General features: G+C 41.9%; 1 protein-coding gene and 1 long non-coding RNA gene across 2 annotated transcripts; both read right to left on the bottom strand.

Moving 5' to 3' along the window:
• Positions 1-394: 394 nt before the first annotated feature.
• SNTB1 (syntrophin beta 1) lies at positions 395-114,824 on the bottom strand. Its single transcript, XM_061447795.1, has 7 exons — positions 114,220-114,824; positions 56,211-56,427; positions 40,844-41,051; positions 13,007-13,146; positions 6,221-6,417; positions 4,575-4,765; positions 395-3,218 (listed from the first exon to the last, which is right to left on the bottom strand). Exons 1-7 carry the CDS (start codon positions 114,731-114,733, stop codon positions 3,126-3,128), a joined length of 1,560 nt encoding a protein of 519 aa, XP_061303779.1. The 5' UTR covers positions 114,734-114,824; the 3' UTR covers positions 395-3,125.
• Positions 114,825-187,365: 72,541 nt separating this feature from the next.
• LOC133266305 (uncharacterized) lies at positions 187,366-189,932 on the bottom strand. The gene is made up of 2 exons (XR_009742315.1): positions 189,821-189,932; positions 187,366-188,672 (listed from the first exon to the last, which is right to left on the bottom strand). It is a non-coding gene; the product is annotated as an uncharacterized LOC133266305 (long non-coding RNA).
• Between the last annotated feature and the right edge of the window lie 53,861 nt (positions 189,933-243,793).

Genomic DNA, 243,793 nt, shown 5'->3' with positions numbered 1-243,793 from the left:
TGCACCAGTTAACACAAAGGAAAAAACATGACTGCTACTGCTGAACCCAGGACATCAACTAATACAAAACTGCCCATGTCTTATCTGTTTATTGTCATGACTTAAGAACATGGTACCCCTTTTAGATGTGCTAATTGCCCTTGTCCATGCTCTTAACCTACAAAGAGCAGGCAAAAGAATTTGACCTGGTCTACCGTAACAGCGCTTCTCTTTTCCAGGCTGAACATCCCCAGCTCTCACCCTGTCCTCACAGGCCACATCCCTGTGGCCTTTCAGTAAATTCTAGCAGCAACACAAAACAAATGCTGCGTGCTTATGCTTTCAGCATGTTGGCAACAGCGCTGCTCTCCCATGAACATGGAGCTTACCTAATAGAAAGCACCAGTGCACCATCGACAGTACATTAATACCTTTTTTATTTTAAATCTTTAAAAGTCATTCCATCAATGCGATGAAGAGTTCTCTCAAGTAACTGAATTCTTAACAGAATGCCTGAAGTTGAAAATGTATTTTTCCCCAGCCCAAAACCAGAGGCCAGCCTTCCAAACAGCTTGTTTGGATACAAATTAAGCTCACCTCACAGAAATCCAGTAAATGACTTTATTAAATATATTCTTTTCCTCTAAAATATAAATATTCACTATACTCTTATAAATGTAGAGTAGGTCCATATTTCATTTGTCTATCCCATCCAAATATGAATCAGTCCAAAATCTGAAAATGAAGAAATAACATCTGTAATTATCATTATTTTTTCTATAAATATATATAATATGAATTTTCTTCGCAAACTGTTACTCACTTATACTTCATATAGTACTGAGCACCTTAGATTACATATTGTGTCATTTAATTGTTGGTACTAATATAGGAATTTGTAATATTTACAATGCACATACATGTTAGGTCTAACATTCCAGTGATTTGTGTTAAAGGAATAAGGAAATAGTGCAGTATAGTTTACACACATATTTAACCTACCCCACACAAGTTTTCACTTTAATCTCCAGAACTTTTATAGGAGCCTGTGTCCAAATCTTTCAGTTACACCTTGGAACAGCAATGAAAATGTCCCAGATTGCTTTTTGAAGTCTTCACACAATGTTTTACTTGCTGATGTGGTGTGAGCTCCTATGGAAAGACGCAGACCCCACTGTACCGACTGCTCTCAGCTTCTCAGGAGGTATTGTCCCAGAAGCTTCCAAGCCAAAGGAGACCCAAGGAACTGCCACCTACATTTACGTGAGCAGCAGCAGGGGCTAAAGGAGAAATGTCCATTTGGACAGTGTTGGTAAGTCATGTAACATCTCATCTCCTACCCTGTGAATTTACACAAGGAATTACTAAGTTTTAAGTGCAAGTACCGTGACAGTAAAACCAAAGTCCACAGCTCAGTGAATGCTGGCTTTAGACTGGTGAGAGGTCCTAGGAGGGGCAGCTCCTCTGGTGGGTGGTTTAGCTGTTGTTCTTTGATGCTCTTTCTGTATTTGTGAATTCAGCCCATCATCTTAATTTTTTAATCAGTCTTATTGATTAAGATACTTGTGGAAACCACCATGAACTAATTCCTATGCTTTGAATAACCAGCATGACTTACGCTTAACTCTCAAGACTTAGCTTAAAAAACAACATGGAACCAAACTGTGTTTTTAATTTTCCTCTTTGCCAGCCAAGTGATGCCAAGTTGAAACTTACATGCTTTCTCAAGACTAAAAGAAGTGTTGTGATACAAGAGCACTTCCACAGACTCTGGATTTATTATTTCCTGTACAGTTCCTGTCCTTCAAAATGTGAATTTAGGGCAAAACTATTTTAACATCAAACAAAATCCCTCCCCTTTGTGAACCAGTTCTGGTTACAAAGTAAGAGCAACATAAAATCCATCCCTATTCTGCTGCTCTCTCTTCCCACCCAACCATACTAAGCCAGTTTAGTAGTTCCAAGTGCAGGCCATTTGCATCTATCTCCTGTGATGATGAAGGTCACTGTTCCTGCCTGCTGCCTGCTTTGTACCCCATATAACTGAACTAGGCTGAAACTCAGTGAATTGTGTGTTTTGATTTAATACAGTAGTTGTGTTGCAAAACAGGAACTAGTAAGTTATGAATGTGGAGGTGAGTGTCCTACGTTTCACCAGCAGAAATAAAACTGGAGTTGCCAAGACATGGTCATATGAGCAGTTCCATATTAAGGCTTTTCTGGCATTGCAGCTCATCTTCTCATTCTGGTGTGTTTCCTTACTGTTGTGGAGCTGCTTAAGTAACTGATATAATCGAGGAAACCCTCAAAAAAATCAAGTCTTCCTCCTTCTCCACATTTTTTCTTCAATGAAGACCACACAACCAGCCTCACCCAAGCTGAGGGGGTGACACAGTAGGGATAGGAGGACAGTAAGCTTAGCATAGCTTTCTGTTGGAAAACTACCATGGCAATGTGCTGGCACAAGTTTAGGTCATGCTTCAACATCGATTCAGGCAACTTCCACTTAAGCCAGGGGCCCAGGGAGCTGGAACTCATTAAACCATTCTGGGAAGTCTCTGTAAAAATACATCCTGTGTGGCCATCAAGAAATGATGCTCCTATCTATGTTCTACCTGACACCCAGCTCTCAATGCATCGCTACAGCTAGTCCTGTTTTGGGAATGTACACAAAAGAGTCTGTAAGTGGTGCACAGGTTAGAACAAGAACACTATTTTACTTTTGGGTGATGGGACAATATCTTGTTTGGAGAACTTTGACCTGACCAACATTGAGCTTGCATCACAACCAACACCCACTCTTGTCTGCTTAGCCCTTTACGTATTCTATATAAACAAGTACATTGAAATAGGCACACTTTATGATTCTGGAACATTTACATATATGGTACTACACACTTCTACTGTCTCACATGGGATTTTAAAATCCCATTATTTACAATGAAATCCACCATTTTCCTTGTCATGCCATCTCTTTAGCTGATCAAAATGAAACCTGGGCCTTGGAAGACCGCAGAAACAACCAAGGCCTGGTACTGAGCCCCAGGCTGGTGTATGCTACTGCCTAGTACAGGTTGCCGCTGTTGACTGTACTTCAGATTAGCATGGTCACTCCGTCTCTCCTTGAAGAAACAGATGTATCCCACTTATGCCACCAAGCCAAGTCTTGTAATCTTTGCTGACAGGAAGGAATGAATGATGAACACAATTGGTTTTGGACAGGAATGAAGGTCCAGTTGCTGAAAGTACAGAAAGAAATGAAGTTGAGAATGATTAGATTAGATTACAGCTCAAATAAGCAATCATTTATGGAGTAGTTGATGAGCTGATGCCTGGTATTTTGAACAGGCTTCTATTAATCACAACCCTTTATGATAACATATGGTCTTCCCTTTGCATACAGCTGCAAATATTTATTTTACTAAAAGTAAGCAAGACGCATTTTGAGAGCAGATGAGATCCTGGTGCCTCTGGGCTTGCATCCACCTGGGTAAACAGCATAAAACTCAGTCAGATGCTGCAAGCGCTCCTCCAAGAGGTTCAGCCCCTCCATCATTTCAGGCTGTTTCTGACCAGAGATGGTGGCGGGACTGCTGTGGCCAATACCCAGTACAGCTGCTGTTGGGCACAGGCTGAAGCAGGATACTAAACTTTCAGCTGATGCTGCATAGTTGCTCCTCTGTTCACACAGCAAGACTGAATGGAGACTTTCTTTTTCCCATAGTCATGGTTCATATGATCTCACCACTGCTTGCTAAGCAAAGCATGACAGACTTGTCATGGACAGCAGGTTCAATAGTAGACTCCTATCAAAACAAACCAGATTTGCCTTTCCACCAGCTATGTTTCAACTTTATTGAGAGTTAGTGACAAATTTCCTTTCGAAAGCCTGACAATAAGCAGTTCACAAGAGTATATGTTATCAATGATGACATGAAGAATTAAGCACTCAGGAACTGCTGAAAAAATTTGGCAGGAAAGACCATGTTTATATGCATAATTTATGGTATGTAAACTGCTTGTAGGAATAAGCACCTTATTTTTAGGGATTGTGACAAATAATTTAGCGGCTTAAGCAGACAGTTTGCACTACATTTGTAGTCTTTGATTTTTTTTTTTCAGCAACTAGATGTTCAAAAATAAACACGGCTTGTTGTCATAACATAAAGTCCCTATGTGTATGTTGAAATTAATATCTCATTCTTAAGTTCTTCCACCCACAATCACATAAAAAGTGCAATGGATACACACAAGAATTCTAACATTTGGCTATTTGGAAATACAATTTATTCTTAAATATAAGAAATCTTTCATCTGGCTTCACATGTTTTTACCATTTTCTCTCTCTTTTAAGTTTACCTCCTAAAGCCACACCAACATGCTGTACTAGAAAGTACGGTGTCTAGATACTGGTACTGGAACCTGGTACTGGCCAGCTGTTACTAGAACAGACCAGAACAGCACAGAATAGAACATTTCAGGTGGAAGGGATGTACAACAATCATCTAGTCCATCTTCCATTAGTGCTTCTCCACCCCACAGCATGAAGGACCACCAAAGGTAATGTGTATCCCTTTGCTAAACACAATACTTACAATTTCTCCATCCTTTCCTCCAAAGTCTAAATAAAGCATCCTTATCCCATCATCCGAGGACATTTTCAGTTTTTCATAGGGATATTGTGCAATTGTCTTAGAGAAGGCACCATCTTGTGGTTCAGTTGTAAGAGAGAATCCATGTTCATAATGGATGGTCAAGCGGCACTCCTGGTTTTTGTATGTGCAAGCTGCAGAAGAAACAGAATTTAGTCTGTAATGGTCTTAAAAGCAACAAAGTCCATTTGGCTGCAGATATTTGCACCTTAAATTCAATCTCAACACTATCTTGTGGAAACATTTTCCTAAAGCTGGGCTTTAACTGTAAACCTTTAGATTTGAAAAAACAACAGCAATATTTCTATTGTGCAAGGTCCAAGCAAGCTTTGTTAGTGATGGTGTAAACACACAGACTAAAACTGGCCTTGCCAGTAGCAGTCATGATGTCAGTCCTTTCAACTATTATTTGCTGCATTCTTTATCTTTCTGCATACATCTACATGCTGACCCCAAACCAATCTAGTGAAGTTTAAGAAGGCACAGGCTGGCATTGCCTCCTCCCATACCTTGACAAAATCACAGCTACTCTTCTTACATCTGACAGACATAGCCAAAATCAATGAATGTGGCACACAACACATGAGACAGTTAGAAGCTGTAAAGGGTTTCCCTAAAGTATTTTGACAAAGATGAAGACACTCCTGAAGCCTCATTAGTGTCATGGTAATTGAAAAAGGGCCCAGATAATTGTATATAATAGCTACTGCAGCAGAAAGTCTGCTTCTTCCCCTCAGCTCAGCAACGCAGGCCATGATCCAAGTTAAAAAATGAAGAGTTTAGGTCTTCACGTCGCAAATTCTCTTTTCCACCACTTTCCTGTGAACAATTCTGCCAAGAACGGTCCTTTGAGCTCGCATAAAAACACCACAATAAAAGAAGGAACTGATGCCTTCCTCCTGCTTTTGGAAAGAAAGGAACCTGTGTCTCTGCGCTGAGGAGATAGACATGCCCTCGAGGTGGTTCCCACTGAACACTGGTTGGTTTCCATGTCAGAGGGGCCTGGCAGCATAGAGGAGGGTGCCTTATGCTCAGCAGCATGTGGCTGTACTTGATGGCTTCATGAAATCAGAGCTGCCCTTTGTCACAGAATGGATCTGTGTTTTAGCTCCTGCTCTCACATTTTCTGGCAATGAATGGCAATAATGCTCAACTTTAACAACCCCATCACTTGTAGGCCTAGTGGGGGAAGGACTCCCAGATCACGGGGGCACTCAAGAGGAAGTCCCAGAGCCATCCAACTCAGGCTAGCACTACCTGGCCAAACAGGGCATGACCAGTCTACTTCTATTCCAGTCCACTTTGCATGTACAGAGTGCTGAGAAGTGACATGCTGGTGCTCAGGGTCAGAAATGGCCAGCTGTCAAAATACAGCTATTGGACTGGTTTGTATTTTTTCACTTTTCTCAAGTGTGCAGAGCTGGGTAAATAATAATGCTTGAGAACGTGCCAGAAACCAAGGGGACAGTGGTTTAAACACACAGAACCCTAAATATGCAGTTTTTTAAATGAATCAGGTCTAGCAGAAGTACCCATGAGTGTCATGAGGCGGGGTGGAGATGCGGCACGTTACTGCAGACGTTACTCACATGTGGTGATTTCCGTGATGAGCTCTGCAGAGTTGTGGCAGCCCTGCACGACACTCCTTGTCCACAGTGAGAGGTCTCGGCTAGTCTCCGTCCTGAACAGATGGGTTTCTATCCCTTGCCTTGTACCGGTACGGGTTGCAAAAGATAAATCCATCCCTGACTGTGGTGAGCCTTTTCCTGGGCCAGAATGAACCAATCTGCAATCAGATGTGAGAACACGAGTGAATTATAACACTGACACAGAACACACTGCGCCAAAATCCACACCTGAGCACAGCTCTGCTCTGCATGTTCCTAAGTGCAAGTGGTTGGGAGCATGAGAATACACATCTCCTTTGTATTAGAGCCTAAAAAGTGACTCCTAGTGACACTCAGAAGAGTGACAGTGCAAGGCAGGGAGTACAAAAGCAAGGAATGTTCCAGAATTTCCCAATAAATTGTACAAAACACCACTTTAGATAAGGAACTGAGAGAAGTCACTGACTGCCCTGTGGTGATGGGGTTTGGTCCACAGATACAAGTGTTCGCTCAGATGTGGCACCTGAATCCAACTTTCACTGTCACGCAGCATTCGCCATGAAGCTTAAACATCTGCAGGCAAACTCAGTGATAAATGCTGTTGGATAAAGTAAGACGTTCTGTAAAATGCACAGATGCCTAAGTACTGTCTTGTGCATACTGTTCCTATAAGGAATATGTAAAACGCAAGATGTTGCAGCTACTTGTAATCTGAAATTCTCTTCCATTTTGCTGCAATTAACATTTTTTACTTGGCATCAACAGCTGATCTCCTGTGACCAGCAAAGGTTCATTCATCTGGGCAAACACTAAATTGCAGGGAATATTTTTGAGTGAGAAAATTAATACCTCAGAATATTTAATTCTTCTTTAAGCTGCACTTTTGTGTTGTTTTTTTCCCCTGCTGAAGTGTGGACAGTGAATACAGAATTCACTCAGGGACATGACACTAATTCAGTTGAAAACATAATCCAGAGGAGCTCATCAGTCTTTGAGGTCCAGAGACTGACCCTCAGAGGGAGTCACAAAATGACTTCTTATTTCTCTCTCATGTCTTCTGTTTCTCTTTCTATAGGCAATCCATACACTTCAAGTGAGACTATAAAGTAAGTATGTAGCATAGTAGTAGAATACTTGTGCTGAAGGATAAAACATCAGACTATACTAATCACCTACGCCATGCTAATTCACCCTCAAGTTATTGGTTTGCATCTGGAAGAATAGTTGCCTTTAGCTGACACTCTAGAACTATGCCATCAAACAGAGATGTTTTAATATGAAAAAAGCAGAAAGGAAAGAAGCAGCACGACTTTAGCTGTTATTGTGACACTAGCCATAGGGCATCTGGAATTTTCCCAGTTCCCTACAGTCCGTGTTGGCATTTAGGATGCGCGTTGTGCCAGACAGAAGTGTTCCTCTTTCATATCCCTTTGGAAGGTTTGCAAGATTTGTTCATGCTCAGGTTCATGGTAAAATTCTTTGGATTTTCAGCATCTGCCTTGATTTCATGGTCCCAGGAAGCCACGGGGGGTGAGATAAGGAGTATCCTGCTCAGTCCTGCCCTGCACCGTGACTGGGCAGGAAAGCCTCTTTCCAGAGAGGCACCACTGCCCTCCCCAAATGCTTTTCCACCTCTAGAAGGGCTGCATTAACACCCCTCTCAGTTTTGATACTCAAGGCCTCCACCTGCAGGTTTTGCAGTGGGGGACTCAGCAGCAAACAGCCCAAAACCTGTAACTCATTCTCATTTGGCACGAGGAGGTGGAAGCTCTGAGGGGAAGCTGCATCTTGGTAAATAAGGCAGGAGACTAGGATCTGAAATCTCCAGTCCAGTCACCCTAGTGCAGGCAGAGCCAGCATTCTCAAGCTGCCTTCTGCTGCTGGGGGTGACTGCAGGACAGCAGCCTGGGAAATCACATCAAGTTTATCACTACAAATAAACCTATTCCAGCTTCTGCCTGTGTCACCCCCTCTCCTTTATACAGTGCTCATCAGCAGTGCTAACAATTGTTTTCTAATACTTATGATACTGTGAGACAGACAGATGGTTCCAGTGTTTTATTTCCCTCCAAATCCACCTCTCAAGCTCCCTTACATCTTCATGCTTTCTCCAAAGCACTGCCATTGTAGGTTTTTCAGCACAGGGATAGAATGAAGATGTACTTTACAAATTAAAATGTGTGGACATATCCAACATGAACATTATTTCTTGCCTGCCTTCCGATCTGCATTATTTAGTGTCACTATTTAAAAAGACTTTTCTGTCATACATCTCCAGACTGTGCCTTGGAACATGAAGTTAAACATGACCTAGACAAATATGCAGGGGAACATTTGATAGTATTTATGTATCAGCTGTCAGTACTGATGTATTTGGGTACAGGTCAAAGGATTCCGAGGATTTTAATAAAGTTGCATTCACGTAAGCTGCTTCATTTACATAAACAAGATGTTACGCTAAAGACCCCAAAAATACCTTAAAAAGCAAAAAAAATAGAAACTTCACAGAAGGGCTCCCTTTATCCCTGCCTCCCATCACTCTGATCACAGCAGAGGTGTGCAGGGAGGGCTGCCTCTGGTACTATTCACCTGCAGTCCATGAAGGTTACTCTGCTCTGTGGAAGTTTATGGGATGTCTCCTGTACGCAGGAGCCCGAACACCCCTTCCCAGAGCAGCCAGAGCCACAAGAGGGCAGGAGAAGGTTGGTCATCACGATCAAGCTTGTTTGCAAAGAGCACAGATAACTGGCAGCGGTTGTAAAATGCAACTCAGCATACTCCAGGGGCCAGGGAGACAGTTCCAATCTTACTTCTTCCTTGTTTCTCTGTGTTTTAGGGATTTTTTTAGTATTGCTCCTTGCAGCGGTGTGATAGCAAGATGGGTACATGAAGTCCTGGGTAAGATGCACTGCGACCTGCTTTTCATCCAACGCTGTGGAAAGTTTCAACCAGTTACTGCAACAGCAAAATTTAATGGCCTCTTCAAAAAGGACAGTGAAAGCAGCACTGACATTCAAAGCAAGTGTTCAGCTGCTCATTCAAGATTTATTTCAGAAGAGCCCATGATACAAGTGCACTGACAGTCTGAAGGTCTGCCCTGTGTGCCACTATCATCTGACCTTTCTTATGTTGAAACCACTCCTTGCTCTCGCTTAGCATTTGAAACCTGCTCTGGAATGGCAGCATTCTGGAAACCTATGATCTCAATTTGAGCTCTGCATGGAGGCAGCTACAACCACCCTCACTGCCTTGGGAAGATGAGCAGAGAACTTACACAGCACCTTATACACCTTCCTGGGGTGCTGGGGGGCCCCAGTGCTCTCCACCTTCCCCTCTGCCAGCTTGCACATATGACTAATCAGTGCTGAAGCTCCTTCCCCATCTTGCCATGGCATAAACCATCAAACTGCTTTAATACTTTCTGGTTACAGACCTCAGCTTTACACAAAAGCTACTTACCTGATCTTTAATCAGAGTCCAACATGGGTTGCCTTCTTTTTCCCCCTTTATTTCATATCTGGCTATGATAGATAATGGAATTCGATTGCAGACTTTTAAGATCTAATTACTTGATCCCTATTCTCAAGCTAGAGGGAGGCACTGTTATTCAGGCATAAAGAAACACTGAAACAGGGATTATGACAGAAAGGTCCTAGGAGTCAGGGCTGTGAGCCAGCTACTATGCCTCCCAGTGCAGACATTTAAAGGAACAACTTAAATCTGATCTCAGTTTTCTGTGAGGTATTACTCATATTCTACACAAAGCTCCGAAAGACTGTCTGGAAAGTATTTTTTGGTCTTAACAGCATCCATAGGTTGAAGGCAAAGTTATCAACAAACAAAAAGGACATGCTGAAATTCTGCTGCTAAAATAGTCTAAGAAGATCGTAATCCTACCGCTTTCCAATTTTCTCTACTCATTATGTCCTGGGTAGATTAAGCATGACTCTCTCTACAGTATCTGGCACTGAAGTTTTCCAGTTTCAGCAGCTTTTCAAATATGCATTAGCTAAGCAAAAATGTTTTCCCAAGGACTCATAAAAATCTGAAGGAGGGGAGCAGCCAAGATTACAACATGTGGTCTGCAAACTTTCCAGGTGAAAAGTTCCAGATTGCACTGATCAATGCACAGAGGGGATTAAAAAACCTGTCACAAGGAGGGTAATCACTGACCGAGCGTGAACACAGCAGTCGATACCAAAAGCAATCCCTGTGTATGTCTCTTTTCTTTTCTTGTATAACTGTACTCAGCACGACAGATCATAAAAGCAGGATCCTGCAGGGTTTTAATCACAATCATCCAAAACAGGAGGTGTAATAATTTGGGGAATCTGTCAATTTATGTATTCTGCTCACATTGGGGATTCATGTATTTATATGTATTTATCAGATTGTGACTCCATTCTGAATGTCAGGTTCTGTGTATGTGCTGTCTTTTTACACAAGTGTTAAATTCACAGTGATATTAGTAAGAAATCACAGAGATGGGGCTGGAATGGTTCTCCAAATGCCATTTGGTGCATCCCCCTTCCCAGAGCATGAACACACTCCTGAGGGTTACCCATCCTTCAAAGTCCCTACTGATGAGGACTGTACACTTTTCCTAGGGAATCTAATCCAGTACCTCACCTGCACACCAAGTTATTCCCATAACATACACCAAACCTCCCCTGCCACAATAGGGCACAGCATTTCTCTGTTAGCATAGCAGCTGACCATGCCCTGTTGTATTCTGGAGGGACCTGGTAAACACGCTCTCCTGTCACCCTTGTGTCTCATTTTCATTCTTGAAAACCATCTACATGTTTTCCATGGACTTCTATAAATGGATAATGTTTCTTAAGCATTCCCTACTTAGAGTGTTTTCTGGGTCTTACATTTGCATTGATTTCTTCTAGACCTTCCACAATTCACTGACATCTTTTTGGAAGCCTCCCATGAAAGTGGTCTATCATCACCTGAGGCTTTACTCATGCTCTGCAGTTGGATATGATTACTACATCTGCCCAACATGTAGCACTTCTGCTAAACCCCAAGATGATTTGTCTTTGCCTTCTCCTCTCAAAAACAGAACACCACAGATTTAAGCAATTCTGCGACATTGCCTAGACACTTCCTGGCACAGCAACCACTTTGTTGCTTATTTTCCACCCCAAACCAGCACAGCTGATTACTCCCCAGCACTGAACTTTGCAGTTGTCCTTTCTGAATTGCGTCCTGTCTTTCTGACAGACCATCTTCCTTCTCATTCTGCTCCAGCCTGAAGGCTGAAGCTCCTCCACTCACAAGTGAATGCCATCAGACAGAGAGGTGACTATCCCCACCCAAGGCAAGCCAGCTGCAATCAAACCTGAACACCTGAGAGAAACTAATTAACAGGCCCTCCAAGACAAGGACTTGGATTGTTTAATGTGTTAAGTTGCTGGTCACTGCTGACTGGGGCTGGCAGTGACCACCAAAGAGCTGCCTTTACATATGAGAACATGTGGTCAGGAAGGCCAGGGTGCTCTGCAGGATCTCCAGTCACTTCAAGGAGGAGGATTTGGGTCCATGTACAAATTACACCCCGAAGCAGTGGGGAGAGACACATCACCTTTTGCTGGGGAGCTTTTGCTTCACAAACTCTAAGGCTCAATGACAGACCTGGACACAGCCTCTGGTCCCAGTGCCTTGCCCAGTTGTCATCTGGAGCTGTCAACCTTCACCATCACACCACGTGGCAGGCTGTAAGCTGCAAAGCTTGGGGCTCTCACCTCAAGTGACAGGAACAAAGGATGAGTCAGAAGCTGGCTTCCCAGGAAGTCTGAAAGCTCCATCATGTGTAGGTAGGCTGAGGCAAAACAACCATCTGTGTAATTCACTGAGGGGTTTTGTTTTTTTAACATAATGATTTAGCAGCAAAGCCTCAGTTCATTTGGAGAGAGAACCAAGAGACCGAGAACAAAAATTAACTAATGAGAGTGCAATAAAAGACCCACTGCTTTTGACCTTGTGAAACCAGCACTTCTGAATGAGAACTCATTGAAAATGGTACAATAAAGGCCTGTAGCATGGCCAACACAATGGAAGGGCAGCTCTTTCTCAAGCCCTTTGACCATACTGGCAGAGGTACGTGATTAAGATTCATGTCAAGAAGCACGGACACTTTCCACTGCATAAAGATAACCATGGGAAAGCTCTCTCTGAATTAGTGTTGATGGATACCTTGCAGATGGCTAGTTCCAACCTAGATTCAAGAATGGGTCTTCCAAGTGCACCATTTGAAGCTAAAAATGCCAGGAATTCATTTGCTAGAGCAGGAACTGAAGCCGTGCTGAAATTAAGCATCTCCATCATGAGTGTGATCCCCAGAAGCCCCAGACTGGTGGTGCAGAACTGACACACCAGCACATCCAACTCAGGGCAACAATGTCACCTTTTCCAGCCTGGAGGAGCAGCTGAGTGCTTCTTCCAAGCCCTCAGGTCTGCGCACTGAGATAGACATCTCGGGAGGTAGAGCTCTTGGCTTTTTCAGCACTCCTGCTTCTGCATCTGGGCCAAATGGCCTCATCCATAACTCTTCTGGTGTGCTTCTGGCCATCACCCTTGGCCAGAACTTGAAATGGAGAAGAGAGGAGTTCAGCTGAGCACATTGGCCCATTGAAGAATAATCTGCTTTTCAAACCACGGCATTTCAAGTGTGATATACAGCTATACACCAGCTGTTCCTGGCTGACTAAGTTGCTCCCACCACTCTTGAAGCAGTTGTCACAAAAAAATCACATGTACCTGGTGGCTAGCAGGGGGTAGGTATGCAAAGGGCTGAACCAAGCTTCCTTCATCCGTGGCATGCTCTCATATATCAAGAGGTCCTTCTCCGTCAAGACCACTAACACTGGCTTCCAGTGCTTCTCGTTGTCCCCTGGCACCTGAAAAAGAGCAAGAGTCAGTAAAACAAGAGGCAAAGTGATCAGCGCACAATACGAACGTTTCAAGTCCTAGGTGAGATAATGAACAAAAAAGAGTTTTACTTTGGCTTTTTGATACCTCCCACATGAATTTATAACCAGCTGCTGCAGAACTGGAGGAAAGTGCAATGACATCTGCTGTTCTACAGCTCTTGTAGCCTTCCCCTGCTACAGGCTACTCCTTAAATGCAGTAGTGGAAGGACCATCAAGACAGAGCTGGCTATTATTTAGCTGTGGTATGCATGAAAAGACCTTAAATGTATATTTATAATGTGCACCATTCATGTGTTGCTGGCACCTTAACCTGAGTGCTGGACACTGCTGCTGCTGTTTCTGTTTTCATGGGTAAAAAAAGCTGCAATAAAGTAACTATTAAAGAATGTCAGGTAGTAAAATATAGTGGTTTAGGAGCTTTTTCCTCAGCAGTTCATGATTTTCATTGCTTCTCTTTCCTTCATACCATTCTTTCAGTTTTACAACTGCCAATTTATAAAAAGATCCAAGTTAAACAAGGTGTTGATCTGAAGCATTTACGCAGTGATAGATCTGCATCCACATTCCAAACCCATCTGTAGAAGTTGTCTAAAGACTGCAGTGTCAGAGAGCTTTACTGGCCGCAGGATCCAGATGTGGAATTGTACTTTGCAGGTTAGACATGTGGTAGTCTGCATGGCTACACAATTAGCATTATGGGGACCAAGCATGAATCCTGGATTTCAATTAATCTACTCTGGCAGCGTAGAAGTGTCTTAAAATATATGGGAATATTAAGGGTCTTAGTTTCAAATACAATGAAGCTTGTCTTTCATAGACAAATTCATCATTTTCCTGCTGGAGCCATGCTTTCACACCCCAGTGTCTTCCCTGAGTACTAAAGGGAATCAAACAAATGCTGACATTCACCAGAGAATCTGGTTGCCTACACAAGTCCTTCTTTAAGACTTTCTCCACAAAAGAGAAGCGGTTCTCACTGTGTTATGGTTGATGCCAGCTTAGTTGCCACAGGCATGCGTCACTGGGCACATCGCTGGGTGGAGAAACATATTAGAAGGCTCAATCAACGGCTGGCCAGGCTTGGGAGTGGCACAGCCAGGAATGGTGATTCAGATCCTTAAGTGCAATATTTCTTAAGTGATGGATTCAGATTGAGAACCACATTTGAAACACTTGTATTTTATGAGAAGACAGAGTACCACAAAGTTCTAAGCTTCTAAGGACTTTCAAGACAATTGCAGACACCTTCACACCAGAACACCAATGCCCAAAGCAGATCTTAAACTAAGATTTTTGGCTTGCATAATCTTTAAGAGGTATTTTTCCTTCTCAATTAAGCTTTTCTAATAGTCGTGTTCCTGTTTACAGTATTACTTGTTCATTGGTTGTTCATGTCTCTGCATTAATCAACTTAAAGTCATAAACAGTTCATCCTTTTAATTTCTTCAGAAGTGTTAATACTTATTTACAATTTTCTTGTGGTGGCAATTTTCTTGAAGTTCAACCTTTCATTTTCAAATAGGGTCAAATAAAGAAGCCACATAATTAACACACCTATTAATACACTCCAAGAAGAATGTAAAATCCAGAGTTCTCACAGCTAATGTACCATGGAAATCTTCACACGAGCAAAAAGCATCCTCAGGTTCTTAATTCCAGTTAACTACAGTTAACACCCCAGTTCCTAGCGTGGGAATGTAGAAAGAAATGCTGCAGTTAATGTTAACATTTAATAAATATTATGGTTAATGTTAACATCTAAATTTTGAGCAGCTGCCTAGTTAGAAAGAGTTTTAGTACATACTTTTGAAGATTTCCAGAGATGAAAAATGAATATGAATATGAAACCTCTCATAAGATGAAAAGCAGGACGTTCAGATCCATAATCTGGAGGCATAAGTAGGCAGTGTACTGGGATGTTATTTCTTATTTTTCAATTTTGTGGCCACAAGCAATTCCCAAGTGGGAAGCTGCTCATTGCTTTTCCACAGAACCATCCTGCCTGTGTAGCATTTTCAATCACAGGCTTTGTTAGTAGGTGGCTGCTCATTCAGCTGTGACTCCAGAAACTTTGGGAAACACTGTTCCCTGAAAAGCAACCACAAGAAAGGGAATAAAACTTTGCCAGCTGGTCCCAAAACTATTTGCTGGACAGGCATAAATATTAGCAGCCAGAATTTCCAGTGTTTATCCTGTGGTTGCCAGCTGCACAGCAGAGCCCACAGCTTTGCCCCTCTCCTTCCCAATGGCAGCGTGTCTATGGAGAAGATGTGGCACGACCATAAGGTGTTGAAGACTTTCTCAAGAATAAGTTACCTTATACTACCTCTCCTTGTAGGATGTACCCCCTGTTTATGGGGTGTATACTGGGAAGGGGAGGGAGAAGAAAGTTGCTTGCCTGATGGAAAGCCCTCCTCAGTAAGAACGACCATGCAATACACACACATTTAAACACATGTTTTTAAAACTGTGCTGGGACCATGGCTGTCTTACTGCTGAGGAATGCTGGTGTAAGCAATACTGCTGCTATTTCAGACCTGGAGAAGGATTTGTGTGCCTGAAAGCTTGTCTGTTTTCTTTCCAAATGTAACAGCTGACCTAATAAAAGCCACCGCTTTCCCTTAAACCCCCTGAATTGCATTACTGTTCCCTGGTTTTGTTGGGGCTTGGATCAGGCTTTAAAAGCCGATGTTGTGCTGTTCAACAGGCAGTTGACACTGCTGGAAGGTGTCAAAAGAGAACATGCTGTCCCGTAAATGGTAATAGCAAATCTTACAAAGGAAGAAGAGAGGCTGCAAATATACTGTTATCCTACAGGGCACATTCAGAACAAATCAGCATGGGAAATTAATCCAGCTCAAGCAAGTGCCATACCAAGCACAAGTGTAATAGCAAATTACAAAATAAAGCAAAAAACATACTGCTTACAGGCACCTAAGTGAAGGATTTGTTCAAGTTTTAAAGGTTTTATAACTGGACTTATCATAAAGATAACAGGAAATACTTCTGTAGGAGTAAATTTAAGTATCATTTGAGATGCTGGGAAGGGACTGCATTAAGGACTGTAGTGACAGGACAAGGGGTAATGGGTTCAAACTTAAACAGGGGAAGTTTAGATTGGATATAAGGAAGAAATTCTTTACTGTGAAGGTGCTGAGGCACTGGAATGGGTTGCCCAGGGAAGCTGTGAATGCTCCATCCATGGTGGTGTTCAAGGCCAGGCTCTACAGAGTCTTGGGTGACGTGGTTTAGTGTGAGGTGTCCCTGCCCATGGCAGGCAGGTTGGAACTAGATGTTCTTAAGGTCCTTTCCAACCCTAACTATTCCATGATTCTATGATTCTATACATTCTAGACGATGGTTAGGGCCAGTTTCTTAGCCAGAATTTTGCAGAATTCTGGCACTTGCACCACAGTTTCTTCACTCTGGTTCCTGTACATGTACAATCCAGAGTGCACCGATCTGTGCTGCAGCCAAGTAAGATTACCATTCACTCCAAAAAATTTTCAACGTTAACCCTTTTTCAAAGCCAAAAATGTTAGCTCAAACATGATGAAATAGAGAAAGAAAAATCAGCACTCCTCAGATCTCCCACCACAATAAAATGCACCAGCACTGTTTGGGTAACTCTAAGCAACAAGTACCAGTGTCCTTCTCCATGCTCTGCTCATCTCAGCTGAGGTCACTGCTTATGTTCCCAGGTGAAATTCCATTTCAAGTCAATGAAGCTGTAAATGTTTATACAAGAAGCAAACTTTGGTTTTTTTCCTTTCCTAGACAGACTATGCCTATAGATCAAAGTCTTCAAGTACAAACCTGAAAAGGGAGAACAGAGTCTAAGAAAAAACCACCAAGTGCAGTGAAGCATCCTTTCTGCTACTTGCAAACCCCTTTGCTCCTCGTATACTCACCCCTGAAGTGCAAATCCCACCTTTTCCCATATGCACCTCTCTGGTTTACCTTACCAAATCCAGAAATCTTTTTATGTGCATCAGGGGTGAAATCTAACTTATTTGTGTATAAGAACGTGATGGCTGGGCCTGCGATAACACCAGAGGAGATGTGTGTTCACGTCTTGGTCGGCCTCAGGCTTCCTCTGCAAAATCAGTCTAAAGGCTTTGCTTTTCTGCATGGACATATGGCAGGAACAGACATAAATGTGATGGTGGGCAAAAGTGTACAAGGACGGCTGATATAGTTCAGCAGCTATGTAGAGACTTGTCCATCACCTTTGTCTGATACAGGAGCAAAACTGCTTTGATTCAGTGCTTCGATTCACACAGTATGAGGACACCATAGACCCTACCACATCAAGGATGCGCCTGAGCTCTGGTTGCTTCTGGATGCCTTTTCAGTGCTGGGGCAGCATTGCCCCAGGCATTTTTAGGGTGAGATCTGTGGTCTGAAGGACAGACTGCAAATAAGGATGTAGCAAGCTCAGTGCTACCTGTAGGACTGCTCCTGATGGTTTTCTGGCAACCGCTCACGTGCTTAAGGCCATGCTTGCAATGTACCCTTAAAAAGTGACTCCTCTGATACATAGCGAACATTTTAAAGAGGAGCCAGCTTGTTTTTCTTGCAGGCAATGGGAACCCCTGGCCCCTTTGATGGGTGCCACAGCTTCCAGATCTTTAATGATTTTCACACATAATTAGTTGCTGTACAGACAATGGGCATCTCAGAGGAGAAAAATCCTTTTACAGAGGGTTTGGCCCTTTGCTCTTTCCTCTGCCAGGTCTCCTTTTCATAAGGTTTTTCTCTGAATTTCAGTTATTCACCTACTTCAGGCTGCCAGGGATGGATGAAAGAATACTTTTAATCTACAAGGCTCACAGATAATTCAATTAGAGGCCTTGGTGTACTCTGAAAAGCTGTTTTATATTTTCATTAACTCAAAAGGGACATTCCAATTACATTCCTTGTTTAGTAAACAAATTGTACATTGCCAGCAGGCCACCACAGCAAGTATCCAAAGGGTGGCTTTTCAGAGAACCACTGTGAGGGTAGCAAGTTTACACTCACAGTACGTGGTTTCTGTCACCCTTCCTCAAATCCCAGAGCTACACTATTCCCTCACACAGAGCACAGGAGGAGCAACCGAGAAAGAATGTTTGGAAACCTTTTTCATGCCATTTTCCCTTCTCCCTCACTTAAAATCTCTTCAAAGCTGACAAGAGCCAGCTTTGACACAGACTGGGATATGTTCTACTATGTATTTCTTGCCTCTTCATTGTCTTTTGATGAAGGGTTATATCCTTGTTCAGAATAAATGTGATTCATTTACAGAAATCTACTTGTCAGTTCCTGAAAATAACAGCTGGGATTGAAAAGGATGAACAGCAGTGATGCAGAAATACATCATGCAAACCTCAGCATATGCAACAGGGCTGGTATTTCTGTGAGCTTATTTGATGGGAGGCGATTTACATTGCAGGAGTGGGTGTAAGTGACAGCCATAGGCAGGGCAGATCAACACCTCCCACACCACACATGGATGAGATGTGTTTTGCTGTTAAACTTTGTAGCCTTAAACAGGAAATAATGTGCACATTGTTTAGGGGAAAAAAAAAGCTAATGAAAATATGTTTGGGTTTGTTCTCTCTCTTTGACCTCAGTGAAGACTCAGAGGTGGCTTATGCCAATATCAGATCTGGATTACAGTCAGTGCACAAAGGGCACAATATTGCCTCCTGCGAGCGGTGAGCAGCGAGTGATGCACATGCTTGGCCACGGTGCCACTGCTGTGTGCGTGGCCAGAGCCACACAGGTCAGGGACCACGCTGTTCCAATACTTGCACCATCCCAAGCAGAGCCCAGGGGTACACCAGCAGCTACAGTTACAGGCACTACTGAGTATGGACAGGGCACCTATTCTCAAGACAGGTCTGTTTCAGTCTGAACTCCTTCTAAATACCCTCTAAAATGACAAGACATGAGCCAGCTTTTGTCAGAATTAACAGTAACACAGTCAACCATGTCAGCAGGGCAGTATGTCCAAGCCAATGTCCTGACTCTCCGGGCTAATAGGTTTTTAAGACAGCTCTGGCTCATATCCAAATACCTCTAAATGTCAAGAGAAGCACCTCAGTTCTCTGGACTCACCCATGCAAGAATGGCAGTTGATCCGAGACCTTTCCTAGAGCCAAGCAAGCATGCCTGATCCCTGTTTTGTAGTGGAAGTTTGCTCCACAGCCTGGTGAAGTCAGCTGGAATTTTTCAGATAACTTTAGGTTTTGGACTAGGGCCTTAGGAAATGAGCCTGCAGGGCTGCATATCTCCTGTGCTAAAGAGAAGATGGAGCCAAATTCTTCTTGGAGGTGCACAGCAAAAGGATTCAATACCCACAAGTTGAGACAAGGGAAATTATGATTTGATACTGAGAGAAACGTTTTTAGAACATCTGTGCTTCACCCAGAAATCTCTCTCTCTTCCAGCATGCTCACACCACAAATTCAGGATAAAACTGAAGATGCTATTAGCAGACATCTTTGAATCTGTTGCATGCTTTATCCGTTAAGTGTTGGGGCTCTTCAGGCTGCAAGCGAGACTGGATGCAAACTTGCTTTCTGAAACATGTCTCATGAGCATATCACCAAAAGCTGGTGACAGCAGCTGCATGAAGTTTAATAAAGATTTAAACGAAAATCACAGAATTAAAATGTGGGAGGAATTGTACCTCTAAGACACAGCTCAGTGTGGGAGAGATGAGCAGCTGTGCTGTCTCCAAAATAATTACTGGACCTCCAAGCACAATAATCCCAGTACTGGAGGAAAATCACTGTACTTCCCTTTAAAGTGGAGCTGTCCCTTTCCTCCAGTAAGCCAGGCTTGCCCCAGGGAACACTAAGAAGAACTGTGGCATGGCCCTGTATCTTCCTTAGTCCATGGAGCTATTTTGTACATCACGGTCAGCCAAAGAAGAAAAGGGATCGTACCTGTTAATGGCACTGTTACTCAATGGTGGGGGAAGAACAATTTCCTCCAGGTCTGCTTCAGGGTACCAAAAGCAACCACTATTCTTTGCTATGCACTGTAGGTTGCTGCATCATAGAATACATAGAAGACCTTCGAGATTATGTAGTCCCAACCAGTCTGCCATGGGCAAGGACACCTTCCACTAGACCAGGTTGCTCCAAGCCCCGTCCAACCTGGCCTTGAACACTGCCAGGGATGGGGCAGCCACAGCTTCTATGGGCAATCTGTGCCAGTGCCTCAGCACCCTCCCAGTAAATAATCTTCTCATAATATCCAGCCATTCCCTCTTGTATATACCCTTGTAAAAAGCCCCTCTCCAGCTTTCTCACAGCCCCCTTTAGGTACTGGAAGGCTGCTTTAAGATCTCCTGAAGCCTTCTCTTCTCCAGGCTGAACAACCCCAACCTTCTCAGCTTGTTATCACAGGAGAGGTGTTCCAGCCCCTCTGGCCTTCTTTGTGGTCCTATGCGGGAGATTTGCTGTGAGCAGTTTTCTGATCAAGCCAAGGTGATGCATTTTATGATGGAGTTCATCATCACTGGGACATAATGGTAACTGTACAGGAGTAGAATCTATAACATAAAGACACCATAGTTTCAACTTGCTGTCTCTAAAGAGTCTATAATTCACAACTGAATCTGACTTCAGCTGATCAAGTGGATACCACATTAGGATAAAGCAGTAAAAGTGCCCACTGCCTCAAAAGATACACGCAGCTCATCCTTCAATTCAGTAAATGGATTTCTAATCATCAGCTCAAGAACATCTGTCAACAACACCCAATCAAATGTGAATGCTGGAGGTGGAGCTCTGATTTGAAAGCCACTTGCAGTCCTTAATGATGGCTCAAACATGTAAAATGCCAACTGAAATTATGACAGTGTCTGTTTGGTGAAGGACAGGTAATCATCAATGTCTACATTAAAACTACAGTGACTGAAATCTGTCCCAGAAGATGTTCTATGCCTTTCTCTATCACATTGTCTTTCCTAGTATCCCATCCCAGAAATAATGGTCCATCATGACTTGCACCTTTTGAAGACTGACAGATTTGACTGCTTTACTCAAGGGTCATTATATATCAGAAGTGCTGGAAGAAAAATCAGTAAGGGAGCGATACAGAGAGAACAAAATGTTTCTTTGTCATTATTATTCTGTTGTCTCAAGGGCAGTCCAGAATACTGCGTCATTTCAGTCTATTGTGTCATTGATCAATATTCAATAACACTGATGGACAGCGATGAAACTAATGACCTCAAGCAAATGAGTGAATTCACTACACTCCTGGCACAGCAATATATTATCTTCAGAAAACACTGATAAAATCTATATGGAATGCTTCAACATCCAGAATTTTGAACATGCTGGGAAATATTCGGAAGCTTTATTGAAAAATTCAAGGAGAATCCTTAATAATTTGGCTTCATTTTGAAAAAATGTGGAGCAGCCAGTCTTCTAAAAAGTCTGGTGAAAATCAGTCACAAATTGGGCTCATCCAAACCTACTTCTCTGGATGCCTGAGCCAAGATCTATCACAAGAAGTTCCTGTATTTGTCTTTTCTAGGATTTTTTTTAATTTACCTGGTTGTCATTTTCAAAGCCATTCAATTATTTAAGCCAATATCTTTTTAAATGGAAAGAAAGTCTGTATCTCTGCCAGCACAATGGCAGACCTCCACAACCTAAGAAACTCGAGGAATACACCTGCTTTCTTGTTGGGGAATAAAAGGGAACTGAAACATGCAATTTGCATTTGAATTAGTACAAAGTCAGAATTTTCTGATGGGAGGATGATTTTTATTTTCCCCAGAAAGACAGTGACCCAAGTGCAGGAACTGGCACTGAGCATTGCTGAACCTCATACAATCGTCCTCACCCCATTGATCCGGCCTGTCCAGATCACCCTGCAGAGCATTCCTACCCTCCAGCAGATCAACACTCTGATGCAACCTGATGTCCTCTGCAAACTGACTGAAGGTGCACTCCAGAAGCCCAAGGCAGCAGTTCTGCTGACCCCCTCCTTACTGCTCTGAGAATTGAAAACTATCATGTTGTGATCATTATGCCTAAGATGGCCTCCAACCATCACGTCACCCACGAGTCCTTCTCTGTTCACAAGCGACAGGTTCAGTGGGTGACTCCCCTATTAGCTCCCTCACCAGCTGTGTCAGGAAATTATCTTTCACACACTCCTAGATGACTTAAAAGATCAACTCATTCAGCCCCTGCTTAGGAAAGGTCAGACTTTGCTCTCAAGATTTATCTAACCTGTTCTGTAAAACCTTCCCCAGCTACTCTATCTTAGTCTTTGGCCAGTTTCACCACTAGGAAATTGCTGCCCACGCTGGAGTACATGCAACTGTGGTCCTGGGAATACCATGAGGTCAGATATCGTTACATGCTTGGAAAACTAACAGAACATTCAAATCTGGGTCTTAGCTAAATGTTTTTTTTTTTAATACGGTCATTACTCCGAGCCTGCCAAAGTAATTTCAGGAGATTGATGGTCACAGAGAAAATGGGTAAGTAGCAAGAACTCAGGAGAGAAAGCTCAGAGCTAAAGGATAACTGCAGTTTGTCACTGGCCCTGTGATTTCCTGGAGAGCTGTCACCACTACCTATCTGCTACATGAAGAAATGCACACACATCTCTAACGCTGCAAAAATAACCGACAAGGCAGCTTTAATTGGAAACCAGTATTACCAGCTCTAGTCAGCCACAGCTCCCTTGAGGATGTCAAGTGGGGCTTGAAAATCAGTCTGAGGTTTGCTTGGTATTTAAAATACATTTTTAATTCCTGCTGATACATCAAGCCTTTTCACTTTGCTGGCATTCTGTAGTTTCACGATTTAGTCTGTGGCTAGGAACCTACAATAAAATCAGGAGCTCAGTTTTCATAAAACCTCTTCATTTTAGAAGGCAGTAATAGAAGAACTCTCCCTTGAGTAGTCAAGCTATGAGGTTTGGACCTATGATCAGGATGCCACTTCTCAAGAGGCATCACTTTCCCAGACCTGATACTGCTTATATTACAAGATCTGACAAGATCACAGCCTAGGGGTTTATGGCAATAACTCTTTTAATTAATCTACTATCTACAACAAAAAATGGAGCAAAATTGAAGGGCATGTGTTAACAGAAACTATGAATATTCAACAGAGCCATACAAGGAAGACAAACATAAAGAACCTTCTACTTGGCAGTTATCTATGCTGAGCTTTAAATTGGCCACACAGGACAAATGGATTTAGTGCTGTGCCATGTTATTTCATCTAGATTACTAAAAGATACACAGCGAGGTCCATCAATCTACAGACCCAAATATCCTACAAATATCAGCAAATTACATACTATAAGCTATGCAATTTTGAAAGTTAATGCTGTTTACCTGGTTCTAATTCTCAGTGTTTCATATTTTTGCAATAATCACAGCATTTAACTACCCATAGGACAATTCTACTGAGAAATGAACATTCCTCTAGAAAAAAAAATCTTGGGAGGAATAAAGCTAATTTCCAAAGCTGTATAAAGAGATTGCATGCTACAGGTTATCTCCCTGGGGCCAGGGTGGGAAACTAACTTTTGAGATGCAAGAATTATCCCTGAAATACATAACTGAATAAAATAAAGAACTTCCTGGTAATGGCATATGAGTTTTAAATCTCTTAACAATCACATCACATATCCAAAGAGAAATGATTTTTGGCACGAGAGATACACAGTCTCATGAACCGATTTCCTCAATGGAAGACTCTTCCCTGCTGTGGGCTAATAAATCACCCCAGGCAGCAAGTGCCAGCAATTTACAGTAAGAACTGGCTGAGGGTCACATGAACATCATAGAGCTGCTATGCTTCCGCAGCTACAAGACAGTGAAAACCCCAAACATGTATGAGGACAAACATGTATGAATATTACAAAGTGACAACACCTAATTCTACTCTCGGTGTTAGAAATCTGTTTGTACTGAAGTCACTGGGAAATTTTACATATTATTTCTTCTGGTTTTATTCCTACTATGGAGACAAATCTTTGTCTTTTCATTGGGATCTCTTTTGTAGTTTGCACTGACCTAAACATCTTAAATATACTGATATAAAAAATCTTAAGTACCTCAGTTGAGTGACACCAGTATAAAAATGCAAAAAGAAAAGTGAAAACTATGTACTTCATTAACATATATTAGTCGTATACTAATATTCACATGACCCGTTTTAGAAGTATAGTAAATGGGATTGGATTGGATATCATACCAGCAGTTTCACACCAAAATTTCTGGGTTTTTAAATACCATGCTTTTTTATTTCCTTAGCCATATGGAAATCAGTCAGGCACAATTAACTATTTGTCAGAAAACAATCTATTAATTAACACCATTCTGTGCGAATGGGCTGAAAATCATGATCTTTGCTTGCCAAAAAGCTTCCATTTCTGCCTCATGTTTGTTCTCGGAACTAAACTTAGCTACAGATACGCTGCTTGACATAACTGACCAAGGCAAAAAAGAACAACTGCTGCCAAGGTTTTTCAGAACCAGCAGCCAGTGAGATTTTCTAAAGATAGGTAGGAGGTCAGAAGGGCTTCACCTCTGCGTCTCCTAAAATTCTTTACTGACAGATCTTTGATTAAACTGGGCAGAAATAGACTAAATCCCAATTAAAACATTCATATTTGTGGCAGGGCTTGAAAGAGCAAAGAAAGTGAGGGCGTAGAGTAAGTTATAGCCTTTTCTAGGTTTAACCTTAAAAATACAGGATCTAACTTCAATTATATTTATGCCCATCCAATTCTACTAATGTCAATGGATTTACTCTTAAATTATGCCACGGTAGCTATTATCACATTGTCATGCATATAACCAGCACCCCTTTAAAATCACTATTTATCAAAAAGTACATCCTCAGACAGCATGCATCCTCAGATAACTCAGCTAAAATCACAGGAAGGGGCAGTCAGTGACTGGGAATGCCAGAGGAGAACTGCAGAGTGATAGAAGGGGAAGGGAAAGAGGAGGTCTGGAGCAAACCTCATTTGCTGTTATCTACATGTGCACATAACCTTCACTGCTGCTCAATCCTGGGCACTAAACTGACACAAGAGAACATGGTGGCTATTTGCGTCCCTAGTAGAAAAGCAGTCTGTGATCTGTGTTGCCCCTGAGACTGGGGGTCCTACATTTCATTTCTCAGAAGGGCAGCCTGCAATGCTGCTGTTTCCCAAACCCCTTTGCAAGTCCAGGCAGGGCTACAGGTGCGTAACCAGTATCAGTTAGTGGTTGCTCCTTGTGACTGCTTTTCTGTTCACTCACTTGGATGTGATCCTGTAACCACAGCCCATTCCTTCTGCTTGCGCTTGCAGGCAGCTGTTCCAAATTATTTGAAGGGTCTAGAGACTGAAGTTTTACTTGACATGTCCAGGCTAATCGAAACTGCTGATGTACATGACCTTTGATACGCGCAAACAGCACCTCTGTCCAATCTGAAGGGAAAGAAGACTAAGAAGCTAAAATTCCTCTCTTTGAGGTCTCCTTGCAGCTGTGAAGAATTACTCTCAGAGGGTTCTGAAAAGTTCAGACGATCTGATCTTACTCTTGCCAACAGGGGATATTTCAACACCTTCCAGACCACACAATTTGTACACGTGTCTGTGCCCAACAGTCTCCACATCTCATCAATGGGCTGCTCCTGCCAGTGTCACTTTCCCTCAGGCTCCAGTTGTTCAGTTTCATCTCCCAATCTGTTCAAGTGCTGTCCCACTCTTTCCTTCTCTCAAGGTCTATTCAGCTTTCTGCACTTGGCTATTTGGCTTATGTCTCACAGGAACAAACATCACAGCAGAGACACAACGTCTAATGTGGGGTTCCATGTTTCCTCCTTCCTTTACTTTGCCCACTAAGATGGTTTGGAGTTTGGTGCAGGGTCTGCTCCTATTGGTACTATTTATGCTTCAATCTCACACCATGGCATTCCAGGTTTGGCTAGGCCCTCATATATTAACATAATTATTAATAATATTGATTATTAGTTAATACTATGTTAGCAACCACAACAGCCACCACCGGAATCACTGCTGCTCTCTTCCTCATTTCAAACTCTAGCAACAACAAAGCAAGATCCCAACAGTAAATCAGTTCATCCTCAACAACCAACTTTCCCCATAGAGCACAAAAGCAGGGGCCCTCAAGACGTCACATAAAAGGTTTTCACATTTCCCCCACAGCCATGCTCCTCTTTACAATACTTCCAGCTTCTTCCATCTCTTCCAGTTGTCTTTGCCTTGTTAAAACCTGAGTACAGTTTTGGGAGAGAAAATTTAAACCTCTGTTTTGGAAGTTTAGGTGTGAGAAAATTACCGTATTCTTTAACTGTATGATTCAGGGATCCAAACAACAAGGCAATAATAAGCATTTTTCAAGTGGAATGAACACGTGTATGTTTAAAGTTCTAAGCCTTTCCCCCTTGAAGTACCCTACAGAAAGCCTCATGGAATGACATGAGGCCAGATACAAGACCATAAACCACTTCTTTTCATAGTAATGTACAAGCCTTTCATTCCATAAACAAATAGCTAATAGCAGGCTTCTCCTCAAAGTGAACTTTTTAGAGCCATTTCCATAAACACCACTGATATTTCCAGTATGAAGCACAAAAAAGCAGCTATATCCATACTACACATCGACAGCCTACTCTGGCCGATGCCTGCAACTATTTTCAGCACAAGATCAACAAATGAATGTCAGCACAGCAGCATCTGCTCAGCAGAAATGCATAAATAAAAAAAGCCCCAACAGTAACACGATGTGTTCACACAGTTCCAGGAATCGTCACTGTGGCTAACAGCCGTTAGCATCTAGTGATTAAAACCCAGGTGCTTCCTTCCAGCAGGGCTACTGTTACCGTCTGAGCACCTGGAGCTCCTGGAATCCAAATAACATCTGAGAAAACCTTTAGTAAGTCCATTTGTCTTCAGTAGCAATGTCACTACATTGGGAGCAGTAGGTTCAAACCCCACCTCAGGGTCCCCTGCTGATGTACACGTAAAGAAACAGCCCCTTTGGCTCCAGAGCCCCTTTTTGTACCCTGGCTATTGAACAGAAGCATTATACAAGCCAATACAAAGGAGGGTGTATAAATCCCTATACTTAAAAAAGTATTCCAGGTTTTCCATCTAGATCTGTGAGGTGGTCCTCAACAGTCTATCAGTTGTAGCTGGAAGAATGGGTGTGCTTTTGCTGAAGTTGCTGACCAGATAGCTCACCCTTCACCAGAGCGTGCCATCTAATTGCTACCATTTTTAGCAATTTCTTCTCATCCCTATCTCCTATAAGTTTAATTTCTATTGCTTGCTATACTTATGACTCTACTGATGCTTTCTTTTCTGAAAAAAGACTAAGCTGTTATAAGAGAAGAATACTCGATGTCACTATTAGACCAGGAAAAATGTGGGACATTTCAGCAAGAGCAGCTCTAAATCAGACTGCTGACTTTTCCATGGATTCTATTGTGTGGTTATTACTAAGGACAGTATACCACATCTCTGTTTCAGAATTGCATTATTTCTGTGTGCTGTGCTAGCGCTGGAAAAAATCCAATGTCATTCCAACAGGTTCTGTCGTGAGGTCACGTGGGATACACCAGGACCCATTTCCTCTACCCCTTGGTATATCCGATAGGATATGTCCCAAATGAGGCCACTTCTTTCATGTCCACCCTTTCCAGGCCTTTGTAATGCTGCCTGTATGGGGAACTCTACCTGAAACCATACAAGGATGGGGCAGTTTATCACATATCTAGAGAACGTTGCTCTTCCAGAAGATCCCGTTTTGGATTGTTCTACCCACTGACCCTACCCATTGACCCCTTTCTCACCCTATCCTTTTCAGGCTGTTTTTCCTATCTTGCATCAGAAGTCTCATGTGAACACTAAAGATTACATCTCTATGTACTTTGGGTTTTTCCATCTGATTTCCCTGAATTTTCTGTTTGAAACAGTTAACAGTCCTTCATCCTTATTGATCAGCTTTCATTGCACAAAGAGAACATAAAACTGTGTATGACTTGCAGAAATGACATTTATTCCATCCCTATTTCTCTGTTCCCTGCAGCTGATTATTTAGGGCTTACATTAAAACTGGAAATGTTGCTTTCTATGTAGTCATTGAGCAACCATTTCTTTCTTTCCTAATCCTTCAAGTGAGGAAAACAGCCAGGAGAAGGATATTGTGCATATTGGGATTTCTGCCCATCTCTCCATTGGGATGATTAGCAAAATACTGTGTCTCCCTAAATTTACAATTGTAAAATGAGATCAGAATCTGGCCCTTCAATGGAAGTGTGCTTTAGGAAGTGATCAGGCACAGCTGCTTTTAAAATCAGTGATGCTGCCTGTTTGTGATAATTCAACAATAGGTCTTAAGAATTTTACTTATGAGGACAGAACTTTGCTGAAGTATTGCTAAATAATGTACCTACTCATCAAAAAAAACATAGCAATGCTCCCAAATTCCTTGCAATGCCACGATAATTATTAGATGGTAATCGCTGACAAGGTTAAATCTAATGTTATTCAATGGCTGTTCCCCAAAGTAGATTCCCTTTTGGTAGTAAAATCATTATCTTACTGTTTAAACATTCAGGCTTTCCTCTCTATTTCACAGTTCATAAAGCACCTTTATAGTGTTAAGATTATTTTTTTTCCTGAACAGACAGAAGACAGTTTGTTTTTTAATGCTTTGATTAAATTCTACATCCCACAAGCAGTGAACCTGTGATACTGCTCTACTGTTTTTAATTGTCTTCTTCTATTAAGATGCCAGCACTGTATTTCTTTCCTGCAGCCCCAGCACGATTCTGCTCCGTGCATGGCATTAGCGCTGTCAGGTCTCAGGTTAATGTGTATACCGTGCAACTCATTAGCTGCACATTACTACCAGAGCCAAAAATCAACATGATTGATCCAACAATATGTTTGGGCTTGGGACTGAGACTCAAATGAGGTCTCACCAAAAGCAAAGGTCAGCAACTTGGCACAAATTTTGCTGTGCACAGAGAAAGCTTTTCTTCCAAACTATTCATCAGGGAAGGTACAAATGACAACTAACATGGGCCTCATTAAAAACGAGAAGAGAAAACCCCTTGGAGAGGGCCAGGAGGCTTCCTCACTATCATTTTTTTTTATTATTCATTCCTTTCCTAAAGCTTTTATTTACATTGCAGTAAAAGCAATGTAGAACTTAAAGGTAGCTGTGGGGCTTGGGGTTTAGGAGACTTGTTAGACTAATTAGCATGATGCACACTATCAATTACTGCCCAGTTAAGCAGAGAGGATACCTCTGCAGGCAGAAATAAATCTTCAGAACTGAAGGATGTGGAGGAAAGGAATGAAAGGATTTCTTTTTCATCAGCACTAGTATTTCTTTTAGTTAAAACTCCAGTGTCAAAACATTTCCCATCTCAAAATAACTAAAATTAAACAGACACTAGTTTAGGAGTGGGAGAGAAAAGAAGGATGATACAAGAAACCTTTTCAATCATGGATTTGTTTCAAGTACAGCTCTTACAAGGATTTCAGTCATAACTCAAGCACACTTGTCACAGTCAGGCCCTAGAATCAGTACTTCAAAATACGCTATTTTACATATGGTATCATCATGTTCTTTCTTCCTCAGTAACCAGGGTGTTGAAAATGCTATTGATACAACAATTAGTCTGTACGAGAAATACTTCCCCACAGTCTCCAGAGTTGCTGTGTTGCAATATAATTGTCTAATGGCACATTTTTGTAAGGGCTGTCATGGTATTATGGGTGTAATTTTATCTTCACAGGCTACAATAATAAGGTAAAAGGCTGGCGTTAATAGCCTTAGGAACCTATTGCATAAACAGAGGTTGAGGATTTAAATTGGACTGGATTTGCAGAGCCTGCTTTGAGTGACTGTCTTGCTACAGTGAAAATTCTAACACATATTACTTTTCTCTCTCCACTGTGCTTTTGTTTAAACTCTATTCTCCTAAAGGTCAACCCCTCTTTCCAACAGAGAACACAGCTTCTCCTCAAGGTATTTTTAGAAAAATCTGTTTATTTTTTCTCTGTTAACAGTTGTTTGGCAAAAAACAGGATACAAGGCATGTATCGCTTCTGCTTGTACCAGCACTGATACTTTGCTCTTCCGCAACACCCCTCAAACATTAACCAGGTCATCTGCCCTAAAAGCACTTGTGAGCAGAGACAACGCACCTCTGATTGCAAGCTGAGTGGGCAAGCAGGATGGGGCAACACTGTACAAAAAGATAGGGAAAACCCCAAATGTTTTCATCTAAATTAGGGCATTTTTACTAGGAATGCCTCCACTTTTGCCAGAAGTATTCTCTTTGGGAATCAGTTGAGGGTTCTAGGGGGAAAAGGGCTGCAGGGCAGAGAGAAGAGGGTGTTTTTTATGGCCTATTCTGCTGCTTTCTAATCTATTTATTCATGCCACTAATCAAAAAGCTGAAATGGCAGTACTGTTGTGCTTTAACACTTCTCCCCCACCCTGATGACTGGGGTGAGAGGAATTCATTCCCCTGAAGGTGATTTTTAACTTCAGGAGACAAAACCAGAAAATGAGAACAAGGTAACTTTGAACAGAGAAAACACAGCTCGATGGTGTTTGGCAAATGCGGGCTTTTCTAAGGTAGACAATCCCTTTCCTTTCAAACTTATGTGCAGCCAGTAAGCAGAAAAATGCAGACAAATGAGGAAACAGACACGGTGCAAGGGTGTAGCTCTTGTAAAACCCTGTCCTTCTCAGCAGTGATCATGCCACAGTGATGTGTACTCAGGGCAGATCAGCCCCAGAGATGCAAGAATAAGCCCGCTTGTCCCGTACAACTGAAGTGGGATCTAAGGACTGGAGGGCAAGCTGGGTGTCCACAGCACTGCTTGAGTCAGTGTGGTCAATGAGGTTGATGCACAGGGCTTTCCTATTGCTCAGTCTGCATTTGCCTTGCTTTTTGTTTCAGATGAGTTTGCTCCAAAGCACTGCCTTAACTGCAGCTTCCCCACCTGGGATAACTACTCCACAGCATCTCCAAATGCCCAGCGGTGGTTGGGGAAGGAGCTCATGCCAACATGCTCGTCTGCTTTCTCCCATCCTGCCTCCTACAGCTGGCCAAGAACAAGCACTCACCTTTCTTACCCCACCAACTGCTGATACCCTACTTGCACCAGCAGAAGGAGGCAGAAACACATAGGGGCAGGAGGAGAACATTTGTTTTGGTGCTACAGTAGTTAAAATAATTGGGAAGGACACCTGTTGCTTCCCCCTGTCAGCATGGCTGGATATGGGTTCAGCAGAGGTCTCTGTTTCCTTATGCAACATGTATTTTATGAGGACAGGCTTATGCTGCATTTAAATCATATTTGAAAACCAAGGAGCATCGCTGTCTCCAATTCCATCACTGTCTAGCTTGCAGCATTTACTATCAGAGGCTGAGAGAAAAAAGGAGGCCTTTCACCTGCTTCTGATGGAAGGGGATCAAAGCCTTCCTACACATCATACCTGCATCTTTCCTGGCTTTGTTCCAACTGAACTTGACTGCAAATATGTTCAAATACTGGCTTTCAAACCTGCAAAGCCACAAAAGGTAAACTGACCCGGCACATGTGTGACAGGAGATGGACCCTTTGGACAGATCCAACTGTAGCTGTCAAGGCAAAAGATGGAGAGGCCCAACATCCTGAAAATTCAGAGAGATCTGTGAAGAAAAACCCTCAACTTCCAAAAGTCATTGCTTGTCCAACCCAGCCCCACCAAGCCAAGCAGCAGTTCAGGTTTGGTTATGTCGAAGAAAGAGTTAAGCATCCATGCTGTGCAAAGTCATCAGTGCTCAGGATCATGCCAGGACGTGCTCTCACAGCCAGCACCACACCACAGCGGAGGAACTGAGAGGAACAGCTCCCACACCCCAGGAGGCAGTGAGCACACTCTGTTTCCTTTCAGCATCCTCTCCTACTTCCAAGCTACAACCCATCATTTCCCCTCTCAAACTCTGCTCTGGGTCTGTTGGTGAGACATCTGCAGAAGTCCCTCTTGCAGCAGAGCCATGGGCCACCACATGTCCCCCCTTGCCCAAAGAGGCTTGGCTGCCAGAGCAGGAATCATGTCTCCAGGCTCACAATTCCCCCTGATGCAGGATGGGAGAAGTTAAATAAAACTCCATGGTGGGGTGACATTAACAAGGAACTTTCTTGTTGTTCTTGGGGTTCATAGGAACAGTGACAGCAATATGCTATATTTTACGGCAAAAGTTATGTCAGTTTTAAGGATGGTTAGATCAAACCTGAGGCAGAGTGGGCAGGATGTGATTACCACTGCTGGGATCCGGCCAGAACTCAGACAGCCCTCGTGGGAAGGGCGAGGGGACACACAGGGCCCTGGTTTACACTTCAGCTCCATTTCTGCAAGAATAATTTGACACCTGAAGGCTACCACAGGCCCGGTGGTACTCACTCACTCACTGTGCTCCGTAATTACCCGATAGAGGGGTTTTCCTTCACTACAACAACCAAACTGTGCTGCAGAAATACAGACTTTCAAGCTCAGGTGCTTCGTGCATTTACCATCAGACGCCTGTAATTTTTCATGATTTATATACACTTATTCTTCTTTCCAATCCCTTTGCACTGAGCACTTCTGCCTGACTTTGATTTATCACTTGCTCAGTTCCCAGTGGCATGGGCAGAAATAGCATGTGTGTTACAGATAAAGACTGGCAAAGCCTTTAAAACAGTATGGTGAATGAAACGGCTGTTTTCAGCCTGAGTCTTCATTAACAGACCCATTTACTAAAGGCACCTACAGCAAGAAAAGAACGATGTTACTGCTGATAAAAGTGGCCTGTGAAGGAACCTCGCTGAAGCTGGGAGAGGAAATTACTCTTCATGCTATTTCAGGTTTACGTCTTTCCTAAGAACAGGCTGATCGTTATCCCAGATAATGAAGACTGTTAATGTAATTAAGAGCTCTGTTGTGGTGTTTCACAAAGCAAACAAATAAGTTCCAGAATTAATAAGCTGCAAGGTTAAGTGACACAGGGCAAAAGCAGGACTCCTCAGTCGGATGTAAGTGTTCCACAGCGAGTAATTAGGTGGGATTTAAAAAGCACAATTTCTAATTTAGGACACTCAGAAGATTTGCCGATTTGGGGGATGTGTAATCTCCAGAAGGTCAGATCAATTTTAAGATTATGACCAGCTGTGTATTGTCAATATGAGAAATTGCATCTTTCTCTAACCACTCATATCAGGAGGCCAGGACCAAATTGCCTTGCTCTTCTTCCGGGCATTACAGATGGGTAGTACTTCCAACCATAACTAAATAATTAGTAAAGAAAACAGAGTGAAAGAAAAGAACAAAAAAGCCCTGCAGAGACTAGTAATTGCAAAGGAGATCACACTACAGGAATGTAAATTTCTTGCAAAGAAATTAGGCATTTGACCAGTAGTTTACTTAGCAAACACCATGTTTCTACCAGGTTATTTATCTGGTTAAACCATACCCAGATTTCCACTGGGGGTTAAGACGCATTACAACCCAAAGCTTGCTGCAGCTTCAGCCTAAACATGCACAGGTATTTTCCAGGGCTAGAAGAAAGACACAGGAATTCATATAACCCAGTTTTTACTCCTGAACATGCCGCTGGTTCAGATTGTGCAGCCTGATGAGGCAGCTAGCCCAGAGAAAGAATTACACACTGCCTAAGGCAGCCCTTTTTCATAGAATCATGGAATAGTTAGGATTGGAAAGGACCTTGCCTAGTTCCAACCCCCCTGCCATGGGCAGGGACACCTCACACTAAACCATGTCACCCAAGGCTCTGTCTAACCTGGCCTTGAACACCACCAGGGATAGAGCATTCACAACTTCCCTGGGCAACCCATTCCAGTGCCTCACCACCCTCACAGGAAAGAACTGCTTCCTTATGTCTAATCTAAACTTACCCTTGTTTAAGTTTGAACCTGTTACTCCTTGTCCTATCACTACAGTCCCCAATGAAGAGTCCCTCTCCAGCATCCCTATAGGCCCCCTTCAGTTACTGGAAGGCTGCTATGAGGTCTCCACGCAGCCTTCTCTTCTCCAAGCTGAACAGCCCCAGCTTTCTCAGCCTATCTTCATACAGGAGGTGCTCCAGTCCCCCCTGATCATCCTCGTGGCCCTCCTCTGGACTTGTTCCAACAGTTCCATGTCCTTTTTATGTTGAGGACACCAGAACTGCACACAACACTCCAAGTGAGGTCTCAATAAGAGCAAAGTAGAGGGGCAGAATCACCTCCTTTGACCTGCTGGTCACGCTCCTTTTGATGCAGCCCAGGATACAGTTGGCTTTCTGGGCTGCGAGCACACACTGAAGCCAGTTCTTGTTCATCTTCTCATCAACCAACACCCCCAAGTCCTTCTCCACAGGGCTGCTCTGAATCTCTTCTTTGCCCAACCTGTAGCTGTGCCTGGGATTGCTCCGACCCAGGTGTAGGACCTTGCACTTGGCATGGTTAAACTTCATGAGGTTGGCATCAGCCCACCTCACAAGCGTGTCGAGGTCCCTCTGGATGGCATTCCTTCCCTCCAGCGTATCAGCCGAACCACACAGCTTGGTGTCATCGGCAAACTTGCTGAGGGCGCCCTCGCTTTGTTGCTGACAAAGATGTTGAACAGGATCAGTCCCAACACCCAAAGAGGGACACCACTTGTTACCTGTCTCCAGTTGACATTAAGCAACTCTCTGCATGTGCCCATCCAGCCAGTTCTTTATCCACCGAGTGGTCCATCCATCAAATTGATGTCTCTCCAATTTAGAGAAAAGGATGTCATGTGGGACAGTGTTGCACGCTTTGCACAAGTCCAGGTAGAGGACATCAACTGCTCTACTCCTGTTCTGTAGCCCCACCATAGAAGGCCACCAAATTGGTCAGGGAGGATTTCCCCTTAGTGAAACCATGTTGGCTGTCACCAACCACCTCGTTGTTTTTTATGTTCCTTAGCATGGTTTCCAGGAGAATTTGCTCCATAATCCTGCCAGGCACCAAGGTTTCCCAGTCCCTTTCCCCTTGCCACAGGCTGTTGCTACTTCTCTTGTACTGGGACTTGCATTTCTCATAAAACCTACAGAAAACTAACGCTACCCCACTGAAAGCAATGAGTTTTCTACCAGCGTAACTATCTGATCTGGCTCAGGGTCAGGCAAGAACTGCCACCACTGCAATGAAGAGCTGGGAGAGCTAAGGGGGGTGGCAGCAGCCCCAGTCATGGACATGACTGTGTGAGGGTTTTTAAAATGCTGCCTAGCAGCTGCTGTGCTTCAGGGGAAGGTGCTTAAAATCAGATATTCACAATGTTAAATAAGGGCAAAATGTTCTAACTACGTGATGGGCTGGTGGTTTTCATGTGCCAAGACATTTTAAGCTTGCCTTTGCAATTTGGAAATGACATAAAATTTTAAAACTCAAGCTTCTCTCTGGTTCTTTGAAAACTCATTTGTCTGTGATGAGAATAACAATGCGTGTCTGTTGCTATTTGTTTTGCTAACCAGTGAACATACTTCCAAAGGAAATGGTAAAACAGAAATGTTTTCATTTCATACTGGGTAAAAAAAAAACAAAACACCTCAAATACACTGCCATGTTATTTGCCTACATCTTGTTTGGACAGCCTGCACGGCTCACAATCTTGCTGTTACCACTAACTCCTCTGAATTAGAGCAAGAGCAGGAAGATAAATATAATACTGCAATAACACCTCGATATCAAAGATCACTCTGCTGTGACATGCTCAGACTTCAGCTCTAACACCATGATATGGGTGTCTAAGGTTTGAGGAGACTGAACAGCCTGCAATATATTAGCACACTTTTCATTTGAGAGATAGTGTCAGAAGCATAAGAACAACCCCGATCCACTGTGCCGCTTTGGTTACTTCCCATCCTGTATCACGTGTTTTCTCCACTCTGATCCCCAGAGCAGATTTGTGGGACCAGTGACATGCTTGGCCTGCACAGGCATAGCAACGTGAACAGGAAACAAGTGCTGGGGTTGAGATCTGGTGAGAAAAGACTTTTCTGTAGCTTCAGATATTAACATTACAAAAGACAACTTACAGCAACTCCTATTTTTAAGTTTCTCAAAGGAGCTTTGAGATCATTTTAAGAAGCCTGTATTTACTGCCTGTAAGATATTTGACATCCAGAAAGGAGAACAGTCTCTGGCTGCCAAAGTGCTTTGTGTCTCCTCCAAGCCTACATCTGAAGTGTCACTGGCACAGTAAGGACAGGGAGAGACACACAGCTCAGAGTTTTTTATTGTTTCTTTTAACTGACCCAGCTACAAGCCTGGCACCCGGCTACAGCTTCACCTTCCCCTGAAACCAGTCATGCTTTTGCCTATGTGGCTGACTGCTGAACTGGCAAAAGCCACCTTTGCAAAACCGCTTTTGCCAGAACACCTTTCTGTGTTTGCATTAAAGAGGCAAAAACGCAGATAAAACTTTTGCCAACAATATGTCGGTCTACTTGAGCAGACATTACAAGTGATGAAATGAACTGCCATTTCCTTGGTGTTTCAGCTCTCCAGTGCAAGAGCAAAATGTGCTCCTCACAAAGGAACTCAGTGGTAGGTGGATAAACGTGAGGAGGAAAGCAGTGATGCCTGTTTCAGCTCCTCTGTAAGCCATGGGATGTGCAGAACTATTAAAAAGTGGGGAACATAGAGGTGGAAAAGTCATTTCTACAAGGACTGGAAGCATTCCTGGAAAGAAGAGTGACAATGAACATATACATGGAAAAGCTCCTCAGTCAGGATGACGTTACTAACTTCTGGTTTTTGTATTTGGTTACTAAAAGTATCTTTTTAGGGAGCATTAAAAAAATGAAAAGACCTGAAAAGATTAAAACCCTCATGTAGCTGTTCCCTCCAGCCCAGCATGCTTGTTAATCCCACAGGTCTTGCTGAAGTGAAAAGACAAATAGAAGAAAGAAAAGGGGATGAGGAGAGCACACACTTGCTAAACAGTACTTTACATTTCTCTTTGTTACAGAAAAGTTTTAGGATGCTGGTGACTAATACGTTTCCCTAATCTTTGACCAGCTTCAGAAACCCTTCCCATAAAGTCAAGGTCAGGACAAAGCTGGTGCTTTAATAAAAGAGGGAATATGGCACCTCTAATGATTGCTTCTGGCTGTTTTTCTCCTTACCTACAACGCCACAGTAAGCATTTGCTTTCTTAAAGTGATGCAGAGCTCTTTGCTTTACCTGCAAGTGGATCCTCCTTCCCCACCCCATGGCACAGCCAGGAACCTGATGGTGGATCTGTGAAATGGATGTGTCATGCTGAAGATGACAAATTTAGAGCTGCCTTCACAGAGAAGTTTGGTGAAGGGGTAAGAAGCCTGTTAGCATGCAATTGCTTAGTACCTTAGATAACCTACTATTTATCTTAATGTTACACACCTGAGGGAGGCTTTGCTAATGAATCTATTTTTGTATTACCATAAAGGTTGAAGTTTAAAGCTAAGTTTAGAGCAGAGACATATAAAAAATGCCAAACCAGGAAATAGCTTAATGAAAGCAGAGAGTAATCACAGCAAATTACAGTGAAATTTCTATGGGATTACATTTTGCATTCCCTAAACAAGCCGAGGAATTCATCTCCCTTAGCATCGCTCCGTTTTGCTGAGAACTCACTGTAAGGATGTGCTATGTAAGTACTGTAATGCAATGCCATAAAAGCCATCTTAAAACTTTCACTCTAAGTGAAAGAGAATTTACAGTGTCAGAGGAACAGCTCTGCAGACACCAAGGTTAGTGAAGAAGGAAGGGAGGAGGTGCTCCAGGTGCCAGAGCAAAGATTCCCCTGCAGCCCTTGGTGCAGCCCACGGTGAAGCAGGCTGTGCCCTGCAGCCTGTGAAGGTCCATGGTGGAGCAGATATCCACCTGCAGCCTGGGGAGGACCCCACAGTGGAGCAGGGAATCCCAAAGGAGGCTGTGACCCCATGTGAAGCCCACACTGGAGCAGTCTGATCCTGAAGGTTGCACACCAGGAAAGGGACCCATGCTGGAGCAGTTCATGAAGAACTGCAGCCTGTGGGAAGGACTCAAGTTGGGTAAGTCCATGGAGGACTGTCTGCTGTGGGAGGGACCCAATGCTGGAGCAGGGGAAGAGTGTGAGGAGTCCTCTCCTGAGGAGGAACGAGAGGCAGAGACAACGTGTGATGAACTGACTACAACCCCCATTTCCTTTCCCCATGCACTGCTGGGGGTGAGGAGGTAGAGAAAACTGGGAGTGAAGTTGAGTCCAGGAGGAAGACAGCAGTAAAACCAAATAAAAACACAATAAAACCAAACCCTGCTTTGGTCTTATTTCTCATTACCCTATTCTGGTTGGTAATAAATTAAATTGATTTCCCCAAGTTTATTCTGTTTTGCCCATGTCAGTAGCTGGTGAGTGATCTCCCCCTGCTCTTATCTCGACCCATCAGCCTTTTGTGATATTTTCTCTCCTCTGTCCAGCTGCAGAGGGGAAGTGACGAAGCTGCTCTGGTGGGCACCCAGTGTCCAACCAGGGTCAAACCCCCACTGGGTATATATGGAAGCACACAAGTATTCCGGGTGTGCTTCCAAAAAATCACTGCAAAAATTTAGCTTCTCCCCAATGGCAAACCCAGGTTTTGCACAAGAAACATCTAGGAACTACCTTGTCCTCACTGTGAACAACATCTCTAATATACATCTCTAAAAATATACACTTTGCATATATATAAGATATATACCTTCTTCTCCCAAACTGCAGTTTATATTTAACACAGGCTCTATAAACCAGTCGAGTAACAAAGGAAAAGCGATTTTGCATCGCTTTTTAACATATGTAGTGATCTTCTCCTCAACAGGCCTCCAACATGACAGGAACTTAGGAACTTTTGATCTCACTCATTACTATTGCACAGCTCTGAAGGGTTTGTTTAGTGAAAAAAAACATGCTGGCTTTTGGGAAACAATGTCACTGCAAATCTCTCAAGGCTAATTCTTGATGACAGCCACTGTAAATATACTGGAACATGCATAGAGCTGCAGCCTGGCTCTATTAAAGGCAACACAAGTTTCACCACTAAATTCAGCAGGACCTTGAACCAATCCATAATGAGTAACATGAAATAAGATCTCAGTTCATAAGGCAAAAAAAGGAGAAAGAAATGTGTGAACAGGATGTTGTGGATTAACTGCAAGGAGATGAAATACATAAAGCAGAAGTGTGCCATGTGTCTGCTTAAAATGACCTGTGAATATTTTACATATGAGCTCTGTATGATCTACAGAGCAGTTACTCTCTTTCAAAGGAGAGGATTTTGAATGGAAAAAGCCTCTTATATTCAGCTTTTCATGAGTTTATGGAAACAGATACAAAAGGGAAAGCAAGATTAAAGACCCCATGGCTACACAGTTTAACTGTTAATATTTACTTACCAATGCTTTGGTGTTTAAATCCCCAATTATTCCCCCCAGTTTTTACATTTTCTATGGCACCAAACCACAGAGCTGTGCTGTCCTCCCCACTCTGCAAACTTGGAGGGAGGGACATGAAAACATAAAGAAACTGCCTAAAAGGTTTTGCAATCTTTGCCTCACTACAAATGGTGTGGACTGACCCATATTTTGCTAAAACTTAATAGTGTGTCTTCTAAAAGAACAGTAGAAAGAAATACACCACCTGTATCTGTGGCTCCCATATTTTCCTCTACAAAATCCAAGAGAAAGCTAACATGTACAGTACTTTTTTCAGGGCAATCACAGCTTTCCACACCTGTGCTGGATGCAGAGGTTGAGATGGCAGCTGGAGAGGCAAAGATGCTATGAATGGCCACTCAGGCACTATGTGGATGTGAGATATTTCTAGGCACAGTCTTGATGTTGTTACCATAGCAAATCCACACTTACCAGTTGGTACAGTGCCTAAAACAAGGCACTGAGACTACCGATTTAACACCAGATCATCTCACACTATCACCATCCCTGTGCACTCAAGGATCAGCTTTCATCAGGTCAGTAGATCCCAAACTACTCTTGAACTGAACACCAGGTTTGCTCTGTGACATAAAATACTTTGAGACTCAAACTGTGCAAGACACAGGTTAAGAGCTGCAATTGCAAGCTCGGTCTTCTACAAAGCTCAGCTCAATGCAGGGTTACAATTAAAGAACAAGCTCCCAGGTGCAGTGGGCCACCACCTCATGCTCAACAATGCCCAGCTTCTGTGGCCAGGCACAACAGAGGTCTGGACCATGGACCAAGTAACTGGTTACTTCCCAGGCTGAGAGTAGGAAGGTGGCAACTCATGTACATGAACAGGAGACATAGCAGAGGAACTCAAGGCTGTTGTCAGTTCTTGTGACTTATGTCCCATTACTGAACTTGAATGATCATGAGAGGTTTGATCCCGCAGGAAAGCCTTTGCTAACTTGCATATAGAAGCAAAGACTCTGGGATATTTTCTAATTTTTTTTAAAAGAAACACAAAAATTGGCACCTTAAGAAAAGAAAGGCTCTCTTGGAAAGCAAACCCCAGAACCTCATTTACCCTCCACTTCCAGACAAGGCTGAATTCAGGAACAAAGAGAAAGAGGGAAAGAGCGAGCTTAGAAATTAAAATAAGAATGTTTTCATTACCTTTTCTGCAAGCCAGCCTAGATGCCTAATCTCTCGACTTCCAGCAATCCCTGTTTTACCCAGCTGGTCTCTGACCTCTGCAATCACCCTGGGGATGAGCTCATTGACACTGGAGTGGATGGCATTGAACCAGGCCTGGGCTGTAGCTGAATCCTTACTCCTGAGCACCACGGTGTGCTTGGCATCAGGTGAATGAACTTCAATAAGTCTAGAAAATGGGGGGAAAAACATTACGTTCACTTAGAGACTTTAAGGCAGCTAAATTTATTACCTTGCTCAATGTTAGCAGTGAGTTAAAAAGAAAGATACTGATACCAAGACCTAGCACTAAAAACTTACCTTTACCACACCTGAATAGAGGACCATTCTAACTGAAGCCAGGTCTGCACTGGCATTACGGTAAAATCCTTCAGAAGGGGATTTGCTGATGCAACCGCACATATAACATGTCCATAGGAGTTTCAAATAAAGACAAGAGGAGCATTCACCCCTTCACATTCACCAACATGGCAATCGCCCAGAACTGCATGGGAGATGACTGTGGAGAAGCCAGGGATAAGCTGCTGCCTTCTTTAGCTAGTTTCTCAATGTGCTTATTTTACATATGTAGAGCTAAATGAAAACCACCCTCATCCCAAATGGAGGAGTTTTCTTAGGATTGCACTGTGGTTTCAGTGACACCAGGATGCATCAAACAGAAGACCACCACAATTGGCCACCTCCAGGATTTACAAACATCCTCAGTGCTCCATTTAGATCCTGCTAAGAATGGCAGCAAGAAAGTGCTAACTGCAAATGTATGATTGCTGTTAGCAGGCATCTTTTACAGTTTTCCAAACTCCTATGGAGAGATATTTTTTTCCCCAAAATCATGCTTACTAGACCATCCTGTGGGCTTCAACCCCACCATTGTGGTTTGAAAAGGACAAGTGAACACAGTTTTCAGGAAAATGAATCCTGTCCATCATGGTTATGGGACTTGTGCCAACACCTCTGCTAATAACAACAAAAATGCTTTGAGAGGCAGCAGCAGCTATTTCAGCTCTGTTCTCAGTGAAGTTATAAGTTATTAGTGGGGCTTTATGTGCTCTTTATAGCTTGTGGGCCACTTTAACTTGAATATTTATTGAATAACCCACAAAGAAATACTCTGGTTTATCTTTATATAGCAATTTATAAACCAAGCCCTGCTCACTGCCCATCACTCAAGCCTGTATCACACTTGTGTTTTCTCATTACACACATACAGTGACTGCCCCTGAACATTAGCCACACAAATCTGACCTGGGATCTGAGCCTAAACACGTAGTTCTGTCCTGCGTATTGATGACCAGTCTCTGGGACACACAATGACGCCTTTCTGTAGCAGAAAAGTAATAGTTCAGTGGAATTTATTCAGGTTGAGGTTTGAACCAGTACTGTAATGCAAATATTTGTTATGCAATTACAAAATACTGCAATTTGGAGCTCAACTAACAATTAAAATGTTTTAACTAATTGGTTAAACCAGAGCAGAACCCAGAACACAGCGCAACTCAATCTGTGCAGCTCTCTGGGGCTCGGAGAGGGAGGACTGCTGCTCTCATGTTTGTCCATTCTGGGAAGGGGAGGTCTCCACGTAGACACTGCTCTAAAGATAGAAAAGGTCATGATTTTCCAAACTCAGCAGCTGAACTGCTCAGGGTTCTAAATCACTTCTGGATAGCTGAAAAAGTGGGTTGATTTTTCAGAAAGCACTGAGCCAACACAATAATGCATGTTTCCTCAGTAGAACTGCTGCAGCTCAGCACTGTCTGAAAATAAAAGCTATTTAGATGTTCCAGGATGTACTGAGGATTCAACTTCAGGTACCAAAAGAAAAATTCCTTAACAGATGACACCGGGCTGGTGAATGAGAAAACTGTGTTCATAGATAGGCATGTTCCCAATCACACACTTCTTTTCTGAACTGAGAGAAAAAGCTGTCCCTGATGGTTATGATTTGGCCATTTGCGTCCAGTGATCAGTACGATCATGTACAGCTACCACACCCAGGTCTGTCTTTCCATCAGAACCACTGCTCTTCCACTACCATAAGAACCCGAGTTCGAACTTACTCTTGTAGACAAGTATCAACAAACTATACAGACCTGGATTTTCAAAGTACATTGTGGTAATCAGTAAATATTGCTAACTGCTTACAGGACACTTCTTGGCTGAAGATGCTACAAGTAAGGTCAGTGACAGCTTTCCCATTTCGCCAGCAAAAAGGTGAAAAGGTACATTACCCAGCCAAAGCAGGGTAAAAATCAGGAGCAGCACTCAAAATTTCCTGCACTCTACCTCCCATTTTAATACTTCTTTTGACAACAAAAATTATTTGGATAGCACAGCAGTACTGCGCTGATTTTGAGAAATGTTAATGCACTGTATGGATTGTGTGAAACAACGCTCTTTACCGAGCCTGTGGTTTCTATAAGGGAAGTCCCACCTTCATAATCATTGTGTATGGTGCAGTAAACAAATCGCTGAACAAGGACTATAAAGACTCATAAGAATATGCCGCTTTTTCAACTGAAAAGGAACAGCAGAAAACTTGTGTATCTTTTTAAGTTACAGTTGTAGCACGCTTTGGTTTAAAAATACATTATCTAAAGCTGAAAGAGTTTCCAAATGCAACTCGCTTCCCTCCAATTTTGAAAATGCTTAAATTCTTACTTAAAGCAAGTGGATTAATTTACAAACAAGTATTCAGCTTTCATCAAAGCGTATTACCCTTGATTGTGGCTATTGAAGTATTCGGTATTCTGTCCCTTAAAATAATGAACATCTAGACAGCTCTTAACAATTCTGTTTTAGGGGTTCTAAACTATGCACATTCTAATACATACACATTCTACTGTGATATCTATGTATGTAGTCTAGCATATATAAGCATACACACATATGGAGCCATGCTTGCAAAAATACTCTTAAAATATCATCCCTTAGTGACTTCTAATGGGGCTATTTTGGAGACTGCTTGTTAGTCATCAAAGTTTGATGGGGATGCACTATCAACTGCAGAAAGCGTACCTCGTTCCTTGAGCTGAGTGACAGGAAGATTGGAAAATATGTATTACACTTCTCAAAAGTGAGCTCAAAATGGGAATAAATGCTGCTTTGACAGCCCTGAAATTGTTTCCTTTACCCATGGCACTGGTCCAGCCCAAGGAATATGTCTGTGAACATCACTGATGTGGAAGCTGCTAGGTAGGGCACCTTTCTAATTCATACCTTAAGGATGAAAGTCTAAATCCTCAACTGCCTGAACTCTGCTGCTGGCTACTGCTGTAAGATATGGGCACTAAACTATGCTTAAGAAACCAGGCTTGCAGATTTCCACTAAAGATCCAGGACTCCTGTCTCCTCAGTCAATTGTGATGAAGATACTAAACCAAACTTAAAATCTTCCTGGAAACCCATGGGCTCTGACTGCAATCAGATGCTGAAAGTGTTTTGTACCTATAAACCCTCCCCTTTTCTTCTTTCCAGCCTACAGTGCTTTGATTCACCAATCCATTTGGATGATGCTTTATGTGTAACAGCTGACTGATGGCATTTGCATATTTTTTGAAAAGCAAAAACAATACCAATGACCTTAATAAACTCCAACACTAAAGCACTTAAATGTTTCCAGCAGTCCAGACATTGTAGCTTTGATTTGCTCCTTGGCTAAACTGACCACTGCTTACTGACTTCTGTTTAGCTGCAGTTCAGTGATAAAGTTCCCTTAATTCCCCGCTGAATTGAAATATTTAGGGCAATGCCACAGCTGTGTTTATTCTCACACTCCACCACAGTTATGTAAATACTGCATATGGAGCTGTTTCTGATAAAGCCCATACCAACCCAAAGGAATTATATGTTAGCTCTAGATGGCTGCCAAGATGCACGGCATCTCTCCAGCTTGGCAATGCATATGAATGATATCACATTTTCTGAGAGATCATTTGGCAAACCTTATAATAAAAGAGTAATTTTCCCTCTCCTTCTCAAAGAGTCCCACTGAGACGCAGTGTTTCCAGCATCCCCTTCTCCACCCGCAGAACACGGGGTGACACAAAACCCAGCACCTCCCAATGCCATAACCTTGCATGTACGAGGCCAAAACTAGCTCCCCTTGCTTCATTATCCAGAATTTTTACTTTACAGAGGATCAGAAGAAGTTGAAAGCAAATGTTTGATAGAGCATACTCATTCCACATTTGATAAGGACTCTTTCTGTAGGAGTGTTCATTATCTAAGAAATACCTTTTATCAAATCTCTTGAAAGCACTTCTCCCACCAGCATTGGCTCAGGACCAAATCAGGCACTGATTTACACTTCATACCTCCTCCTGGGTCAGATTATGCATTCAGTGACTGATTAAAGTGTGGAGTAAATCCCTTGAAGTTAATGATAAGCTGGAGCCAGAGTTATTCAAGTTCATCGCGCTACTTTGATTTTACACCAGCATAGCCAGAAACAAAACACTCTGCCACAGGCTGCAAACTTAGAAAGGGATCAAGGGCCAAACTGCTTACTCCATCTCCTCTATCATTCTTTGCACATGAAACCACAGTAAGCAATTTTGTTGATTTCTGAGTGTAGAAACACAAGAGCCTTTCCAGGATAAGGGGGGGACTTCAAGGAACACAGAGATTGTATTTGAATTGTTGCAGGTTTTGTTATAAGTAAAAAACCTGTTTAGATCCTTTTTCAATTCTACATGCAGCATCAGGAGATGCACCAGGAATAAAATGCATTAAAATTAAACAATGGAAACCTAGGGTTTAGTCTGCAAGGAAAGTATTCCAGAGAGTCTGCTAGACTTGCAATGAATGCCACAGCATACACTGAAGAAGCATCTTCATTTGATACACCTAAATGGAGGTGAAACCAATTTTACCAAGTGGTAATCAAGTGGATTTTTTCTATATGAAAGGCTCTGAGCCCCCTCGCCATCACAAGGGTACCTGCTGTCTTAACTTACAGTGGTAAAAACACTACATACTCGTTTCCTGGGAGCTGGACTAGACACGTACAAACAGAGGGTGTATTTATCACTAATCAGCTGCCACAGTTGCATTCATTTCTATTTGACACCAGCTGGGCTTTAATAAAAGGGATACCAGTGGAGTTGCACTGCATGCAAGTAAGGAAAGGATCTGATTCTGTAACGGACTTGCTCACACTGCTGTGTGCCAATGCTGAGCAATTTGCAGAGCACATCACACTCTGCCTCCTTTGCCCAGAATAACTACAAAAGTAATTTCATAGTTTTTAAACGTCTGTGGTGTTTAGCAGCAGAACTCTTTCCCCTCATTGCCCCAAAGCCCTCTTATCTTTTTCTTGCTTGAATTTTTCTTTCCTGTTCTGGTTGCAATAGTCCTGAGTATTGGTAGCGCAGGAATACACAGTCCAGCCTTCTTCACAGTGGATTCAGCGCCTAACAGTGGCAAAAGTGCTGTTTCAAGGGGCAGTACGGTCAGCTACTTGGGGAAAAAAAACCCGAAAACAGAGGCATGGTAGGAATTGATTTAACCTTTAAAAGGTGCTGCCTGAAACTTTCAGACCAGAAGACGTAGCGACTGCTGGGGTCAATACATTGACCACAAAACCACGACGCAACTCTCACAGCATGTGGGGAAGTGTATTAATGCTAGGGAAAAGACCTATTGTTTTGGCAATACAAGAATATTGTTTTGGCAGCTGGAGCTGCATCTGGGCTAAGCAAAGAGCACCTAACTGTACCTGGTAACAGTGGTAAATGACCACTTCAGATTGAGGCGAGAGTGAAGAATCTCATGCTGCTGCGTAACCAAATCTCATGGGCTTGGAGAAGAATTAGATGTCCTCTGAGAAGGAACACCACAGTTGCTGTTGCTGGTAGGGAGTGCTGTAGTAAGACTCAGGGGAAAGAAGGGGGCATGATTCACAAGCATGGATGAAAACTAATTGGGAAATGGGACAAATGAGCAGGGCTGCTGATAGATGAGCTCTGTCTGGGGGATGAATTGTAATGGTAGAAAATCTTGCTGGAAGAGACAAACAGCAGCTCCATCTCATCTAGTAGTCTGTGTCTCAGTGTCTCATTATTTTATACACCTACTTTTTGGATTCCACAATCAAGAAATCCCAGGGATCACTGCTCAGCTGCCAAGTGAAGTAAAACAGAAGCCTGTTCAACAGCCACAATGTCAAAACCCCAAATTTCCTGTGGATCAGTTCCTGGTCTCTGAGTGCTGGGGATATAGCACTCACTAGCTGGGAGCCAACCTCCTGGAGACACTGCCAGCTTTTCAGGGATGGTGGGCATGGGTCACCTGCTGACACTTTCACTACTGGCAGCAAACTCATCTTCCCATTGAATAGACTGAGAGACTGAAGTAAAAGTTGTATGCAAGTGATGAGAAGAAGTAACAACTTCAGTGTAACTCTCCCCAATTCCTACTACAGGAAAATCAGAATTCCCATCAGCAGCAACATATACGAAAGCTAGATGTGACCACAAGGTACTAAAAGAGCAATGTCTGTTCATACAAAATAAGCACTAAAGCCCATCCTCAGTACCTACCAACACTGAGCGGGGCATCTATGATGGCAAACCACCCCAAGGAGCATGCTGTGGCTGTGGTTTTCAATGTGCTACTACACAAGTGATTACACAGCGTGCAGCTTCAAGTACACCAGCTGAAAACCTTGCTCGTTGATTAATGGCAGGTCAGGCCATCAGAGCTGTAAGACTGAAATCCAATTTGCAGACCTGCTGATAAGCAAGGGAAAGCCCAGCACTGAGCACAGGACAACAGCCAGGCAGGAAAAAGGGTCTTGAGGCTGTCACTGGCTCCATGCCATAACACTGTTAGACTGTGGGGACAAGGAGCATGGCAGTAAACTGAAACCCCTGCATATCAGCTTGCTTTGTTTGGCAAATCTCAAGGGTGTTAAAACTGCTCTCCAACATTATTTAGTGGCAGCTTGGATGTCAGCACATACATACCTTTACAGGCAGACACACATAAAACATGATTAACTGTTTGCCCTCCTCTGTCCTGCCCTGCAGCGCTCACAACTGCTCTTCCTTTCCCTTCAATCTGCCATATATTTCTTGAAGCATTTCTCTTTTCCCATCTCTTCAATGCTTTGATTTTTCTCCCTTTTTTCAAAAACCTTCACTAGTTAAATCTGCTGCAGTTTTCACTTCCACCAAGTACATCACTTCACGTTGTCAGTTGGCTTCTTTGCCCATCACTTTTTCTTAATTTGTTCTTCTCTATTCCCTCCATGCATTTCTCAAGGCAGTTTCTTCTTCTTGTTCCCTCTCCCCTGATTAATTTCCAGTTCCTTTGCTTCTATTTCTCTTCCTCAGCTCAATCCTCTACAGTTGGAGCTGTTTGGAACAATCGAAATTCTCTGATTTCAAAAGTAACTGAAGCAGTGTGTGAAGAAAAACCCAAAATACAACACAAAACCCCACCAACATCTCTTCTTTTCCTCCATAAACTCATAATTTAAATATCTTCACAGAAAAGAATGACTTGGGTAAAAGGTGTTTTAATCAAAACTCCATCTGAAAGCATTCTGCCAGCTTCGCTACTGCCACCTCCCCACCACACACATCCTTCCTGGCCACCCACTCACCGTCACACATTTGATTCCTGTCAGGCCACATTCGATCCTGTTCACAGACACATGCACAGAGTTTTATTTACGCTCACATATCTGTTTGCATGCACAGACACTTTTTTCGAGTAATGTGTGCAGGAGCTCTGCCCATTCCTATTCGATTTGTGCTAGAGGTGTGAAGGACACCAGAAGCTCGCCTGTCTGGCCCACAAGGATGGGGAGGGGAGAAAGTCCCGTGTCATTATGTCAGGGGAAAAGATGCAACTTGTTTTAGAAGAAAATGAGATGTGACTAATCCCAGATTCACCAGGACCTGCACAGACTGAAGGTCAGTGACGACATGCTGTAACTGTCCAGTTCTACACTCGTATCTCAAACACCCTGCTGAAAACTCAGGGGTTTCCACTGTGTCCCCAAATCCTGGCACATTCCCCCAGCAATTCACATCTCAAAGGCTGCTCAGGGACTACAGCAGGTCAGTAGGACATTAGAAAGCTATTTTAACATGATTTGACAGTACGAAATTTAAGCCTGAAGTAAATAAAAGTGAATGAACATCCAAAGTTCAACCTGGTTTGCTGATGTATTTATGTAAATGAATACCCTTGAGGGTGCTCTGGAGAAAATGGCCTTTGGGTTGTTTGGGGTGGGGTTTTCTTCCAGAAGCTCAGCTAGTGATTTGACTTGAGAGACCAAAATGCTCAATTCTACCGAAGAGATAGTCCTTAGAGGTGTCTGATCTCTGGCCTTCCAGAAGCCTGAGAAGGAAGTAAGGCTGAGCTGTAAGTTCATATAACCCCAAGCAAACCTGATGACTTGTTTGGCTGGTGAGGAGTTTCACACATGATAGAAAATAACTATTCCCAATAATGAAAAATAAACCCCAAAATAAAAAAAAAAGATCACCCTTTCTCCTTCAGGCTTCAGAGCTCCAGTTCCTCCAGGGTTGGAAAACTACCCCTTATCAAGACAGATGACTACAGCTTCCAAAATGTACCAGCAATTGCAGAGCTGCACAGAAAGCAGATGATGTAGATGACAGAGGAAAATCAACTCAGCCTGAGCCAATTAATTCTAGCAGTTAATGATTGCCTTCTGTTATAAGAGAAGAAACGGAATCTTCCAGGTCTCACACATAACCCTATGTCTGAAAGCACTGATCCTGGCTACGAAGTAGGATCCCATAACCATGCAATTCTTAGAGAGGGCATATAAATTGGGCCTTCCCCAATGCCCAGCCATTCATCTATCACACTCCTTTCCCCCACATCCCAACTTCTTCCTTCTTCTATCCTCAGGGTATTGAAGGGGATGCTGCAAATGCCATTTTAGCTAAACCACCTAACTTCTGTCAGCTTGAAAGGAGAGAACAGTAGATAAATCTCAAGTGCTACCTACTTATTCATCCCTTCCAGTAAAGAGCAGATCTGGGGGCAGATAAGCAGTTACAGTACTAGAAACAAACAAGAACATGACAAGAAACATCCAACTTTACACAAAAGGAGGATTCGGATCCATAACAGTAAGATAGTTGGGAGCTAAGGTTAAAACCCACATTCACCTTGATCTTAAATTCACAACCCTTTGTAGGCAAGGATATAAAGGCCTTCACAGTGGTAGATTATCCTTCTATAACAGCCCATTCACACTGCGATAGCACAACAGGGTGATTTAAGGGTAAGAGGAGAGTCAACCAGAGTTTCACCCTGATTATAGTAATTTCTGTTCTTTTTTGGATTTCAATTACATCCTTTCAAGTTGCTTTAATGTTGGATTGTTGATTTCTTCCCTAATTTAACAGTAATCTAAACAGATAATAAACACAGCCCACCAGGGGAAAAAAAAGTAACAAAAATTCAGGATATAAATCAGGACTTTGACTCTAGCCAGCTCAGTGACTTCTTCAAAGGACTTACTGATATTTGAATAGTAAAACATGTCTGTACCAATAACAATAATTAAGTACTATATGCCTTTCATCCAAGGATCTCCAGCTGTAGCTCACAACAACACTGCAAATTAAGTACAGCCTCTCCATTTCACAGGGATTTTATTTACAGCCAGAGAACCGCTCAGTAACAGCACATGGAACAAGGGACAAATTCCTTGAGGAGCTGTGGAAGGAGATATTTTTTATACCAGTAATGCACCCATTATAGTATCTTTACCTTTGACTCTATCCCCCATGCATACATAAGTCCTGTGGCTTTCTTTTGCCCACCTACAACACACGGTAACAAAAAAAAAGACCTGTTTCCTAAATCAGAGGCCTGTCCTGCTAAATCTTCACCGTCCATTAGGAACAAAAGATTTCTACATCCCCAGGAAGCCCCACAGAACTGCTGGTGTCCACCCAGGGCTGACACAGCTCCCGCATGCTGTGACGGAAACAGTCCATCACCATAGTCTTGGGTCCTGGACTCAGCCTTTGCCCAGCCCTCCACTCCATCTGTGTGCTTCTACCAGGAGCCAGTGCCACTGGCTGAGCCCAGTGTTATCAAACTGCCTCTTAAAGAGGAAAGAGGCAAAAGAACAAGACAAATGGGACCTAAAGTCTACAAGAGCAGCCATAACTCATTTTGGGTACGATGGTCACTGTGGCAGCACCCTGCTCTCTGTCAGCCCCACAACAGGTACAGGACTAGGGAGGATCTGCTCCCTCATCAGTGGGGAAAAAAACCTGGGTGTGAAACTGCTCACCTAAACCACACTCTGTTCAAGGAGAATCCAGCCTTTTCTTTGTATACCAGTGGCTGCTTGTGCCTGGCAATATCGAAGTATGGTCCTGTTTACCCAGCAGGAAACAGTCAGGGTGGAGGCATGAGTCAGCCCACACGTTCATCAACGAGACATCCAGACTCTTCTCCATTGCCTAATACTTGCTTCCCCACCTCCTTGGTCACTCTTAAATTGTACCAGCACGAGCTTGAAGAGGTGCAAGAGCTAAATGGCTATCACTCCTCCTTCAAACAGAACAGACTAGACTAGAATAGTTCAGTTGGAAGGGACCTACAATGATCATCTAGTCCAACTACCTGACCACTTTAGGGCTGACCAAAAGTGAAAGCATGTTATTAAGATCATTGTCCAAACGCCTCTTAAACACTCAGGTTTGGGGCATCAGCCACCTCTCTAGGAAGCCTGTTCCAGTGTCTGACCACCACTTTTGGTACAAAAATGCTTCCTAATGTCCAGTTTGAATATGTTAAGTCTTGTAGTCCTTTTGAAGAAAAATGGTTGTGCTTTGGATCAGCAGTGAACCTGGGAGTGCTGGCACATCCCAACCTACATGCATCTTTTATAATTTTCCACTAGCACTCCAGACATCACCTTAAATAATCAATTAGCCTCACAGCTGCAAATGGGAAGCATCAGAAATGCATTCATAAAGTCAATCATTGGGCAGTGCTCTATAGTGTATATAGTCCTATGCTAGTGTCACAGATTCTTCTACTTAAAGAAGTTTGTCTCTTTATTTCATCTTCATGCTGTTCTGCTAACTTCTTATGTTTGTTATCAGCATTCACGGATCAAGTGTTTTGGCACAAGGACTAGTTTTTACTGTGTCATATGAAACCTAGCTGAAACTCAGTTCTCATTTCAAAGAAGCCTCAACTTTTGTTTTCATGCCTTACTGCAACAATAATCAATACATCCAAATTCACCATAATTTGGTTTTGTATTTAATACTTTGAAATGCCATTTCAGAATTGCACAGGGCTGTATTATGCTTGCATAAATGCTTACACGTCAATTACAATTCAAAATGTTGTATTTCACTGACCCTGTTACTGCACATTACTGACATGTTATTAAATAATGAAAGAAAAAAACGTGTTAATGCAAATGTGTGGATAGGTTCAGTTCTGGAGAGCAACAGCTTTGCAGTAAATCTTGCAAGTACTTCCTTCCATGAATCAATGAAAAAAGAAAATTAAAATTAATGAAAGTAATGAAGCAGCTTAAGTCTGTAGCTGCCTTTGGAGGAAACACGTCTCAGTCTGTCTTACACCTCCCTGTTGTCTTGGGAAGCTTGGGTAATTCCCAGATGCAGCTCAGTGCGTAGAGCCCAGTCTGAATTGATACCAGCCAGTCCTTCTGTCACCTTTAACACGTATCTGCGCAACTCTACCTTCCAGTCGTAATTCTCAGTCCAGCCATGAATTAGACAACAGATAAAGGAAGTTCCTTATCTATTCCTCCATGTGTCCTGGTGTGAAGTCTACAAGCTGCACCGTGCTTGCTGCAGCACTGCCACTGCATGCAGCTGGCAGCCAGCAACATATTACTGGGAATCTGTCTTGGCTCTTTTTTCCTAGCTTCGAAACACACTAAGTGCTGGCAGGATCAGGCCCACACTTCCTGGCTTTGGCTGAATGAAATGCAAGGAGGATTTTAGGGTGATTTCAAAAGCAGATGAGGAAACATTTTTAGTCCATGCAGCATGGCCTCATTCCTCCAGAGAATGTCATGTCTCCTGTGCTGTGTCTGTAAGTACCTTTGTATTATGTCCCAAGACTTTAAAAGCACCAACAGAACAAATTTCACCTCAGAGACCTATTTTTTTTTCTATTCCTTAATATCAACATTACAAGTTGATGAAAAGCTTTTTATCCTGCAGTAAGATTTACTGCTTATTGATATTATTAGCTGAGACCACTCTCACATGCCCTTTCATTGGAAGGGGATGCTCCTCCTTTTCAGCCTGACATTAAACTTTAATGCTGCCACCAAAGACACTTATCAGTAAAATTTCAGGTAAAAAAAAAAAACAAGAAACAGAGTAAAAGGACAGATTTAAGTAGCAATTATTTTAACCTAGTTTCTTCCAGCCTGAAATGTAACAATGGCACCTGTGTCTAGAGGAGAATGACATAGATGCCACTAAGATGCTCTGCATCCTTTCTGCTGTTACCATGTTTGTACTATTAAAAAAGAAAAATCTTATACATTCATTTTGGCATTGGTTTGTATTAAAGATTTTCCTCTCGGTCTCTTACAGCTTTTTTAATCAGGTAACAGGCAAGACAATCCCCTACCTCCTTCAGAGTGAACCCACAGACAGGTTAGGTGAAATGCTGGCTCTAGAAGCACTAAACTTTGCTCCCAAACCACCACAGAGTAGACACAGAATCTCTTAACTGGGGCCACTCTTCAAGGAGAAGCAGAAATCCTGTGCAGGGCTACCAGCTCTAGCGGGAAAACCATATACATAGCTTCCTTCAAGACCATTAAACCTACATTTCACTCCATCTTTCTAACAAGTGGAGACGATTCAGTGCCAAAAAGTAGGTATTTCCTTCTGGGTCCTTTAGCACAGATATCTTCTCATGCTGAACACCAAACCAGGTCAGCCTGGTCCCACAACCCTGCTATGACATGATCTCCAGCCTGCACTGGAGTAATATCTGTGATGGAAAACTCATGTTTTCTATGCCCACGCTTGGACTTAGAGGAAAACTAGCTCAGCTATAGTCCTGAGGAGTCCTTTTATGGACAGCACAGGCTTTGGCAGCCTGTCAGCAGGGCTCTTCAAAGCCATCCAGCAAAGTGACACCATCAGTTCCAAGATCTATGTGTGTCAGGTCACTGGGTTATAAAACAGAAGTGCCATAAGCATGTAAGGACATGGTTTGGGCTCTGCTGTGAATGAAGATCAAACTATTTTTGTGGAATCAGATTACTATCTTGGGATAATATATTGGGTTTCCATGGCAAGGTTTTGGCAGCGAGGGGGTACAGGGGTGTTTTCTTTGACAGGCTGCTAGAAGCGCTCCCCATGTCTGACAGAACCAATTCCACATAGCTCAAAGACGGACCCACCACTGGCCAAGGCTGAGCTCAGCAGCAATAGTGGTAAAATCTCTGGGATAATGTATTTTAGAAGGGGAAAAGTTGCTGCAAAGGAAGGAACAACTGCAGCCAGAGAGAGGAGTGAGAATGTCAGAGGAGCAGCTCTGCAGACACCCAACATCCAGCCACGGTCAACGCACCACTGAGACATTCCAGTGCAAATGGGTGGCTGCATTGTTATAGCATTTCCACTAAGAAGTATCAGATCCAGTACTCAGAATTGTTAAGAAAACCTGAAATAGGTAAAGATGCAAATCGATGGGATGCTGCTATTACACTGCAGCTAGCACAAAGGGGAGGTACTGTGTGTTCAGATGGAAAAATCTGCCTTAGACTGTACTCTGCACGGTTTTGGACTGCAGTGAAAATCAGGAGTCACTCTTTCCACAGGACGTGACAGCAACAAAAATTAAAACCATGACAACAAGCAGTATGACTCTCTCACATGTTACTTCCTAGTTACACCTAAGAACACACATATTTGTAGCGCGCCTTGAAAAAGTCAGCTCTGTTGCAGATGTACCATGAGAAATGAGTGTGTCCTGAATCAGTCCTCTTGGCCTTCAAACAAAGCTGAGGACCAGGACAGTGACAGAAGCTGAGAATTACAATATAGTTCAAAAAAAGCGGGGAAAAATGCTAAAAGAATGAAGCCAACATGTGTAAAGCATCGTTACACAGTGCTGATTCAAACAATGCGACCTGCATGGGTATTTTTATAATATGCTCTAAGGCAGAGAGAACTCCAAATTCTCACGCTAGTGGTACAGCTGGCAAACCTCAACATCTCAAGCTATACATACATATATATATAAACACATATATATATATTTCATGTATATATGAAAAAAAGAGTGACCTCTATCAATAACCACCTTGATTTAAACTTGAGAAAGACTGCTTGGGTAATTGCTCTTTTAAAATTGCACTTATGATTGTGGCCGGTTATCACTGACTCTGGTGGTAACCACTTGGTCAGATGAAAGGCAGAAGCAAAGTAAAGCAATACTAAACAATAAAGCAAGGGGGCAGGGTGGGGAGAACTTAAAGTCAGACAAATATAAAAAAAAAAAAGAAAGAAAATGACACAGATACTGATATAGTTTCTGAATTACGTGCAGGAGATTACAAGGGAACCCCAAACCCCATTTTGCTCTCTCCTTTTCCCCTTTATCCTTCTGTAAGTGCTGAGAATCAAAGGCATTACACCCAGCTTCTGAGCAAGCCAACACACTGTAGGAAAACAAAAAAGCCATTATTTGGATGGAAGAATCAAGTCTGTGTTATTGACTTGACTGGTCCCTTTATATCAGCAGCTGGGAGAGCAGGGATCAGAGAGTGTGCTGGTGTGGTGCAGCTGTTCCACATATGTTATAAATAAGAGCTGGTAAGAGCTCATCCTATTTTTAGCATTATAAAAAAATCCAAACCAAGAATTCACAGAAATTCCCCATTACTGTCTTGTAAGTGGAACTTTTCTCCTATTCTTGACTTACATGCCCAGAACTGAATGGACAAAACAGGCCATTCTTAAAATAATAATCATTGAAAAAGGAAAGAAAATGTAATTTAGCGCAATTAGATTAAGCCAGCCCCAAGGATGGAACCAATTACTGCGTACAGCGTCTCTTACTTCAAAAGCAGACACTTTATCAGGATGGAAACGAACCCCTGAGATTCTATTTCTAATAGAAATGTTGGATTACTGCACTGACAGGTTTCTCTAATACAATGCAAAAGCTGAACCCAGCACCATGTGGCTCAGACACCACCACCCACCCTCACTGCGTTGCTGTGTGTGTCCAGAGCCCATTGCCAGCTCCTGTTTACCCACCCCAATGCTGAAAAGGCCAAATCCCAGCCCCAGGCAAATCCCCTGCTTACCTGTTTTCAGGGTCTGACACTGCCATGTTGCGCGTCACATAGCACATCTTGAGCGGTATCGTCTTCTTGTCTCTGTGGATGGAGAGCGAAAGCTGCGACAGTGGGTCAGCAGAGGCACAACCCAGGCGGGGAGACTCAGGAGGAGGTGTCTCCCATCCAATTTCTGAAACAGGGGAGCCTTTCTTCACATAGGGGGTCGCTTCTCTCATGTATTTCACTGTGGAAAAGGAAAACAGAAAGGAAAGCAATAAATAAATGGATATTCAGTAGTTGCATCCCAAGTGAGTTCTTTGAACTGGTATCAACCCTCAGCGCCATTTATTATTTCGACTTGTCCAGCATCAGAGCATTGGAAGCTGTGCAAATAGAGAAGAGGGAGATCTGACTGCTGACAATCTCAGTATGGTGCAAGGAGTAAAACAAGGGAAAAGAACAAGAATAGGTAATATAAGACGTATAGCTAGTATAAGGCCAGGAGAGCCATCCAATCACTACTTCACAGGCTGTTAAGTCCTCATGCATCCATTCCTGTGCACAGAAGCCATGACCTCATAGCTGAGGTACTGGGAAGTTTTTAAGAAAGACATTCAAACAAGTGGCAGTGAATCTATTATTCCGCTATCTAAAATGTTCCAGTGATACTCCCAGTGCTGCAAATTCACATCTCACTTCTGGTTCACGCTTGTCATTGTCATGCCACTGATCTCAACAGCTATTCTGCTTGCTGAGAAGCAGTTTTAGCTGATCTACTTTTATCTATATATGGAATAAACAAGAACCAGTTCACCTCTTAGCCTTCTCTTGGGGGAAAATAAATTGAGTCTGAGCCCTTTGTGAGAGTGGAGGTGTCAGATTAGATCTCTTCTCAGCCTCTTCCAATGTTTTTTTCCAGTGTGTATAGGGAAAGTGAATGTAGGATTCCCAAATGATTTTTAATGTATTCAAAAATACCTCTTTCACACTCATACTTTATATTCCTCTCTTTATGCAAGCAAATATTACAGCATTTTCCCTTTTTTTCAGTATTATTTCAGCACTTCAAGATCAATTCTGCTTTTGCTTTTCATGTGTTTGGCAAATCTGCCAGCCTTCACGAACCTGACAGAGCTTAGCTCTCCAATGTACATCCCTGTGGCTGCTTAACTGGCTGTTGCCCCTCGATGGTACCCATGACTTAAACAGTGACAACGTGAATTGAAAAGGGCAGGAGCACCATGAGCTTAAGGAGTTATGAAAATGCTGTGAGAGAAGATTTCAAGGAAACCATTCAGATCATCATGTGAGCTTGCCTGAAGAAACTGGGAATGACGGAGTAACAAAAAGATGGGTAAATTATAAAAGGGCACTGTGGTGAAGGAGGTTAAATTAGGGAAAGCAGACTGATGTTTTTAAGTTCAAAGTGAAAGCAAGGGAAGTATTCAGAGGAGTGGAGAAGAACACTGTGCTTCTGTCAAAGCCACAGATAAGGTATTTTCAGCAGCAGTATTTTAAAGGCACTTCATAATAGCTTTACCAAGAGCAGTATCTGTGCAAAACTAGAGTCCAGGCTCTGTGAGCAGACATTGCCATCTTTTCTCTAAAACTCTTCAGTTCAATTCTTGCCATTTCTTCTTTTGTAAAAAAAAAAATAAAAAAAAATCTATTAACTTCCATTATAAGGACTTTAGGTATTTTACAGGATATTCCTCTGTGAGGAGAGCCATTTGTGATTTATCAGAAATGCTGTCCTACCCAACTATGCTGGTTAGATTTCTTTGCCCCATACTATTCTGAGCAATTTTTGCAATTAACTTCTCCTGCTAAGGGAAGAGCCAGCATAGGATTCTTCCATGCTTCCAGAAACTATTTAAGAAAAAGTGGTTGAGATTGATTTTTTTATCTTTTTGTAGACACCTACCTGGAGCCCATTATCTAAAAACCTCTGTCACCTAACTCTCAAAACCAGTGCTCATCCTTGAGTACTCCATAAATTAGCTGACTTTCAAAGATGCTGAAAATAAGCCCCTTTAGCCAATGTCACACGGGTATTGGCTTTAGCAGCCAGCATCTCAGTTTGTATGTCAGCATCTCAGTTTGGATGTACTGGGAAACGGGGAGACTGAACACATACAGATGTAACAAATCTATTCCTGTTTACACTGAATGAATATGACTTTGTCGATAACTTAGATGGAAGGAACAGCTGAAGCGGTAAAAACCCATGTTTGACTCCAAACAAAAATTTGTTCCCTTTAAATTTAGCGATTATGGATTAATCTGTTGAAAAAAAGTAATCCAGTCAGCTTTTGAACTCCATTACAGTGACATGGCAGCAGATGTGAGGCTAAATAAAGGTCCAGGTTTCAATAGTGTAGCTATTTCATTTGTGCTATTTTCATCCTTTTTCAGCTGCAGCTATATGCACTCGACCTGAGCATCTTTTTAATTAAGGAAAGGAGAGAGGGGCAGGGGGAGGAAGGAAGTTGAAGTGAAAAACTTGGCTCTAAACCTAAGCAGGAACACAAAATGTGAATTTAATTCCCCAGAGACAGGGACAGAAGAAAAGAACCGTTCCTTCCATGTGCCAAGAAGCCAAGTTTCCATGTGAGGCACCAGTGAATTTGTGTCAGGCAGCTGTACCATTTCACAGGAACTCCTGTGAAAGAGGAAGCAGGAGCAGGAGAGGAGAGCAGAAACACAACCCTCTTTCCACAAACTGAGTCTCAAACACAGCAAAAGCCAAGAAAATCACCTTGAGGAAAAATGAACTATGAAAACTCCTGCCAACTACTGAACTCCCAGACATCCAGTTTCTACAAACTCTCAACAGGAGATGTTTTCTCAGCCCCAGAGACTTGTATGACCCATTAATGTACTGGTAAACTGCTGAACACCATCCTCCTACAAAATTCTATAAAATAATTACAAAATAAAGTGAATATAGGTTTTCTGTCAAAAAACACATTGATTTTAGTAGTTTCTAATTACTTCCTGCTTCTGTCTAAATAAAAGTACAGCTCTGTATATTCATTCCTGAATTCTGCTGGGTCTTACAGCCCAGACTTTCTGGCTCTTGCATATCCAAATGTGTTTCATATTTTAAAAGTCATCAGATGGATACATATAAATGGAATATGGGAGTGGCAGAACTGATCCATTTATACAATTTTTTGTATTATTTAAATTTTCAGAGCCACTGTTTTCCATTTGCTCCATCAATATCCATAATTACATGTCCATAACCAAAGTCCAGTCTATAAATTTAGCTACAATAAGGCACATGGTGTCCAGATGATTCATAAGTTTTATCAGCCATTATTTCCTGTTTACCTCTAAACTCTGGATGCAAATACTGCAGAATGCAAATACTCTGGCTTATACCGATGCACCAGTAACCCTACTACACACACAGCAATTTATGGCGACCCCATACGTGTCTGCATTTTGCAGCCTGTCCATAACCAGTTCTTAACCCACATAGAATAAACAAGTTGATACCAATACATGTTATAGGCGTATTCCTACTCCACACTGCACAATCCCGGAATCTTGCAGAAAAGTTAAAGTATAAATGAAGTTATACAGATCACTTTCATCATCGAATTTTAAAAACAGAAAAAACATGATACCGATTATTGGATGTTAAAGTAATAATGTGGATAATATTCTGTTTTCAGACCATTACACAATCTAGCAAGAGCTAGATTTCCCTTTGGATGCAGTAGCACAAATCCAGGTACCACCTGAAAAAGGAAGCTGCTATGCAGAACACTGTTTTTATATATTGCCAATGAAACTACCTAATGGGTTAAACCCCCAAAACAGCTAATAAAATTAAATAAGGCATGCCATTGTATAGCAACTCTGAATTACGTATAACTATTCTATAGGCATGCATGCATATATATGCCTTCAGAACAGATACATGTCTAATATATATACAAACATTAAATATATATCTTATCAAAATGCTACAATTCCTTCAGCCCACCAGAATGTACTCTGCAAACACAGAAACTAACATGCAGGGACTGAGAAAAAAAATCTAATGGTTTCATTATTATAACTCAATTTACTGATAGACTATAATTTCAGGCAAGCATTGCCTAAACTCCTCCGTTTGATGCTATAGCTCAACCTCAGAGACCCTTCTATTCAGTACTAATTAATGATCCATACCCTTTTGGTGCAGACTAATAAGAAACTGTGGTCAAGTAATTAAAATTCCAATCTCCGGAGCACCCCTCCCCACAAAATGAAGAGGAAGGGAAGTGGCAATCAAATTAAATAATCCACTGATACACATTGAAATCCTTTGCATTTATATTTTGATCTGCAAGACAGCTTCCAAAAAAGCACTTCATTTATTCGCACTTCTGCCAAATCCCAAGTATCCACAATTAATCTTTTGTTACATTCACAATTGACTTTTCTGAGGGGAAGAAGCAGGCTTTTAATGAGAGAAATACTACAGACCAATGTGGTTAGGTTCTTGGCCAGACTCAGTGCTGAGGAACTAGGACTCTTCTGACACATTCAAACTGTTTCCTAGGAGGGAAGACAAAAGACCACTGAAGAGAAGCCAGCACTCCCGAGAAAAGCTCTTTCGTACTACAGGAATGAGGACAGGATATGTAGGTTTACAATATGAAAGCAAAAGGAACAACATACCCAAATCTGCTGTTTGAAGAATGACGATCAAGGAATTTCCCTTTGCAGGGGAAAAGAACAGAGTCTCCTCTTTATGCATTTGTTCTCTCCTAAGTAAGTACGCAAAGACAACTACCAAAGATAAACAGAAAACATCACCCAGAAACCGCTTGAGGCTATTTTCAAGCAATATGATAATGTTACTGCTACCTAAAGCTAAGTTTTCTAAAGTTCCCATAAATTCACCTTCATCTGGTCTAGTTTCTTCCAGGGTAAAAGATGGCCCAGAGATGAGAAGCTAGGCAAGCCCTCCACCATATTTAAGATGTTTTAAGACTGCATGTAGAAATCAACCTTTGGAGTCACTCAAGCCCACAAGTTGAACATAACGAGATCAACTGCTTTTATCAGCTTACTCAGTACGAAGGGGCTGTTTGACTCCTCTGTGCTGAAGTGAGCAGACCAAAACATCTGCAAGAGTGTTGCAGGCAGCATGGCATACAAAACTTTTCATACAAAAATGATGCTTGGTTAGTTTGAAAAGAGCTGCTAATGCAGAACTAGAGGAGGTCCAACCTGCAGGAATGCAGCTCCCAGCTGGAAAGGAGGTAATCAGTGAAGACGAACACTTCTGAGGTTGTAGATAGCACCACTACAAGTCCAAGTTAATAACACAGAGCCATGTAACAGCTGCTGAAGTAATACTGTCCCAAAAATAAAAAAAGGGGATGATAGCAAAACCTAGATGTAATCACTGTGGGTATATGGCCTTCAGAAGGGAAAAATCAGCCAAGCAAGTCAATCACTCAGCATGACTGTGGTGTTTTGCTTGATGAAACACTAAAACCACAGAATTTGCAGTCTACAGAATTTGCAGTCTAGCAGTTTCGGTAAGGCACAAATTAAAATCCCCCACATGGTATCAAAGCTACTTGTAACCGAAAGGAGAAGTCTCGCTACAGGTTTTACAAACTGTGGCCACGCAATGACAACATAAATGCAGAGTATTTTACACTATTGTCAATGGAACGGAGATTAACAGAGCTGGAGAAAGGTCCAGTGTATTAAAACTAATTCAGTATCATGATACCAGAATTTCCCTGCTAGGATTTAAGTTAAGAGATCAAATTTCCATTAAATGTGAGCAAACCTACAGTGAAGAAATCTATAAAAATGAGAAGAGAATTTGTCCAGCTGCTTGTGCCATCATCAAAACTAAGACCAAATACTTATAGAAAAGAGTTTATTAAGCAGATCATCTAAGAAAATGTGTCGCATAACCCTCTTTCATCGGCTTTAATACGGGCATAAAGCAAAAACCAGTCAACGATCCTGCTTGAGAGTGTTTCCACTCCATTTCCTACAGAAACATCTGTTACTACACTTAGACAGGTAACATCTATTAACATCATCTGCTTTCCCGCTGTGCTGAAAGGGATTTGAAATAGTAAACCTCTTGATCTGGCAAGAGAATCAGATTTCCACCTCTGGGAGATGATACAAATGTAGTCAAAATACACACCTTGCGAGAATACAAGCCTCTTTATGCTTTGTCCATTTCTCATAATGTAGTGAGATTAAGCTGAATTTACCATTTTCTGCTGATTTAAAGTTAATTCAGCTGAATTCAGTGTATGTTGTTCAGCCCTTAGAGAGACAGGCTCGGATTCAAATTGCAATGCTCTGCTTTAAAAATCCTTTTTAAAATACATTCAGTGTATTCAATTCACTTATTACATTTTTTCATATGGAAGACATGAATGAATGTTTTGAAAGAGTAACTTCAGAAAGATCCAGAAGACAAACACACCTTTAAGATGAAGCTTACTGAAAGGGAGGGCATTAGCAATTGGTACCAAAAGGCCGCCGGTAAGCAGCCAGGCTTCAAGTTCAAGCTTTCAGTGGGCTACAGACAGGTTGGGTATCATCATCACACACTTGCACCGAAAAAGTGAAGGCAGTCCTTGTTCATAGCAGCTTGCAATCAGCAATTCTGCATGGTTAAGAGAATTTCTTCATCAATGATGTAAGAAGACTTGAGGTCCAGACAGTAGACCAAGGGACCAGCACATCCAGACCTCCATCAAATAGAAGAAAATGGGAGAAAACAGGATTCTCTTGGGAAGCCATGCAAGAATGCAGTCTGTGAAACCTCATGAGTTTGATAATCCAAATACAGCACAGGGACCAGCCACACTGTGTTATCCACAGCGGGTCTCAAAAAACGTAAACACCACCAAAGGTATCTCAGAAGTTAAGAAACTGTAGGAGGAAACTCAGTGGTGAGTCTTGGCAGGAGGCATGGGCAGCCCCTGTGGTTGCCTTCTTCCAGTCTGCACCCTGGGACACCCCTTTTCCACTCTGATTTTCACTGGATATTACGTTCCTGGGCCATTCATACTTCCGTATAACACCAACAATTCTTCAGAGAGTTACTTTTCTTGTTCCCTTTCCTGAGATGGCCTATGTCTATGTCAGTCTATGATGCAGGCTGATTGAGCCACTGATATTCCCCTTCAGTAAACATTTGTTTGACCCTTTCTGAGTTTCTTCAATGCAAATGTTTCTAGGGTATGAAGGCTTAAAATGTCATGTAGCATATCAAATTTGTCAACTGCAAAACCTAGTAAGTATTTATCCATGTTCATTCCTCCACAAAGCCACGGTTTTTTACTCCATATAGAGCAAGGATGAGCAAAGCACACAACTTAGACTCCTCTGGTCTATATTAGCCTGAAAGCTTCCCTTGCAGACAACATTTTCCACCCGCTTTTCCCTGATGTCACCAAGAACACGTCACTGCCACCTACCCCTTTTAAGCTCCTTTGTAAGTTACATCACGGGGTTCTAATAATGAAGTCCATATTTGAGGCTAGGAAGCAGGACTAATTTCAATGTCAGGGCGAGATTTTTGTTTCTGTTAGAAATAAATTAACAGAAACTAAGCAGACACAAAATTGTTTGACACAGAATCACAATGAAGCCTAACGCTTCAAAGGTCCAAATATGTGACACTTTCTAGCACTTGAGCTGATGGAGTGATCAAAAGCAGTCACAGGTTGTCAGTAATCTGGTAGAGAAGAATTTCAAACCAGTAAATTAATAATAAACTAAATGCAGACTTTACAGTTGACGCTGCTCAATACTTTCTGTTATAATTTCCATTACTCAGATCTACTACACAGAATTTGTTACAGTTTCCTTCAAGTGATTTAGTTCATTTTAAATTTCGAAGTTTCTGTTTCAATAAATCAGATATATTCAGTTCTGGTTTGTGATATGTCGGTAACGATAAATGCGTGAATTCTAGTGGAAAGGTCCCATAAGCTATTCACCAGCCTTCCAAAAACTACATACTCCCCCCAAATATATGCAGACAGATTTTACCTTGTAAATCTTCTGTAGACTCCAGAAATACAATGTTTGGTTAAAAAGGAAATGCTTACAGCTTGACCTAGAAGGAGACACTGATGCTATCTTGAAGAGTATGTACTCAAAGACTACTCACTGGAGAACAGGGAGCAGCTGCATTGAACAAACGTCCCTTATCTAATAAACTAAAAATCAAAGAAGATTACTCTCAAAACCTGCAAGCAGTAGCTATATAACTTACAGTAGCTTTATAACTTACGATTTTATTTAAAATGTGGCACAGCTCACTCGCTACATCACTGTGTGACATTCTGAACTCCACAATCGGAACTATGCAAATCATTCATAATGGAAGTGGAAAACATCTGTAACAGGCAATTTGGGAGCTGAACATGAAAAATAGCAGTCACATTTTGAGAAAAAGCATTGTGGGACCTGTGAGTCACCCACTGATAATCAAACCAGAGCTGCTGCTTGTCTCCAAGGCAGAATGCTTCATAAGTTAGAAAATGATAAAAAGTAGATTTTAGTCCCATGATAGTAGGACTAAGTCATCATACTGCTTGTAACTCTACTCAAAGTACATCAGAAAAACATGGCTTCACACAAAGCATAGCAATGGAGCAAAATACATTTCTTCAGTGGACCTGCAGTACTCAGATTCCTAAGGACTGTCTCCTACCAATCTTGATATTTTATATCATAGAATGGTTTGGGTTGGAAGGGACCTAAAAGATTGTCCAGTTCCAAATCCCCTGCCATGGGCAGGGACACCTTCCACTAGACCAGTTTGCTCAATTTTCAAATCTTTTCTCTAAATCTGAGGAATAAATTGATTCAGAATTTCTCATGTGCTGCTCATGCTTGTTGTTTCCCCCTCTGTTAGTATTTATAGATCCCTCTCCAATCACCCACACACTCAGATGGAATTCAAGGTGTCTGGCATCGCCAGCATGCTGTAATTTTTCTATTTACATGAGTAATCTCAAGTGTCAGAACAAATAATTCAACCACTAGTGATTATGTAAAAAAATACATAAGGGCATTACGGTTTTAGAGCTTGGTGTTATTTCAGCAGTCACACAAATCATTAAGTAGTACAGGATAGACTGAAAATGGCACTCACTGAGGGAAATTATGCTGTGTATGATTGTACCTGTTTTACAGATGGCTAAACTGATGCAGACAAGTTTAAAATGCCTTCCTCAAAGTCATGCAGTAAGTCAGTGACAGAGTTCTCTGCAATAAACTTAAATTTCTACCCCTTTATGACTTTTCATTTTCAAACAACCCAAAAGGATCTCAGTGCCAGTGAAAACCAGATTCACAATGCCTACAATCTTCTCCCTAGTGAAGACCTCGAAGACATTCCAAGGTCCTTCCAAGATGATTTATTTTGAAGAGCAGGGCTGCAGTCACTTGGAAAAATTCAAAGCTCATCATTTCCTTTCTTCATTGGACAACACCAAAAGCTTTGAAAATGAACAAACTCAGGGCACTCCTTCAGCTAAGAACTTGTTACCTGTGGCTGGGCTATCCATTGACAGGCATCATATCTACACATAAGCCCTTATTTTGGGGAATGTTTTAGTTTGCAACCTTACCAACAGGAAAAAACAAAAGCCATATCTAGAACACGCAAATACCAGTGATCATAAATTTCATTCACATCTATAACAGTACAGGTATATAAATACAACTAGATAAACAGATTGATAAATATGAATGCTATTGAAGTTCAGTGACTTGGACTGTAAATGCCTGTATGCCTGCCTGCCTCTTTTTCCTTTTCTCATTTCAACTAGGCATAACACAGTTTGGTAAATCTGGAGAAGCATGCAACCGGTTTTACACTGTTAGCCCACAGAAATCAATTCGCTCCATCAAAAACTACCATCTCCAGGCTGCAGCAACACCACAATTCAACGGGAGAAGCACACCAGCTCTGCCCTTTCTCCACCTCAAGACATTTGTCACAGCAGAAGAGTGGCTGACCTGATTGAGGTTTGGCTCTAAACATATCTCCTTGCTGGTCTACAGGCTAGGAGAAAACCACCTGAAACAGACAGACTGCTCACTGAGGCATTGGAAAGAACACAAGACCTCACATGACACCAACCCTTGTATTTCAAGTGGTGGAGGAAGCAGGACTGTGTTCAGTGAGGACTATGAAGACAGAAGGACAATTAAGCCACATCTTTGTACCTCGGTGCCTGGGATTCCATTTGAATGGAGTCTTTTTCTCCCAGGGATTATGGTTTTCTCTAGGAATAAGCCACCAAGCCCCTAACAAACTACACCAATTAAAGAATAAGCACAGTAGTCATTAGCACTGGCTGAAAGGTATTCAGAAAGCACAGGAAATTCTCAGAATTACAGGCCCCCAAAGAGACCAACTGAAATCCAACTGTGCTGCCACAGGACTACGCACGGCATCATGTGCTGCTTCTTGAAGCCCAAAGACTCTTACCAATATGCCAGATCTTCTATTCTCATCCCCTTACTGTATCTTAAAAAATGCCAATGTTCCCTGATGGAACAGAGTCCTCCTAGAACTCCAGTGAATGATACAATTTGGAGGTGAAGAGAAAGACTGGGGTTGAGGGTAGAGCAGGTTTCTTACTTTGAAATAGCATCATTTAAAACTATTCTGCAAACAGGATCTCAGAAATGAATTAGTGAACAAAGGGAACAAGAGAAGCAGTGAAAATCCTCATTAAAATCCTCAATTTAGAAACTGATTTTTATTTTTCCCATTAAATGATTTTGTGGTTTGCTCTGAAAAATACATTCTCATTCAAATTCACTTCTTTCCCTACAAATAAATAGTACTTTGAATTGACATTTTGATTTAAAATGTCTTTTTGAGATGAAACTCCTTTTCTAATAAATATTGCATGAAGTGTCCCCAGCACCCATTTTGTCAGATGGAAAATTTATATAGTTATGATTCTATTAGGTTTTTTGAGGTGGACTGGGCATTTAATCAATAGAGCAAAGAGCACCTAAATAGGGTTAGGCCTCAAATTCCTTTCAGTGAGAAGTTAAATCCCCATTAGCTCTGAGCCATAAGCCCCCATGGGTTTAGCATGCAGCTTAAAAGATAACTCTGCAAGGGGTCATGGCTCTTTACTGTAGTACAGAAAGCCTATTTCACAGATCGCCCTGCAATAATAATGTAAATATAATCCTGTTTCAGTGGACACTTTATCCATCCAGAAAACAAGCAATGTTTGCTGCCCCAGAAAAAATCGCATTAATCTTCAATTTAAGGGGAAAGTAATTCCCTGCTTCATTCAAGCTTTTTTACAGAGAATTACTGAGAGTCACCTGGTATAACACCAATGCTGGGGCCAGCATGGTCCCCCCACTTCTCTTCAGGACAAGACAGACCCAGGTTGGTCTCAGCAGCAAGTGCAGCTGACTTGGCACATCAAACCACATTTGCTCACTACACCAAATGCCAGTTTTGACTGTTCCACGTTAGGTCAAAGCCAGGTTAACACAGTACAACCTATTGTTTTTCAAGAGCCCGCGATCTGCCTGCCAAGTACATTTTGGTCAACTAGCACAGGAGGCTGATAACAGAGGCTGGAAAAGAAACCTGGCAATTCCCAGCTGAGCTTCCAAGGGCTGCAACCCCAGCTCAAATCATCACAGAGAAAAACTTTTATTTCATCAGTGACAAGAATGCTAATTTGTTTGTACCTCAAATTTACTTGCCATTTGTACTACCGGAGCACTTACCAGGATTAGCAAAGAACCAGGGCATGACAGCCTCAGATGCTGTGCAAACACAGAACAAAAGGCTGGTCCCCTCCCAAGGAGCTTAGAAACCAAGTACAAGTTAAGAGACAATAAGGATGTGACAAGGAAATAAGCAGGCAGAAGAGCCTACAGGAAAAATCATGCATGTATCTCCCAGTGTTGTTACAGCTGTATTGTATTGCCCTGTAATGGAGACAGCAGTGGCAGGTGCTGCTTGTAAAAACACTCGAAAAACAACATGAAGAAAAGGAAATATGAGTGATACAGTTGCTAGGATGCATTTGCAATTAATAGTGGCTAAAATTTTCCCTGTTTTGTTATCACTGCAGCTTCCCATGCAGGGATTCCATTAGGACTTGAGCATTCAGCACTACCTCAGGCATAAAAGGTTTTTGCCTTGGAGTGGTTGCTTGAATTCTACTGATAGGTAAGAGATGATGTAGATTATATAGATTATATAGATAAAAGGAGCAAGGGCAGCTCAAGCAAATGGGAGCACCTAGCCAGATGAGGATGGCCACCAGAGCCTCTATGACAGGAGGCGTGGACTTTGGGCACATGTAATGCAAAGAAAAGTCCCTGGTACACACGCAGATTAACTGCAGCTCTGCTGAACCTCACACTCTCTGCCTTGGCCTCACATGTTCAGGCCAAATCCTAAAATAAGGGAAAAAAATCTCTCCCTGTCCTGTAAGTCAGAATAATTCTGTTGCAAAAGTAACCAAATTTGCAAGGTGGAGGGAGCCTGAAAGCCAAGCATGGTGTATGTGTATACTTGCTATTAGCATAACTGGTTTTCTTTATGCTCCAGTGTGGGAGTACCTTTGAAAAGAGGAGCTGAAAGCACAGCTTTCCTTCCCATCCAGATTATGTATGCTTTTACAGAGGCTTGGGGATACACAACAAGGGATAACTATCTGCTTGAGGCTTGTGTTTGCTTTATTTAGTTCAAGGGCAGGTCTCTCTTGCTACTTGCAGAGAACACAACCAGATTGTATCAGTGCTGGGTTTTTTTCTTTTTTTTTTCTTTTTTTCTTTTTTTTTCTTTTTTTTTCTTTTTTATTTTTAACAGCAGCACTGATGGGCACAATGGGAGAGAAAAAAGTCAAGAACAATTTCTGCCTCAAAGGGCTTCTGATCTCAGGGTCACTTACAACTTCTGCTAAAGCCACTGGGTTCGTCTTCAATGGGAATTAGCTCAGGTCCAGCTGAAGCTGAAGATGTGAATAGTCTATAAAGAGGAAAAGAATAGGAAGTGGGAGGAGAGCTAACCCTGGCAGGTAGCTGCATGAGTAGAACTCCAGTTCACCAGAAGATACCCCAGATGGAACCCCAGGAAAAGAGTTTTGACTTTGCCATACAGGACCCTGCCGTGGCACAGATCACAAACAGCAGCCTGCCTGTGTCCCCACAGTCAGGGGGTCTCTCCTGTCATCTTGCATACCAAAGGCCATCAGAATATTGTCTATGTATCTCTGAAGAGATCACTCACACAAGTAAGCTGACCTTTGGGCTTTTTGCCATAGTAGGTTTGTGCTCCAGTTTTCAAAGGGCAACTTTTAAATTCTAGATTTCAGCAAACGTCAGAAACTTATAAACAATATTCATACCGTACTCTCCAGCCCTGTAAAGACAACTTCTGTAGTAGCTTCCCTTGCAGAGGCTATAAGAGGCTCAAACAAATTTGGCGGCAGATTGAAAGCCTAAAGCAAAACTTCTGAGTAACACTAAAACCAATCTGTCTGGTTCGTTACTGCGTTTAAGAAAATAAGATGGGGAGCTGGGAGAGGATTTTAAGCTGTCTTAAGCTCACTTTACACCTCTTCTTCCATAGGAAGTATAGAATCATAGAATAGTTAGGGTTGCAAAGGATCTTAAGATCATCTAGTTCCAACCCCCCTGCCATGGGCAGGGACACCTCACACTAAACCATATCACCCAAGGCCTCATCCAACCTGGTCTTGAACACTGACAGGGATGGAGCATTCACAACCTCCCTGGGCAACCCATTCCAGTGCCTCACCACCCTAACAGGAAAGAATTTCCTCCTCATATCCAATCTAAACTTCCCCTGTTTAAGTTTTAACCCGTTATCCCTTGTCCTATCACTACAGTCTCTAATGAAGAGTCCATTCCCAGCATCCCTATAGGCCCCCTTCAGATACTGGAAGGCTGCTATGAGGTCTCCACGCAGCCTTCTGTTCTCCAGGCTGAACAGCCCCAACTTTCTCAGCCTATCTTCATACAGGAGGTGCTCCAGTCCCCTGATCATCCTCGTGGCCCTTCTCTGGACTTGTTCCAACAGTTCCATGTCCTTTTTATGCTGAGGACACCAGAACTGCACACAATACTCCAAGTGAGGTCTCACGAGAGCAGAGTAGAGGGGCAGGATCACCCCCTTCGACCTGCTGGTCACGCTCCTTTTGATGCAGCCCAGGATACAGTTGGCTTTCTGGGCTGTGAGCACACACTGAAGCCGGCTCATGTTCATTTTCTCATCAACCAACACCCCCAAGTCCTTCTCCACAGGGCTGCTCTGAATCTCTTCTCTGCCCAACCTGTAGCTGTGCCTGGGATTGCTCTGACCCAGGTGTAGGACCGTGCACTTGGCATGGTTAAACTTCATGAGGTTGGCATCAGCCCACCTCACAAGCATGTCACGGTCCCTCTGGATGGCATTCCTTCCCTCCAGCGTATCAACCGAACCACACAGCTTGGTGTCATCAGCAAACTTGCTGAGGGCACACTCAATCCCACTGTTCATGTCAGCGACAAAGATGTTGAACAAGACCAGTCCCAACCCCGATCCCTGAGGGACACCACTCGTTACTGGTCTCCAGCTGGACATTGAGCCATTGACCACAACTCTTTGCGTGCGGCCATCCAGCCAGTTCTTTATCCACCGAGTGGTCCATCCATCAAATTGATGTCGCTCCAATTTAGAGACAAGGATGTCGTGTGGGACAGTGTCGAACGCTTTGCACAAGTCCAGGTAGATGACATCAACTGCTCTACCCCTGTCCATCGGTTCTGTAGCCCCATCATAGAAGGCCACTAAATTGGTCAGGCAGGATTTCCCTTTAGTGAAGCCATGCTGGCTGTCACCAAGCACCTTGTTGATTTTCATGTGCCTTAGCATGTGCCGTATCAGAAACTTATTCTCTGGGTAAATAAATTATGGTCAGAAGTTAGGAGCTGAGAATATTGGACTGATGTATACACTCCTTGTTTAACCGAGGGTTATTCTATAACTCCTTTATTAAATGTATGACAGATTAGAGAGTGTAACAAGCCTATTTGCTGCAAAAAGGGTGGACCAGTTCAGAAGTATGTGCCAGTAAATAGTGTGCTTCTAGGTTACTTCAGCTCCCTCAAAACTGCTTTTCACACCATTTATATTGCATTGCCTTGTCTCAGCTCACCAAAGGGCCAAGTCATCATCTCCTTCAGAGGCAGGACTGGAAAACTCATGGGATTTTTCCAGATTGAGAGCACAGTTCCCTCACCTCAGTTTAGTTTACAACCACCAGACCCGGCTCACGCTCTGTGGCTTGTGCTCAATTCATGATCAATAACCAGAAAGCCCTCTTCAAGGGACATGTTAAGAAGATAATTTAGTAGCAACAAAACAGTTACATATGTGCAAGACAATACAGTAATATATAGACCTTTGCAAATGTATACACATATACATGCATCTTCTGAACACACAGCATATCCTAGGATGCTGTTATACATCTAGAAGTTCCTGGCTCCCCATCCCTCCAGAAGCTGTTACCTGATCACAGTGATCCCACCCTGTCAACCCCTGAGACCAAACCTGGATTTGTTCCTCTGACAGGAACTGATCAGCAGCGGTCCTCTCTTCATGCCAGCATCTGCCTCAAACCCTTGCCTGCCTCTGTCCAACAGGCCCATCTTGCACATCCTTCTCTCACCCACCCCAACAAATGCCAATTTCTCCCCTCCCTGCCCAAAACACCTCACTTCCCTTCTACCCTTTCCCTGCCACAACAGCAGCCTCTAAACTCTGCTGCAAAGGCGGGGAAGGACAGAAAAGAGGAGGAAGAGAGATAACCACCGCTGCTGCGTCAAGCTGCCCTCACCCACTTCCACTTTGCTCTGTGCCCAAGCGTGCACACAGGGGGCAGCAGCTGATACTGGACCCTAGCATGCCTTCCACCCCAGCAGCACCCTGTGCTGGGGCAGATGCTGCTTGAGACCTCTGTTCTGCAGCTTGCAGAGCTGTCCCCATGGGAAAGCACAGCAGCAAGGGCAGAAGCATCCCCTGACATGTGGAACCACAGTGAATGACGCCAACACATTCATACCAGAAGTTCTATCTAGCGTTACATAGAAATACTGCCTCCCTGACAAAATCTCTTTACAGCACTCAGAACATTCACTACATGTCAGTGTTTTCAGATCACTTCACAGCAGCTCAGCAGCCAACACAGTCAAGTTGCAGAAGCAGGTCTGTGCTGCTCCACACGAAGGGAAGCCTCTGATAAAATAGCAGTGAGGTGCCTGTGCCAGACCATGGCATGGCCCACCACCACCCCTCCATCATGCACGGGGAGCTGGAAGAAAATTAAAGGCAAAATATATTTAATCATATATGGTCAAATTAAATTTTGAGAAAGGGATTGTGGATTTAATGGAAAAGAAAACTATCCAATAAAGGACACCATATCTTAAAATTAAAACAAACAAAAGCTAAAAAGCCTAAACAAAACCTACCAAATGATCAAACAAAACAAACAGAATGGTTATTGGGGCTGTTACAGAGATGCTACCTAACAGCATGAGCAAACTCATTACAGCCTAGCTGCCTCCTTGATATGCTTCACTTTCTTATAGTTTACAGTGTGCTTTGACAGCATTAGCTGCAATGGTGAATTCCAGCTATATTCAACACAGGCAGTAATTAAATGGTTATAAAATGTGAAGCTGGAATGCTGACAAGCTCTACAAGCAGCATTATCGGCAGTGACGGTCAGGCAGTCAATCTGCTGCAGTTCTCCAATGGTTTAAATAATGCTTGCCAGGATTGCCCAGTCAACGCTTTCTCCCCACGTCTCTTTGCACCATGCCGCAGTAATTGCACAGATGCCTGCTGTGCTCAGAAGATGGAAAGCTTGAGAGTATCTTCAGGAGAAGGAAAAAACCCAACAAAGAAAACTTCATGCAATTAATTAAGCCATGTTTCACCTTCCAGCAAGACTAACCCAAGAGGCCACCAACAGCTCCTCTCACAGCCATGTATCCCCCCCCCCCCCCCCCCCACATCCCCACTACAGAACCCCTAATGACCTTGTTATTTCCTTCTTGTGATCACAAATAATAGTATGTTAAAACACTTGGGCATGTGTGGCTGACACGTGCCCGTGAAGCTCAAGAACAAGCAGCTATGTTTACCTTAAAATCTGTGACTATGGTTTTCATGATTGACAAGATCCTCCTGAACACCATGGCTGAGGGGAAAATGGGCAACACTACTGCCTTGCCCCCACGCTTCTGACTAAAACCCATTTCCCAAGTCTCCTAAAATGTTCTTGTAGCACCAGGACCTCTTCTTCCCCCATTGGTATAGTGAAGAAAGCAAAGCACACATGGACCGGGTGGGTGTCCCCTTTCTGCTCTCTGCCTCCCCTCACCCCCGTGCTGGGAGCAAAGCTCTGCTGTGATTACAGCTGTCTGAAGCCCTGCGTCTGGGTCCACACTGTGATGAGAAGCAGGCTCCTTTGGCACAGGCTGTCATGTTTAGAAGCCATTGTTTTTCTTTAAACTCAACAGTTGCTTCTCAAGTGGGAGGAAACAGCGTTTGCACATACACCTCACTTCCCTGGCTTGCTCCAGCCTTCCTGATCACCACCCAGGGCAGACATAGAAAAGCCCATCTACTCACACAAAAGCGGTCATTAATGCTGCACGTTCCAGTCCTCTATCAGATACAGAAATGCTGGATCAGAAATAGGAGACACAAACATAGATTTTTTTTCCTACTTGCTTTCCTCCACAATGCACTGTTTACTACTCTACAGTCCTTCAGCAGCCTCAAATAAGCACTTGATTTAAATGATTTTTTCCTTACTGTCTTCTGTTTACAATGCCCTGACTGTATTCCTTTCTAAGGACACCCCTTTATGCTTGTTCTCTGATTCTGCCACAAAACCTACAGGGCTTTCCCAGCTGGTAACCACTAAGAACAGAGATTAGTTCTATTTTACTGTATGATTTGTGTCCTAAGATCAACCAAGGTAAGTCAGGGCTGAGCAATTCCATAAAACTAAGTCTAATTGCTTGCTCATCACCTTCCACTATTATTCTCACCTTTCATCCCTATTTTATTCCCATCAAGAGCTGCACACACTTTGCCACACTCATCTTCAGATGTTGATCTCTTCAATCCTTCTGCATTGCCCAGTATTGCAAGGAGATGATCCTGATATTTGCGAGGATAAAAAATAATCTGTCTTGCTCTTGGATTGCAGGCACTACAGCAGTGCAAGCAATCCCATCGAAATCTGGAGAGGCAGGAGGAAGGAAAACACACCTCAGGCTGTAGACAACATATTCACCTCCTTGGAAACAGTGATCAGAAGACCTGATTTAACTGCAGTGCACTGCACAGCAAACATAGCAGAGCCTCCAAACATGCTCCTCAAACCTGGTGGAACTGCAGAACTGTCCGTCACCAGGCAATGCCAATATGGTGTGATCTCTAAGAGACCAGCACTGTTATTTCTAGCCAGTTTCCTTCATGCTCCTCTTTGAGGATTTCCGTGTGATACTATGTGTATCCCAGGTAGCCGAGTAAAATACAAATACAAATACATGAGAACAAGCAGAATTTTGAATAGCATTACATTAAATTTCCATTTCTGCATCACAGTCAACTGCCACATGGTCCACCAAAAAAACCCCGGACTATTAAACGTGATAAATACCAGCTTCCTCCTGGTGAAGGGGTCCAATTCCCAGCACAGTGAATGAAACGCACTAAACCAGATTAAAATCCAGCCTAAATCTAATGAAAGTGAATTGGGAGGAAGGAGCACTGGAGGTGAGCGATGGGAATTTTTTATGTTCTCAGTTTTGACCCAGTCAGATAAAAACAAACATCTGAATTCAAATTCTTCTCAATATTAATGATAAAACCTGTTTCTCTTAGAAAAGCCCAATAAACACACTGAAACTCCAAATATTCTGTAGTAGGAAAAGTTTAGATCACTTCTTCTCAGTGTTAAGAGAAAAATTACACTCCTAAATTCTGCCAGCATATTCCTACATGTGTATTTCTACTCACGATGAAACTACATAAATTTTAATATTTATATTAAATATTATATAAAATATAACATTTAATATTTAAATACCTTAGACATAGTTTCTAAATCTGGAATCTTAGCCGTAGAAAATATGTTCTTCAGCCTTTACCTTAAGAATAACCAGATCAAAGAATTGGAAAGACTATACAAAAATAATACATTCTTGCACTCCATTTTAGGAATAAGCCATTCCAAACTGTATTGTCTGCTTAAAGATGAGAAAGTGCAGAATTGCAGCCTCTACACTGCAGTGTGGTCCTCCAACACACAGAGCAGACATTAAATGAAGAAAGCTGCAGAACCATGAGATGGTGCAGACAGGACTCGATTCTTATCTTGAAAGGCAAAACCTTTATCTCCATCTGAAAAAGTTAGGGTGCATTTATGAGGTTAGAAATGAAGCATGTTCTGTACAGGGAATAAGGATACATGCAACATTTTAGTGCTGTGTAAAGTTAGGGATCTCCAGGTTTAGGAAATGCCTGGAGACCTTCCCTTCCCACCCAGTTCCCCACACTATGCGGTTTGCTCCCCCTCCCCAGTCAGGTACATCTGTTACCTACACAAAGGAAGCAGAAAACTGCCACCGTGCCAAGGAAAGTATTTTAATTCTTCTCATTCTCCATGCAGTAAGTTACTACACAGAGCTTAAAGAAGCATATATTTGTAATATTGAAACTATTTTGCCAAGGAAACTTAGTCTGATACTGAAAACAGTATTGGGTCTTATCTAACAATGCAGAGAGAGGTGCAGATATTTAGGAACGGTCCAAGATTCATTCCTAAACGGCATTTGCACTCTCCATGCAAGCACTCAATGAAACAAAACTGATATGTAATTTTAAGAAATATATTGTAAATATATCAAAATAACTTTAAAAATTAACTCCTCCCACCCCCAGTTTAAATCAGAAAACAGTCTTGTAACTTGCTTCTGCTAAAAGTAACGATGTAAAAATTTATATGGTCACTGAAAGTATGATTCACAGGAAAGGAGACGTCATGGTATGCAGCGCAAAGTTGAGGCACACCATCATGTAAAGCCTTGTTTTAAGATCAGTTTCAATGCGGTTTATCCCTTGCCCCTTTAGACACAGCTCCTGCTTCACTGATTACATCAGCAGAAATCCTGTGGGATGGTGGGAATCACGGTGTGGAAAACAAATTCAGTCCACTTCAGACAGCTAGTAAGAACAAACCTGCTTACCGGGCATAAACGAACACCAGCTTCTGCTCATCATCTGCCATCTGATTTTTAAGAGTTAAAAATAAGATTGTTTGATGTGTGAGTTTGATGTGTCATTTGTGACAGTGACAGCAGAAGAGATATTTGTAAAAGATATCTTACAAACACTGATGCTACTGAAACACTGAATTACCCGAGGCAACTCATGCCTTGCTCTGAAATTGTCTCTGAAATCAAGTACTGTCTCGGGTACTGAGGATGCTGGAAAGTCTTAGGTGTACAACCCCAAATCCCAGAGACTTACTGCAAAAAGACACTGCCATCAGTGTAAAAGTCAGACTTAAAAAAGAACAACAGAAATGCAAGGTGCTGCTGGTGGAAACTTCCAAGCCTGAGGAAAGACAGAGAGAAGCTGTAGTATTTCTTATGACATAATTTCTTGGAAGAACACTTGCCACTGGGAAGATTAAATAAAACCCCTAAACCCAAGTGCTACACAGTCCACAAACAGGAGGTCTGCTCCCATGGCAGAGAGGAGCAGTGGGGCACCCTATGGTGCTCCTCATTGACGATGGCAAGGCCCACAGTCGCCATGGCAAGCAAAAGCTGTTGTTTCGTGCCCAGAAAGGTCTAAGGCAGGAAATTTGTGTTTATTTTAGCTGGTATCAGATGGAAGGAGGATTTGTGCAGTCACACTGAATTAGCCCCTCCTAATAGCAGTCACTGATGAATTTTGATCGAAGATGACAGAAGCTGGCAGATACATTCTCAAACACAGCAAAGTAGGGAGACTTTATCAGTAGCCTGCTAAAAGAAATAACCAGAGGCAAACCCTCCTTGGATGCCAGAAGATCTACAGAAAGGGAATGGTATGAAACATTTTCTCCCCTTTTCAGATACTTTGGTAAAGAGACACAGAAGCTCAGCAAAATATTTCCCGTGTTAGGACATTACAAATGTCACTCTTGCCCTGGACTTTGATGCTTACAAGGCGTGAGTTCCCTCCAGAGTCTTATAGTATTTCTAGCTGAATAATTAGATTAATAACTCCATCAACCACAAAACAGGATTCACTGGAAACCAGGCTCCATTAACTCTGGGGCTGTCAGACTTTGTCTTTCTTTTGCAAATAACCAGGAAATGCAATTACAAGAATAAAAAACCCAGAACATTGGAATCCTCGAAGAATTAACAGAGAGAGCCCAAGACCTACATAACAGTTTGAGCAGGAACCTGTTCCCTCGCAATGGAAAGAGCCTGACTAGTAGAAGACATGTGGCTGCCTTCAGCTTGTGTCAAGTCCTTGCCAGAAGTACCCATAAACATCCCCACTTAGCAAAGCTCCAGGCTGGGACAGATGGAGCCCTTAATGGAAGCTGAGTAGATAACTGAGACCTGAAGAGCTATAAAACCTCTTCTGTCTAGAAGTCCCCTTCAGTTCAGAGGCACGGCAATAGCTGGGCATCACAAGCATCCAGTGCAGCAGCTGGCCCTAACATGCTATTGGATTCGAGTCACCAACACCACCAATCCCCATGCTTAACCAAGCATGGTGACATTGGTCTTTTAAGACAAAAAAAAACAAGGAAGTTCTCTTGTAGAGCAGAAACCAGGAGCTGGCTGAGCTCCCAAGACTTCAGGAGACAATTTAACTGTCTCTGCTGCTTTGGCAGTTAGCTTTTGGTAGACACACACTGCTGCTATTCCCTTGGTGATCAAGTTGGCAGTATCAAATGACTAAAAATGACAGGTCTGGGGGGGGTAGGAGGGCTTTAATGTGTCCTGACACAACTTAGAATCTAAAATAAAGAGAAAAGCCAACAATGTGGAATAAAGGGAGGCATCCACTGAGTTTAAATTACTATGTTAGAAACTGGTAATCTTTATAGTTCATGGAGATAAATAGATCTCTCAAGAGGGCAATTCATGCAGCAGTTATTGTAAAGGGGGAAGAAATCAGCTTTCAGAGTTGCCAGGTTTATTCTCATGGCATCTTGCACAATGAGGGATGGATAATAAGAAAACAATAAAAAAAAAAATAGGTGTGAATCTGAATAATACTTTTAAGTCAATATCTGTGTGAGTCAATGCAAAATAGAAACATAAATTGAGAAGATCATGACAATGATCAATAAACAAAGATTGTAAGTGAGACACCAGCAATGTACTATTTACACCTCACAACCCAAGAGCTGAACAGGCAACGAGTTCATGGGTGGTTTTCAGCCTCTGTCTGCCTTCATTCCACTGATCCACTCAGTGACACTACCCAATGAAGTTACCAAGAATTAAAAGTAAAGGCCACACTGTCAAAACAGAGTGTAGTCAAACGCAGTTCTTGAAATTTAACTAAGTTAACTGCTCTAATCGCTGCCACCAATATTAATTGCAAAAAGCTCCACTGTTGAAACTGATGAACTCCTGGATTTGCACTGACTACGGAGGATTCTCTTCAGGAAAGAATTAAATTCAGAATCGAATAATACCAAAAAAGAAAAGAGTCTACAGGAATTAGATAGCCTCAAACAAAACACAGACAACATGTTTTCTTCTGTTTAAGAGAATGAAGAGATTTTACTTATGCAACTAAAACCTGAACTATACTCCAAAACCTCCTCCATCACTGAATCAGCTACCACATCATTCCATTTTTTTATACGAAAATGACAATAATCAGTCTTAACTGGACATGAGGCACTGAATCACTTTATTTCTTATTCAAAAGTATTTCAACTATTATAAATTAACTTTCTCTACTGCAAGCACTAGTCTGGAACACAGTTATGTCAGAATTTAATCTGAATTCAAGTATTCAAGTGTAACAACTTTCACCCTCAAAGTAGAGTCAATTCACTTACCCTCTGAACAACTCAAGTGTCCACATGGAAATCTTGTTCTAAACAACCACATCAGACAACTGGCACCTATGCCCAAGGTCTTCATTACATTAATTCCCCAGGCTCACATTGCTGCTGTGTATTTTCCAGTCCAATATGCACATATTCAAGCCAGAAGTTAAAAGTTAAAGCTATGTGTTAAGGACTTAGAGGACTCGTTTTTGGCAGCAAAACAAATCTATATGGACGGTCAACCAACAGTTATTTTGGGAATAATTTCCAAATGGTAAGAAGTGCATGTAGAAGGGGAGAGCACAGAACTTGACTTTTCAAGTGACACAGTTAATGGGTTCTTAAATAAAAAATCTGAAGTTATAGGAAAAATAAACAGAAAAAAATCCTTAAGCAGGCAAGGCATAAATAAAACCAACATAAAATCAAAAATTTTCCAATTCTATACCTAAAAAAAAAATGTAGAAGTCTAAGCTGACCAGAGCATGAAGGAACTATTTTAGTTTGCACAGACAACCTTTTTTATCTCCTGCAATTAAAACAAAAGCATTGACCTCTCTGCCACAATCTAAGTCAAAGATGGGTGGTTAAAATAATGGTCAGAAACTTAGAGCTTCAAGGAATTTATTTAATTGCTGCAGGGGGAAGACTCAGGGGCTGAAAGTTGTTCTAACAATGAAGCAAATCCGCTCTGCACACAGACAGCCCCTCCACCGAGACAGTCACTTGGTTACAACAGAAACAAGATCACAGTTAATCTCCAACAGAGAGCTACATGCCTTGGCTAAATCGAAACCTATACCCTTTCCTGGTGCTCTCTCCGAAAGCCCTGCTGACAGCAGCAGAGCTGACCAAGCGTTAGTTATGAGGACATAATAGGGCTGCTAAAGTTGAACCAAACTGAATCCATTCCTCTCTGTTTTCATTAGCCTTTTTTCTCAAGGATGCAGTGTCATTTTATAGGGGTAGGTTTATTCCTGCAGCTGTTAGGAGTTGGTTATGGACAGCCTGTGGTCTGCTCCTGGCTTTCCTCCACCTTGTTCCAACGCCTACAGCCGCCTGGAGTTACAGAGTTAATTAGAATCATAGAATCATAGAATAGCTAGGGTTGGAAAGGACCTTAAGATCATCTAGTTCCAACCCCCCCGCCATGGGCAGGGACACCTCACACTAAACCATATCACCCAAGGCTTCTTCCAAAATGGCCTTGAACACCACCAGGGATGGAGCATTCACAACTTCGCTGGGCAACCCATTCCAGTGCCTCACCACCCTAACAGGAAAGAATTTCTTCCTTATATCCAATCTAAACTTCCCCTGTTAAAGTTTGAGCCCATTACCCCTTGTCCTATCACTACAGTCCCTAATGAACAGTCCATCCTCAGCATCCCTATAAGCCCCCTTCAGTTACTGGAAGGCTGCTAGGAGGTCTCCACGCAGCCTTCTCTTCTCCAGGCTGAACAGCCCCAACTTTCTCAGCCTATCTTCATACAGGAGGTGCTCCAGTCCCCTGATCATCCTCGTGGACCTTCCAACAGTTCCATGTCCTTTTTATGTTGAAGACACCAGAACTGCACACAACACTCCCAGTGAGGTCTCACAAGAGCAGAGTAGAGGGGCAGGATCACCTCCTTCAACATGCTGGTCACACTCCTTTTGATGCAGCCCAGGATACAGTTGGCTTTCTGGGCTGCAAGCACACACTGAAGCCAGTTCATGTTCATTTTCTCATCAACCAACACCCCCAAGTCCTTCTCCACAGGGCTGCTCTGAATCTCTTCTCTGCCCAACCTGTAGCTGTGCCTGGGATTGCTCTGACCCAGGTGTAGGACCTTGCACTTGGTATGGTTAAACTCCATGAGGCTGGCATCAGCCCACCTCACAAGCATGTCAAGGTCCCTCTGGATGGTATTCCTTCCCTCCAGCGTATCAACCGAACCACACAGCTTGGTGTCATCGGCAAACTTGCTGAGGGCGCACTCAATCCCACTGTCCATGTCAGCGACAAAGATGTTGAACAAGACCGGTCCCAACACCGATCCCTGAGGGACACCACTCGTTACTGGTCTCCAGCCGGACATTGAGCCATTGACCACAGCTCTTCGTGTGCAGCCATCCAGCCAGTTCTTTATCCACCGAGTGGTCCATCCATCAAATTGATGTCTTTCCAATTAGATGTCATTAATTATGGTTGTGTCATTTGATGACTGATCAGTCAGCAGAAGACTGAATTTTGCCCACTCCTCAGTTTAAGGGATTTAGAAGTGAAGGCGAAATTCAGGCCTCAAGTTAACAAGGAAGAAAGACTTTATTACCTTGTCCAGGTGGAAGAAAGAAGGTACTGTTAAACAGTGCAGGTAACTCTGTAACTTCAACATGTTCTGCTTTTGACTCCTTCCTTGAACATTTCTCATTAAGAAGGTCACCCTGACTCTATACAAAGGCAATAACATGAAACTGGCTACCCAGAATAAAAAATACACTAATCCCAGAGAAGGTCACAAAACAGCCATTTATGCTTCTAATACAAAGAACCTTGTCACAGTCAGAGCTCAAAGGAGAACTCGGCTGAGCTGCTACAAACGAGCCTGCAGGGAAGTGCTGCTGTTTCATGAAGGAATTCTTGGGCAAGCATTTGTAAGCTGCTTCTTTACAAGATTAAAGAGTTTGAATATCCTCTTGCTACAGGCTTTGCTAGCGCACACAATGAGCAGGCTGCTGACGTGCATGGGTTTGCTTACCAAAATCAGAGACACAAAAAATGGTCTGGACATACTGAATCTAATTACAGACACACTTCCAATCCCAAGAAAAGACTGAATAAAACCAGCACATACAAGTTCCTCTGAGAAGATAATTAGTCTTTTTCCCTGGCTTTGCACTGGTTGCACTAATGTTCTGTGGTTAGCAGCAAATTACCAAAAGTAAAACTTTGCCTTCTACAAATTTCTGCCTTCATGTTCCACACATACATCCCTGAAAATATCTTTTTTAACTGGTAGTAAGGTGCTCAGTTTTTCATAAAAGACAAGAGAAAAGAATCCAAAGAACCTGTATTTACCTTCCTTACCCTGGACTTACTTCACGGCCTTCAGAAGACTCATTAATCACTGATCAAAAACTTACAAAGCTGCAGGTTGGAAGGGACCTCTGGAGGTCGCCTGGTCCAGCCCCTGCTCAGAGTAGGGCCTAACCTCAAAAGCCAAGATCCAGCTGCTCAGGGCTTTGCCCAGGCAAGCTCTGAATTCCTCTGGGGACAATGGTTACACAGACTCTCAGGGCAACTTGTCTCAGTGTTTGACCTCACATTCTGACAATATTCTGCCTTATACTGAATTGGAATTCCCCTTGTTTCAACTTGCAAAATTAAACAGTATCAACTATGGGCCATTTGAAGCCTGAAGAACTGCAAGTGTTGGCAAATCCCAGTTCCTCAGTGCCAAGATCCGAAAGTAGAACTCGGGAGAAAAAAGGACTTGGGTGAAGTGTATATCCACAAGCTACTAAAGTAGAGGAGCCCCACACTATTGACCATGGTTCCAACCTGGAGCCTGGATCAGTGCCATGAGGAGCATCTGCTTTGTTTGCATTTGTATGCAGTTCTACCATTAATCCACACTTTCAGAAATTTATTAAGTTTCTCACGCTGTGGATTTTTCAGATTAAAAGCTCAAAATATGTTTCCTGGATACCATTGGTTAGATAAGATTTCTGAAGATTATACAAAGAACTACCAGACGCAATGAAACAGCTCAGGAAATTTTGCTGGCAGATTGAGCCATTAAATTTGTCCCTGATGCTTCTATTTTCATCTGCAGAACTATTTTGTTTCTTTTAAAGCCAAGTTTTAAAAGAAAGCAAATAAATTCTGACCAACAGCACAACAGATGGAGAAATGTTTGAGTTGGTCTGAAAATCTTTGAAAGTTCTGTTGGATTAAGCAGGCTGCAAGCCAAGTGTTTGCTGGCTATCAGAAGGTATCAGGTCTACAGCTTGCTGGTAATGTCTAACATAATAGTGACTCAAGTAAAATATGCCAGGATATTTTTATCTCAAGACAACGTCAGTTGACAGTTTTATTTCTTAAAAAAAAAAAAAAACAAAACAAAAACACAGAAGATTTTCTTCATTGCCATAAGGACAGGAATAAGCAAGACAACATTAAAAGCTATTTCCCAAAGCAGGAAGAAAGTCAGATGTACATACCAGCTCGTATAAATAGCTCTAGAAAGTTTTTTCCTTTCCTCATTTCCATCAGAAAGGGCTGGTACAAGTCCTGTATCATACGTTTAGGTTGTATGTGAGAGGAATCTTTTTCTTTCATTTGTCTCCGTTAGATATCAGTCAGACCAGTCATTGTTAGAATAAACTTTAAATAGATCAGTCAATTCAGTCACACTATTTGTTTACCAAAGCAAAAATGACAACTACATTCACCTACGAAGCAAAAGCCTTCCATCCAGTACTTACTCAATATAGTCTGATCAGCTCATTTGGGCAGCTCAGTGGTGGCCAGAGTCTCCTTTCCATAACAGCATAGGGATGTTTCCTCTTCCACAGGAAAGTGGTTTGTGCAAAGTCTTGATTTATCAGGGAACTCCGACAATACCAGCACAACAGCACCAAGCCATCTTTGGCTTGCAAAGTTCTCACTGCCGAAGTCTAGATTTCTTATTCTCATTAAGATGTGTCTGGAGACAAAAGTAATTTTAAATGCTGACAAGTCAATGAGTTCACCCTTAAGATGAACTGCAGAAGGATGTGCAGAGTCAACAGACTTCCTGAAAAACTTCCTTGAAACTTTTGCAGCCAAGACATGAAAGTCTTCCAGAAAACTTCTCACTTTTTATATGTATGGGAAATATAAACAGCAAAACACATTCTTTAGTATGAAAAACACATCAAATGTTGGGTTTTGGCAGTTTAATTCTTGAGTTTTCTTGGATTGTTCTTCATGACATCAAACTTCATTACAGTCATATTCACCTCAAGACAGATGGACAAAGTGGATTATAAGGAACCCAACTGAGCAATCTGAGATCACAAAACAAGACTGTTATAGAACAGGAAACATGGACCTGGACTTGCTGTTCTAACTTTTGTGAAAAATTCTCCTTAGGATATGAAACTACTGAGGTACCCAAGGTACAGAAAGTTTATGGTAGGTCTAGAGTAATCATTAGGTGGTAATATGACAAAGGCACTAAATTTTATCAGCATTAAATTGCCAAAATTTATTCAGATGACGTTTTTCTCTCTGAACCTACATCTCATTAGCATGAGCAGAAAAGCAGGAAAGAGAAACAAGCATGCCCAAGTAACACAGGCATAACACGACCTCCATGCAACACACGACTCCTGAATTGTTTCGTCCCTCAATCACATTAACAAATGCATTTTGTCATCCACTAAGACCTACAAATTTGCAGGGCATAGCTGTGATTTTGAAAATCTACAGCCACCACAGACACTTTGACTTTGTGATTACTGTTCATCATGCCCATCTGGTCTTGTACCACTGCAAAACAATGCTTGTAATGCAGTCTCCAGGAATCAGACCATTTGAACAGATACCTTGATGCTCTCTTACTATCACCAGTTCATGGGAAAACACTTAGGACTGTATATGAAATAGCGATAGAAGACCCCAAAAATCGACACAGTTTAATCTGCAGCAAAGGCATGCGTAGAATCACCTGCTACCTGAGAAAGGAAGACTGTGCATAACAAATGAATAAAACATTAGATACACAGCAGGTAATCAAATGACTAAAGCAGTTTTGAAGGGCTCTTTTTTTTTTACTATTATTATTATTATTATATTTGGCAGGTGGAACTAGTCTGTCTGCTCCTAAACTTGTGTCTCTCAGCTGGAAACACAATGCACAGTTCTCGTGCCGCAAGGCTGAATTAAACTACATTTAAATTCCATACCCAGTTAAAAAAAAAAAAACTTCCTACAAAACTTTATCGTCAAAGAACACTTAGTTCTTATTCACCTTCATATTTCCAGTTCTGTCTCAAAAAATAAATGCTAAAAGCCTATGATGTGTCAACCCATTCCAGATCTAAGCAGCTCCTGTCCAAGTTAACCAGCACCTGTAATAGGACTGATCTCTGCTTCCTTATATGAAACCACTGATTAATGCAGCAGAAAGACCTTGGCAGCTCACCTTTCGGGAGGGCAGAATGTAATATTAACAAGGATCCTACCTTTCATATACAAAAGGCCCTGGCAGGAAAACCCAGCAAGCCTGTAATTTTTATATATTTTTTTTAAACACTTGAAAGACTTTAAGTGCTAGAGGGTGTACTTTCAAAACCCTTACATAACCTGTTCTGCTTCAACAGCAGGGCTTTTCTGTGCTCTGAATAATCCAGCAAGCAGCCTAGGAGCAGGGAGCTGGTGCAGGCTGCAAACAGGACTGGAAGGGGAACTGCACATCTGGCCACCTCCTGAGCTCAGAAAGACAGGAAAAAAGCAGCACGTCTGCATCTGGCAGGAGAAAGGGCATGAGAATCAAATCCCAGTCTGGTCCTGTTAAAGACAACAGAAATCTAAAAAAGTCCTCTCTGTCTGACACAGCCCACTGAGGTGCCTCTAAACCAGCACAGCATATATGACCAACTTTAATTAAACTGTCCATAGACCTGGGGTTTGGTACTGTCCCACACCCCTCCTGTGTTCAGTAGAATGGTGTTTTTGTGTTAGCTGTCACATCTTTAATAAACACCTGCTCCTCCCTACCAACACTTCAGCAAGCTCTTGCTAGGGCTCAGCGCATATAGAGAGGCCATTCCTAAACCTGGATTCAGTGGCTGTTTCTCTTCAGAGGTACAAAGCAGGTAAAATCCCTCAGGGAGGAGAAAGGAAACTAAAACATGCACCCCAGGGCCCCTAGGCAAATCAGAAGAGTGTCATAAATGAGCAGCTGCAGTAACACAGGTATTTATCCACTGAGAAGGACAAGGAAACCAAATAAGCTATTAATTTGTGAAGGTCACTGAACAACCATCAGATAACAGGGTTCAGTTGCTACTGACATGGACTGAATTTCAAGGACCAGTGGAAGGGTGTATTTCTGTATTCTTAATTTCGTGACCAACCCACCAAATGCTCTCAAGATTGCTGGCATGCCAAGAACTGAGCAGGGGGTAAGTTTTGGGTTAGGGAACATGAGGGGGGATACGTTTTGGGTTAGGGAACATGAGGTTTGCAGTACATTAAAGGGAGTGTCTAAAGACTGTGCTATAACATGCCATTTCATGGGATAAAAGTTTTCATCTTCGGTGGCTGTCAAAGTAGCACTCTTTGCATTAGCACAAACACTCCATCACCTTTTAGTCTGAATCCTCTGCTCAAACAGACTTACATTCACCCTTACAAGCCTGGGTATGAGGGTGGGACAGTGTGCCTTCCTTTATAACACCCAAACTGACAGACCCTCACAAAACCACCATGGTCACCAGCACAGTAGGATTCCAGTGAAGAAAAAACTAATTGCTGGTTGTGAGTAAAAGCAAGACTGGATGGATTAATATAGAGAGAAATATAAGTGAAATAGAGCTATGAGTTTAACCTCATTCAGTGGCCAAGAGTACATGTGAAGATTATATTTACCTGCTGCAACTGCAGAAAGTCCTGGGAGCAGGGTATGAGTGCTTACTTCCAAGTTTACAAGGAGAAGGGCTGTTTTTAGGAAACCATTATTTTTTTAACACTAAAAAGGGAAAAGAGGGAAGATAAAACCAATCCAGAGAGAATTCCACCACTGGCATTTGGTCTGCCCAGTAACGACACCATGTACCTAGATCAGAAAAGGAAGCATTTGGTTCTGCAAAATCCCATGTGCTGCAAGCAGTGATGTGCTGCATGCGTCAGTTAGAAGAGAAGGAGAAGGGCGACTGCCTCCTGGTTTGCAGGCACTGCACCACCTGTGGCCTTCCCTGCTCCCATAAAAGCTGCAGCTGGAGAGCTGGCTGCTACGTGGGCTCCTGCTGTCTGTTACTTCAAGGGCAAAGCCATCAGATGAGGATTAAAAAAGGATAAAATGAAAGTTGCGGAGCTAACACAACGTTAGCACATGCTGTGAAGCAGCATGTATACACTGTGCTCCTTCCCTCTCTCCCCCTCTGGTCTTGTTTAGTTGGACTATGGGTGCTTTGCAGAAGGGACACTCCTCCTCCTCCCTACATTTGGATGCCAACACGCCAAACTTCATCACGCTTTTTAGCCACATGCCATAACCAAACCAGGACAGGCCATGATGCCAAATAGGTTCAGAAGTTAGGCAGCAGATAAGCTAATGCGTCTATCCAGAGGGCTTACTTGTTAAGCAACGTTACTAAACCACAAACACAAACTAGTCCAAGCAAGTGAGAGCTTGCAAATAAGTAAGTAGTGCAGTTTGTTCACAAGCTTAAAGATTATTATATTCAATTGGCTGAGAAGCCGCAAAGAGGTTGGCATACACCAGCCTGGTGCAATGAAGGCAGTGGGAAGCCTTGATTTAAATGAATGTCACATTTTTATCCTATTTTTTTTCAAGTTACAACTTACTTTCTTAAAGAAAGTTATCTAACAGCGAGCACTGAATTATCAAACTATATTGACATGCAGCTACATAGTGTGACATTACATTTGGTACATTTTGTAAGAAGGTAAACAGATCTAGGATAAATATTCTAATTAGTAAAATTCATTATCTGTGTCATTCTTTGCTTAATGGCAATGAGGATCCAATAACAAATAGAAAAGCAGAGCTTTACATAGTGCAGCCACCCTAAACACGACCCTCAGCATCCAGTTAATGTATGGTTTCTAAGTGAGTAACCACCACCACTGCAGCAGTTTGCGTTTCCTTAAACGCCCTGCAGAAAGCACACACTGACAATTCTGGGGAGTCCCGGTTTAATTTTGCATTTTCAAAAGAAGTTCAATTCAAATAATAATTTAAAAAAAAAACAAATCCTGTTCCATTTAAAAAAACAAGTTCACACATAAATACACCTCCACCGAGGCCGTCCTACTCCCTCCTTCAACTCCTGGCCTTGTACCTCCTCCTGCTCCCTCCAGTTAGATTAAGAGAGTAATTAAAAAAAAGCAAGTTATAGGAGGCTTGAAGTAAACACCCTTGGAGTCACTGAACTTGAAGTTGTACTTGAAAATCAGCTGGAAGGTTAAAGCAGACTGCAGCCCTCATGACCTCGCCCCCAGCTCAGAGGGTTTCCATTTTTCTGCTGAAGGACTTCATCTCCTCTCAGATCTCTCTAACTGCATCTTTGTCCCCTCGTGAAATTCAGACACAGAGGGTGAAATTGTGCCATGCAACTCAATGAATTCAAAAGCAGTTTCTTCTCGGTATAATTTAGATGCTCAAATACAGCTGAAGGACACATGCTCTGCCACATCACCAAGGAATGCGTCTGTGTCAGGGTTTAAGGATCTGGTCAGAGACAGAAGGGCTGCACTTGGAGAATCGCTGGTAGAAATAAATCAGGGAGCTACAGAGAACTGCTAAAACCTCCCCATGTGACATACACCATGGCCACTGAAGTTATTCCAGGGTTGAAGTGAAAATATGTCTGATTTCTAGCACGTCTATCAAACAGAGCTGACAGCAGTTTACACAGGACAGTCAAATTCACTCGTCAACTCTTAATCCCTTCTGCTTTCCCTCTGCTGGAGCCTCTGGTGTTTCAGTTCTTCATGGAGATGCTATCTGGCTCCCAGTTCTATGCTGGACAAAAAGTCTTTCAAGGTTATTTTAAACCAATATGGACAGTCATCAAGATAGTCCTGTAAGGGATTACTGATGAGATTAACATTAGCTATTAACTCAGTGAAGAAATCTAAATGTGATAGTGGAAAAGGCTCAAAGAATATCAGACCCAGGGACTGCAAGAGAAATACATTGATAGTACGCTCACATCTCCAACACTGCATTCACTCTTGGTCACCCATCTCAAGAAGGATTTGGAAAAACAAGAAAAGGCATTGAGGATAAAAAGGATGCCTGGAAGTGTGTGCCAGCTTCCAGGCATATCAGAAGACTAAATATACCAGGACATGATGAAAAAAATGTGTTTGATGATAGAAATGACAGAGAAAACAATGACTGCTCATCATTTTTTCCTAACAGAGAACTAATGAGCATGCAGGGAAATTATAAGATAGACAGTCTAAAAAAGAAGTGGGTTTTTTTTCCATGTAATACATTAATTTGCTGCAAGATATTGTAGGCACAGCTTGGAATATTACAAGGCTTACATAAAAGACTTTAAACAAATCCCTGTGGGTTAGGTTAGTAGTGGCGGTGACATGCAGTGGCTGGGGTACAATGCCTGGCTCCAGAAGTCCCGAATGGCCAACGGCCCAGGGGCAGAAGGGGATACAAAGGGAAGGAGCACCTCGCCCTCAGGCAGTTTTTATTCTTTTCCCCTTAAATATCAGCTTACTGGCCAGTGTAAGAGAGAGGATCCCAGAGTGGCAGACATCCAGCCATATCTGTACCAATGCTTATGTCCACACACAGGAACAAGCATTTAACATGGTTTATCTAAGGGTGAGCCCAGCCAAGGGGGAGCTGCAGGATGAGGACACCTTCACCATAGCTTTGGAAAGCTCAGCAGCAGCAGCGCTGTACACTTCCTACTCGTTACCAATACCAGTCCTTCAGAGAGCATCCAGCAGCTGGGGGTGTGCTCATCACCCCAGACCAGGGATGAAGCCTTCACTCACTGATGTTCTCCACAGATGCTCTCCAGGTGCTGTCCCCCCAGGAATACGTGATGCCAACAGTCAGTAGAACAGCATGAGGTCTCCCTTCCCCCAGGGACCAGCGCTTTGGTAGTGGCCTGACACAGCCACTATCTTCTGGACTCACAACATGCAACGTCCTCAACCTCCATCCTCCAGCTCCACATTGAACAGCAGCCTTGCCCTCATCAGTCAAGTCGTTCTCCTTCCTAGCTAAGGTAGGAAGAAAAAGAGTTAAAGGCAGGAAGGCAGGCTGAGAGGAGGGACTCGGGAAACTGGGCTGGAAAAAGAGCACAGACTTGCTGTGATAACTTGGGGAAACAGGATGTCGCAAGGAGGGCAAATGCCCACGCTGTTCCCACACCCCAATGCAATGCTGTCCAGACTCCCCACCCCCCTGAGGTTTGTCTTTATTTTTAACAAGTGCAAAAAAATACCCAAGGCAACACCGTACTGACAAATATAAATGACTCAGCTGGAGATAGACTGCCTGAGTAAGCCCCAAGACTAATTTTCTCTCTAGCTCTCCTCCTCTCAGAGGTAATCTCAATACCTTCACAATAACGAGATCAAGACAAAATACATCTCTGGTCTGTCTGCTGGGCTGGGACAACACAACACTTTTGAATCTCCCAGCAGCATTGAAAATGATTGTAAGGCAGGACATTTTTCTCTCAGTCTTACTACAGCCCTAAGTAAGCTTTTGTTATTTCAAGTAATGAAAAAGTACTCACAAAAATCAATCCAACCTGTCCTGAAATTAGTATTCTCCTAACCACCGTAAAGATGATTGAAATATCAACACCCTTCATAGTCCCACATAAAGACAGGCTACTTCCCCAAAAAATGCTTTTCTTGAGCAAATAGAGGAAGTTTGTAAAAGCCCAACTGCTCAAAACTTGCTTCAATTTACGAGCTGCACAAATAAGGAAGAGTCTCATGAGGGTTTTGATTAGAAGTTCAGAGCACTAAGCCTGCCAAAGAATTGGGTTGTCATGTTCCTGACAGTCCATTAGGAGGCCACAAGAAAAAAAAGCACTGAATGCTCTTAACCAGTAAAGGTACCTGAAGAGTGCACGTTTTCACACAATTAAAATCTTACTTACTTGTCTCCTAACAATCCAAAGGAAAACCAAAATGTTTAAACATGTATAGGCATAAACCTGCACATTACTTATGTCTGTATGCTTGTAACAAGAGCAAAATTGTCCAAATGATTTTTTCTTCTGACTCATACAAAGAAACCCAAACTCAATGAAAAGACTCCTTTCTACTTATCAAATCAAGGCAGCTTTGGATTAGCTTCCAATAACCTGATTGAGACTCAAGAAAGCACATACACTTTCTTTTATTTTTAATCTCCTACAGTCTTGGTGCATTCAAAGGAATCTAACTGATCTGCTAAAGATGCAAACAAAAAATCATTCTTACTGGAAATGAAGTGCATTAACACCGAACCGTATTTGTTCCCTGGCAATTTAAGAGAGAATCATTTCATTATCAAAAACTCAGTGGCCACAAGGCTTTGCCATTACAGTTTCTGTAGACTTTATTTTTTGCTTCCATTTTCCACCAGGGAACCCCAATGTGCTTTACTGCCATTAACATCTACATCTTTGAAAGTCGCTGGTGATTTTAAAAGGGGGCAAATTGCTGTTGCTCATCTTCAAAGATGTTAAACTGTGCACAGAAATGCACAAGTACCTGTATGCAGAACTTCAGCCTTCAATTAATACCGCCTTTGTTATGTGCTGCTTTGATGGAGACATTTCCCCATATTTTTGGGGGCAACTGAGACAGTAGGTGGGGGGAAAGAGTAGCAAATACCATTGCTGTGAGTATGAGGATACATTTCTTAGCCCGCTTGTACTAGACCCAACCCTCAAAACATGTATTGTGTCCTTAAATTACACGTGCTGTAGGTTTGTGAAAGGCAGAGATGACTACATATTTAGCGTGTATTTAGTACAATATAGACCAAAATTAGCAAACAAAATCGTAACATCAAGTGTAGGGCCAAAACAATACACCTGTTAACCAATTCAACATCCGAGTTAAAAAAAAATAAACCAACAGATCCAATGCTTTTGCGAAAGCAACTTGCCCAAGCTCCAGAGGCTGTTTAATCATGTCTGAGTGTCGGAGCAGTGATGAAGGCTTGCTGCAGTGAGGATGCTGCACCAGGTGATATGTAGGAGAGGGAACCAGGGAAAATAGTATGAACAATGGTGACCCGGAAGACATGAAAGCAGAGAGAAAAAGTAAACAGAGAATCATTGGGCTCCTCTTTCACATGGATGAAGGCTCGCTTCAGAGAATTTCACAGATGCAGACAGACCAAATGAAGAGGACAGTGCACTAGCACACTCTTAGCACCAAGCTCTCTGGGTATCAGCCACATATATTTTGCAGAGAACATGCTTTGGCTCCTTTTTGTTTTCTACACTGTTTCCTGTTCACCCTCTTTACTGCTTTGGTTTATGAAGCCAAAACCTTTGATCAAGCACCAGATTAAGAGAATGCACATTAGAAAAGCATTCTTAATTCCTGCATTTGAACAAAGCCAACATTTCACATGCATTCGTTATGCCAATCAGCTAAAAGGGTTTACGGGGCAGATATGCTCCCCCCCAGGCTATCTGTTTCTGTAATGGATTCTTTACTAAATCTATAAACCAGGGAAGGATGGATTATAGACATTTAAACAGCAAAACTAATTAACTAAACATAACTACTTCCTTTGAAGCTTTAGGAGATGGTAAAGAAATCCATTTATCTATTTTCTGTGTGAATTGGAAGCATTTGCAAAAGTCTGTATTCTGTCATGGAAATTAAGAAGGGTATTTTCAAGCACAAATCATCAGAAATCCAGAACTGAAGTGAGGGCTGCTCGCTTCACCACTGTGCTCTGGCAGGTCCCTGGGATTCGATGGCAGATGACTCCTCATCTCTTCATTTCTATTGGTTTTGGGGGTGCATTTTCTACTTTCTCAGGGACACTTCTCTGTATAAAGAGCAGATCTACCAGCTCTCCACATGCACCTTCACTTAAGGAGGAGATTTCTAGATTTAATAAACATTAATATTTACAAAGATTTCAATACTGGACACATTTACTAGTGTCTCTGCTAAGCTTGCTCACCCCAGCACTGAAAGATGCAAATTGATATGCCACACAAAACCGCACTTTCTGAGGCCCATGCTGCTCCTCCAGGAACACTGCTGTTTTAAAGAGGGCTTACACTTTTGACAAAATAAATTAAGGCATATCAATGCTGTAATTCCTTTCCAGATTCATCTTGCCCAATTTTAAGATAAAAAAAAAAATGTTTTGAGTCTGAAACTCATGTTTTGCACCTCCTGCTGCCTTTGTTGTTGCAAGAAAGATGCCAAATCCTCCCACCTCCTCTGTCCTGTGCAAAGCTGAGGTGTTGAACTTTCAAAAGCTTTGTTCTCTCTGAGGAGCTGAGAAAGGTATAGCTGAGACCTGGGTTTGCCCCATTACTAGAAGGGGGCGAGGAGTTTCTGTAACCAACGCACAAAGTTCACAAGCCAAGAAAGGCTTTGCCAAAGAGCCATTCCTGCTCCAGGAAAGGGCAAAGGCTGCAGTCAGCCCAAGTCATTTTGCAGGGAAGGTACAATTTCACGAAAGCAAAGAAACAATGACTTGGGTTGAAAAATCGCTGCTTAGGCACTTGGTCTCGGTAGTAGCTTTAAGGGGAAAAGAGAAAGAAAAAAGCGAAGTTTAAGGAAAGAGGGATGGCAGAAAAATACTTGTGAGGTCTAGAGAAAATAGCCTGTACAGTCAGGTAAAAGAGCTTGGAAGAGCAAGAACAACTACAGGAATACATATAGAGATGCAGCACGAAAAGATTTAATGCTCAAATACAAAAGAAAGAAAAGGAAAGTGAAAAAATCAAAAACATCCTTACAGGTACATAAACACAGCCATACAGTCTGATCCTCTGCCTTTGCTCTGTGCCCATCCTGGTGTAAATGGCACCACCCCGCAGCATCTCTGAACAAAAGGGACAGGGGCAGCTCACAGCAGCCACTGGGCACCAGGGAGAGGCACAGTAGGCAAGGAGAGGAGGGGAAAGCAAGGTGATTTTACTGTATCAACTGTTAAGATAAACTGACAGAGTACCACCACTCAGCTGCTGTACACCCAAAGCTCCCTGAAGGTTTTCAGGCTGCCTCCACTGTGTACTTTCTCATGGGCACTCAGCCTAACACTGTTTAGGGATATTTAAAAGGTAACCTGAAGTCCAGGAGCTCACGTAGCTCTGTTCATCTCCAGGCTTGCTGCCTTCACTGTCGGCTGTGTCTTCAACGAAAACCTCATTAAAAGTCCAGTTTCTCACTGGGGCAGTCTCTGAAAAGGGCTGACACAGTTCAATCCTCTCCCAAAGGGGAAGTTTTAGTGCATATTTCTCAAAGAACATGACAAAATAGCATGGAAGGGGACACATGAGGTGTCGCAGTCTATCTGCCCACACTGTGAGTTTGGAGAAATGCCATCTGGGCTATTGGGAGCAAGAGGTTTCCATGGCCTCCCCATTCTATTGCTTTTTAGTCATGACTATTATTAATTCAAATAAGCCCCCCAAAAAGGAGTTAGTCACTGTTTCAGACACAAAGGTTCTTATTTCTTGTACTTTCCCAGAATGGAAAGTTTCAGATAAACTGATACTGCGCTAAAATGTATCAGTTAAGGGGGAAAAAAACAACACCAAACTAGAACAAGGTATTAGTACATGAAGAAGGCTGCTGCAATTGAAACCAACGGGTTCAGAGGCTGCTCACAACACACGCTTTCCAGCTGCAGGATGGAACTACTTAGTACGTAATTGTGATTTCTCTAGTAGATTTAAGAAGTGCCAGGCCAACTTTCGGTCCTATCCATGAATCACTGTTTGCCATCCCCTCTACTGTGCTGAGCATCCTATACTGGGGGAAGAAACTATAAAAGGGATCATAAAAACTGGCCCAAGTCTAAGGGACACAGTCATGCACCATTCAGCAAATCTGACCAGAGAGCAAGCGGGACTGGAGCCAGCAAAGGGATCGATAAGTGATGCTCAGGTAGGGAAACATTTTCACCTTATTGATGAAACAACATGAAAACACACTCTTCACGTTCAGATGGGTGAACTAATTCCCTGCCTGACTGCAGAAACACCAGTATTCATGTAAGGGATGGTTCAGGCCTCACCAGAAGCTCTCCAACATGCATTAACTTACCCAGTCCAACACACTGCTGCACCTCAGTCCTCCCTTCTGTGTTAATCCAAATCAACATTTAAATATGCACAACTCCTGAGCCTCAGTTGAGTCTGTGCTTTGCTCCTGGGCACCACAAGACTTGGCTGTCCCTCTTTTCACCCACCAGAGGTAGTGGGGGTGTCTAATTCTCTGTCTCTCACTCCTCACTTCAATTGTAAAATCATTGCTTTTGCTATCAAATCAACCCAGCCTTTATTCAGGAAAGGTACTTTTAACTTCTGTAGAATTTCCCACTCCCACACACCATCCAGGAGACAGCCTGTATGAAAGATTTATATCAATCCTTTATGCAGCAACACAAAGTTATATAAAAGCTAGGATATGCAGAATACAAAGCAGGTAAGAAGCATACTTTAACTTGCAGGTGACACAGTTAACACTGAAAACTCAAGACTGGCACACACAAGTCTAGCACTTTCCAAATAAAATGAAAAAGTGTGGGGGGCTTTTTCTGAACTCTGGCACAATTTGCAACACTAAGGGAGATCCTGGCCCTGCTCCATCACTGAGTGTTTGAAGTCGGTTTCATCAGGCAAGATTTCATTAACTGTATGTTGACAATAACAAGACAAGGCTCAGCATGATGGGTGCAGATTCAACAGCTTTAAAAAGATCACAAACAGGAGCTGCCCCCAAAAGGGACCTCTAACGACTCAAGCTTCCCCTGACCTTGCTGCCACCCAGGCAGTCTACTTGGGGGACATGGAGCACCCCAATGTGCAGCATGGCCACAGGGCAACATTTGCCAGAGCTCAGGCGGAGAAGCAGGAATGAGCTGCCGAGGCCAGGATGAGGGCAGGAAAGTCCCGTTCAGCTCACGCTGCAGTTTCACAACATGTTGGCTTCAGCGACAAAACCACCTTGCTGGGTCCCTCCTACAACCTCAGCCTTCTGCCCCATGCTGGAGTCCATGGCTCCTTCTGCTGGCAAAACCGCTTTTGAATCTGCTCTGTAAACTCCATCACTGCAAACACCAGCATTAGAGATGCCATCCTTTCTGGAGCGTACCTTTACCCCATGTAATTTAAAGAAAAAAATCTGCTTCTAGCACAGCACTGCACACACTTAAATCAGTGCAACCAGAAAGAGGTGCACTGCAGCACAGCGATGAGCTTTTCTCATGCAAGTTTCTTGCCAAGTCCAACATACAACACAATTACATGCTAATATTCTCAAACACTATGTAAGGAGTTTTTTTATATTACCTGCAACAACGATACATACAACTTTCTGTTCTTCTGCTCTGAACAAACTCCTTTTCCCTCAAAACTCCAGTTCTGGAGGATCAAGTAACTGAGTGAGAATAGAGCAATGAAGAATTGTCCTCTACTTGCAAAGAGAAAGCTGGAAAAATGTTGTAAGGGAGAGACCTAACATAATTTTAATCACCTAAGAGGACCGTGAAAACAAAGTCAAATGCCTTTTTACAGCTTGATGGGATCCTAGAGTAAAATTTCACTTCCCATGACCTCTAGCTCTGCATCCTTGTTACAACACATTCTGTTAGCATATCACACAATTACACAAGAACGTCAAAAATTTAGGAGGTAAAGGGTTCTTTTCCACATTCTCTGAGTGCTAAAACAATTACATCCCCTTCATAGCCCCTCTGAAAAGAAAAAAACTAAGCCATTACTATGGTAGTTCTTGACAGCAAATTAAAGCCTACCTAGAAGTTTGGTTCCCAGATGCTGCTGTGGAGCCCAGCAAAGGTCTGAAACTGCTGAGGAAACCGATTTCTCTGGCACTTGTGGTTCAGGGATGGTATCAGCAAGGCATTTTCCCTCCTGCCCCATGGGATATGATGAACACTGTTGGGTGGTGATAGAGTCCCAGACACAATCCAGTCTCACAGCATGTTGGCTCAGTGCTCCTTCACCCCAGAGAGAAGACTACACAGGATCCCAACACACCAAGATGTCGTGATTGCATTTCTCCCCTCTGTTGTTACCTCTACACCATGAACATCCAAAACCATGACCCAAAAGTGAACACGCCAGCTAACCAGGCCTGAAAAAAACATGTTTTGCTTGGTTTTATTTGCTAAAGCCCACCCCGCAACCACAGAGTCTCTAACAGGTGAGCTAGAGGAACAAAGAATGGACTTTGGCTTAAGCACAAAGCTTCTTCAGCACTTGATTTCTAATCAGTGTTACTAGACCTTAATAATACTGCCTAGCCTGGCAGTCAGCTGCTGGGCCCACCTCTCACAGTCCATCACCACTGCTGCAAATAAAAAGACAGAACATTCGGAGGTGATGTATGCATCTCCTGTAGGCTACAGCTTATCAGCCGCCCATGTCCCAAGCCCAGCTCCGTATCATTAACTGAGGTAGAAGGATCTGCACAACTAGCAAACACAGAACTGAGACCATGCTTCCTATATGGCAGTTAGGGTGTCAAAAGCATTGGTCCTGGTGATGGAAACACTCCAGATTTTGCTACAGACAGAATCATAGAATGGTTTGGGGTGGAAAGGACCTTAAGATCATCTAGTTCCAACCCCCCTGCCATGGGCAGACACCTCACCCTAGACCATGTTGCCAAAAGCTCTGTCCAACCCGGCCTTGAACACTACCAGGGATGGAGCATTTATCATTTCTTTAGGCAACCTGTTACAGTGTCTCACCATTCTCACAGTAAAGAATTTCTTCCTAGTGCCTAATCTAAATCTACCCTCCGTCAGTGTAGAACCATTGCCACTTGTCCTGTCACTTACATGGCCTTGTAAAAAGTCCCTCTGCAGATTTCTTGTAGCCCTCCTTTAGGTACTGGAAGCTTTTCTAACGTCTTCTGGAGACTTCTCCAGGATGAGATAGTCCAACTCTCTCAGCCTGTCTTCATAAAATAGGTGCTCCAAAAAAAGAGGTGCTGCAAGCTACACCAGGCTCAGGGAAAACTGTGAATAGCTCTTGGGCCCTGCGAAGTAACTTAAGTTGTACACAGTTTACTCAGGACGCGTAAAAATACCGAGCACTTGAATAGTATCCGTGTAAGGCATCATACAAATGAAAACATGTAAAGATGTCAACTTCAGCTCTCTTCCTAAGTTCATGAGGGCACACCTTCCAAAGTAACAAATAATGGCAGATGTTATTATTGGCTTTTGTCATTTCTAACTTGTTCCCACAAGACATATTCCCACTGAACGCTTGAAGACTTAAGCTGCCAGAAGAAACGACCATCAGGGTCTTAGCTGGGCACCACTTGTGTCTCTGCACCACCCAGGGCTCCAGGGCAGTGCAGCAGCTGTGAGCCTCTAACCAGAGAAGAAAACCTCTGCAGAGCAACCTGGGCAGTGTTGTGACTCAGCTGAAATACCTTATTGCTGATGTTAAGCTTTGGTTCAGACAGATTCAAACTGTTTAACTGCCTGCTTAATAGTTAGCTCTGCAGCAGCATTTGAACAGAGGAGGCACTTGTCTCCCTCTTCCTGACAGACAAGCCACAAACAGCCGGTCATGCTGGGTCAGAACCCATTTTGCCCATTCCCTCAGAAAGAAGAGGGATGTTTGTGCTGGGGACACAAAGGCTGATCTGTTCCAAACTGGCCACAGTCCTCCTGACGGATTCCCATTGCTGGCCTGACACAGGCTGGCGTCAAAGGGGGAAGGGTAGAAAAGAAAGTCCCATTTCCCCAAAGCCTGTTCCTAGCAAATGTCGTTATTTCAAAATGTTACACCTTGAGAATACTCATAGGAAGCACTCATGAAAATCTCAGCTGTGTAAATTACAGTTTAATTTGTACATTCAACGCTGTGCTCTTTAAAAAGAAGTTTTTTCCAGCAGAAAAGCTGTGATCTACAAAGCAGTTCTCTCTTTGGCAGTCACTACCACTTGCTTGTTTTGGTGCAGCGTAGGTCGGGAGGGAGGAATGATAATAAAAACATGAGCGCTTTTTTCTCCTCACCTTGAACGGTGACAGGCTCAACAGCAAGCAGCTTTATATAGTGCAGTCAGCACCCACAAGAGAGGAAAAACAACATCATGGGTCTTTGTCTTGCAAAGCTTTACTCAAACTTAGCTTCAATGAAATCAATTAAGACATGTTACTCATGCAAAGCTATCCTCATCTATGCAGTTACAGGATCAGAGCACAGGCAATACGCAAACCTCCAGCCTGTACACGCAAGGCAGAGGACTGGATAAGGGCATTCTGCCTGACCTTGCTGGCTGCCCACCCCACTTCAGCCTGCAAAGCGGAAGATCTGTTTTCATATGTTTGTATTTTCATATATTGTTATTCTACAATATTTGTTTAAAGGCTGAAGACACAGTGTGATCTACTTCTGTTTTGAAAGCACTTCCAGGGAGTACCTGTGCACAGGAGCCGTGGATCCAGCCACATGGATCCTCCCAGCGCAAAGTAGCCGTGAGGAAGGCTGGTCTGAGCAGGCCTCCCATTGCCCTCCATCACCTCCCACGCTAAGCAGGAACATGGCAGGAGGTGGTTCTCCAGCCTTCTTGGTTACTGTGGCTCGTACACAGCACCCTTCAGAAGGACTATTTGAAGGACTCAGGATGCACTACAGGGTCCATCAGCCAGAACTGAGCCCCAGAGGAGCTGATGACAGGGGCACCACAGCTGAAATATCTGTTGAATCAGACTCACATCATTTTTATTCCCAGCATTTATCAAGGAAATAATGTTCAGAAAACATGGAGTTATCATTGCAGAGCTGTGTCTCACTTGAGTTTTCTCAATCAGTTATTATACTGGGTACTCTTCACGTAATACTGTAAGTGCTTTCTTTGCAACACTCTCCCAAAGCTATGATTACAGGTTTAAAATTAGGGGTTAGTTTTAACTCACTATATGTCCTAATGATGCCTATATTTAAAAGGAAAAAAAAAAAAAACAAACCAACAAGGTAATTGGGTTGCATTCCAGGCCGGAAGGCCCCAGGGCTCCTGAGCTAACCCAGCTTCTCCCAAGACCTCAGACACCAAATACAGCAGACTTACAGTTTATGCACTGTCTTGTGATGATACCAATTCTGTCACTCTTCAATCATTCTTAAACTGCAGTTGCAAATTTACACTGCTTTAGAGATAAAGAAAACCATTAGGGTTGGCTGTTAGCCAGGTGATAAAGCCTACCCAGACACAGCACTCATCCCTAACAGGGATCTGCTAGCATTCACATACACAAAGCACCCAGCCAGGATAAAGTCAGCAAGCTAACGTTTTGATTATGCAATTACTTGTTCAGCTACAACTGCAGGTTTTCCTGCATAATCAGGATGATAAACATCAAACTTCTTCTAATGCCGCCCCACATCCTAAATGATGCAGTCAGAAGCCAGAAAAGAGGCAACCGATACCCGGAAAAACAAGGTTGGGAGAGAGGGAGAAGAGTGTTGCATTGTCAGGTCAGGCTCGAAGGACTCTTCAAACCCAGAATATGTCCGATGACTGTCACAGTCTGGCATTATACACAGCAATGGCACCAAGGAAGTAGCGAACTCATATTTCTCCTGCAGAACCATCTATGCATTGACAGTACAACAGAGAGCGTAGGAGGGCACCTACAAACCTCCTGTTCAGACGGGAAGGAGGTCACATTTCTGCTGGGTGCAGCTTGTTAGAGGAAACTACAGACCAGTCTTCACCTGAAATTTCACTTTTGTTGTCTCCAAAGACAATGACTGCTTCTGCTCCGGTTAAACATTATTTTTAGTGCGTCTCTGCTGTTGCAGATCAGAGCTTTTCTCTGAACAAGAAAGAAAAATCTGAAACGCCCTTTGGAAAGCTGTTGATACAGCATCTGTCAGCCTGGAATTTAAGAGAAATGTGGAGGTTTGCAGAAGCAACATTTTGATGCTTTTCTAATTTGAGACAAGGACCCCACAGCTTAGGCACAGATCTGACTGCGCTGAATTACTCAACCTTTATGATTAGCCCTGAACAGTAGATTAAGAAATAACAACTGTTTAATCAATTATTACTGTGCAAAATGACTGAAATCAGAGACTGAACTGCTGCCACATCTATTTTACAATGCTATTGCTCATTATTCTTCACAGGAGCAAGAAGGGAGGAAGGAAAAGCCAAAAGGGTTGCAGAGGGGCAGTATGGAGTCAGGTTTGCTAAGCACAGTAAAGCAGCTTCTTAACATAGAGCATCAACTGAAAAGCTTGCAAGCAGGTCTTTTCAGGCATGCAGGAAGCCAGCAAAGTGAGTCACCCAGTAAGGACTAAAGATTTGTCCATATTATTTTAAAGGAGAATGAATGCCCATATCAGGGACAGGATAAAGCTGCATAAGCATCATTGTTTCCCCATCAGTGATTTATGTCATTATAGCTTGCTAAAAAACATCCTAATCCCACTGAAGTCAATGGGAAAATTCATGCCAACCTGAAGAGGAGGTGGCTTTCGCTCTCCCAAATTCTGGTCTGCATTCACTCCCCTTTTCTGGCACTCTATCAGACAGGAGGCTGTCCCCACCAGCCCAGGCATCATCTGGTCACCACCGGAGGGTCAGCCGGACACAGACAGTGTATAGAGAACACAGACCCCGAGAAAAACCAAATCTGCAGGTGCAGCCTCCCGTGAAGCACTCCAGCAAACAAATCAGCACAGAGACTCCTTCCATGCAGATATAATCAAGACTTTATTTATTTCCATTTTCACAGAACAATTAACTTAATCGACATAGCACTGACAACAAACAAATTCTGTCTTGGATAAGAGCAAATGCAGGTACAACACACACACAAGTTCTACGCTTACACTATATGTGTGTACCCACTTGTACCTTGTGCCCATGTAATACTGCTGATAGACATTTATAGTGGTACCCACATCAGGGCTAGGTTAGAATTAAACAGCTACATTAAAAAGCATTCTTAAACCAACATCAGCCAACATAATAGTAAACAAAATGCAAGCAAACAAACAAAGAAACAAAAGAATGCATCGTATATTCCCCCACAGAAATAATTTCCCACTCTTTATGGTTTCATGAGATGGGAAATTTAGATTAGATATAAGGAAGAAGTTCTTTACTGTGAGGGTGGTAAGGCACTGGAATAGGCTGGCCAAATAAGTGGTAAATGCTCCATCCCTGGCAGTGTTCAGGGCCAGGTTGGACAGAGCCTTGGGTGACATGGTTTAGTGTGAGGCATCCCTGCCCATGGCAGAGGGGTTGGAACTAGATGATCTTTAAGTCCTTTCCAACCCAAACCATCCTACGATCCTATGAGCACTTCTTGATTCTTTCGTATACATACAGTGGTACACAAAGTCTTTAATAAGGCAAAAGCTAAAAAGGTAGTGGGCCAATTTAATTTACAGCTGCGTTGAGGAGATAGTAAAATCACACCTAGAAGAGCTATTTCAGGCCAGTTTTAGAGACTTGAGAAGTTTCTTCCTCGTTTCCATCTGTATTCAAGGCTTCTACTCTGACTTTCATACGAACAAGGAAGCATACCCCAGAACTGTGACTAACTGAAAAGATCAAATGTAAATGTCTTACAGGAATTCATGCAATATATCACTTGTGACTTCTCCACTGGAAGCGTACCTGTCTTGGCTCATACCAAATATACATCCTTATCCACATCATACAATGTGTGTATTGATAGAAAAGTAACAGAACAAAGTGATTAAAGAGAACAGCACGTCTAAAGTTTCCAGAGAACAGAATGAACACCTGCACTTAAAGAAATGAACTACATATTTTAACAAAATGGGAAAAAACTACTGCATTGAGTTTTCTGGCCATGAAAATTTCCGGTTGATAAATGTGACATGATTGCAAAGATTTTCCACAAGGAGAAGGTACTTTGGGTAATTCCCCGCTACTCCACATAGAAAATTCTACTTAGAAAAGTTTCTGAATGCAAGTTCAAATCAGCCTTTAGAAAGCAAACTGCTTTGTTTTTAAACATAAAATGCCACTTCAAATTAAAACATCATAAAGATTCCCACAGAAACTTGCATTTTCAAGTCAACCCTTCTTTTCCTTCCTCAGAAAGCAAAAGGTGTTTGTTTCTCGATAGTTTGTTAAGAGAGTAAACCTTGAAACCTTTCTAAGGTCTAAATACTATTTATGCACATAGACAGAAAGCTCTGGCAGTACTTGAATGAAAACTCAAGCATTAAATACTAACATTTCAAGGTATGCCTAGCAGAAAAGTTCAATATATATATAAAGCAAGATCAACACTGAATGGCCCTAGCATAGCACCGGCAAAGCCCAGAATCAATTTCAGTTTATTTTTATTGAATGAAATTTATAATAAGCCCAGACTGACTGTTTATTTCCTCAAGGCTTCACAGACAAAGAGCTGCTCTTTTGATAGTCTGTCCCACATGTTTATTAAAATAGATATAACACAGTGAAAGGAAAACATAAAACTGACAGAGGATCATTTTTAGTTTCAGGGGTATTTTATCCGCCGCCTCTTAGAACTTCAATTTATGAGTTCCTTAATGGAACCTTTCAGGGTTGATTTTAATGTGTTAAGTGGAAATTCCACTAGTTTGTTACTGCAATGTTTTCTTTATGATCTGCTCTCATACATCACTTGGGTCTGGCTTATTTATACAGACAGCCGTTCACTGAATGCACTGGGAACCTCTTAAAATTAGTTCATTTCACTTACATCCTTCCTGAATTTAAACACTGGTTTCTTTTATCACCTTTTTGGCTGGACACTTCTCCAGCATTCCACAAACATGAAGAAGGCTGGAGTTACTACAAAGTTTTTTCATCTTTTCTTTTAAGGCAGTGTCGTGGTTTAAACCCAGTCAGGTAACTCGTTCACTCCTCACTCCCCCCCTTCTTGCCCTCCCCCTACTCCTGGAGGGATGGGGAGGAGAATCGAAAAGAATGCAACTCCCACGGGTTGAGATAAGAACAGTTTAGTAACTAAGGTATAACAAAAATCGCTACTGCTACCACCAGTAATAACAATGATAAAGGAAATAACAAGGGAAGAGAATACGACATCTCGCCACCAGCCGACCGATAACTCGCCCCCCCAGCCCGATCAAGCTCTGACCGATACCTCCTCCAACCCCGCAGTCTACCCAGCCTTTCCGGGTAACTGCCCTCAGTTTATGTACTGGCCACGACGTGCTGTGGTATGGAATACCTCTTTGGCTAGCTTGGGTCAGGTGTCCTGTCTCTGCTTCCTCCCACCTTCCCCTCCTCCCTGGCAGAGCATGAGGCTCACAAAGTTCTTGGCCAAACCAAAACATCACTGTTATCAGCTCTGGTCCCGAGCTGAAAGTCAAAACACTGCACTGCACCAGCTACCAAGAAGGAGAAAAATGACTGCTACTGCTGAACCCAGGACAGGCAGGAATACAGATTTCCTCCCCAGGACTAGAAGAGACTCATGCCTACAGTCATCCCAGCATCAGCCTGCAACCCAACTACCTCTGCAAGAAGAGGGCAGCAAAAGCCAAGACAGCAACAATGGCTTCAGGTAGATTAGCTGTGGCATCTGTAGCACCCTGGGGTTTGTCCACAGGTTTTTAAGTGTTGCTTTTGTCTTTCCCCAACAGCGTGCTCAGGATTTCCTCAGTTTGAAAGAATTTGAGCTATGTTAACCCTCTGAGCAGTCATTTACCTGAGCTTCTAAGATTTAGATGAGTTTAATGTAGGCAAAGCACAGTAATAACACCCGGAGCTCTTCCCAAGGAGCCTGCCGTCATCCAAGTCACTCCAGCTTGAAGCTTCCTCCCCTTCTCTTGCAGTAAGCACATCTTCCTGACTTTGTGAGGGCTCACAACCACATCCCCTGCCCTGGAACAGGCTTCCAACGGGTGCAATACGTAAAGCCTCTCCATGCAGTGTTGAGCCCAGCCCACTGCGCTACCTTCAAAGCAGAGAGACCCGATGGGTAACAAAGGCATCAACTCAGCCTCTCCATACACGGCAAAGACCTAGCAACCTAAAGTTAGTACAACCACACTGGCCTCAAGAACATTTGAAGGTCAAGCCCCAAACAAGGGACAGCTGTTGATGGGGCTGTTCATTACAGAAGTATGCGTATAAATATATCTTATGGTGTGTGTCTTGGTGCCTAGGTATGTATTTATATGGTAGGTAATCCTACAGGAATCCTTCTGGTTCTCTGGAGACACCCCTCCATCCCAGCCACACATCACTGGTGGAGGAGGCTGGCTAAGAGAAGAGTCTGCCACTGCATTAGACAGGACAAAAAAGTCAAAAGGGGCAGACAGTTACCAAGGGTAATATGTCCTTTGGGAAACAATAGTAATTTGGAAGCGTTTTTTTCTGTTCCCAGTATCCCCAACAAAAAACACCACAAAGAATCCCATGAAACAAAAAAGCCCTCAACAAAATGAATAAAAAAAAAACAAATAAAAAAACAAAACTTAAGCAGTGAGTACTGAATGCAAATCCTGCTTGCTTCATTCCTGCAAAATACTCTTGAATATCCAGTAATTAAATCCCTTCTTTGGCTTCACATCAGTAAGAGAAGGATCCCGCTGGCTCCTGCCCGGCAAGAGTGAATCTGCCTGCTATGAGGGAAATCACGTCTGGCACTGCTGTCCTGCCAGTCCCACTACTGACTGTCCTTCAAGGCTGTTTCATAGTGACTAAAGCCCAAACTCTGAGATAAACAGATAAACTCTCACTCTCTGAGTTAAAGCTATTAGCTTAAAGCAGCCTCAATAAGCTACATGCTGTATAACATTAAACCTCTCCAGCATCTTCACCTTCACACAGCTGCCTCTTTCTCCCCTTACAGAATCAGAGCCAATGGCAGTTAAAACACACATGCCAGCACAGTAATCATCCTGGAAACATCTATATCGAAATAACTCAGACAAGAGTGGGGACACATTATTTCCATGGTATAGCTTTCAATACTCTCTCATAACTACTTGATTATGTTAAAAGCCAAAATAGATATTGCACCAGCAAAATATGTCTACGGCAAATGAAACATAAAGCTTAACTAATGGCCCTATTTCCCTGAAAGGGCACATGAGGCTGATAAATAGTCCCATTAGGTCATGGTATCTGTTAAAGCAAATCAGTTAAGTCGTGCCTCCTTTGCCAGAAGAGGATTTATATTCTGATGCTGTGCTTTTCTAAAGTAAAAAAGTTTTTAAATTTTATTTTTATGTTACAATATGCCTCTGACTTTCAAATACTTGGGAAAAGGATCCTGTTTCTCAAATACTTACACCATATCAAGATTTACCATTTTTTAGCATGCTATTAAAGTGAACAGAAGCTATTCACACAGATGCACACTCACAAGTTACTGACCTATGTTCTGAAGCAAACTCGTTGCTCAAATACACATCATCTTTAGATGGAGAGATCCCAGAGCAGTGAGGAATAAACAGCCACAGCCTTAGCTTTGATGACTTAGAGCTGTGCCAACAAGCATGACTTCCAACAGTTCAGCAAAAAGCTGCACAACACTTTCAGGAGGAGTGTGCTTTATGTTAATCATTTCTAATCAGAGACAGTTTCTCCACCATCTACAGTTCTGGCTCATTCCCTTACAATTAAGAATTCCATTTTACCCAATAGCTACAATTCAGATGCACTGCTTTGGCAGTGACCTACTCTGTTGTGCCCTTAGTATATGCACAGCAAAAGTTGTAACCAGTTCAGTAGTTCAAGTTCTAGGCAGACAAAATTAAAGCCAGACTGTAACAGAAGTGTACAGTAGCAGCAGGAAGAAATTCAAGTCTGCCAAAGAGTTATGCAGAAATTAAGTCCCATAATTTAATTTACATGAAGGAACAAACTGAACCCAACAGCAAGGCTGTATCTCGTGGTAAAGCAATCTGAAGGACTAGTCACAGTTGATTAAACCTTTGGTAAGCAAGGTTGTTAACTTATGTTGTGGAGAAAAGTATGTTTTGATAGCTAAGTGGACGATGGACAAACCAATTTTGTCTTTTTCCAACTGCTCCTGCAAGCAGAGCTCGGTCAATGAATTTTGTGTCTGAGTTCATTACTCAGTGTTGCTGGATACCATAGTTTTAATGAACCCTCTCTCTTACAGAAGTGCAAGACCCAGAAGGGAAGGCCATTAGCCATTTTCTAAAGCATGAGGACCAAGCCTCACAGAGCTGCTTTCTTGGTCCTGCAACATAGCAGCTGACAGATGTTCATTTAAGAGCATAAAAGAGGCTCACCTTCCAATGTGTAGCATGAGTGACAAGTAGCACTCCACACTTCCTACATACCTTGTAGTTTCTCACAAAACCTCTATTCCAAATCAGCCATGCCTCACCTCAAACATCTTCAAACTCCCTCCTCAAGGCATGTACCAAATGCTGCTACCCTGATGTTCCTTCCCATCTCTACAATGAGCTGTGTGCCCCTGCCAAAACAGACTGTTTATTCCCACCAGAGTCCCAGGCCTTTCCCAGCCTGCTACAACTGTACCATTCTCTCCATGATTGCTCTAAGTACAGATGTCTTGGCAAAGACCATTAGCATAGACACAGCTTATACCAAGAGCAGTATTTTTCTCTGGTCAACATAGTTTAAGGTTTGGAGAGGTGACTCAGCTGGGCACAGTGAAGCTCCCTTCCCACCAGCTACAGCTTCTGTAGGAAGCTCAGAAGCATTTACCTACACCTACCTTGTCAAGCAAAACTGTGTTATACAGGCTAGTCACAAACCCTATAAGAGATAGGGTTAAAAGACTTTTTGCATGTTCTAGAAACACCAGTACCATCTCTTCTTCACCAATCACTTTACTGGGATGCTTGAAGAATTTTTTTCGGATGGAAAGCCAGTCTCCCGTGCAGCACTGGGACAGGTTTGTTCCCATTATATTTTGCTCATTTACACATGCTATTGCTCTCTTGAACTACTGTTTCCTCCAATTTCCCTTCTAGTGAAGTAGCAGTACAAATTCTAACAAGTAGCCATGGCAACATAATCGTGCAGAATAAAGTACAAAATAATCCTATGATCAGAAATCTGAATTAGAAAAATGGAATGGAAATTATGTGTTCTTAAAGCCTGGAAGCAGAGTGACCAGCAGAGCAGATTACAAATAGATACACACTCCAAAACTTATGAACTCTGAATGCACACAAACAGATGCTATACTTCTAAGTCAAATTTACAGACAAATTACTACTAGGAGAAGCTCCACACTATGTGGTATGCAAACATATTACGAAAGTGAAAAAAGTAAAAATTGTTCTCAACCTATACTTGAAACTATCAACTACTGGGATCAGCACTTGTATTGGGCTGTCCCAAATATAAATGCCAGTTTCAATCACAGAGACTCTGCATCAGCTCCCTTGAAGCAGGCAAAACACAAACCCAGCATGTGACAGGGATGGGGAAAGGCCAGTGCCACTGGCAATCAAATGTGGGAAAATGCCTTTACTGGATGGTGGGACCAGCCTTCAGTGAAAAGGCACCTACCACAGTAACACAATATACAAACACTGTTTCATTAACTATGGCAAAAGCCTTCAGCTTCCAATTTTACTCTAATTGTTTAAAGAGTCTTCAAAGAGTTACACCAAGTTTTCAATTTAATTTTCCACACAGGAATTACTGCTGGGTTTTTAAAACCATGCTTTTTTTCCCCCCTAATGATACTTAACATGTCAACTCCGTACGTGCAATTGAATCCCAGATGCCTAGACATATTTAATCTTCTAAGCACTCTCAAGGAGCTGGTACTAAGTCCCTTCTATACGGCTTAGTATAGGACTTCCAAGGTAGGTTGGTTGAGGGGGCATGCTGCACTTGGTCTAGATAAATCTAGGAATTTGTTGGCCACAACGGCTTTATTTTCTTTACAGTAACTGAGAAAGAGGACTTGTACAAGATTTACTGCAAAGAAGATGTACTGATTCTTATCTGTGAAAGGTGATACAGGCTGTCTGGACTGCTAAATTAGCCTGTAATCTAATCTAATCAATGAAGGACACATCAAGTGCTCCCACTCAAGCTTCCCCATCAGCCACAGGCAGCTGAAACAATCAAAACTGAGATTCTGAGGGACTGCTTAGACCTGGTATTCTTGAGGATAAGATTACCTGCTCCTTTCCCTTTCAATTTCAAGCTGATGTGTGCCAAGGGCAGCTACACAGGCTATGAAATGTGGTATAACCTTTAAGTACAAAGCATTTTCCTAACTGCATATTTGCTGGCACTGAAGAAAAGGCAAACTGTTTTCTCCGTATACTTACTGTGAGTGTAAAGAATAACTGCATACAATTTGCAATCACTGAGATTTACAGCCCTGAATGTAGTAAGTAGTTATGCCACACAGGCACTTATTAAGTGCTCTGTGCCTCATTTTTCCCCTATACTTGCAAGGGACACGCTTCCTTGGATAAATATTATATTTTGTTAACCCCCACAAATCTCCCATTGTCTCTGCTTTACTGAAAGAAACATGAAAACATAGATAAGATAGGAAAATACAGCCAACGAGTAGCCTATTTTACACTACTTCAACATGTAATTCACACAGGCAGAACTGCTTTGCTTCACTTAAAGAAAATATAAAAAGGGGAGGAAGGGAGAGAATCCTTACAATTCTTACAGAAGTATTGTTTGGAAAATAATACACGTTACTATGGTACAGACTGCACCATGCTTATTCTTACATTGCTTTAAAGCTGTGGATTACTCTCAAGAAGGCTACAGAAGATGACTATGTCTACTGTCTATATGCTAAAGTTCACTGTGTTGGGGGCTGCCTCTCTGTGGGAGATGTCTGCAATCCCAGAGAGGCTGCAAGAGCCAATTCTCAAAGGAGCTGTGACCCCTACCTTGCAATTGCGTTAGCTTACCAGGGAATCACCCAAAATCAATGAAAAACTCTATCAATACTAAGATGCTCCTTTTCCCTATACAGACCTTCCATCACCATCATCAGAAGAAGCTTGTTCACACACATCGAACAAGTTAGGAACTGATGCGACTGAAAAAATACATCCTGCAGCCGGGCAGCAAAAACACACTGATGTGGGTTTGTTTCTACACATCCAAATGCAGCATCATGCAGAGAGGTCCTGCCTGACATTAGCACAGGCTACTTCAATTTTTCATTTTTTCACTGAAAACATAGAGATTGCACAACCAGCTCAGTTACAGAGCATGCCAAGGGGCTACTTTCATCTAGTATGCTTTGATAAAAACAAACACCTTTTGTGTCTTGAGAGGCACTTGAATGTAATGTGCTTCACACAGCACAAAGGGGCTGCTTGATTTTCCAAAGTGCTTATTTAACAAGACCCAATTTGACAGAACCTCAGGGAAATGATATGTACAAACAATAGCTGTCATGATAATTTTAGCTGCCTTCCATGCCTGCAAATATGCACTGTACAAGGAGGCTGTCCCATCTCTCGTGTAAGGAAATCCTTTGCACTTCTGAACACTGGTGAGAAGCTCCATCCTGACATACTGAACACCTGAGGAGTCATCCCAAGCTGACAAACCCAACAGCAAGACTTCCTCTGCCCCTGCTCACTGGCAGCTTTGCTCCCCTGCACCCATACCCAAGCCGTGACAGAAAGCCCACAGGAAATTAAACCATGCAGGCAGAAGAGGTCCATCCTGCCGATGAGGACAAAGAAGGATTTTCTAGAGCTCAAGTCCTTCCTCACCATCACCATCCCCTCCTCTTGAACCTTCTGCTTTGCAGCTCTTCCTGTGACAGTGTCGCCTGTTGCCTTATATCCGTTCCATTTATCAAATCCTACCTGATTTCAAGGCACCCTGGCCAACCCCACAGATCAGACTTGTAAGAAGGAACTGATTTCTACTTTAGCTTAGTAGCAGAACTACAAAGTCCTACAGAAGTGAGGTCTGCAACAGACTGATACCCTTTATGAAAATGAGAGGACAGAACAAGCCAGCACAGATATTAAATTCATTAGAGGAGGACCTCTCTCATGGGTCTTACAGCTGTGGCCCCCCACACCAGCACAGCAACTGCAGCTATGCCACCCCTGACCCTTCAGTAAGTAATCCCTACTTGGACCAGCTCAGAGATAGCAACTAATGCAGCAAAAATGGCAAGTGCCAAAATAAAACATTGCCCCATCCCTTCCCCTCTTTGCAGACCTTCCTCGCCCCATCACCAGCCCCAGTGCCAGCCCTGCAGCCCACACACAGTGCAGAGGGATGGGGAGGGATTTTCTGTTCCCTTCCTCCTTGCACAGGAATGCAGGAGAGACTACAGTGTAGTGCTGAGCTGGTAAATGGCTCATTTCACTGAGCAAGCAATTTTAGGAAGGACACTATATACCAGACAGGCTCTAGCACTCTGGAGGGTGTATTGAACCATACTGATCACATCTTCACTGCCGATAACCTCTAGGAAATACTCAACCATAAAACCCTTTCCAGGAATGCACAATGCACTGCGCAATACCCAGAGCCCTGCTGCATTGTGAAGTGTGACCCTCATGCTTCTCACCTTGCCATACTTCCGCAAATTCAGCTTTCCTGGTCTGGAAGTCACCAGCAAGTCTCAGAGTCTCCCTGAAACTATAAATGGTACTTTCTGATCCTGGAAACACACGCTGGCATTGCTCTGTTAATTGGAGAAAGATATTAGAGAGTATCTGTGCAGGGGTCTTGCCCTGCCCCATCATGGACTGCTTTGTGCAGTAACTAACTCTCTAAGAAGTCAGGAAACAGCAAATTCCTATTGTCTGGAAGGAAAGGAAAATCAAGGCTCTCCCTCCTATGCATTAAAGGGAAAAAAAAAAAAACTATTGGATTTTCCTTCCTTTAGTAATAAATTGTCCACTTTAGACTGTGCTACTGAAGAAAGAGCTTCAAAGTGGGAGACTGAATTGCAGAGAACCGTTTTAAACTGCCTGTTTACACAGGCCATTCCCATGGAGAGGTTCCCTCTGAAGGGAGTAAAGCCTCCTGGGGCAGCGCTGCAGTCGGCTCTAGTCTTGGTTACTCTGCTGAAATAGCAAGAGAAAGGCAGGACAAAACACTGAATTCAGTGTCAGAGTATTTTAACTCTACACAGGGATGACCAGTGAAACATGCTCTCCATTTACAGATTACAAATTCAATCACAGAAACAACCGCTGAGGCACATCAGCCTTCACGGAGCAAAGAAATGCAAGAAAATAGCTGTGACAATGAGCGGAGTGAAGAGAAGGAGGGTGCCAAGAATCCACACTGAAACAGCTTCATCTTCACTCCTACCAGGAAGAAAACTGAAGGCTTTTTCAGACTCGTACAAGCAGCAGAGCGTTCAGGTGCTGCTACTGCAGGCACCACAGAGGGAGGGAGACTGTTGCAAGCACTATATACATTACTCATGAGATCACACCAAAGGTCAGATATTGCTTGGCCTGCACCCCAGGGAGCACTAAAGCTGTGCAAACAAGCCAGTGACAGTATTCAGATCAACAGCTGCAGTTCAGACCTCAAAGAGAAGTTCACATTAAGACTTCACAGGTATCTCTATAAGCAATTCAGCTGCAGTGAGGGAGGATGAGACACACGTTGCTCCCAGAGGAGAGATGTAATTGCCCGTGGCTTCCAAAATCCTCACAGGACAGCACTCTTTCAGAGTTTTCACTACCACATGGACACCACCAAACAGCTCCTCAGCACACACTGCTGCAGCTGACATTTTCCCACCTTCCCACCTCTTCAAACTTTTCCCATAACTTTATGCCCTAATTGGCTGCTCAGGGCTGATCCTCAGCGGCATCTCCTAAGCAGCAGCACCTCCTCTGCTCTTTGGAATAAGCACCAAAAAGACACACGTGAAAACACGTTCAGTACCAAAGAGGCCACAGGCACAGCGAGGTGGGAGGAAGGCGATGGCCCTGGGGAAGCGGTGCAGCAGCATGCCTCAAATGCCACTGACCTCCGGTTAAACGAACTAGTGGGCAAATATGTAATCACTTTATCGAACACGCGCCAAGGGCGTTGCTGAAGCTGCTCATTCTCTCAGGTGGAGCACGTAAATTAGTGCTTCTGAGGAGACAAGAATTAAACACCTGCGAATGCCTCTTGCTGTGCTGCAGAACCCAGCTCTGCTTCTACTGGCTCCCTCTTCAACATCCGTCCCGTCCTGGAGGGACACCCTCCTCCCTCCACGCCAACGTTTGCTCTCTACTCCAGGCTCAGTTTCTAAGGCTACTTCTTACAAAAGTGTTTCAGTTACCGTTGAGAAAGGAAGTGAAAGCCACTGCTTTGCAGGGATGGTTAATGTATCAGTGAGGTGCTGCCAGCTTCAACCAGAGCTCTTTGCCCCCATCATCCCTATCGGGGGTGGGATTGTGGAAAGGGGAAGAAGGAATTGGAGGGAGGAAAGGCAGTGTCGCGCGTTTCCAGATGCCCAGGGAAAAGTCCCCAAGCCTCTCCCTTTCAGCCCGGAGGGGGTTCCATTACTCCTTTAACCCTTCCTCTGCCGGTACCCAGCTCCCCCCGCCTTTCTTGGGCTGAAGAGCTGCGAAAACACACAGACGGCAGCTCCCGAGGACCCTTCAGCCCAGAAGGGGTCTGCGAGGCTCCTGCGGGAACCCTCAACGCGGGAGCCGACCCGGGGGCTGCGGGTCTCCGCGGCTGATGTGAGGACAGAAACTTAACACCCAGCTTCCCGGCAGCCCGACCGGCACTTCCCGAGGGGCCACAGCATCCGCGCACGTCGGGGCTCCCAGCGCGGCTCGGAGCAGCGGGATATGAACTCTCCCCGCTGGAAAGGCGCCCGGGGAGCGGTACGAGGGGAGCGGTACAAGAGGAGCGGAGACACCGCTTCACCCCGCCGCTCGGCTCCACCGCCCCTCGGGCAGCCGAGCTGACATGCCCCATAGCTTCCCATCCCGGGCTGCCCCTGTTCCCCGTTCCCTACCTTCCAGCAGCACCTCCTTGCCGGCCCGCTTGAGAGCCTGCACCGCCTCGTCGTGGGTGGCGTCCCGCAGGTCGGTGCCGTTGACGGCCAGGATGGCATCACCCACATAGAGCGCCTGGGTCTGGTCGGCCGCCAGCCCCTTGAAAATCTTGCTGATGAGGATGGGCATCTTATTCTCCTTGCCCCCCTTGATGCTGATGCCCAGCCCGCCCAGCTCCTGCTTTAGCACCTTCACGCACCGCTTCTTGTTGGAGACGGCCTCGGGCACCTGCTCGGGGGGGTCGGTGAAGGCGGTGCGCACCGCCGCCGCCCCGCCACCGCCCTCGGCCCCGCGGCACGCCGCCCCATCGCCTCCCAGGCCGTTGTGTGCCGCGCCGTCGGGGCGCTCCTCGCCGCTCAGCACCAGCGCCTCTCCGCACAAGTTGGCCAGCACTTTGTGCCAACGGTCCCGCACCAAAACTTCCAGCCAGCCGCTGCGCTGCGCCCGGCCGCCGCCCGCCGCCGCTACCGCCATCTTAGGAGCATGCTTGAAGCGCCGAGTGACGGCACCCCCGACACGGCACGGCGGCACCGGACTTCAGCCGGGGGGCGGCGAGCTCCCGGCGCGGCGGGGTGGGGCGAGGAGCCGCGGCCGCCCCTCCGGGGCCGCGCCGGGGCGGGCGTACCTGGAGGCACCGCCCGCTAGTGCCGCGCCTGGTGCGGGTGTGTGTGCGGTGCGTGAGTGTGCCCGTGTCTGTGCGCGTCCGCGGGTGTCCCCTCTCCCACGGACACCTCTTGGGGACACGTTCTGGCGGAGCCGCAGCTCCCTCCGAGCCGGGGCTGTGATGGCATTTCCCGCTTCATCGGGGAGGTGAAGGAGACGGGCGGCAGAGTAAACGAAAGCTCAAACTTCGCTTTTCCCTTTAGTTTCTTATAAAGTGGATTCAAACTAATAGTTGGCACAAAGGTCGCTAGATTTCTTCTGAGTGGAAGTCGATTCCAAGTTGTTTCACAGCTTTGGAGGGTGGAGGTGGTGAGTGAGTGCCAGGGAGAGTTCTGCGCATTTTGAAACTGGTTTCTTTGCCCTTTCATTGCAAATTTTTCAGTCCATTGCCCGTTTTTCAGCTTTTTCTATGCTCACTTTCTTTTAGGAAGAAATTTAGTGCCTGATGAGGGGCTCAAGGCTCCAACTCAGGCACCAGAGAAGGCAAAAAGGCTCACACTGTTGGTTTTGACAGCAATGTGGCACTATGGACACCAAGCACCTCCTGGCATGCCTTTGTTCTTCTCTTTAAAGAGCAGCCCTGGCTCCTTCCCAAGCCAGGCTGAAAACTCCAGTGTTTCTGGACCATTCGGTATGGAGTAACAGCTTGGGGAGGATGGGGTGGCCACTGAAGTTATAGACCCATTCGTGTTGGCCACTTGAGTCATGCAGGTCCCACCTGAAGCGATGCCATTCGTTTCTGACACCAGGTTTTGCTCCCAGGTACACACAAGTGCCCCAGGTTAACATGGGCTGGGCAATTTGGGACTCACCTCCTCAGTGTTGATGGGACCTACATATAGCGGCATTGTCACTGGACAAACTTGCCTTGGTTTAGTGGGGTCTCTGAGACCATGGCCTTTCCTGGGCTACACAGAACACACGCCCTTCCCTCTGGAAGACAGCAGTCAGATGCCTCAACCCTCCCTTGTCTGCAGCCTCACCCAGGCTCCTCCCCAGTAGGAATGCACTCCCTGCATCTAGGGAGAGCGGGAACCCCCAGGAGATGGGTTATTCAAGGATAAGGGGTGGGTTGGGTGTTTATTAATGCGAGGTGAAAAGCTGTAATTAAGTTTTCAGGACTGCGAATCTGGAGTGAAAAGAAGCATGTCCCGCTAAACCTGAACAAGGCACCTAAACCCTAGACAGGAGGAGGCTGTAACACACCCTTTTCTCCAACATTTCTCACTAGCTAATTTTGGTAGCTCATATACAACACCTTGGGTGTTTGGATTGGTGTTTTTATTAAAACCCAATCCCAGGTGACAGGCATAGTGAATGAGTGTTTGGTTGCAGCAGCTTCAGGTAGTGAGAGCAGGATGGGGAGGAAAGAGCAGGCATGCAAAATGCCGGCTGTTGGAGCACTCACATTCCTGTGTATCTCCCAGCCCAAGTGACCAGGCTGAGTCATAAAATCAAGCATCTTTCTTTCCTGAGGGATCAGCTCTTACCAATTATTTCATTATTTTTTTTTCTTCATGAATTAGTAAAGGATCAGTGCTGCTGCTGCTGATGGAAATGTGTCTCTAAGTACTTTGAAAAACTCATTTCAGAGAATTTACAAGTAAAAAGTATTCAGATAGTTTCTGTCCTGTTGTGAAAAGGTAATAGAGAAAGGAAAGGAAATGTTTAACGCCTCACACTTCTCCTTGAGCACTCTGTCAGCTCGGCTGTGTTTGCTGAGTGTGTCTGGTTCTCCGGTGGAGTTCCCATGGAGCTGCCTTGTGTAGACAATTGCGCCGCATGTATCCGAGAGCTGTGCGTGTTTCAGCTATTTTCCTTTCCCATTCCAGCAGTGGTAAATAATAAAGTTTCCCAGGGTCAGCATCTGACAGATTGGTCCCTGGTATAAAAAAGTCTTTATAGCTGTCTTCATTCCCTCCTCCTGCCCACCTTGGAGCTATAGGAAAACAGAGGTGATGTTTTAATCTTGAAAATAGAAGTAAAAAGAAGGTAGTCTGAAGGATGCTAAGGCACAGACCCAGGGCAAACGGTCTCCCAGATCATCTCCCTGCCTGGAAACAGTGTGATACCTCATGTCTGTTCTTCCCTGTCCTAGGAGTCCAGGCTCCTAGGCAGTTTTGTTTGTGTACCCAGAGTCTTTGGGTACTCCAGGAGCAACTACTGGCAAGCAACTACGAAGGTGAAAAACAAATGATGCCTTGAGACTTCTCTGCTGGTAGCCCTGCCAACTTTACCACCCTCAGCTCTGCCTCAGGTCTACTAATCACACCTGCAGGGGCAGCTTCTGAAACACAGATTCATGCAGCAGGATGGGAACAGAAGATAAAACCAGCTATTGAACACTGAGGTTGCAACAGAAAATACTGTTACTCCGAAGTCAGCTGCTGGTCCCTAGTGGTTTCCAGTGTATGGCAGAGTGCAAACTCTTAATTTCAGCTACAAGCTTCTCCTCACAGTGATGTTTCTGACATAGCTGGTAAATGCACACACTGCAATTGCAGCGTTTGATGTGACTATCTGGGAGGAAGCCAGGATGTGCGGTGGGATGTGCAGAACACGTGGCACTTCCAAGCTCCTGTCTCTAGTCACTGGAAAGGCTTCCAGTGTAGACAAAGCTAGCAAAAATGTCTCCATCACTTGCCCTTTTGAAAGGGACAGCAGTGAAAAGAGTACCTTTTCAAACAAGCCAAATAATCACTTTTTACCATTTGTATTTTAGCAGCATGGAAAAACCCGAACTAGATGAGGGCCCCTTTCACTAGTGCTGTATAAACAAGCTCTTAGGCAAGATAATGCCAGTAGCTGCTCTTGAATAGGTATTTGATCTGCCAGGGACTGTGGTCTCAGCTACAGACAAGAGGCTAAATGGAAGAAGCAATTCATTGAAGCGGAAGAAGTGAGGGGGGTAGAAAGCACAGCAACTGCCTCCCAGGACAAGGAGCACCAAAGCACAACCAGGTCAGAAGTGCAGCAGTGATGTCTAAAGAGATGTCTGGGTGCCCAAGCAAGGGAAAAGGGCTTGTTTGTGCATGCACACAGGAAAAGCATCACAGAAAGGGTTGGGAGGGTGACACTGAGGAGGTTCTTCAGGCTCAGCCTCACTAGAGGGACTACTGGAGACAGAGTCTGGACACTGCCTGTTTTTAGGGTTTTTTCCCCGTCTTTTCAGGCAAAGAGGTCAGCATTCACGTCTTATGCAAATAAACTGGCCTCCTGACAGCAAAACCATTGCAAGGCTACATATGCAAGCTTCCCATTCAGACAGCAGTGCAAACAACACAGCTCCTACCCCACTTCAGGCAGAGAAGGTAAGGACACAAGACAGCCCTTTTATAGCTATGGCTCCTTTACAATTGACTGTGCTATTCTATAGCAGAAATGAAATTTTTGAAGGACCTTTGGGAGATGCTTAAACGCTTCTAGTGCTGCTTTTTATTTCCTTTTCGCATTATCAGTATGGCAGCAATAGCTCAAAGCCAGCTCATCCAAAATTCCTTTAAATTGGAAGCAGGGTTGTGATCTTTGAACATGCCTCAGATGACAGAAGTTAGGCAAAATCAAGTCTGGATAATGACGTTCCCATCTTGTTACCCTGACACCGACCAGCTCAGCAGATGGATCTAGACAGGAAGGAAGTCCAGTGCTGGAAACCCGACAAGTAATGAAAGAGCTGGAAGGGAGTCCAGTTCCTCCAGCGATCCCAAACACTGCAGCAGCCAAGTTTAAGCAAGTCTTCCTGAGGAACGTGCCTGAACTAACCCTACTTGTTCCCCCGTGGGAGCCCCTCCTATGTGTATTTGTTCTGGGATGCAGTGAGTCAGGCTCCAGTCCTGATGCACATGTCCCTCTTGCATGGTGGTGGGACCTCTCACTTGACTGCTGTCATGCCTTGCAAAAGGCACTACTCATGGGGGGCTGGCAACCCTGCAATTCACCCCTTCCTTAGTGTTGAGGGGGCCTGTTGGCTTTAAGGTCATCATTCACCAATCATTACTCATTGGTGCTGGTTATGAAGGTGTCAAGAATGCCTGAAGATCTTCACAATCTGGAGGTGGCATTATGGCTTACTTTTAAAACTATGAAAGCACTGTTTCTCTTTTCCTAGCTTGAAGCTACCCAGGTTTTTATGCACATCACGGCATCTAAAAGTGAAATTAATGCATAGCTGTTTCCCAGCAAACGCTTTATGCATTCAATTTTTCAAAGCAGGAACCTACTTGTGTGTACATGAAAGAAGTATGTGTGTGAAATCCGTATGTGCACCTACCCGGGTCACATGTTAGCTAGGCAAACTGAGAAAGTGTTCCCACCACCGGGGAGTTGTGGGCCAGGCTGCAAATGAACACGTTTCCCTTCCGCAAATACAACTTTGGCGCAAGTGGATGCAGAAGTGGGTGCCAGGAAGCATTCAGGTTACTTGTGCTCACAGACCCGGGGCTAGTTCCTGCTACTGTTAAAATGACTTTAAAACAGACAGGATCAAGCGCAAAACTCCAGAAACCTTTGCCTTTGTTTCAAGCAATTCTATGAAACTGAAACCAACAAACCCTGAAAATAAAAGCTCATGACTACACTGTTGACACTGTAGCAGAGTAGTGTTTTCCTGTCATGGTGTCCTGCACTTGCTCTGCAGCGCTCTTTCAGTACATTAGCTTCTTAACTTTTGCATTCCAAGTTACTTTGATCCCATCACTTTGCAGTTTCTTGAATTAGTTTTTTATCTCTTGCATACCAATCTCCCCCCACTCCCTAAGCTAAGTCCAACATGTTTGAAATGCCAAGATCAGAGATCTGCATTGCAGTTAGTTCTTGAACATATAATAAATAATGAGGAAAAAAGGTGTTGGAATTCCAGATTTCATCCAACATGTTTCAGCCTTGGTTTTTCTTTTCATCAGAAACCAATTAATCTGGTTGGGTGTCAAAGCAACCAAAGCATTTTTTACCATCAAGCTCTTTCCTGGTCTTACCCTATTTTTTTAATGCTGCAGAGGTGCAATATGTTGTCTGTTACAAACATTTGGTTCTGACCCCACAACTCAAATACTTCATGCCCATGTCCTTGACCTTTCAAACCCTGTGCCTTGCTGCAAGACCCACTCTGAGGTGCCCTGCCTCCCACCCCACTCATGCAATGGCGCCTGGAAAAGCATGCTGTCTGTGAGGTCTTTGTGCTTTTCCTGCCCTGGGATCTCCTGTGGTATTTGCTGCTCATCTAACCCCAGATGTGTGTGCTTGCAGCCTGCTTCCCCACAGCAGGAGAGGCTGTGCTGAAGTGCAGGTGCCAGAAGCGTTTGCTTCCTTTGTGCAAAGCAGTTTGGCTAGAAAAGCTAGTTTGCTCCTTCTGTAGCCTTGAGCTCCATCTGTACCCTGGCATGAAAAGATGAACTAAGGTCATCTTTCCCCTTTCCATTCACTCCCTGGACCATAAATCAACCTGTTAGAGTGGTGGGAAACAGAGATGGTCTGCTAATACAGAAGGGAAATGAAGAGAGCTCTTTGTCATTTGGAAACAGGCAATCCTCCACATCCAGCAAAAATAATGCTGAGATCACATTATGACTTCAGAACAAGTTTGTCTCCCAGGAGCAGTCCCCAGCCCAAGAGAAGGAAATAGCATGGTCCTGCTGGTTACTGGAGGAGAAGGGCTCCAGGACTTCAGCAAGGCTCACCTATGTGCCCGATCTCATGAGAGCAGCAACTTGGTACTCCATGTAGGAGCACCTTACTCCCTCATTGCTATTGCAAGAGAGGGCAAAAAGGCCAGGCAGCCCCTCTGAGCTCTGCACTGTAGCAATGAATATAAGCTTTAAACCGGCAATTGGGATCTTGCTCCCACCCATTGCACAGCAGAACTGCATTGGAGAGAAAGTAGTGGATTTCCCAAGAAGCGCCTTGTGCTGCATTGGCGATGCATGAACAATCACAAAGCCTGCTCCACCGAGGAATGGGAGAGTCCAAAGCTACCATGGGAACACTGGGAATAAAAGTGCTCACCTTCAGGTCCTCTATAATTTTGTGTTTTGTTTTTTTTTTTTGCATATGTTTGTGACACTGCAGTATCCTTTCTGTTTCACTTTTGAGCTGTGCAAAGGCTTAGTTCCTCCTCTTCCTTCAGATGATATCTATACTAGTTCTCTTCTCACAGCACTGTAAATCAGGTGTAAGTCCAGGGAGGAAAATGGAAGACTGATCTCAAGGAAGAGAGAATCAGCTTTGGTGTATTTTTGGTCCTTGGATGTTTGTCTTGTGCTCTAGAAGTAAGGCACAAAGTACCTACAGATAATTAAGAAGGGAACCATCACATTCAGGTGAATTATGGCAATGTGTTTGTTTGCCCAGATCAAATTATAAGGCAGCTCTAGGAAGTAAACTTTGCAAGTATGTTCTAATTTTAGTGCAATCAGTCTGAGTGAGCTTTCCGTGGGCAGGAATCACCTGAAAGAAAAGTAGGGTCAGACACAAGCAAGGTAGATTTGTGACACCAGGTAGGAGCAGATCCTTTACACACAACAGATCCTTTCACTGCTAAGTGTGTAAAATGGATCCACAGTTCTCTGTTGAATCAGAGATTTCAGCGGAAGTGAACCCACAATATTTACAAATCACAAAGTTGCTTTAAAAGCCATTTTGAAAATGTGTGAAGGTTTTTGACACTGAGATCTAAGTGACATAACTTATGTAACATTAAAGAATCTTTTGTTAATCCCACATGTTGCACACTAGATCCTAGGAGAGATGTTTGAGCACTTTTCCTATCTGGCTGGAAGATTCCTCAAGCAAATTTGCTCAGTGGAATAGCTGTTGACAGGGGGGTTGTGGTTTTTGTTGTTGTTGTTGAGGTTGGGTTTGGGGTTTTGTTGCTTTTTTTTGTTTTTTTTTCTTATTTTTTTATTTTATGTCCAATTGCATGGCCATGAACAAATCCTTGTTTTGTGTCCTAGTTCCCTATCCAATAATGGGGGAAATAATGCTGCCTTTACAAAGCGCTTTGGCTTTCTTTAATGGAAACTATCATTTGAACTAGACGATGACATTTCTTAATAGTTGGTGTAGAATTAAAAGGTGAGAAAATTGCAGAGGATACAGGAACCTCTAGATGTTATCTCTTCTTCACCACCCACTACTGCCAAGCCACAACCCCATCAGATTTTCAGCACTTGCCTCTGGTTATGTGATAAGGGAACACGCTGTCCTATCCTATCCTATCCTATCCTATCCTATCCTATCCTATCCTATCCTATCCTATCCTATCCTATCCTATCCTACTCTATTCCATCCCATCCTATCCTACCCTACCCTACCCTATTCCATCCCATCCCATCCTATCCTATCCTATCCTATCCTATCCTATCCTATCCTATCCTATCCTATCCTATCCTACCCTACCCTACCCTACCCTACCCTACCCTACCCTACCTTACTCTACCTTATCTCACCCCATCCTTTCCTTTCCTTTCCTTTCCTTTCCTTTCCTTTCCTTTACTATCCTATCCTATCCTACCCTACCCTATCCTACCCTACCCTATCCCATCCTATCCTATCCTATCCTATCCTATCCTATCCTATCCTATCCTATCCTATCCTATCCTATCCCATCCTATTCTGTCCTATCCTATCCTATCCTATCCTATCCTATCCTATCCTATCCTATCCTAACTTAACCTATCCTATCCTATCCTATCCTATCCTATCCTATCCTATCCTATCCTACCCTACCCTACCCTACCCTACCCTACCTTACTCTACCTTATCTCACCCCATTCTTTCCTTTCCTTTCCTTTCCTTTCCTTTCCTTTCCTTTCCTTTCCTTTCCTTTCCTTTCCTTTCCTTTCCTTTCCTTTCCTTTCCTTTCCTTTCCTTTCCTTTCCTTTCCTTTCCTTTCCTTTCCTTTCCTTTCCTTTCCTTTCCTTTCCTTTCCTTTCCTTTCCTCTTATCCCATCCTATCCTATTCTATCCTTTCCTATCCTATCTTATCCCATCCTATCCTACCCTATTCCATCCCATCCTATTTTATCCTATCCTACCCTACTCCATCCTATCCTATCCTATCCTATCCTATCCTATCCTATCCTATCCTATCCCATCCCATCCCATCCTATCCTATACCACCCTATGCTATCCTATCCCATCCTATCATATCCCATCACATCCTATCCTATCCTAATCTATCCCATCCTAACCTATCCTATCCTACCCTATCCCACCTATCCTACCCTATCCTATCCTATCTTACCCCATCCCATCCCATCTCATCCCCATCTCATCCCATCCTACCCTACCCTATCCTGTCCTACCCTATCCTATCCTATCCTATCCTACTCTACCCTATCCTACCCTACCCTATCCCATCCTATCCTATCCTATCCTATCCTATCCTATCCTATCCTATCCTATCCTAACCCATCCTATTCTATCCTATCCTATCCTATCCTATCCTATCCTATCCTATCCTATCCTACCCTACCCTACCCTACCCTACCTTACTCTACCTTATCTCACCCCATTCTTTCCTTTCCTTTCCTTTCCTTTCCTTTCCTTTCCTTTCCTTTCCTTTCCTTTCCTTTCCTTTCCTTTCCTTTCCTTTCCTTTCCTTTCCTTTCCTTTCCTTTCCTTTCCTTTCCTTTCCTTTCCTTTCCTTTCCTTTCCTTTCCTCTTATCCCATCCTATCCTATTCTATCCTTTCCTATCCTATCTTATCCCATCCTATCCTACCCTATTCCATCCCATCCTATTTTATCCTATCCGACCCTACTCCATCCTATCCTATCCTATCCTATCCTCTCCTCTCCTCTCCTCTCCTCTCCTCTCCTCTCCTCTCCTCTCCTCTCCTCTCCTCTCCTCTCCTCTCCTCTCCTCTCCTCTCCATCCCATCCCATCCCATCCCATCCCATCCCATCCCATCCCATCCCATCCTATCCATCCCATCCCATCCCATCCCATCCCATCCCATCCCATCCCATCCCATCCTATCCTATCCTATCCTATCCTATCCTATCCTATCCGAACTTACCCCTTCCTATCCTATCCTATCCTATCCTATCTTATCCCATCCTAGCCTAGCCTAGCCTAGCCTATCCCATCCTATCCCATCCCATCCTATCCTATCCTACCCTATCCTATCCCTCACTGATGCTGTTGTTACTGCTTCTGTCCAAAGGACCTACCTAGATTTGGAGTAGGATCTTGGTAGTAGAGCTTCATGGTACATGACTAATACATATAATGTACTAACCAGATGTATTTTAATATGTTTAATACCACCCCCTTCCAGAATTAAAACTCCCATTGAGCTTGGCACATACTGAATAATTTTCTGGTGGAACAGGCTGAATCCTTTTTAAAATTAGGGTCATGGTGAAGGTGAATTTTTTGCTTCTTTGTGTAAGAAGTTTGGTCTTTCGGTAAGTTTTATCAGTTAGGCTGTGCTGAAACACACTGTTGGAAAATTTTGTTTCAAAGCTTAGGTGGTTTCTGAACTATTGGGGTTTTATTTAGAATTTATACAGTATAAATCAAAATCAGGTTGTTAAAATGAGAGTAGTATTAGAAACTGCACAATGTGTTTAACAACTGGTGGGATAGTCACCGCAGTTATTTAGCCAAGTACACTTCCTCTGGGAATCTAGTTCAACCACTTGTGATGAGACAAAACACATGGGAGAGAAGGGAGTGATTTTAGCAGAATATTCTCTTTCATGCTAATGCAAATACAGAATAACTTTCTTACTAGATTTGAACTGAGACAAATAAGCATGAGCCTCTGAAATCCAGCACCAAGAACACACAGGAGGGTAGCTCTGGACTGCTTCCCAGTTGCCTACAGCAGCGTTTCTCATTTTTTTTCTGGGTGGCAATCCATTATTAAAACATAAAAATATAAGCATGATTGCTGTGCATTTACTATAAAAGTAAAAACGTATTCATGATAGCAGTGATAAGTTTGTGTAATCAGACAGCATGCTTGGCCAGACAATATGAAATTCCTACAGACAGTGGTGTTTTGAGCCTATGGGAATGATTATTTTTTTTTTAATCCAGACTCCTTAAAGTTTTTTTAAGGCTGGGATAGAATAAAAGTAGGGAAGTGTGACCAGCAGAGCTGGGAGCAATCTGGCAAAACAACTACAGCCCCATGGGAGGGCCCACATGGTAATCAGTACCACTGATCCAGGGCAGTGAAGAGTGAGTCCTGGAGCACTGTGTAAAGACCTGAAGGAGGTCTTGCAGGGGGACATGGACCACACACAACTGAAGATCCACTTGTCACACAACAGTCTAAAGTCTGACTCCTCTTGAGCGTAGCAGCTACAGCTTACTGAAAACCAACATTATTTGGTGGCAGGATCTTTTTTCTTTATCATTTTGTTCATACAATACTGTATTCAAATTCCTTTCATTGCCAGGAAGCTGTCTGGGCCCACTGCTGGCAGCGGTACTAAAATCAGTGTGAACATTTATAGATCTGAACATCTGTAAAAGTTCACCAATGTTTGTAACAACCAGACAGCCCCAGCCCCAAAAGACCCAAGACTTACAGACTTCCATATGCCCTTCTGCAGATGGTCTAGCAGCTCTGAGGGTTCATGCCTCACTGACATTTGCAGGGCTCCCATGATCCCTTTGTGTGATGATGGACAAGGTCTAGATGGAGACAACTGTAGAGCTATAAGGCTTCAAGTCTTTAACATCTGCACAACAAATGTGCAACATCTGTTGTTTCATGGAGAGTATTTGTTCCTTAAAGATAATCCCTAGTTTATTGGCATTTAAGCACAGGCTAATGCTCACATGGGAAATCAGGTATCTTGGATGGGATGTTTGGCTCAATATCTGCATGGGAAATGGAGTTGCTGTTCTGAGGGTCTCTGCAACAGTGTCTTCTGCTGGATGGGGTGGGAGTCCCTGAGCCACCATCCTGCTCAGTTCCTGTAATCCAGCTGGGTTGAGTCCTATATGACTACATGCTATAGATTATTTTAAACTACAAGAAATACAACCCCTACTTAGCTTTACTATGCGCAGAAGCCTGTTCTACATGACCATATCTGCATCTGCAGGAACAATTTCTACTGAGTAATTAGAAGCAACTTATCAATGTGTAAGTTTATGAGTTCTGCAGTAGGTAGTGCCTGGGGGAGCCCCCAGCATGGCCAGATTCTCAATGCTAACACATCCACACACCAAACAGTGTCTATAAAGTGATCCAAACACAGCAGGATCTGCCAGGGAGAACCTCTGGGACTGTCCAGAATTCTTGCATGTACTGCCACCTAATTCCTTCTGCATGAATTAGTCAAAGGCTTTGCTGTGAGGGTGTTGAGGAGCTCAGGCAATCACTGTTTCAGATCAGCCCCTTGTGTCACCACCACAGAGACTGGCTGGGAGCTCTGGGACCTCCAGGGAACACTTGTAGCTGGTTCTAGTTCAGGTTTCAAGCTAGTCTCAAGCTGTGAATTTAATCTGTGCCCTGGTCACTGTACCACTTTTGGATTCAGTTTGAAACCCAGCTTTGGATGCAGTGAACTGCCATTGTGTTTGTGCTCAGTGCCTTGACATGTTTGGGTAAAATGTGTCAGCTTTTCTTGAGAGTCACTGATGGGGAAACAGAGAATTCATGCTTCTCTTCTCATCCTTGAATTATCTTCAGAAGGTTTTCCCCAGTGGAATAATTAAATTCAAGGTTCATATTCATTTTCTTGAAATACTACTCTGGCTTCCTAGGAAGCTTTGAAGGGAACACCATTGTCCAACAGATGAGTGTAGCAGAAGGGAATGTAAGAGCATAAATAAAGCAAATTCCCTTTTCTTCTTTCCTAGCCCATAACACATCATTTTCTCCCGCACATTTTGCAGACAGCAGGTTTCCCCTGTGTTGCCCATGATCACCTTATCTCAGAAGTCACCCATGTGGTGAGATACGGACTAGATGAATGGATAACAAGGAGAGGGAGAAATTAAAGTGTCAGTGATCCTGGCCTGGAGTAATTGGCAGCCAGTTACTAGTGGTTTATCTCAGGGATTGATAGAGGGGCCAGTTCTGCTTAATGTCTTCATTTATGGGAGGATGGGATAAAGTGCACTCTCAGTGAGTTTGTGGCTAGGCAGTCGATACCCTGGAGCACAGGGCTGCTGAACAGATGGACCTGGGCAGGCTGGAGAGATAAGCTGACAGCTACCCGTGAAGTTCAGCAAATGTCAATGCGGATTCCTGCAACTGGACTAGAATAGCCGACTGCACCAATACAGGCTGGGGGCTGACTGAATAGGAACCAGCTTTGCCAAAAAAAACCCCCGGGTATTTGCTTGACATTGTGTCTTTACAGTGATGATGTACTAGGCTGTATTACCAAAAATGTAGCTAGCAGGAGGGAGGTGATTCTTTCTCCTTTATTTAGTACCTTTAAGGCTGCATCTGGAGCAGTGTGACCAGTTTTGGACTCCATAGTGCAAGAAAGACATTAACAAACCAGAGCACATGCCATGGATGGCCACTGAGATGGTCAGGGACTGAAACACATGTTGTAAGAGAGTTGGGCTTGCTCAAACTGGAGGAGGCTGAGGGTGTTCTTAATGGGGTTTAGTTACTTAATAGGTGGGTTTAGACAAGACACAGCCAGGCTCTTCTCAGGGTTCTCAGGGAAGCAACAGACTCAATTTCAAAATAAGGGAAATTGATACAAGGTTATAAGGATTCCTAAGGAGAGGAAAGATCCTACAAGAGTGGCCAAACATTAAAGCAGCCACCCAGAGAGATCTTCATCCTTATAGACACTGCAATATCAACTGGATGCGGTCCTGAGCAACCTGTGCAAACCTAACCCTGCTCTGAGCAGAAGACTGGACTAGAGACCTCCACAGGGTCTGTGATTTTGTGACTCTGAGTTAGCTGAAGGGAAGATGGGTTCAGAAATGATCTGCATCAGTCAGCTTGTTCTTCGGAGACAGCAGATCAGCAGGGCACACTCCATTGCACGTATCAGTTGTGCCTTCCTAATTTTTAGCAAATACTGGAAAATGACTGAGTGATAGATACAACCATGTTGTAAGACATCATATGTATGAGGTCGCTCTGACCTCAGTGCTGGGGAAAGATCATGGATCAAATGATCCTAAGTGAGATCATAAAGCACATGCATGTGCTGGAAAAATGGAGGGATCAGGCCCAGTCAGCATGAAGGTCCTGCTTGACCAACCCGATCTTCTACAATAAGGTGACTCACCTGGCTGATGAGGGAAAGGCTGTGGACATTGTCTACTTGGAAAGCATCTGACACTGCGTCCCATAGCATTCTTCTGGAGAAATTGGCTGCTCACAGCTTGGATAGGTGGATTCTTTGCTGTGTTGGAAACTGGCTGGATGGCTGATCCCAAAGAGTGGTGGTAAATGGTATCACATTGATATATGGGTGACTGGTCACTAGTGGTGTCCCTCAGGTGTTAGGGCCAGTGTTGTTTAACATCTTCATTGATCTGGATGAGGGGATTGAATGGACTCTCAGTAAATTTGTGGATGACACCAACTTGGGTGGGAATGTTGATTTGCTGAAGGATAGAAAGGCTCTGCAGAGGAATCAAGTCAGGCTGGATAGATGGGCTGAGGCCAGTTCTATGGGTTCAGCAAGGCAAAATGATGGGTCCTGCACTGGCTACAACAGCCCCACACATTGCTACAGGCTTGGGGCAGAATGTCTGGAAAGCTGCTCAGTGGAAAAGGACCTGGGGGTGCTGGATGACAGAGCTGAACATGAGCAGCTTGTGGCCAGGCAGCTGAGATGGCCAACAGCATCCTGGCTTGTATCAACACCAGTGTGGCAGCAGGGCCAGGGCAGTGATCATCCCCCTGGCACTGGTGAGACTGCACCTCGAGTCCTGTGTTCAGTTCTGGGCCCCTCACTACAAGAGAGACATTGAGGTGCTGGAGCAGGGCCAGAGAAAGGCAATGGAGCTGGTGAAGGGTCTGGAGCAAGTGTGATGAGGAAAGACCTGGGGGGGGTTAGTCTGGAGAAGAGAAGGCTCAGGGGGTACCTTATCACTCCCTATAACTACCTGAAAGGAGGTTGCAGCAAGGTGGGATCTGTCTCTTCTCCCAAGTAATAAGTGATAGGACAAGAGGAAATAGCCTCAAGTCACACCAGGGGAAGTTTGCATTGTATATTAGAAAAAATTTCTTCCCAGAGGGGCTGCTCAGGCATTGGAACAGGCTGCCCAGGGCAGTGCTGGAATCACCATCCCTGGAATTGTTCAAAAACCATGTAGAAGAGCCCCGCAGTGACATGGTTTAGTGGTGGTCTTAGCAGTCCTGGGGTAATGGTTGGACTCAATGATCTTAAAGGTCTTCTCCAACCTAGTTGATTCTGTGATTCTATGTTGACTGTCCATTAACACCGTTTAGTGACCTGGATCTAATCTGCCTCCCACTGAAGCCCATTGTAAGATTCTCATCCATGTAATGGGATTTGATGTGGGTCCCATGAAAACAGGAGGATTAAAAAAGCTGCAGCATTAGAGACAAGAGTCATTGTAGCTCAGTACGGAATTTCTCCCAGCTTTCCATCACATCCACCCACACTCATCCACACACATATGCAGCCTCTTTTATGGTATCTGCAGTTCTGTACTGTAAATCCTACAGGGCTAAAATTAGTTAAAATGGAGATGCATGTTTACTGTCAATAAGAGAATGATGCTCTGTTCATTACAGATAAAACTGGTTTAAATCTGCAAGAATGCTATTGGAAAGCAGAAAGGTTGAGGCTATAAAATAAATGATCAAAGAATACTGGGTTCAGCAACCTGTGTTGTTTCATAATACTCGTAATTCAGGACAGAGTGTCACTAGTCAAGTGTGATTAACTGCTTCTGGGATCTGACATCTTACTACTCTCTTTTGCAGCAAGAACCAGAGTGTGCAGTGCTCACATGAAAAAAAAACGATCAATGGAATCATGCCATTACCTGAAAAAAATATGTTCTTTTGATTCTCTTCTTCTGCTGAACAAGTGTCTTTTGTTCCTTGAGTAGAAGAGCAACATAAAGGGCTTTGCGCAGAATAACGTAAAGAAGAAATAGGCCTTATATAACATTTTTTGGCAGGAAAAGGACAATTTGAGGAGGGGCTTTGTTAATGTCCAAATCCCTGCTAGAAGCTCAGTTGGGAGGAAGGGAAAAGCAGCAAATACAAACAATCAGACATTTGTTGGGTAATGTGGGACATACGAGCATATGAGAGACTGCTCTTCCATTCAGACAGTGCAGTAAAATAAACAGAGTGTAACAGCGAAAGATGAATGGGAAGTTAATTCTGTTCGCATTTACAATATTTCAATGGCAATATTTTCTGAACAATGGTCCCTATTGATGCTACAAGTGCTTGCACATTGTGCCTGCTACTTGCTGAACAGACATGACACCATTCGAGCAGCTGTATTCTCTAATTGGGAAAAGGAAGTTTCCAAAAGAGATGAAAGGCTTTATCTCATCCGTGCTGAAACTGTTTAGAACCTAGCTCGTTTTGGTGCCTCGTTTCCCCACACACACCTTTTTTTTTATTCCTAATATGGATCTCAGGGAAGATTCATTCTCTCAAGTGGCAGAGCAGCTAGAGCACAAACCTTAACAACTTCAAGTCTGATACTTTAGTATTTTATCACAGGCTAGTGCATATTAGAATTACAAAATAAATAGTAGTTTTGTCTACATTAAAAGGAGTTTGCTGTTCTGAGCAGCCATTTAGATATATGTCTCCTTCACCTCTCTAAACTGTGTCTCCACTAAGAGTATTTGCGTGTCTGCTTGGTTTGCCTCAACTGGCAAACTTATGCTGGTGCATGCAAAGTCCCTGCACACTTTCTTATTCCAAGAAAGCAGTTAGGTATGATAAAATACTTGGGAATGAAGGGGTTGGAGGGGAGAAAAAGCTAAAAAATCCCAGAAATTCAATTTCCAGTAAAATAACTTATTACTTCTGTTATTAATGGAGTTTCTATACACAGATGTGCTGTTTAGGTGTATGAATTCTTTATACTCTCAAACAACATAACTCTGCCAGCAAAGACTTGAACTGTAGAGAAGGCAATCCTCTATTCTGGACTCTGAGCCAAGTTTAACGCCATCTGTCTGGCTTGACGGCCATTTTTTACACCATTTGGCTACAAAAGCAAATCTACACTAATGCTGTGGATCCTGCATGTTTGCTTGCTAGCTGTCTGTACACAAAGCTGCCTGATGTTCCCAATGTGTTGTGCTAAAACTGCCCCCCTCCCTGGCCACAGGGACAGCAGGCTGCTGTAAGTAGGCCCAAGTGCTGACTGACATCTGGAGAAAGTCTAGGTCATTTCTAGTTCGGGATCTAAAATTCACCAAGCACAGCTCCAGCTTCTTACCTCATGCCTTGGTTTTGATGCAGCCCAGCCCTCGATTTTGAAACCATTGCCTCTAATTTCTTGGGTCCCCAAGGGCTTACACAAGCTCCCTAGAATTCAGTCCCATCCCAGGACCAATGGCTGGTGGTTTAACCCTTGAGGGACACAGCAGGGAAGGGCAGGAAAGTTTAGAAAGGATTTTATTAACTATGGAAACACTGCTCTTGCATTGTGTCAAATCAATAGAAATCCTCCAACCATCCCTTCCACTTGGTCATAAACATTTGTCTCTTGAAAACTGTGCTAATTTTGATGGTCTGTACCTTGCTCAGAATAACACCTTGTCTTTTAATCCCTCCTTTAGCAGTGGCCACTTGCATAGCTCCTCTTTAAAAGGGCCATAGGAATAACAGAATGGGGAGTAAAGCTCCAGGAGGCATGTCATGTTGCCGTAGATGAAAACCTGAAATTAAGAGGAATAATTGTCATTTTCCACCTTCACTGTGACTTTGTCATCATCTTTCATCAGTAATATATTTTACACTGCCTTAGATTTCCAACACAATGAATGGTGGATTCTCACAACAACCGGGGGATTAGTTACAGAGATTATTATTATCTATGAACTAGGTATTGAAAGAAATGATTCTGTAGTGACAGGACACCTCTACAAACAAAAAAGATATTGCTTTGATTCAGAGAGGTCTGAGACTCTGGACTAGTAATTGAATTTCCATGCTTCGATTTCTCCATCTTATTGAAATAGGAGCACTGATATTCATCTGCTGTAGAACGATGCTGATGAGGATGAGCAAGGGAGAGCAGTGCTTTTACAGAGGTAAGCACGAGCACAGAAATGAAATTAAAATGTAAGAGATGAAGGCAGGTGCAGAAAGGCTGGAGCAGCTCGTGGAGGTCTGTGCAGCAAACCATCTGTGGAGGCAGGACCATGAAGTAAGAGCTGCCAGATGCTGCTCCTATGGCAAACAGCTTCTGGCTGGAATCATGGGCTTTGCAGAGCCTCCAGAGAATAAAAGTACAGGGCTTTTTTTCCCTGGGCAGGTTATTTTCTGCTAATTATTACAGATCATGACCTGCCAAGCATCACAAACCTGAGCCGCATGGCTGTTGATGCTTTGCAGTGGTGGGTGCCATGGTTAGCAAAATGCCTTTTAGCAAAGCGCAAGGAATATCGCTGGCTGACCTTTTGGTTGAGACATCTCCCAGACTACTCCTTACATTAGGCAAAAGACAGTCTCATGCTTCTTGTCCCCTTTTTCATATTTTTGCAGGCCAGAAAATCCTGCAGCCTCTGAGTCATTAAAAACATTTCATTAAGTGCTTTTGAAGGAGTCATTTTTTGCATTATTGAAAAAGAACCAGGAAAGGCTCTAACTTTCACAGGGAGTTAAAGAGAGGGGAAAGACAGACTGACAGTTGGGATAGGGCAGGTTATAAGTGGTCTCCCACAAGCAGATGTCCCAAGGGATGACAGAGATACTGGGCTGGGTTCAGCTGCTGTGCCTCCACAAACTCCTATTGCAACCCTAGCTCTGGGGCTCGGTTTTGCAGCTGGTGCTCTGCTTTCAGTGTTAAGTCAAGGCCAACCATGTCTATGGATCCCGAAGACAGCAGCCTCTGCTTCTGCTGCTTGCAATGATGAAATTTTTTGGTGAAACTTCTCTTTGCTTGTTTGTATTTTTGCCTTTTTTTCTTTCTTTTCTTCCCATATCAGATTAGCATCCATTCTTTGGCTCAGTCTTGTGCCATTTTCTCCCTCTCTAAAATAATTAAGGCATATATATGGATATATTTTCACTTTTTGCTCAGAAGTCAGCACTAGGATGAACTCAAGCATGCAAAAGGTAGGCATGTAAGTGCCATCCTGATTTCACGTCTGAATGTCTGTGCAGGGATACGAGTTTAATCACTGGCAGTTTAGTGATTTTGAAGTAGGCTGTGAGAAGTCCGTCTTTGTCAGGGTTAATCGGGAGGCTCCAGGTGGATGCTGTCACTCGGGCTGTACTCTTTTCATGGCCTTTTCTGAAGAGACTTTTGTATGTGGACGTGTGTGTGTGTGAGAAATAGTGCAGCTTGAGCTCACAGGCAGGACTTGCTTAGACACAGCTCTAATCCATGCTGATGATGAAATCCAACCTGTTTTGAATAGAAACAGTTTACAGATGTTAAGTTTTCCAGTTGGGAAAGGAATCAATATCACAGAATCACAGAATGGGGTTGGGAGAGGCCTTTGGAGATCATCTACTCCAACCCCCCTGTTAAAGCAGGTTCATCTAGAGCAGGTTGCAGAGGATCATGTCCACACAGGTTTTAAGTATCTCCAGAGAAGGAGACTCCACAACCTCTCTCGGCAGCCTGTTCCAGTGCTCTGCCACCTTAAAGAAAAGAAGCTCTTCCTCATATTTCCTCATAACTTCCAGTGTTTCTGTTTGTGCCTGTTGCCCCCTCTCCTGTCACTGAGCACCACCGAGAAGAGTCTGGCCCCATCCTCTTGACACCCACCCTTGAGATATTTTTATGCATTGATAAGATCCCCTCTCAGTCATGTCTTCTCCAGGCTAAACAGGCCCAGATCTCTCAACATTTCCTCATAAAAGAGATGCTCTAGACCCCTTATCATCTTTCTATACCTCCACTGGGCCCCCTCCAGTAGCTCCTTGTCTTTCTTGTACTGGGAAGCCCAGAACTGAACGCAGTCTTCCAGATATGGCCTCATCAGGGCAGAGTAGAGGGGGAGGATCACCTCCCTCAACCTGTTGGCCACAGTTTTCCTAATTCACCCCAGGACACCGTTGGCCTTCTTGTCCATGAGGACACATGGCTGGCTCACGGACAACTTGTTGTCCACCAGGACTCCCAGGTCCTTTTCCATAGAGCTGCTTTCCAGCAGGTCAGCCCCTAATCTGTACTGGTGCATAGGGTTATTCCTCCCCAGATGCAGGACTTGGCTTTGTTGAACTTCATTAGGTTCCTCTCTGCCCAACGCTGTAGCATGCCCAGGTCTTGGTGAATTGTAGCACAGTTGTATCATGTACCTTAGGTGACTGAGGGCAAAGCTTGAATGCCAGAAATAAATGTTCAGTCTGCAAGCAGCTCACAGGATTGAATGTACTCAAACAATTTCTCTTTGACAAGCTATTTAAATAGCCTTTTGTAGACAACAAATACAAACACTGCTGTCTGGCTGCAGAAACGTGTCTAAATTTCCCTGCTAATTTTTTACTGTGAGATATTCACCAGAAGATATTCTTCTTTCATTCCTCACGTATTCTGTGAAACATGGGAAAGAAATTCCTTTTTCTCCCAAAGGCCTATCCACAGCTGATAATAATTTTTCAAAGGTTTGCACTGAACTTGTTTGAAATGTGGGGGTTTTTTCAGACTTAGTAGAAGCACAGTAATAAGAATGAAGTGACACTAATAGTGCAACATCCGTTCTTTTCTTCTTCTTCTTTGCCTCAATATGCAAAGTCTGAGAGTTGCTGAAGTATATTCAGTCCTGAAGGACAAAATGGGGAGCTGGAAAAAACAAGTGGCTGAATAGGAACATTGACAGTGGTTGTGAATTTTCCAAACTTCTTCACATTTCAGAGTTTTCACTTGCAAGTCAAAGATAAATTATCACTGCTCCACAGTAGATCACTTCATTGATAAGTGGATATGCAATTAAGCTCATACTAAAGCACTCATTACCCATCACATCTATAGCTCTTTAATTATGGGGATGGGAGATGGCACTTAGCTATATGAGTTAATCATTAAAAATTGCCTGTCATTAATTCCTCACTGTTTGGGAACTAGAGCTTGCAGGGTGAGCCTTTACTCAGCCAAAACCCTCAGTGAGGAAAATGTGGCCTTGGACAGACAGGGTCAAGTGGAAGCAAATGGGTGTTTTGCCCGAGTTGAGAAATACATGCATTTTGTCATGTTTCAGACTTCTCACTTCCCCTCAATGCTGTACAAAATCCCATCAGTCAGACTTTGCTGCCGCGGGGAGTTTTTGCAACGTGGATTTTGAAATTGTCTGAATGAGCAATAGATTATTAACCTATGGTGTGTAGCAGTTTTCTGTGGGCACCATGTCTCTTCTCTGATGTATCAAGCAGTAGGCCTTCCTGCTTTGCTTCCCTCCCTGGGGAAAATTCCCTCTGCACAGGAGGCATTAGCTTTGGAAAAGGGTTTGACTTTCAGCTGCTCTGTTCTGTTCTGCAGGCTGGGGAAGACGCTCCTGCTGCTTAACTCCTCCTGGGTCTTGCAAACAGAATGGCAGCTTGCTGCCCAGATGCTTGAGTAATAAATATGTATGAATTTAGTATAAATTCAAGCTTTTTCTTCTGCAATGACAAAGATCAGTGTCCGTCAGTAATGAAGTGCCTTCTCTTTACCACATACTCCTCACACTCATTCTCTCTATAGTCCTGCTTGACAGCTTTGTCAAAATATAAGCTGGTTTTGTGCCATGGGCAAAGGTTTCTGAAGAACAGGACTGGAAATCGAAATAATTTGTTCCATTTACTTAAACTAGGTTTTGAATCTTAAATTGCGAGGAACAAAAAAAACCCTCAGACAATCTAAGAAAAACAGAAGCTGGGGTAAAACTAGTACATTAGAACAGCAATGATTATCCTGCAGTAGTAAAAAAGAAAAAACAGACCATAAGAACCTTTTAAGGTAAGGTTTACTTTTTTTTCATTAGCATTACTCATCAATGCTTTGTTCATTGCTATTTGAATTTGTATTCTCTACTAAAAGCAGCTTTTGTGTAGTTTTGTTTCTTTCATGGAGCATCTCAGCAGAACAGAGCATTTCTAATAGCAAACTTGGGGATAAATGATATCCCGACATACAGACACAACCTTATAAGAAGAAGGGAACAGCTTTCTCTGAAAAATGATGGAAGCTCAAAGAAGTTCCTGAGGTGAGAAGCAAAGTTTGGTGTACATGAAAGAGCTCAGCATTTTGAGGTGATGACTAAACTAGCTCTGGCCCAGCAAAAGAGTTCAGCATGTGTTGAGCTGTCAGTTCTGGAGGAGCTCTGATGCCAGTTAGATTGGTGCTCTGCCTGAGGCTGAACTGAGCTTGGGTGTGTTTTGTGGTGGCGTATACAAAGGCAGGGAACTGGACATGTGAACTGAGGCTTTGCATCCCTTGTAGTTTTTACATTTTGTGAACTTACTGTCATGCCTCATTTCACATAAAATCACTGTCCTGAGCAGCCTGTTGGGCTGCAGCTGGAGCATCCATCCCAGGGGGACTGAGCTGTTTTCTCCTCCTCTAAAACTACAGAGTCTTGTCATTTTGCATTTTGGACTTGCTCAGGAGGTCAGGGTAATTCAACCTGAGCTAGTTCACATGCCAAACCACAGGTTTAGGTATTAAAATGATTGCCTGACTTGACATAGCTCTGGCTCAAACCTGTAAAGGCTGCAATTAATGCTGAGAGGGTGGAGGGTGGCAGAGGGAGCTGGCAGGACTGCTTCCACAGTTCAATCACCCTGAAGAGACTACCCAAAATGTCAGGTTTTTAATACCTTTGGCAGGACTGGAGTATGATTGCTATTTTCTAAGGCAGGGAAGCTGCTGAGAAAACATGGCGCAGGAGCACATGCTAGTATTGCTGCAGATAGGGATGGTGTGGTTATTAACCCATTTCTAACACACGACAAGGCCATAATTACCTATTTTAAGCTAAACAGCAGACGCAGTTATTGTCACATCAGTGGTTTGTTTGGTTATGATTGTTTGCATTGCGGGAGTGCCCAGAGGCCCAAACTGTGTTGAAACATCTATTTGCTCTGCATGGGGCATACTTTTAGGGAGACTGTCCCTACCTGGAAGAGCTTCTTCTGCACACACAAAGCTGATCATACAGAGCTGGAGAAAAGAAAAAATGGGTGGTCTATCTGAATTTGCAACCCGGGAAGTCCTTGTCAGAGCTGTAAATCTCTCTAAGGACAGACTTGTTACTCAAGCAAGGTAGAGCCACAGCATATATGAGCAGCTGATGTTTCGGTTTTGAGTCTAGGAAGAAAATGTGGCATATGCCCAGAGCAATCTCTGTTAAATAGGGTGGTGAAGGTATCAATTCCACTTCTTTAGGAAGCAGACTGATCATGGGAGGCTTAAGGATTGTTGTGCACTTCTTTGCTAATGATCCCTTTAATTACTTGCTGTAAGTCATCTGGAATGAAAATACAACCGTACTCATTTAAAGAAGAAAGGTTTTATAATGCTGTGTAATATCTATGGATTTAGGGCACTGTGGATTAAGTTTGTCAATTTCAAGCATTCAAAGTTACTAATCCACACTTTGTCTATAAAAAGTAAGAAGTGAGGCAGGCTGATTCCCCGAGGACGGAGGAGGAGTTCCACACATGACTGTCTTCTGGAACTTTTGTGCAGGCAGTTAACGCTAACATCAGTGTTACAATATTTACAGACAGATGAAAGGGACACACTTGCAGTAAAGCATAGGTGCTTTCATTAGATACTTCTCTTTTCTGACATTTCCTCTCTTCCACTTTCCTCATGTTTTTAAGTATGTATTTGTCACATTTGATTCTGTTTTCCTGTAATAGCTTCATCCACAGAGAATTCTCTTGGAGAACAGCCCAGAGATTTTCCTGTTTCTTCTTATGCCTTTAGTTTCCCTGCATCTGCTATTACATCATTTATATGAGTTACATCCACATAATTTTAGCTTTTATATCAGACTTACAATGCTATAGTCAGGCTGTCAAAATGGCTAAGTCCTGTGGATTTTATTCTGGCAGAATTTGCACTGAATTTTCTGTGATTGCTTCGATAAGTTCAATGCTGGAATATTCCTAGTAGGTAGGTCAAAATAATGTAGGTATAAGAATAGCGCATCAGTAAAAAATCATTTTAGAGGCCAGTAAATTAAATCACATTGTGCAGTTTCCACAAGGTCAATGATAATTTTTTAGAAATCAAGGAATCTTGATTTTGGGTTCAGTTTTAAACCTTTGACAACACTTTTTTGTTCTATAATTAAAATGTTTATTGTTAAGTTTCATTTAATACTGAATTTAATAAATTCTGTAATTATTGTCCTGCATCTCAATGATAGATTCTGGAATCTTATATCAAGTAATTGGTTTGAGCTTCCTGTTTGTAGTTCAGTTACCTTTCAAAGACCAGAGTCCGTCCCCCCCCATCCATCCTGTGGCTTGTTTAGCCCTACATCCCACCTGGGACTCAGTGTTTGAGATTTAGTAAGGGTGTGTAGCAAAACACAAGAAAGAGGCAGGACAATTATACTAGGTTTACAGAACCTTGTAACTACTGTTGCATATCTGAAGATCCTGCCACTGAGTAGGAGCTGCTCGAGGGCAAGATCCTGCAGTGCTTACAGGCAACAAGTCAGTTTCTGAAAACTGTGGGGTTTTTTTCTCCCCCCTTCCCCTGCCTTTCTCCCCCTCCTTCTTCCTCTTTCTGAATCTCTCTCTGACTGGGAATTACTTGTTTAACTTAATTTATCAAATTAAGAACAGATTGAGGATACTCACACACCCACACCCCAAAAGTAATTAAGTGGAATAAAGGCAGGTTTAATTTTGCTTGCTCAAACTCCACCTATCCCCCTGTTTTCATGTGTGATCAACCTATCAAATGCTTCAATTTCTTTCTCAGCCCCCTCCCACCCGACTTAACTGAGTTATTAGTAGCCAAGTGTGAATTTTGTCAGAGGATGAATTATATCAGTGTTGCTGCCAGGTTATTCACAGTATCCTTATTCAAAAGTCACACTTCATAAAAGAAGTGAGGTGTCATGTTGGAGTGTATCTGAAAAGCAAGCCATGAGTAGGTTTTATGGGTAACACAACTGTTGTGTGACACCCTATTTTTCTGATGAGCCCTTTGACCACCCAGCTTCTGTGTATTACCATCTCCTCTGGTGTCTGTCTTCTTTTAAAAGGAAACGGTGACCATCAGTGCTGTATGCATGCAGGCTGAGGCATGGGAGAACCACATCTAGGGGTCTTAGGAGCAATTCGTGATTGATGAGCCATGATGTGAGCAGGCTCTGGGCCACCCATATGCAGGCTTAAGTGAAGGTATTAGCTGGGCCTTTGGGATTAGTGCTCTGGATTCACCCTCTGAATTTCTCCACTCATCTCATTCTGGTAGCCTCGGTTGTTGCATTTGAGCTGAGCAGATTCCCAAGAAAACGGAGCATTTGTAAAAGCAGTTGCAAACTACAGGAGATTAGAAAAGGTTTTTAAATTATGCTGGGCAAGTCCACCACAAAAATGGTGTTCGAACTGATGAAGAAAGGAACATGGGCACTCTGGGTTGATTGTTTCATTTTAATGTCCCTGTATAAGTAGGTGTTAGTGACAACATTAAAAGAGCCTGGCTGGATACCAGATTTGATAGAATAGCAGATCCTTTAAGATTGAGGGTTAAATGCAGCTCAGATTTGCACACCTGGTGATCCCACTCTATGTCAATGATATCAAATAGCTAGATTTCAGCCTTAATATACTGCAGCACTGTTTGCTTGATAGGGGATATGTGCTGTCAAATAACTTCCAGGAGCTGAGGAGGGATCCAGGTTACAGATTTGCCCACCAATAATGTGTCTCCTTAAACAAATATCCCACAGTAAGCAAATTTCCCACTGCTGGAGTGGTACAGTTCTAATGGCTCCTTGGGTAAAGCAAAGAAAAAGAAAAGACGTGCAGAAAGGAGAATAATACAAAGAGGCAGAAGTAGTACAGGTTTCCTGGCTTTTTTGGAGAGGAATCATGAGGTGCTAGATAAGATTTGAAAGGAAGACTATTGCCTGCAGCAATAGTCATTGCTCTTGGGACATACTCGCATGATCCCTTGCAGCTAGATACCACTTCTCCACAGGGCAGGGGACAAGCTGCAGAACAGGACTAAGTGCTGAAGAGAGCTTTACAGTCTGCTACTGCAATTAGTTGTGTAATTTGTGGCTGTTTGCACAGGCACGCTTCCTCCACTGGTCTCTGCATGTTATTAATGGGGATCACTGGGCAGGGTTATTTCCCAGTACGTGTCATCTTCACTATCTCTCTGACTCATATTTCTCCCACTGTGTCTGCACCCACTGTATGACACTACAACATCAAGGGCAGTCATTTCCTTTGGCACTAGAGGAATCCACTCTAGCAAGCAGCCAGGCTGACTTATCAGTCTGGAGAGCTTCAAATGGATCATAATCGAGTCTTCAAAGTACAGGGGCCTCATTTTTCACACAGTAGACTCTTCTGACACTTGTTCAGATGGTCATTTCAGAGGGACATCTCTGATCATTTGAGTGAGAACAAGGTCATTACATTCACTTTATATTAGTATATACAATCCTCCATCAGCAGGTGAGTGAGTTACAGAGCAGATGATTAAATGCACATTATTCCTATCTACATATAAAACTGAGATTTTGGTGCTTAAAACCATAACACATTTAAATACTTTGATAATTTAAAGTCTAAGCAATTGGGGTATATTACTTTGCAGAGTGTGAAGCAAAATAGGGGCCAGGGTACTATAAGCAGGGATAGCCCCCATCAGGGTCTTGGGTTCAAATGCTGCTCCACATTAACATACACAAACCCCTTCTGCTTCTTAAAAGATTTGTGCTTATGGTTCCTGCCAAACTTATTGGTGATAAATTATGACAAAAATAGGCTATGAGTTTATATTTAGGGGCTTCCATAAGGTTCTGCTAGGCTAAATTTGTCTGTGGCAAGTTACTTTATTTGTCCGTTTGCTGAGGCACATCCCTCACATTTTCCCAGCAGTTCTATTTTCTTAGTTCTTACAGGAAAAGGAGTTAAAAACTGCTCCATATTGAAGAGGATGTAAAGAGAAGTAATTTGAATATTTGCTTAGTTTTCCTGGAAAGGTGGAGAAAAGAGTAAGAAGTTCTCTTTTAGCTGCTGCAAGTGCTTTGTTGCCCTTGCTAATACTTTCAGTCAACCAACCTTAAGATATTGTGTAATCAGGAACAGAATGTGCTGCTAGCAGATGCTTAACCTTTTGCACCTAGTTCACAGCCAGGCAAACTGAAGCAGAGCTAAGGGGTGAAATAGGACCAGCATCTGAGTTTCCCTACTCCTTCCTCATGCCCTATCACTGTGTTATTCATTGTGAGAAATTAATATGTTCTCCATTTAAGACACTTCATGAAATACAGGATAAAGACTTCTATAGTTGTAAAAGGTCACGTAGGTGAAAAATAAAAAGACACTTAAAAATGCAGATAAATAGTAAATAATACTAAAAAAAAACAAAACCAAACATAAAAATCCATAGAGATTCTTTCTCATTTTGAAGATTCAGTGTCTTTGGGCATATTACTATGATGTTCACAAGACCAAGTCTGAAATTAGCAGACATCTCCTTGAAAGATTCTTCTGCTCCTAAAGTTTAATAGTAAATACGTTGAGCAATATCCCTGCTGAGTGTAATGGTTGCCTGCTGCATAGCTGAGAAGAGATTAGTGCTGACAGCTCAGAAACAGCAGTGAACAGATACCTGCTACAGATGCTCTTCCTTCAGCGTTCCACCCCCCGAGTCTTATGTACATTGTCATCTTCATTGGAGTGGTCCTAAACCAGAGCGACATAACTAGCTGCGTAAGCGCAGTAAAGACACTGGTGGGCTCAAAGTTAAATTTGCAATGATTAAGCTGAATGCTAGTCTTAGACCTGTGTGTTCCAAATAGTTTGAGCTGCTCTTCCTCCTGTTGAAGTTGGTTGAGGAATGTGTCTTGATGGGCTGTGTGAATTTATGGCAAGGACCCTCCTCAATATGCTTAGGGAAAGTTGGCTCTCAGCGCTTGGATATGCTGAGCTAATTTCTGATCACTATAAATTAATGATCTGGCACTGTTGTGGTTATACAGAAGGAGCTTTAGATCCCGATCTGATTTCTTTTCCTCACAGAGTCTTTTCTGGCTGCCTCAGCAAATGCCTATGATACAGACAAGTGGGGCTTTACAGCAAAAGAGTGCTGCTTCCCTGCCTCTGAGATCACTGAGTTCTAAATGGCTGATTGCCCCTAGTGTTATAGTTTTCATCCGGATCATTTGTCCATGCAAGAGGTTTAATTTATTGGAATTAATTTCATACAGCTGCTGGAATACATCAAAGTGCAGAGAGAGGGAGTTGAGCAAACTCAGCCCCCACAGTGCCTGTTGGGATGGAAGCTGCCATCTGTCTCCCTGACGAGCTGCATTAAGGTCTTTTGCCTGAGAAACTTGTGTGGTTTGTTTCCGTCTCAGACACTGCTCTTCAAAGATGCTCTCTTGAAATGGCTGATGTCCGATGACAGTGAGCCCTGAGTGGGGTAATCACTGCAGGTAAAAACACAGTAAAGCTGCGGCTCAGAGTGAAAACTCACCTCTTTAGTAAGGTGAGAGGAAACCTGCTCATGGCAGATATCAGGTGGGGCTATGTGGCTCCTTTAAAGGCTTCACACATACTCTGCTGAGCCAAACCATTTTGGGATCAGATCTTCACTGAGCCTTATGCAGTCATTTCCCCCCTACAACATTTTTGTTATAGACTCAGTGGTCTATAACACTGCCTGATGGCAGAAAGACAGTCTCTACCTGGGACACTCTGTGAGATACAAGGCATCGGGGATCTCATTTCTAGCAGTACCTTGTTCACTCTTGTTCTCTCAGAATTTGAGTATTTATTGATGATTTTGACTTTTTTTGATCTAAGCAGAAAGCAAACTTGTGCTAGTTCAGTTAAAGGCCAGGTTGGATGGGGCTTTGAGTAACCTGATCTCAACCAGATTGCTCCCATGGCAGGAGGGCTGATGACCTTTGAGGTCCCTTCCAACCCAAACCATTCTATGATTCTCTGAAATCAGTGCAAACATTTATTATTGCAGAGGTGAGAGCCCTGTGCATGCACTGATCTCACAGGTACACAATACCTTTGCTCAGGGAGTCTCAAAGTTCTTCCCACATTGCTCAAATGGTGAGGTCAGATGAACAGTTTGGCAACATGGTGTTGCCTCTGAGCTGTGCTCTGTTGAGTGACAACATGACATTGCTAAGCCACTGCAGGACAAAGTGTCTTTGCTTCACCTCTGCTGAAAACTTTGCTGAGAACCAGCAGCTTCAAGGGTGGAAAACATGAGTTGTTCAGCACTTTCTGTAGGAGCAGAAGTGACTGCTTGGCCCATACCACAATGAAACAGAAATATATATATTTCTATTTTTACACCTGCAGAGCTGTTTGCATGGATTAGGCTTTAACTGGTACAATGCTATGTATGGAAGATCCTACAGGCTTTAGACATTTTGGGGGGAGAGGGAAGGAATCGTCACTCATGCATTTGAGTAGAGTTCAGCACGTGGAGTCCTGACATAATGTGAACATCTAGGTATCACTGCAATATAAATTATAAGTAATAGAAATGCAATGTCCTGCTAAGACTAATAGTAATGAGGTAGAAGGAAAATTACTACTTCAGTGACATGATAACAGCATTTCGTGACGTACAGGCATTATAGTTCAGCAAATAGGTAGTCAGTTGTAAACCAGAGTAATCAGGAATCTAAGTGCTCATTCTAGGATGCTTTTAAAGTGGTCACTGATTGCTATAATGTGTACCTATGCTTCAGCCAGCAGGAGGAAAAGGTCCAGCACATCCTTGGACTGTGATAGTGCTTCTCTGTGTTTGTCCCCTTTCCTTGTTGAAATGCCAGTCCCTGTCTGTGCATTTTAGGGCATATGGTTAGCATTGAGATAAGAAAGAAGTTAGAAGCACATATAGTTTTTCCCTTCAAAATGACATCAAGAGCATAGGAGCATAGGAAGGGGAAGGACCTTGTGTGCTTCTGGGTCCACTCCAGCTACAGGATGTCATCTTAGGTAATCCACTGCTTAATGGAACAAGTCCTGTTTTAGTATTTTTATTTCTGTCATCCCTGTTTGGAGTTGTTTCGGATCTCCACTTCCTTAATGGATAGAACCCTTCATCTAATTTCCAGCCTAAATTTATTCATGGATGGATAGTTCGTAACAGTTTGCTCTTCTGCCAACATAATCTTTTCATTAAGTTGCTCTTTCCCTTCACTGACAATTAACCTCCTGATGTATTTGTACAGAGCAATCATGTAATTTCTATCTCTATTTGGCCAAGTTTTCTAGGTCCCCTGGTATTGTTAACTTTCAGTTAACACAGACATGAAATAGTTGAAGGTCCTATGGGGAGAGATATTGCAAACCTCCCTGAGAGCCATACCATGGTGGCACCTGATGAGCTGGGGCATGGGAAGGAGAATACAGCTCACATACCCATCCGTGGAGCCTTGATGGGTACTCAGAAATAATGCCCCAACCTTGGCATATGGGAGACAAAAATCCATGTTTCTCCAAGGACAGTGAGTAGAAAGGAACTTCCACCCACTGGTTGAATGAGGACTTTTGCAAAGCTCTCCAAGAGAAGGTAGATTTCCTACTGGATGTCCCCTTCCTGGAATTATTTTAACCTGCACCAGAACATTTGTATTTGTCACTGCGGAGCTTATATGAAGGAAGATAGTCTTGTGCAGCATCCTGCCTTCCTGGGTGTGCATTCAATATGCCAAGAGTTACTAAATGGGTATTTCTTGGATGGTGGTTTTTCCTGGATTGTGTGGTTGGCTGGTATGCATAGATAAGGTAATCACCACTGCCATTGCAAGGAAAAACAAAACTGTGCAAAGCAGGAAGGCTGCAAATCTACTTTCTATTCTTGGTCATTTTTGTTAGTATAGCGGCTGATTCACTTTCTGCTGGCTGCCTTTGGGAGAATTGCTCAGTGCTGGAACTGCTCACTCCAAATCCCTCAGAGTTACTGAAGATTGGCCCAAATGATGGAGACAAAATATACTCTGGCAAAAAAAGAGCAAAATAATACCCAGCTGAGTATGTTTTGCTACAAGTAAATCCAACCACCTTTCCTTTTCAATAATCCTTCCCCTACCTGTAATCCATTATTTTTCAGAAATGAAACTGGTCCTTCACTTGCTAAGTACAGTGCTGTGTGGATGAAGGTCAGCTGAGCCGGGAGGGTGGTGCCGCATACTGGCAAGTGTGCAAAACAAGTCCCTTTTTACTGCCCTGAAACATAGGCACATTTTCTTTGTGCTACAGGATCTTCAGGTACCCAGCTGCGCCAACGGGAAAAGAATGAGCATTGAAGAATGGTGAAGGATGAAGAAGGTGCCTCTATTCTGAAGTTTTCTCTGTCATGAAGCCTGCAGGTTCAAACAAATCAGCATGTTTTGGTCACATTATTTGTCTCTGTTGCTCTGCTGCCTCACACCAACCCTCCAGTTTCCTTCCCAAAGACTCCCATATACAAAGTTCTTCTGTGCCTCACCCACAAGCCATGACTTTTTCTGGCTCACATGAGCTGCTGCTTTCCCACACCAAATTCCTCTCACAGCCGTAAAAGAAATGTTGAAAACTGTGACCCTTGGGAATTTCCATTTGTAAATGGCCCTGTCTTTCAACTGCCTCACCGTTGCACCTGAAGCATCTGAGAAAATAGTAGGAACACTGCAGAGCTGTTCCACAGCCCTGATACCAGTATCCATCACTTCTGGCTGTGAAGGAGGAGGCAGATGGTTTGCATGTGGTGTTTACAGCCCTCTTTTGGGGATGCATCCACTACACACTGCGGAGGATGTGTTTTGGAATGCTCTATAAGTAAGCAAGGCATGGCAATGAACACGTGTAGTCAGCATACAGGCTGTATCCTCACTTGGGCAGGTATTCCCACATCAAGCTAAATTCTACTTTGAAATACTTTGCTTCCTTCCTAGTTGGATTGCACCCTCTTTAGTCTTCAGCAAAGAAAGCCTGCCAAGAGGGATGGTGACAGGCATGACAATGGGTGTGGGAAGGAGAAGACTTGCTACCACTACCCTAAGCCGCAGGAAAAGGAGGCCAGGTTTGGTAGGAGCCATGCAGGGCAGTAGGGCCATATCCTGATGGAGGGGCTGGGTCCAGGAAGAGCTGGCAAGGAAGAATTGACTTATTCCAGTGGGCACCTAAACATCCCCAGCTCTGCAATACCCAGCAGAGCTACCTTCTCCACAGCCTCCCTTTCCCTATACAGTCTGGGAATTAGCTCTGCTGTCACTAATAAAATAAATACGGGGGCTCTCATGAGGATAAGGACTGTATATATTTATCCTTATGGCTGGGAAAAATCCTCTATTGCTACATGGCTGAAAAGCCTTGAGACAGCTCTGACTGTCCCAGAGCAGCCAGCAGCAGGATTTATCATGAGATCTTCTTTGCGGAAGGGTGGAACCCCTGGGAAACAAGGTAAAATGACATCTTTGCAATGGACATGACTTGGCTTTTCTGATCTTTTGCTTTTGTGAACCAAATCATCCAAATATCAGCATCTGCACGGCCAGGCTATCTCAAAAGCAGCAGATCTAACAGCACATCATTTTTTAAGGGTTTATGTTTTGAGGCTGAGCTTCTGTGGGAAGTTTCTGAAAGGAGTTGAGGTCACAGTACTGTCCTTCTCTCAGTGGGGGTATCAGTGAGTTTTCTCCCCTCTCTCTGGTTACTTAGTACTTCTACAGAACTTGCCAGAAGCTTAATAATATTGAGACCTTTATCCCGCTATTAAATGTGGCTGCTGCGAGCCAAAAGATTAAAAAAATATTTGGGAGGAGCTGACTGTTCCACAGACACGAATTAATGACATAATTCAGCAGGAAAATGGGCCAAAAAAAAGACTGAGGAATGATGAGGAATTTAGCCAACTCACTAATGATGTTCAGGATCATGGTTGGTCCCAGGTGGAAAAAACAGGTGGGTTATCTTACATGCAAATTGTCCCAACAAGGCAGAAAAGACTTGATAACCCTTTGCCTAAGTGTAGGAAAAGTGCTTCCTAGTTCTGCTGCAGAATAAATGTCTTTTCCTCCCTGTGTCAAATGCATTTCCCAGCATATGCCTGTTTTCTCTGCTCAGATCAGAAGCTTTCCGGGCAGGAGCTGTCTGCTGCTGTGTGCTTGTACAACACCTCTGATAATGAGAACTCATTCTTGGTTCAAACTGCTAAACATTCCTATAACCCCAGTAATATATACTAATAAATAGTTAAAGTAGGAGCATAGAAACTATCAAGAGAGCTGAAGCTTCTTTAGCTGCATAAATGGCGTTCAACTACACTTCTAAGAACATTTTGAAAGTGATCTAAAGTTTCCATTACTTACCAAGATCTGTGTCGTGGCCATCACTAACACCTAAAGCAGTGCAGAGCTCTCTTCCAGAGCCTGCATAGCTACCTCAGCCACTCTAATAAACATATCTACTATGATAGATAGCCCTAGGTCTGATCTCTGAACATGACAGATAAGCAAAGGAAGAAGTGGTCTGAAACAAGTTATTTTAAAAATATATTTACCCCTGCTGGGGTTTCCCAGTCTCTGTGTGCTGTGTAGGATCAGAGGAGTTAGCCGGGCTTGCTTCTGAGGATGACTTCCCCAATTTTGCTTCACATTTTTTGGTCTACTTTAACTTCATTACCCCAGGTTAAAAATAGTCCCACCACTCTTTTGTGGAAAATATTTTTCCATGCAGTTGTCTGCTGTCTCTTTTTGTGTGTGTTTGCTATGGTAAGTTTTCCTTTTTTTTCTGAGCACAAGCTCTGTAGGCTTCTGCTGTTAACAGAAGTTCTGTAATGCCAGTGGGATAAGGACTGTGTGTATGTGTGTGTATGGTGAGGGGAATGTATGGCATGGCACAAACCCAGGCCCTTTGGACAGAAGTACATAAGTGCTATAGGAAGGGCAGGGAGTGTTTCCGCTACCCTAAACTTCATGTCCCTGATCAGAGCAATAGGAGCGTGAGCTGCTTCACTTCTCAGCTGGTCCATATGACAAAGTGCTCCCTCACATGGGCTGTGTCAGGCAAATGGGGGGTTAAACTAAGTGCTGAAAAGAAGCATTATAAAAAGATTTGGGAAAAATCTGCCTCATCTATGGCAGGGCCCACCCTGCAAGGCTGGGGAGGGCTGGGTCAGCAGCTCTCTCAAACTGGGAACATCTCTGAGGCTTGAATAATTATGGCCGAAACTGGGCAGCTTTGTCTGTGCCCAGTAACATCTGATGTCCTGGGATTTTACATGGATACTGAAAATAACTGTATGGACAATTTAACGAACAACCTTTAAATATGTTATATAATGAAGTAAAATGTCTATTTTTCCTGAGTAGCTTTTCATGAAGCTATAAAATCCCCTATTTTTAAATAGCTGTATCTTTGCAGATCTTTTTCGCATAGAAAGATTCAATTTTATTACTTATATTTTACTTTCATTTTACTTTTTTTAACTTTCATTTAATATCCTGTTGGTTTATTTTGAAACATTTCCTCAGCCTGAACACCAAAGCTAACACATTACAAGACTCCTTTGCTATTCCCTGTGAATGAACATCTTGCCCCACAAGCAACAGCTTCACAGGCGACACTCAGCACCATCAGATCTTTGCTGAAGCCTGGTAGAGGCTGCCTGTGACCTGACCATGTTTGAGGGGCCTTCAATTAGCTTGGACCTACTGCCAAACCTTCTGGGGAGACAAGCTTCTTCCCCACCTCATCCCATAGCATTTTGAGCAGGACCAGCTGAAGGCATGGCAGGTCAATCTGGGGAGCATGAGCTTTAGGACTGGTAATGAAGTATTGGTTTGTTGTCCTTTAGGGTTTCTCATGTGAGAGTAGGCTATCCCTAACATGCTGGCTTGTCAGCATGACCCCATGACACTTCATGTAACGTGGAGATATTAGTAGGTATAATTTGCATCTGGATATTCAAACACAGATTATTTTTTCTCCATAGTTTAAGACCTGTGTCCCTATGATGGATTGTTTTGTTTAACACCACTGCCTTAATAATAAGATAGTAAATTTTGCTCTCTACACACATAGTTCATCCTCTATGCATGCAACTACAGATGCATGCCAGATGAATTTAAGAGGAAGATGGTCCCAAAAGACAAACACACATAATTTATCACAAAAATTTAAAGATACCCGGTTGATATAAAACCTCTCTTTGCAGAATCCATCGAAGCATTGTGAACCCTCAGGACAAAGAGACTTGTCTCAGCCCTACCAGTCGTTCTCAGCACTGGGCACTTCCACCTCAGTGTCCTGGGTTCAGCAGTAGCAGTTATTTTTCTCTCCTTCTTAGTAGCTGGTGCAGTGCTGTGTTTTTTGGCTTTCAGCCTGGGAACAGTGCTGATAACACCGATGTTTTTAGTTACTGCTCAAATGTTTAGTCTGACCACGGACTTTGTGAGTCTCATGCTCTGCCAGGGAGGAGGGGAAGCCGGAGGAAGCAGGGACAGGACACCTGATCCAAACTGACCAAAGAGGTATTCCATACCACAGCACATCATGCCTGGGATGTAACTGGCAGTTAGCCGGAAGGGCTGTCTCGCTGCTTGGTTGGGCTCAGTATCGGCAGGTGGTATTCTACTCTCTTCCCTTGTTATTTCCCTTATCATTATTATTGGTGGTAGCAGCAGTGATTTGTGTTATACCTTAATTACTGGAGTGTTCTTATCTCAACCCGTGGGAGTTACAGTCTTTCGATTCTCCTCCTCTTCCTTCCAGGAGTGAGGGGAGGGGGGGGGAAGAAAGGGCTGGGGGGAGTGAGTGTGGGGGCTGCACGGTTCTGATTTGCAGCCTGGGCTTAAACCACGACACCCAGGTATGTCACAGAAAGATGGACATGACGTACAGGTGTTTGTTTTCATGAGAAACGCTGCTTTTCTTGTTTCTCAGTTCTGTTTTTCTGACTGCTGCTTGCTCATCAGTACAGTGGGCAATGTGACGCTTGTATTACTCAGCTGTGCCAGGAGACTAGATAAATACTTGCACAAGTGCTTTTGGGATCTTTGGTTCAAGTGTCCTCTCTGTGGACTGAAGCCTTCAGTGTCAATCAGAGGGCAAGGTATGGACCAGGTGGGTCAGAGACACATACGGACTTCCCTGAGCACCAAGCTCCATGCCAAATAAAGCTGCTTTGTCTTCTCTTTCCCAGATACCATTATGACTGTTGATTTCACACCTTTATATATCTATATACGTATATCTTTAAAATGTTCATCACACAGACTTGTCTTCAGAAGTGAATTCCTCTTGGTTCAACATATTTCAGCAAGTTGTCTGTTAATCAGGACGAGCACGTAATAGGCACATTTCTGCTTCAAGTGGGGCAATTAAGGAAATTCGGTGTTGAGAGCAGATATTGTTTTGACAGAGCAAGTCTGGAGGAAAAAAAGAGACAGTATTGTTAAATCATGTAACTTCTGAAGATGAAAAAGAGTCTTTTGTTTGCCTGGATGTTCCTCTAGTCTTAAAGTCAATAGAGCTGAAGCACAGTAATGGAAAAGATCATGTTGAAAGTGCCTTGTCTCGCTCAATTCTCTTGCCTTGTCTTTCCAACCTGCACTGAATAAAAATGTTCTTCACTTCTGGACAGATTATAAAATTTAAAGTGTATTAGCAGGCACCAGCTGTGTGCTGTAATTATTTGGCTGAATCTTCTGACATTAGAAGAGAAAATCTGAGTTAATGGCTGAGAGGCTCTCCTGCCTGCTTCCCTAATATCCCCCACCTTGCACCTGGTACATCTGCACAGAGTGGGTATAAAGCAGCAGGAGGGCAGAAGGGGACTGTCAGGGACATGCAGCACAGAGGGACAGATGACTACTCATGCTGCAAGAGCTTTTAGCAAAATATTAACCATTCTCTGTTAATAGTCCCAAGTGAGGAACGAAAGACTCAGTTGTATTTCTTTCCAGATGGCTGTAATGTTGTTACAATAGTCAGGCAAGGCTTGAATCAGCTATCTAGAGAGAGATATCCAAAGTCTTTGGAGATGCCCAAGAGCAGTGATGGATTTGTGTGTCTCGGGTGAGTTTCATGGAATTGCAGCTCCAGCTGGATTGCTGACCCCAGGGGTGGAGGAGGTGGGCGAGGGATCAAGGCTGGGTGACATCACCATAGTTTATTAACTTCTTTGCCTTCTTCTAGTTAAATGAAGAACAGCAAAATATATTGCACTCTTAAATCAGTAATTCTTACTGGTGGAAGCTAATTCAGAGCAGTAGGAGAGGATCAGTGGATAAAGCAGTGAGTGCTGAGGCTTTTCATCTGCACTTTGTGTGGTTCTGGGCTTCTGCCTGGGACTAGGCTTGGTCTTGCTATCTGACCCGATGGTCCCCCTGCTTGAGGATATTGATTCTCTCTGCAGAGCCAGTCACATCTCCTACCTCCACGACTGGCTTAAGTGCTCTGGAGCACATTTAGTTTGATTTCTCCTGAAAAGAGTCTAGTTCATGTGTACCAAAACTACTCTGGAAGCTGAGCCAACATGCAGAAAAGAAGGGTGATGACTGGAAAATGTGCTTTGCAACTGCATGACAAGCAAGAACCAAAATCCTAAAGTAAGAGGCATGGGGTATCTGTAGGAAATTCCTTATTCATCTCCAGTAACTTGAATGTTTTTCAAATTTTAACCAACATTACATCATAGTTTAGATAATCTCTTTATCACCTCTAAATATAGGGACAGATGTTCATTGCTGAAAAGGGCTGTATTGACACCTTTGGACTGTTCACATTTTGAGGAGCTCTCTCTGATTGACAAATGCCAAGTGGGCTCTACAAACGTACATCGGCAAACCCAGCCTGGCAGAATCAAGCAGCTGTTTTATAATAGCATGTTCTGAATTCTGTTTAGTTGCCAATCTGTCCCCATCCTTTGGTGGCACATGTTTTTCCTCTTAAAGCTTTTTCCTCTAGCCATGGGGGATGGAAACTTACCTTAGAAATGAAAGCTGAACCTTTAGGGAAAGATTTCTGTTTTGCCAGTGGGGCCTTCGGGCAGGAAACTACAGAATAGGATGAGACTGGAGATAGAATTGCAAAAGTTGGCAGCCTTTGCATGTATATATTACAGGGATGCCAGAGCAGTGTTTGCTAGTATTGAAAAAGCCAACAGGTTTTGACATAGCAGCTCTTGACCTTCAAATATAAGCCTTTAGGAACACGGTACAGCATGTACACAGGCAGTGCTATACTAATAATTTCCTTTTTTGTGCTGGTGTCCACCTTTGCCTTGCCTCTTGTAGTGAGCAGGGCTTTCAGTAGTAATAATTAGAAAAGCAATAGTTCCTCTGGTGCTCTGAACATATTGAATAAGAAAATACTCAAAACCTTACAGACCACTATGTGAATCAAGTTATTGCATGTGAAATCTTGTGCAAGTGCTACTTGAAGTCAGTTATTCATGGCAAAAGTGTTTGTACAGTTAATAATGTAAACAGTGGGCAAAATGGAAATCTGATATGAAATTTATTTGTTCTGTTCTACCATTTGGAAAAAGGCCAGTACGTTAAATTGGAAATGCTGGTATGATTTGCCATGATACATTCATTTTGACTACATGTTGTAAATATCCACTGGTTGATTAAAAGAACAGAGTACTTGGCAGATCACCTGGAGCTTTCTGTCACAAAAGAGAGGATATCTGGAAATTCCAAGGTAAATTACATATGAAGCAAGCCAAAGGAGATTTTATAAATGGTTCATTGATGTCAAATTGAGAAGAATCCAATAAATAATACACAGTCTGAGCTACTTCTGTTCCACATGCTCTGCATCATTACCAATGATTGTGCAAAGAGAATGCCAAATATCCTTGTCCAGAAAATACAGAATTCTTTCTGTAACCTTTTTACATCAAACACAGCTAGGGATACATTTCTGAATAGGTTATGAGACAGGTTACTCAGAATCCTTTTTGCATTGAGATTAGAATCGGAGCTGCTAGTCCATAGTCACATTCAGTTATTCATGGGGAGTCTCGCATTTTGTCCCAGGCTTTACAGGTTAGGCATGTATCCATTTTTGCTTTGTCTGTGAAAAAAAGAGCTCATTCTCTCAGTCACAAAGCATCAGGAAAGTGATTCCTGATGGGGGCCTGTTTCATTAAGACTATCTTATGCATGTGGAATTAAAGTAATTTATTCTTTTTCTGCACATGAGCCACAGTCATAATGAAACTCAGGAGGGGTTCATAGGAAGATGTCTTGTAAAGCAGGGGCACACTTTAAGGCTTTACAGTTTTCTTCAATCTTGTGGTATAATAAACTGGGAAAGAAAAAGCAACCTAATGTCTAGTGCAAACTGCTGAATGGTACGATGTCCATATTTATTCCTGGTTCTGGCACTGACTCTTATGCTCTTGAGTGAGTCATTGGTTCACCTGTGAATGAGATGGCAATGATAAAAATCAATTTTATCTATATCCAATGGAGGCAGTGGTTTCACAAGGTCTAATTCTGTTTTTAAAGCATGTTTTGAAATACTCTAATAAAATATTGCAATGAGATATTGTTGTGTTTCAAATAAAAACCCCTACAGGTTTCATAGTTTAAAAATTCTAATTTTGTCCACAAAATGGTTCAGCCCTTGTGAAAAATCAACATTTGAGCTACAAATCACTGGTCTGTTTCTAAGAGACTTTTAAATATAACTTAATATAGAATCAGATGTAAATTTTATGTTGTTTGAAATTACCTTTCAAATGAAGGTGACATCAAGGTTTGTTTTTTTTTAAGGGGTCTAAGGTAAACTGTTGAGGTTACAGAGCACTAAATCTGATCTCTACTCACAAATTAGTGGAAGTGTATTATGAATGACTAGAATTACTAAGCACACATAAATGTTATAAACTAATTGATCTTTTATAAAGGAAAATTATATTACATATATTTACTAGATTTCTTTGAAGAACTCACCATGTATCACAGAATCATAGAATTATAAAATCACAGAATCATAGAATGCTTAGGGTTGAAAAGGACCTTAAGATCATCTAGTTCCAACCTTCTTGCCATGGGCAAGGACGCCTCACTCTAGACCGTGTTGCCCAAGACTCTGTCCAACCTGGCTTTGAACAGTGCCAGGGATGGAGCATTTACCACTTCTTTGGGCAACCCATTCCAGTGCCTCACCACGCTCGCAGTAAAGAATTACACTGAGAGGAGCATACTTTCACACAATGGGTGGTCAAATTATGTGCTGCCTTGCAACATGAATTGCTATAGAGATCAGATGCATGTTTAAGCTGAAGATGAGAAAAGACAAATTTAAGAAGGATTAAACACTAGCCTTCAGTTACTAAAAATTATGGTTTAGATACTACCCTTCTGAACGCTAAATCTGCAATGCAGAGCAGACAATGATTTCTTTATATCTGTCCTGTTTCGTAATGTATTTTCTCCTTCTGGCCACTGCTGGCTGTTGCAGTAGGTGGATCTGTGGTCCAAGTACAGGAGGTCTCTCCCTAGTATGTCTTTATAGCTGGACAAACCTCATTCTAATGCAATTCATCTATTGCTCTGTTTGGATTGTATATTCTTTGCAGCCACTTCATTACAAGAGGTAAGATCATTGAAAAGCAATTTTTACAGTGTGCCTCTTCATGTGAAGAAACAGTGGGCTAGAATACACACATGCAAATATTCTGACTACAACCTCGGGGGCTCAGTTTTTGGTTTCCATCCATTAGCTCTATCTGGGAGCCAGAAGCTAAAACCAAGTAGTAGCAGTTTCCATCTTCTTTTTCCTTCTCTGCTTCCCTGGTAATGTTCAGGGACTTGTCTAGAAAACATTCAGACACAAAGACAAAATGGGCCTAGACGAAATTTAAAAAATCAACAAGAAAAAAGACTATGGTACTATTCTGGTGATTCTTTTCAAAAGCTGTTAGTTCCTAATGCCACTCTGGAGACAGCCAGGGAGGGACAACTTAAGCTCTCCATTGCACAATAGTTTCCATGTTATGTATATGATTCTGGAATGGGAAGGACTCATAAATCTTTAGCAAATTGAATCCTGCACGGGATTCACAGGATGCTTGAGAGAAGCACGGAATGACACTAGCTCATAAACCTGACCTAAATAACTGACAGTGAATGTTAAAGCAGACAGAAAGTGTCTAGGGTTAATAAAATAGGCAGAAGTGCTCGCAAACTTATTCTAAATACCAATTGATTCCACTTCTAATAGCTTTCTGAATCTACAACCACAGACCAGGAAAATCTCTCTTTAAAACACATTTTTCTGGAGTTTAATGAAAGTAGTAGGAGCTGAAGACAAAATTAATGAAACAGTGAAAGAAAAATCCAGATTAAAGTCATGGCCCCTAAAAGTGATCTGTTACACTTTCTGTTCAGTACTGCTACGTGCCATATAATTCATCCCATGTTCTTTCTATAATAAGCTAATAAAGGAGAGCTGGAAGTGGCTGTGGAAGGCAGTCTGCCTATGTGGGAATGACCCCACACCCAAATGCCAGAGGACACTGAGAGTGGCACGACTTAGCAAAGCTATCCCTTTGACATTTTCATCGAGCAAGCTTCTCCTTCTGTTACTTTTTTAATGTGACTTCTCTGGTTTTTAACAGAGTGTCTTGAGCAGAAAGTAACCATATACAGCCATTAGGCAGACACGTCCAACTATTTCTGCTTTAATTAGGTTGACTTGGTGGTGATGTCCATCATAGTGCTGCAGCTTTCATAACATCCAGCTCCACTTGCTTGTTATGAACCCACACTGGATTTGATGCCTCACTAGCTTTATACTTTGTACTGCCTCAAGCATGATTTCTGTAATGCAAAGCAGAAAGAGTTTTGTGCAGATATTGAGGAAAGACACTGACTGAACATTGTATTAGGATGAAGGGACCTCTGAGTCTAAAGGTCCTTCATGCTGTGAAGCAGATTCTGCAGAACAAGCAGTACTTCAGAGAAAATTTGTAGCACTCATAAATGCATTGAATCGTACATCATGAAGTCTTTTCTCATACTTTAGAAGGATGGATTCTTTAAAAAGTCCATCCTTCCTAAAGGAAGTTTCAAGTAAACCAGACCAATTGCCCCCAGCAGCACCTGTGTTTCTTAAGGGGGCCCCAGGTAGCATATATAGCCCTGCACTGGGAAAGGTGAGAGGCTCGGCTTGCCTGGCCCTCTGCCACCCCAGGGACCAGCAGGTACTTGCAGGGAGCCCTCAGCCTGCCTGATGCAGGGCTCTCAGACAGGTTGAATGAGTGGTCAAGGGGATGGATTTATGTTTCTCCCCTCATCATTGGGGGAATCCCTAATCTAAATTAGCCAATTTTAAATGGCCAAATCCCACAGTAACCACATAGATGATCCACTTCAGTGCATAAGCGCTGAAGCACATGTCCCATTTCAGTGGGACATTACCAAGTGTTTATAGTCAAATACTGTCTTAAGTTCTTTACTGGCTAGAGAAGTTGAGATATGACTTCCTAAATCTGGGTCACAAGGCAAAGAGGGAACTACAGGGTTTTGTGTATTTGCCTTTATCTAGCACTTACGAGGGTAGCTGATATAAAAGAAGGTATATATAAACCTGAGTTTCTATAGCTATCAGTAACCCGAGTCTGAAGCAAATGATGTGCATTTTTCAGAATGAAAATATCTTGTTGATAAGCAGCAATGCAGCAGAAAAAAGTTGGTAAATGCACTGCACCAATAGTCTGACAACAGTATTACTTCTGCAAGCTTTGAACAAGCTATGAACTGCAACCATTTTCAACTGTGCCTAAATGAGCCCTTAGCTGGTTTGAGTTAACTAGATGTTTGTCCTTGCACCTGGAAGTGAACCCAAGTAAAAAAATGCTTGGAATTAGCCAATATATGAACCACATGATGAAAAAACCTCTAGGTGACCACACTGGTTGTGCAGCTTTGTACAAACATTTATTTTTCCTGGATTTGATGTGTATCAAATGCAGCTGGCTATTCCACTCACTCATTTTACTCTTAAAGAGTCTATTGTTCATCTGTTCTGCAGGCACGGTAAGTATCTGCTCTGATCTGCAGTCCTAAGAGTTGCAGCAAGTCCCTTTATATCTTTCTCATAACTGTTAGGACAACAAGAGGAATTTTATGCTGTGATTGAGGTTGTGCCAATCCATTGCTTTGCTAAAAGGGTGTTACTGAGGTTCAAGAGGGCAAAGGGTGTACCTGTGGTTAGCGTTTTATATCAAGTGCTTGAATATGACTCCAATTGTGGTAACCATGCTTAAAAATATTTTTTATTATTTATTGAAGTTAAGGGAGGAAAAAAGAAGAATGTAGCTGCAGAATTTGACATATAATACATGAAATGTGGTTTTGATGTGAGGTTTTCCTTCCTTTGTGAAAAAAGTTATTGTAGGAGGATCTCTTGGTTAGAATGAAAGGTAGTAGGAAATTTCATTTAGGCCTATTTTGTCTTTGTGTCTGCACATGGGGAGGAAAAAAGAAGTTAATTTGCATTGTTTGAAACTTTAGTTATGAAGTTCAATCCTTTTTTCCTTAGCTAAATCAAAACCAGCACGTAGAAGAAATGTCAGGGAGAAAACGTATCTTGTGCTGGCTGTGGGAAGACATGGACCCAGCTTGTGGTCTGAAAAAACACTTGGGGAAATGGAAAGCTTTTGCCAGCATTGCACTGCTTAAGACATTGCTCTATCCTGGCCTCCCTAGGATCTTCAGCGGGAGTCAGGTTTTGTGTCTGTATATTGCCAGAAGCTGGGATTTGAGTTTTCCTAGAAACTGACGTCCTTTGGGTGCTCTTCTCTGCAAACTTGGGCAGGAGTACTCACAGCCTCACCAGTGACTCCCAGGTTGTCCAGGAGATGGTGATGAAGGAACCAGCCAGGGTTACACTGTGCTTCCTCCAATTGTTTTCTATTTAGTGATCATGACAGCACTACCAGCCAAGGACACATGCCTGACTGTGATCATGTCTCACATCTCTACTATTCCTGCTTGTTATCTCACCAGTAGATAGCATTACTGCAAACACCTTGTTGAAATCAATCGTGCTTATACCACAAGTTTACCTTCAGCTCTTACGAGCAATGTGGGACTACAGCTATTCACAAGCCCTACTTTAAATAGCAGATTCCTTAGTCTGGAGAGTGAAGCTGTAGGGCCCTCTTGTGGGAAGAAAACAGCAGTCCTGCTTGTTGTGAAATTTATATACTGGGGTGAAAACCCGCAGTGAATGCGTGCTGTCATCTGTTGAAGTGTTGTACTGTGGTACGCAATGTGTGGCATCTTCCATCGGTTCTCAAATCTGATTCCCATCTGCAAGCTTGGCAACGAAGAAGGGGTGTATTTATAAACCTCAGCCCTGCATATGGCTGCCGACCTCTCCACCTCTGCCCCTGATCTTCCAAAGAGATTTTTTTCTTCACCCTAGTCATCAATATTAACTCTTAAAATCTTTCTTCTCCATTCAGCTATGCCCAACAGTGACTGCATTTCATTCGTATGTGGATGAGTTGAGTCTATGCTACGGTTATGTCCTGACCTGAGGACCTATCACATCCACTTCTCTCCTCCAGCTGCTGACGACAGTTCCTCATGCCCCAGCGCAACTGCTCTCCTATTAGGGAGGAGTGTGGCTCTGTGGCCTCACTCCCTTGCAATGTGCCCTCTCCAGCTCTTACCTCCTGCCCTGGAAAGACCCTGGCATGGCTCCCTGGAGACTTCAAACACCTTTTGCATCTTTATGCATGCTCCAAGGAATTGGAGGCCTAATCTTGGCCAACAGTGTGTTTAGAGATGAGCTGGCTGCAAGCAGTGAAGAATGCTAGAGCTGGGGCCCACGGGCAGACAGAATTAGGGCAGGCACCTGCTTTATGTCAGATCTATGGACAGGGGATGTCGAGTTTTACTTCTTGAGAATTCCTAAAAAAGTTAGTGAGAGGAATTGTGTCTGGTGTCACTCTGGGCAGGCAATGGCAGGAGCTGGACTTTGGATCTTTCGTACTGACTCACACTAATGTGGCTGATGGAGCAGAGACAGGCAAGGCATGACAGCAATTCAGAAATCTTTGACCCAAGCCTTTCATAGCTCCCCAGCACAAAACGTTTCACAATGAGCATCCTAAGCATATATGAGTATGTAACTCTGCCACATTCAGAAGATCTGGTCCTTTTCCTATAGACCCATTTCTGACATCAAATGCTCTTCTAAGAGGGGGGGACAATGCCCGTTTGTTACTTAGTACTCTAATAGCTGTGTGGTGCAAGAACAGAACAAAACAACAACCAACCCCTCTGCAGCTCAAGACAGGAGGAAGATCATTGTCATTATGATATCATTTTTATTACTATATTGATAGGTGTTTGCATATTTTCACCTTCTGTTCTGATCTCAGTCATATCTGCCTCTTCTGTGACAGCTGCATGTCCTCAGGCATCCCATCTATTTAGCTGCAGCAAATAATCTGAATTACAGCCCAATCACACTATTTAATACCTACAGTTAAAATTTTCTACTACAGAAATCTTTAAATATTTAGCTTAAAAACATATAAACCAATCAAAGTATTCTTGGGAATATTTATATTATTCCAAATTCTAAGAATGAAAAATATCAGAAGTGAGATACTGTGAGTATATTTGGAAAGTATAGCATATAGTTAGAATAATTGATACAGTATGAACTTTTTCTTAGACTATTTTCTGGAGTTACATTTTATTTTTTTCTGATGTCAAAATGACTAACTGGCATTAATTTTTCATGAAGAAAGAGTCAAAATCACAAATGAATGTGGGCCAGTGTTGTGGATACATATTCTATTGGTTTATTAAAAATGATATTAATATGTTCTAAAATCTACCTGATTCTGACCTGGACATTTGCTGCTTCTCTTAGTTAAAGCATTCCCCTGACAATCCTCCTTGCTACTGTTTTGGGAGGATGTAGAAAGTAAAGAGATGTTTCTTGAAAGAGTTGTCAAAAATCTACAAGCAACTGATGAGTTGAGGAGGCTGTTTCGAGAGAGGAGGTCATTTACGTTTTTCTATTTGGTGGTTTTGGATGGATGTACAAGGTTTTCAGAAGCAAAACCTGTGTTTTGGCAGGATATCTTATCCTTGGCAAGGAATCCATGAAAACAGAAACAGTGGGCATGAAGTTATATAGCTCAGAATAAGTAATGCTGGTAGGAACATTATGAGGATTCAAAGGGAAATGTTGCTGGTTCTGGAACAAAAGCTGTTAATGAGCTGTTGAAGCCTGTTGATCCCAAAGCATTGAACCATACTGTGTATGCTGCTGACATCGACCCTGAACGTCACAAACTGAAATAAGAGGCCAAAGATAGAGCAAGCCTTTCATCACCTCCAGCAGCAAAGAAATACAGATCACAAGATCTGGAGCTAGCATGGGACATCAGTGAACACCTAGCAATATTAAACCAAAACCTGCTACACACACAGCTGCATCTCTGAACTCTTTTGTTCATTGGATTACCACAAACTAAGTCAAAAAATGTGTCTTTAGTTTCTAATGTGATCTGCTAAACATGAGAGCTTGAATTCTAGGAAAAACAGCATGACTCAGAAGATAGTTTATTTGAATTAGTAGCAAATCTTATGAAGAAGTATCAGGTAGCTTATTGTTCTGACCCGGGGTCAATCATTTATAATACTGCAAAATCCCAAATCTGTGTAGTTGTGGTAGAGCTTTACATTTATTTTGTGTGCTGTGCAAGGTATTAGAAGAAGAAGCTCAATTCACCTTAATTCACTTCTCACCCTCTAGGGCAAAGGATGCTTTGAAAATTAAATTCCATTTGATTTCCACAGTGTCCTTTGTCTAAAATGCTATGTGGAATCTATAAACCAGCGCAGGAATTGTACTTACAGCACTGACATAACGTTTTGTTGTTATTTCTTTCTGCAATAGTGCTTTGATGGGCCTGCCTTGTATCTAACAGACGATGGCACAGCTTTAAGAATCCTCTTGCTCTTATTCCACCCTATGCCTTGCTGGCAAAGTCCCCAGTTTTCCAGGCTGCAGGGAGCCATTCCCTTTGTGTGCCCTTTTCAAGCCAGCCCAAGTGTTTAGAGTTGCATTCCAAATTTGTGGTTGTAATGGAGACCCAGGTTATGGAGCTGTTCCACTGGCATATATTTAGATTCAGTTCAGCAAAGGTCTAAAAATGTGTCTAAATCAAAATATGACAAGGCAGCACCATCCAGAGATACCCTAACTGTCTTGGAACAAGCTAATGCCTTGCTGGCAGCAGTACAGCCATGGTGGTACAGTGGTATCCTGGGGACACTTTAGCTCTGTTGGGGCCATGCACATTAGCCCTGGTACAGTGTTTGTGGAAACCTGGCACATTCTCTAAACACTCACACTAATTTGTTCAGACCAAGTTTAGGTAGCACTCACTATACAACATTGTAGGTGTGATTTCTGTGGGTGTATTCCCTTTCCTACACCCCAAAACTAAATAATGTATTACTGGGCTGAGCTGGGATATTGCTGTCTGATTTTCAGTATTGCAGCTCAAAACTAATGCACTCATTTTAAATACACTCTAAATGCAGCTCAAAACTAGTGCACTCATTTTACTCAAACCTCATGCACTCATTTGCACTCAAGTGCAAACCTCATGCACACAAACTCAAAACTAAAATGCACTCATTTTAGTGGGAAATGTGGTGCTGAAGACAGTGCCCAAATTACACAGTCCTGCGCTGCTGAAGTCAGTTGGGGATTCACTATTGATTCCATTGGGGAAAAATCAGGGATCGTAGCAGCTGCCACTTCAATATTACTGTAAGATAGTGGTAGGTAGCTGCAGGCAATGTGATTTGCAAGAACAAATTTGAACAGACATGGGTTAGATCAATATCTGAAGGATGATTATCTTGGTCAGCACAGTATTTTCCATAGCCTAATCCAATTTAAACAATCTCTAAATATATCACAGACTGTGAAATTTCAATCCCTGTCCTGTCAGCCTGTTCATGTGAAGATGGATGACGTGCCTGATGAAGTCAAAGGGCCTGATCCTGCTAACGCTGAAGTAACTAATAAATCTCCCCTTAACGACAGAGAAGCCCTTAAAGAGTCACTTTGTCAAATTGCACAATTAAACAGAGGTAGCAGATCCTTTCCAGGTGTAATTGTTTCACAGCTGTTGCCTGTGCACAGGCCTTCTCCCCAAAGGAAAAGGTCATCTCTGAAAGCTTTTGGAAGTTAAAAAACAAGGCAAAAAGAAATTGAGATGATGTTCAGAATGAGAGACTGCCCTTCACCAGGACAAGCCGCACAGGGACTTAGTGAAAGACACTTGTAGTAATAATTTTTTTCAGGGGCCAGATGCTCTCAGATGTGTGCAGATGTGCTCCACTGCAACCCCTTGCCTATGGCGAGGTATGGGCTTGGAGGAGGGAGGCACCTCTGGACAGCAAAATCTTCATCTCGGATGACATGAAGTTAAAGAAATGAGAAAACTGGACAAAATCTGGCTTTCACATTGAGACATTTGCCTGGAATTCTTGCAGAAAGGTGGCCATCAGGGCCGACAGTCTGGACAACCAAAAGTTGGGCAGCAGCCCAAGGTGCAGATTTGGGGCAGGTTTTAGAATGGTGTCCCTGGGTTGTCTGTAGCAATCCACCCAGGCAATCCTATGGGCTGATTAAGAAAGGAGTGAAGTGTGCAGACATGTGACAGATCTAAGACCAGATGCAATTAATTGCTGTTGCAGTAATGAGCTTGTGGATGAGCTTACAGCAGTACTCATTAAGTACCTCTCTGGGAAGAAATCTCTTTCTTCAACCAGGTGGAACCCCCCAGCCAGCATTACAAGAAGTTTCCACTGTCACAATGTGAAGAATATATAAAAAAAGAAGTGAAAATTCACTCAGCAGGCAACAGGCTGGAATTGTAATTCTGGCTCCCACCATCTTTGCTTTGCTCTTCATGCAATCACATATATAGACATCTTAGACTCTTCCTGTTTATTGCAATAAATACATATTTTGCTGAAAAAAAAACCTTAATATTATGAGGTTAAAACTTCAGGTATAAATGTAGCTGTCTTTTAAAAAGAGGCTTTAAACCCCTTTCACACTGCTCACAGGAATTCATTCTAACTGCTACTAAACTGCTAGCACCTTAAATATATTAATCATTCAAAACCTTTACTTTAACTGCTTCACGTTACTTAAAACTTAGAAAGCTACAAACAACTTTGGATGCCTGTAAGGCTTTGGTGGATTTTTTTTCCTTATTATTACAACACATTATTTTTTATTTGTCACTCCCAAAATATTATCGAATATTGCCAAATTATGCAAAATTAAAAAATATATTAAATTTGAGCTTAATAGTACTGGGAAAAATCAGTCAGTATGCACATTTTAGGGTGTCTGGTCAGCTGGCAAAGTAATGGATTTTGAAAATATTCCTGTCAGTAGTTCAGGGATGGAGCCAGTCTACCTGCTGATGCCTAGTGTGGAGATGAAATCAATACCTCCCAAGTGGTCCATGCCATGCTCCTCAGGATTTTTTAGGTGTTGCAATAACAATTAATTCTCTAGAGCAATAGCATTTGTAAGTAAAGCACACCAGAGAGGTTGGCCAACTTATTAGTTAAAATAGGGGGAAAAAATGCATTTGACGACACATACAGGGTAATAGCTGCATCATTCCTTTATAATTTACAGCATAGAGATTACTCAAGCCAGGTCCTGCATTCACAAATTCAGTAGCAATTTTGCCATTGCTTCAGCACCAATGGGATGAAACCTGCTTCAGGCTGCTCTGAAATCCTAAGATACGGCTAATATACACAAACATATATTTTAGTTCCAGTTAAGATTTAGCAATAAATGAAGCATTTTCCAATACTAATCATTCGAAACGGTATAGTTGCAGGGTGGTTAAATCTCTTTTGCATCCAGAGCACAGCAGTTCCTATGCTGGGCTCAGTTTTCTCTTCAGAGAAAGTGGATGCATCCAGTGATTACATGGTGGGGGCAAAATATAAAGAGAAGCTTGAGGTTGGTAGTAGAGGGGGTTCATGGTAGACCCATGATTTTAAAGAGGAGCATTTACCTTTGCTCCTAGTCAGGACACTGAGGCAGTGCTGCCTGGGGACAATCAGGTAGCTAGGTCACTAATACCTGTGTGACCTGTTCTGGGCAAGAGCAGCATCCTGGTTTGGAATGAACTAGTTTACACTGAGAATTAAAACTCACTTTTAAGAGAAGGAATTTTGATCTGTGCTGTTGTTTAAGAGTGGAGTTGATGTACTGGCTGATGAGTTGGCTTTTTAGCTACAGTTTACATTAATTTTACTTGGTTTTGCAAAAAGATGAAATCAAATTGTCCATATCTGACACATCTTGGATTATGCTATATGCATGCTGTTATTTCTACAATGACAATTAGGTGATGTCATGTCTACTTTGTTCTTTGGGCATTCTTCCCCACATCTGGTATTTTGGGAAGAACTTAACATTCACTAAACCAGCAATAGATTACTCTAACAACTAATTCTTCTTGCACAAATTAGGCCTTTAGTCCTATGAAGATCTATTCATATGCTTGCTTTCATGTACAATGGGTTGTCCCATTGAACTTGCAAAATGAATAAAGTTATGCATATGCATAAGTGCTGGAAGGATTTGTGACTAAATAATGAAACTGAACACTGAGCGTATATAATTATCCATAAGATTCACTTATAAACACAGCAGAATCCACCTCTAAAATAAATGCAGGAAATGGAATGAAATGGAGAAGTCAGTGAGAGTATTTCTACTTTGCCTCATTCACAGTAATTTTGCACTGTTAGTAATAACCAAACTGGTAATCTAAATTGCTTGCTGCTTGTGCTACATATGAACTCTGGCACATGATTTGGTTTCTGCATCCTTTTAGACATTTACTATTGCCAATAGATGTTAAAAATGAAAGAGGGGTGGAAATAAAGGTCTCTAAATAATCCCAATGTACTTGAGAGACCAAACTTATTGCTAACAGCCATCCATTAATTTAAGAAAATTAATAGACATGATTCTCACCATACAAAGAGTCCCTTGCCTTCGGAATGACTCTAACATTGCCAGTCTAGATATATTTTGTCACTTACGTGTCCTTAGTCCTCAGGTTTTACACCAATTCAGGTTTACTCAGAGTTGGCTGAAATACAGAATTTCAAGTGGCAGACAACAACTGTTGCTCAAAAATATCCAATGGAGTGGAACTTTGAAAGCAAAAATTGCTCACAGAGTCCCCATGGTGCAAAAGAAAATTGCACTGCTGTTTCTTTTGCCACTGCCAAGAGAGGAGTGTTGAATGCACAAGCTCCAGAGGTCTCCAGGTTTACTATCCATCACATTCCCTGGGCTGGGTAGAACACTCCCAGGCTCCTGGGCCATCATCTTGTGATTTGAAGGCTGTAGTGTTAGGCTGTGAAGTTGTAAAGATCAAGAAATAGATTTTCTGTCCATGAATGGACCAGGAGAGATTGTGCAGCTACTTCCAGATTCATCATCTTGGTTTTGTGATCAGAACTTCACAGCAGTAGCCTCTCTCATCCAAAAGGCACCAGGACTCCATCCTGCCGCTCTGGAGCCACAGCCCTGAGATGTCTCCAAGGGCAAACAGGCCCAGGTCTTGGCTCTTGAAGGCAGGGCTGGGAAAACCTAGTTTGCCTGGGTCTCTCCATCTTCTTGTAAAAGCTTTAAGTCCTTGTCATTACTCTCTGAAGCCAGGCAAGTTTCAGTGGGAGAGATGCTTGTGGTCTACCAAGGGCTCAAGAAACTTCAGGTGTTTCAGTTGAAGGATTTCCATCCAAACTCCAGCTTTTTCAGTGAATTTCACCAAAGCTGTTCTGACTTGCTCTAGCAAGGATGTGTGACACAAGGCTAGGCTGGATTCAGAAAATGCATTCCAAAAAAAAAAAAAAAAAGAATTTTTTTTTTCGGTAAAAAAATGTATTAAATGAACATGGGTGAAGTGTTTGATTGTTGATTTCTTTCTTTATTTTTTTTTTATTTGGGAACTGGGGACAGGTAACCAAATGTTCTCTGTTTAAGGAGAACATCCACAAAGACCAGGCAATTCTAAACAATAAACAACATATGAATTGATGGTTAATGGTTGAAGACACCTTTCCTACCATGTGTATGATGGTGTAAATAGTTTATTAGCTTTCTAGAGATTAAAGATATTTAAAGGTGTTTTGGATTTCTGCTACTCACAGATTATTGAGGCCAGAGAAAACAGGGAGCTGGAACACTTCTAAAATACCTTTTACAAAAGACAGGTCTTTGGAAGTGTGTTTTTAGAACATTTTAGTTTCTCATTTTTCAAGAAGTCCTCTGGGAGTAAGATGAAGATGCAATTACCAGCAAATGCTGCAAAGCGCAAGCAGCTCTAAAGCACTACCATGTGCCTGCTCCATGGTGCAGCTCATCACACTTTCTCTTGTCAAGGTCTAAGCTCCAGCTTTCCAAAGGCTTCGAAGGTCTTTATAAATTATCCTTGATACCTGGTAAGGTAAATGTCTGTCTTTTGCAAACAGATCAGAATTTCATACAGACTCTTGTGGCATGCGTCCCCATCAGTCCTGTGTTATGGGAATGGAAAAGGCTTTTGTCTGCAGCATGATTTTTGTGGAAATAGCACAGCTCAATTCAGAAAACTGCACTTAATTAGTTTAGGTAATATGGATTTTCCCTTTGGTCCCCATCCTATTCTGTGCAATACTCCCAGATCCCACACATTTTCCCATTTCTTTCCTATTTCTTTCATGGGTGCAGAGCAACCTTCATTTCTCTTTACCCTGGCAAGGGTCGAAGTTTGGCAGTATACTGCCAAATGATGTGAATGGCAGAGAAGACTTGGAATAGCATCCTAGCATAGGATAGAAAATACACAATACAGATAGAAAATACACAATGAGTTCATCTCATTTTCTCTCCTGCTAAAGAAATGCAGTAGGATGGCTAGAGGAGTTTTGGATTTCAACATATATGCTAATTGCCACTCTGCTTTCAGTAAAAACTCATATGCACAACTGAAGCCTTCCTTGAAGACCAGGGAAGACTGTTCCGAATTCCTGAGCTTCGTGGTTTGAAGTTTTGAATTTTTACTTCAATTTCCTTTCCAAATTGTAAAAATTAAGATGGTTTAATTTTTTTTAAATTATTTGGGTACTTTACAAGTAATATACTTAATACTATAAGTACTAACATGAACCTTTATGAGGAGATGGGGAAAAATATGGTCAGATTTGTCTCCTTCCCCTTTGCATAAAATGACAGTATGCCTTAACACCTCAGATATAAAAGAATGATACCTACTCTGTGTTTAACATTCTATACTGAATTGCTTTAATGTTTTTATTTGTTTGTTTGTTTGTTTGTTTTCTTCCCATAAATATACTGGGGGTAGTTTGTGATTCTTTTAACCTTAATGGAACTTTTGTACTTGGAAAACATTTTGTGGCTACACGTTCTGTCACGATTCCACTTCAGAGCAAAATATTTATTCCGTTTTCCATGAAGTATATGCCTCAATATTTTATAGAAACCACAATTCTGAAATTGATACGTATTTGTTGAAACTTTAAGGATTTCAGTCTTGTACTTTCAGGCTGGATTATTTCTGATTCTAGTGAAGGATTCTGTGTCGATCACAGATTTCTTTTTGTGTTGTTGACTGGGTCTTTAAAGTTATGTCTACAGTATCTTGATCCATTAATATAATCCACATGGGGCATTGCATGCAGCTAGGATAATAAGCAGTCATGTAATTAAAGATCATTCCATGATGCATCAGCACAGGGAGGCTAATTTAATATGACAAGGGCAATCTGAAGTCTGGCACTTCCTTGGTTTAGAGCTTGTCTTTACAAATTTTAAATGAATGAATCCGTTTTTGGCAATTGCATACCTTTTTTGTCCTTGAGTCCTAGAAGTTAGAGTATATGTTTCTAGAATAAATGAATTATTACATCTAATGAATTATTACTTAAACCAAAAAGTACTTAAATTTTAGTTCATCAGTTTTCCTAAATTCTTTCTCCAGTTTAGTATTTCCCTCAGACCCGCTGGTGCACAAAGTAGGATTTGATAGACTGGGCAATTTTATTTGGCAAAGCTGAAAGTTTGTTTTCGTTTGCTCTGCTGGGAAGAGAGTGCGCTTAGATATTTGTGAGTCACCCAAAGAGCTATCCCAAATATTGTTGAAGCAAGAGTCTACTGTATGAGATGCACTTATTAAGTGAAACAATAGTTGGAAAAAAAGTTCCTTTTGCTATATTTGGCATAAGCTGAAGCTGCTTGAAAACTGCTGTTCATGTCCAACATGGCAAATGCGTATATTAGATAAATATGCCCATTCTTAGCTTTTGAAGCACTATGGCTGTGACCTGTGCCATACTCTTGCTGGCTGGCAGCTTATATGGGGCTAGGACAGTTTCTGGGTTGCTGAGGGGAGGGCTTTCAGCACAGCAGAGCTTTCTAAAGCAAGTTTATCTAAATATGTACTGAAGCAGCAGTTTCAAAATGTTGAACAAAATAAGGAAATTATTGTCCATTTCTGCTGTCTTTGTCTGAGGTTTCCAAACACAGCTCGGCTTTGAATTTTTGAGCCAAGGTAAAATTAACCAGAACAGATATATTTATACTTTCCCTCTTGGGCATTTGATAAGCAGAAGCAGGAGGGGTATATTTTTTCAGGCTTAGGTCTCTGATTTTGGGCTCACACCAAGCTGATCACCCTACGGAGCCTGGGACTGCAGGTGCTGTGCAACAGGCCAGCTCAGAGCACAGATAAAGGAGGTGCATACTCCTCCCTAATCACTCGTAACTTATGTGACCTATTTTATTGAAGTAATCCTTGATTATCTGAGTAATCTCTGATTTTCCTTAATCTGCCACCAGATCTGCTGCAATGCCTGGCTATGGGTTTGCTGTCCGGTGATAGCCAGCTGTTCTAGTAAAGACATACAGATACTGAGTGTTTCATGAGATCTTCTGTTCCTGGATTTCCCTTTTCACCAAGAGTGGCAAGATCATTTCCATGACCTTCCTCTATTTAATAGATATATAGTGTTTTCTTCTTATTTCTTACATTACTTGATAATTGCATCTGTATTGATTTTCATATCTTTGTATGCTTCTGCTTTGCTTAAATTCTTGTCTTTAGCTGTTTGAGCCTTGTTTTGCTGTCTGGTTCCTCTTTATATTTCAGAATACCAAAGACTCCTCATTCTGCTGTGTGCCTCTTGTTTCCTCTGGCTTTTCTGTTTTCTTCTTTTCCTCAGGATACTTTATTCCAATGCTTCTAATTTTCTTTAATTTTATTTTTAAATGGAATTGCCAGTTTGTCTGATCCTTTTATGTATATTTGTATAGGATGTTAACTGCCAGCTCTCTGTAATTACTGTGCTTAGCTTTCTTGAAGGCTTCTTTTCTGTATTTCTTCTTTGTTATTAGAAGCCTCCTTAATTCTCTCTAGTCAGTTGAAACCACTGCCTGAAACCCCTGCCTGAAAATTTCCCTGTTGGTGAAAAGCAGATCCAGAAAAGCCTATCTTCCAGATGTGTTTTCTATAATATACCCACAACACCTGCTGGGAAAGCTGGGTGAGATTCCTCAGACCCAACAGAGATGTACGTGAGAAAATGAATTTAAGTGCCGGCTTGAGATCACTGTCAGATTTTCCTTACGGACATTGTTAAATGCAATTTGTAGTAAGCAGTAGTAGTAAATAGTAATTTGTTTTGAGTGCCATTCATCTCATCCTAAATTAGTATTTGAATCAATGAAAGATGCCTAAAAAGTGCCCATTTCTCACCACTGAGTATGAAGGGAGCCTTGGGTTGCTAGTACATATATAGATTTCAATGATGCAGATCTCCCAGGTCACACCTTCGTCTTCTGCTGCAGCCCTTGGAGAAAATGTCCCATTAATGCCCAGCCTTGTGCTTTGCATGGCCCTACTAGCTGTAGAAAAAGAAAAAACTTTATATACCCAGTGCCAGGGTCGGTGGACAATAATGTGGAGAGGTCCACTTAGCATCCTATGCTTTAGTTCAGTGGTTGCGGTCTATTTCTTGTGGGTAGGATGTGGGTCACAAAGGTATCCCTGATGTATTCATAGTCACACTGCAATATAAAATGACAGGGAGAACTAAGCATGGTGGTTACCTGCAGTTGTCACCTTCTCAGCATTCCATCCAACAGCAGACAAGGTTAAGATCTCACCAGATTAGTTACCATATACTATTATTTCTTCATTTGGACCTGATTAATTTCAATGGCAGCTTAAGGTACCGGTTGTCTTGTGTTCAACAGGTTCTCTGAGCTTACACAAGGGAAGTGAAAGCCAAAAGCCATTTCAGCATTGATCCCAAGGCTGTTGTCACTCTTGGAACAAGTCCCAGTTGAGTATAATTTCTTCTTAACACAAGGACTCCAATTTTGGGAACAAACCCAAGTGTTGTCACACTGTAAGACTATTGACTTTTCTGGTTACAATGTAATGAATGCTATTTAAATCTCAGAAAAGAAAGCAGAGAAACCTCAAAAGGTTCAAGTTTAGGACTATGCACCTTTCTTTCACTACCTATCTCAAGGGAAGTGAATCCATTAGAAATACAGTTCCAGATGCCAAAAACAATAAAAATGCAGACTTTAAGGTCTAGCCAAATTGTGGTTAAAGTTATTTCTCTGTGGATCACACTCATTAATTTTAAGGCTGGACAATCTCCAAACTCTGTGGCTGCTTTGCAATAAGGTGCAAGATCCCAGTGATTAGATGCTTTCCATTTCACTTTTTTTTCGTAATATATCCAGTTGAATGAAAATTAGGATTTCAGAACTCTGTTGTTTTCTGAAGGAAAAGCAAAAGAGTATTGTAAGGTTGTTGAAAATGGACACAAGCACTCAAAATAGAGCAAATCCATTTAGATTATATAAATCAATGTGGCTCAATGTTTTGGATCATATGTATGTGATATGGTTTTACAGGATTTTAATAGGTAGAAAAGTGCTGTGGTCAGTTGTTTTCAACATAATTAAATTCATAGGAAATCATTTAATTTCAACATGGATTGTCAGGAAAATAATGATTCTTTTGGAGAACATAGGAAAAGAAGTGCTTTTGTGTAAAACATTCTGAAGTGCCCTATTCTTCAGAGGCATTTGCATAAAGAAATGAGTAAACAAACCAGCAGAATAGTGTGCTTCCAAAGCAAAAATAATTATTTATGAAAGACCATCCACAAAATTAAGCTCTTATATTAAAAGAGTACCATAAGGAAGTTTGTAGTTACTTTGAAAACTGTTTTGTTTGTTCATTTGTTTTCAATACAGAGCCAGTAGAAGTAATTAATATTTTTAAACTTCAAAAGACTACAGTGAATGGAAGTATAGGTCACATTGCTAAGAAGCATAGTAATTTTATGGCAAACTTATTCTACATATTATTTTAGGATTTATTTTTTTTTTTGAAAGATCAAAATATTATTAAGTTCATGTTTAAAAGCCTGAGAGATCTTGCTAAGGCCTTTTTTTCTCTAATATTTTTTACTTCTGCTTGCAGTCTTTTTATTGTATGGGAAAATGACATTTGAAGTAATCTAAAGATATTTGGTCACATTAAAATATTACAATCTTAACATAAAACTTCTAAAAGAAGATTAAGGTTTTGCTTAGAAAATTGATCACTGTAATGCAGGATCTCTGTTACAAAGCTGCTTCTTATACTCTTAAACTCTTACACTCTTAAACACTTCTTAACGTCTGCTGATGGCCATTACGGTACCAATGACACTACATGAAATAGGTTTAGGTCTGACCAGTGAGGATTTCTGCACAGGAGACTTCCTGGCCCTATTGAAGTCAGTGTCAAAATTCCCACTCAAAGTAGGTGAACATCCTGGGATGATTTGTGTGGTGTCTGTGCATTCAGGATATGAAACAAGCTGAATGCTACTGGTACCGGACGCAAGCAGCAGCATAACCCGTTTCTCTTGGACAACTGTAGGAGCACCCTCTCCTCTCCCATTTGAAAGAGAATTCAGATGTCTCCTTCCCTTGCAAAATCTTCTGCTGTCTCACTCCACAGGTTGGTGTAAATCCTCCAGATGTCACTGGGCTGAAACTGCTATGACCCCACTACCAATCTGGCCTGACCCCATCCCTGCCTGGGCTGTCCCCACCTTCCCTTGTCCTCCGTCCTGTGCCAGGTCAGCAGCTCCCCTATATTTCCATGTTGCAGATACTCCATAGCTGTGCCATTAGCTCCGCAGGATGCTAGCCCTGATGTCTTTCTCATGTACCCCATCCCTTCAGTTGCTGTTAAAATGACAGTGACTCAAACGGGGTGAGTTAACTTTGAATTCTCATGCTCAGCTTTAAACAGCCAGACTTTAGTTGGTTTAAGGAAGACCTTTTATATCACTTTCCTATATCTCTGGTGGTATTATTTCCTTTGCCTTTTTTTAGCCCCAAAGCTATTTAAAAATGAAAAAAAAAAAATCATAACTCTCATTACACATCAAATAATATGCAAAGTATCCTCCACAAAGATATGTGAATAATTCTGTCTATGCATCAAATGCTTGCTTCTTAGGAACTGCTACAGTCTGTGAAATAATGGCTGGATATTTTAAATCTTTTGTTCACTTGATAGTCCAGGAAGTATTTTTTCATATAAATCAACTTTACAAAATTATTTTACTGTCCATATAGACTATAAGATATATTAAAAGTAAAATCAACTAAATTACTTTAGGCATAAAAATAGATCTCAGCTGGATCCTGTCAATGTAGTGACGGTTGCTGAAGTTACAGGACCATATGAACCTTCCTATCAGGCTAGGCTACAGGTGCTCTGACTAATTTTTTAATTTCCATTTTCCAAGTGGGTGAACCACAGAGCTTTTATGAAAAAGGAAAGTCTTAAAGAGCTAATTAGACCAAGACTTTCTAAATAAACCAATCCTTTAGCTAAATTATCTAGGAAAGATTTGCTCACTAAGGTGCAAGTGCTGCAAGTATTGAGTTCCCCTCTTGCAGGAGTTCCCTTGCAGATAAACGTGAATATCCAGCTTCGTGGCACTTTAGAAAGGACAGCCAAACCCAGAAATGCTCAGTGCCACCAACCTTTTCTGAAAGCCTTTGATGGAAGTTGGCATCCCAAATGGTAGGTATCAGCAGTCTGTAACTTCAGGGCAAGAAGCACACACCGTGATTTCCATTAATGTGGCTGTAGGGAATATGCAGGGATCCAAAAGCCTGCATGGGAATATCTTGCCCCAGATGTGCTTAAAGCACTGATTTAAGTTTCAGTCCTGCAAACCTTGTGCATGTACTTAATTTTAAACCTACAAATAGATCCTATTGATACACAGCATCTGTTTAGGAGCTATAAACCGGTATCAGGGTTTTTTTCTTGGTTTTATTTCAAAGTTTGTATATCTCTATTACTGAGCAGACTGTAAGACCCAGTTGACATTGAGTCATTTTTTCCAGCACTTATTTTGTTACTTGGAACAGTACAACTGCAGGATGGAAAGCTGAACATATCTATGCTACAGACTCAAGCTGGATGATTTATGAGCAATGTGTGGGGTAAGATTTTAAAGAACTATAAATTATACCTGTTCATCATGTCAACTTATTTTAATGTTTCCCACATGTTACTATGACAACATTCATGGGATATATATTTTAATTTCTGTTGCTCAGAGGAAGCGTGTCAGGTCTGCACATTTCATTTGATTTCATGGCTGAGTGCTGTGTCTAATGTAGGTTGTAAATCTTCCTGGAAAAATATGTAAGAGGGTTTTCATCACAGTGGCTCTCCTGGCAATTCTGAAGTTTTTCATAAGCATAATTTAAATCTTAAAAGAACTTTTACACCCCTTGTGATGTGGAAACTTCTAAAGTGGGGGCAGCAAATGCTGTACAGAAAAGCAGAAGCTTTATGGTAACAATTGCTAAATGCGTTACACAGTTAAACACATTGTTAAAACCCTTACATCCATAAACTTTGGAAACATACCTTGTGGCCAGCATTTAATTTCCTCTTTTCCTTATAGTGGGTACAGGATAGTTTTTAAACTTCCAGGTTCTTTCTACTTGTGGAAAAGGTGGTTTTAAAAATCCTTTATATTTCTCTAAACACATTTTTCCTGGGACCTGAAGGGTTCTCGTGACAGTGAGATTTTTCTTCAAGAAAAAAGATAGATAAAAAACTAGATGGAACTTTCTGGACTGGGTTAGACAGTCTCAGTTTCTGCACCATAAGCTGTTATTCTACATGGCAATTAGTTTTCATATGCATCACCAGCACCAAGAAAAGGGACAGCGAGTTATGCTGATAAGTGGTTGAATGGAATTATTCAGCAGGCTAAAACGCATTAATCACAAGGAACGTTCTCCCTGTGATACTTCAGTGTGTAGTTCAACAAGACTCCACTCATTTATTTACTCTTTGGTGTAATTTTTTAATCAGAATGGAAACATTAACTGCAGAGATTACCCCAAAAGTAAAATCTCCTCCAAATCACGAAGTTAGGACTAAAACACAACTACCCATGGAAAGTGAAGAGTTTTAGTAACTCCCTGCAATTTCCTACCAAATTAATTTTTTGCCTTGCAATACTTCTACACAGAAACATCAGTCCCATCTCACGTTTTCTGAGTGGAGCACCCTGTATGAAGCTTTCATTCTCACTTCTTTTGCTGTTCTAACACACATATGCTTATAAAGGAAAGGAGAAAATCCAGATTCCGTTAATCTTCCAGGTGATTTTTTTATGTCACTTTTGTCTTGTCCTCATAGCTGCTGTTGCTTTCGTGTTTGACACCTAGTAAGTCAGTGGAATATCAGCTTTTTTAAGAGAAATGGCTGCAGCTGTTTATATTCACATATACTAGTGACTGTATTTGTATAATGGTATACTTGTCTTCCAAGTATTCAGCCTGTGTTCATTGCCTGTGGCCCACGCTGTGCTATACCTGTGGGCATACTTTAGTTCTGCTCTCCTATAATTTTATTAGTTCTTGTAAAGTGGTGCCATTTTTAAAAAGCATGGCTCTAGGGGAATTTACACCCTAGAAACACCTGACAAATGTAGTTAGCAAAGGGTTTTCTGAAACCCCCACAATAGTTCTCACCTAACCTCCCACCAGTGGGAAGTACCACAGCTTGAAGATTAGCTGATGCTTCGTCACTGCACCAGAAACAGCTCTGAGGGCCACCTGAGGGGCACAAGTGACCTCCCACATGCTGCCCACTGCTGCTTTGAGAATGGCTGCTATCAGCAAGAGAACAGATTCAGAATGCAGGTAACTCACTGCCCAGCTGTGGCAGAGCTTTTGTACAAGAGTGGGCCTTTATTGTGATTCCTGAAAGCGCAGATGTGCTGCTAAGCTTTCATCACAGGCTCTGACCTGTTTGGGATCTCCTGTCCAACACAGACTAATAGGACAGTCCCTTCCTGGAGCCCATCAGAATATGAGCAGATATATGTTGCTTCTTTCCTCACAATGCCAGCTGCTGGAACATGCTTTCTTTGTCCTCTTCAGCAGCAATGCAGTAGTATCAATTGTTCCATGGCTTTCTTTTCAGTTTATGCTTGGCCTGTTTGGATTGTAGCAGATGTTTCAAATTCATCCTGTGCTTTGACTGGGATTTTTTTTTTCCTCATTTGGAAAGTTATACAAGCTTCTTTTAGCAGAAAAGGCTTGCTTCATTTGATAACACCAGACAAACCAACAGAACAGGAGAGGGAAAAAAAAGCTTTTAGTAGAGCTTCACAATTTCTTCATAAGGATATAGACACCCATTTTCCACTTCAGTCTGGACATACCAGGCTCACCTGGTTATGTACATCCTGTCATCTGGCAGACCTAGACACAAATTGCAAGTGTACTTCAAAGAGCAGAATTATGTGTGGCAACTTCAGTCTATTCTGCTAATCCTGTCTGTAGGCAACTTTTATGAACATCAGCTGAAAAGCGAACAAAATTTTGGCAGGGTCAAGTTCCACCACCTGTGCTGTGGAGGCAGCCTGGTGGTAAGGTTGTATATATTCTACTGGAGATGCTGCAAAAAACAGTGGTGCTTTGGACTGTGTTAAATGGCATAGGAAGAAGTGAAGGGAATAAGTAAGCATTCTGATGTGCATTTTCTCTGAAGATATGCTGAAAATTATAAAGGAGCATAGTATAATATACATTTCTGTTTGTTTTTTCTCCAAGGGATCATGTCAACATATGAGAATATTGTTAAGCATTTCCCAGATGGACTTAGTGCAAATCACACAGCTTAAATGTGGCAGAGGAATAGGAACAGGGAGAACTTAACTTCAGTCTGTTTGTCCTATTCTGTTTCCTTCTGTGAAGGAAAGAGAATTTTCAAAGCATGAAAGGGATGTAGGTACATCAGTCCACTGGAAGTGGGCTGTTGTTAAAAATCCCCCATCCCCTGTATATCAGGGGGGTTCAAGGAGAGAGTTTTGTGTTGGTATTTCAAAATGTTTATGTTGCTTTACAGCAGTGTAGTAGGAAAACAAAAGCACAGTTTTAGCAAAGATAATTGCTTTGATGAGGAGCCAGGTATCAGTGTAGACCTTTGGCAGCTATCTTAAATAGCTTGTTTAACTGTCATACTTTAGCCACATCAGGCTAAATGTATGTTCACCTTTCCTGATCCTGCAGCTCCAGCAGCCCTCGGTGTCTCTCCTGTTTGGATAGAAAACCAGCTAGAAACGCCAGGCACAAAACTCTCTGAGACACAGTATGAAAATTCTTGTTCAGATCACGCTTCTGCTCAAAAACTGAAAAACACATATATGCGTTTGTTTCTGACACTGGAATTGGGATAAAAAGGGGGAGAATGAGAAGGATCTCATTCTGGGATTAAGGATTGTACAGAACTACAAAATAATGTCAAATAATACAAAATAATATAAAATAACACAAAATAGAGACATGATCCCTAACAAGACAGTTCATCACCTTTCTAGGTGGTGTACAGCTAACAGTGGGAAATGATAGGCAAGTACCTCACAGAGACTGAAGGAAAACAGGAAATCATGAACTAACTAACTGCAGTGAAATACTCTGTCACGACCCTACCACTGCTGCCTTGTGATTGCAGCTGTAAATGAAAAACGGCACAGAAATCTGAAGGCTGAGCCTATGGCAAAAGGCTGGCATCTTACTGAAGTGTGATGCAAGATGCAAAATGTATTTACCATTTTTTAAAATCGCTTTGTGACATTTTAAAAGTGCATAGAAAATGTATGTGTCTCTCAAGGAGCCATTAGACAGTAGTGGTTTTAGGCTTGGTGCTATAGTGGTTCAGCTCCACAAATGAAGCAAATAGATTTGTAATGTGATGAAGTCATGAAAGCTATCAACAGTTTTACACCACATGACTTTTTCCCAGCTGATAATGCTGTAGTTTATGGTGGATTTTGGCTGAACTCAAACAAGAAAAGGCAGAAATTAGAAGAGACTCCAACATAATGAAAGCACATCTGCATCCAAGTTTAGAAGTTAAGCAGAAGTATAGCCAGGATAGAAAATGTCACATATATCTTTGCAGTCTTAGTAAATTTGAGAGGTATGTTCCAGGAACCTGTGTGACTCCTGGCTGAAGGAAGCTTCACATTAAGGTCTGCATAGGAGTGGCCAAACTTACTTTCATCTTTTTTCCTGCTCATGTTTGTTGGCATAACATCTCCCTGCATTGTATCTGTTCTTCTTTCAGAGCAGAACTGTCCAGTGCCAGCTAGACACCTATGCTGCCACCACTGAGAAGGTTAACCATCAAAAAAAGACTCAGTAGACAGCCCCTATGGTGGGTAGATGTCTAAACTGACAACAGACAAGAGAGAGATTGTCCATCTGTCCCCTGGATTATGAATCAGTTTTCTGTATGACACGGTCATTTGTAGGTCCAATGCATTTCCTGCACTTGAAGGTCTAAATTGTGGTTTTGGATACAGATGAATAACTGTTTTAAAATGTTGGGTTATACTTGACACTGATGTGCTGACCTAGTAGAGTGCACACCTCAGAGGAGGAAGACTTTTATTCTTTGTTCAGCCTTAAGAACTTCAAATATGCAGATATCACCTACGTTCAAATGAGCGTCTTAGATATTCACAGTCTTGCATCAAAAGAAGCATGACCAGCAAGCTGAGGGAGACTATTCTCCCCCTCTACTCTCCTCTAGCGAGACCCCACATTGAGTACTGTGTTCAGCTCTGGGCGCTCAACATAAGAAGGACTTGAACCTGTTGGACTGAGTTCAGAGGAGGGCCGTGAAGACAATCAGAGGGGCTGGAGTACCTCTCCTATGAGGAAAGGCTGGGAGAGTTGGGCTTGCTTATCCTGGAGAAGTGAAGGCTGCAGGGAGACCTTAGCCTTTCAGTAGCTAAAGGGGGCCTAAAAGAAATCCGGGGAGGGATTTTTTGCAAAGACATGTAGGGATGGGACAAGTGGTAATGGCTTTAAACTGAAAGAGGGTAGACTTAGCCTAGATATTAGGCAGAAGTTGTTTACTGTAAGGGTGGTAAGGCACTGAAATAGGTTGCCCGGAGAAGCTGTAGCTGCCTCATCCCTGGCAGTGTTCAGGGTCAGGTGTGGTGGGGCTTGAAGCAACCTGGTCTAGTTCCAGCCATGGCAGCAGGGTTGGAACTAGATGATCCTGAAGGTCCCTTCCAATCCAATTCTATGATAAATAAAATTTCTAAAATAAGGTTTTTTGGTAAGCTTGAGACCAAGCATACCTCAGTGCCCTTATTCCTGGGTGCACAGATTTGTGTTCACCTACAAAAGAAAAGGAAAGTGCTCTGTCTTTTCTATCTTCTTTATCTTATGGTAAATAAGGTTGTTCTGGAGTTCTATGTAGTGGTCAGAGATCTTAATACCCTGTGTACATCATCCTTTCCATAAGGGACAGTGGGAGTAAATATTTTACTGTGTGGACATTAATACCAGTGCCTTCTTTTATCAAAGCTTATAAAATACTGAGATTTGACTCAGATATAAATTCACCCTATTGAATTATTCCATTCTCAGGTCTTCTTTTTTGTTAAGAAACTCTAGATGGCAGGGTGGAGGTTTTGAAGTGTTCCTACTAAACTTGGTTAATACTGCTCAGGTGACAATATTAAATGTCTGTCATGTCTGACGATGCTGATACAGCCAATGAGAAGACATTAATCAGCAGTCTGTGAGATGACCTTAGTTTAGTTCATTCCTGTGCTATTCCTGTGCCATTATGCTGCGACAACATAGTGACAGATATTTTAGAAAATCCCATGAAAGATTTATTTCATATGGTTGAAACTTTGAGAAAATGAGAAATTTATTCTTCTGTCCTCTACACAACAGAATTTTCTTGACACTGTGTATTAAAATTGTCCAAATAACTGCAAAGGTGTATTATTAATAGTCAAAATTTCTATTCAAAGGTATCCTGTTGCTGGTTCAAAACAGTGAAACAAAAACGTAACTGTGGATGTCAGCTAAATCAGATATGACACATTTTATTGTCTAGGCAAATGACTCTGGCAGCTGTGATGCAGACAATTGATAGGTACTGCCTCAGGCAGAGGAGAAATGTTGACACACCTGGATAGTCACATTTTATCAAGGAGTCAAACCTGCAATTTCATGCTCTGGTAGAAAGTGGCATTTCTCATCCCAAAACTATTTGATTCTTCAAAAGACTAGGACCTGGGCTAGAGGTACATTAAATCTGAAATTTAGTATATGCTTCTTTATATTCAATATCCTTAAAAAAGACATCCTGTTTGGAGTTCAAAGATTTTTTTTTTTACTTTTGTATAAACAAAAGCAAACATAGGAAATTAAGTAATAAGATTGTTATTATCAAGTACCAAATTTTTGAAACTTAATCTCACTAAATAGCTCCATCTCTGTCCCTGGTGGCTATCAGTAGTGAAGATACAATTGCCTTTTGTCATACAGTTAAAATACAATTATTGACAGGCATTTTATCCATCTTTGGCTTAATATGCTTCAATTGGAAAGACATAAATTGGCTGCATGCAGTCAGGTGTGGTCTGTATGTACTCAGGTGCAGTGCCATGAAATGCAGGTGATCTGTCCAGTAACACTTTATATCCCAGCACAAAGCCAGAGCAGAAAAAGCCCACAACGGAATGCCTTCGAGAGACTTCCAGATGGCTCTGTACAGCCAGTTTGGGCGCAGCTTGATTTATTTGCTTTGGCTAAGTATGGATATAACATTCAACTGAATTAAAAAGACAGTAAAAAGCCTGGAGCACTGGAAAACACAGTACAGTAAACAAATACAACTCTGCAATATGATTCTTAGTGTCTGTTTTTGTAACTACCATACTCCTGGTTCTTTCATGACTTGGGCAACACACATCCCTTTGTGTATAACATAGAGATAAATATATGGGAACATGTCAAATGCATAAAGAAATATCTTCTTATTTCCTTCTCCTGGTGATATATTGAGTATTGTCTGGCATAGTTTCTGTGTATCAAATTCAAGGTTGTGATAATTTACCTTTTTCTTCCTATTGCATTTATCCTCCTGTATTTCACCACATGGTTTTATTTTCATTTTGTCAAGGGTATCTGGAAACCCTTGAACCAAGGTGCGGGTAATTTAAAAGAAATAACAAAGATTTTTCAACTTAAGAGATAACTTCTCAGTACATTGTGCCCAAAATTCAAGATCACCTGTGTCACAGTAGCTGGGCAAGTATGAGCTCACCTCTGAGTTGTTGCATGAGCATGATTCTACATCTTTGAAATAGCCACTTGACACTGACATTTGAGAGGCACTACAGAGAATCACTGACTGACACCTTGCTTCAGGAGAACAAGGCTGTTGACACACAGATGTGGATGCTGCTTTTCACTGTCCACTGAGCGCATCTTGTAAGCAGAAAACTGTTATTTCAGTTTTTCTAAGTCTGAATAGGAATAATTAGTGTGTACCAGAAAACCTGGTAGATTTCAGATTCTCAGGTCATGCTTGGCCAGAACAGGATTGGAGTGGTATTCCTTCATGGTTCGCATTGTTCTTGATCCTTTGTATCTAACTCTAGGCAAAGAAGAGCCAGTAGGAATGAAGTGCAGCCTGGAAAGCAGATTCCACTGTGATGAGGCAGAATTACTGCAGCCGGTCCAGAGATTTATCCAGTGATAGAAAGGCTTCAGTGATGAGACTGTAGCTGCATGATTGAACCTGTCCTTTATCAACATGGAGTAACATCAGCTTCAGAGGGACTTTGCTGGTCCTAGGTGGAAAGTGCAAGGGTTCAAGAAATGCTTTCCCACAAGGTATTTTCTCTGTGAACTGATGGACTTGAAAGTCAATTTGAAAGAGATATTCTCTTTCTGTGATATGTGATATGTCTTTTTTTTTTACTAAATGAAATTAATGAGCTGATTCTTTGCGTGCAACCAGGCCCCAGGAGTCAGCTTGGTTAGAGCAAATGCCCTTGAGAAATTGCTGGAGAGACCACTTCAGAAAAGTGTGCTTGGTGTGACTTGTAGAGTATTTCACACTACTTCCCCTTGCAAGACTATATTCCTTACAATGGTTTTAATTATATATAGTGAGGCAGGGCTTGTCTATAGGCAGAATGAAGCTGGCTTCAGACTTCTGAATTTTACAAGGACTGGAGGCTGGACCTCAGTCCCTCCTGGTGCTCGTGGGTGGATGAAGAGATGATGGCAGTGCCTCTGGAGTACTACCTGCCTCTGCCTGCTAAAACAGCCACCAGTCTGTACATCCCACCTCTCACTGGGTGGTAGTAGCAAGCCTGGCTTAGTAGAGCTGCTCTTGTCCTTGTCTGGCCAAACCTAATAAATGGTGGCTCTAACTGTACGTAAATGAGTGTAGATGAGAAAACAAGGGGGAAATAAAAACTCTGAATTTAAAGATAGTTAGCAGTCTAACTACTCTCCAAGAGGACACTTGGACAAAGAAGCTTGCATGGGAAATGGATTAAAATACCCATGCATCAATAATCCCTAACCCCATCTGCTTAGAGCAGTACCTAGTGTGCTGTCGTGTCATAATGTACAGCAATCTAGTAAGTTCAGTTGGAACCTGAATGAAAAAATGGGGCCACAGTCACACACTGAGATTAATATATCTTTTTGCAAATAGCGTTGTGAGACCATTACTGTTCGTAGGTGGTCAGGATGACCAAATATCCATCACATCTGAATGAGAGCTGACAGCACTTTGAGGAAAGATACCTGCTCGCTGCTCTCCATGCCGTGCAATCCCAAATATCCTTCTTAACCATTGAAAGCAACAGGACCTCTGGCATGAAGGATTTTCCCAGACTTGACACTGAAATAACCGACAAGTTCTTCAGAGCTTGAGTTCCTATTGCATGTCCCTAGAGAGAAGTAGGTTTGACTATTCAGAACCAAGAGTTCTGAAATATGTTACAGCTCAGTACAATGACTTTATCAAAATTACATACATACTATTGTATAGACTACATAATGTTTAAAAAATATCCTATCATTTTTAACATATTGAAAAAGAAGTTTGTTTCATTTATAGACCTGTTAAGAATTACAAGCCAATATGGCCAATGCATTAATTTCCTATGAGGCTTTGCTACCACAATCCATCATGATCAGGCCCAGAAGTAGAAAGCCAGCATGACATTTAATGGTATATAGAGACATAAAATCTGGAAACTGCTGCAACTTCTTACAAGCCAAGTAGAATAAAACATTAATCAAAAAAGGTCATAAAGTGCAAATGATAAATGGTTATGCAAGAAAGCAAACCACAAGCATCTCTACTATTCCCTTCACACTTCTTTAGCAAAAAAAAAACTAACTGGCAATAACTGCTCAAAAACTGCTGTCAGGACTGTTAAAGCTGAACAGATCTAAAAACAAGCAACAAGAATGGACCAAGAATTGTGCAAGAGCTGTTTTGCAATAGGGACCTTTACAACTGGAGGAAAAGGAGCACTGCAGAAAGATGAATCTTGTCTTTGGGAAGGGTTGGAGGTGTTCTAAAGTGGAAGGCAAGAGGCTCTAGGCAGTGGTCTAGTAGGTAGCAGGAGGGGTCAAAAGAATTTACTGTCATTCATAGAAGGAGTTCTTCTTGCTTCATGTTCTATAAGATGGAGGTTACAAGGGAAGCTAGTCTTTCTGATGGCATCAGCAGCAAAGAAGGGAAGGGCTAGGACTGGAGGACTGGGTGTTGAGATACCCCACTCCTGCTCCTACCTCTGCCTCAGGTTCTCTTTCTTTTCCAAGTCCTCTTCTTTCAGGAGGAGTCTGAGGGAGATAAGGGGGGAGGGGTGGAAGTAGAGCTAAGGCATATTGAAGGAGAGATGTCTTGGTGCTTGCTCTTTCCAGCCACTGTACCTAAATGACAGTCCCTCCCGAGTTTGGTTCCCTCCCTCTCAAGATGCTCCCATCTGCCTTATCTCTATAAACATTTTATGGCCACAGCCTGCAGTACCAACAGGCTGAATGCATGCTGTAGGCTCCTAGATATACATTGTTCTCTGCGTAACTCTACCTCTGTACCTAGGAAAACTGTTTGTTGTTTTCAGAAACTTGGCTCCCATTCAGACCCATAATGTAGCTAAATAACATCCTGGAGACAAAGCTAGCTTTAAAAGTTCCTGCCTACTGGCTACATGTTTCTTTACACTCTTTCTTTTCCTGTTGCAATTAAACGCCCTCTCAGCTGTGCTGGTGCAGATGTTCCTGAGGTCATAAACATGGAAACAGTCCTTGCTAAAATAACTTCTTATTTCAAAAACAATAAATGGAACTTGTGGAGTCTCCATCCTTGGAGATACTCAAAAGCTGTCTGGACATCATCCTGTGCAGCCTGCTTTAGGTAGCCCTGCTTGAGCAAAGGGTTGGACTAGATAATCTCCAGAAGTCCCTTCCATCATTCTGTGATGCTGCTAAATGAGGTTAAATCCCTGTTACCTGTATACTAATGGCAGGAAGGTAACAGAATCAGTGGGACCAAACGCTTCTTAAAAGGACTGTGTGTTTCATCAGTGTGTCCCAGCATGGCCTGGTTATGCTGAAGTCTGGTTTTGCATATACAGATGGAAGAAATGGGTTTTTCAGGAGTTCAGGTCACAGCCAGGCAGCAGGATCTGGCCTGACTCCCTTGAACGAGTGTATCAGGTTGGGTATATCCAGGAGGCGAATTTACAAGGATGCTGATACAGCAGAGTAGGAATTGCACTGTTGGTACATGGATATAATTTTCATCTTGAAAACAGTTGGCTCACAAACTGCCTTGGTTCTGTCATGTCAATTTGCTTCAGGAGGTACTGGTAAGTCATCTTTTGCAACCAACGTATTTATAACCTTTTAAATATTTCTTTTGCTGAGAGGCAGTGAATGCCAAGATCAAAGCTTATCCAGTGATTAAACTGGAGAGATTTAAGCCATAAGCAGGAAACTGATATCAAATGCTTTGAGAGGGTAATGTGTCTTGGAAACTCACTGAAGAAATGGCAACAAATCAAGGCTGTGAAGCCTAATTGGAACTGTGATGAGGGACAGAAAATTTCAAAGAGATCTGAGAGTGCACATGCATTTGAAAGCACTTGGAAAAATAAGCTGTTACTTTAAAAATTATTCCCACTATAATATTGTGAACTCACTGCAGTTTCATACATTAAACATCTAGAATCCAGATTCACTCAGGTATGATTAGTGGTATGAATAGCACTGCATTAGTCTGACTGCGTTTCTACATAATCATTTGCTTTAGGGAATGCTTTTGGATGTGAAGGAATGGTATTACTTGGCAATATATATAAATATTAAAAACAACTTAAACCTCAAAGAAAGATGCATTAGGTTTTTGTCCGCAGCTGTTCCTGCCACCACATTTTGCGTGCTTTTTTTTTCTGGACTGACAGCAAAGCAGAGATTTACCTCACTTTGGATTTGATACTTAACTGAAGTATCTTAATGCAGGGAAAGGATACATCCCTAATGAAGGTGAGGTGATGTCAGTGGAGCAGGACTGAACACACTGGTGCACCTCAGGGAGACAAATTAACACACAGATAGGCAGAATCGCCTCACTGTCTCCCTTGTCTACAATGATAGCTTGAATTTTGAGGATCCTGAAGTGCAGCAGCTCATTTCCATCTAAACCCTGGTGGGAGGGATTTGGGTGCAAGTCCTTGATATTCACAACTAATCAGTGATGACTTTCCATTCCTTGTCCATCTGTCTTTGGCTGTTCCTTTCTTCCAGTGTATATCACTGGAAATGTTGCAGTAATTGCCACACACAGACATATAACTTCTCACTGTTGCTCCCTGATTGCCTCTAGCCACAATTTAATATTCCCTTCATATGTGACAAGGCAATTCAGACAGGCACGGACCTAGGATTTCCTTTCAAGGATCAATATGTGATCCTTGGAGCAGTCAGCCACAGAAGCAGCTATTTGTTCATTGTGCAATGGAAACTCTATTGGTTCTGTTTCCCTTATATTCCTCTAAGAGGAATTGCTGATAAAATTAGAAAGCTTATTTTTTTTTTTTTTTTATCTTAACATAACACCAGGAAACAAAATATCCAGTGAAAACTGGATAAGGCATAACAACCCTACCTCTGTATCAAACGTGTCGTTTGGCTTCTGTGTCACTGAGAATTTATCTAGGAAATTCCTTGTGAGGAACAAAAATATATGATAAAGGTGAACTACATTGGCTGTTCTTCTCCTGAAAGAGTGATAGCCAGGGACTTCACGCTCAGCCAATCTGATACTATTTAGATAACCACCTAGACAACACTTCACATATCGCCTTTGGAGTTACTGCTAATAGAAAACATAATTAGATTTCCTACTCACCTGCTGCATCTCATGAAAATGGTAAGATACTGGAAAGATGAGAAGCAATGCCTTTAAAATGCAGCATAATACATTTTATTCTGAACAAAAGAGAAAACTAACATACCTCTAAGTAACAGCAATATGATGTGGCTAGTAATCTAAGAAGTTACAGAGCTTTAAGAGGATTTTGAAGTGGTAAAGAGTTTATAAAAGAAAGGTTTAGAAAAAAGCAGTTTAATTCCCTATTTTATCAGTAGGGCCATGCTCCTAAAGCTCATTTTCCTTTTGTTTGTAGATACATTGTTACTTTCCTCTTGATATGAATGACAGCACATTTAAATTCATTTGAAATAATAAATACGGAACCAGAAGAACTCCTGTTATCTAGCAATCAACTACATTGAAGATAATTGTAACTTTCTTTGTGCGTTAATGAGCACACAGAACATGAATAGCAACTTCACAGTTCGTCCAGGAGATGTCTCTCTCTCCCTAAAATAAGCCTAAACCATTCGTATTTCAAGGGATCTATCGTGCATCGCAGATGTTGGCTCTCTCGGCCTGCAGTTGTGACCTCGGAAGAAAGCAATACGCAGTCTGACCGCTGCGTATGCTGTGTTCTGTTGTGGGGTTTGGCTCCAGTTCCCAGTACAAACGCCTCATTTTTAGGTCAATGTTTTTAAAAACCATGGGAGCTGAACAAACATTTGTGCTGCAGCCTCGTTTTTTCTCATGCACTTCAAACTTCTGCAGTGGTCCTAATTTCCTTGATTTGCACAACCGAATAATTTATTATACAGTTCTGTCATTGCAACCAAAGAACACACAGTGATATCAATGGATTTTAGCTACAGAAACAGTTTATGGGAGCCTGAATATGTGTTATTATTTGCTAATAGCATAAAGAATATAATGTGAACAGTAAATAATTCAATAATCTCATTAGATACATCACAAAGGAATCTAATCCAGAGGCCCATATTTTGAAATATTTCCAGTTCTACCCCACAGAACATGCAGAATAGCAGATAGCCCTATGACAGCCAATAAATTTTAGTTTTGTTGATGGCACAGTAAAAGAATTTATGCTTTAAGAAATTGCTTTGTTTTTAGCAGTACACAGAACAGCCAAACGCTTGTACTCCTAAATCCTTTGGATCTACTACATTTCGTTCTCATGATTACAGTGGCTTTACCCTGTATTTTGTGGTATCGGCTCAGGTGAACCAAGCTTCTCTTGTGATGAGACAGACACAAAAATCTCTTTTTTCTTCTGGGCAGAGCAAGCCAACAGCCTGGTTTGCCCACTGGTTTTATTAATGTGTATTTTTAATGAGGATCACTGACTTAGTCATAATTGTCATTGGGAATTACAGGAATTGTGACATAACAGTATTTTTTTTGCCTCATGGGAGAAATAATGAATTATGGTATGAAACTTTAAGCTTGTGAATAGAACCTGGGGATTTTGGATGATTTAGAGGAAAAATAATTGGGTTTATATGAACATTTACTGACTACTGCCATTGGAGAATGAAGTACTGGTCCATGCAGTGGTCCCAGGTGAATGTGTGTACCTGGGGATTGGTTGCCTGGACATCTTTGTGAAGATTAAGAAGGAGACAGGACAGGAGGATGCTTTAGCAGAGTTACTCTACTTCTGGAAAGAAACAGCTAAGCAGACACTTTTCCCACAAAAGTTCCTCAAGAAAAGAAAAGAAGTAAGATGCCCTCAGCAAAAAGCGGGGTCAAAGAAGCAAAGTTGAGCCTTTGTCCAAAAAATCAGGCTATTCCCACTCCAGCATGGATTTAGTTCAGAGGGACTTCTAGGTTTAATTTGAAGTCCCTGGTGTCAGTAGCTGTCCTGTGGCAAGTTTGTCTCCCTTGGCAATAATATTTCTGCTGGCAAGCTGGGTGATGTTACTCAGGGGTAGGAAAAGAGAAATTTCACTTCAGGCTTCTTCTGCTCAAAGAATCAAGACTCTGCTATTCACTTGTGTTGATCTTAATGACATGATTCCCCTCAGGGACTGGAAAGTTCACTAAAAAGTCATTGAGATATCTGAGCTTAACTTAAATAAAAAAGGAGCCACTCATACCTTTCAGAGGTTGGCTTCAGGGCCTATAGAATCAGAGGAAAAAGATACAATTTTCCCACACTTTTAGGGACATCTTTTTGATTCTAACAGCAAACCCCTTTTCAGTTGTCTGTAGACCACCACCAAGCAGCAAAGGTATTGCATGGTAGCTATGGAGACCTGTTGGATATCACATTTCTTGGACCCTCTGAATGAAGACAGAGCCCTGTTGCTGTGGAAATGTTCCTATTACTCATCTGGCTGACATGGAAGCTGCTATTGTTGGTGGTTTTGTTTTCGTGTTCTGCTTTGCAGCTGCAGTTCCCCCAGGAAGAAATGCTGGTGCTTCTGCTGACTCAGTCCTAGCCAGAGTCTCCTTGATGCTATGGAGCCACCTGATTCTTGGAGAGCCTGGAAGTAATTTTCAGCCTAGTGTGTTCATTCTGAAGTTTAGTCAATTGGCCCAGCCAGATAGAGCTCTATGCTGTCCTGGAGAAAACAAAATCCAAAAGTGGAATTTGAAATTGAAATAAAAAAAGTGAGAGAATGAAAACTAGGGAAGGAGGCGAGGAGGCTAACTTTGTGATGTCCCTAGAAAAGCAAAAGCTTTGTCTCAAATGCCAGAGTGATGCGAGCTGCTGGAAGGACAGTATTAAAGGGTTGAACTTTTAAGTGGACTTTTGGGGGTCTCAGGAATATATCTGCAAGCCGCTCCCTCTGTCATCAGCCAGCCTGAGCCCACCTGCCTTTCTACTGCCTTAAAAGGCCTATTCTAAACTGCACTCCTGCTCTTCTGACACCACACTCAAACCACAGTCTTGGAGCTTCTGCCATTAATACATTAAGCAGCTTCTTGGATTTGATGGCCGGCAGGCCATTAAATTTATGATGTTATCTACTCACAAAAAGTCATCCACCCACAAAGATCAGGGTGATAACAGGGTCCAGACCCACTCTGACTGAATTCACCTGTGAACTATTTCCTGCCCCTTAAAAAACCCTAGATGTTAAAATTCCCACATGGGGAGAATTCACCAGTAATCTTGGTACGTTGTGCCAGGTATTAGTTATCCTTGCTGTTAAAATAGAACCATAGAATAGTTTGGGTTGGAAGGGACCTTCAAAGCTCATCTAGTCCAACTCCCTGCAATAAGCAAGGTCATCTTCAACTAAATCTTATGTCTAGTATATCTGGTAACTTGGCTGTAAGTAGTTTCCACCCTATCACAAGTAGATGTTTGCACTTTTGCTTTGAGAAGAGTGGAACTCAAGGTTTGAATCAAAATAGGAATAAGCATTGTCTAGCTAAATGTCTTATTATTTAGGTGTCTCTGAAAATGGTGCCATGTGTTTAACAGTAAGAAAAAAGTGTCCTGTTCCAAACAGCTCACACAGAACAGAGCAGTACAAAAAATTATAAAATAGGAGATCTTGGCTGTATCTGAATTGGTATTTTTTACCATACTTTGCCCTGAAAACTTAGAAATTCTAAATCTGATTAAAGAAAGACCTAAGTGGCAGTGGAAGGGGAGTTGGAACCAGATGATCTTTAAGGTCCCTTCTAACCAAACCATCCTGTGATCCTGATTCAGAGCTGTAGAAAGAAGCCAACCTGAAAGGTGGCCACACTTACCTACCTCCACGTTAACTCTGCTCAGACATTACCACCTTCATTCAACTTCGTTCAGGAAGAAAGCTCCCTAGAGATGGGGATGGACCTGCATACTGAGGTGTGCTGTGGCACCTGAGTGACCTGGGCCAGTGTGATGTCACACATAAATATTCCAAACAATTCTAAGTTATCTCCCAGCTTATTTATCAGGAGCAATATTATGCTTCTAGCACAGTGCTATCTCCAAGTAAGCTGCTATCCCATAAAGCTTCCTATATATAAGCTGAGCTTACATCCCAGAGCCCCACTAGCTGAGTTAACGGTGAGCTGGGCAGGAGGCAAAGGGTACTGGGTTAGTGCTCTCAGGGGCTGCACACAAGACAAAGAACAGAGAGTGAATGCTACCTCAGAGCATGCCAGAAAGAGCAGTCAGAGTAACATGTGGAAAGCGGTAGGAGGAGCAATGGGATCCATTCTAGGACACGGCACACTGCTTACACTGACAGTATTTAAATAGCCTCTAAAATGAGCATCATTTCAGCTCTGCAGAGCCTGCCTGAGTGAATAGTAGTGGGTTTTTATTCTGTTTTTTTTTTTTTTATCTTGTGTGACTGGATTTTTAACTGTTTGTGAGTATATCTGTTTACTGAAGCCTGTCTTCTAAAAGAATAATTTATCTATATTAAACTTCCTCCAGTGCTTAGCCAATGGTTCTCATTTGTGTGCATATATTTGCAGACACTCTCAATGTTTATTTTACAGAGCTATATGTTTGCAGATCCTATTTTACTGTCTAATAGCACTGGATCTTATCCATCTCTTTCGTCATCTCATTTTTTTAACTCGAGAAACTCACTGTAAGATTTCCAAATTCCTAATTTCATCCTCATGTAGTCATTGCAAGGTTCCTGCTTGGGAACAATGGGAAAGTGAATAAAATTTCACTACACCTCCTGAATGTTTATATTAGTGACTTCTGTCGTTTTTCCCTCACGTTTATACCAGCAAGGATTACAAGCCTTTGCATACTTCTTATGCTGTGTAAAGACGTAGACACATGATCGAGTTACCATGGTCTAAACAAGTTACTACAAGTCAGCTGAGAAGTAGTAATTATCCACATATGTAGTACAAGCTACTATGAAACTGGGTGACTTTGGTAATTCTCTTTTCTTAAACACACTCTTTAAACAAATTAGTTTGTATCTGACAAGCCTGAAAATGCACATCTAAAGTGGTATCCATTGGTGCCTAGTGACTTCAAAATCACTGCAAATGGGCAACACATATCAGCCTTATCGTTGTGTAAAATGTAAAATTATATCAATTTCTGTACTGAACCCAGGAAGGTGGTCCTTCAGCCACTGCTGGACTGCTCGCTACAGTCTTTTAAAATGACATGAAGTTGCTATTGGAAAGAAAGTTTGTTGTGTTTCACATGCTGTTTTGCAGCCTGCTGTGCAGGTACCATGTTCTGAATACTTTAATGAAGATGGTGTCACCTGCAGCCATGAGGTTTTCTATTTTCTATTGCCTTAAAGTGGCTGGAGCAGTTGAAACCCTTCAGGAGAAGGGGCAATCTTTTGGGCCAAATGGATTGTGGGAAGTAAATTTTCCTAGGGACACAGAGAGGATTCTATGATTCTTACTGAAGCTAAGAGACCGCTGAAAGATGATGGAGTGCAGAGCAAGAATGAGGAAAGTACCTACCATTCAGGGACACAGTGGGCAAGAGAGAATGGCTTTCACATCCTTTATTTAACATCTTATGTAGAATTTCAGAGCCTTGACAATTTAAATTTTCTTTGTAATAATAAAAGCTCTTACTAGAGGCTGGGAATATTTGAATCTTTGTTGAGTTCCTCTCACACCCTTTTCTTCAGTCACTGTTATAAATTAATAGCGTGGATAGCCCCTGTGTTCCCTCTCTAACTTAAATGGACCTCAGCTGCAAAAAAAAGGGGCTTTTGGCACAGGATCATGACCTATATTTGGAAAGAAGATGAGACTTGGTGGAGTGGCTGATGAGCTCCTGAACATTTATGGATTGGCTCCTGAAAGCTGTTCATTTTGAACTTTCCACGCAGAGAAGGAAGTGCAATAGCTGAGAAACTGCCTTCAAGGATACATGCTCAGGTATATTTGACTGAGAGGACTTCCCAGGCCAACATTTCTGAGCCTTCACTTGCAATGATGGAGCATGAAGGTATGGAACACCTTCATGCATGCTCCTTGGCTGGAGACATAGGAAGGTGAGGACCATGCAGGGACATCTGTCCACAAGAGCCTGAGTGACGCTTTGAATTGCACCATAAACAGGGTTATCTGTGCTTCAGACTCATTAATGTGTTGTTATCCTCTGTTGTATTGGCCGGAATGACAGTGACAACACTCTGGCCTGGAAGTGACCGTGAGTGACAAGAAAACACTGTGTCCTGGTGTACAAAGGAAAAGAGGACCTCCTTTCTTTTTCTACCTCAATATCCATAACACAATCTGACTCTAGTAAATAGACATATGATTTCTGGTTGGATGCCACTAACACCACTGTTTGGGGTGAAGGTAGAGCCTATATGAGCTCCCTTACCTGCCGTATGCCACTGTTTACCTTGCTTACGTATCATTAGCAGATGTATAGTTACTATCCCCCAGTATACTGTCCCCCAGATGTATAGATACAGTCCCCCATAGTTACTGGTGTCTTTTCCATCAGGTCATTCCTTATTTGAGTATGACAGTTTGATGCCACTCTCAACTAGCTGACATAAACTGTTGTACTGTTGTAAAGTCAGAGTCACATCGTACGCCTTATGCATAGAAAACAACCCTCTTTTCCTTGTTTCTCTAATAATACAAAATTGCTGTTTCTTCAGAGCAATAGCTAGTTGCTATGATCAGCTGTAAACAATTACTAAGCTGCCTGCCTTAATGATTTATAGCTTACTTATAAAAGGGTGTACTTTCTCCCAGGCTGCTTGCTAAGCCCAAAGGAAGACCCTTGGTTAATGGTGATGATGCTATTTTATCACCTGCTGTGAACTAATTCTAGGAACTAGTCAGATTTTTCCAAGAAAATTGCTTTGCAATGTGAAATCAATAAAGTCAATAATCTTTTCCACTTTTTTTCCCCTCTGTGTGTGGGAATATACCAATATGAAGAAGTGATTTCTGGGGAAAAGGTGCTTATTTTCAGGATGAAATTACTGGTCTAAACCAGAGATGACAGTAACATAATGACAATAGAACAGAGCATGGTCCAGTGGAGATAGCACCCATGGGGAAAATACGAGAATTTGAACAGGATTCATGTTTTGAATCTGCTGCTAATTTAACTCCAGCATGGATTCCTTTGTTACCTACTATATGGGCAGATATTTGCTTTTTCATTAAACACTGTGAAAGATTCTGGTTTTACCACACTGCAGCATGCATGATTTTTTAATTAAAATTTTAACTAGCTCTTTAAGTAGGAGAATTAATTTCCCACAGAGATGCAATAAGAAAAAGCAGGTGACTATTTTCTTAGTTTTTATTTTGGCTTAGTTCTTGGTAACTTTTAAGGGTTAAAAAGTTCAACGGTGAACAAACTGTGGCAGTTATTCTAAAGCTACTTTCTAAGCTACATATATCAAACACCCTGGAGTTCTTGTTTGTTTGTGATAGCTGTATTTTATGACCATCTGTTATTAATTACAGCATTGTTGGTCAACTGGCTGTTCCAGTGATTAGTGGTATTGTTATAAAAGTATGTACACTCCCTTAGTGTGTGGGTGGTGGTGGCAGTTGTGTTGCTATCATTCTTGTCTTTTTTATGGGACAGAATCTTTAGGTCTTGTTTGGTTGCTTCATTTCTACCTGTTCCCAGTTCTTTCTACTTTCCTTTTAGTAATTTCTGTGATTTACACTAACTGATACAGGAATGGGTCTTCTGAAAGTATATGGATTTTCACCTCCTATAACAGATGCACAGATCTCAGGAAGATAAGATACATATGCTGTCTAGAGATATCAGAAAAAGGGTATGGCACATCTTATTAATTGACAGTTTTCTTTTTATGTGACTAAAATATGAGAAATGCATTTTTAAATTGCCTTCTAAAAGAAAAATGAAGCAGTCATTTTGTTGTCAGATGGTAAATAAAGGTTACGTGAACTTCACTGCAGAAGGAATTCAGCCATCATTGTGGTATTTCTGTGCTACTTATGTCTTATTGGTATACTGAGATTTCATATACTTGTGCTTTAAAACTTAGAATTAGAGAAACTTGTGTTTTGTTGTTTTGTTTTGTTTTTATGGGGGGTTATTTTTTGTATTTTTATGACTCTAGCATGTAAAACATTGGTGACTTCTTATGGTGGACACTGTAACACAAAACCAGAACCACTGAGCTACCGATGAGAGCTGCCATGGCAATAGATGTACAGCTATTAACTGTGAAAGTACTGCTGTAATTAATAAGTGTGACGGAAACAAGAGATTTCTGGCAGAGCTTCATGTTCTGCAAAATATGAGAGCTAGTGAGAGCTTTGGAAAAGCATAGAATTTTGAGCAGGGCGTCTTTAATGTTGCTGCAGATATGAGTGCAGTGAACCTAATCCTTCTATACAAAGACAACTTCACAAAAGAACTCTCCTTACCCTGTTGCTTTACAAGCAAGTTACACAGGCAAACTGGCTCTTACTGCATTAGTTTAGCTAAAATACTGCTTTGGGCAGCCATGTCCTATGCAATAGACAATGAATTGCATCAGTATCTAACCTGAATAACAATCCGTAGTGGCCCTGATGTTTAGAACAAATACCTTCAGTATGTTCAAGCTAAAGCTGCCAAAGAAATTCAGGATTACTCATTAATTTTTAAACTTGCTGCATTATGCTTTGTCTAATACATCAATACAGTGATGTAAATCAGCATAATGTTAATTGGACTTTGGCAAAGAAATTCTGTATTGAGTTTTTCATTTAATTGTTGTGATGAAAGGGGGAGCAACCTGCTTAATAGTACTGTTTCTTTTCATTCAGGATGAATACAGAAAGTATAAAAGTATCAGTAAAAGCAATAATCGGCTTCATCCAAAACTCAGACCACATACAGAACTAGAGCAAAGAGTTCAGTTGCACACTGTGTATGACTTTCTATGGTTATCTTTGCAAGTTTAGGGGCAGTGAGCTGATTGAGTTGCACGCTTTTTGTGGTTAATTTTGTTAATTCTACAACAGAAGCTGCTTAGAGGAACCCTTGGCCAGATTCTTCATCCTCGAGGCAAACATATTAAAGCACACATCAAATGAGCCTGTCAAATGATTTGGGCACAGCAGAAACTCTTTGGTGAAATCTCTGGAACTGCCCAAAATTCCCACCTGCACGTGTCCTGTGGGAATTAGGCAAGGGCTTTGCTATGAGGCTGGATCAGAGCTCAGACAGTCACCTTGTCTCAGTTCAGTCCCCTGTGTCACCTCTGCAGAGACTGGATGGGAACTCTGGGACCACCCAGAGAACTAATCTCTAAACGTTCTGGGTGTGCATGAGGGCACAGCCCGATACCAGCTGCTCAGCAGCTGTAACTACAGAGTAAACTTGAGTTCCACCCTTATCTCATCAATTCATTTTGACAGCTCTTCCCACAAAGGGCAAAACAAAGCCCAAAATGATAAATCTGATTTGAGAATGCTCTTGATCTACTTCTGCAGATGTAAAAGATGGACCATATATACACAATATATATGGACTCAAACTGGGGAATGACCTTATATCCTTTTTTTTTGGCAGCTCTCTGGCCATTTAAAAAAAAAGGTTTCCTGTGCTAAATATTCACAGGAAAATATCATCCTCATTGATGTGTCCTGAAGATAAGAAATACTCTATACCAAGTGAAGTTCTTTGTGCTTTTAGTCCTGATTCTTCTTTGCACTAAAGCTCTTTTGTGTGAGTCTGGAAGCATACTGCTTCAAATGCTCATTTTGCTGGGTATCTCCATAGGTCAGGTTGAAGAGCTGTGAATTTAAGGGGGACTCGGTCACTAGAAGAAGCCTATGCTAGCTCAGTATCATCAGAGTTCTTATTTTTCCTAGCTCATAGATCAGGACATGTTCCTTTTCTGGCCAGGAGAAGACAGCTACCCAGTGTCCTCACTTATGTGTGCTGTGCTGAAAGCAGGAAAAGTAAATAGAACAGCTGGTACATTAAATTCATGCCTTCTAAATCACTTCACTGTGGTGATAACAGCACTATCAATATCCTCTTTCACTTGTCTGCCACATAGTCTTTTTTGTTTGAGTATTCACAGGTCCCTTTATGTCACAAGACTTCTCCAGCTGAAAGCACCACTGTGCATGTATTTCAAGTGAAAAGAGACATTTCTATTTTTATTTTAAGATTATGCTTCCGCTGTTGACATGGAATATGTGTTGTAATGAAAGTGTTAAAGGGGACGTTTGCATCTCTGAAGTGATTCTGGATAGAGGAAGGAATTGTTATCACATGTTAGAGGTTTGTGCTTTAGCCTTAGTTCAGGTCATGCAGAACTTGGATAGCATTTTGGGTACAGTGGTGTTTTTTTTTAGCTTTGGGCCATTTATATTCCGTCTAGACTATTGCTGCAAAAAGCATTTTCCTAAATCATAGCTTTGATCTCTCTTTCTGTCCTCTCTGCTGGTACTTCTCTATCACATCAAATGCACTTTTTTCTTTGTTCTCAGAGTTTTTCTTGGCCTAATCTTCCCCATCTATCTGTATTCCAGTACTGAGTAGGTGACTTCTGTCTCTGATCAGCCCAGTTTGACTCATGTTGTGGTACTATCACTTCACTGTCACTGGCCTATCTGTCTCCATCTAATCCTGTGTCTCCTATTGAGCTGGTTAGAAGCTCTCTAGGGAGAAGCTCTTGTTTTCTGTGTTAGCTGCTAATGCAGTTATGCGCTAGGATCCCACTGGAGATCCCAGGCTGTTTGAAAAGTTAAATTAATAAAATATGAATAAAAACTGTGTCATGTAGAGGGCTGGGAAAGTGAGAAGAACTGAAGTTATATCCTGGGGCTCTCTACATTAGCCAATAGTGGTGCCTAGCAGGACCTGAGAACTGGTGCTGAGGATCCACTGTACATTATGCTGAGAATCCACTCTACATTGTGCTGGAAGGTTAGTTTCCACCTAGCTCTGGTCCCACAGGCTGGAAGCTTGTTAGTATCTGGAACACACCTTCTGGTTTCATTTCACCTAAGGTGAATACAGTGTGTGCTCTCTGGTACTGCTCTGCGATGTGAGACACGGGAAGCGGTGGTGTTGGGCTCACTTTAGAAGCATTCTCCTGAGCCAAATATAGTGCTAATGTAGGACCACCCTCATTGTCTACCTATCTTCAGCACAATTTGTCATTATGACACCAAATTAGGAAAATGAATGCATTTTACTCCAAGGTAATATTTTTATTTTTCTTTCTGTTTGAGACCTGAACTATAAATTTATGTCCCTCAGCCCACAGTGTTTTCTCATAATAGACAAATGATTTCCTTCTATATCATGTTTGCACTGAAAGGAGTAGCTTTATAGACCCCAGTGATGATGCATCATGGAAAAAAATACAGAATTCACCAGGGCCAGAAGTTTGGTTTAAACCTGCAACAGAAGACATGAAAGTGTGCTAGCCAAGAGCATCTTGAATGCAACAGATCTCAAAGTTCTGCCTATTCTTGAATCATAGGGTATTTTGTAGAAATCTGATACTAAAATATTCTATTAATTTAAAATGTCACCATACTTTTCACCAGCTAAATCCTGCCCCTTACACAGCCAGCACTGAATGGTGATGCAACTAGAGAGAACAGAGCAGGTGGGGAGGAAAGAGATATCTTTGTAGGTGTAATCAAGAACTTACATATTTCTTATTTCATTATTTGACTGTGCTAACATATAGATTAATAGTTTCCCACACTGCCATTTATTTTCTACCATGGCATTGTAGGTAAAGCAACATGCAACATTTGCCTTGGTGCTACCAGACTTGCAACTTGACATAGAACAATGGAAGGATGAACTAATACACGCACACTTTCCAAGTCTGTAACACTGTAATTAGCTGCAGATTTAGTTCAGTAGCTGTATAGTTTCGAACTTGGTTTAAAGTGAAAACTTTAAAAATCCTTTATTTTTCAGTTTATTGCTCTTATTCATTGTTGGTTTTTGTTTGTGGTTTGTTTTTGTTTTTTTTTTTTTGGGGGGGGGTGTTTTTTTTTTTACCCAAAAGTTATTTGATTTCTTTGTTAAGATTTGTAAAATCTGCAGAGGAACTTACTTAGGCCTTAAATATCTTTGTAAGTTTCTTCTGCTAGTTAAAACATCGATTTCCATTCTTTACAAATACTAACTGCAAAGAAGGTTGTGGGGATACACATGTGCATGTGTGTATGAAATATCTTGCTTCCTCTTTTCAAAGCATTGTCCAAACACCAGCTAATTGATTTGACATGCTGAAAGAGAAACTCAGTGCAACCGAGTCATTTTGGTATGAAAGACATTTCCAGCCATCTCTGTTCAATAATTGCAACCACAACTTCAAAGATGATACAGATGCAAATTGAAATGTGTGATCTTGTTCTATCTGGATTTGATTTCTTTTCCCTTATGCTCTGAAATACTCATCCTCCCCTTCCTGCTGGGATCAATGATGGCTGGGACTGCCACGTACAATGAAGCTATACAAGTTCAGAGTGATTGAATTTTACTCCAGGGATATAACTCCAATTCCCTCTTCCTCTCCTTCAGTGGCATTAATTTTATGCATATTCTGTGAGTTATATCCAAAATGAAGGTCTGAATAAAATCTCCTAACAGGAGGATGGGGAATCATGATCCTTATCTTCTAATAGGCCCCATTCTGAGATCATCCTTCTCTTATCTCTTTCCAAATTCTATTCTTCCATACGGGAGTACAATAAATTGTTGACTAGTGAATAACCCCACAACTCTTGCAGAGGATAAATCACAGCACACATCTTGAAATTCCTAAGCATGTTCCACCCGTGAAAGACAGTAGGCATCAAGTCTGTACAGATGGAATTTTGCTAATACCTTAGCTAGTCCAAACATTTTGCTGACTATGTAAAATCCACCAGGAACTTCAAAATTACTGCTGGTTTTACATGAAGGACTCTCAGGTGCTATTAAAAGAACAGAAGACCCTTGGGACCCTGACTCCTCATAACTGTGCATATTAGCACACATCAGGCTAGACAGTTTCAGCAGTATTTTCTCTTGTGCTTGCGGAACCCAATATCATGGCAGTTCACCATCATCTGCACAGATGATGACACTGGAGCAGCTATAAGCACCATTTTGTCTGCTTTCCTCGCCCATTGTCTGTCCATGTGGCTGACTCAAGAGCTGGCAGCAGCAACTGCTCTGAGTATGACCATGTGTAGCAGTAAGTAACATCACAGCGCTACTTCAGTGCATGACACCAGAGTAGAAGAAACTAAGCACACAGAAGCTACGGGAGGGGAAACAGCACAGTATGGGGGGGGGGGTGAGAGGAAGAGTCTGGTCTTTGAGTGAACTTCAATCATAACAAATAAGTGAGATGTAACCAAAATATGCAAGAAAAGAGTCCATAAAAGTGCTCACAATTTCTGATGTTCCTTCAGAGTTCACAGGATCAGAGAACAAGTGCTTCCTAGGAGCAGATTTTCTGGTATTCCCTTCTTCCACTTAGATCAGCCTCAGAAATGCCATGAAAATGTCACTTTCTATTAATTTTTTTGGTGCTCAGAAGTCACAACATGCCAACTTTTAGCATCTCGTGTAAATTCAAAATCCATTTCAATCTCTGTAAGTGAAGGTGTGAGGGCTCTGCAGGAAGAGAAAGCACCACTGTGGCTGATGAGCTGCCCAGCTGACTTAGCTGCTTCAGCAAGGTTATAACTAAAAACACTGAGGTCATACTCACATTTTTCCAACAAGATATCTTTGTATCATTATGATCAAGTGGCCACAACCACACAAGGCTATGCCATAAGAGCAGAAAAGTCATGAAGTCCACAATTCTGTCATTTTCCCTTAGATATGTGTTACTTTATTAATGCTCCAGTATTTGAATCAGATCAACGTTCTCTGTAGGAAACAGCTGTCAAATAACCTCCTGCAGTTTCTTGCATTCAAGGTTTCTTATTTTTCTCTGCAGTTCCTAATTAATAAAAGGAAAAAGAAACAAGAAACTACAATTTGTTTTTAATTCCAAGGCATGGGCTAGGGTGTGAGTGTGGGCACTGGAAGATGTGTGATCCTGTGGCCCAGGAATTACTAGGGGATGCAAATTTTATTTTATATTTTGCCCATTTTTTTCATTGTACTTTGAAAATAAAGAGATTGGATTTTGATTTGTATAATAACATTAGAAGGCTAAAGTAAAGAAAGGTATAAATCTGCAAGAGGGGGAAATTAATCCCCTTGGTACAACGGGCTCAGGAACTCTACTAGAGGGTGGAAGGTCTGTGAGTTCATAAGTACCACCTTACCCACTCTCAACTGCATTAATGATTGTTGTGGCATTTAAGACTTTGGCAAACCACCTCAAACAGATTGTTCAAAACTAGCTTCAGACTGCAGAGAGAGCCTTGTCAGCCAACCTGACAAAAACAGAGCAATGACTTCAATGGTTTTGCGGACAACAGGGTGGCAATTTCCTTGTTTTCTTTCTTTCTTTTTCTGTTTTAAATTGAGTTAATATACTTGTAGTTTTGTTTGAACACATTAGAAGGCTCCTTCGCCAGGCCCTGTGGCTGACTGACCAGCTAGTGCTGTGACAAGAACTGTTTCCTACAAAGAAACTGGGTGCATGCATGAATATATAGCAGACTAGCATCCACCACTGCATGTGACAGGCTATTTCACATTAAGCAAGTTCATCACTGCAACAGGCATTTGAGGTACGATTAGCAATGAAATACATTTCTGGCATTTCCAAGTCTTCCAAAACATTTTCAAAACTGGAAGATTTGGGAGAAGTTTTGTGAGAGGGAAAATGAAATTCCATATGCTTCTATTGCTGCTGAATCCGCTCAGCAATAAGACCTGTCCAAAAGTCATCTCTTGGTAACTTGTTGTGAGGATTCACTGAAAATGTTCTTCAAGCTATAGATATCACATGTGAGTCTATTTGATTTGCATACCACTGGTGAGTGCCACCCTCTGTTTAATTTGCATGCATTATTTTGGGGTAAATATTATCTATTCATTCTCCTTAGGGGAGGGGAAATATCCTGGTAAGGGAAGCCCAAAAAGGCGGAGATGGTAACACAAAGATGCAGCAGAAGAGGAGGCAGGCAGCAGAATACTTGTTGCTTTTGACAGAAGACCAGCATGTATGTCTGCATCACAGCTAAAAGCACCAGTCGGTTCAGATAGGTCTAGGGAAAACCATTTTTTCTTCCTGGAGGATTTTAGATTTGTCAAAGCCAAAACATGGTGTGTAAAGAATTCTTTATTCAAAATGATATTGCCCCAAGGGGAGCTGTTCTTCTGGGTTTATCAGAACCGGTGGTACTGGTGGGCTGAATTTCTGGCCCTGCCTACATCTTCCGGGGCTTGTGACTGTCAAGAGTTCCTTGAGCTCCTGCCAGGCTGAAGCAATGGACCAGAAAGGTGTCAAACCCTGAGCAACTGCAGACCAAAGGTGGTGTTGCTTTTCTTGGTTTTACTACTGCATATCTCTGGCCAGCTCTAAATGGCCTGTATAGGATTTTACAAAGAGATAATTTGTTTTTTTCCCTGCTAAACACAAAGAAAAATGAAGTGCCTGAAAAGAAAAATAACATTACTCGGCTCAAAGAACATATCCCTTTCCTTGCCCTTTGCATGCAATCTTTCAAATGAGATTTTTTGTTTAAAAATCACTGCTAGCCATGTGTCTCTTTTGTACGAAAGACCTGCCTGTCTGTCAGAATTTTATTTCACAGCCCTTCTTTTTGTTAAAAAGCAAGTAATTTTATTTGTTAAGGAAACAGAGAACATCATTAATTTCGTTGTTAGGGCAAATATGAAGAAAACAAAGCTGAGGAAGCTAAAGCTAAAAAAGGGGTTGGGAGGAAAGCTTCCTCTTCCCAATGTTTTCTGTGGCTTGCAACAGGTAAACTTCCCACCAAATTTTCTGGCAACACCGCCCCCCAGGATGCAATCATATTTCTGTGATCGTGGGCCAGGCTTTAGCCTTGCCCCACCACAGCAAGGGCTGAAGATGGAGATGTTAGATGCCCTGGCCTCACCATGCTATGGCTCAGCAGCACTGTCTACATACCAGTTTGGGTCAGAAGCACAGGTTTGAATGGTGTCTCCAGCTTGTCCCAGCAAACCTGGCTCTGGTTTACATTGTGGAGTAGATGGAGGGTGCACAGTGTGCTTCAGCTGTTACAGGCAGCCTGGAGCTGGGCAGAGAAAAATCCATGAAATATATTCAACACAGATGCCCTCACTTTCAGCTCCTCATCATTCTTATGAACACCCTCTGTCCCTTCCAAAACAATGTGTCAACCAAGATGCTTTTCTACCTGCCTGGAGTTGCACGTTGCAGACTGTTTCTCAATGAAAAGGGCAGTTGCTCCTGCAGTCATTTGAGAGGCAAGACAAGGAATATGGAAAAGCATTCATTTTTCATGATTATACTTTTATAAGTTAGTCTATATTTAAATCTGAAAGACTAACCGTCGCCTTTGCAGTACTGCTCCCCGGCTAGCTGGAAAGTTCACTGCAGAGATAGTTTGTATTGTTTGATGTTAGCTGTGTCTCTGATTTTATTACCCTTTCTGAGGTAAAGATTACATTGGAAGGGATTTGCTTTTGTTGTTTCAACAAACAGAGCCAGCTGGCAGTCAGTTTGGTGTTTATAACATAGTTGTTTCTTCTCGGGGGCACAGATTTCAGCATTGCGCAAAATGGTATTGTTAGGTCCAGATCAGGAAAAGCACTTTCCTCTCCACTGCAGGTATAAAAATACCTGCAGCTCTGTGCATCTCCCAAGATTTATTCTGGAGTCGTGGACCAGCTCATTAGAAAAGTCCATTCCTGCATGGATAAACTTACTGTAAAGCAAAAAGTCTGGTGTGATGGTAATGATTATTGTCTAGAACACAGTTCTTTGAACCACATTACTAAAATGCATCAAAGTACTGCAGAAGCAGTTTATGGGGAACCTTCATAAGGTGCTAAATTCTTAAGTTGAGATGATTTTCAAAGAAAAGACTGTACACACAGGGGAATACCTGTTAATGTGGTTGTGGTTGCCTGTGATGCTGATGCAGCATTCTGAAATACTTTGGTTTAGCTACATTTTTTAAGAGGTTCTGGCTTCAGACCCAGATTTTTACAATAATTAATCTTTCTAATAAGAAAATAATCAAGAATTTAATCTGATTTGAAGCAATAGAATAAAATCTTTCACCCTGGTGATCTCAGTGGAGCCAGAATGCAGCGCCTATAAATTGCACAGGTCCATGAAAACTCACCAAACTCTGCTGCAATGTAACAACAAGCTGAATGATGCTTTCAGTTTGTTAACTCACTGGCGTAGACCGTGAATACATCCAGGGAACATGTTGTGCAGAAGTCACAGCTTGGCTCTGGATGAATAACAGTGCTCTGTGAATCATTACTGAATCCCATGGACTTATGCTCCAAGTGAGCCTGGGAAAAGACAGTTTTGCCTATTCCAGGTTTCCAAGGTGTTTTTGGAATGTGGAAGTTTCTGCCCTTTTTCATCTTCACAACCCTAAAACCATCATTGCTAAATTGGGTACCTCCCTGTTCTTGCTCAGCACTTTCAGCAGTTGTGTGCCAAATCCACAAGGCAGGCAGCACTATCATCAGAAGGGTTTCTCAAACACATTCACTTTTATTAATGATTTTTTTTAAGTGATAAAGATGTTACAGACCCCTTTCCTAGACTCCCCATTCCCTGCTCCAATTCTGATCTCATTCTTCCTGTGAGTCTTTCCTTGGAGAGTATCCTAGGCCTGGTGGGTTCGCTCCTCTTTTTTCTTCCCCCAGGCTGGTCTTCTGGTATATGGTCTAGATGTTCTCTTCCGTCAGTCAGACTTCCTTCTTGAATCTAGCTCTTTGCTGATCTTTTGCCAAAATTTTATACAGCTGAATTTCAGCTGCTAGATGAACCCATGCCAACAAATCACTGTCTTAGGGCTGGCCCAGTTTCTAAGTCCAGGATGTCAAGGTGGCCCTGACAGGACACATGTTGATAATCCACTATTAGATGCCCCCCTTTCTTCTCATTGCGTCCCCCTTTCTTCTCGTCATTGCCTCATCATGAAATAGAAAAGATTGCTATTGTTGAGGTCAAGCAATTGCCACACAAAATGGAGTTCACAATGAAAGAGGGCATGTACAATTTTGTGCAGAGGTGTTGCATTCTACTGCATGCTCTTTTTAATGGCACATGAGTAACGGATAAGTATGTATTCATGTGCAAAAAAGAAGGACCTCATTCTTTTTAAACTTAGACACCTTTCCATAACATTTAAGCTTAAGTGTAGAGAATATTGAATTGGAACAGCTAACCTGTAGTCCCTAGCTTAGCATAGGGCTGTCCCTGAAGGAGTTTTTACACAACAGAAAAAAAGCTTTTTTTTTTTACAGGGAAAGGTAAAAGGCTATGCCTAAAGGATATCCTCTTATAGTAAAATTCTATCACTTCAAGCAAAACATACTAGTTAGGATGTATCCTAACATATGAAGAATAAAAAATAACTTGTTCTTTAAATGAAAGAAAATGAAACCTAGAGAGGTGATGCATTAGTTGTTAATTTGTAATTTGTGATGCAATTCTGCTCTCTCTTTTAAGTGAGTAGTAAAACTGTTACAGACACTGGTGATTGTAATGTAGTACTTTAGTTGGTAATGAACAAAATGTAATCTTACAGTATTCCACGCTTCACACAAGAACAGCAAAGCTCTTGTGTAATATTTGTTCTATCACCTTCTATAATAGGTAAAGATGTGTTTTGGCACAAGGTGCCTCTAGTCACTAAATACTTGGCCCTTAGCCCAGAGAAGTAAAATTGCTGGCCAAATGTGTTAAGGCACTGCTGTCTGTGGCTCACTCATATCAGCAATAATTGCTTGAAACTGCTTCTGCCTGTGCTCAAGCAGCTTGGAGCTATAAGTCAAAGCTTAATCATATCTGGGGACCCCAAACACTGGGTCACTGGGAGAAGCATTGGAAATATTCCCATTTCCCTCACTAGGCTTTGGATCTTGTTTTGGGTTACCACAGTGAAGTCTCACAGCCTATCCTGTTGTCCCAGTAATAAGAGAGCGTGCCAGGGGTTGACACTGAGGCACATGGTTATACAATATCATCACCAACCTGGACAGCAAATGCACCCTCAGCAAACCTGTGATTGAAGTAGCTGACAGCACCCTTCAGTCCAGCAGCCTCAGGAAAGCTGGCTGCGCCAGCAAAACCCCTGTGAGGATCAGTTAAAAGAAATTGTTCATCTAGAGGAATAACTCACTGCTTTTCTGTAGTTTGGGAAGTGACTGGATGAATGACGAAGAGTGGCAGTGGATGCTAGGTTGAACACAAGCCACCTCTGCATTCTCATTGCAAACACAGCAAGATTCATACCAAGATACGTTATGAGGATCTTGGTCAGCAGATCAAGGGAAATTACTCTCCTCTTCTACTGGGAGAGTAGTGTAGAAGTGGAACAGGTTATCCAGGGAGGTTATGAAGTTTGTCCTAGGGGGTTTTCAATACTGTGTTAGGCAAAGCTACAGCTGACCTCATCTACTCGGTAATGCTCCTGCTGTGGGTGGAAGGTTGGACTGTAGAATTCAGAGGTCTCTTGCAACCAATGATTCTATAAGTTTAAGATTCTAACTATGATATCTATAATTATACATCATAAAGCACTGGATAATAAGACCAAAATAAAAACATATTAAGAAACAATCAGACCAAATACACAGTAGTACAAGAGCTAAATAGAACTGAAACTGTAAATTCATTCATAATGCAAACAAATCTACCCTCTGGCTCCTGATGGGAAATCTTGAGAAATACAGACAAAAAGAGATAAAATACAAGACAGACGGAGATGAAGTTACAGAAAACAAGACAAAGGATTCCAATAAATGAAAGTTAATTAAGGATATAAATATCACTGCAGAAAACATTTGTCTCCTGGAGGTCTCCATGCTAGTTTGAACAGTAGGTCTGGAAGTGAAAGTTAGAATACCTCCACTGATTTTCACACCTTTGTGTATAAAACTCAGTGTGTTAATTTGGCATTCAACACATTTTTCTTCACATAAAACTGCATAACAGAGTGGAAGACTTACTCCCTTAGAGGCCTCAACTTTCAACCTCACCTCTGTCTGGAATAATAGGCAGGAAAATGTGCTGATGACAAAGATTCTTGTAAGGTAATACCTGGTAAGATAATGGAAGCAGAAAGTAAAGGTTTCTTAATGAAGCCAGCCTGGTACTGCAATCTTCATGCACTCTAAGTCAGTTAGATGAACATGAGTACCTTTGTCCTGGCAAGCCATGCTTGAGGAATAGTCTAAAGAATAAAAAAGTGCATGGATAACATGTTCAAAAATGTCTCATAGCACGGATCCTGAAAGAATCTGAGTGAAAATGAAAATGATGAAAAGTGAAAATGCAAAGGATTGCCTAGTCACATTTCCAAAAGCATCTAAGCACATTACGTCCCATTTCCAGTTCACCTGTGTATTATTTAAGATTGAAACATCCAAATGAGCTGGAATCATGAATGCCCAGATCCATGAAAGAGCATAGACATTTCAGAACCTAGCTCCCAGGGACTTCCTACCCAGCTGAAGTCAGAGTCCTAGCTTAAAGCTGCATAGATTTAATTTAATAGCAAACCACAGTGTATCTATTGGGCCAGAGAAAAGACAGGGGTGTGAGGAGTGGTCTAGAATCTTGTGAGTCTTGGGTATTATGACCTTACAGCAGGCAGCTCTGCCACTTCCTTAACAGAAGAGGCTGAGATCAGCTAGTGGGGGTACTTCCTACGCCCTGATGCTCTGCATTTACTTGGAAAGTTCATAAGTTATACAGGATTAAGGATTTACTTTGCACCATTGAGTCAAGTATAGTCTATGTGAATGAGATGGCTGTCTGGCTCTTAACAGCATCACATATTGTAGAAGCAAGTACGCTAGTATGCTGTACTAGGTGGTGCTAACACTACAGGGATCTGTTTGTAGAATTTGAGAGATTATAGTTGCTTTAGTCACACTGATAAATCTTCCCATGTCTTAGCTGAGTGACCTGACTGCTGGGGCCAAGCAGAAGAAGGGTGTAGTACCTTCTTATCTCTCTTCTTTGTGTTAGACACTGTCTGGCAGCACACTCAGAAAACCCAGTGCACTGCTGCCAAACACAGGGGAAACGCTTACATTATAAATTCTGACAAAATTCAGCCATGAATTCAGTGCCTGACTTCTCAGCACTGTCTAGAATTAAGCAATTCTGGGTGTGACCAGCAATAGACAATTTAGTATCTGGGGAATTTTACTGGGACAATCATCTGACATTTTAGACAATTCCAGAATTGGGGAGCTGCTGAGGAAGGGGAGTGGGAGGCTGAGGATCTAAATTTTTCACAACTGTTTCTTAAATAATAGGACACAGAGGTATTCTTCTCAATTTTCCTCTTCAGAGACATGAAAAGTCCCGAGAAACCCCTCAGTTCTTCAGTTAGGAAATGTTTCTCTCCTGCCATCAGACCATTAATCTGTCCCAGGGAGGGGCCAGGGAGTGGGAGGCATGCCTGGGGACAGTGGGGAAACAAGGTAGTGGTGGGGTTCCACAATACTGTGGGACCCTAGGCAAGAAGGAGGGCAAGGACCAACTGGAAGCAAGATGAGGACAGGAGAGAAAGAGTAAGAGGAGCCTTTTTCCAGGCTGAACCCAGCAGTGAGGGTCCTGGGAGAGAGGACAGAATGCTGCTGACCACTGTCCGGCCCTTTAGCAATTTGTTGAGTAACTGGATTGCCTTCAGAAGTTAGTTTATTGGGGAACACCTCCCTCACAAGCTTGTCTTCCTCACCATTGTCCCACGTATGAAGGCACAGCTGGGGCTCCAACTCCACCAGTTTGTGTTCTTTGTATGTTCTGACCTTTCTTTAAAGCCCATTTTGTAAATTGGCCTGGGCACATGTGTTTATATCTTCTTCTTTTTTTCCTAAATGAACATTTCCAAAAATCAGCTAAGAAAAGAAAAAAAGCTGAAAAACCCAATTGAAAAATAAAAGATTTTTTTCTGGCAGCTTTTTTTTGGTGCTGAACAGTTGTGCACAAATGATAGTCTCTTGCTATGAAGTGAATAAGTATTGCAGCCAGCTTCATACAGAGAGCATTTTCCCCAATTAAACTTATATATTTTCCCTGTCAACTTGCTGTACCTGATTCTGTTATTTTTATAAAAGCAAGTTTGATTAAAGTCTATTTGTTCACCACAAATCACTTAAAATTGCCAGCCTTAAATTGGTAACTGAGAAATATCACCAAAACAAATTACATCACCTCCTCTGAGTTTCTAACTGAGCTTTGAAATTCTTCCTTTCTCCAAGTGGGGTTCAAGGAAAGTGCATGCCAGCCCGTGTTCACTGTGAAGCAAACTCTGTGTGCTGGATATTCCCTCCCAACCCCAACCCTGTATGGATACCGTTTGTGTGCAGATCTCTGTGGAACAAAAAGGTCAGCTGGTTCTAGATCCTTCAGCCATGTCCTTCTGCAGGGAGCAGTGGTGTGGTGAAGCAGTATAAAAAAGGGAAATCTCTCTAATCTTGCAGAAACTGAGCATAATGAATTATACCAGCTTCTCCCACTGACTCTTAGCCTGTAGCTTTCAGGACGTCTTTATCAATAGACTAAATTGGAGTTGCAATGTAGGGGAGACTGCACTGGTCATGGGAAGAAGCTGCCCCATAATTAGCTTACGTCATCTGTTCCTGAGAATGAAAAAAAATGTGTAAATATAGAAACTTCAAGACAGCCTCTGGTGCTTTATGACAAGCAGGGATGGTGTGTTCTGTTACAGTAGTGCTTCTGAGCTTTGCAGTAGGAGAAATTCTGGCCCTAGCTGATCACGAAATTAATGTGTCGATACTTTACATACTGTGCTTACCTGTGTGCAATTAGGCATTGGATATCCACTGGACTGTGCTTATATGAAAATACTCTCAGGATAGTACAATGCTCCATATACATAAACAACATGAAGACCTTAGGCCCAGTGTAGGAGAGGAGCAGGTTTGAGATCATCTTAGAAACCTGATTGTGCACAAGTCCATGGGAACATAAAAAGGACATGGAACTGTTGGAACAAGTCCACAGAAGGGCCATGAGGATGATCAGGGGACTGGAGCACCTCCCATAAGAAGACAGGCTGAGGAAGTTGGGGCTGTTCAGCCTGGAGAAGAGAAGGCTGTGTGGAGACCTCATAGCAGCCTTCCAGTATCTGAAGGGGGCCTATAGGGATGCTGGGGAGGGACTCTTCATTAGGGACTGCAGTGATAGGACAAGGGGTAACGGGTTAAGACTTAAATAGGGGAAGTTTAGATTGGACATAAGGAGGTAGTTCTTTACTGTGAAGGGTCCTTTCCAACCCTAACTATTCTATGATTCTATGATCATCTGACTGGAACACTGGGCTGTGTGGGTAAAGTTATGATCTATTACATACAAGTAGAATATATCTTTTTTTTTTTTTTACCTTCTTGAATGTAAATTTCCTTACTATTTTGGTTTTTGCACTATTAGTCCTGAAGAAAGGTTACAGTGAAATAATAGAAAATTGCACTCATAATAACATAACACGTGTTCATCAATTAATAAAGCACAAAGCAGCCAAAAATAATTAACTGAAAGAGAAAGGAAAAAATCATATAAAATAAGCAAATGATAAAACATTAGATATAGCATAATAATTGAGCAATTTGAGCTGAAGGGCTGTTATTTAGGCTACTTTTGTATCTCAGTGGTGCTCATTCTTTCTGCCAAGTCCTGCTTGTCTGAAGCAGCATGAGATCTCTTTCCATTAATTTTCAGGTTTTTGATTATGCAAAAGATTTAGGAAGCGGGTAAGGACAGTCAAACCTAAAGCTAAGTGTAAAAAGGTGCAGGATGATCTTACAATTGTGTCTGCAAGCAGAGGGAATGTCAAAGCAAAGTAACCCACATTCAAAAATGGGGTCATTAAATATTACTCTTCAAGGAAGTTGAAAATTCATTGTTGGTCATTTTCTGAAAGCATAAGCAATTGTGAAAGCAATTTGACTTCAAAAAGCATATAAGAAAAGATGGCAAAAGAACTGAAATTGTTGTGCCATTCTGCAAGTCTATAATAGATCAGGATTTCGGATTCAGCGTATGGTTCTAATTATTCTGGCCCAGGAAAGACAGAGGTTGAAGAGGTACTGAGAAAGCCAGGAAAGACAAGCAGGCATATGGGGTGTTTTTCAACCTGGAAGAATTGAAATAGGCAGTTAAACTGAAATAATCAGATTAGAAAAGATCATTGGGGTGGTTTCATCAAAGTCTCTGGAAATCCAGAATTTTAGAGAGAAACTGAGTAAGGCAAGGTAATCACTGCTTTTGTAGTGCAATAACTTATTTGCTAGCTTGGCATTGAGGACTTAATCGAAAGCATCATAGTATTTAATTACATGAGAAAAAAAGAGAAGAACCTGTGCAATTAGTTAAAACTGTTCAGAGTTTCAGTTCTTTTCAATATCTGAGAAAAAGGATTACAGGTGAGTAATAGGAAAATGCCACTAAAAATTATGTAAAGCATACAACAAAAAAAAATAGGTGTGAAAGTCTTGGAGACCTTCTATGAGCTTGGAGGATTCACCTTAGGATGAGGTGTAAAACAGCCAGGGAAGATCAAGTCAATCTTGAAGCTGATATCTCCAGTTCTCCTGGAGTGCAAAGTTCTCCTGGAGTGCAAACACAAAGTGAAAAACATTAGTTCACAGAATCTCATAGAATACCAGGCTGGCAGGGACCTCATGGATCATTTGGCCCAACCTTTCTTGGCAAAATCATGGTCTAGACAAGATGCCCCAGCACCCTGTCCATCTGAATCTCAAGTGATGGATGGGGAATCCATCGCTTCCCTGGGGATTATTCCAATGGTTGATTGTTCTCACTGTGAAAAAATTCCTCTTTTGTCCAATCAGAATCTCTGTGGGAACAAATGTTCCCATTGCCCCTCATCTTTTCCATGACTCCTTGTAAAAAGGGAGTCTCCCTTTTGTAGCCACCCCTTAAGTACTGGAACATGGGGATAAGGTCTCTCCTGAGCCTTCTTTTCTCAAGGCTGAACCTCGTTCTCTCAGCCTTTCCTCATGACTGCTACTGCTGAACCCAGGACACTCATACAGCAGGCTTCCCAGTTCCCAGTCCTTTGATCATCTTTGTGGACCTTCTTTGGACCTTCTGGAGCCTGCCAATTTTTGCACAGCAGGGGTCAAACTGAGCACAGTGTTCCAGGTGTGGCTGATTAAAGTGGGATAATGACAACTTTAGCTCTGCTGGTGATGCCCTTGCTGATGTTCCCCAGCATCCTATTGGCTTTCTTTGCTGCAGCTGCACACACTGTTCACTCGTACTGAGCTTGCTAAACAGCAGGACCCCCTGGTCTCTTTCCACAGAGCTGCTCCCCAGCTGGGTAGATCCCAGCCAGTGCTGTACTCTTGGATTATGTTTTCCCAGGTGCAACACCTTAGGTTTGTCCTTGTTGAACTTCATAAGGTTTTTGTTAGTCCGCTCTTCCAGCCCACCCAGGTCATCCTGCAGGGTGGCTCTCCTTTCTAAAGTGCTCACTTCCCCACTCAGTTTGGTATCACCAGCAAACTTTGCCAGGGTACACTTGATCCCATCTTCCATATAATTTATGAAGACTCTAAAGCGTGTTGGGCCCCATATTGATCCCTGGGGGACCCTACTTGTCCTCAGTTTGACAAGGAGCTATTCACTGCAATCCCTTGGGTGCCACTGGTCAGCCAGTTCCACACCCATCACACAGACCATTTGTCTAGACAGTGATGTGTCAGTTTTAATAGGAGTAGGCTGTGGGAAACTGAAGTGAACAGAAGACAATCAGGTTTGTAAAGCAGTTATCACAGGACACCCTATGGCGAGCTGCTGAAAAGTGGGAAGCCAACATCAGAGCAAGTGGTTATGACTTAACTGTTGTAATGTCAGTTAGAAGAACAGAATTTGATAGAGAAAGAAGCCTGAAAGGTTCAGAAGATCGGCACTGGTGAAAACACCCAGGTAAAATAACCTTACAAATAACCTCATTGTTATCTTCCTCAAGAGAGCTATAAGACTGATTGTGTTTCCATTTGAGGAGCAAGGTGATTTGTAGAAAGATGCTGAAGAAGATACTCTGCAGATGTGACCAAGTCACAGAAGCTGAGAAAGCTTACGTTTTGTTGTCAGCTTCTGAGGGGCCTCACTTCCAACTGAAACATTCAGTGTTTATTGTAACACTGAAAACCCCATGTAAATACTTTAAATATAGACTTTAGTTTCAATGATAAAATTTGTTGTCCCAAGTTGTTTGATACCATTAGGAATTGCCTTGTTAAGAAAAGATAAGCATTAAATAAGCTCTGTGTACATCTACATATCCGTATCCACTTACTTATTTTGGAGTGCACTTTTCCCTTTTTTGAAGTGCTCTGAAGTCCCTTATCTCCCTAGTGCTTGAGAGTTCCTTCATTTCCTTCTCTGGAACTGACCTTTCAATGTCCCCATTCAAGATCAACATATCTGCCAGCGTTTACAGCCCCCTGTTGTCTCATTGGTCATATAGGATGTCCTTCACTGAAGTGTTCCCAGGAAGGATATCTCTACTAGACACATTCCTTCTTATGCTGCACAGCAAATAAGAAAGCTCTCATGTATATATGGAAACATGGTCACAGGCCACGGTGTTAAGAGGGAGGACATAAATTCCACTAACGTCCCTTTTTGGGTCAGAGACCTGACAGATGCACACTGATGGTAAAAGGACTCACTTTAGTAAGGTGTTCGACTGCATCTGGATGGTCTCAGGTAGCATGCTACCTGGCTGCCTGTCCCCTTGCTCTTGCACGCCTGTACTGTGGTATGGAAAAAAGAGCTGAAGAACTGAGAAACAAAGTGGTCCCACAAAGGTCTATCAGTGCAGCTAAGAGTTTACGTGTTTTGCCATCTGTAGCAGCTTTACTAACAGTGCTAGAGTAGAAGTGATGCCTGGCTAATGTGCCAGTAGGGCTAGCTGACCTGGCTTAGTGCTGTTCCCCATGGCTCCCACTTTGGATCTCCCACTTACCCCTCTGGGTGCAAAGACAGAGTAAATTACCATGTAAATACAGACTCATAGAACAGTTAGGGTTGGAAAGGACATTAATATCATCTATTTCCAACCCCACTATACCCTAAATCTGATCACACTACCTTAGTCAAGACAGATAACAGGATTAAAAGAGACATTATGTCTTTTTTCATGCATCTATTGCCCTCTGGCAGAGCACATGTTGGCAGGAACCTTTGCATCTCCACCATGTAGCTGTAAAGCTGAAATTGCAGACACTGGACATGGGCAGTTTCAGCCTCCACCCTCACAGTAGAGCATTGCTGGTGTACCCTGGGATTCATGGGGAGTGTAGCAGGGAACGTCCCAGCATTTGGTAGCCCTCTGCAGCCCTCTGAATCCAGAGCTGGTTTGGCCCATGTCTAGTGGCTTTTTAAATGCTACACCTTCAAAGTTATATGGTTTTGTTTCTGCTCTGTTCACAGCAGGAGGTATATATGGTTTTGGAACAGTCTATGGCACATTAACATCTCACCCAGTACATAATCACTTAATTGCTTGCTGGCGGATTTTGCTCCATTTGGCATTCATCCTGATGTATCACTCTGGGATGAACAACATAAAAGATATGTTTATTATAGCTGGGACTGAAAGAGGGCAAGAGGGAATACAGTGATGTTAAAGATAGAAGGCTTGATTCTATTATCTTTGATGATGAAGTACTTTTTTCCTCAATTGATTTATTTTTTCCTGAAATAATTTAATATAACTTGGGGGGACGGGTTATAATCCTATTGTAAACAATGAAAACTCCATTCAAGTCAATCCCAGCTTGTGTTGCATCTAAATGAGCTTTTCTGCCTGGAATTCAGGACAGAAGTTGTTTGCCTAAACACATGATCATTGTATTATTTATCCAAGAAGATTTTGTTTTAGAAAGTACAGGATCTGAATTCAGAACGGACCACTCCTATGCTCACTGGCACATGTCAGAGTCAAAATCTTATTTCTGTTCAAGCTGGAAACTCTTCTGGTTTGTGTGTGTTCACATGGTTTTTAAGATTAGAGAATAATCATATCACATAAGCTTTTCTGATTTGCGCTATTTCCAAGTCAAATCTCAGCTTCCGTCAGGCTATTTTAGTGCCTGCCTGAGGAATAATCATTGAAAAAACAGTCTTAATTTCCTCCTATTTAAAATATAAAAAAAGTTAATTTTACCTATTTTAATTGCTATTTTTAATTACTAGCAGCCCTTGTTTGACAAGCCTGACTTATCAGCCCTGTCAAATTGCGGCTGCGTTGGAAAGCTCTGACCTTAAAGATGTTTCCAAGAGAAGCCCATGAGACTGGCTACATATGACCGGACTATTGTTTTTTCTTCAGTTTTCTCCTTACTTTTGACAATACTCCCATTGACAAACTCAGAGACCTAGAACTGGGTGGATCTCTGGACTGTCACACCCAGGCCACTGTGACACCACCTCATACAAACATTGAGATAAACACGTCCTGTATCTCAGGTGATGGGTGAAATCTAGAGGAGGAATGGGAAACTTCAGAAAAGGTTTGAAACAGCAGTTTTCACCAGCAGCTGGCCTGGTTCTGACTTGTCCTGTTATAAATCAGTAATAATTTCATGGAGTCAGGTGGAGTTGCTCCAGTTTGACACGAGTTTAAGTGAGAAGAGCAATTTTTGAAAGGAGAGCTTGCTTCCCTCTTCCTCCACAGACTTACATGTTTTAACCATTAAGGATGATGACACAAGCTTGAAAACTCTTCATCACCATCAGCAAGTGCTGCAAATTGAAACAAACCATTCAGAGCCAGATACCATGAAATAAGATAGCTGTGAGTTCAGCAGGACACTTCCTTCACGCTCCCACTATCTGACTCCTGCCGGGGCATTCCCCACACTCAGGAATTCTCAGCAGCCCTTGAGGTTATTCGAATTAGCTGCATTTTCACTGTTCTCCCAGTGTGCAAGGTGTCCTTCCCAGGAACATGCAACTCCCTAAACAAATACTGAGTGGGGAATGTGGTGAGCAGGAGGGGAGAACTCCTGCTGGAGAATGCCCCAAAGTGATGAATATGACGTCTAGCAACCACCTTCTACATGTGTTCTTGTCTTTACAGATTACTGTAATGTCTGTGTATAAATAGTAGCTCTCCCTTTTTATATCCTTCTTCTGCCTGGTTCACTCGATGATGCAGCATTAGTGATGTTTGACTCACTGCTAGGGTGATTGCATAATGATGGTTTCGTAAACACTGGAGTGTAACATATGAATGAATCAGGCGGGAGGAGGAGGATGGACAAGCCCTGTGAGAGAGACCTGCACCTGAGCCAGTGCTGGCCCCCGTCCCCAGACAAAGGAAATGAGCACTGGGATGATGTGACATTCGTAAGGAGCAAGAAAAGAGCAAACCCAGTGGGAATAATGGGAGAGCAGTGTGTGTGGGAAGGAAATCTGCTAGGAAAAAATTCTGTATCAGGGGTGTGAGTCAAAGACAGGGTTAGGAGAACTGCAAATATACACTGAGAAAACACTCTTTGACTTTTATTTTCTGTTGTGGAGGAAAATGAGATGGAAGCTGCAGGAGAACTGGGAGCCAGATTAAGCAAAAGTAAAAGCTTATTTCAAGATACAAAGACAGGGAACCAGAGAAGTCAAATTGAAAAGGAGAATGTGAAAGGCAGATGTCCAGGCTGTTGCTGTTTTGTGAACATGCTTCTGCTCTGAGTCTGATTACACCAATTTTTAACCATGTAGTTGCAATGGGAATATCTGGACCTGTGTCCAGATGGTATGGGGGGCTGTATGGTGAAGTTGGCAGTGTTGGGATGACAGCTGGATTCAATGGTCTTAAAGGTCCTTTCCAACCTAGATAATTCTATGATTCTGTGATATCTTTGTCAATAAAGTTTCATGTCAAAACAGCCACATTTTCATGTGATATGACAGACTTTATGAACAGTGAGAAAGAAGTGTCATAAAAGCCATAGAGAGGGACATGAAACTGTTTCAAATGCCACTACCATTATTAACTGGAAGGGTATGATTCTTATGGGACTTGTGTGAGACACAGAACTGTTTGAAAAATGCCCTCACAGAGCTGTTATCAAAGGTTCACTGTTAAAAAAAGAAGCTGATACAGAATATGTAGCAGGCTTTTCCCCAAGGTCTTATTCCGTTCAGTATTTTTCATTTCTACCTCTGTGAATGAATATTGAGTGTGCTTATTAATTTGCAGATGATATGAATTCTACAGGTACACTGGAGAACAGGTTTGAAAAATTATCTTGAAGCTGCAGAAATAATGAAGATAACGATAGGGCAAAACTCAAAGGAACAATAAGGTATTTCTCTTTGGCAGAACCATTCACCTATACAAGCAGAGGTCAGGAAACAATGAAGTAGTAATTTGAGGGAGCTGAGCATTTCATGCTGTTGCAAAAAAAAAAATAAAAGCATCTGAAGCACGGAGTTAGAAATAAAATGATGAACTGATCTTTCTGTTTCACTTTGTGATAAGGAGAGATTTTTGTCCCCAGTCATGGCACTATATTTTTAGAATGATGCAGGCCAGCTGGAAGAAAACACCAACAGCGATCAAAGGACCAGACAGCATAACCCATGAGGAAGGATAAACAGAACCAAGGTTATCAAGCTAAAGAAGAGAAGCTTGGGAGTAGGAGGGAAAAGGAAGGACAAGTCTTAGAAGCTTGTTTCCAAGAGAAAGGGACTAATCTATTCTTCATGACAGCACAGGATACAACAAGCTATAAAGGGCTTAAAATACAATACACAAGATTCTGGTTTCATCTTAGGAGACATTTACTAATGGTAAGAAAAATCTAATGGTACAGACTTGTCTAGGAAGGGTATTGAGTCTTCATCATTAGAGGTTTTAACAACTGTTGACAATGTAAATACCATAAATATAGTTGTTTTTCCCTTGGGGCAGATGACTCCCTGATGATTTCCATCCACAATGATCCCATGTTAATTATGATGCAGAGTTTTTTGCCTGAGTTTCTTCATTACTGAACCACATCAAAAAAGAGGAGATAAAGACTGAGTGAATGTAAAGCTATTTTAGGCAACTTTTCATTTGTTTCTTTGCTTCCTTTCAGCATGCAAGTCTATGCCCAGTTTTCTTGATAATGCAAATGCTGGGGGGAGGTGGGGGAAGACATTCCAGTAGCTAGAGAGGATAGGACTTCCCAACAATCTTAATTTTATTTAAGATCAGGATATAAAACTTGCAAATTGTCTGCATGCGGAGATAATATACAACCACACTACACAGGTGCAGGAGTGGCTGGAATCGTAGTAGTTAGTGCAGGACAACTATCTACGAAACTACACGGAAGTGGGAGGACCGAAAATCAAAATACGTGTTCTGCCACCCTGTAAGCTTACTTTTGCATATTATAACTTAGACATAAATTGTTGCCAAAAAACATTAATTTTCTGTTATTCTGAGTCTTCTTCAATGGTTACTAAACTTGTCATATGTACTCATTCAACTCTTGCTAGGAATGTAGATCTTACCCTAAAGCAAACAACAGAAGTCCTGCTCTTTTACGCCTCTGAACATGAGAGCAGAGTCCAGCTCTCTGTATGTGATAGTCCCCTGTAAACAAGAGCTGGGCCATGGCCAAACCCCAAGATTAGTATTTCTCTATTATTTAAGAATGTTTGAATTTTCTAGGTGGTCTTTTGAGTCATAATAAATAAACTATGAATATACACTTGTCTACCACCCAATGATATCCATAGTCAATTTATAATCAATAAAAAAGTACAGATGGTCAAACCAGCAGTCTGTGGTTGCACAACCCCCAAAATAAAATCTGTTAGAGTGAACACACCAGTCACTGAGGAGATTCCTGCCGACTAAAATGGGCTTTCGTTCAGACCCTCAGGACTTTCAAAAAAAGAAGTCCTGTTGCATATATTCCATGTTTCATGTGTTTCATCTGTTTCCAGATTAAGGACAAATTTCTTACATTAATTAAGAAGTAGTTTTTGAAAATAACTTTTCTGCATATTTATCTTATTCATGTTTGCTTAGTGAGCATTGTGGAAGAAACTGTTGAACTGTCAGTACAATTGCCATCTGCATTCTCTTTATAGACTTTTGCTAGAACAAATGCAGCAAGAACACAGTATGTTTTTTCTCCTTTGGAGCTGTGGATAGATGGCCTTTAGTATGCCATGAAGTACGCCAACTGTGCTGCGAACACTTGAAATTGTAGCCGTGCTATCATAGGTTATGGAAAAGCATTCGACATTGCATATCATATTCTAAGAGCAATCACAAAATCCCACCCAAGATACTCACCTGCTCTTGCTGGACTGTAAGAGGAGTTTTCCTCGGTCTTCCATTATGTTAGGTCTACTGAGTGTTAAAGTGGCATCCTAAAAGTAAGGCTGTATGTCCTTCAAGACAGTGGCTATTCAGTGCAGTCTGTGAGAAGTAACTCATAAAGCTACTTCTTTAAGAGATAAGGTCTGTGCTTTTCTGCTTAAAACTCATGGCTTATTTTTTTCTGAACATTTGCAGCCACTACAGCTAGTGCTGGGAATTCCAATCAGTCACCCTTGGACACATGTATTAATTTGTTCCTTTAATTCAAAGAAAACTTAAGCATTGTGGTTGCCATATGCTCTCCTTCAACATGAGATTAAAGGATTTTATGGTCATTAATAACATATCAAGATGCCAATTTAGTCCATAGACCTTATATACTTGCTCCCTCATAAGTTTTGCTGATATTAATTTGTCATTACTAAAACTATCTGGGCACAAAATTGGGAAATAAGCAAATAGACAAATTGGAAACACAGACCTTAAGGTGAAGTGCTTCACATTACAGTGTGTGTCACCATGGCAAATGATGACAGAATAGTCACAGGAATGGACATAAGGAGAGCAGACAAATGCTTTAATTGCCAGACTATTTTGTTATGTCCACTGCTTTTCTTACTTATTGCTAACTGAGAAATTAATTTGCAGTGAGATTTGATATACATACATGGGCTGATGTTTGCTGTTATTGGTCTTGTGTACAGTGTACCAGTTGGAGCTGGGACTCTGACCCAGACAAGCCAGGACATCCAGACATGGCTCAGCACTCAGGTCTCCTTCTGTCTTCGCCTTGTGGCATTACCCTTGGAAAGACAACTGTATCATTGTGCAGCCTCTCTGATTGTGAATGTGGTCGATTGACCCTGGCTGGGCACAAGGTGCCCACCAAAGTTGCTCTGTCACTCCCCTCCAAAAATGGATGGGGGAGAGAAGATATAATGAAAGGGTTGTGGGTTGAGATACGGAGAGATAGAGATCACTCATCAATTGCCACCAATTACCATGGGCAAAACAGACTCAACTTGGGGAAATCAGTTTAATTTATTGCTAATAAAATCAGAGTAGGGTAATCAAAGATAAAATAAAATCCTAAAAACACCTTCTTCCCATCCCTCCCTTCTTCCCAGCTTTATTTTCACTCTCAGTTTTCTCTAACTCCTTCCCCGCAGTGGTGCAGGGAGATGGGGAACAGGGGATGTGATCAGTTCATCACACGTTGTCTCTGCCACTCCTTCCTCCTCAGGGGATGACTCCTCGCACTCTTCCCTTGCTCCCACAGAAGACAGTCCTGCAAGGGCTTCTCCAACATGAGTCCTTCCCACAGGCAGCAGTTCTTCACAGACTGCTTCAGCATGGGTACCCCATGGGTCACAGCTCCTGCCAGCAAACCTGTTCCAGCGTGGGCTCCTCTCTCCATAATCCACAAGTCCTGCCAGAAGCCTGGTCCAGCGTGGGCTTCTCAGGGAGTCACAGATTCTTTCAGGAGGCATCCGCCTGCTCCAGTGTGGGGTCCTCCCTGGGCTGCAGGTGGAATCTGCTCCACCATGGACCTCCATGGGCTGCAGGGGCACAGCTGCCTCACCATGGTCTGCACCATGGGCTGCAGGGGAATCTCTGCTCCAGCATTTGGAGCACCTTCTCTCTCTTTCTGCACTGACCTTGGTGTCTGCAGAGCTGTTGCTTTCACATATTCTCACTCCTCTCTCCAGCTGACATGTCTCACTGGGGTTTTCCCCCTTATTTACTATGCTATCCTAGAAGCACCATCACCATCTCTGTTGGGCACAGCCTTGGCCAGTGGTGGGTCTGTCTTGGATCCAGCTGGCATTTGCTTTATGGGACATAGAGAATCTTCTAGCAGTTTCTCACAGAAGCCACCCCTGTTGCCCCCAGCTACCAAAACTTCGCCTTGCAAAGCAAATACTTTGATGAAGACAGCAGGGAGTGCTCTTCAGACACTGCATGGACGGAAAAAGCTGAGTTGAAGTGCCTAAGATAGCCTAGCAGAAATCACACAGCTTTCTTTGAAAGGCTTAAAGCACTCTTCCTAGAAAAACAGAGATTATTCAAGAACACTAATAAACATCTTGCTTTGCTGAGGTGACCTAATGATTTAAATGAAGATTTGTACAGAGAACTAGTATCTTTCATCACAGCACTGGATATAGTTGGAAACATAGGTAAGTTTTGGTACATGTGGGCCCTTCTTCAGATCCAAAATACAAGCCAGATAGAGCATGTAAAACTTGTGTATTTGTCTGGTCATGCAGACGGGTAATGTGAGCTGTATCAATTAGAGTTATGAGCTCACAGTGGGTTTTAGTCCATAAAAGTTTACCTTGAAGAAAAGACTCTGCTTTCCAGAGAGAGGAAGACAGTACTACATATGTGCAGCTAATATCTGAAATTGGAAGATTGAATGATCCAGTAGGAGAGATAGGGAAAAGAAAAACAGCTTTTGAACAAGCAATTATTGTAAAGCCTGTTGCATAACATAATATGCAGCAATTTTGTTTGGGAACCTTTCACTGTACCTTTTAGACTGGCTTCTATAAAAGTCTTTTTTGATGAGTTCATCATGTGATGCAGCTTGGTTCCAGTGCTTTCTGAAGACCAGCCGTCCCAAGGAGAAATGTGGACTTTAGATTGTTTTTTCAGATCACCTCTGATTTCTTGTAAGGAGATGAAGACCAGCCCAAGGATTACAGCACCACGCTGCTTGTGATCACACCCACACCTGGCCCTGATTCCCACTCCTCTGGCTCACCAGCTGAACACCAACTTGATCAATGAATTTTTGCCAAGCTTGCCACCCCTTTGGGGACTCTTATTCTCCTAGCTGGAGGCTTGTGCCCCTGTTTGAGCACATCTGGGTTACAGCAACTGGATAATAACCAGGAAGATTCAGTCTCCAGATTACTTCTGGGTGCCAGCCAAAACTTCAAAAGACAGGTATTTGGCCAGATTCTCACTTGTATTCACATCCCTTTATTCTGCTGTCATTTCATTTTATACTGTTGGGTGACATAAATGAGAATCAGGCCCTTGGCCATTATAAATCTACGGTATACATCAGAACATGAAGAATGGTAACCGGAGGCCTTGGCAATTAGCATTGTGAGTCTGTAATCTGTTTCTTTATTCATACATCACAGTTTCTGATTCTTTAGATCCTGTCCAACTAACACCTCAGCCAAGCATTTCATTTGACACAAGTTTGTATTTGGGATCCAAAATCTGTAAGGAAACTGCTGAGTTTCAGTGTTACTCTTCTGCAGATACTCTTTAATCTCAGTTCTATTCTTTCTTCTTCCAAAAATATCTAAACCTGGAGTATATCCACATAAGGGATTGAATTTATATATATTGTGCTTAACTCCCTACTCCTTTCTTCCAGAGCCCTGAATACACAGGTCTGAGGACACCTGGCATGACTAAAAATTCTTGCTTTAATTACCCTAACCTTGTGAATACACAATGTGGCATCTTTCCACTCTTTTTTTAATGTCTTTGTCCTTCCAGTACTTTCAAAGACACAATTGGATGTCCATGGGACAATACTAGAAATCCTTTTAACTGCATTTGGAAAAAGTAGTATTTTTTCATCTTAGAGGAAAATGCTTGAGACACAATGCCATCAAATCCAAAGGGATTTGAATCTAATTTAAGTCAAGACAGTCCTGCCCTATTAACCAAACACCAGGAAAACAGCTGACATTTCTTATCATTGTATTTTCATCTAGTATTGCCTTGACTTTTTCCTTGTTCATATCTTACATAGTATTACGTTATGCTGAAAATGAAATGCCATGCAAAGAAATTCCCACCTTTAGCACCTCCCTAGCATCAGCGAAGAAGACTACTGCTTGCTTTCTAGTGATATTTGTGTCCAAGCACAATTCAGAGCAGCTGGCAGGCTGTTCCAGATGTTCTCACACAGTCTCTGACATAGCCACAGGCGATTTGCTGGTGCCTGCAGTGTTCTGGCAGCTCACCCTGCTCACTCTCTTTACCACTGAAATGACTGCATAGCATAATCAAGGAAAAACAATGTAAGAATGAGCTAAGAAAAGGTTATAGTTATTAAAGTCTTTTTACAGTAGGAAGTATGACCCTTGTCTTTCTGTAGGTCTTAGAAAGGGGCAGATCTTCTGAAGTAGGAATATTTTGGGCCTTCAAACCAGAGGCCACATATAGCAGGGTAGCATTCTCTGCAGCTCTCTTTGCGACCTGTGCCAGTGCCGCAATATTGGGATCAACTGGGATGTGCCAGTGTTGCTTTTCTTTCTGCAGCTGGCATATTTTGAGTCGTAAATTGTGGCTTCTTCCCTATTCAAATGGAAGGATTGCACAGTGGTGACTATGAGTTGTACATTTTGTCCTGTGATGCTTAAACACCCTAATTCCTTTTAGGACATTGTTCTGACCAGCTGAGAGCAGTTTCACTTCATGTTCATTCCCACTGCGAATATACTGCTATTCCTTCACAGAGCAAAGCATAATCCAAATGGCATGGGATAGCATATGCCCTTCTGGATCCACTAACTGCACATTTCCTGGCACACATCAGTGGGAGTTTTGAGGCTTCATACCTGGTGCTGCAAATATCTGATTACAAGCCATAATGCCATGGCTCCTAAAGGAAGCCTTGTGTGCTCCAAGAAGGCAGGAACATGTTACAGACAGGATAGAACAATGGAGTAAAATTTTGTGGAGCTCACACCTGCAGGGCATGTGAATGAAGCCTTTGCTTGGGTTCAGGTAGGAGCACCAAGCCTCAGGTAAGCGGAATTCAACAGCATTAGGATACTGGGCTGAGCCTTATGAGAATCTATGGTAATCTTTGCTGTATTTTGGAGGAGATTTTCAAGTATTTGGGTCATTTCTCTATATTAACACTTATCAAGGAGCAACTTTCCAATCTCCTCACAGAAGGAAGGTTTTCCTTTTTGCAGCTTCTCTTTGTTGCCAGATGAAAACAAATTGGATTTATGGCTCTCACTAAAGGTTGTGAAGAAGCCAAGTGATTTGAAAGGGAAAAGGAAAATAACTTGTAAAAAGAAATGCTTTTAATTAAAAAGATGTTTTGAAGTATTGCATAAAGAACCATTAATTGTTGCTTCAGCAATTATGTGATATTATATCCGTATGGAAGTTATTTGCTGTTACTTCAAGCCTATGGTAGGTTATTTGCTCTAGGCTCTTTTTTTTTCCCACTTTTTTAGAAGGAGTAAATTAAACTACCTCAAGACGAGGAATTTTTCTATTTCCTGTTAATTTTCTTCTTCCTCTTTCTTTCCTTTATTTTTTTCTTTTTAGGACAGAGGTTTCTAATGATCACGTTTGGCCCCATTCATCCTCCCACCTGTTCCCTTACAAACCTCCTGCCAGAAAACCTGTTTTGTAACCCCAAGTAACTCACATGAATTAAGTCCCAGAAGTTTTGGTGCCTCTAACTTTCCTGATTTGGACTCTGATTTCCAAAGTATAACCCCTTCTCTCCCATAGGGTGTAACAAGCTCACGCTGCTCTAGGAAAAGCAAGCTGCTCCATACTGCAGCTGCAAGGAAATGCAAAACGGTGATATAGGGCAAAACCTTCTAGATTCTTCCTTTCTGCCCAGGGGCTAAAGCAGATAAATGTCCCACCTTCTATAGCCCCTGCTTGCCCCAGAAGCAAAATTCCTAAGCTAATTTACAGACACTTATGCCCAACATTGTATGCACAGGTCTAATCACATGGGGTTTTTATTTTATCAGCCAAAAAAAGCAACTTTCAAAGGTGGGAGTCCCAAGAGCAATGTCACCGAATGGAAGAAATGGATTGGTTTGCTAGTAGGTAGATTAACCTTAAACTGTCCTCTAAACCACTCACATTTATTTTTGACCTACAGGCGCATTGACATATGTGGAATGCTGTAAGGGGACACAGGGAGCAGATACTTGAGAAAAGTGTCCAGATGCATTTAAACACTTTTAAAATTGAAAAATGACTGAATGGCCCCAAAGCATTTTAAAAATCCACCAACTGGATGCTTTTACACTTCTTCATACACCTGGCTCAATGCAAGTGTTACTAGTTTTATTTTTCACTGTGAACTTCTAATCATTGTAAGCCATGTGTGTATTTTTTCATCAGAGATGCATGCACAGAATAGAAAAGGTGAATAGACTGACCGAGTTCTCCAGCTACTTACTCAGGTTTGTGCCTGCCACAACGGCTGAATAACTCCCAAGAGTTCTGTGTAGCTATTACCTGAGAGTGAAGATGCTTAATGTGTCCCTGGGAGATCTCCTTTAATGGTAGCAACTTTGTGAGAGAATTTGCAATTTTCATCTGTCACAGAGCAGCTTATCCAGAGAAGGGAGATGTAGAAAATCAGGGGTGGGGGTTAATAAACAGTGAATATTGAACATCTTGCTTGGTTTTTAACAAAGCTCTCCTATATTATACGCTGCCAAGCAAACTGGAGAAACTTGGGCTGGGAGAAAATGTCTTTAAATAAAAATCTGTGCTCAGAAAATGATTGGCGAATGCTGTCAATGTGCATTCAGTGAGACTCCAAACTTTTGTCTGTTGTGGATCTGGGAGAGCATTTTCATAGACCATTGTACTCTGTGTGGAAGTCACCTACTGAACTTGTAATCTATTAATAATAACCATATTCATGCAGAGACAGCTGGTAACCAGCAAACAGCTGTGTTGCTGGCTGGGAACCAATTTTGCTGTGTTCAAGGGTCTGTCCTGCATGTGCTGGCATAAGCACTGAGGAGTCCCTGAGGTGGAAACTGTCTCTGGGAGAGTGTGGCAGCAACAAACTTCATGCAAATGGCTTACAAATTCACTGGAACATTTTCAATCCTTCTCTCATTGCTTCCACTTTATTTTTTTCTTCCAAAGATACTTTCTGCTGTTGGTAGGAATGACAGAGATTGCCCAGCTCTCTGATGTCCTTCAGCTTTGCATCCTGGAAACCTTTGTCCTTCCAAATAGATCCTTCTTTGACTTGGTGCTCCCATCATGCATTGTCCCCTTCCCACAGAATATCAATTTTCTTCCACTTTGCCACTCACTCCCTGTCTTAAGCACTATCTAAAATCCACTGTTTGGCTTGGGTTTTCTTTTATTTTTCTCCTTTCTTGCTATTATGTGTTGCTTTTTGTTCAGACCTCTGAAATAGCTGACAAAAAAAGAGCTCATTTTGGGCTTTTAATGCTGGCATAAGGCAGAAACATCCAGTTAGTACCAGTCTGCCTTATTAGAGATGAGTTTTGTGCTCAATTTCTTTATTAAAAAGACACTAACTGCTGAGCGAGGAGAGTTAGAGGCAGCTTGAATACACAGATCTGATTTGGTTCCACTCTTAGGCTGGTGAAAGAATTCTTCTACTGATGTTATTGGGGCTTACATACAAGATAAATGCCGAGGAGGTTGTAGGGGTCAAACTGAAGGCATCTCCAATACATTAGCAAGCACTGAGACAATATACACCTCAACAGAGCTATTCTGAGATGTTCTGAATATCAGTGCCCTCTGGGGGCAGACAGCCAGCTATCAGCCTTCCCACCTGTGATCTATGCTTTACATTAAATACCAAACAAACAAAGAAACCCAAAAGCCACAACCAAAGCTGATTCTGGCATCATTAGCACTTGTTTTCCCCAAGTAATTCCTTGGGCTATATTGAGGCATTTGGTATAATTAAATGGAAGACAAAGGAAGAAAGACAGCTGATAACAGAGTGCAAAACTTGTGAAGCCAGGGTGGGTGGTATTACTGGCCATACTGGCCCTTAGCATACTAAATGGAAATGCTGGGGACTCATTTTTTCTGTCCTCTTACAAGCACACAGCAAAGCAGTGCTAAGTGTTCATTGCAGAACTTTAACTGACTGGGGTGGGAGAGGAAGGAGGGGGAGAAAAAGCTTTTTCCATCATTCGTTTCTACAATGACACTTCTTTTGCAGTAAAATTTCACTTCACAAAGCCAACTATTATATGTGATGCTCTGTAAAAGGGAAATCACTCTTGATTGCTTTAAGTTAGAGCTCAACTAAGTTTCAGAGCCATAGGATGAAAGCTGGCTATGTCACCCAGGAATGAGCCCTTCCCATGCTGGCAAATGAGTATAAACCAAGAGGGACGACTCTCATCCCATCTCTCTGCCTTCTCCGCCTGATGCCTTTCCCTTCCTCCTTGTAACCCAGGGAACAAGGGCTGTGCTTCACATTTCTACTTCTGGCTATTTCTTACTCCTCTGAGCACAGATTTACAGCTTCCTCCCTGTGTTCAACTAAAGGAAAAGTGGAATCTAACAGTGGTAAAGCTTATCACAAATTTGATATATATGTATTTCAGTTTCTTTCACTGTACTCTTCAGCTCAGCCTAGGGGGACTTAGTTACCTTTGAAGCCTCCCCTTTTCCATTAAATATATTTGAAATTGGCAATGGGTTCAAAATTGAGGAGAGACAGATAGGGAGTGTGATAACATCAGCCTTTTTGTCTTAGGAAATTGCACTTAAAATACTAAAGCAGTGGAAATAGGGAGAAGTCATCTAATTTGTTTTTTCCTAGTTCTGTTCTGTTGCAGATAGATGGCAATGGCTGCATACTGTTTGAAAAGTCTCTCATTTTATAAAGTGCATGTCATTTATATGGTGAACAAAATTATTCGTTAACATACTTGTGTGTCATTTTCTGCTCTCTTTTTAAAAAACACAAAAAAACCCACATTTATTTAAAATTCTTGAAATAAAAAAAACAGGAGAGAACACATAAAGAACAACATAAAGAAACATTAATGAAAAGTTTCTTATAATTTTTATAGCATTTTCTAATAACTGGAAAGACAGGAAATAACTTGAGACAGAGCTTTCTCCTTCTGTGCCTGACTCCTCCCAGGGTTCAAATCCCTCATAACATCTCGGGAGCTCACTCATATGAGAAACAGCTGCAGTTTAACTGTGCAAATGCTGCACTCTTTCTATCTGGGAAGTGGGTTTTGATTAACTACTGGGGAAAAGGGAAGAGAAAATTCACCATTTTAACTACTATTATTAAAAGTCAACATGGGGAAATACTTCAGTAGAGTAGTTTAACTCATGGAAATTGGAGGAATTATGTCAAATTTCATATTTAATTGCTTTCTGTGCTTCTTATAGGCAAGGTACACTAATAGCTTTTAGAATGTTCAGTATATAGAGTATCAATGGGCAAGTATGAGCAGGCTGTGCCTTGGTTAAGACACTTAGGAATGCAGAAGATGATGGTGATGAAAAACTAACTCCTAAATTCTGTGGTTTCACAGCTTGCCTTGTAAGTAACACTTAAATAGAGGCACTTTAGCATTTCTTGACCAGAAGAGGCTTTATTATCCAGGAAAAGCAGTTCTACAACATTGCTGGTAATAATACATTGAAAGGAAGACTTAAATAAAACAAACCTATTTAGTCTAAAAAGGTATGTCATCTTAAAATCAGTGATATTATACCTACAGTATTTTTAGTGATACAAAACGTGCGTTATCTGCTTGCAAGCTCTGTAAAACATGCACGTGTTGGGGGTTGTACAGCAGTCCTTATTTAAGAAGATTCAAACAATTTTAGCAACACATAGGTAGGGATTTAGAGGGCTGAATGCTTAGATAGGATTTAGGTGGTTTCCCTCAACAGTTTTAAAATCATATCCCTGTAATAACTTGTCTTAAGGTTGTCTGAAACAACATATCACTGTAATGCTGAAAAGTTTCCTTAAAACATATCGGTCTGATGGACTGACTGATGAATAACTGGTGTCAGTGAGCTCATGTGCAATGGCTATAACAATGACATTTCTTGTGGGAGAGTCCTGAAGGAGGAAACCAAAGACTGTGGGAACTGGTCTAATGTTTAAAAGCTGTTAAAGCTCAGAAAAGAGGGAGGTTGGACATTTTATGTGCTTTGTACCCTTTCTGAGGATACAAGTGTCCTATTTTTTTCTTGAGTCCAACTGAAATGTGCTGTCAATGCCATTTTCTTTATCATAAATAAGAAAACTTTCAAATTTCTGTATTTATTTACTTACATATTTTCATAAATTTTAATAGAACCTGTTTATAATCTACAGCTAGAAATACACCTTCCAATTCCTAATAAGCCCTGTAGGTTTTCTCTTTTCTAAACAGTATATCAATGACTCACAGAGTTTGATAGTACAATATTATATCCTTATCTATTTCTCTCCATACTTTCTAGGTCTTGATCTTGCACCCATTTCTGCACCCATTTCAAGTGTCAGCTTGCCACAGAAAGAAGGTTCCATCTCTACCCTTTAATGGAGCAGGACAACACCCTATTCCTGATCAGTTCAGAAGCTCCTTGAGGAAAAGGGGGATACTGATTTGGTGTTGGTTCAGGCAGCTTATTGCTGTGGTTTGGTTCTTCCACTGTGTGGGTCATCCAAAGGTTTCTGGGCTGTGTGCATCCTGGAAGGTGGTGAGTGTCTGCACTTAGCCTGTGTCACTGGATCATTGGAAACCAAATTATTAGCAAGCCTGTTACAGTGTCCCAGATTTAGAAGCCGGAAACAACTAAAAATGTTGTTGAGGTTTGTGCTTGCCTTTGATGGTTTGTAGTGTGTTCCAGGCTAATACCAGATATCAGCAGCATGCATTTTGTATCCTGAAACCATTCTTTTCAAAGCAGGAAGGGGAACTAGATACTTAATTGCTTGATAAAAAAAAAAGATGATTGTAATGCTTTCTCAAGAAATGAGAGATGGAAAAGGGGATATCAACAGGCTGAAAGTTCCCTTCCTAACCCTGGCATAAATATATATGGCAAAGGATATGAAAAGATAACAATAGCTAACTGGATCTGCCATAACGAGGCAGGATGAAGAGAGCCTCAGGATGGCAGGCTGCATTTATAAAAGAAACTGGGATTAGACAAAAAACGGTTAACTAGAAGCAACTAAGAGACTGTTAATTTTTTCCTATTATTGGCAGCAATACCCCAAGTAAAGAACATAAACACAAATCATCCCAAAGTGGAGAGAGGATCGGAAGCATATTATGTGACCAGTTTGGTTAAATCATGAGCTCTTTGTTGACCTCAATAACATAACAGAAGCATACAAACCCCAGAAACTTGGTCAGGCAAAAAAACAAAAAGTAAAATAACAGAGGAGGAAGAGACAGAAAAGTTCCGAGTTTTTCAAAAGTTAAGTTAAAACATGCTCTTTGTGAAACAGCTGTAGGATGGATGCCAAACTGGTTATAAAACTGCACCATTGAAAATATTACAAATTGTTCATTATTAGGATGTAAAGTTGTTCTGAAGCAGTATCTGCAGAAGTCTGTCTTGGGTCAATTTCTGTTTGAAATTTTTATTAATGGCATAAATGATGGAATAGAGATTTATCTGCAGAGGACATGATGCTACAATGATCCAAGAAAACCAAAAATCAAAAAATGAGGGACCATTCCCACACAGTATGTTTAAGTTGAAATTATGAATTGCATAAATAGCTGATGGGAACATCTCCTTACCTGGTGTTTTTTCAATAAAAGCTATAGAACGTCACGTATTTTCTTCTTTCTTTATATATTCTTCACATGTTAAAAAAAAAATCCTGCTATTGCACTAAATTGGGATATACAAACAGCATGAACAGCCTGTAGACACATGAAGTAATCTTTCTGCTGTGCTCAGCACTGGTAAAGTCTTCGCTGGATCATTGTGCTCAGTTTGAGGCTTCTCATTTTAATAATCTGAGCAATCCGGAGTCATTAATGATCTAAAGAACATAATTTATGAGGGAAATGGAGAAAAACCAGATTGTTAAGCCTGATTGTGGGGGAGCATCCAAACATTTTAAAGTATGCAGAGAAAAGAAAAGTCAGACTTCTGAGTTAAAGATAATAAAACACTGAGATAACTTGCCTAAAGAGATAGTGGAGTTTCCATCATGAAGAGATTTTTAAGTTAGTTTAGACAAGCATGTCAGGAAAGCCAGAGAGATATCTGATGCAATTAATACAGGAAAGGAATGGACCAGGTGGCCTATTGGGATCCCTTTCACAATGAATTTTCAGGTAAACTTGGAAACTTACTGATGATGTCCTTCTGTTTTGTAGATCTGAAAATTTACTGAGCATTGAAAAGAAAGTCAGAACCTTTGTCACTGAGTTAGTCATCAGAAGAAAGTAACCTGATGTTTTGGGGTGTGTTAATGGCTCGTGCTTGCCTGACATGTAAAATAAAACTCTTTCAGTAAACTGGAGAGCCACCATTCTGCAACCAGCCTCTAATGCCCTGGTGACTGCCAGTGTATTAGAGAGTGAGGTGGTGGAGGAGCTGATGTTGGGGTTCGTTGTTTTAAATGTCTGGGCTTTGTTGTTCTCTTGTTCTCTAGGATTCAATTTTTTATTCTTTTTTTTTTTTCCAATAAAGTGGTGTTTTTTCATAATTTTTAGCAGCTGTTTTTTTTTATCTTGAATGGATAACGTAGGGTTGAAAAAGTTACCCAGTTGATGTAATGGATCAATAATTCCATTATGTCTTTTAGTGCACATAAAAATGTAATTTAGAACATGATTACAGAAAGATCACAGTTACGTTGGCCAAATTATGCTACTTCTATTCCCTCCTTCACAAAACTTCCTAGCCAGTTCAAGTCTCATTTGGGATCCTGAAAGCATGTCAGATGCAAGACTCCAATACTGGATGGGGCAGTAAACCTGGCCCCTCGCTTTAACACCCTTCACATTTCTGGAAGGATACAGTATGGTGACCACTGCAATTGCATCCACCCTTTTCGTCTCTTAGACAGAAAACACAATCACAGGAAATTTGTGATCTTATTTCTAGGCTTCCCACGTGTACTCTTATAAGAGGGACATTCTTAAGGTGAATCCAGAGCTAGTTACTTCTCAAGTAAATGAACACAATTTATGGCTTTATTGAAAGAAAAAGCAGTTTGTGTCTTGACACTTAAGGAATCAGTATAAAATAATTCCTTCTCTTTTATAATTGAAATTCCTTTTTAATGTTGTTTCTACAGAGGGAACAATCATTTTTATTAAATTTGGTGAACTATTCATTTTTACATTCCTCTGACATACCCCAGGGTTTTCAGTGAGAATTGAGAAGATGGCTTCTGTCCCAAATTCTTCAGTCACAAATGAAAGAAATACACAAGTGGGGAAAGAAAGGTAGGCAGAAAACAGAAAGAGTCACTTGCAAGCAAAAGAAGCAGAGCTGTTTTTATCTCTATATTTATTAATAGTTATTATAATAATTAATTTTAATTAATTATCTAATTGCATTTAACATTGCTGATATTCCCACTTAATTTCACCTAATTTCTACTAGAATAAGATTCACTGAATTTGTCTATTTAATTCCAGAATTCCTAATTCACCCTTAGGTTTTCCATTTCTGCTTGATATGTTATGCCCTTTGATATGTTTGATATGTTTTGCCCTTTTCTGTTTAGTATGTTTTGTCCCTTACATCCTGCCAAGGATTTTTCCTGACTAGCTGTGAGGAATTTCCATTATACCAACTTCCCTGTTACCATAAAATCACCCTTAATCCAGAGCAACTTCCAGTAAAATGAAACAGGGAATGTATTTACTAATTCAAATAGAAATTACATTGCTGCAAATATCTTGGGAGGAATAAAAATAAAAGAAGAGAAAATGATGTACCCTACACGCCCTAACACTGAGATTAGCTGAGAAGTCTCTGTGGTATACAGCTGAAAAGCTGTTAAGATGTATACATTATTTGTTTTGCTTTCTAGGTGAGGAGCTACTCCCAACAAGCTCCTTCACCTTTGCTTTCCTGGAAGATGATGTCACCTTGGATCCCATGGCTCCTTTTAACCATCATGTTTGGGGATCTCTTCAGATTCAGAATTTCTTTCCTCCTCCTTGTTCATTTCTTCATTGCCATTTCAGTCAGGAAGAGCTGAAGGGTTGTGTGTCCTACCTCCAGCACTGGAAATGCAAGGTCCCTTTGCTAAGGAGTACTCCCTTGGCTACAACCTAACACACTTGTCTATTTTTTGTGAGGTCAACCTCTCTGGTAGGTGGAGCAATATTAAAATCCAAAGTAGTATTTTTTTCGAAGCAAACTGTACATTACATATAAAAAACATAGCCATAACTTGTTAATCACACTTTGTGAAATAACTGTGATGACAGCATACAGAACTTTACTGTCCTTTGTTTCAGACCATTCTTCATGTCAAGAAGACCAGTTTTAATCAATAGTAATATCTGGCCTTTAGCCCTCTCTGTGACAGGTTTGCTCCCTGTCCAGTTTCTTCAACTACTCCTTTTGATGGCAGAGCCTCCTCAATCCATCTGTCCCCCTTCCTCTTCAATATAGTGCTCCACAAATGAGCACTTGTGGCCCTGAGATTCCTGGCTTCCTCTGCACATGGAATTCATGGTAATATCCATAGTTCACTCCAATGCTCACTGTCATTACTCCAAGGTCTGTTGAATAATGTCTGTGACTTTATCAGGCAGAGCCTACTCAAACCTAAATATCCCATCTTTCAGTGAAGTGCATTTTGATAATTAATTAGAAAAGAGTCATATTCCTGGCCAAAGGATCCATTCACTTCTTTGCACAGGCACATCTTCAAGAGAAGGAATGGTATTTGCCTTTCCCCAAGCTTGCTTTCACCCCAGGGGTTAATAGACTTTTTTGGGGAGAGAGACGCAGTGATTTCTGAACCCCAAAAGAATATGTTGTTGAGATGTCATGGTACTTGAGTGGGACTGCTACCTATACAATGTGAGAAAAATCTGTCTTCACAGCAGAAAGAGTTCTCTGTGGATGTGGGGTTTTGTGCTGTGTGTGTTAAATGCCCATGAAATTTTGGAGGCGAAATTTTGGAGGCAAAATTTTTAGATTACTCTTGATTTTTAATTACGTGCAATATGAGTGAGGCTTTTGTCCATTCTACCCTTAGACATTTCTGACCAAATCCTCTTTACATCACACTTTATGTTCTTCAGGAGGTAGATGTTCCTTGACTGTGATAATTTCCCAATCTGCCCCATGATAATTTAGCATTCTGCAACCATTTGAACCTTGTATTCCTTACTTATTTGCATACTCAACTTTCTGGACAAAAATTATCTTAATAAGGTAGGAGCAGAGAATATTATGTCTTTGGTTCAAAGTATTGAGAGGAAAATATTTTAGCTGCTGTGGCTAACCATAATTATGACTAGTACTAAATTATGTGTAATGACCTGGCCATTGACTAATCACTTCAGAAGGAAAAAGCCTAATAACACTTTCAAGTTACTGCATGCACATTCATCTCTATTACACTTTATTCTTCCATTATTTGGGTGTTGGCTGGTCGACAAAACTACGTTTTATAGAAAGTGCACAAATTTGGACATTTCTTTCTACATTATATACGTGAGTTTGATCACACACATTACATGCTTTGCTATAACACAACAGCTCACCAATAAGGGTCCAAATTACCTGAGCAAAATTAATCTTACTAACATGTCTCCAAACTCACCAAAGGTGCTCAGGGGAGCTGAACATTATCAAGTGGGAAAGCGCACTGCAGCAGTTCTACCATCAGCCAGTTGCAGTGTTACCAATGATTTAACCTTTGGGAAGAACAGTGATAACAAAGAGGGGGTCCTTAAACTGGAAACTATATGCTTGCAAGCACATAGATCTGTTATTTATTGTATGTCATTATTGATTAGTCCTGTAACTATGACACAGGTACTTAATGGTACATGGAAAAGTTGATTTCTTTTTATAAAGAAACATTTCTTTTTATAAAGAAACATTTCTTTTTATAAAGAAAGCATAACATAAAAAAACCAAGTACCCTACTTTAACTGAAAGATTCTTCCTAAAGATGTATCATCATATTATGAATTTTGTAATAGGGAATTGCAGTGAGTAGGGCTTTGGAGTCATGTAGACTGGGCATCAGCAGCAACCATCCATAGATTAAATGTCTACATGGAATAGATATAGAAATAATGTGTCCATTTCCAAGACACCTCTACAGCCATCACCATCAACAGCCAAGACAACAGAACTACCAAAACCTGTGTGTACTCTATTTGTACTTTTTTGAATGTGTTGTATTTTGTCCAGGCCATCCAGTAGCCATATGCAAACCATGTGGCTAAAAATGAGCAACCAAAGTGCCCCAGAATGATGTCACCCAGACTATCAGATAAAGCCTAGAAATGCTCATATAAAAGTGGGAAATATTTCTTTAAAACATCTATCCTGTCTCTGATATCATTATTTTCACAGGAGATCCTATAAAACAAACTGAAAGATAAATTTCCAGGCTAGATTTCTTAACTATAGTAAAAATAGTAAAAATGTTGAACTTCACAAGGTACAGGCGCTATTGTATATTATTTTTCCTGACCCTATCAAATTGTAACATTCTCTGTTGCAAAGAGCTCTGGTTCTCTATCTCATCTCCTTCAAAAGAGAAAAATGCCTTCTAAATCTGTGTTTGCTAATACTTTCTTCTGCTCCACAGACACCATCTCTCCTAAACCTAGACTGATCGATATAGGCTTAGTTAATCTCAGGGAAATTGCTTTTTAATTAAAAAAATTCCTTTGTCAATTCAGACTTGATGGTCTGTGCATCAAAAATACACATTTTTGGTAGCTAGAAATATTGACCTAATGCATTTTCCTTTATCTGTAAACTCTGCCTCTATGATCTTCCTGATCTCTTGAATCACATCATTTTGTATGATTCTGTTTTCCTTTGATAACAATTTTGTTCAAGGTTTAATTTAAACTAAGGTGGATCATTGCTGTCCATGCACAATACTCTTCTGATGCTATTCAAAATCATCTGCTTCGTGTGGAGAAATAATATGGTAAATTAATAAGGCTGCCTTTTCCAAACAACATAAGCTAAGCATAAACCCCTAGAAAACCAAAAGTAGGAATAGAATATTTTACAAAAAGCAGAACACATCATTGTTTGGAAACTGGAAAAATATTACATGAGGTTTTGTATGTGTTGCAAAATAATACGACAAGAATTGCTTCCTTCAGCCTAGGTATGTATTAATAGCAAATAAGTATATTCTGCTTGGTGAAGAGAATTATTTCTATGTTTTGAATAACTAAAGATGTCCAAATTTGTAAGATTGTTTTAAAAATGCTTTATTTAATAATCATAGAATCATAGAATAGTTAAGGTTGGAAAGGACCTTAAGATTATCTAGTACCAACCCCCCTGCCATGGGCAGGGACACCTCACACTAAACCGTATCACCCAAGGCCTCGTCCAACCTGGTCTTGAACACTGCCAGGGATGGAGCATTCACAACCTCCCTGGGCAACCCATCCCAGTGCCTCACCACCCTAACAGGAAAGAATTTCCTCCTTATATCCAATCTAAACTTCCCCTGTTTAAGTTTTAACCCATTGCCCCTTGTCCTGTCACTACAGTCTCTAATGAAGAGTCCCTCCCCAGCATCCCTATAGGCCCCCTTCAGATACTAGAAGGCTGCTATGGGGTCTCCATGCAGCCTTCTCTTCTCCAGACTGAACAGCCCCAACTTTCTCAGCCTATCTTCATACGGGAGGTGCTCCAGTCCCCTGATCATCCTCGTGGCCCTCCTCTGGACTTGTTCCAACAGTTCCATGTCCTTTTTATGTTGAGGACACCAGAACTGCACACAATACTCCAGGTGAGGTCAAATTATTTATTTATTTATTTTACCTTTAATAGTGGAAGAATAAGCACCACAAGCAAAAAAAGAAAGCTGTTAACATCAGCTTTTCCCAAAATTCTGCTTATGTGTGGAGTTCTTTTCAGCATTTTTCATTGAAAGAAGAAAAATCAAGGAAAAAGGGGAAAAGTGATCTTAGGTCATGATTAAAGGTTGTGTTCTTGGTGCTCCTCCAGGACTGCTTGGTTCTGACTCATATAGAGAGATTAATGCTCTCTAAGCTATGATACAGACAGTTGTGGTTCCATGATTGCACATTCATGTTTTATAATGTCTGTTGACCCTTCTGTGAAATTGCCTTTGGAGAAAACATTGGAAATAAGAAAGAAACTCAAGTGACCACTGCTTTTTACATCCCTTTTTAAATGAGACTTTATTGTTTTGGTTTTCTTCAGGAAATCATTTGAAAGGGGAACTTTGGTTTGGGAACACTGGAGTGCAATTATCACTGGCATGTTTCATAGCACAGTGCAGTTCATTGCTTTGCTTTATATCGAGACTGGCTAATTGCACACAGTTTTAGAAAAAAAGTAAAATTCAAAAGAACCTGCAGTTAGATTTCAAATGCATGAAAAAATATCTAACAACAGATTTAATGAATACTCAATGAATTCTATCCTCCACTCCCCCATATCTGAGATGTTCGTTTAGTATGCTTTTGGCTTCTGGTTTAAGTATGAATAACAGATTTTTTCCCTTTTATTTTAGTAATTGTGTCATGGGCTACTGAATCTACAGATCAGCCATCACTGAGCTACATAGCTGAACACCAATGTTAACAATGTTAGGTTATTTCTAAACCAGCACTCCTGTTGGGACAGATGTTTTCTCAAGAGCCAAGGTCAAACCCAGAAAGTATAAATTCCATTACAGACAAGGGTGGGGAAAAAGATAGTAACATCCAAGGCTAGCAGCAGCTGAAAATGATATCTGCACCTTTTAAATTTGAAAGTAAAGGTGGCAGGGATGGAGCTGAAGTGAGTCTAGGACAAGAGAGGAGAGTGAATGAGGCTGCAGTACAGGAAGGCTGGGCAGGTTGTAGGGGAAATAAATACAAAGCGCAGAAGAAAATCCCACTTTTATACTTGGAGCATTCTGAAGCTTGATTTTTGAATGTAGCCCTATCAGAATCTCAGCTGTAGTTGGGGCATCTGAGAGCCCATGTCCAAAAGTGAATCCTGCAGTAATAAACCTCATTATTATGACCCACTAAAACTCTACTTGGGAAATCAGGATGAACGTATCCTGATGTCTCTGTTCAAATACCTGCCAACAATAGCCCTCAGTACAACTTTCTTCCCTCATCAGTAATTTTATTCAAAATTTGTCCGTGCGTTACAAAGAACAAGGAAGATTTTGTAGCTTAAATTACCAATTTCAAATTGTTATGTGTATGTATTCTATTACGTGTATCTTTTACTATAGTCATATTTTATTATTACATAATAAATACTTACAAAAATGTGTCCTCTGTGAAAGAAATACTCACATATGGTGATTTAAACATATTTACCTTTCCATTATAAATTGATAATTGCAGTTTAAAGAGATATATGGTAACCTCTGAATTGATCTGATGGAGCAAATGATTATTTTTACTTAATTATGATCCACTTACGGTCTTCTTCTTTGGATGGTGAAACATTTTGGTTGTTAACACAGATTGCCTGAAAGAGTTGCCCTTCCGGTGAAGATGAGAGGGTCTTTCGCACAGAGTAAGTTGAAATCTCAGCCTTCTCTTCCATTGCCTGAGGACTGGCCTGCTTTATTGTTCCTGACAAATTTTAGGCATATAAATCCAGATTCATAAAGGGATTTGGATGTACTAACCTTAGCAGTACTACATGAGTGTCTCTTTGGTGATGGAATTTATAAGTCGCACACCAAAGACCTACGTTTTCTGGAACGGTGTTTTTCCAGCTTTTGAAAGTCTTGCTGGTTTTTGGCTCATGCATGTTCATACAGTTTTCCCTACATCCACATGTTTAAATTAAAAAAAAACAGCTGGATGACCTTAGTTCCTCCAGGGTAGTAGAGGGCAAACACCAGCTACAGTGACTAATTCTTAATGTAAATTTTGGTGACCCCCCCTCCCCAACAGCTGAGCTGCTGCTGGCAGCTAAAGCTAATGAGCTCTTGCAGCCAGTAATGACTGTTGCTTTCTACATTCTTAGCTGAAAGAACTGCTGCTGTCACACTAGAATAGAAAACACATCTATGTGACAGCATGGTAGAACGTTGCATAGGACTTCCTGACACTTCTTGGTGCAAAGGTGAGCTTCTTCATGGGCAGGTTGTGGAGTCTGAAAAATGCAGAGATTTGGGAGTCTGATGAGTTTGTGTAACCCAAATGTTCCTGGGCAGAAGCTATTCACCAAGGTGAAGGCATCTCTGCGAATGCGGCACAGTATAGACTTTAGGACCAAAAAGTTTCCCAGGGATGGTCCTTTCTGTCAGACAGGATTTTTGTGGGTTACTCCTTGCAGCTCAGTTGTGCCTCAGCCCAACTGCAGGTAGCAGGCACTTTGGATCTTGTACAAATTACTGGAGCTACTGAGCTTAGATTATGGAAGAAATTGCCGTTTGCCTGAGCAGATGTTTTTTTTCCTATTGCTTAAAGCACAAACTTTAGCAGAGTAGTGCAGGCTCTGTTTGCAATACACTAGCATGTCTTCAAACACGCACCAGGAAGCACTGGTATTCAAAGAAAAACCTCTTTGCCCTCTCTCTCATCATTTGCGATCACTTATCCATCCCAGGAGAGGTTTCTAAGAGAATCACCAGCTGTTCTTGCCAGAGATTCCAGGCATTCAAGTGATGATTCAGACGACATTTATGTGATCACACTGAAGACAGCCAGATCTGGATGGTGAGCGACAGCTTTCAGTGCTGGAAGGGAGAATCATATAGCAGGATGAGTGAGCCAATCCATGTGGATGTACTTCATTCAGTGACTCAGGATTTTAACTCTGGAGATATTGCATTACCCGCATATGTTACTTTCCACTAGAAGTAGCCTTAGAAGAATGAAAATATTTATCTTGTCTACACTAAAATGTTTTGTCACTTTAATGATACCATTGAAATTTTTCTTTGGTAAAAAATCTCTGTACCGTTTGAGATCTGTTTGGAGCTATCTTGTGATCGCTTGTGCGTAGTGCCAGCTGACCTAATTATTAGGATGATAGCGTGTGAATATAGTGGTTTACTGAAACAATTTAGTGCTAGTCATGCTAAAGTGAGAGACCATCAGTCATCTCAGAAATCCTACAGAGCCTGCTCAACTGAACATATGATTTGTGAGTATATACTAAATATCTGTTGGTGTGGGTTTTGTGTTATTTCGGGCTTTTTTCTTTTTATTAAAAAAAAAAAGAAAAAAGGAAATCAGATTTTAGAAGTGATACCCTAATGAGTGAGGAACAGCAGCTTTCTAGAAAAGCCAGTCTGAGATTCCAGAACTATACCAGTGGAGTTGGAGGTGTTAGGACTGCCCTGGTTGTTAAAAGAGGTAACATACAAGTACCCCAGGTATGTATATTGATTGCATAAATTATTTTCACTGTCTTTACTAATAAGATAATGACATTTTAATTTGAAACAACCACACCAGAGGCATACCTAAATAGGTATATCATGCTATGATATACAATATCTTGTGCTGTGCTTTCATGACAATATGCTCAGCAACCTTGAAAAGCCACCTACCTCTGCTTAGCACCATCTGGTCACTTTTGAAAGTGTTATTCACTTCTTTAAATGTTTTGTGTTTTTTTTTTTTCTAAAAGAGCTTAGGACTGTAGAAGTCCTCATAGGATCAAATACAGCTCACCGTCAGGCCTGTCTGTGAGATGTTGGCATGTTTGATGGAATTATCTTGATCTTATATTTGACAATAATTTCCATGAGCCCCATATTTGAGACTAGTCCATGAATTCTTAGTGATGTCTGGTGAAAGTTAGCACTGCAAGTGCTTAAATAAGGCAATCCTGAAATTTCTAAGCCTGTACAGGAGTGATTTATCAGCAGAGATTTATCATATTTAATATCTTCCAGTAAAGAAAAATGGCAGGTACTCTAGAAACAATTATGCTGGGTGGGACAGACCCTTTATTTTTCTGTCTTTAACCCACTATTTACTATTCTAGTAAAGCTGTCACATTTACTAAAGGCTCTACTTATTCGTTCTCTTCCTCATCCCCTTTTTATGCTGTCCCCTTGAGGAGAAGATTTGTTTTCTCCTTTAAACAGCAGGTCTAGGCCTTATAGCTGCTACAAAAGCAAGAGATTAAGTCCTTTATGTGTCCCATATTTTTACAGTGTAGCGTAAGGATGCTTGATTTGACATGGATTGTACCAATAAAATATGAATGTTTTTCCAGTTTTTACAACTGTATATAATAAATTCTTATACAACACTTCTTTTTCTCCAACAAGACTTTGGAATTTAGCATCATTATAGGTATCATTATGCTTTTTTTCGAGCCTAGGAGCACTGAACTACAGAGAAATTAGATGATTTTCCCAAAATCCCAGCCTACATGGGATGAAGCAAAAGGTCCCTGTGTCATGCCCTGCACACTGGCGTGGAGCTGAAGCTATTATCTTGTTCTTTCTTCTCTTCTCTATCCTCTTTCTTACTCTAGGGGATCATCAGCCTTTCACTGGGTAAAGCAGCTGCTTGTGATTAAAACGCGAAGTTTAAAAACAGCACAAAGCAGTAACAGTGCTACATGAAAGCACAGCTCTGGTGACAGATGTGTAATGAAAAGGCAGTAGCACCAACAGGATTGAGAGGTTTTCCAGAAACAAGGTTTAGTGTGAATGGCCAGAAACATTAATTCTGAAACCAAAATTAGTCTTTGTAGATAGAGTATGCCTTCATTTCGTAAAATGCCTGTCTAAAGAGCTGGACTATGCAAGAGGATGCTGAAGACTTCTGATAAATATCTACAAGACAGTCTGTGCAGTACAGAGCACATGAGACCATGACCTATGCAAACTTTCCATCCCTGTTAGAGCTGCAGTCAGTCCTAGGAGACTCTGTATATTCCCTGGGGCAGGAGAGGAGCCATTGTGCTTCCTCACTCTTTTTTTCAACCAGAGATTCATTTTTTCCTGATCTTTTGGCTGGGATCTCACAATACCCACAATGTACAATACTTTTTGAGGGTAAGACAGAACACATGAATCAGAAAAATCTCAGAACTCTTGTAATACTGTATACAACCTACTGTATGTATAAACACCAAAGCACTCTCTAAACTTACCGTTTTAGTTATGTGTTAACCTATAAAACAGAATTCCAGTTACTACAAAAACTGATCTTAATTAAAATAATTACAACCCCAAACTCTAAGTACAACCATATCAGTCTTTCCAGTAGGATTGCCACTTAGAGTTTGCCAAAAGTGTTAACTGGGAGATAAGGGATAAAATATTTTTTGTGATTTAACCTATTTTACAGCATTCATACCTGTAACTTCTGTTTTCAGAAGCTGAAACAAAAAAGGTCTCTTCTTCAGTGACCATTGTACTCAAATATTAATGTAAAATGAATGATTTAATGTGATACTGTTTCTCTGAAGTGAGTGTATGTCTGCAACACTAATGATTTGCATTCCATGTGTTACAGAAGGACACCGGAGGGCCCAAAGCTGCTTATTTTGGGAGATTCTTTGAAGAAAAGGCTGCAGTCTTGGGAAATAAGAAATTATTCTGAGAAAAGCAGGTTGCGTTTGAGAAAAGCAAAAACCTTAAGGACCAGAAGCTTTGAAAAAGGCTTCCCTCTCCTCTGTTGGCTCAAAGAAGCTTTTTAGAGGAGCCAGCTCACCTGGGACAGATTAAAAGTGTTAAGTGGTGGGTGATTCTTCAAGAACATATGAACTTAGTCTGAAGGTTGCTGGGGGAGAAAGAAAGGACCTTAGCCAGAAAACAGGCTTCAGGGGAAGGTCTGAGAATTTTTCCTTCTTTGTGAGGGGGTTGAAAGGCGGAAAGGTCAGAGCTGGAAATGTTCAGCCAAAGTAGGAGGACTGTGAAGACCTCAAGGTGGACAAATGGGAGAGGTAATTGTATAGCTTGAGGAAAGGGTTATAAAAATCTTGAAAGAAAGCCAATTATAATTTAAGAGTTGGATAGCTTTGAAGATAAAAGTAACATTTCCTGGAGCACAAAAAGAGCTGTGACAGGAAGGTGGAAGATAATGTGGGGTGGGATACATTTGGTTCTCTTCTCTAGTCCTTGCCATCCTCAATTCCATTTGATAAGTGCAATAAATCCTATCTGAAAAGCAAATGACATAGAATATAATTTTTCATTTTTGGTTTTACTGTAATTTCTTTACTATATTACTAAAAATTCCATTTTCTAAGTGTTGGGAACCACTTTCTAACTTAATTCTTCTGATTTCTAACCAAAGTTTTCTCTCTGCCAGTCTTTTACTACTCTGTATGACCTTGTTCTTAAACTGAAACTGGTTTCAATACGCCTAAAATAGTTCCTTCATTCATCCATTGGCATTCCACAGCAGTGTTCCACCAGCTCATTGTCATCCAGTGATAAAAAATTGTACATATTTTCTCATTGCCAACTCTTTCCAAATGATGCTTTTTGTGCTAATTGATATGATTTTAGTCCTATATACGATTCTTATTCCCAATCAGATTTTTTGGTGGGATGTTTGTCATGTCTGTGTTGATACAAAATTTGAAGGTGTCACAGACTGATTTTAGCAAAAATTCTGATTCTTCATTTATGAAAATAGCAGATCTTTCTGTGATTAAACAAACTTGTCCTCAGGTGACAGAACTGAGGTGACAGTATTCAAACTATCCTCCTTTCAGATTACATTTCCTGGCTTTCAAAACTGTTTCTTGCTTTCCCCCACCACTTTTGTCCCTAAACCTCAGTTACTATTGTCACTCTTAATTTCTCATAACAAGAAGCTTAATGATATCCGTGTAGGTGAGGTATGTTCTCCACTTTTATAGTGAAAATCAATTATAAAAATTATTTAGCACATTCTTCTTTTTCTTTTTTTTTTTTTTGGTTTTTAATAATCTCTAGATGTAGTTCAATACCAAGGATAATAGGATAATACATTACTATGACTAGTTGTCAGGTTGTATCAGGGAGGTTTAGAGCTTCCTGTGATAAATCATGACTCTATAAAGGTCTAAATCAGCCTTGGGGTCTATAGCATGACCATCAGAAGACCTTGTACTTAGCCATTTTCCTCATAAACAGATCTAGTTTCATGTTTTGACTATTTCTGTGTGTTATCTCCTTTGACTAATCAAATAATGATTTTGCCATCGCTAATACCCACCTTATTTTATAACAGGTCCCATTTGCCATTATGAGCCTGCTTCTTGAAAAAACTGTAAAATTTATCAAGTTTTGCTGAATAGAACTGTTAAGAAAATATTCAGTTTCTGAAAACATGCCTTATTATTACAAATAGTGTAGTAGGTGTAAACGCAACGGGACACTCTTTCTAGGAGAGCTCACAGCCGAGAC

Source organism: Pezoporus flaviventris, unplaced genomic scaffold (assembly GCF_033815535.1).
Source record: "Pezoporus flaviventris isolate CSIRO_AGI_PZ_B2104156 unplaced genomic scaffold, CSIRO_AGI_Pfla_v1 ptg000007l, whole genome shotgun sequence".
NCBI classification, from domain to species: Eukaryota; Metazoa; Chordata; class Aves; order Psittaciformes; family Psittacidae; genus Pezoporus; species Pezoporus flaviventris.
This window is presented reverse-complemented; position numbering and strand designations above follow the sequence as displayed.

Excerpts from the sequence above, each read along its gene's own strand:
- SNTB1 (XM_061447795.1), bottom strand. The coding sequence starts at position 114,733 with ATGGCGGTAGCGGCGGCGGGCGGCGGCCGGGCGCAGCGCAGCGGCTGG. Across the intron at positions 56,428-114,219 it reads CAAGGAGGTGCTGCTGGAAG|TGAAATACATGAGAGAAGCG; the intron begins GTAGGGAACGGG and ends CCTTTTCCACAG. Across the intron at positions 4,766-6,220 it reads CATCACGGAAATCACCACAT|CTTGCACATACAAAAACCAG; the intron begins GTGAGTAACGTC and ends TTTCTTCTGCAG.